The sequence below is a fragment of the Lissotriton helveticus genome, chromosome 9, assembly GCF_964261635.1.
Source record: "Lissotriton helveticus chromosome 9, aLisHel1.1, whole genome shotgun sequence".
Classification (NCBI taxonomy): domain Eukaryota; kingdom Metazoa; phylum Chordata; class Amphibia; order Caudata; family Salamandridae; genus Lissotriton; species Lissotriton helveticus.
In genome coordinates this window covers 245,696,394-245,984,751 of record NC_136070.1, presented here as the reverse complement: position 1 = coordinate 245,984,751, position 288,358 = coordinate 245,696,394, and the positions used below count along the sequence as shown (strand labels likewise).

Genomic DNA, 288,358 nt, shown 5'->3' with positions numbered 1-288,358 from the left:
AGATTGTGGAGGGTGGAATGTCCCTTATTATTTGTTTTATTACTTTGCGGCGACCCTTCAATTTATCAGTCCTTTGATAATTGGGGATAGAGCGCGAATTTCTCCCTGTTGCACTCCGTCTATTTATGAGATGATTTTGGGAGAAGAAATGAAAGCCTGTTTTCTTAAGCAGATAGAACCCAGCTATTATTAAAAAAAACGAAATTTAAGACGTTGAAAGCAGCATTTGGTGTGTGGCAAAAAGTGCGGAAGCATCTGGGATTATACAAACTGAATGCATACACACCTTTTGAAGTGTCCGGTCTACTGACCTATCTGCCATTAGGTGGAATTTAAAAGGTGTATGTTACTTGGGCAATCTGTTCTTTGATGGCCAATTGGCCTCCTTTCAGGAGTTACAGAGCAAGTACTCCTTAAGTAAAAACGATTTTTTAAAGTTTCTTCAGATCCGCAGCTTTCTCCATAATTCACTACTTGTTTCAGCTACTAGTATGAATAAAGTCCCCCTCTTGTATATTGTTTGTTCTGGTATTTGTCAGTAACTATATGTATGTTTTAAGTTTGTGACTGTCCATTGCCGTATTTCCTTGCATAAAACAATAAACGTATTAAAAAAAAAAGAACATAATCTTCCCAAAAGTTATTTACAAAAGTTTAAGCTATTGCCATTATAAATTACAATAACTTATATTTAAGTATTAATTATTTTAAAAAAAGCCATTGTTGTTTGTAATATTAATACATCTAAGTCATGTAAATACAACACATATTGCATTACAAATGCTATAGGTGCCACGTTTGCGAAAGTTAAAACTATTGGCATTGTAAATGACAAAGCTATTAATTTCACTATTTTCAAAACCATCACATAAATAAAAAAATTATCATTTACAAGAACAATAGCTCAAACTTTCCTAATGCGAGACCAATTGCATTGCAAATGCTTGTTAAGGTCTTCCTTCTGCAGAGGGCCTCTGTACATGCAGGCATGCATCACAATCCCTACTCCTGACTTTCATAGTGGAAGGCGCTTGGGGGAAGGGCAAGAGGGAGGGGGGGGGCAGCCTGGGTCTGGGTGGAGGGAGCTGATACTACAGCAAGGCACAGTGTGTGTGGGAGTGACCTAAGCAGCCCACTGCATTACAAGTAAGTGCCGTAACCTTTCTGTTTAGACGGGTGTGTTTAAAGGAAATGTACAGAAGGACTCTTGCTTTCCGGGCTTCCTGTCACGACTGCTGAGACAATCTGAGCTCAGAGTGACAACAGCAGGTCAACAACCCACCCCCCTGGCCCAGCAGGTCCGGCGAGTACTTCACGTTCGTGTGGATAAGTTTAGAATCGTGGAAATATGTGTGGCTCCAAACAGGTTTTGTGTTAGTATTTGCACCCCACGCCCGAGACTTGCAATTGATTACTCACGCGCCCCTGGTGTTTTCCGTTCCACCGTCCTCAGAGGGGTAATGTTAGTGAACCTCATTATGGATCATTTATATCAAAGCTGGTTCCTACCCCTCGAGGCACAAATACATCAAGCCTGTTATTGAGCTAATACACTGTTTCCAAATGAACAGAAGCACATGTGTGCTGGGCTCGGCGGGTTGTGTGATGTCTCATCCACACATGAGCACCCTCCCTGGAGGAGCAGCGGGTGGATGAAGCGCATCACTGAGGGCTGAAACGCGTCTCTGTACCCGCGATGCCTTCCCCCCCGAGCCTCCAAGGCCCCCTAGAGAATCAGAGGCATTGCTATCCCAGAGTTGGCGGGAGATGCCGGACTCTAAAGTTACAAACTGGACAATTTAATAGGCCCGCCGAGGCCATGTTGGGGGCGCACAGGTACCGCATAGTGGCGGCTGGTGCACACGGGCGAGATGGGCGTCGCCCACCCACCCTGGGGAACTAAAAAAAATTCCTGATGGAAAACACTCAGTAGCTGGCAATAAATTGTGCTGGCTGCTAGTGCTGGTTGAACAAACGTGAAACATTGGGGTTTTCTTTAGGGGGCTGGGGGTGGGCCTTTGCTGTGCACATGCTATTGGCTGGGCGAAGATTTCTTCGACCTGGAGCCAGAAAGCAGGCTGTGACGACGCACTGTTGGGTGCAGCCTGTGTCTCACTTGCAGAATAGCATTTCGATTTTGGGCGTTATTCCCTTGGCCCAGGGAGGAGTTGGAGGCCCTCCATTCATTCCAATGGCTGGGGGCGGGGCTGTCTGGCAAGCTTAGTCTTTGTGGGGGTGTGGCAGTGCTGCCTTTGCCTCTTCCACCAGACCCAGCAACAGTTGTTGTTGTTTTCAGTGATTGGTTTGCTGGGGTCTGGGGGAGGAGTCCAAAGACAAAATCCAGTATTTTCTAGTTTTGGCTTGCTTCATCGTGGCGTGCTCTCATAGCTATTGCCCCGCTGTGTAGTGCAGTCCTCTTGGACACCACGAAGAGCCCGGTGTCCAGTTGAGACTGGACATCGAGGTCATCACCTCGGAACACGAGCAAGTGAAAGCGAGTAGGCGACCCGGCCGCCATCACCCACAACAACCTCTTAATTATAGGGGCAATGCACTGTTTAAGTGTTGTTTTACAGTTGTATCACTGCTGCGAGTGCGAATCCGATATTTTATTACTTTACTGAGGCCTGGGGGCCGACTTTGATTCTGTGGTGGTGGGAGTGAGGGGGTGGCTTTTGAGGCCTTGGTGCTTGTTAGTGCATGTTACATACACGCGGCGCAGCGCAGGTCAGACTAACACGTGCAGATAGGGGCAGGGCCCATGGCCCAGGAACAAGCGGAAAGGAAGGAAACACGGTAACATGCATTCCGTGGCTCCCGGTGCTGCCCTCAAGCCATAGCCATCTTGTTCTCCTGCAGGATTTTATTCACAATCCCCACACAAGAGGGCAGCGCTGTGCGGCACACAGCATGGTTCAAAGCCCCCTCAGGACTCAGACACGTCTCTGCTCATCATTAACCAGTCTGCCAGCTGCCTGACGACCAGCGTGCTCTAGCCCCAGCTGGGCTACGACTCCCTTGTCTTTGGGACTCAGACCAACATGCTGGCTTACGATGTGCACAACAATTCGGATTTGTTTTACAGAGTAAGATAAACATACTCTTAGACAGGAAAATGAAAGTCATTCAGCAGGCCAGCCCTGTATCTGATGCAGAGTGTTGGCTAGGGTTTATCGGTCCGAAGTCCTGATTTCAAGTTGATTCTACACGATATTTCCAATTTAAGTTGAGTTCACAGACTCATTTGTGTCAATTTCCTTCATAAAAGCTGTATCCGTTGTGCACAGTTTCTCTTTTCTCTCTCTTCTTATCCTGTAAGTATGATTTTCTTTTATTTCCCTCCTTGGGGTCTATGCTGTGAACAATCAGGCAAATTTCCATATTTGTGCACACTTTATTTGTGCGTCAAGCAAATAGTTACGTATGTTCCTAGGCATGGGTTACAAGCAGCGTTTTTCCAAGGGCTAAAAAGTCTGGTTTTGACCCCAGACTAAAGCATCTGAGCCCGAACTTCCGAAGACAGTTTAAAATGAAAAACAAAACTTAAACTGTTTAAGTGTTGTTTTTAATTTTGGGGGGCGTGGCCTGACGTCGATGGAGACGGGTGCCTGAATCTAAGCTCCCGTCGGTGATCCCCCCCTTCTGGCCCCATCCTGAACGCTACATGGGAGCCCCGGGCAAGAAGGTGTCCGGGCAAGAAGGTGTCCGAACCCTCGGAGGGTCCTGGGGGCTCGCTGTGAGGGATAACAGTCCTCCTCCGTGGGCGCTGGACGACTTGGCTGGCGGGGCCGCGCGCCGCACAAAATGGCGGACACGCGGTAGAAACGGAGCCTAGACTGCAGGGGTCCTGGTGCCTGCCTGGAGGCAGTCTGACTTTGCGGGCATGGCGGCTGGGGCGGTTCCCGGTGTAGCTGTGGGGACCGAGACTGCTGCTGGAGTGGAGGCGGCAACAAACGGAGCCTCGGCGGATCGGGCGCCCGGCAGCTGCAAACTGTCTAAAATGGCGGCCGCGTCATTCTAACGGCCCTGAAAGTGGAGGACTTCGCGGACGCTCACCCGATGTTCCTGCCCTGGGGATGAGACAGGCTCCGCCGGTGACAGCGCGAGCCCTCCCATGTGCTGGTAAGGAGGCAGTGTGGAGAGGAGCTGCGGAGGGCCCCGAAACCTGGCAAGTGCCCCCACGAGACAGTGGGGCCTGGAAAGAGGTGGCTGCTGCGGGGCTCGGCCCCTGAAGAAGGCGGTCGCAAGCGGGGGGCGAATCCTTATAGGGGAGAGCACAGGGGGAGAGCGGACAGTGGTGCAGCCCACGGAGAGCAGAGACAGCGTGGCAGAAAGGGGGCCCTGCAGAAAATGTGAGAAGGGCGCGAAGAGCGAGGCCCAGGAGGCAATGATGAGGACCTAGGGTGAGAGGTGAAAAGAAGAGACCTGCGGGTGGGCTGATGCGGCAGCAGCAGTGCCTGGAGATAGAGCTGGGCATGCAACGGTGGGCCTAACTGAGGTCTGTTCTGAGTGGTCCTTGGGCAGCCCACTGTGCGGGCGAAGCTTAGAGAGCGGCGCTGGGGGGATACCAGTGCTGATCATCGTGGAGGAGAAGTGGCAGCGGACAGGCGAAGAGAGGCACCTGCTGAGTGGAGTGGTGGGCCCACAGCATTGGAAAGGTAGCGACAAGGTGCCTCGGGAATAGTCTTCACGGGCTGGAGCACCGAGTACGGACGGGAGATACCTGCAGTCACACTTACCCTGCCCTTACACGAGTTACTGGAAATGGGCCAGACCACCAAGAGGCGAGACACTGAGCAACAGGATGGAGGGGGCGAGGACTTCGGAGGCCCTAATTCACGCCCGGGGACCGAGAAAGAAGGGGGGCCGCCCCAGGGAGATATCTCCCTCCAGGACATATTACAGGCTATAGAACGCTCACGACTGGCAGTGGAAACTAAAATTGACACTCTAAGGGAACATTTGGGCCTCCTACGAGCAGACCATAGAAAACTGGCGGATCGGGTCACGGCCACGGAGGCAGGGATAGAGGGCCTGGGACCACCGGTCGCGGAGACCTCCCGCGAACTCTCGGCCATAGAGAAAAGGGTACAGATTCTGGAACAACGGGCAGAGGATGCAGAAAATAGGGCCCGCCGGAATAACATCCGAGTCACGGGCCTTCCTGAAAAGGTCTAAGGCAGTGGTTCCCAAACTTTTTTGACCCGTGGCTCCCTTGACCTAATTGGCAGTTGGCCGTGGCTCCCCACAATTTTTTTACCCGCACACCGGGGTGCCGCGGCGCACCCTTTGGGAACCACTGGTCTACATGAAGAATCAAGCCTAGACGTGATGAAGGATTCAGAGAGTAGCCATCTGTCATAAAACTTTATTTGCAATCACAAAGATCTTATAAAGTACATCTCAATGCATACATAGAGTAGTATAAAGCACTCGCACTAAAAGTAACCAGGCTAGAGGAAGGCTAAAGGAGATCTGTGGCGTTACAAGAAGTTTACGTGAGGTGGGCTCTGATCATGGGTATCCGCAGAAATGTTTTCGGGGGGGGCAAATTTTTTACTTCATCACCATCCCCCTTGCACCCTTCTCCCCTCTGCCTTGCACCCTTCTCCTCTCTGCCGTGCACCCTTTCCCCCTCTGCTTTACACCCTTCTCCCCTCCACCTTGTACCCTTCTCCCCCTTCCCCTTGTACCCTACTTCACCTCAGCCTTGCACCCTTTTCTACCTTGCACCCTTCTCCCCTCTGCCTTGCACCCTTCTCCCCTCTGCCTTGCACCCTTCTCCCCTCTGCCTTGCACCCTTCTTCCCTCTGCCTTGCACCCTTCTCCCGTCTGCCTTGCACCCTTCTCCCCTCTGCCTTGCACCCTTCTGCCCTCTGCCTTGCACCCTTCTGCCCTCTGCCTTGCACCCTTCTCCTCTCTGCCTTGCACCCTTCTCTACCTTGCACCCTTCTCCCCTGTCTTGCACCCTTCTCCCCCTCCTCGTTGCACCCTTCTCCCCTCTGCCTTGCACCCTTCTCCCCTCTGCCTTGAACCCTTCTCCCCTCTGCCTTGAACCCTTCTCCCCTCACACTCTCCAACATGCAGCAGTCACGAGTGACGACCCCTCAACGAGGAGTGAGGCAAAGACAGAAGCTGGCAGAGTGCGGCTGCATCAGGGCATAAGGCGCCCACCCAACGCCCTCCAACAGGCCTCTCACCCTGCACGCACCCAATGCTCTCCACCAGGCCCCTGAACCTGCACCCACCCAACGTTCTCCACCAGCCCCCCCACCCTGCACCCACCCAACGCTCTCCACCAGGCCCCTGACCCCGCACCCACCCACCCAACGCTCTCCACCAGACCCCTGACCCTGCACCCACCCTACGCTCTCCACCAGGCTCTTAACCCTGCACCCACCCACCCAACGCTCTCCACCAGGACCCTGACCCTGCACCCACCCACCCAACGTTCTCCAACAGGCCCCTGACCCCGCACCCACCCACCCAACGCTCTCCACCAGACCCCTGACCTTGCACCCGACCCGAAGAGCACCAGTCACATTACACAAGGATACATTCATGTATTCTGTTTTTGTAGGCGCTGGGAGATTAAGTGATTTGCCCAGAATGACACCGGATTCTGAGCTGACGTCGAGGGTCGAACCCGGTTCCCCAGCTCCAAAATTGGCAGCTCGCAGTTTCACTACATTTTGAGGATAATTATATATTTTTTTCAGACCCACATCCTGCACAGCGGCGCGGCGCCCCTGGCTTCCCTTCATGGCGCACCGGGGTACCGCGGCGCACACTTTGGGAACCACAGATGTATGACATAGATATTAAGAGTGTACTCCCTGGACAGGTCCTGAGCATGGGTAGAGGAGGGGAGAAGATGGAGCTTGAGGTCAGAGCTACCCATTTTGGAACTGAGCAATTAGGTTTGATTCTGGTTTTGGCTCAACATCCTGAGATCCTGGGCAAATGACTTAATCTCTCCGTATCTAAAAAAGGAACATGTCCTTATGAAATGTCATTGGTGCTCATGTAAAGCACTCCAATATGTTTAGGTTGGGTTTGCTCTATATAAAAATTGAGGGGAAAAAATGAAAAGATTAGTTTAATTTACTTTTTCAATGCTATTTGCATCTAAATAACCGAAGGTGCTCATGACTCCACAAGGAGCATGACCCCCCTCCTGTGCTGCAACACCTTCCTTTCTGCCACTGACCAGCATCCCTTTTACATCTCATCAGCAGCTGATAGAGTTGATTGCCCCCCCCCCCCCACACACACACCCACCCCGCCGGCCGCCGTGAAGCTCTGCTTCAGAAAGGCAGAGACTAGGGGCAGAGCAACCTGTTCATCACGGAGGCGAAAGTGACACATTCTTAGTGTGACTTTCACACTTCCTTTCCCAGATCGTGCGCGGCGCCCCTGGCTCCTGATAACGGCGCACCAGGGCGCCGCGGCGCACAGTTTGGGAACCCCAGGTCTAAGGGAACAATATGGTGGAGTACCTCGAGCGCTGGCTGCACACGAAAGTGGCAGAGGAAGGGTTGTCCACATTCTTTGCCCTGGAACGGGCACACAGGGTGCCGGCCCGGGCCCCGCAGCCTGGCAGACCGCAGAGACCAGTGGTGGCCCGCCTCTTGTTCTATAAGGGTAGGGACCATGTGCTTGGACAGGCGCGACTTAAAGGGTAGCTTAAAATAGAGAACAGCGTGGTATGGATCTTCCCCGACTTCTCCTGAGAGGTACAGCAGCAAAGAGCGTCCTTCACGGCTGTCAAACGGAAGCTGCGCCAGCTGGGGGTGTCCTACTCTATGTTTTTTCCAGCCAAGCTATGCATCGTGCACAACGGAGGAACCACCTTCTTTACCACGCCCCAGGACGTATGGGGTTGGATTGAGGAGCAAGATCCCCGAGCCCAACGGCGTGGAGGGAACGGTTCGGCGGATAAAGGCTTGTCGAACTCTCCTGACAGGGAGGTTGCGTCAAAGAACCACCCGACGGCGGAGGAGGCGAATCGAGCTAGGGCCAGTGCGATCGCAGCGATGGCCTCCTTGAGTGCAGCGGACACCCGGGAGTCGACACCCCACTCTGGGGTAGACCAGAGGGACTCGGACTCAGAGACCAGCTCGAGTTCGGTAGGGGATGCTAGCCAGACCCTACCGCACGTAACTCCTAGATCAGAAGACGACCTGGTGTGAGGTGGGCCACGCGTACAGGTACTTCCAGAACTATGCTCAGGGGCAGGGAAAAAAAGGAGACTGATAGTATTCTTCTGCTACTTCTCGTCTGAGGGGGGCTCCCTGATGCTTATTTGTGATTTGTGGGCCGGAGGGGGGGGTCCGGGGGGAGGGCAGGACGGCACACCTCTCGGTGGACCTTGGCTTGATCGTGACCTCTGTACCTTGTTTGTTTGAGCACTGAAGTGCGTAGTTTGGATGGGGTAGCTGTTCTCACTTGTCCTGGGGAGGGGGTGTTGGGATGGTTTTTGTAATGTTTGGAAAGGGTTAGTATTTTGGGTCCTGGGGGGGGCTACTGCCGACGGGGGGAAATGCCACGTCATGCTATCAGTGGCGGCTGGTGACATTTGAAACCGGTAGGGCGTAAACTTTCTGTCGGAGTGCACCGTGGCGAGCGAGTGTAGCGAGCGAGCACGAACATCTTAAGAGGTGGTCGGGGGGTTCAAACGCGAGAAAATTTTGAAAAAAGAGTGGGTAAAGGGGGCATTTTCAAGGAAATTTGAGAAGCAAGATGGTTAATAAAGCAGTTGTGAAAGTGCAGTTACTACATTAATAAAGGGAGCCATATAACAACATGTAGGTACTGACACAAAGTTGGTTTTATAAAAATGGGTCTAATTGGTAAAAATGATAGCACAAGTAATCGAATACATTGGCTTGCAGCCATACAATATTCAGTCAGGTCTATGGGGGAAAGCATGTAATATTGCAATAATTCAGGGTCTGCCACATTACCTAGGAGCTATATATTTCCAAAGCTGAAAATCCTCTGCATATAAAAATGTTGTGCCAAATACAAAAATGGATGCAGGGTGGTGGAGCATTGCTGCTACAGAAAATGCAGTGCTGGCCTAACTAATACAGTCGGCCTAGTTGCATCTCCAAAGTTGGAAACTTTGTGCCAGTATCTAATAGCCAACATTTTACATGTGCATTAATAACGTGGGTTGCTTCTAACGGTATGATGATACACCAGCATACCACACCCTGTGACATCACAGACCGAATGTTCACTGATGCTCATTGGGACAGAAGACAGCTCACTGTGCCAATCAGCCACTCAAGCTGCCTGCTTTGCAGTTTGTGATGCAATGACAGGCGCAAGTAACCAAATATACAGGTTCCAGTTTCACACATTATTAGCATTCAGTAACTACACGTACTGCTATGAAGCCAGCACCCACTCTGCTAAAATTGGAAAAACAAAGATTAGATTGACATTGCAGATTCTACAATTGAACATGTGTAGTAAATAACACTGCCACGCCTGAAACCTAATTGTGAAGTTATGCTAAGGACCACTGTTCCACCATAGTATATATTAAACTGCATGCAAAGGACCATTGTCATTCCAGAAAACATGTTATCCCACAGCAAAAGCACAATTACCATGCCGGAAGTCGCATTGCCCAGGGAAGGAGCACAACTCTATCATGCCAGATGAACTAACATGGAAAGGGTACCAGATAGGTTTAATTAAATAAACTCTACCCTGGGAACACATATGAAGCCCTCTTGAAGGGAACCAACCAGATGTTTCGACCGTCCGTCACCTCTTCACACAGCTTTTCTTCCTGATCCAAACATCAACATTCCATGGAAGGCATCACACAACCACTCAGCTAAGGCGGCTCCCAGAACATTCTCTGCCTGAGCACGCACACAGCAACGAATACAGGCAGCACCTCAGAAAAATCATCACACCTAGGCAGAGGCTTTAATGCTGAGGAATTAATATACAGTCCACCAAAACTACGAGGCGCACAGTCCTGCTGTACTCTGCTCCTTTTTCTGAGAACTTCCCTTGCACGAACATGTCTCCCAGGCAAGTAATATACACAACTCCTATTTACATTTAACAGTAGTCACTCTGAGCCCACGAATTTTTGAGTAGTATGGTGAGCATGGCATACTTGTGTGGTGGACATTTGTAAACAAAAAAAAAACTGAAGCTAACATTTGAATATTTGTCCATCATATTCCTCGTCCTTACTTCGATAGCGCGCAAGAGTCATGACAGTGGCAATAAACCTTGTTACACTGAAATTATGAAAATGTCACACTCACACATAAGCAATCTGAACATGGGATAATGTACATATGTGTTTATAGGCATTCATATTAATAATATATGTTTGGGTAATGAATATGGGGCACTTGTGTATATACAAAAAAATTATTAATTTATCTGAGAAGGTGCAATGCAAAGGTTCTCCCAATTTAGTGGTCGCAATGTAATGACTCCCCATGCAATTAATGCAGACTACCTCTCTTTCACGAGACGCCAAGCAGCAGCGTACCCATGAGGGAACAGCGAGGCATAAACCATGCATGCAGATCCACAGACATTTTTATACTATTATATTTTGTTGTGGAAGAGGCCAAGAGGGCTTTGCCTCTTCTGGGTCATGGCCTCTCCCAATTCCAAATGTCGAAATACTACATTGTACTCTTTGCTTCTGCATATATTCTACATATTTAAAATTACACATTTATACATATTTATATATTTTAAAATAGGCATGTAATTCTTTGAATTGGTGTAACTACTAAAACCACCAACTTAGATCTACAGCTAAGGGCATAGGTGATTGGCAGTTCACTTCGCAAAGTGAAAGGTCAAGGATCTTGTTTTAAAATAAATAACCTGCACAGAATTAATGTTTTCACGGATGCTGTTCACAGTTATCCATCGCCTTTCACTGGCCCTGACTACCGACCTGCAGGAGGCGGAACCATCGTCCTGAAGACTTTCGGTCCGTTTCCAGATCCCACTGACACGCTGGATGAACATGATAAAGGCACGTGCACAGCACTGCACACAATACCGGCCTCGGCATCACTAGGTGACCTGCATCCGGTCTGGGGTAGAAACTTCAGAAATAAATTATGGGCGCACTTTAACCTGCGATGGCGCTGCGAGGCCCCAGCACTGGCAACACGTGCGCTAGTAGACACATGCCTACAACATGAGAGGAATGGCATGCAGGCCAGCAGCTAATGCTGTTACTCGTACTCGGAAGGGCCAAGGGCTGAAATTAAATAATATATGTGAAAATAAAATAAAAAACGTACCGGGTCCGCGCTGGCTGCAGCCTCTGCTCTGGTCCCGTTGGCGCCTGAGGAACAGCCTCTCCGTCCTCTCCGTCCTCCGTCACTGCTGGCAACACCTCGCTCTCAGCCAATCCGATTGACATAGGGCAGTGTTACGCTCTGCCCATTAGGAGACCGAGGCCTTTGCTCAACCCTCGCTTTCATGCCCAGCAGAACAGACACTAGTGCGCATGAGTGGGCACGGAGGAAAATTCGACCTCCGTCCCCACTCATGCGCACTTGTGGTGACAAACAAACATGACGTGGACCGCCCACCCCTTCAGACTCTGAAGGGGTGGGCGGTTCGAGTCATGCTGACTGACATGATTGTTGTCAGTTCAACCTCGGCGTCTTTTTGAACTTGAGTAACCTCTGAGAGTTTACTTATCAAATTGACGCCGAGGGAGCTGCGTGTGCTGGCGGCTTGTGGGGCAACGCCCCAGCGCCCTTAATGGACGCACCGCCACTGCATGCTATACTATAAGAATTGCCTGCGGTATGCGCGAAGGGGTCACGGGTCTGGAGGTATGCTAGGGGGTGAATATGTGCACTCATGCAGCAGACACAGGCCACCTATAGTATAATGTCGTGGAATGTTAGGGGCATGCATTCGATGAGTAAAAGGCATAAAATATTCTCACAACTAAATAGGAGAGGGGTGCAGATAGCGATGCTCCAAGAAACCCACATACTGGATAAGAAAGGTGAGGCCCTCCGCAGGCGCTTGAGAGGGCAGGCGTTCTACACATCATATTCAGCATTTTCCCGGGGGGTCCTGATCTGGGTACTGGCGGGGGTACCCTTCCACCCCATTGAACACAAAATTGATCCAGAGGGTAGGTACGTGGTTGTTTCCGGAAGATTGGATGGACAGGATGTTACCCTAGTCAATGTATATGGCCCGAATGTCGATCAGGTTAGGTTTCTGGAGCAGTTGTCGGGGGTGTTGGCACCGTACATGACAGGGGCAGTCCTCATGGGGGGAGATTTTAATTGTATTGTGGATACTAACATGGACCGATCGCACCCGCCGCTTCGAGACTCCCCAGTGCATGTGGTGGTTAGAGCTTTTCGGGATTGGCAGACTCTTTGGGGGCTTATAGATGTGTGGTGCAAGGCACACCGACAGATAGGGACTACTCGCATTTATCCCACACCCACGATCTGCACGTCCATTTAGACACCTTTCTGAGCACGCCGGGCCTCTTCACCCGGCTGGGGGGGACGGAATACCTCACTAGGACGTCTCGGACCATAACCCACTCCTAGTACGAAACAGGGGGGGGTAGGGTTTTGCAGCCCATCCCTACTTGGCGCCTCAAACCGTAAGCACTTGAGGACCAGGTCTTTATGCAAGAGACTAGGGAACACATCATGCAATATTTTACTGACAGTGCGGGCACCACGGACTCTAGAATCACAGATTGGGAGGCCTTCAAGGCTGTGATTAGGGGGAAGTGCATGGCTGCATCTATTGGGGTCCGTAGGACGCTCTCAGCAGACCTGGAGCGAGCAGATGGGGCGCTCAGGGTCTTAGAGAAGAGAAGGCCGGAGCACCCGGAATCGAGGCAGGAACTCCTGGAGGCTAAAGAGGAGGTGGCAGTGCAAGCAGAGCATCTACGATGCTTTGATTTCCAGAAATACATGGATAGGACACATGATGAGCGGGACAAAGCTGGGCGTTTGTTGCCATGGCTTGCTGACCCATCCAGACGGGGTAGATCTATACTGGCGATACACAACCAGGGAGGACGTCCTTTATATACACAAGAGGAGATTAATGGGCAGTTTAGGGAGTACTACGCCTGCTTATATAAACTGGCAACCGTGACATGGACAGGATAACAGACTACTTGGCACCCCTTCCGATCCATACCTTAGGGGTGGAGGACGCGGAGGTGTTAGGATCGGCGATTACGGCGCAGGAAATCAGGGGGGCAATCAAAGCCATGGCACGGGGGAAGACTCCAGGGACAGGCGGACTGCCCCAAGAGTTCTATGCCACGTACCTGGTAGAGCTGGCTCCCAGGCTAGTGGAATTGTAGGCAGCTACATGGGAGAGCAGGAGGCTGCCACCCACAACGAGGGAGGCGGTAATGGTGCCCCTGCTTAAGCTGGACAAGGACCCAATTGAGTGCTCGGCGTACCGACCGCTGTCGATGCTAAACCTCGATTTTAAAATTCTCAGCAAGATATTGGCCACCAGGCTCCTACCACACATGACACCCTTGGTGCACTCCGATCAAGCAGGCTTCATCCCTGGCAGGAACACCACCCTGAACATCAGGAGGTTGTTTGCGGTGCTCCAGCAAGGAGCGGCAGAGGCGCAGGAGGGAGCGATCTTTGCCATTGATATCGAGAAAGCATTCGATAGCCTTGAGTGGGAATACTTGTATGCGGTCCTAGCAAAGATGGGGCTGGGGCAGGACTTTATCCAATGGGTTCAGATACTCTATAGGGACCCAGTGACGCGAGTACGGACGGGCCGCACCATCTCCCAGCAGTACGGGGTGGAGAGGGGTACACGGCAGGGGTGTCCCCTTTCCCCCCTGCTGTTCCCACTGGCGGTAGAGCCACTGGCGTGTATGGCACGATCGGGGATACCATATGAGGGCATTCGGCTGGCAGACCAAACGCACCATATTGCACTATATGCGGATGACTTGCTCGTTTTTCTGCAAGATACAGGGGTGGCACTGGAGGGAGCCCGGCGTATGCTGGACGAGTTCGGAGCTCTTTCTGGGCTCTGCGTCAACTGGCAGAAGTCACAACTCTTCCCGATGGCGAGAGGGACGCTGCCGCCTGCGGGCCTGGGAGACCTCCGATGGGAACCACACTGTTTTAGATACCTGGGGGTAAAAGTGTATCATGATCTCCCTGATGTACAGGAGGGGAATATAGGAGGGGCTCTCCGATCGCTCAAAGGCAGTATTGCGTTCTGGGGGACACTGCCCCCGTCAGTGACGGGGCGAATATCCTTACTGAAAATGGTGGCATTGCCCCGATTGTTATATTTTTTTACAGCACTCCCAGTGTGGATCCCTAAGGCGTGGTTCCGATCCCTAGACTCTATTCTGACCGCTTTTATATGGGGTCCCAGCAGGCACAGAGTGGCGTTGGCTACGTTGCACAGGGCACGAGAGGAGGGGGGTTTAGCGGTGCCGGATATGGAGAATTATTATTTGGCGGGTGTTAGAACCGGGCGTCTCTGGTTGGCAGAGGTAAGTACCTTAGCCCAAGTAGGGACCCCTGGTTCCGGTCAGGGCGACGGAATAACCCTCTGAGATAACCCCTGCTCACCCTCTAGGTAGCATGGCGCGAGCAGTCTAGGCTAAACAGAGGCAATGTGGATAACATTTGCACTTAACACAACCATAATCCCCAATCCACCACAAACTGAGACCACACAGGTAAGTATATTTTATAAAAATATATAGCTTTATCTAGTTTCAGCATGTAAATGAAGCAGTTGCGTGATAATCACTTCTTCAGACAACTTAGCATTTTATCTTACAGGTTGCACTTAATTCTCAATGGTCCTTGTAAATAGGCAGATCTCATAAAAGCAAATAGTCTCTAGTCTCTTTGATCAGTGGTTAAACATAATGCCACTGGCTTCTATTCAATTGGCTCTAAAAACGAGCAGTCAATGCAATACCCAAGCGTAGTTATTCCCAGCCCGCCTTCTTAGGCCCTTAGCCCCCCAAGTGCGGCAAGCGCGCCTCACCCGGTCTCCTGGGGACTCCTTTCCTGTGGTGTGGGGGCTTACACGTGCGCCGGATGGATTCAGGCGCCTCGCGCCTAGCAGCGCACACTCCCACCTGGCCCCGGCCGGTCCCCTGGGGCTCTCCCGCCCGCTCTCGACAATCCAACGAGCGGCGGGGGATGCAGCACCTCGGGGGACGACAGGCCCGGGGCGGGGAACACACGCAGACTCACTCCCTCGGCGAGGACGGGTCAGCCAGCTGCTCCGTCGGTCGGCTCCTCGCTGGGGGGGGTGATCAGGGCGCGATTCCCTCGGCGGCTTCCAGGCTGCTCCAGCTGTGCAGGCCAATCACGTCGCGGCCCTCTGGTCGAGCCCCTTCAGTGCCCGGGAGTCAGCCAATGGCAGAGCGGCTCCCGGGACAGGCTGGCAATGACGCTCCGCTACTTCGGCCAATCACGGCCCACCACAGCTGATGACGCTGCGCCGCACGGGCCAATCCCGTTGCGGCGTTAGTGAGGGGGCTCGGCTCCCTCCACCAATGGGAGCGCGGCTCCTTCGTTTCTTTGGCGCTTCGGCTCCTTGACCTCGGAGCAGATTACGGGGGTATCCTGGCCCCGGGCTGCGGTGGTGATTTGGCGGCAAAGGGTTTTCCAGGGCGCTGGTCACAACTAGACCCCCCTCTCGCCCTTGCCACCACCGTAGAGCGGATTTCACGAGGGGAGGCTCCACAAGCCTCCGACCCTCACGAGTAATGTGCCGATGAGCACACCGATCCCTTCCTTACGCTCCGCAGTCAAGCCCCACGCATCTCGGGTCCCAACAGCACGATTTTTCTGTCGTTTTCTGGGATAGCTTTAGGAACCTTTAGTCCTGGGTTCCCAACAGGAGGCCAGCTCTTCTCAGGCCCTTGGAGATTCAGTTGTAGACACAGCACACAGCAGAGTCTTGGCAGTTTCAAGTAGGCAGGGTCACAGCACACAGCAAAGTCCCTTTCTCCTCCTTAGCTTCCAGTTGGACAGTAGAACAGGTCAGCCCTTAGAGCACACAGCAAGGCAGTCTTCCTTTAGTTCTCTAGCTGTCCTCTTTCCAGCAAAGGTTCCTTCTTGCTTGCAGAATTTCAGAATCTAAACTTCTGTAGTCAGGGGTCCTTTCCTTATACCCCTCAATGTCTTTGAAGTTCTTTAAAGTCTTTGTGCATGGAGGCCCTTGGTCCAGTCTAAACCAGTTCTGGGGGTTGCGGAGCACTGAGGTGTCTCTGGCTCTCTTCTTCCTGTCAGCTTCAGGGCCAGAGGTGTCCGTTGTCCATCAGGAGGGGGCTAGCAGTGGGAGGCAGACCAGCACAGCCCAGCACTTATCAGGCATTCCTTCCTCCCACCTCCCAGGCAGGCAGATGTGCCCTTTCATCCCCGGGATGGCTCCGACCCTCTCCTCTGGGGCTCTGCAGCCCCCCCTGTCACATCCAGACCAGGCAGGCATTCCACAAACCCAGGCACACAGAAAGGTTTAGACAAGAGAACAACCACTTTCTAAAAGTGCTATTCTCCCACACAGGATTTAAAAACACCCTTCACTAAAAGATGTGTCATTAAATTCTGAGTTCAGGGATATCTTTCACTTATGTCCCATCTTGTTCCTATGGGAAGATAGGCTGGTATCACATGGGCCCAGCCTCCTCCATGTTAATCTATGGAGCAAGATAGCCTTTCAGCAGTGAGCACATAAAATGGCTGCAGCCCACTACCAGAGCATATTACCTGCACTAGTACATGCTCTACCTTATCCATACACTGCACCCTGCCCAGGGGGGTACCTTGAGCCTTCCATAGGGGTGACTGATGTGCACAGACAGGGAAGGGTTAGACCTAGCCAGTGGGGACACTGGCCAGGCTGACATGGCAGTCACTGACTGCACACAGGCTCTGCGCTGGCAGGCCTGAGTCACCATTTTAAAGCTACTCATGTGGGTGGCGCAATCTGCGCTGCAGGCCCACTAGTAGCATTTGTCATCACCAGCCCTGGCACACCCAGTGCACTTTACTAGGGACTTCGGGGTGATACAAATATGCCAATCAATATTACAATTTACAGAGGGAGCACTCACACTCTGACACTGATCAGCAGTGGCAGAGTGTCCAAAGCATCTCAATCAGCAAAAACGAAATCCAGCACAGCATCAAAACACATGAGTCAGAGGCAAAAAGATGGGGGAAGAACCAAGCCAAAAGGTGTCAGGTCTAACAGCGGGTCAGCTCCAACGCTACACACAGTGGGTGGCAGGAAGCCTAGATCCGGACAGGAGGACGCCCCTGTTTACCCAGAGTAGCACAGTTGTCCTGAGTACACTTATGGGAACCATTAAACCGCGCACGCTGACCACCTCCGAGCATAAGGTGATAAGACACTGCTGGATCAGATGCCTTCAGAAAATCAAAACCAAATGACCTTACTCCCCAGAGATGCCTGTGGCATTATTAGAGGCGCTCCCACATGAGGGTCAATGGAGGGGGTTGGAGGAATGGGCACAAGCGGGGGTTACTAAGGTGGGTGATTTATACGGCGATGGGGAACTTCTCACATTCGAGGCCTTCCGGGCTAGTTGGGATATCCCGCAGGGGCATTTTCTGTTATATGGGGCAGTCACTGGGGCCATGCGGAGACATTTGGGCCGGGGAACACTAGAACCACCTACACATTCTACATGCGAATACATAAGTCTATCAGGCGGTGTCATTAAGGTGGTGTCATGTCTTTATAGAGCTATTAGAAGGGATTCCACAGGGCCGCTGGAGAGGCTGAAAGATAAATGGGAGGTGGACACTGGGAGCCCCATTGCAGAAAAGGACTGGGACAATACACTGCTCCGAGCCACCAAGATCTCCCGCAATGCGCGCTTCCAATTAATTCGTTTTTATACTCTGCATAGGGCGTACATTACCCCTGATAGGATTAACCGATATTTTGGTCGGGAGGATGCATGTTGCCTCAGATGTCAGGAAGTGGGGGCTATCTATCTTCACATGATGTGGAGTTGCCGAGGATAGAGGGGTATTGGCAGGAGGTGGTTCGGGAGATAGCGCGCGTCACAGAGAAGGAGATCCCATGCACCCCTGGTCATGTACTGCTTAACCTATTTTCCCACTCCGCTAGAACCAAAGTCACAGCCAGGTTCCAAGACCTGGCATACATTCTGGCGAAACGTGAACTTACCAGCAAGTGGAAGGGCCCGACAGGTCCGGGGGTTGGCAACTGGAGAAGGGAGCTAGTGAAGTGGGCAAGCTCTGAACATAGAATCCTGCTTAGGAATGCGAAACGAGGTATAGGGAGATTGGAGCGCGCACAGGCCTGGGGGTTGTTGGTAGATGATCAGCAGAATGAAGACCAAGAGTCGACGCCCAGCTCGCCAAGAGCGGGATCCCAACTAGCTGACCCTGAGACACCGGGTCCAAACAGAGCTGAAGGGGGGACATCATTGGGCCATGGCTACCTAACATCCACACACTTGATGTGCCTTCGGAATCTATACTACTATTATAAAGGAAGAACTTTGCAACTTTGAGGCGGGTAAACTCGGGAACCACAGTGCCAATCCACACACCCGATACATCATTGTAATTGTCAGGGTGTGCAGATGGACATAGGCTATATAAAGTATAAAAATATGCGGGGGACGGGACGGGGCGGGCGGGGGCCCAGGCTGCTTGACAATGGCAGGGCATGCGGGGGACGGGGCGGGCGGGGGACGGGACAGGGCTGGCGGGGGCCCGGGCTGCTTGACAATGTCGGGGCGGGCGGGGGGCCGGGCTGCTGCTGCACAATGTCGGGGCGGGCGGGGTTCCGGGAAGCCCTGATTGCTCCCAGACAAGGTCGGGACAGCTGCTAGTGACGTATAAAGGTATGGCGAGTAAGAACGGGACCCAGACCATATGTACAGCAGGAGTGGTAAGGGGGAGGGGGTTGGCAGCAGCGGGGGGGGGAGTGGGAGGGAGGGGTACTGTTAAGGTATGGACATTGCCAAATATCCAACATAGCAGTCATTGCGTAAAGGAGTAGGCGGATGTATGGCTAATGGAGGCTGGAAGAGGGGATATACGAAACCCTTGGGGTAGATCCTCCATGGAGATATTTGATTGCCTTTGGATTGGATGAAACTGTAACTGTGTTCAGCTGAATAATAAATGCCAATAAAGTCTGTTTAAAAAAAAAAAGTGTTGTTTTTAATTTTATCACTGCTTCGATAATTTAGTTTACTGACACCTGGGGGCCCGGCCGGCAGGGTGACTTTGATTTTGTGATGGGTAGTTGGGGGGGGGGGGCTTTGAGGCCTGCTGCCTTGCCCTGGTGGCGTACCTACATTGTTGTGCAACTTATTGGTAACTTTTGGTTTTGTTTGTTGGGCAGCAGACATTTTGAAGCCCTGTGCGCCTTTGTGTGCCATTTTTAACAATTCTATTCATAAAGGTACAAGGACGAGTTATCCCATGACCACACTTAACAACTTCAAACAATGCCACTCTACCAACTCAAACCCTGGAATCGTGGCACTGTGATGTGAAAAACGGGTAGCGATTGTAGATTTGAATGCAGCAAACCGTGCTATGTTAATATTAAGGAGGTGGTGGTATACGGCTCGGAAATTCAGAGTGTAGCCCAATAAACGCAAATAAGCTGCCTCTTTGGTGTTTGGTTACAGAGTATGGAACACATCCTTTTTTACGAGAATGACTCACATCAGGCCAGTCAAATCAAAACCACTGTAGAACATAGTTGATACGATATGATAACAAATCCAACCAGATGGTCATTTGACTCCGTCAATTAATCAGTGTTGGAGCCCAGTTATGAGTACAGCAATGTGCAGCTGACTGTCTAAAATACATGTAAATCTCCCCAAACTTTTTTGTAATTGATCGGTATTAATAATTCCTAAGACAGAGGCCTGCAAGGCCTGTGATGTCTGCTCACTTCCTGTCCTGTGTCTGATGCGATATCTCAGAGTAGACCATATGTGAATGTGAGTAGGCCAGAAGTCGAATGCATTACATTTATTTTGCTCAAAAGTGCAGCATCGCAGAGAAGGAGAGTGGGCTTGCCCAGAGCTTTAAGTGGGCCGAGTCTGAGCCCCTGCAGTTCTTTAATGGGGTCTCTAATCGGGCTCTCTTTTGTGCCTTGGCACAGGCAGGCGGCCCGTTTAGTTTTTTATCGGACTGCAGTGACAGCACATCATTCACTTAGGGTGCCTTTAAGTGATCAGACTGGTATACCCTGTAGTGCAGGAAGGGGGTAATTCTTGGAAGGCTGTTGGAAACAGTTTTTTTTGCGTCAGCCTAGGGGGAAGCATACTGGGTCTGCAGACAGGGGAATTGAGGCAGTTCCATCAGCCATGGGCCTGCAGACTGAGGGGTTTACATGCAGTTCCATCAGCCTTTGGTCTAAGAGAGGTTTACGTGCAATTGACAAGTGGCATCTCTAGGTGGGCGGCAGGTGGGTCCAGTGGCCCATCTCTAACTGTCCTGGCCCCACTTTTGTGTCTCACCACTGGACGATAGACGTAGCTGCCAAAAACCAACCTCTAAGCTTGCGAACAGCAAAGATGTTCATTTTAATTTTTACATTCCTAGTTTTAATTAACTTTTGCATTCCCTTAAAGTGTAGGCATTTTCCAGGATGTAGCATGACCTTTCAGAATGCCTGGGTACAGCGTAGTGTCAGCAAAATACTCCTTTGGCGATGGACATTGAGGAGTGTGAAAGGAACGCCAGCGCTGCATGCTTATTAAACACTGCTTCATTTTAAGGTTCGGTGTAATTTGTGATAGATGTTATTCAGTCGCAAATAGAAGCAACACCACCTCAGTTCCCCATTGATGCAAGGTGTGACCCTGATACAATTGCATAATGTTTCATATTTGCCAGTGTTTGTGGAGTGATTTGGTATAACCCTGTAGCAGAGAATGGGCAGGAAATAGGCAGGCCTTAGGGGTTGTGCCTGTATTGACTGTTTAACAGTGCACCATTTTATAAAACATGCAATATGTTGATGGAAAAGTAATGTTGTATTTATTTAAACATATTTTAATGCCTCATACCCCTAACTACTTCCCGGATTTTAGAATGCAGCCTGGTGTTTCAGAGGTACAAGCTTGAACATTTGAGATGGAAGGGGGGGAGGAAGCTGAGTGTCTGACTATTTGTCTTCATTCTAATTCCTATTATAAGATGCGTTTGGGTGTCTCTGCTTTACAGTTTCAAGAATGAGATGTGTCTGCTTGATAGTTGTGTATTTGTCTATCTACTTGGCAATCCCCAGTAGAGAAGTGTGTGTACACCTGTGAGTGAGCATGGGTCTCTGTGGAGGTAGGTGTAAGTACAAGAGCAAAGCTGTGTAAAGTGAGGGGAGGGGAGGTGCAGTTACCGATCTATGTTTATTAGGCTCAGCACTAATTGCTTTATTAACCTTGCTGCTTCCTCAAATGTGCTTAAAAATGCAGTTTGTTCACTCTTTTTTTCAAATTTTCTTAGGGGGGGGGCCCCCAAACCCCTCGTAGGTTGAGCTTGCTCGCTCACTCGCTGCAGTGCAGTACGACAATAATGTTACGGCTCACCACTTTCAAATGTCACCAGCCGCCACTGGCTCTCACGTTTCTTCGCCCCCCAACCTATGCCCTCTGTGCTGCTTTTGCCGCCACAGCACCTGTGTTGCTTTCCTCACCCACTTAAAAAAGACAAGCTTTGACAAATTTTTTTAGTTCTTAACCGCATGCGCGCTAGCGGGTTTTCCCGCTGGATTTAAAAAAAACCCGCGTTACGTGACAAAGCCAGCTCGTCATGCGCGTAGCGCAGGTAACACCCATGACGAGCTGGCTTTGTCATCCGCGCTGAAGGGGTTAATTAGCAATCCAACTAAATTTGATAAGTAAACAGAAAGAAAATACCCACATCATTTTGTGGGTGCGAATGCACATAAAATTAGACGGGCAGCCACATCATAGGCTTTTTTTATTCCTCAGCTACGAACCACAGCATCGGGGATGCTGAGCCTGTGAAGCATAGGTAAATACCATTCGCAAAACCAATAGGTCTCAATGGCGAGACCTATTGCTTTTGCCAAGGCTTGTTGTAGAATTGCGAGGGGCTCTAGGCCCGCATGGTGGACAGCAGCAATGACGCGCATACGGACACCAGTTAGGGGTAGTAGGAATGGCCACGAGCACGTGCGCTCGGCCCCTTTTATTGGCAGCGTCATGTGACACCATGACGTCTGTGGTGGGTGGGTGTAAAGTATGATACAACACTCCTGAACACTAGAACGTGTCCCTGCTAGGACGCTACATCCCTCCCATTTTTTAATCGCAAAAACCCACATACAGAAATCAACCTGTGGGAAAAACAAACTGTATCAGGATGCAGTAAAGTGTTCAACTTCCGCTGAGTCCTTTTATCCGCCGCTGCTTGGAATCACAGATGATGTTCAATCTGATGCGGGGAACATCAGTTCACAGTGGCACCGGTTTGGGGTGCTCGATGAAACCAGTCTATTGACGACTCTGCGACAAAATTGTCCTCACAGTCCTTCTTTTGCTAACTTCCATGGCGACGGGTGCAGTTAGAGTTCTTGTCGTTCGCCGGGGAATGATGCACGATTTCCGGTCTCGGCCTTAGCTTCACTTGTAGTCTGTGTCCTACTTGGCAAAAGGCAGATCCGTTGCAAGGCATCCCTCTCACCAGGATGACCCCTCTCGTCGGTGTTCCCCTGCCACTGGATATCCTTGAGGTCCTCTTTCTCGGATTTTGCGCTGGGCTGGATGTGCCACATCAGTTGTTCCTACGCCGCCGTCAGTGGGGGTATGGAGGAGACAATGTGCCTCACCTCAGATTCCGCAGCCTTGTCCCGAGGTAGCTGTTGGTTTCTGTCTTTGCTTGCGATGTCTTCGCCCTCCCCGGACCTTTCGGATGGGCGTCGGAGGACCGTCTCTCGTCGCGGGGACTGGCGTCCCGGAGGCCTCTGCCCCTGAGTCACCACGGCTGGCATTTGTCCAGTGTCCGTGTGACCCCAAAGGTGGATGTCACAAACGGTCTCGCTTGCTCCTCTCCGCAGATCCTGGGTGTGCGGAAACATCGTCTATCAGCTGGTCTTCTTTGCCACTGGTGTTCTTCCGGCCTCGTGTTCCTCGCACCGTTGTCATGGCACTTGTCGCCTTCCTTCTCTTCGGGAGTGTGAGTGGTCTTCCTGCACTCCTCTCACTTTCCTTAGTTGGTTCACTGTGGGGACGTTGCTTCGCACTGACTTCTCCTTCCACTCTTAACTGTGGCAACAGGCCACATGGATATACTTCCTTCCTTATCACGGTGGCAGACGTGCCACTCGGATCTCTCCTTTTCTTCCTTCCTTTTCACGGTGGCAGACGTGCCACTCGGATCTCTCCTTTTCTTCCTTCCTTTTCGCGGTGGCAGACGTGCCACTCGGATCTCTCCTTTTCTTCCTTCTGCATCGCGACATCACTTGGACCGATCTTGTGTCTTCTCTCCTGACCTGGGTCCTCCATGCAGTGCGCGCACTCTGCATGTGTACCCCTGGTCTTGTCCCCGTCGGGGACACTTTCACCTTCTTCCTCAGCAGCCAGAGTTGGTGTCGCGAACTTTCTTTTCTTGATGCTTTCTTTTCTTGATGCTTGTTGGCGACGTTCGTGGGTCCACGTCCGTAGACCTTTTCATGGTTGAACGTCCTGGACCGTTTGGCGGTCCACTTCTGCCGATGCCTGGCAGGTTGCCTTCGGTCGTCCTGTCGGACTTTGCGCTACAACAGTTTTGGGGACCCGTCGTGGGTCAGTACTTGATGGGCGATCATGCTGCGGATCGGCTCCTGGGAGGTGCCACATCGTGTGGCCGTTCGCGATAATTGTTCTGCGCGATGGCGCTGCCTGCGCTCTCCTTTCTGCTTGCGCTGGCTGTGCGTCGCCACGTGGCGCGTTGTTTGCGCACTTACTGTTCAGGGTTCTGGGACGCCTGTTGCGTGACGTTGGGTATTTGCTGCTTTGGCTGTCGTCAGGTACTTGCTGCTTTGGCTCGTTGGCGGGAGTAGTTGATGCTGCGGTGAGCGCCTGTGGCCACAAGGCGTCGCTGCTCTCTCCGTCCTCTGATCGCGGCAGTCGTTTCCCTGGACGTTCTTCCAGTGCTTGGCAGTCGTTTCCTCCAGACGTCAGTCAGTGCTTGGATGCCTAGTGAGGCGTTCGCGCCTCTTCCCACGTCGCGTTGGAAGTGGCAGCCGCCGACTTCTTGCTGGTGTGTGTGGGTGTCACCTGCGCTGTTGCGCACTTACTTGCTGCTTGTAAGTAGATTCTCCCTGGGGGCGCTATTCAGTCTGTTGCCCCTTGCTCCTGTTGACCCATCGTGGGTTTGTGCAATGCTTGTTGTTTCCTTATGGATGCAGGTGCACTTTTGCTTTTGGCCACTGGGTGGCAGTGGTGCTGGATTTGGTAGCAGCCTGTCTTGTGGCTCTTGTCTTCCCCTGATGTGCACTCTACTGTCTCCGTGCACAGGGGGCTGGAGCTGCTGCTGTGAATCGGCCCCAGGGACTGGACGCCAGGGGCTGGAGCTGCTGTTGGTCACCTGGCCTCATGCTGCCTTCCAGGTGAGTCCCTTCCCTGTTTTTTTTTTGTTTGTGTACTTTTGGGGCGGGAGGGCGCAGGCATGGTGGCAGGCAGTTCTGTGGGTATGTGCTGTGCAGGGGATAACACAGTTATAGTTGATTTCGGCGGTGCTGCCCGCCTATAGGCGTTTCATTGTTCTGGCAGGTGGGGGCCATATTTGTGTCAGCGCCAGCAGCGTTCAGCTTCACTTTTTCGCTCACCGCCCACCCCCGCAGCTCCTCATTGCTCGGAGCCTACTTGCTCTGTTCCAGAGCTGTCCTGCCGCCCTCCGGGCGCTTGGGAGAGGGGCTGGATGATTGCGGCAGTGTTGTGTGTCACTGTGCGGGGTGAGCACCCGCTTGTGGGGACATTGAGGTGTTGATGCTTCCCTCAGGCGGGGGTGGAGCGCGTCGCTCCTGTCACTCCTCCCTGGGCGGGGGGCGCTCGAGGCAGGCCGCGGGTGAGCTCCGCCGGCTCTGCCTATTTAGACGCTGGTAATGATCCGGCCCTGTAGGCTCCACTTTCCGGTCTCCCGCCGCAGCAGCTTCACCTTGCACACGCTGCGCGGCGGAGACCTGCCATGCTTGTCACAGGCCGCGGGTAGGCTCCGCTGGCTCTGCGGTGTGTATACTTGTTGGGGGTGCCACCGGCGGGCCACGGGTGGGCTCCGCTGGCCCGGATCACGTTGCGAGGGGGGTCGGGAGGCGGTTAGCTACTCCGCTCCCTCCCCCTCGTTGTTTATGTTGGGTGCGGGGTGCCGCACTTCCCCACGAAGTCTCTAGTCTCTGTGCCCCACCGCTTCTAGGCACACACGCGGCGGGGGCAGGGGACGACTCGGGCAGGCCGCGGGTGGGCTCCGCCGGTCCTGCTTACACATTGGCATAGTTCATGGCGGGCACTTCGCCCCCGGAGCTCACCTTCGGCCGGCGGGCCAGATGCTCCGTCGCGGTCGTGGCGGGTGGGCTCCGCCCGGCCCGTGCACCTCTCCGGTGGGGGTCTCTGCCTCGCGGCCGTCGCAGGTGGGCACTGGGCGGTCCGCTCGTTTTTGGTGGCACTCGTTGGTGGCGGTCGACGCGGGTGGGCTCCGGTCGGCTTGCTGTGGGGCTCCCGGTCACTGCGGGGCTCCGACGTGCCCACCGGCTTCTCGGCGCGTTGCGCCCCGCTGTAGGGGATGCCCTTCAGGCGGGCAGCTCTCTTCCCCTTTCTCTTGTTTGTGAGCTGTGGGTAGTGGCACGCATGGGCTGCACTACCGGCCTCGTCGCCAGTGTAGAATTGCGAGGGGCTCTAGGCCCGCATGGTGGACAGCAGCAATGACGCGCATACGGACACCAGTTAGGGGTAGTAGGAATGGCCACGAGCACGTGCGCTCGGCCCCTTTTATTGGCAGCGTCATGTGACACCATGACATCTGTGGTGGGTGGGTGTAAAGTATGATACAACACTCCTGAACACTAGAACGTGTCCCTGCTAGGACGCTACACTTGTCTGTCTTTCCATACCTTATTCTTTCCTGTTTGTGTGTGTTCTCTCTCTTGTACGCGGCCTAAATCTGATGAGGAAAAAATGAGTGCTAGTGGCCATACTGGCTCAAATAAAGCATCTGGACTTACACCGAACGTTGCTGATTACATATTGGGAGGTTTTGTTTTTAGCGTTTAGGTGCAAACAGCCTGAGTTGTCAGGGATTAAGGCAGAGGTCTTCAAACTGTGGGGAGCGCCCCCCTGGGGGTGTGGATGTGCTGCCAGGGGGGCGCCAAATGGTCTGCAATTACATGCAAATGAAGATAGCCTTTAAGCGCGAAAGGCGCCGGTCTAGTCTGTCTTCATTTACATGCAGCAATTAAACGCCACAAAAAAAAGTGAAAGGACGTAATAGTTAGTGGCACCGGGGAGGCCAGCAAGTGTGATGTTAGGGTCAAAGTCCAGGCTAAAAAGAAGGGAAAATTGCATTCTATTGTTTTCTGTTCACCTTGGAATAACTACATATAGAAACGCACATTAAACTACGAAAGTGTTTAAGCAACTCGGAAAGGTGCGGTGGGTGATATAAACAGAGTTTCCCTCCAAACTGCCAGTGGTCATTGAAATTTATCACATAGAAATGTACTTAAGAACTACTTTTTGGGAGGCAGAACAAACAAGGGATTTTTCTTTTTTAGTGAAAAATAAACTTTGCACAACTACAACCTCACAGAACATACTGCTGCATTTTTGTATTTTGGAGCTAGTGAGAATAAAGTGCTCGCAATGTTTTTGATTTTGTTTTCAAGTGTGGAGATTACATGCAGGAGAGTGGTACATGGATGGCATTCATCACCTAACATTCTCGTTGGGGCATTGACAGACATGATGGTGACTTGTCCTGCACTCAATTACTGCACCACAGTGACGATTGGAAAAGGACTTCGAGGTTTTGCAGATAGAGGCATCTATTCTGTTCTTGCTTGGTGCTGCATATTTAGGGGCAGATTTACAATAACAGGCGCATCCCTGCATAACAAAAGGGATGCGCCAGTTATTGTGCATCACGGCAGACACCTCCTGCGCCACCATGGATGTGCCGCATTTACCATGGGGCAAGAAGAGACAGATGCATGACGCATCTGCTGCTGTAAAGGTGATGCATTGCTGGAGTTGCGTTGCAAGCGCGACGCAGCTCCAGCAAGGCTCGGTGTGCCTCTATGTCTAACATGCTGCGTCAATCCTTACGCCTGCTTGAAGCAGGTGCAGGGTTTTGACGCAACATGGCCTTAAAAGTGACTGAGTGAAATCTTGTAGATTTCACTCAGCCACTTTTAGAAGGCGTTCCTTTTCTAAAACGCTCCCCCCCTCCCCCCGCCTCAGAACACCCACATGTGGTGCAGGGCTTTACAACGTGATGCATCTCCCAGATGCGTCACGTTATAAATACCTGGCAGCATGGCGCTGGCTTTGCGCCGCCGCTGCATCACAAAAGTGACGCAAAGGCGGCGCAAATGTGGCATCCAGGACTTGTAAATCTGCCCCTATGTGTGGATTACGAGCTACAGAAAAGAACACCTGAAATGGTCTCATGATCCCTGCCCCCTGTGATCATTCCTCCCACTCCCCAAATCCTTGCCATATAGTTTTGGAGGGGGCCCAACTTCAAAGCATTTTGGCAAGGGGGGCTCAGACCAAAATAGTTTGAAGACCTCTGGATTAAGGAGTTGCATACAATGCAGGGCCTCACATCGTGCGATACACTGTGATTCACTTGCCATTATGTAGGCTGTGAAAGTGCTCCGTAAATTTCAACTTAAAAACAGCTCATGTATGGTATTCGGCTGCCCCCGTGTGTTCACTATTGATATTGCAGATAAGCAAGCCAGACACTTCGGCATGTTAATTCTTGTTAACTACTTTTCATTTGTTAGGTGTGGCAAAATGTTTACAATACACACCTGTGAGGTAAGCAGTATTGTGGGTGTTTCTTAGTGTGCATTCACACTATTCACACTATTCAACTTTTCATACTTAGAATGTATGCAATCTGTTCTACTGGGTGGACTTGCTTTTTCATAACGTGTACCAGGTTTTCTCCCTGAGCCAAAAACACTCTTACAGAGAGAGTAGGAGTGAAAGGAAAGGTAACAAAACAAAGAAAGAAAAACAAAGAAGCACGGGCGTGTGATAAGAGCCAGGGAATAAGAGACAGGCGAATGAAGAGTGAGGGTGAAATTGGGCAGAAAAAAAGAGAGATATGCAGGGGCATATGAAATGTGAAAGAGGCACAGAGAGATGGAGACGAAAGGGATGTTGGAGAAAGAGAGAAACAAAACTGGGAGAGGCAGAAAGAGTTAAAGAGAGAGACAGAATGAGAGTGATAGAGAGCGATAAAGTGACGAGTTACAAGGGGATATTTACCAATGTGAGGGAAGCAAAAAGGGAGTTTAAGACACAGCGAAGGAGAAAGTTAATGAGATGGTTTGACACTAAGGACAAAAGTGAAAAATTGAGCGTGAGAGAGAAAGAATGATTAAAGAGTAAGTTGTGTGTGTGTAAGTATGTGTGTACATACATGCATGTCAGGGCACAAGTCCCCAAAAAAGTGTGGGGGGGGGGGACTAACCAAGTTAGCCAGTATGCAAGTGACATTATGTTGCATGCCATCACAGTGCATGACGTTAAAACTTGTGACATCACAAGAATTGACACCAGATATTAAGACCTCCACACACATGTTTATCAGGTATATCATGAATACATTTAAGCGCATTATGAGATTTAACAAATTTGATTTTGCATCAGGGTTGTGTCACAAAAGTGACGCAACCCCAACGCAAAATCTGGGCCTCAACTAATACGTTTTTGATTTTTTAAAACCCTTCCAGAAAGAAATTGACAAGGAGAAGCATGGCAGTAGATCTGTTCTGATTAATTGGTTTCAAAGTCTGTATTTTAACAATTTTTATGGGGTTAAGGCACCTGCTGCGGATATCTTTGTGTGTTCAGTAAATCTCATGGAGTAGTAAAAATGTTAAGATAACTCTGGAGGTTAACGCTTTTGCTGAGGAGATCTGTGTTTTGTGTAGTCCCAGATTTGAATCAAAGTAGTATAGACGGTTAATGTGTCTCCTGCAAAGCACATCATGCAACATCCATATTTTTTTGTAGATAGGTAAGTGGTTCACTGCTTTCAACACAGAGATCTTTTTGTTACTTGCAGTTCAAAAGTGTAATTCTTCTAATATAGCACAGTGAGATGTGAACATGACTCCTACACCTTGCAACCCTCTGTCTTGAGTAACACACCTTGTACATTAAATTACAAGCGTAAACGATTTATTGTCAATGTATAATGTGTATGTTACGTAAAGTGCTCTCACACCCTACATTGGGAGGAGTAGCGCTATAAAATAAATAAAATAGTGCTATTAAAATTGTTATTTGTGTATATACTGGAACAGACCAACACATCTGGCATTCTTACAGTGCATGCACTCCCATACAGGGACTGAACAAAGTCAAAAGGATTCCTCTCTTAAGGACCTGTGAAGTGATGAGCTGTGTGCTTTTGTTACCCCTCCTTTGCAATTGCATTTTAAGTTTGAGGTTTCAGACCGCGACTGGGATGTGCAATCAAAAAGAGGCCCGATGGCACCTTAACTTTGACCTTTATCTTTGGCCTAGCTGGAGTTGAAAATAAAAAAAAGCCTCCCCCTGCCTGCACGTTGCTGCTATGAATGGAAAGCAGACAACGTGAAAGCGCTGCTGAACTAGTGTCTGAAAGTTACACCCAGACAAGTCCAACATATTTCTGTAGGGTCCAATTTCTTAGCAGGGTGGACAGTGAAAAATAGTGGGTGGACCCTGTGTACCCACATTTACCCCCGACTTGTACCCTGATGCATGTAAACAGACACAGAAACACGCAGGTTTTTGATAAACAAAAATCCAAGGAGGTATAGGCTGGCAGAAAAACCAAGAGAAGCAGCAGTGCAGAAAGCAGAGTGTGAGACAGAAAGAAGGTAGAAAGAAATAGTAATGAAGAGAAATAGAGTGAGGGTGAAAGAGAATTTGAGTGTGAGAGGGAAGAAGACAGAAGAGAGATATAGTGATAAAAGAGAGAGTAGCAGAGACTGAGCCTGTGGAAGAAAAAGAGCGAGGAGTAACGGGAAAGGGGAGGGCAGTGAGAATATTAACATTTTCAAGATTTGTGGTGTAGGCTGTGGTAAAATCAGTATAAACAAGCATTTACAATGCAACGGTTTCGCCTTTGCAAAAGTTAGAGCTATTGGCATTGCTCAGGACATTATTTTTATTTATGTTTTTTTTTAAACACAAATAAATGGCATTTTCATTTACAATGCCAATAGCAGGGCAGGAGAGCAAGCACAAGTCTGCCAATGTAAAGGATGCTTGAAAGCCAGTACTGGCTTTAATTGATGGAGTCACTTGAAAACTATTTTTTGGGGAGGTATTGAAAGGTGACCTGATGAGCTGTGAAGAGTGTGCTTTTAATGGACAGTTATAAAAAAAATTCCACTAGGTACAGTCTTCACATTACTCCTATCTATATTTTGGAAACACTTTTTATCTTAAACATAAATCTTTTTGTGCACTTTGTGGCAGCCTATCTTATAGTGTGTGTAATGCTTAACTTAATGACATACATATTCAAGGTTCTTTCTATCACAGGCTGGGACCTCGTACCACTAAAAACACACAAGTCACTATTCCCCCTGCACCAAACAGAAATAAACTCTGTAGCTACATGGTTGCATACACAGATATCTGCAGCGATTGCATTAACCACTAAAGGCTTCACAATGGTAAATAGTGCATCTCTCACAGCAGGCAACCGAGGCAGACGCAAAACCGGAGCACAAGCAGCAGGCAACAGAGGCAGACGCAAAACCGGAGCACAAGCAGCGGGCAACAGAGGCAGACGCAAAACCGGAGCACAAGCAGCGGGCAACAGAGGCAGACGCAAAACCGGAGCACAAGCAGCAGGCAACAGAGGCAGGCGCAAAACCGGAGCACAAGCAGCAGGCAACAGAGGCAGGCGCAAAACCGGAGCACAAGCAGCAGGCAACAGAGGCAGGCGCAAAACCGGAGCACAAGCAGCAGGCAACAGAGGCAGGCGCAAAACCGGAGCACAAGCAGCAGGCAACAGAGGCAGGTGCAAAACCGGAGCACAAGCAGCAGGCAACAGAGGCAGGCGCAAAACCGGAGCACAAGCAGCAGGCAACAGAGGCAGACGCAAAACAGGAGCACAGGCAACAGAGGCAGACGCAAAACAGGAGCACAGGCAACAGAGGCAGACGCAAAACAGGAGCACAGGCAACAGAGGCAGACGCAAAACAGGAGCACAGGCAACAGAGGCAGACGCAAAACAGGAGCACAGGTAACAGAGGCAGACGCAAAACTGGAGCACAAGCAGCAGGCAACAGAGGCACACGGAAAACGGGATGTAGTTTCCGTTATGACCTGGAGTGAGGTGGTCACCCTATATAGGACTGTGGGGGTGACCAGTAAGATCACGAGGCCTAACGGAAGGTTGCAGCTGCATGCGAGAGAGAAACCGAGGAGCAACAGTGAAAGACAGAAGAGAGCTATTTAAAAAAAATGCAACTAAGCTACACAAAGAGAAGAAATAAGAAAGACGAGATTGGTAGAGAGAGGAGAGAGATAAGGAGACAGGGAGAGAGAAAAAGAGACAGTTTAGTATAGTGTGAGAGAGAGGATCTATGGAAAGAGAGACGGATAGGGAAGATAGATCGAGAGAGAGATGGGCTCTAGCACAAATATGCCCCCACGAGCCTCCGTGGATCTGAAGACGAATGCATCCGGTCGTGGGAGGTTGTTGTGTTTTCAGCAGACTCATTGGAAGTCTGCTTGTCGGTCAAATATTTTTCTTTGTGATTAAGTGCTCATTATGATGTTATCGAAAAATACTTTGACATTTTTCCCTTTTGTGTGATATGGTATCACTTTTTTGTACATTATCTATTAGTTACATGTCTCTACACTGTATATGTATTTTGATTTAAGTTTTTGTGTCGCAAGATTATGCATCACATATTTTTGATTGAAGCTTTTTGTTGTAAAGATTAGGCATCACGACATTTATGGTCAGTACGTGAAAGGCAATGGTATTTCTCTTGACTTAAATAATATTCATTAAAAGTTGCTTTTTTACAAAATTGATGAATAAAACGGCGCAACTAATCGCCAAGATAAACATAGTAATTTTTGTTTATCCTTTTCATCCGAAATTGTATGGTGTGAAATGTTATGAAGTGTGGGTTCCTTCCTCTTTTTTATAAAGTATTCGGGCCCTTACCCCACTTCTGTCCACATGGGCCAAACTCTTTTTTGAAAGACAGTAAAGGCCAGAGCGGCAGACCTTAAAGCTGAGGAACCAAGTTCGAGTCTTGGCGAAAGGGTCAAGCATCCTGTGAATTTGGGCAAATCACTTAATCTCCCGGTGCCTAAAAAAACGAATGTGTCCGTCTGTAATGCCACTGGTACTAATGTAAAGCGCTCCGGAACCTTCGGGCCGAGCTCGCGCTATATAAAACTCGCATATATTCGGTTCGAGTTTGCGCTATATAACGAAATATGAAGGGGTCAACTGTTGAGAAGAGCGAGGTGTTATTAGGGCAAGAATTTGGGCCACCCAAGGCAACGAAGAGACGAATGGGGCCGAACCTGGGACGGAAACAGGAGTCAGCGAGGGAGGAGGAGTTTTTTTGTACAGCCTGTACCACAGGTGAGAACGAGGAGCTAAATATCCCACATTATGCACAAACCTTGCATTCCATTGATTAAGTAGGCCATTTTTGGGTGCTTAGGCGAGATTCGTGAGGAGTCGTCTATCGGGCGGGTGCATTGAATCTCGCAAACCACTCCAGCTAAAGGCACTTCGAACAAGTCAGGTCCCGGGCCCTGCTATGATTGGCTGACGTCACGGGGTGTCCCGGGCCGGCAGCCAATCACAGCGCGGCCCGGGAAATGACGTCACTGGGGTGTCCCGGGCCTGCAGCCAATCACAGCGCGGCCCGGGACACACGGCAACAAGGGGCGGGGCTTAAAAAAAGACCCAGAAACGCCCCCGAATCGCGTTTTCTCTGGAAAACGTGATTGACGGCCAATCTCTTCCAATGGCTAGCCTCTATTTATGGAGCTAGCCAATGGAAGAAGGGGCGGTGTCAAGTCCCCAGTATAGAGATAAGATTAGATTTCGCCTGGGCGGAGCAACTGCTACGCAGTTGCAACGCCAGGACGAAACCTAAAAATCAAGAAGAATCAGTAGAACTCATCTTTGGTATCCTGAATTTTATCTTTATTTTGACCCTGGAGTGGATGCTACATAAGCTGAAATAGATGATAAATACGGGTAGCACTTGTAGGTATGGGCATGTTGACCATGGAAGGATGATATCTGGCTCATGATATGATATGATATACTATTTATATTGCGCACAGCTACTACAAGGAGCGTCCCAGCGCAGTACAAGCTGAAAGTCAGAGAGGTAAAATCTAGGGCTGCCGAAAGTACCAGGTTTTCAGGGTTTAAAAAAAAAAGCCCTGGATCACTTATGGAGCATAATTCCAAGCAAAGCTGATTCCAGACCACAACACCCAAAAAAGTAAGTGATCTACCTCCTGCTCTCTGTCTACGGATCTTGGGTGTGCATGCCAGAAATGTATTGGTAGAGAGTAGCTGTCTTGGCGGGTTGTAAAAGGTGAATCTGGTACTTAGATAGGTAGAGTGCTGCATGAGCCAACACAATAGACTTGAATTTTACTCTCTCCCTAATGGACAGCCAATGGAGATCCCAAAGATGAGACCTGCTGTGCATCCTCCTTGGGATGTTAAGCAAAAGTTGAGCTGCAGGGTTCTGGATCACCTGAATATCCAAGAGATATTCCCGGAAGGCCCAATAAAGGGCATTGCTATAGTCGATTTGAGACGTAATCACTGATAACTGTAAACCAGTCTCGGCCGGCATGATTCACGGTTGGGAGACGGGGGGGGGGGGAGGGAGACGGGGGGGGGGGTCGCGTGTCCAGGGGGGCTTAATTCAATTAAAAAAAATATATATTAAACTTCACAGCTCCTATGGTCTAGTGCCGCATCTCCTCTCTCAGGCAGCCTCCCTCCCCTAAGATGATCCCAACGCGGCACTGGCAGCATTGTCATTGGCTAGGAAGCCGACCCCACAGGCGTCCTTGGGGAGACCATTTTCTCTATGTAGGCTGCATGCAGCCTACATAGAGAAAATGCAGAGTGCCTATGACTGGTTTGGTTGGCCCTGGGGCCAACCAAACAGTCAGCGCACTCAGAGTAGGCAAGCCAATCCTCCCCTTGACTCCTGCAGAACCGCCCACCCGCCCGCCCCCAACAAGGCATACCCTTCTGCTTTCTCGCAGTACGAGAAGCATAAAATGGCATTTAAAATACAATTTTATGTTTCTGCTTCTCGCACTGCGAGAAAGCAGTGAGACAATGCTCCTCCGCCCATGTGGAGGAGCCGCCCCTGCTGTTAATGATAACTGTTTTCTTTGCAAGGAAACACTGGTGAGGCAGAAATGTATTTAGAGATCTCATTACCCTACAGTAGGTTCCAACCAACCTATTAATTTGGGGACCAAATGACAGTATTATCAAACAAAACCTCCAAATATTTCAGCGAATCTCTTTGGAGATCAGGCGGGGGTGCTTTGTTTAGCCAGAATTTTAGCTAGAACTGTAGGGGGAACTCCCCAAAGAGGAGAATTTTAGTTTTATCCTCATTACATTTCGATTGCACCTTTTCTAGCCAATAAAAGACTGTGGTGAGACACAATTTAATATGAGAGCTCTACAATTCTGTTCCCTTGTTCCAGGAGAAGAGCAACTGTGTATCATTTGCATAGGAGATCAATTTTGCTCCTAATTTTTTTACTAATTGGATCAAAGGGGTGAGATAAATGTTGAAACGTGTGGGGCTCAATGCTGATCCCTGAGGATCCACCTTTTGGGGACTTAAGAAACCGGGAGAATCCAAATGTGTTGGCTTCTATTTTCTAAGAAGGATTTTAGCCAGCTCCAGGCTTGCCCTGCCACTCCTATCTCCTGAAGATGATGTAAAAGAAGAGCATGCGGGACCATGTTGAATGCTGCAGACAAGGCCAATAGTTTTAGTGCAGCTCATGTCAGGAGCAACTCCTGCTTAAAAACTGTCAATTAATGGACACCTCCTGCACAATGTAAATTAAGGCCTAGGGTGGCTCTTTCACTATACTGGACAATGACTGATGTGGGGGCATATTATCAAAAACGAGCGATAAATATAGCTAAACGCATCTAGCGCATTTCTCAATATCGCAGTATATCGCCGGGTCACATCGCCATGTATTTTTTTGTTGACATTTTTTTTATCGGGATTTGTATTTTCCATGGTACATCATTGAATTACGTTGATAACATACATAATATCATGTGAACTCAGGCAGTGCAGACATCAAAAAGAAACATACATTATGGAGCGTCCATCTCGTCGTATATCCCCTAGTTCAAATTAGAAACATTAAAAGTGTACATGGATCCCACTTTCAGTGGTCTGGTGTAATCTTTGGTATGTCAATTAGTGCCATGTGCCTGTATGCGTGGGTTCCCGCAAGGTTGTGGGTTGATATGTAGTCTCCCACTCCATCCCTGTCTATCACTTTGGTTGATGGCCATGCTCAATGTATAGAAGCCAACTTTGTGGTGTCATAGGGTGAACGTGAAACAATTAACTGTGGGGGGGAGGGTAGGGGGGAACGGGGGGGCTGGGGAGTCCACAATTAAAAGGCATTGTAGTCGGTATCTGTCGCGTGGTCGGTTCCAGTCGTCTACAAGATGTCTGTGGTTTTGGAATAGGAATTTGGGGACGGAGGATGTCTAAGGTAGATTATGTCTCCTGTCATAGGTAGGGGTGTTAGTGTCACAGGCCCTATTTTTGGGTCCTCCTTCTGATATGATTACAGGGGGCACGCATTTGCTCTCACTATCGGGGACAGGGGCGGAGTCTGGGATTGGGATGGCGTAGCGCCGGGTGAGTCGTCTTGTGTTGTCTCTCGCGTGAACTGAAACAGAAGTTGTACCCATTCCATAGAGATGGGGTGTTTGCGAATCCCTTTCACCTCCTCCTCCCGCAACAGCGTTTCATTCGCTGCCCCCATTTTTTAACTACCCGTATCCAGGCTGCCTTAGGGGGCCCTGCCGGCGCCCTCCAATGCATGGCTATTCCCCGTTTAGCTAGGAGTATGGCTAAGGATGCAAACCTGCCCTGCACTTTTTCTGTCTACCACCTGCGGAAGACTCCCAGGGCGCATGCCTCCCATGTGGTAATGTGCATGAGGTGGATAGTCACCCTCAGTACCCGATGTATCCTACCCCAATGTGGCTGGATTGTGGGACAGTCCCAGAACATGTGTTTGAAGTTTGCCTCAGGCATTTGGCATCTGGGGCATGCAAATTGGATGTCGGGGTAAAAACAGTGAAGCTGGTGCGGTGTTAAATACGTGCGATGTAATATATTGAATTGAATGTTTTTGAATTGTGCGTTCCTTGAGACTTTCTATGGGTACTCTAGAGCCTTTTCCCATTCTTGGTCATGCAGCACCCATCCAACTTCATTCTCCCACTTTTGGCGCAGGGCCTTCAGAGGGGCCGTGGTCAGTTCCCTAATTGCCTTGTAATGCCAAGTGACTAAGTGCCTGCCCCTGCCCATACGTAGGATTGTATGGAGTACTGCGTGTGTCGGTGGTTCCCCTTCAGTGAGATCCCAGCATTGTCGGGCGCTGTCTACTAATCGTCGGTGCACTAGGAATTGTCCTGGAAGGAGATCATAGCAGTCTCTCATTTGGGCATATGTTTTCAGCTGCCCATCTTCAAACAGCATTTCAATCTCCATCACCTCGTGTTCCGTCCATATCCGGAGGGCTCCGGATGTGTAGTAGTTCTCTCTCTGCGGTAATCCCACTAGTGGAAGCAGTGGGGAGTAGAGGGGTATGCTCCTTGACATGCGGTGTATATGAATCATACATTTGCGGGCTATTGATACCTGCAGGGGGTGTGTCCGTGTCGTCTCAGTGCCCGGCATCAGCAGTCTCCGGATGGCCAGGAGGGATATCCAACCTTCGCTAGTAAGTGTCTCCTCTATGTGGCGTTCCACTGTCCAATGGGACAGCCACTAGAGCTGTGCCACTAAGAAATAAGCTTCGAAGGAGGGGACCCCTAAACCCCATGCGTGATAGGTAAGTAAGTAGAGGGTGTATAAAGCTACTCCGTGTCTATAGCCTCCCCATATCAACGTCGAGAGTAGTGTGTCTAGCTCTTGGAAAAAGGAGCGTGGCAGTACCACCGGGAGATTGGGGAAGGAGTATAGCAGTCTGGGTACCATTATCATTTTTGCTAATGCTACACGCCCTATGGGGGCCAAGGGCAGGGACTTCCAGAAGGCTACTGCCACTCGCAGTCCCGCTAGCGTTTTGCGATGGTTTCCCTCGTGGAGGTCTTCGGGTGAGTGGTATAGTCTCACCCCCAAATATCGGGGTGCTGCAGTACTCCAACCGAGCGTCTGGGGTCCTATCATGATCTCCGAGGGAGCCAGGTGAGGGCTAAGGGGAAAGATCGTCGATTTTTCCCAATTGACTTTCAGTCCAGAGACTTCTGCGAAAGTCCGCAATATTTCCCATATTGGCGTCCACCTCTATCCCCATTAGGTGTGTCTCCTGGAGGAGTGCCACCTGCGCCTGCTGTCTTTTCATATAGGCATAAACCGCATACCGCTTACTGGCTGTGTGCATGCCCCTGACATTTAATGTTATAACTTTCAGGTCAATATTAGGGATCCTAGCGGTCATTTTTGCCTGATGTTTGGGTGGTGCGTCTCGACCCACAGGGCCGTATCAGCATAATCCACCCCAATGTTAGGGATAGGTAAGTCTGCATTTTAGCAGATGTTAGTTTTTGGAGAAAACAGCGGTTTTCCCCAAAAACTAACGTCTGATAAAATGCGGGGGCAGCCTTGTAAATATTGCGATGTGCACATCAGCGATATTTGCAAGGTTGTATTGCCCAGTGACGCCCACTTTCCATCTCATTAGAGATACAAAGCGAGGCGTCTGTAACAAGGCTGCTAACATGCGTTAATGCATGTTAGCACTGCCTTGTTAATAGGGCGAAAACATTATCTCCGCTTTTTTGGCTTTTAAAGCCAAAAAAGCGGAGATAAGGCCCTTGATAATATGCCCCTTTGTAACTCCTCACGTACAATGGATAATGTGGTGAGGCATTCACACAATTTCATCTAGCAGAATTGTAACTTCCACTGAAGGAGGCAGACATTAAAATCACCCAAGGAAGTGTTGAATTAGACAAAAATAGGGCAAGCTCACCCCCAATTGCTACTTGAGAAGCGGAGTCTTTTCATGGCACTTTTAGTCGCTGAAACAGTGAAGAGAATTGTGAGCGCTAACCAGTGAGCGTCAGTAGGGGGGCTTCCTGCAAGATGTGTCAAGCATGGACGTCATTTAGGGGTTGCCAGGGGTCGCTACTGAGACCCCTGGCACTACCTTTGCGACCCCTAGCGTCAGCAGTGACAAAATCAGAGCCAGAAACAGAAGTAGCTCCTCCTTATGGACGTCCATGGGGGCTTCACTCTCGTTTTTGTCAATTTTTGTATTATAGAAATATTGAATAATATTACATTATTCGCTAATACTTTAATAAGAAATCGAATACAAATCTGGAATATGACTTTCCCTAGCAGCTAAGGTAAGTTTAAAAAATGCTTTTAAATGTATGTAAGTTGTGTGTGTGCTTGTAGTTTTCAGTGTGTTTATGTAAGAGAGAGTGTATGTGTATGTGTAGGCAGAGTGTGTGTGCATGTATGAATACCTGTGTATGTGTAAGCGCGTGTATGTGTAAGCATGTGTATGTGTGGGTAAAAGTGAAGGTCAAAGGGCATGTGAAGTCCCTTCTGCTACCGCTGGTATTCTGGGTAAATTAACGTCTATGGGAGTCAAGGGGTCCTGAAATGGTGTATTGACTGGCTGCGTCACAGATGTGAAAGCTTTTGGTTTGACAGGACCTTTTTGAGGGGTGGGCTCCACTGCAGTAGCTCCTAAGGTCTATGGTGCATGCCTCAAAGGCCTCATGAGAATCCTTGTGCTCGTTGTGGCACGAGAGAGCGATACACGTCTGGCTTGTGGTTCTTCCAAGTGGTAGGAACACTCATGTGGGAGGTACCTGCAGAGGATAAAGCAGATGACAACTGTGCACATTGTGTTTTACTAATAATAAAATAACGTTTCACTGTTTGTTGCCAAAAATGAATGAGTTCTGGTACGGAGCTGTTAGACTAGTAGGAATTAGGGTTAGTTAAAATGTAGAAGCGTCTGATAATGGTGAGACTGAGGCTTGACAATTATTATCTGATCCGCAGACCCCTTGTGATCGTTTCTCTGTCCTGATCGCTGCCATCTGAACAATAAAATGATCTTTCTCTAGTCTGTTTTTCATCTCATATTGTATTTCCATGTACCTATCTAGTATCTACTCTAATGAACTGGAAAATACACTTTTGTTTTATTCGTAGGAGGTCCAGGAAAGTTTTGATGCTAAAACTATAAATATCTGCAGGTGGCCTGGAAACGCCACATTGTTTATTCAAACTTTTATGCTACAGTCTTTATTAGTCTTCCTTGATTAGAGACCCTCCTCCCCCATGGCCCTGTCTATCAAAGGATTCACACAACATTTGAGGCAAGAAATTGCTGAGTATTTCCGTCACGTCTACAAGGATGCCAGTGAGCCCAGAGAGACAATTATGTGGGGGAATAGGGAGTGTACAGCATTTTATATGACGGGATTCCTGAGCAATAGAGAGGCCAAAACAGTTGGATAGGTGAGGGCCTGAACTTAAAAGGCCACTATATGAGCGCTGTGTCTTTCTGATGTTTAGAGATTTCCTATGCGCCTCGTGGAGACGTTTCCTGGAGTCATTACTTCAGTCTTACAGCAAACATCATCAATCAATCAGAGATTTATAGAAAACAGCAAATCACCCATGAGGGTCTCTAGGCTCAGAATAATAGCCAACTGCTTCGTCGTGATTGTTCATTCAACCAGCCAGGTTTTGAGTCCTTTCCTGAATTCTGGGAGTGATGTGGTGGTCCAGAGGTGCACGGGAAGGCCGTTCAAAGCTTTGGCCACCACGTGTGAGGAGCATCCTCCACTTTTGCTTTGGCAGATCTGGTGGGTGTTTGCGAGAAAGATGGAGGCAGAACGTAGGCGTCTGGTCAGTTGTTGGAAGGTCACACGTTTGTTAATGTATGATGGTCCTTCATTGTGCAGGGCTTTGTATGCGTGGGTCAACATCTTGAACTGTCATCCCTTCTGGATCGGGAACCAGTGTAACTCCTTGAGGTTCTGTGTAATGTGGGTTCATCTGGGGTCAAGAATGATTGTTGCGGCTGAGTTTTGTATTGTCTGCGATCACTTCAGGTGTGCAGTGATTCCTACATAGAGTGTGCTCCCGTACTCCAGCCTGCTGATGATGAGAGGCTGCATGACGATCCTCCTGGTGTAGACTGGGAGCCACCTGAAGAACTTCTGGAGCATACGTAGGGTGTAGAAGCAGGTGGATGAGACTGCATTTACCTGTTTCTTGACAGATAGCTTGCTGTCCAAGAAGATGCAGAGGTTCCAAGCATGGTCTGTTGGGGCAGGGGATGGGCAGAATTCAGCAATCCGCCATGCGTTGTTTCATGGTGAGGTGTTATTCCCAAAGATGAGAACTTCGTCTTGTCAGTGTTGAGCTTGAGACAGTTTCCAGACGTTCATCATACATCTGTGAAAGTTGGCTCTGGTGGTGGAGGGGTCTTCTGACAGCAAGAGGATGAGCTGGGTGTCATTGGCAAAAGAGATTATGTTGAGTCCATGCGATCGGTCAGGGGGGTCATGTACTTGTTGAAGATGGTGTGGTTGAGGGAAGATCCTTGGGGAATGGCGCAGATGATCTTCTTGGGTTTCGAGGTGAACAGTGGGAGACAGATTCTCTGGATTCTTCCAGTGAGGTATGAGGAGATGCATTTGAGCTCATTTCCTTTGATTCTGGTGTGATTAAGTCTGTTGATCAAGACGTGATGGGAGACAGTGTCGAAGGTGGATGATAGGTCCAGGAATCTGAGGGCTACTGTTTCGCCATGTTCCAGAAGGGCCAAGGTGTTGTTGGTGACTGTGATCAGGGCTGTCTCAGTGATGTGGTTGGCTTGGAAACTGGACTGAGAGGGGTTCAGGAGGTTGTTCTCCAAGTGTTTGGTAAGTTGCTGGTTGATTGCCTCTTTGAGAACCTTCGCAGGAAAGTTGAGCAGGGAAATAGACTGGTAGTTCTTTGATTCTGCTGGGTTGGTGGAAGGTTTCTTCAGGAGGGGGCACACTTGGGTGTGTTTCCAGTCCTCAGGAAGGAGGCAGAGGTGATGAAGGGGTTCAGGACTTTCTTGAGCTCGTCGCCAATCATCTTGCTCCACAGCTTGAAGATGTAGTGAGGACAGGGGTCCTTGGCTGCTCCCAAGTGCACATGGTTCATGATGGAGACTATGACATGAGTTGTGAGAGGGACCCACTGGGGGAGCAGATGTTCAGGGTTTGTGTTGGTGGGTGTGAGCAGGCTGATGCTGTCAGTGGCAGAGGCTTGGGGTTTGAAGTTTTTGTAGATGGCTGAGATATTGTTGTGGAAGAAGTCCGCCAGGGTGTCATACAATTCTTGGGAGGTGGTGTTATTGTTTTCGGTGGCTGCGGGGTTGGTGAACTCCTTCATGATGGCCAAGAGCTCCTTGCTGCGGTTTGTACTGGCTTGTATGTGGTCTTCTAGGGTGTTCTTCTTTGTTTCTTTCAGGAGGTGGTGGTACTGGTTGAGGGCTGCCTTGAAGGTGGTATGGGCTCCTGTCTCTTTTCTGGTGACCACTTCCTTTCTAGTTGCTGGCATTTGCGTTTGGTGGATTTCTGCTCTCTGGTGAACCAGCTGGCTCTCCTGGCAAGTCGTTTGGATTTTTCGTGCTTGGCAGGGGTGATTAAGTCAGCACATTCTGTGATCTACTGGGAGACGTTCTTTGCAGCCTGTTCTGGGTTGGATGCTGTGTCTGGGAAGTGGGAGTTGAGAACGGTGTTTCACTGGGCTTCTGATATCTTTTTCCATTTTCTGCTCAGGGAGCTGGGGGAGTCTGGTGCCAGTGTTGCTAGGCCCTGAAATGATGAAGTGGACACTGTAGTGGTCAGTTCAGGTGAGCTGTGCTGGACGTGAAGATGGGGTCAAACGTGAGTACTGAGATGTGGGTAGGGTCAGCAATAAGTTGCTTGAGGCTGATATTGCTCTTTTTTCAGTTGTGTTGGTGTCGCTGGGGTTATCAAGTTGGAAGTTGAGATACCCTAGGAAGATGTAGTGCTCTGAGTTAATGGTGAGCGGGGTGCTGATGTCCGGGATGGGGTTGCCGAAGCTGGGGTGTCGTCCTGGTGGTCTGCAGGCAAGGGTGCCTCTGATGTTGCTTTTTCCATCTGTGTGAAGTTGGAAGTTGAGATGCTCAATTATTGGGGTCGAGTCATCAGAGGAGGTCATGCAGTGGATGGTGTCCTTGTAGATGATGGCAATTCCCCCTCCATGTTTGTTTGTTTGGTCCCAGTATGTTATCTTATAAATTTTGGGGGTGGCAATGGTCAAGTTTGGCGCGGAGGCAGTGTTCAGGCAGGTCTCTGTGAGAAAGATGACGTTCGTGGTGAGGGATGAGATCGTATCCTAGATCTCCGGGGCATGTTTGCTGAGTGATCATGCATTGAGTAGAATGCACTGGAGTTGTGCCGTGGCGGTCTCGGTCGGCATGGTGAACGCAGTCATGTTTGAGGTGTCTCCGGCGTTGTTGGTTGCCTGGGTGTTGCAGGTGAAATGGCAGTGCGGGCAAGAAAATGGTTCTCTGGTGGAGCATAGAGATGTGCGGCAGCAGTTGTTGTCGATGCACCCGACATCCAGGGCTTGGAGGTCTGCGGCAGTGTCCCTGCATGAAGTGAAAGATTTGGCAAACCTTTCCCAAGATCTCAAATAGGCATGCATGGTGCTCTATCTGAAGAACTTTGTTGCTGCAGTATTCCTCGGCTCCTCCCTGCTTAGAAAACGATGCCCTTAATTTCGATTCCTGATCATTTAGTGAACATTTTTGTAAACCTCACCACCCTTATTCTTTTCAGTATCACCAGCCTGTTTTGATTGAAGCTGCTGAGAGGACATGCTCTGTTTCCACAAAAAGAAAAGCCAGGCAGAGCAATCTATGAAGATAACACCTGCCCACATTATTGGTAAAATTGAATAGGAATGGCTTGCTTTTTCCCACATAATCCTGCTAAACAACCTCTATGCAACCCTACTCATCCACCATAGTTTGCGATTCTCTCCTTGCGGTCAGTGACTGCAATATTGTTTGTTGTTTATTTATTATTATTAGTTAATAAAACCATCACAATACAAGTTAGATACATGTTAAAAAAATAATAATCCATTTTCATTAAAATATTGATAAATATTGGTGCAACACAAAGTAAATTCATGGATTTGTTAAAATAGAACGTTATAAAAATACATTCAATTCATAATGGCTGGGACACTTCACCAGATTATTCGTGTGGGTTATGCATCTGTAGGAAGAGACAAAAATTTGGCAGTTCTAGGTATCGTCATCCTGCTATTATTTTATCATCATTTCAATGTCATATAGTCTTGCAACTGAACAGGGTTCTTATGTTGTTGAGTACTACTTACAATCCTGTTTTACTGCTTTATCATGAGATTGTAAAAACTTCAAAAGTTTACATCCAGACTTTGGAATCCAGACTTCTCATGATGGCTGCTCTACACGTACGAATCCCTCGCTCAGTAAATAAGCGCTTTAAAAGTACTCGACGAGCATTGTTCAGTTTGGGACATATACAGACCAAATGCACAAAGTCCTCGTCTGGGGCATCACATAGTCTGCACATTTTTGAACCTTTATATCGCCAAAGTGGTTTGTCTGACAGAGACGGTAGATCACCTAGGCGCATCGCCAATAGTTTTTTCTTAAGATGCACCGGATAGGTTAGCTGAAGGTAAGTTGCCGGTTGCAATGTGACATCCGTTTGATTTGTCATCCATGGATGAGCTCGCCGCGAAAATATACTTTTATCATCAACTAACGAATGAATTTTTGCCACTTTATTCAAGGCCTGACAAAACGTAGAATGCGACAAATTCAAGTCCCACAGATCATCTGTATTGGTTAGTTTTAAAGAAAAGAACAGATATTTATTGTAACTTGAAATGTCATCATTGACCAAGGCTTCCCATAACGCGTTGACTAGAGGGCTAGATTGATTATTTCGTATTTTGTGCATGGTTTTAATGAACTGGTACCTTCTTGCTATGTTTTGCTGTGTCAGTCCAAATTCCAAACGAATTTGGGCTTGGGAGGCATTACAGGGCAAATGAAATACCTGTTTATATATTTTGATTTGTAATCTATCTAACATTTTGGAATCCCTACCATGCATCACCATACTTGCATAGGTGAGAGAAGGAAGCAATTTTGCTTTAATTACAGAGAGAAGTGGTTGGTAGGAGGGACCGTCTAGTTTTTTTGCAAGCAAGCTGAATGCGTGTATTAAAGCATTGTTCTTCCTAACCATATACTGTTGATGGGCATGAAAGTTACATTTTTTAATCAAAATTGAAACCCAAATACTTATAGGTACTGACTTCTTCTCCAGCTTGATCTTTAAAGAAACACAGGGATTGTTCCCAATAAGCATGGATTTTGTTTTAGCAATGTTTATTTCTAATTTGTTAAGTATTGTATATGCCGCTGTTTCTTTGATCAATCTTTGAAGTCCAATATGCTAGATGGGATATCTTCAGTGGACCTAAGCTTGGCGCATGTGCGTTAAGTAGATCCAGATGGGAAGTCAAATCTGCCATAAATAGGTTAAACAGATGTGGAGCTAGCACACACCCTTGCTTAAGACCCCTAGCGGTTGGTATTTTCCTTGATAATTTGGTCCCGTCCCCTACCTTGAATTGAATCCACGTTTCTGTATATAGGGATTCAATTGCTCTTAAAAAAAATTCTTGTATGCCCCAATGTCTTAATTTAGCCCATAGGAGTGGTCGATCCACCCGATCAAAAGCAGCTTTCAGATCTATAAAGCAGAGTTGTAATTTTTTCTTTAAGAGTTTGCTTTTTCCCCGCAATTAATGCTACTTTTAACATATTAATTGAGGTACCATACCCTTTCTGGAAGCCTGTTTGATGGGGTGGAATCAGATTCTTAGCATTTGACCACTATATTAGATCTTCCAATATTATTGATGCATAATATTTTGCTTCTGTGTCAATGAGGACTATTAATCTGTAATTAGATGGTTATGTTTTATCTCCACCCGTAAAGATGCGGTTTAATATAGATCCCCTCCAACCATCAGGAATCATACCTGTATTTTCAACCTCTTTAAATAGTAGCATTATTGGATTGGCCCAATATTTTGGGTTCGATTTAAATATGGCTTGTGGCATGCCATTTGGTCCAGGGGCACTGTCACTTCTTCCTGATTTAATAACATTTTTGACTCTAGTAAGCGTTAACGATGTATCATCTAAAGTGGGTACGAGCTCATAATATGATGATATTTTAATCCCAGTTGCTAACCCAGGTTCAATCATTTTCTTATTTTTGTTGTTTTTATTTACTTGCAGCTGTTCTTCATCAATAAAAAGTTTTTTTAGATACACAACCCAATCTTCTTCTGTAACATTCGATGATACTATTACTTTGTGAATCTTTTTAAAACCATTTATTGTTTTCCAAAACGCTTTGGCATTTGATTGTTTGCAATTGTAAACTAACTTTGCCCAGAACTCATCCGTTGTTTTTCTTTTTTCTTGCCAAACGTGTTTCTTAAATTCCTTCTTAAGTAGTTTTAACTTACCCCATGCATCTGGTTGGTTACCTTGTTTTTTTACCTTCCTCATTTCTCTTCTCAGTTCTTGTTTTAGCTCTTTGATTTTCTGTAATGATGGGTGAATGTGAATTTTGGTCCGTCTCAATGCTGAATTTGATTTCTGTTTCGTTACTTCAATCTCAAATTTGATCCAGGCATTTAATACAGTGGAAGATAACACTATACTATCCTCCAGTATAGTTTTAGCTATGCCAGCGAGTTCAGGAATTCAATTAGATGACCAATTCACTCGTTTGTAGGCAGTTACTGTACTTCCCGCATCGATTGTTGGACGGACTGGAATCTGTCCAAATGAATGTTTATTGCTATTTGCTGAATTCAATGATCGCTTTCCGTTGTGCACTTAATTTTAAACGTGCTTAGTTATTGGATTAGTAGCAAGGAAAGAATAGTATAGTCAATGACTGACCCCGAAGTTGGTCCATAATGTGTTAAATTTGGTGGATTATCATCCACTGTTCTCCCATTGATTACTCTCAAACCTAAATGTTCTATAGTGTTGACCAATTCCTTACCTACTTTATTAGGTTTCCTCCATGCATGGCCGTTTGATGATTTACCAACCAAATTTCATGTTCTACTGTTAGCTGGTCATCTTCGTCTGGTGTAAAAATAAGATGGGTCTTGAAATCTCCTGTTATGACTATTTCCCAATTCGGGGTATTGTATCTTACTTCGGATATTTAATGTATTAACTTTTTGAATATTATTGAATTATCTTGGACGTTTGGATGAGCGTATATGTTGAAGAAAATTAATGAGGTTATCCAGTGATTGCTGCCGAAATTGAGTCTTCTTATTAGTATATTATTTGAAGTTGTCGACATTTGTTCTGATGCTACCTTAATGTTGTTTGATATGTAGACCGAGAGACCGCCCTTTGGTCGTCCGAAGCGGTTCGTTTTACGGCATCCACCTGGTGTAATGTAAATCCCGGCAATTGATTTGAACCTGTCAGCCAGGTTTCTTGCAGTGCTATGATGTCATATAGAGCCCAGATTTCCATTAGAGTCCTATCAGTAAGCTTGGTTATTGCACCTGCAATATTCCAGGAAAATATATTTAATTTATCAGCTTGCAGGGCACATGTTGATTCAGTAACTGGTCATTGCCTATTTACGTTTTTTGGTATTAACTGTGACCAATGCCTATAGTATGCCTACTTTCTATTGGAGTTACTGTTTCTGTACCTGTAGGTCCTCGGCATTATGCAAAATCGAATATACAGAAGAATGGATGCTATTCTTATTATCCCAATGTGCCAATGGAGCAGGGTAACGCTGTGGTGTAGATTTTATTACTGTTATGCCCCATGATTCAAATTGCCCTGGCATCAAGAATTTGGTTTACTATTTTTTCTAACTTCCATGATGTTACAGTTATCTCTGTCAGTTGGTTATGCGTGTTTGGCAGAAACTTCACCAATAATAAGTCTGTAGTTTCGATAAAACGTAATGTTCGCACCTCCCCTAGCAGCTTCAAAATGTTTCCCCTATTTAAGATATCTTGCTTGCCTCTTGACATGTACAGGGGGATTAATGTGATTTCCCACCGGTCGCTGGAATTCTTTGTTTCTGTTGGTGAAATCTGTTCGGAAAATACTTCATTTATATGATCCTGCATTGGAGTTTTATATTTTATTTGGACCGTACAATGAGAAGAATTATTTCTTTTAGTTTTATCTTCATTGAGGAACTGTGTACTGCTTCTTGTACAACAAGGCTCATACTCCGTGTTACTTTCTAATGGAGGACATGTGATCAAAATTGTTTTGTCCACCCTAGAAGTTATTATACGTTCATGCTTGTTATTATTATTACGATAATTAATTGCAGGGACCACTAGTAGTCTGTTATTAGTAATTTTAGGCCTTTCCAAGAGGTTCTGTTCAGAACAATTACACAATGGTGCCACGGGGCGACTAAGTTGATCTTGTCCTTTTGTGTTTTCAGATGGTATGTCATGTTTAGCATCTGAAGTTAATGTCTCCATTTGCGAGGTGTCTGGAAGGCCGACCTTTTTTTTATTTTTCTATTTGCATCTATTTCCTTTGGAGGTAAGGCTGGTTTGTGTAGGGTATGCTTGTCTTTGTCCTTCTGACTTGCCTTCTACTTTTTTGCGCTATTTTCGCTGGCTTTTTTTCTCAGTTATTAGAAAGAGGGTGCAAAATTCTATCCACTGATTGATCCGGTAGCGTACATTTTTCTTCTATGATATTTGTTTCTGGAAGAGATTTCTTTTTTTTCATGGCACTAAACAGTGGATAGAATGTTTTGGACTCTGTATCGTTTTGCGTGGGACCGGTCATGTTCTGTCTTCACTTTCTAGCGCATTTTTTTGCCTTTTTTGTTAATACTTGGGTAAATGTGTTTTTTGCTTTTGTAGTAAGAGATTGTAGGCCACCATTTGTTAACTGGATCAGCGATATATCGTTTTGGGTTTCATTTGGATTTACACAACCCGACACATTAGGTTGACCTCCCTGTTGTTCGTGGGTTTCCTTTTTGGTAAGTTGTCTATTAAATGCAATTGCTCTTGTGTATTTTCCTCTGGAATTTGCCTTAAAGCTAGCTTATGATCGGCCTTGTGCTTTATTTCTCTCAATATTAATTAATTAAATAGCTGGCAGTGTACTTAATTTATCTATCATTTGGTCACATTTGCAGATACATTGTGGATCTGTGATCTTAGGTGATTGCACCTTCTTCAGCTGTTTTGTAAGTATGTCTATTTTGGTGTTAATACTAGAGACAAGAGTTGCCATAATGTTCATAAGGTCGATCTGAACGTCTAATTTATCAGATTGCATATTTCGTACTGATATCAACGTTTGCAGAATGTTTAATAATGAAGAGTGTAAAGAGTATAGGTTGTCTGTCTCTGTTTGATTGATATATTTTTTTCGGCTTACAGGTTTCGAATCTTCCTGTTTTGGAATTATCCTGCTGAAATGACGAAATACTTAAACTTTTTCCTGGTTGTATATCAAATTGATCCATTTGATCCTGCCTTCAGTTGGATACTGAACCATATATTGAATCATTCTTTACGTCCGTTGGGATTTGGGAAGAAAAGTGGCTTGATCTTTCTATAATTGAGGAAAGGTCCTGCTTTGTTTCAGTGCCAATTGATCTTGTTGCAGGAACTTGTTTCTTTTTGTATAACTGGTTTGTAGTTTCTATTCGTGAGGTTACAGGAGTAATTACCAAGTTTGACTGATTTATTGTTTTGGTCTCCAGGGCTTTTACAAGTTCAGCATTGTCCATTATTAATGTGGAGTGCAACCATGAAGTTTGCAGACCGACCTTATTTGAAGCCTTTATATCACAGGGTGTTGAAGGAGAATCGTAACATCGATTATCCTCAACCTGTTTATCTCTGTTAGGAGTTGAGTGAAAGTGATCCAGTGTTTTGAACTTAGATACTATTACTATTTCATCATGTTGATGGTTTCTTTTATTAGGTTCGGTCATCAGATCTATACATGTTTGCTTAATGTCTTCCGAATCGTTCTTGTGATTGTTCACTGAGTGTGTAATTGCCTGTACAATGATTTTTTTCATACTTTTTGTTTGGTGGATTTTTAGCTGATTTTCCTCATCTATTGAATCTGTTAATATTTGATAAATTTTTGCTACACTTTCCCTGTGTCTGGGCTCTTTGAATGGTGCCGTTGCACAAGGTGCTGGTTGTTTGTACCTCTTGCGTTTCCAAATCCATTGGTTTTTGTGGGGCAAGAGGTGTGAGCAAACCCTTTATGCTTCCTGTTTCCGAAAAGATTGCTATTGCTGGATCTTTCAGAAAGAAAAATGTATTTATGTTTTGTTCCGGTCTTTTCGCTTTTCAAAAATTGACTTCCAATGGAGGAAGTATTGGGCTGGGGTGGCTTCCTATCCCTTGGGATCTTGTTGGAGATGGCCCCCTTGTTATAGTTGAGTTCCTTTGCGACTTTTTTTGTTTGTGTGATTTTTGTAGCGGGGGCACCTGCCTAGTCCGTCCTGATTTCATTTCACTTATACCACTTTTCTGGTGTGCCACCAATTAGAGGTTGCTGTCCGTCTTTCCTTTTAATTGCCTGGTGGTTTATTACAGCACCTATGCCTAGTTTGCAAGATTCCTCACTGTCAGGAAAGGTCAAAAGGCAGATAGCACAATTGCTGGTGCCAACCCGGCCCTCGACCCGTCTCTTTTTTAGCGTCGAGAAGGATTTTTTCCAAAATATCCACTGTATGTTGTGTTTTAGGTTTTCTATACTTTGAGTTTCTGTGCTTTTGCCTTGTGAATTGGCCTTTCTAATTCCCTGTTTTTCCAGTTTTCTTTTCCTTTTGGTAAAGAATCCTGGTCTCCTTATAAAGACGCAGGAGGAAGGGGGGATGTCAGCAATGGGGATGGGAGGGGGATGCCAATATTTGAGACAATTAACAATTCAAGACTGCCAGTACTGCACCTTTAATTTCTTGAAACTTTTAGAAAAGCGATGAATTGAACATCTACCCTCAACAACCACTTTTTCAGTTTGGTTGAATCAAACAACTTTATTTAAATTAGTTTCCATCTGTTTTTTAAAAATCTTCCAAGTACAATATACTTCCTTATATTACAAAGCTCCTTCTACTCCTCAATAATTACCCTTGGACACCCGTTTGAAAAATAATAATAACAAACAATTTATACTCTCTCATTCGTTAACAGACCCACACATGACGCACACAATGTGTCCGATACACATCTCAATTATACAGCTTTCCACGTTCATACACCACTACAACCTCACATCCTAAAGTAACAAAAGATAAAGAAAGAAAAAGAAAAAGAAAACAACCCTCCCTGGGGGACCTAAACAGATTGATTTCTATGGCAAGGTCTCAAAATGTTCTTTCTTTTTAAACTACAACAACAATGACTAACAAGAGAAAGGCCATCAGTCTTTTTTCAAACAAACAGTTTCTGATTCTACACACCTTTCATTTTGATAGTCAAGTCAAGTCAGTCAAGTCATAAAATTTGTATAGCGCACTACATACCCAGAGGGTTTCAAGGCGCTTAGGAAGGGGAGGAGGATTATTTGTCAAATATCCACGTTTTAAGCTGCTTTCTGAACGCTAGGTGGTTCTGGGTGAGGCGAAGGTAAGCGGGGAGTGAGTTCCATGTTTTAGCAGCCAGGTATGAAAAGGATCTGCCTCCCATGGTGGTCTTGTTGATGTGAGGTACAGTGGCGAAGGCTAGGCTGGAAGAACGTAGTTGGCGGGAGGGGGTGTAGAAGGACAGTCGAGAGTTGAGGCAATCTGGTCCGATGTCGTAGAGTGATTTGTGTGCGTGGGTAAGCAGTCGGAAAGTGATCCTCTTATTGACGGGGAGCCAGTGAAGGTCTTTAAGGTGACCGGAGATGTGTTCGATCAGCCTAATCATAATAATCTTCTTGGTTGATTTGAAGTCGTATTTAGTGGCTTAAATTCTTTTGAAGGCTCTAAAGGCTTTTTAGTGTTTTCACTGGAGTAGGGCTCACTCGATCATTTCCGTAAGACGCCGGAACAACTCAATTTGTTTGAAGGCTCAAAAGGCTTTTTAGTGTTTTCACGGGAGTAGGGCTCACTCGATCATTTCCGTAAGACGCCAGAACAACTCTGTCGGCGTTAGGGCATTGCGTGCATGCAATGACCTAACGCCGACAGAGTTGTTCCGGCGTCTTACGGAAATGATCGAGTGAGCCCTACTCCTGTGAAAACACTAAAAAGACTTTTGAGCCTTCAAACGAATTTGCGCCACTAAGCACGACTTCAAATCAACCAAGAAGATTATTCACAGGGAAGCATTGACGCACTACGAAAGTGTTAACCAGAGGAGCTTTTTGACGAGGAGCTTTTACAACTCATTTCACAGAGAGATACTGACGCTTTTTATTGACTAATTGAAGAAACTGTTGGGTCCTGAGGAGAATCCCTACAAAGAAAGGGATTCGAAACTCGTAGACCACGATATTATGATTAGGCTGATCATCAAAATGAATGCTGTGTAGAATCAGACATTGTTTGTTTGAAAAAATACTGATGGCCTTTCTCTTGTTAGTCATTGTTGTTGTATGGGTTTAAAAAGAAAGAAAATTTTGAGAACTTGCCAGAGAAATCAATCTGTTTAGGTCCCCCAGGGAGGGGTTGTTTTCTTTTTCTTTTTCTCTTTCTGGATCTTTTGTTACTTTAGGATGTGTGGTTGTAGTGGTGTATGAATGTGGAAAGGAGCATAATTGAGATGTATATCGGACACAGTGTGTGCGTCATGCATGGGTCTGTTAACGAATGAGAGAGTATAACGTGTTTATTATTATTATTTTTCAAACGGGTGTCCAAGGGTATTTATTGAGGAGTAGAAGGAGCTTTGTAATATAAGGAAGTATTTTGTACTTGGAAGATTTTTAAAAAACAGATGGAAACTAATTTAAATAAAGTTGTTTGATTCAACCAAACTGAAAAAGTGGTTGTTGATGGCAGATGTTCAATCCATCGCTTTTCAAAAAGTTTCAAGAAATTGAAGGTGCAGTACTGGCAGTCTTGAATTGTTAATTATTATAGCGGCGTGGCCTTGCTGCGCACAAGCCAAACCCTGTGTTGTTAACAATATTTGAGACAAGACCAAAGCAGGCTAAAGATCCTCTGCTCCTTACATCCAAACAGGATGAAGGAGAGGTGTCATCAGCGGGCGGGGGACCGGCATGCGGTTAATGGACAATAAGCCCTGTAGGGGCTTTCTCTCTTAAAACCCCTCTCACCTCGTTTTACTTCTTAGCCAGGTGGTCAGTACAAACCGACACCGTCACCACGGGTTCAATTGAACAGCCACGACCAATGTTCATACGTCTCCGGCGGCATCCCCCGTCGCGCTCACTGCCCTCGCTGCAGCCGCAACCGCGACTCAATGCGGGTGCTTTCACTGCTTTCACGGCTGTAATTTGCAGTCGGCGGAGGTTGCGAGGGCTGAAAACAGGCAGAACAGCAGGAGCAGCTCTCCTCAAGCCTCCTCAACCTCCACAGCTTAGTCACTTAATGTCAGCAGAATCGGCAGCAAGAACCAGCAGGAGCCAAAACCAGGACTGGCGCGAATGTGTCACTCATAGTCGACTGCAATAGTCTTGCAGATGATTGCTATGCAATTTGTAATTTTGTGCAGTTCCAGCATAGTTCTTACTTACTGAATGCTAACAGATCCGAGGTAACTAGTACGTGTGGATACAGCTGCATCAGTGAGGTACAGAATCCCGGATCACATGGGCTGCAAGACATTAAGCAGCAGGGGCGGCTGCTCTGTAATGGTGGAGGAGTATTGACCCACTGCCAAGAGCCAGCATATGATAAATAAAATTATACTAACACAATGTTATTATAATTTTATTTATTGCTGTCTGGGCCGTGCAATAAGTATAGGGTGGGCCAGGTGGAGAAGTAGTGTGCACTTATAAGTGTGCAGGTCTGTTTGGCCAGCTGTCCTAGGCCGGCCAAACAGACATGTGCACTTGTATTTCTCCAATCCAGCTGTGTGGCGCAGCCGGGTTGGAGAAAAGCCACAGGGTTTAAGGCACTGTCTCAGTGGCAAACAAGACCACTCAGACCAATCATGGTGCTGCTCTCATCCTATCAGAGCAGAGTCTGGATTGGGTGGGGATCCTGTGGTCTGAGGACCATCCACATCCGGACCGGATGAGAGGAGCAACGAGGCGGCTGGGATAGTCAGCAGGAGTGGAGTGGTAGGTAAATCTTAGGTGGCAGCCACACCTGCAAGCAGCTGGTGCTTAGACGTTCGTTGCATGCATAAATTCTGTTTTGCACATTGATTCTTACAATATTGACTTTGCCAAAGCATATGCAGCAGCAATAAGCACTACTTTCTTTATTGCGTGTATATAGGAGATTAAAAAAATGTGACAGTGTGAAGGTTCAGTGTACTTTCAGATGTAAAATATCTTCCCTACTGGTCAGATGTTTGTCTGATTGCCTGGGTGCTACACAGAGACAAGTGTACTTTTTCCTCTGTAGCTCTTATCCGCAACAACTCTACTCAGCAGCCCACACAAACCACCCTGACCCTGCTACTCAGTGTTATTCTGTGTTGAGTAAGAGTATGTATAAACCTCCATAGTTGACTATAGGCCACATCCTTAATTATAAAAGCCTCACCTCTTGTAAATGGCTCTTAGTTACACTTCCTTGGCCGCACCCTCTTTAGGGGTACCCACCTTTTTCATTCCACCTGAAGCACTGGAAATATTACCCAAGTGACTAATTTAATACTCTAAGGTCACACTCACACAGCATAAAATCACATTAAATCCTTGAGCAGTGGTGTATGATGAACATTGTTCATGGTGTAGCCTAATTGCTGCGTAAAAATCATCTTTCCTCGCTTTTTCATTGGCCCATAATTTCACAAACATTTGTAACATATCTTAGTAACAGCCAATATCATGATTGAATTATTATATATCAATGCACTCTGACAGACGTTTGAATTATGTGTATACAGTGAGATGTACTTTGCGTCTTATGTTACAGTAAAGAATATCACACACACACACACACTGCTTTTCCTCTAGCATTGGAAATACAACAATTGAGGTCTCAGTCAACTGTTCATCACTTATCACTGCACACAACGGTGCTCACTTTTCTTGTGGAATAACTCATGTGTAAACTTACTGAGCAAAGCATCGAAACAGACGAATAGAATCTAAATACTGTACTTTAATACTTTAAAAACATAATTGGCTCCAGCATTTAATATTCTACATTTACATAAGTTACATATAAATGAAAAATAAACTTCGTTTCAAAATCATACATTGTTTCTAAAAGTCCAAGGCCACAAGTAGGCTATATATTATATATAAAATAACAGCTATGCTCCATAGATTAAAGGCCAATTGCAAATACATAATGGAATGTGTATCGTGGCTGTGTTAAACAGTACATATGCGATTGCACAAAGTTTTACAGATTATTACTCTTGGCTGATGTGTGCATGTGGTCTATGCCATATTATCTTTTCAAGTATTCAAGTTACAAACAAAATACATAATCAGAGCGTAATCAGAAATGGTTAAATTAGAGCAATAAATAAAAATCTGGTTAGATTGTCAGTATGAGTACAGATGGTTTAATCTAAAAGGGACGGTCGCATGGAATCGGTGAGACAGTAAGAAGACATTTCTTAGACTGCTCTGTAGGTCTTGTGTGGTGTTTGATCTTTGCACTGTAAATGTAATCGAGTAGTCGTATTTATTTTCACTGGCCTAGAATAAATGTTTCATCCGGATTACGGGGTAATTTACTAAAGGGCTACAGAAAATCCATTCTTAACGGGATAAAATGCTGCCTCTGATATCAGAGGTAGAGTGAAATATTAGGGCTTCATTCAATCGCTCAGAGTTTAAAACACAATTTAGACAGGTGTGTTAGATTCTTGTATGCTTGTGCTGGATTTCCCTCACAATAAGAACACTTTAAGGTTCCTATATCAAGAGGTTTATAAATGACTATCCGTTAATCACAAAATAAATGTATTTTTACACTCTAATTTTGTATTCTAAATATGTGGGCTTAAAATCTTTGGTCTTATCTTGACTAACAAAAAAAAAAAAGAATGATCCAAAATGTGCTTTTTTTCGACTTCATGATCATCAAACTTTAGCATATACTGAATTTAAAAACATAATTAAACTGTGATGTAGAAAGTCGTAGACTTATGTGTGCTTATATTTTTAACCCAGCATCTGATGCCCTTCCACAACGTTCTCATCACTGGCAAGCTTGGACAAAAAATAATCAATTGATACAGATAATTTTTTTGTGGAATGGGACGTCCTCTGGCAGTTTTAATTTCGAAAAGTTCCATGTGCTCATGGACATTTTTATAATATTTTTGTCCTTAAAAGTATATTTTTGCTTTAACTTGCGTGATAAGTGGCCATTCCACCCTAACTTCCGCTCACTATGTAAGAAAGGCATGCAACTCTTTTCCATGAGAGCGCTAGTCTATGCAAGTTTTCTGAATAGCCACACAAGCAAAAGGTGCACTCAATGGATAAACTTGTGAACAGTTTGCCAAGTTTGTGGATATCCTGAAAATCAGACTTGGCTCCAGCTTTATGGACCAAGGTTGAACTAATATGCTTATACTTTGTGCTGGCTTTAAAATGATTCAGATAGTGGAGTGGTGTGGCTCACTGGTTAGAGGCGGCAGACCTGGAAGCAGAGGACGGCCCGGGACCAGGGTTCTATCCCCGACGCGGCAGGGTCGTGGACCAGGGTCAGCGGACTCGATAATTCTCGCCTCGGTGCCTACTCTAACCAGGGATCACAGTCGGCAACTCTGGGCATTAGCTTGCCTCATCTCCACAACGGCCCCCACATACGCCGGGGATGCCTGGTTTCACCTTGGAGATACCCAGTAGGGACCATCTCACAGGGAAAGCCAGGACGGGTTCCCCAGCGGTCTACAGTGCAGAGATACTCCTTCGGGAGTCGATTCTAGCGCTTTAGAAACCCACAATCAATCAATCAATCAATCAATCATGGCTGTTGCTGTTTACTGCACAAGCTGTAATGAAGATGCCCCTGTTCAAAAAATTTGTGTTTGCAATCACTCCCTTCAAAAGCCCTCTATGAGGTCTAGACTCAAACTTTTGGAGACCACAGGCAACTGACCTGAATGCCTGTCAAGAGGAGGCACCATCACAACAAGCAGAATTATATTTTGTTAGGCTTTGAGAGTGGGATGGTGTAGTTTGGGGTATGCTACTGTCGTTGTGCCTACGGTAGTAATATTCCATGCCCATGCCCAATCCTCATGATTCATAAGCACCTTCAAAGTATCACTTAACCCTGGGCAAGTAGGTAGTGAACAGTGGTCCATCACGTGCTCTTCAGCACTGGACTATAGTAGAAAGTGTATTATGGCAAAACAATTAAATGTTATTTTGAGAGGCACAAAATAGTTTATATCACATTCAAAAATAAACTTAACAATTCTATAAGCTGATAAACACAATGATACAAACAGAGATTTGTCATGTGTGTTGTTTAAAGCTGAAGAGCTGGATGTTATACAAACAATCCAAGCTGTATCAAATTACTATATAAAGGTAGGATAAAAGCCACTGTGGGTTCACATGTTCTCAGCAAGTTCTTGCTTGCTAATATCAATCACAAACTATGGATTAAATAATTAACACTTTCTCTGCACTTACATAACACACTAAGTTCATTTTTGACTCACATAACATGTATATTGATAACATCAGAACATCATTACAACTGGAATAATAAGGCTGTAACTTTAGGACAAACATGTTGAAAGACAGGAACATTATATGACTGTTCTAGAGTAGGCTCATGCATACTGCCTGACAAATTTATCGGAGGGAGGTACAACAGGAAATCTTCAACTGATCTTTAACTTGAAGCAAAGAGCAGTGAGCGAGTGAGTACACTTCTACAGAGAACTGTGTAGATAACATCCATAAAAAGGTGAAATCCTATGCTATGCATAAGTTAGGAGGCTGAGAAGGAGTAAACACAGGTTTCAAGCAGTGATCGGAAACCAACTTGGAAATATTTTAGGAGAAGTTGTCATGGAAAAGTGTTGCAATGCAAATGTAAAGTGTTCCTAGCCTGGAATGTTTATCGGTAGAAGTGGGTAAACCATATCTCTCTAGTTCCATGTGTAGCCACACAGCACCAAATAAAGTTTTCGCTATGCCGGGAGAGACTCAACAATGCAGCATTATATTTGAGCAGATCAGCTGTGATGGTAAGCACCACTGCGGTCCCAGGAAAACTAGATCAGCTATGCTGAAAAGTGCTGGTGTTGTCATTTCAGAATTGTAACAGGAACACTGAAAAGTGCTGGTTATTTTATTCACAATTTAAATCCTTAACTGAGAATGTTCCATTAAAAGTACTGCAACCCTGCTGAGAAGTGGTGCTAAAACCGGCATGGGCTTTCATGCTTAGTGACTCTCTTAACATTGCCCCAGTGTCTGTGTACTGCATGCACGCAGGCGCACATACACAAACACACACAAGGTCATACTTCACAAGCAAAAGTATAAGTCAAATGTAATGCACTTGTCAATACATTGTCTTTTAAATTGCAAATGATCCTAAATGATAATGCAAAAGGTCTTGACATTTAAAGTAAATTCAGTGCTAAGCAGTCTGGTTCCCCAGGAGTGATTTAACACTCATCTGAAGTGTGCACTGGTGCTGGGAGTCAAACTCCCATGCAGAGACTTTTTTTGTTCCCCTGGGACAGAGCGCTTTAGGGTTAGTTGGATTTATTTTCAGGGGTGTACCTGAACAGTTTGAAATAAACTGAATCTATTGATACATTTATGGCATGGGAACCTATCTGAAATCCTTCACTAAAGTCTTCACTGCAAGAGAGAGGAACAGGGGCTTTCATTAGACACTTAAATCACTTCGAATGCAAATGCAATTGAAGAAAGAACGTTTTCCATGACTGAAATAACCTGTTACATGGCTGCTCTAGCGTATCAACTCTTGATTTAATTTAATTCAGAATACCATAAAACAGTGATTACTTCTGAGTGTTAGAGTATATGGTCGTAAACAATTTGATGACAGTTTTTGCCACCCATCTATCCTTCATCACAAACTGATCTAATTTCATTTTACATGCTACACCTCAAGATTTTAGTGTGCTTGTGAATTCCCACTTATTGAGAATGGAAAAGAGCTCGATGGGAGTAAAACATTGAACATGAGAAGCGTTTACCAATGTCAGGCGCCATCTTGAACTCAACTATGGGCCAAAGTTGTTTACAAGGCCAGTCAAAAGTAGTTGTAACTGAAGGTTTGTTATAGCAGAGACGGCTGGGAGGAGGGTGCTTTATTGAAGCTAGCGGGACGCGCATTCATTGTATAAAGATGAAAGCCTATTGTTGAAGGAGAAAACATTTTAGGAAACGGCGTCCAATTGGTGGGTGTTGTGAATGCTATCCTGTTATCAAAAGGAAAGGAGGTCTCCTTAATACTCCAGTTTGGGACAAGGAGAAATATATACAAACAAAGGTAAAGTCCCTAAGTTTCCAAAAGTGGAGAAAAAATCATATGATACCCCTCATAACTCAAAAGCCAGTTGAATAGCAGCCATATATCCAAAAACACAAATAACAATGTGATGTGCAAAATATTAAAAATTGTACAATTTATTACATACCAAGTATAATGCAAAAATAATTTTTGCATTATACTTGGTATGTAATAAATTGTACAATTTGATATGTGGCTGCTATTCAACTGACTTTTGAGTTATGAGGGGTATCATATGATTTTTTCTCCACTTTTGGAAACTTAGGGACTTTACCTTTGTTTGTGAATGCTATCCTCACACTATCTTTTCTGTTTTTTTACTGGACAGTTTCCGGCATTTTTTGTCATGAGCATCTACAGTTGAGCCTACCCAGAATAACACAACATGTTCTTTAACACTTGAAACGGCAAACATGTACAATGCTTTCTTCTGCACACATTCTGACATTTTACACAATTTAGGATAACCACAGTTTAACCCACGCACTGAAAAGCAGATAGTGCATCTTTGACAACACAGTCTGTACGTCAGATGAATGCGATGTCTTTTATCGTCTGATGAGTGTTAAAAACTCTTCGCGGGTTTTGGGGTCTTCCCGGAAAACTCCAAGCATTGTGCTTGTAACGGTTTTGCTGTTCATTTTCTGCACCCCACGCATCACCATGCACATGTGTCTGTAAGGAAATAAGACAATACAGTCACAAACTGCCGATAAACACAGGAAGCACATTTTAATGTAAAAAGATACAATTCTAAGTCTTACTAATTCCATTTGTCAAGGTGACATCATTAGCGCGGGAATCGGAGTAGGCAGCAGTTTAGGACACGTTTCTGCATATAATTGCTGTTACAATATTGCATGAAGAACTGTGTCCTAACTCGGATTTTATTAATCGAATGACACATAAGAGCAGGGCTCTGTAACCCAGAGACCTCTGCACAATCAGTACAAAGCATCATGACTCTGACTTTTCAATAAAGAAGCAAGGATGCAGAAAAAGCAATACAGATGAAAAACTCGACTCATTTTGATTGGCTAACCACATCAACCTGCTGAGACCTGCATGGCTCGGAGACAGAAGGCAACGAGTGCTTGAAAGCAATGAAGCTATGTTGGTGTAACACGGGGGCGTCCAAGCAGAGTCCATGAAGGCAGGAGCGATGTAAGCTTTAAAAAAGCTACTTACCAGTAACAGGAGATAATATGTTATTTCCACTTCATTTTGCTTCCGAGCAGGCAGACCTACTTAAAACAGGTACAGAAACCTTTTTTTTTGGTTTGAATGGACATAACTGGAAAATATGATTCCTAATGGCCCAAAGAACTGGTACCATTGCTGCTCAAATGTGTGTAACCTAGAGACATAGTTTTAACACACAAAGATGACTAAAAAAATAGAAAGCAAAATGGAAAGAGAAAAAAAAACTGGTAAAGCTAAGTATAAGCCCACCAGTTCTGGCCCTATAGTGCACTTCTGTTAGGTGAATTTGTACATGCGACAAGGCAAAGCTCTGTTACTGACAGTGCAAAATGGCGGACGTGGGCTGACCAACTGTCTCATGCTATATGCTGTGGTGAGCAGAAGCAACAGCTGAACATACCAATGGATGATGAGGGTTGACCCAAAGTTCCTCTATGTAGGTTTACATTTTTTATTTGCGATGTTTTATTATTAGATGAGGCTGGCAAACATTAAAGCTGGTTTTAGACCAGACCTAAAGCAAGCACTGGCAAATCCATTAAGTCATAGGTCTAGAAGGCTCAGTTATTGGCTTTGCAAAAGCTTTTTGCCATTCACATGTGATTGTATGCATAAAGAAGCATGTACACACAAGGCCGGCAATGTTGCAAAGGGTTTTCATGAATGAAAAATCATTTGAAAACGGGTAACAGTGCAGATGCATGCGTTGTGCATGTGTGTGCATATTGAAGCATGCGTGCGCATACATACTAATGCCTGGTGTCCATTTTTTGTTATCGGTCTAACACGGAGGATGGCCATAGTAGAATGGTTTTATGTTTATCTGTATAGTGCACAACTCACCTGGCAGTGTATTCTGGCACTGAAGCAGGAGCTGTATGGGCCGAGCCAGGGTCAGGGCTAGGTGAAGAGCACTGTCTTCAGTTTCTTGCGGAATTCAAGAACTGAGGAGGAGGCTCTGATGTGCAGGGGTAGGTTGTTCCAGGATTTAGGAGCGAGGCAAGAGAAAGCATTACCGCCAGATCTGGTTCTGCATATGAGGGAGAGGGTCGTCTAAATTCAGCTGAACAGATGGGTTTGGTAGTTTTGTGGAAGTTTATACCATTGTTTAGGTAAGAAGGGTAAATGTAGCGTAAGAATGGTAAACAAGTAAAAGTAAAAAAAGAAGAAAAGTGCCAACCACTGTGCATAAAAAAGGAGTGAGCATCTCAACAGCACTTTGCACCTGACAGGACATCATACAAAGCAATGCCACGTAATGGGATGGGAACCGCGGGGAGCAGGGCAGGGAAAGAAAGTATGGAACAGAGGCGGAAAGAAAAATATATAACAAAATGATTGCAGGGTACGTGTTAGGGAGCATTGTTGAGAGGAGAATGAAAAACAACACAGAGAAGAAAATGTAAGGAGAAAGAAAGGCAACATGCACTATCCGGCAGTGTTGGATTTACAATAAAAAATACCCTTACAAATGCAGTGGAAGGATGCAATTCATTCAGTTAAAAAAGTCAGAGACCGAAGTATCCCTGGGTGGCACTAGCACAACAACATGGAGAAAGCTATCAAATGAGGATCAGACAACTGAGAAAGACAACAAAGCCATGAAATCATGTGCAAAGACCTGACCCTAAGCCCAACCTATGTATGTGTATTGTATTGAATATAACAGATATGGATGGAGGACATGTAAATCTGTCTGTACACGAGACCTAAACAGGAAACAACATCTCTCTTCCTGGAAAGGTAACGCTTAACCTGCCACAAAAAAAAGTTGTTTAAATTCTGAAAAAAAAAGACAGCAGGCGGGGACATCAGACATTATTTCTTCCCTCATCAAACTGGTATGAGAGAAATACTGCAAGTAGAACACATCACTTTTATAGTGAGTGTATCGTTTCAGTTATGCAAATGCTGTCCTCACACAGGTTCAATGCCACCGATTGATGTGTAACTGCATTAAGGATGCTTTTTTTGGGGTTGGGGTAAGGGTAGGGGTTGAGCTTACACATAACGACATTTTTTTCACTTATATTGGGAAAAGGAACACCTGTTCTTTTTCGACAGAAGAGTAGAATGACATGGATAAAACTGATTTTAAATCTAAGAAAATGTATAGTGCTGCCACATCCATCTAACAATAACAGGAAGAGTGAATAGCTTATAACAGCTAAGAAAGAGTACCACCGTACTGTATTTGGACGGCAACGTAAATCTTGACAGGTTTGCAAAGACGATCAACTGAAACATTTCACAACCTATTTACTGAGCTTGTTAGTTATATGTGAGGGCAGACGGGCGTACCGCCCCAGACTCCAGATGCATGCTTACCCATGCACCCTAAGGTTTGCAGAAGTCGCAGCAAGATTATTGTAAATGACACACTTTTCCAAATCCAGAGAGCCATCAGTAGATAAGATGTCTCTCTACCCGCTTCCCCTTGCCCTACCATGCCTCTCCTTCCCACCTGCAACAGCCCAATCACCAAAGGAAGGAGAGATGCAATTTCACAGGCACACATGCGATGTGAGCGGGAGACCGGTGGGCAATGTTGACAGGTCTGATGTATCAAGCAAACACAATGTGCCCTGCAGAGAACCTCAAACCAGATCAAAACCTGCTCAAAAGAGGCTAACAACAGGACTGAGTCTCACAATGATGAGAACTGCTTAGCATACATGACTCGCAGACAGTGTTGGCTGGTTCGATGTATAAAACAAACAAGAATGTGCCCAGCAGAGAACCATAGACTAGATCAAGACATGCTCAAAAGAGGCTCAAAATAGGACTAAGCCTCATAATGACGCAAACTGGTTATCAAATGATTTCTAGCAAAAGGAAAACAAAGTTGTGCAGATACATCTGAAGAACATTCAGATGCACCATAGACCTGCAGAGGATGATTGATCAATGTTTGCTTTTATCAAGTACAGCACATTGAGAGCCTGCAACAGTCGCGACTGGACATGAACAGGTCACTGTGCTCCCTGCTGCCAAACTGTGGACTCGGGCAGTGTCCAGGAGGTAGTAGGTACCTCCAGGCGCTCTCAATTAGCCTTAATGCTCTTTTTTAGGACTCAGACTGGTAATTAGAAGTGGTAGTGAAACAAGTTCACAAGGAGAACAAAAGGGGAAGAGAGAGCAAAGAAACATGCACTTCCATGAATGCAGAATTTAAAACAAATAACATTCCGTAAGTATGAAATGGAAGCGACACAAAAGATCCAGTAAGAATGCTGTGAGGGCCAAATGTTCCAGATCAGGGCAAACACAAGAATAGGGAGGAAAGCCATCAAATCAAGAGCAGAACACAGAGATAGACAGCAAAGCCATCCAATTGTGTGCAAGGGGTAAGCCAAAGCCCAGCCTATGTATATGTTATGTATTGCAAACAACAGCTCTGGCTAACACACCACTTAAGCTGGTGTACTGAGACCTCGAAAAGGGTTGGTTTGACACAACCAAATAGCTCTTTCTCACACCAATTCCGAAATGGCGAGTATATGCACAACCCGAGAATCTATGACACACCTCATACCACAAAATCAGGATATTCATATCAGATATTTTTACAAATACAGAGTCTAAATCAGAATCATTTATGTAGTCACATGGAATCCTGAAAGTGCCAGAACTATGGTTTCAGAGACAACCTGGTCATATCTGGGGTAAACCAGATCATATATATATTTTTCTTCTCTGCTAATGCTCTAATGTCTGTACTGACGACAACTCACTAGTGGTGAATATAAAGGGATTACAAACTAAAACGGCTAAACATTAAAACGCTCAAAGAGAAAGAGAGTGCATTTGAGAGAGCAAGAGAAAAATGCAAATATCAGACCATGTGCATCGCTCTATATCAGCAATAAGCCTGTTTTGAAGAGTTCCTTTAACTGCACATCTTCATCAGTTTGGAAAGTGAATTGCTTAAAAGGAGCAAACCTTAGAACGTTGTATCTTCTATTGAGGTGTAACAGAATGACTAACACTGCAGTAGTCGCAAAAGGGAGCAGAAGCAAGTTCCAGTTTTCACAGGAGCATCAGATGATCATGAGAAACCCTGGACAGTAGTTTGCCACATGTGGAATAGCTGTAGCCAGAGATGCTGTAAGGCATCGTTAAAGTGGACAATTGCCCAGGGACCCCACCTTCCATGGCGTCCCGGGTAAAGTCAGAGGGACAGTTGAAATGCCTGCCATAATAATGTTGCTTATAAAAAAGAGCTTATTCTTCTAATTTGACAGCCCAATATGCTTAACAGAAACGTAGGGCCACATTTACAATGGGTTTGCACCGGGGTAAAGTCTCGTAAAGTGAGGCAAAACAGCACCCAAGATCTTGCACGCATATTTACGTCCAGCGCAGTTATTTAGCGCTGGAAAAATGCCCTTTTCTCAATGCAAGTAGCGCTATTTATTGTCTCATCATATACTGTTATCTTTATTTCTCTGTCCATCTCTTGTATCCTTGTCCCTTCCTAGGATCACAAGTAACTGTCTAGCCTGAGTAGTGTGCACAAATAAAGAGAAGAGGGACAATGCTAAGTGCATGATTCTAGTGTTAGCTAACTCGGAGAACTGAGAAGTTCTGAGAAGGTGAATTAACTGAAAAGGTAAAAGAACAACTAAGTTGTGTCTCTGTGGTGCCTGATACCAGGCTAAGATGACCTTCAATACCATTGTTAGATCTTGCTTAGGCAGTGCTTGCACTGTCACTTCAAGACATGCTGTGTTCAGGATATGGGCTTTAAACAACGCCCATTTGCTGCCCATGTTTTCAATTGACTCCTGTGACTGTCATTTATAAATGCTTTTCGTTCTTTGGTTAATTTATTTAGTAGTCCCGCCTTAATCCCTCCTTTTCTACTCTAGTAACCTCCCATAAGGACGGCCCGTTACATATGTTCTTACCCTGTGTTTCATTTACAATTTCTGAGCACTATTTCATTGATAATTTTCCATAGATGCTGTTGCAGGTACGATAGCTACGGACGTCCCAGACCACATTTACACAATCCTAATTTGAAGCTAGAGTTGCATGCACCATGGCTATGGAGGCACAATAGCTACGTACTTCACTGACCGAATTTCCCTGACTATAATGGATTATTTCTTTAATTCTTTGTTTATCTTTTGTGTGTGCAGCTGTGGCCTTCGCATCATCACTGCGTGTGTTTGCTTGTTTTTAAGCTCACTGGAGTGGGAATAGTAATTTTTACCCCTCCGTTATCAAACATTTTCCCTACTGTTGCACTCACAGGAGTTGGAATAGTGCATTTAATTACTCCTCTAACCAACATTTACCCTAGTTTTACACTCACTGCAGTGGGAATATACATTTTTACCCCTCCGCTATCCAACACTTTCCCTGCTGTTGCACTCTTTGGAGTGGGAATAGTAATTTTTGCCCCTCTGCTATCCAACACATTCCCTACTGTTGCACTCACTGGAGTGGGAATAGTAATTTTTACCCCTCCGCTATCAAACATTTTCCCTACTGTTGCACTCACAGGAGTTGGAATAGTAAATTTAATTCCTCCACTAATCAACACTTACCCTACTTTTGCACTCATTGGAGTGGGAATAGTAATGTTTACCCCTCCGCTACGCAACACTTTCCCTACTGGTGCACTCTTTGGACTGGTAATAGTAATTTTTACCCCCTCCTCTATCTAACACTTTCCCTACTTTTGCACTCACTGCAGTGGGAATAGTAATTTTTGCACCTCCGCTATCTAGCACTTTCCCTACTGTTGCATTCAATGGAGTGGGAATAATCATTTTTACCCCTCTGCTATCCAACACTTTCCCTATTGTTGCACTCACTGGAGCAGGAATAGTAATTTTTGCCCCTCCCCTGTCCAACAATTTCCGTACTGTTGCACTCACTGGAGTGGGAATAGTAATTTTTACCGCTCCACTGTCCAGCATTTTCCCTACTGTTGCATTCACTGGAGTTGGAATAGATAAATGTAATTCCTCCACTATCCAAAACCTACCCTACTTTTGCACTCATTGGAGTGGGAATAGTAATTTTTCCCCCTCCTCTATCCAGCACTTTCCCTACTGTTGCACTCTTTGGAGTGGGAATAGTAATTTTTACCCCTCCGCTATCCAACACCTTCCCTAATGTTGCACTCATTGAAGTGGGAATAGTAATGTTTCCCCCTCCGCTATCCAACACTTTCCCTACTGTTGCACTCACTTGAGTTGCATTAGTAAATTTAATTATTCCGCTATCCAACACTTTCACTACTGTTGAACTTATTGTATTAGGAAATGCACTTTTAATTTATTTTTTTTTTTTTTTTTGAAAACCTTCATTGTGCAGAAATTGCTCACAAATACGGGCCTACAACCCATCGGGCCGGCCACCACAATTATAGAAGCACCTTGGTCAGAACAGAAGCTCCAGCAGGGTACCACAGTAATCCAAACGGGAATCAAAGGCGAAAAGCCACAGAGCAACCATCACGAGCAGGATGAAAGAAGGTTGATTTTATAATAGAAGAAGGGGTATAGCAGAATAATAGCAATCATTAAGGTCCAGAGGGCCGTGGCAGGCCGCGAGCAAGCAGTAATACAGAACACAGGAAAATTCAAAAAGAACAGTTACATTTTAGCAAAGGCAGAACGTGAGTCCCACAGTAATAAGCAATTGCAACCGCTGCCCAGCGCCCACCCACCACTACGAGAACACACAATGATACACAGAACGGAAAATAGGCTTGCAAAACAAGAGCCCTCCGCTACAACAACCCAGGGGAGAGAAAAAAAAGGAAAAAGGGGAGGGGGGAAAAAGGGAAGGACATCGGGAAAAAAAGGGGGGAAGAAAGAACGCGGCATCACAGCATGCGCCCCAAGGCTAACAAAGCACTCAAAAATAGAACGGCACAGGGAACCCATGGTAACAGGAGTAATAGATGCATAGTAAACCGTGACGGCGGGGAGACCAGAAGGCCCATGCTAGCAAAAACACCCCAGGGGGCCACATGCAGACACCGCGTCCCGAAAAAAGTGGATACATAAGAGCCATAGAACCAAAAAAGGAAAAAAGAAGGGGGGAAAAACAAAATGACAGACCCCCCCCACCCCGCACACCCCACCCTGCACCCCTGCAGAAGGCTATGGCCTACCCCCCCAGCAGCGTGCCTGTCGCCCTAACCATAAACCCGAAATATAGAAGAGTTAGAAGTAAAGAAAGAACAACAAAGACAAAAAGAAGAAGGGGAAATAGGGAAACAACGACGGGAGAGGAGCCACATAATCAAAACCATCAGCTCCCACCCCCCCGTCCGAACATACTCCGTGCCCACGGGAAGATAATAATTACAAGGCTAAGTTTCAGGAACAAGAAGGAGAATCGAACATAGTCATACAGTCACAAACGGATCTTCCGACCATACCGCAAAATAATAGTCCACCGAGGCAAGTTCATCTCAACCCTGTCCTCGTCTATCCAAAGCCGTAGGCATACAACGCACCAGGAACCAGATCATGAGGAACCAAAGGCGCATCGCAGGGAGTCCAATCATCGATCCACACAAGTCATATCGATTTCGACCCAGATGAACAGGAAGAGACGGCCACCACCGCAAGTAGTGCAGGCACAGTTCCGCCGACAATAGGAGGAAAGCCGTCCTGGCGGAGCAACCACAGGATCTGCGTTCGGCCATTCGAGGCAAAAAAGGAATGGGAGATCCAACGAGACCGGTCCGGACGGGACCCGGCCGGCGGACCCCCAGCACAGGGGAAATCACATGATGATTGAGAGCTGCGGGTATCCGTACACCCAAACAAGCGGCAGCCGCCGGGTCCACGACCTCCAGGAAAGTCCCAGCAGCACACAGCAGCGATGAAGCCGCACACACCGGGGGGGGGCCCAGCAGGCCGGCAAAATGATCCTCATCCAGTCCAACGATAGGTGCGGTCATAGAAGGACTCCAGGAGCGCAAGGCGGCGAGAATGTCGCTCACCTTTACGGTATTCAGCAAACGTGCCATGCGGCGGACCAGCGTCGCCAGTCTCGGCCAGGCTAAGAGACAGGGAGCCGGCCGCCATCTTGGAAGCCCGGCGGGGCCGTGTCAATCTCCAACCCCCGTACGGCCACAAGCGGGGTCACACAGGATACAGCCGACCACAAGCAGAGGCACCCCCAGGGCAGGAAGGCGGGCCCCCAGGATAAGGAGGGTCGCCGACTCCCCCACGCCACCGGCTCCGTTCTCCGAGTCCGGGCGGAGGGACTCAAGATGGCCGGACAGGAGAACAAAGGGGAGACGAGCCACATACACGGTCAACCCCCGTCCATGGAAGGCAGCGCCTCAACACCAGGCCGCAGGATCGCCGGTCAGGCCCGGAGAGCCGTCACCGGTCTAATTGCACAGCGGCCTCTCCGACCGAGCCCACACCACCACCAAGGGTCGGCTACAGCGCTCCGCCCCGCCCGGGCGCCGCCGAGGAGTTTCAGGCCCGCCTGCTCCGGAGGCCCCGAAGCGAACAAGGGCGCAGCTCAGGATCCGCGGCACCTAGGAACAGGCGGATCAGACGGTAAGTGCCAGCGAAATGTCATAGTTCCATAGCCTACCAAAGAATACTTCCCGGGGCAGGATAAGAAACAGGATAGACGTTCCAGGCAGGAAAGCGAACGGAGCCGAGCTAAAACGCAGCCATCGGGGACGCGAGCTTGGCTCCTCCCCCCACTTTTAATTTTTTTAATGGTTTAATGTTTTAATTTATTAAAGAATGTTTTATTTATTTTAAATTATTGATAAATATATTTTTTATATAAGTTTAAGAATTAAATAAAGATAATAGTTAATAAATTATTTTTAAGTAAATGTATGCATATGTATAAAATATTATGTTTGTGTGTTTATATTTTTTTATTAGGTTTATTTGTTATATTAAGTTGAAATGTATATTAAATGTAAATTATTTTGTTAAAAAGAACATTTTTAAATATATTTACTATATATTATTTTATTTTACATTTATTTTTAAATTAATATTTTTTACATCTATATTTTTTACCTCAATATTTTTTATTCAATATTTTTGTACTTACCTTTTAAGGTATTGGTGTCGATATTTTTCCAGTCGATATTTTTTTTCCGATATTTGGAACGTCAATGTTTGTTACATTGATCTTCTATCAGTGAACCAATGGTAGGCACTTCAGTGGAAGCAATATTTTTGTAGCCCGAGATTTAGGACTTCAATAATGAGATACGACGTTTTGAAAGCACAACCATTTCTACAATAATTCATTTAAATAGTTTGCACAGGTAAATTTGTTAAGGTGTTTTGCTGTGAACCCTACTTGTCAACTAATTATGAAAAACAAGCTTAGACAGTGGAACCCTACAGAAAAATAGCACCTAACCCGCTATCCCTAATTATTAAGCATATACTGGGAAATAAAACTTGGTAAAACTTGGTTTACCTCTCAGCTCAGGGAAACTCGCCAAAACTGTAAGAGAGCTGAAAGAGCGTGGAGGAAGGAGTATAATCCTCTAGAGAAAATAACACTTAAAAATCTGACTAAATCCTACCACAAGTTGTTGTGGAAAGCAAAAAAATCTTATCTGGAACGGCGCATTGACGATTCAGGTAACTCCTGTAAGGAAATCTTTAAGATTGTCAAGGATTTTACTTCTCCATCCTCAGGCTCTCTTGCCCAATCACACTCAGAACCTTGGCTGATTGAATTGGCGCATTATTTTGTAGATAAGATAACATCTATCCAAGCCTCTCTTGCTGTGTACTCTGAACATACTCAGGCTGACCCACCAGAGGCCCCTTCCGCCTTACAATCTGTCCCAGCCCCCACTCTCTGGGAATTCCCCCCGCTGAGTCTGGCTTCCTCCTTAGACCATCTTACAGGACTGAAATCAGGCTCCCCGCTTGATCCCTGCCCTGTATCGTGCCTCAATAAAATAGCCCCAGCCCTAAATGGCCTCATCAATTCCATCCTCAACTCCTCTCTGTCTTCTGGTATAGTCCCGCGGGCTTGGAAGTGTGCTCTCATTCTTCCACTTAAAAAAAAACCAGCCCTTGATCCCATCATACATGCCAACTATAGGCCAATCTCGCTTCTTCCTGCTCTAGCGAAGGTGGCCGAAAGACATGTGCACAGATCAATCTCAAATTTTATCGAAGAGAACCATCTGTTGCACAACACTCAATCCGGTTTTCGTGCTAACCATAGCACAGAGACCGCGTTACTTGAAGTCACCGTCGCTATTAGAGAAGTTTTGGATGCGGGAGGTAAGGCCATGTTGGCTATGTTGGACTTGTCGGCGGCGTTCGACACCGTTCCCCATGATACCCTCCTAACACGACTCTGGGAATGCGGTCTTCGGGGGACGGTGTGGAACTGGCTGAAATCTTTCCTAGCCGGCCGTCGGCAAACGATCTGGGCGCCCCCACACTCCGCCGCTATGGCACCTCTGGAAGTAGGGGTCCCTCAGGGGTCTATTCTTAGCCCCCTGCTTTTTAACATCTTTCTGGCCCCCCTTGCAGAGGTGGCGGAGTCTTACGGCGCCCAGATCGTGTCCTACGCTGACGACACCCAGCTCTTGTTCACATGTAACAAGAATGAGGTGTTTGACGGGGCTCGCATCAGAGGATGCTTAGAGGCAGTTTTTGGCTGGTTCCGGGGACGCGGCCTGAAATGCAACTCCGATAAATCGGAGTTGCTTTTTTTTGGCTGTGCCACAGAACCAAACTGGAAAAGCTGGTGGCCGCCGGACTTGTTTCCACCTGCAAATGCAAGTGTCAAAGCCAAAAATCTTGGAATCATTGTAGACAAGGACTTAACCTTTGGGCCTCAAATATCTTGCCTTTCTGGGAAATGTTTCGGCATCCTTCGGATGCTTACAAAATTTCTTCCCCTGATTTCAATCAATCATCGTAGGATCATTGTCCAAGCACTGGTAGGGTCCAGATTGGATTACGCAAATGGCCTCTACTTGGGTCTCCCTAAATATCTTGAAAGGAGACTTCAAGTAGTCCAGAATTCAGCTGCTCGGGCTATCTACGGGCTTCCCAGACGTGCTAGTGCCTCTAACCTGTTAAAAGAACTGCACTGGCTCCCTATAGCCAAGAGAGTCCTTTTCAAAAGTCTGACGTTGACTTACAAGGCCCTCCATGATACTGGCCCTTCCTATATTAGGAAACGTCTTGTTTCTTACAGACCTAACAGAGCCTTACGGTCCGCCTCTTTGTTCAAAATGGTAGTCCCGACCATTAAACGCGCTAGACAGGGCGGCCGTTCCTTCCATCACCTGGCTCCCCGTGCCTGGAATGAGCTCCCCCTTTCCCTGAGACAGATTCCCAACCTTATGTCCTTCAGAAAGGCTTTAAAAACTTGGCTCTTCACTAGTTAGGCCCATTGCCTCTCCTTAAGCTCTCTCAGTTATGTTGCCTTCCTCGAAGGACCTCTTCGCCAAAGCGCCGGGACACTCCTTCTGGAGTAGCTGCGCGCTATAGAAGAATCGGTTAACATAACATAACATAACAAATACCCAAGGTTCTGTGTGCACACAGTTAGCGCACCCACTGTCACGGTGCAATCCAATACTGGAATTTAACAATTTCTAACAGGAGCAAAGGTGCACCACTAAAAGATAAACAAGCACTCACCAAATGATCAAATCTGTGTCCTAAGGTGTTTTTTTAAGTTCTTTGTTTATTCAAAAAATTAAAAAAGATCAGGTTGAAACGAACAGCCGACGCGTTTTGTTCAAACAGATGGACTTCTTGAGGGCATCAAGGAGGCACTCTTAAAGTATAACGCCAGAGTGTCCATGGTGGATAAAAACAGCAAGGAAGATGATGAATCCCGTCCACTATAATTATTAAAAGAGTGAAGTAGGCTTCACATGGGTGAGATTAGCCAAAGGCTATAAGTTAGGGCAGTCACCGGTTCCGACTGTAATAAGCCTGGAACCACGGCCCGAAAAAGTCTCCTGTCAAGTGGTGTTGGAACCAGTTATTGCCCTTAATTATAAGGTCCATCTTATCTTGTTGTGACCTGTTGAACTATAATATCTGGACTTACCCTGCCTTTGGCTCACCTCACCTATCCGGTTCTTTCTAAGGATCACCATGCTCACAGTACACGTGTGTATTCACACATCATGGGTCACAGACAACATCCAATAGTAGACAGAACAAGGGAGAGCGACCAAAGACAGCAAAGATATATCACTGGTTTAATATCACCTTGTTCATAACAATGTGCCTTTAGAATAACATAGAAGATGATTGTCACCCAAGAGAAGGAAAATAAGTTTAATGGCGACGAACGTCTGTAAAGCAGAAAAATAATTCACAAACTGTTACTTGCAGCGGACATTATCCGAAATTTAGGATAAAACAGCACAATAATGTAATTGAAATAGACAGGGTATCATTAGGCAAAGGTGAGAAAGCTTACTAAAAGCCGCATTTGTCATGCTGCAGCCAATTTAACAACTGATCATCCCATGCCTCAGGCAAAAAAAGAATCCACTCCTATTAAGCTTCCGTCAAGGGGCTTAATGTCTTGTATAGTCCCTTAGTCAGGCTAATTAAGTGGAATTTAATGTACCTTAGGGAATACAATAATTAATTTTAATGTACTGTAGCCAAGCTAACAGTTAATTTTCAACGGGAACTAGCAAATCTAAAACTGATATCAATATATATTAGTTAAGTAACAAAACATATTTTATTCGACTAATCTAAGTCAATAATTGACTGCAATCTACACTGCAAGGCCAACAGTGTACTTTTCCAGCAGAGGGAGAGAGTTAGACAGAAAATGAGTGGGAGAGCTATGATCGAACCTGAGAGAGCAATGCCATGTTGCAAGATTACACAACAACAGGCAGAGCAGGAAACTGAATGTGAAACTCAGTGAAAGATGAAGGTAGGCACACTACTGTTGTGACTGCTGTCCCTAAATAACCAGGGGTTTGGGTACAATATCCTTCTGTCATTTACCGACCTCTCACTTTACAATATTAGGAACCTGTGTTTACGGTATATTTACTATTGCTTCAGATACTTCATCGTGGATATATTGATGAACTGCTATGTGTTACATGTTTTGGCTTTTTTCTGATTAATGTTTTGGTATGTTTATGTTTATTATACAGGCTTTAGTGTAGAATGCACTTTTACTAATGTGAAAACACATTATGAACTGAGTAAATATGAGAATTAGCGGAATGTAGCTTGTTAGTTTGGTGAGCAACATTTACTTGATTCTTTTTATGCTCTGCCCCTGCTTTGGGATTGCTTTTTCTTTTTTTTTAGGTGGAGCCTGGCAGCACATATGAGGTGCTCTGCGAGGCATGGTGTATTACCTTTGTGGGCTTTGGCCACGCCCATCACTTGCAATTGGCTCCTTGTAGCGCCCCTCATAAAATCTTCCTGTTCTATGGTTCCTTTGTTGTCTCCGTCCCACCTTTAGGCTGTTTGTTTCTGCCCTGGCGACTGACCCAGCTAGGTGGATAAGTTCACTTTTCACCACTTATGCATGTTTGGCACACTACTGTTTGTTTTGCTTCAGCTTGCTCACCGTCCCTACACCACCTACCACTTGCCGCCTTTCATGTTTGTGTCGGCCCCCCCGGCCAGTGTGCATCTGTGAGATTAACAAGAGAAATCGCAACCCACTTTGCGATCCTGTACACATTCGTTGCCAGCGTCCTCTAACATGGCGGTAGACAGACGTTTTAAAAGGGGCCTCCATTATGATAAGCACTGTGCTGTATGCGTTTGCAACATGCAGCGCTCTGCACCTTTGTTCTACAGTTCTTTCATTTTCACACATATTTTTCCCTGAAACCTAGTAAGGTTATACCAATGCTCACTAAACTCCAGCAGCCTCTCTCCTCCCTCACCCTTTGGATTTTAATTATATGTCTTCATTTCTCTCATGCTGTCTATCCAGCGTGGCACTTAAATATGCGCAGGAACCACTGAAGGTTTGCAGTGGCGAGGGCCAAGGGCACATAATGCCCCAAACTGACCCCGAGCACACAGGCCGTAGTGTTGTCCATCTTGTACTCTGATGGCCCGGGGCTGCAATATGCCTCATTTACACCCAATCAATTTCAGGGACTTAATATATGCTGTTTCTCTGAGGGAGATACTACGGTATGTTTTGGGTATGTCATGCCAAAGGGCGTCCCATTGATTAGGTGTTATCTCTCCAGAGTTAACCATATCCCACCAGAATTGGTATGGGAGGGTATGGGCAGGTGTGGGGTATTGAATTGTGCTGTAAGTATTTGAGATGAGCCCATGCGAGCCATCATCGTTACTCACTAATTTTTTAAAAAGAGTATACGATTGAATTATTTCAGGATACACAGTGGGGTGAAGGACCCAATGTTTCAGCTGAAGATGTTGTGTCCTGGCTGTATCAGGTAAGTGGTATTCCGCCTTGCACTGTTTAAAGGTTTTCATATCTGTCTACAAATACATCTCAGAGTGTCCTGCAATCGTTGTCAGTCCAGTCCTTAAAGCATTGGGGGCCAGTGCAGGTGTAAATGCGGAGTTGCACGCAATAGGCGTGTTAGGTGAGGGGAAGGTAGTCAACCCCTTTGTAAGTGCCAGTCTGTCCCAGATGTCGAGGACAGCCTTAGTAGGGGTGGCAATATACACACTTCGATGACAGGCGTTTTTGGGTATCCACGCTAGGTCCCAAAGTGGTCTACAAGTGACAGCTCGACCATGTGGCAAGCGTGGGTGTGAGGTATAAGCCCAGGTACTTAATCTTATTGGAACACCACTGAAATGGGGGCCAATCCAATATGAAGTGCAGTCTATTCTCGTGACATCAGTTCGAAACACAATTAAGGAGGAATTTACATGTGATGGGTGCACTGCAATGCATTTGTTCCCTTATTTTTTGTTGTGTACTTCACTTCTTTGCTACTATTTTCATCCATGATTTTGGTATCTTGCAGTTGGAATTTCTGCTGGATCTACTTCTAGATGCCCCTGCATGCTCTCAACTCTTCCCTGAAGTCAGAGGTAGTCTGGGGCCTTGCTAAACACGTCTGCAATAATATTCCTCTGCAATCAAGAGCTACACGTTTGCCAAGCAGTGTGTTTACACTTTGTGTTTTTCCTCCTAAATGGGACGCTCGTAAGGAGATATTTGACAACGTTCAAGTGTTCTATTAAGTGCAGGGTGACACCATGGTTATTGGAAGGAGTTGCCCTTTACTCTGGATGTCTAGAGGGAAACAGTGTGAAGTACTTGACAAAGTTGTGGGGTTTAAGAAAGAGAGAATGAATTCCTGAAGCCTGGAGTGCATCGACTCCCAGTGGCACATATTTTCACTTGCACAAGAATTTCTCCAACAAAGGTCTCCTTCACCCACTACTCACTTCGGTGCTCTATAGAACACACTCACCTCTCCATGACAAGGAATAAAATACACACAAATGATGGATAAATAAGTTCAAAGAGGGTTTGTTTCTTCATCTCCTCACCTATCTAAGACAGTTCTGAAGCCCCGAATAGGCAGCTTCATTCCAAAGGCTCAAAATCTAGGATATCTGTCCCACTGAACTCAATAACGTAACTTACATTTCACCCTGACATCAACGTTTTCTATCAAAATAACAACCACATAGGCATACTGATTTCTAAAAAACAAGCAATCACTTAACCCATGTTTTTATCAGTCTATTTGGTAACCTATTAGAGTGCTCCCAGCCTCTGTGGCAAACCAGTAACCTGACTAGCAGCACCACCTGAGGGATAACCAATGACAACAGAGCTTAAGCTTTAAAAAGATGCAGCCCTCTCCCTTAAATGAAGAGGCACTATGTATTCCAAAAGTACCCTTTAAATTCCCACTCTTGCATCGCAAGTGAAATTACCAGGCCGTATATATAGGCGGGAGGGTAGGAAGTGAGATGCTGTATATCCCTAAGTTGCTGATGAGTGCGTGGAAGCAAAAAAGGGCCCGAGGGAATAGAAATTATGTTGACCCCGTTGAACACATCCCTCATACTGTTCTTAATGCCCACACTGCCTGGTCTGTAACGGTGTACATGAGCAAATGTCCTTAGCTGCTAGGCCCACATAGCCCCAGCATTGCTTCCATCTGAAAGGTCCATAAAATCTTAATGTGTGACCTGACTTCTCAGAGGTGGAACCACTAGTGGAAGAGACAGAGGCACTAGTCATAGATGAAGAACCAGAGATACATTCTGCAAGATGTTAATTGTAATTGTAAATTGTATTTATATAGAGCCTACAACCCCAGACAAGCCATTGATGTGCTTGATGGCGAGTAACATGCTACTCCAGAAGCGAAGGTTGGAGATAAATAGGTAGTAGATTAGTAAATGTGCTTCTTTTTCCTAGTAGGATTAGTTGTGTTAAAACTGCTTGTACTCTTGAGAGCTCATGTGTTTACGCTTTAAAAATGAAAGAAGTTAAGGATGGCAAGATGTGAGATGTTATTGGGAGTGGTGGATAAGTGTGTCGGTTAGTGGAATGCTTTGGATAGAAAAAAGAGGGGAGAGTTTGAAAAGCATGGAAAAAAGGTTTGGGGTGAGCCAGAGAGTGGAGGAAAAGGAAGGGGTGGATTTTTGTCTTAATTCAATTTTTTATCTGTTTTTAAATATATATTTATATATATAAATTTTTATAAAAGATAAATATGTACATGCACATAGATATACACACACACACACACACACACATCTACATATATAAAGTCACATATAACCGTTATAATTGGTCTTATTATTATCCACTGGAAAAAACAAAGGTTAAAGGGAAGTTATAATTAGGTGAACATTTTGGTTAAAAATACGGTTGTACGCTAACAAACTCACTGAAATTCACCAGTTACAGTTATGTCAAGTAATTATAACACGTACCCTAAAGTATATCTAACTTGCGCCCCGCCATGCACAGTGTTGTTATCAATGATGTAATTTCTGATATTGCAGCGATGTTCTCAATGATGTCACAGGACATGTCTTGAGTCGTGCAATATGTGAAGTAATTAGAAGTGCATGGTGAGGGTGTGAGTTATAGTTAACTGGCCCTACACCCAACCCCCCCTCATGGGCGTACACAACTTATTATGTGATGTAGCAATATAATGAGTGTCAATATAAGTAAGGAAGACCTACTAACTTTGTCAAAGAGTCAGAACACTAAAATATACAAAGAGGGCCTTTTGGCTTTATCAAGGCTTCAGCACATCAACATATATAAAGAAGACCTATTGCCTTTGTCAACAAGTCACTCATAATTATAATCAAATGTATAGTTTATAAATGTACACGTTGCAATATTTAATAAAAGTCATTGCCATACAATATTTTCAAAACAGCCTTAGTGAAAAAACATCAACATGCATTTGAGTCTTTTTAAACATTTTCAGGCCACAAAATGCAAACCTGGAACCCACCACAAGGCATTATTGTGTGCTCCTTGCTGGGGCAGTGAATAATAGATGAGTAGCTTTTTTCTCTGCTCCAGCCCGACTGGAGCAAATGTGTGCTCTCTGCCCAGGAGACTGTGGGCACAGAATGTAGTTTATATTCCCTATCTGCACTCTCCCGAGGAGCGAATACAGCAGTGATCCAGGGATAGGATCCCTGGGACTCTGCTTTGATCGGGATTAAAGTGGATCGGGTCTCTGGAGTCCAACTACAACTCAAGGAGTGGGCCTCAATGCCCTCCTCTGCAAAAATAAAATAGTACCGGGGTATTGGGTACCCGACTACTCGGGTAGGCGCCCCTACATTTTAAAATCATCTCCAGGAGATGGGGTCCCAGGGCTGAAAATAGGCTCAGTGAGAGGGGCACATGCATTTCTCCTAATTTGATAAAAAACAGGTTCCTGGGACCTAAAAATACTGAGGGGGTCATGCACCCCTTTCAATTTATAAAAAATTGGCTCCAGGCAATGGGGTTCCTTATGACTGAAAATGGGTCAGGAGGGGTGCCACACGTTTCTTCTCCCCACAAAATATGAATGCGCTGAACCCCTCCTCTTGGGGGCTTATTTTCAAAACTAGTGGGAGCCAGGTTGTTTATTTCTCTGCGCTATGGATCCGCAGCGTGAGAAAGAAAAATATAATTTTTGGCCCCATGGGCAATCAGTCTGGAATCCCCTGCCCACCAAGCCTAGTGGCTCCTAGGGTGAACTGGGGCCCGACTAGCGAAAAACGTAATTAAAGGGAGTTGGTGCAAGACGCCCCTTCCAGAGCCTTAATAGGCCCTGCTAACCCCATTTCCTGAGGCCAACATCGTAAAAAAGGGAGGGAGTGCGCAGCCCCCTTCCGAGCCTCAAGGGGCCCCGGGACCCCATTCCCCCGCAGGAGAGCCCACCCCTCCCTGAGCCTATTAATGCTCGGGGAGGGAGGCTGCACGGCCTCCCTTCCATTTTGAAGAGAAATCCGGCCCCGGGGGATAGGGTCCCTGAGGCCCTTAAATGCTTATGGAGAGGGGCCATGCACCGCCTTCACATTGATTTGAAAAAAGTCTATGGGTTTCCCGGTGGATGGGGTCCACATGACCCCTAGTGACGCGGGAGGCCTCAGGGGAAGAGGTACCAGGGTCCTTAGTGGATCAGGGAGGTGCGGCCATTCACCCCTCTCCCCTTAACAAAAAAGACCCCGGGGATATGGTGCCAGGGCCCAAAGCGGCTTGGGGAAAAAGGTCATGCGTCACCTCCCTCCACTTAAAAACATAAATAAAGGGCTCAAGGGGAGAGTTCCCGAAGTGGTTGGGGAGGGAGACTGCGGCAATGGATCGGATGCACTGCCAATTACACCACATATTACATCACTCATGACATCATCTATGCTATCATTGATAATATCAGTGCAACATTTGCAAAGAAATTATTAATGACAAACTGTGCATGACGGGTACGTGAGTTATAGTTTCTTAAGGGCAAGAATTATAGTTACTTGGAATAACTCGAACAGGTGAAATCTGTGGCTTTGCATGTTTAAAACGTTATGTTGCCACTGAAACTTTCACCTAACTATAGGGCACGGCGGGGGTAAAAGGGAGGAGGAGGGGTTGGTGCACCATAATTGCGCACGACAGTCTTGGGCCGGCCAAACAGAAATGCACACTTAGCACTTCTGCACCTGGGTGTGTTGTACAGCCGGGTGGCGAACTGTCCCAGGCTCTCAGGCACTGAGACCAATCAAGATGCTGCTGTCATGTTGGTGACAACAGCGTCGTAATTGGCTTAGGGGAGTCTGGGAGCCTGTGTGCTCTGTGCTGCCTGGAGTTCACAGGTAAGTGATGGTTTTAAAATTTTTCACCCCGCCTCACCACCCCAGTTTTGTAGCAGCCGCCACTGCAAATTGGTCTGCATTTTGGTGCTTTCCACTTGCCACTGGCATCAAACTAAGTGTTAAGGGTGCCCACCTGAGCAGTTGGTTTGGACGCAAGCAATAAATCACTTTGGTCTCTCTTTCACTAAACATAACACAGAGGGAGGTTCATTGTTTAATGTCCCACTGCATCTAATTGTCAGGTAAGTTTCCATCTTTACCAGAGAGAAATACCATTCAATTGTTCATATTTTGAAAAGAACCAAGAGCTGGTACTACGTTTTGTGTAAATATGATGTTCTGTAACATAAAAATTCGAATTCTATGTGGATAAGTAACTTGATTAGGAAGTTTTAGGCAGCTTTAAAAACCTCATACATTGCTTTTTTCCTATACTTTCTATTTTATGTTTGCACATCAAAGGTAAAGAATTTTAGTTTTCACCGATCTCGTCTGATTTTCTTACTGGCCTTGAAATAAAAATAGTGTCACTTACAATACAGTACTGGCAGTATAGCAAACCTAGGCAGTAGGATTCTTGCATTTGCCCCTTCTTCACTTTCACCCTTCCCACCCATCTAGAGCTTCCCCTTTCAGCAGTGCCTGCAGCCATCTGCAGTGGGCACTAAACATTACAGCATACAATTAAGCTACGTTAACAGTCCACTGTAAGAGGCTTTGAGATGAGCAAGATGGGCTAGTAGTTTCGGTGTCTGTTGCCAAGTGAAATGTGGCGGGAAAAGCAGAACAGGGGCCAAGGCAAGGTTTTAGGGTGCCCAATATCAAATAGTTACCCAGTCTTGGGAGTTTCCTTTACATTCTGGTACTTGCACTGTTCCAAATATAGAGCTATGCCATCCATGAATCATATATAAGGGAGAGCTTTGGTAGTTTAAGAAGGTGCCCTTTACATGAGCATTAAGTTAAGGAGCTGCAGAGGCCCGGAAGGATATTTTTCGTATCTCTCCCAGGTAGAGGAGCTACCAAAAGGGACTTGAGGGAGTCCGGACCTACTGACTTATGAATCGATGACTGTGGGAGCTAGGAACTGCTGGCTGAAAATGTTGCTAGGCCCAGGTGAAAGGAAAGTTCTTTGAAAAATCCTTTCCTTCTTTCTTGCAACAGCCATAATAGTTAATGACCTGTTCATTACTGCATCGTACATAAGAAACGTGATACCAAGATGTTCCATTTGGGATTAGATAGTTAGAAGTCATACAATTAGATGTTCAAATACCATGTAAATATGTGCAAACAGTGCATGCAGAAACAATTGATCATTCAATGTGCAGTTTTGTAATTTATAAACACAGTTTTATTTAAAAATATGTTCCCCAAATAAAAGTGAACTGTTATCACTGCATTGGTTGCATGCAGAACTCTGTAACGAAGGCTGAGTTGTGCCATTGGTTGCAAGCAGATATTCCTGTTTCTCTATCCATGTTTATAAGGAAACCCAGCGGTAGAGCAAACAGATAAGCAACAAACTCTTTCAAATGAGCCAGACCCAAAGAAAGTGAAAACAATGTTTTCTATGTGGTGGGGAAGAAAAATATCTTTTTGTGGGGTGTACAAAAGAGAAAGTTACTAGTCTCCTTCGAAAAGAGAAGGTACATTTTCTGAAAAGATGACACCTGGAGAGGCACTATAAAACCCGGCATTCCAGTTGTAAAGAAAACTTTACAATGTCATAAAAATACTTCGCTCTGCAAAGTGGCATTATTGAAGTTATTCCTTATATCACAATTAAAAGCTCTTTCTGAGTCAGATGAATTAATCTGTGGCTGTAAAAGAGGCATCGTTTAAGTCATAAAGTCATAAGTCAGATGCTTTTGTAGAGCGCACAAATCACGGTTCGGTTTCAGGGCGCTTAGCAGCGAAGAACAACAACCTTGACAGAAGCTGGAGTCTGATGTCACAATGGATTATTTTGGGAAAAGCCAGGTTTTTAAGTTTTTATGAAATGACTGGTGGTTGGTGATTAACAAAAGATGGGGGGGGGGGGTAGTTCAATGCAGAGTTGAGGAGCCACCTAAGAAAAAGATCGACATCCATTACGTGACGTCCAAGCCCGTGGCTGAACCAGGAGAGATTTTGAGCTGGATCTTAATGATCTTTTAACATATGCTACTTGCAAAACATAAAACTTCATTTACAGAGGCAGAGCTGGTTAAGAAAAGTTTTGTTTCAGCAGCAGACATTTCAATTTCCAACTATTCTAATAAATCTAACATTATGAAGGAAATCAGTGCTGAGTGTTTCTATATGTGAAAGCAGTAGGTGACAATGTTCTAGAGCAGGTCATAAATGCTGTGAGAAGGCCCGCCTCCCTCTTGCTTTAGCATTGCTTTTGATTAGTCAAAGGATGCTTGTCATGTGGCTCAATTAATTGTTTGGAAGAGCTATTTGTACCAAGCAATCATGAGCTCCACTGCCTTTTTCATTGCACCGTTATGCAAAAGCAGAAGATGCATTATTCAGCTTGTGTAATTTCTTCCAATCACACCACATTTAACTGTTCTGTAAGTGTCCCTACAAAGGAGGCCCCGTCCATGATAAGTTATGCGAGAAGACTTCAAAGTTTGCTGGGAAACAGCTTCCATCATCTACTTTCTTTGACGATCAATTCATTATCCAACAAGAAACAGTGTCCACAAAAGTAAAACAAGGACAAGTAAATGATGTAATGAAGCATTTTTTACACGCAAAACGCACTCAACCACAGACACTTCACAGTACTGCTGCAGGATACAGAAACAGACTATGCAGGCCTGTTGCTGCCTACAGAGATAAGGTGGGAGCAATGACAAAGTTCTGGAAAAGGCTTATTGCTTTGCTCCCAGAAATTGAACAGTTCTTAATCATTCAAGGACAGTCTGACCAGAAAGGCTTGAAAAGGCCCACCATGCCCCATTTTCTCTTTAGTATTCACACATTTCAGCTGTCTCAATCCCGCACTTCAAAAGCCGATGACAACTGGTGTCATTATGATGTGATCCAAGTATTCTTTCAAAAGCAAACCGACAGCCATAAGATGCAGATTTCACCCTTTTTCCTAAACTGCAGGCTTTAACCAGGAGTGCTGAGAATGCAGCCAAGCCCCAAACTCTGTACTTATCTCAATGGTATTTCTGGAAACGCCAAGAGGTGATTTCCTCCAGTTCAGAATTCTTTAGGCTAATAGAAACACGTGGATGATCAGGGCAAGGAATCTTGAAGCTGTCAAACTTACTGGTTTGAAAAGGGCACAGTCTAATACAGAGCACGAAGACATGAAGCACAACTGTTCTTAAAGCCTCTTCAATGGGTAAGGGACCAGATGAATTCTGGCAAATTGTGCACTCTAAAAATTCCAACAGCCATTTTCTTTGGCATAAAAAATAATATGTATGTTCGCTTTAAAGTATGTATGCAAGTGTTTGTTTTCCTCAATGGATGATCTAAAAATAAACTAAGAAACAAACTGAATGACGTACATATGGATTAGCTCGCGAGACCCGCAGTTTCTGAAAAAGTTCCAGAGTATGGGTAGTGGATATCGGATATGAAATGGAAAATTACCTTGTAATATGTACCCACATTTTCATATTAGTATGTATCTACATATTTTGACAGCCTATATTGTTGATCTCTAATCACCTTATTTACAGTGTTATATCTCCAGATAAATGAAGAACCAAAAAATCACTTACGTCGCTTCAATAACAACTCCCACTCCAGCAGGCTTTAACGCTTCTGTTATTGCAACTGCAATTTGCTTTGTTAGGCGTTCTTGAACTATAAATACAAGATGAAACAACATGTTTTTATTTCCATCATGGTTAATATACTCAGCTTTAAACAGGAAATGCTACTTTTTACTGGTGGGTACAGCTTTTCCACAGATCCATTTTAGAAGTACTCTCACTTACAATCAAGAGATTTAAGTGAAATATTTTATTTATGTGCACCTATTATCTGTCACTCACAAATTTCACAGAAACCAAAATTCGGAAAATACATGACGAAAATGAGTTTAGAAAATTATAGCATAGTTTAAAACCAACTATACAGCTAATTGTCTTATTGTGCCATCATTCAAAAACTTGCTAATCTTCTTCATACCCTTATCTGTAAAACATTGCCTCTTCTTACAATTAACTCTACAACATAATTTTCTCTTCTGGCCATTACCTCTACATGGCCATTACCAATTCTGACACTGCGTATATAATAAAAAAAAAAAACGTTGTGGGTTTTAGGATTAGGGTTAGTAACAGGGTATCAGGGTTAGGGTAATGACATGTTTTAAAAACATCATATTTAGTACATGAATTATTTTTCATTGATTTAAAAACAGAGGAGCCTATGCACAAGCTGGATTTTAGAGTATGGGGCCTAATGGCTAGAGCAATTGACCTGGAAGCTGGGGAACTGGGGTTGAGTCTCGGCAGGGAAGCTGAACATCCTGTGATTGTGGGCAAATCACTAAATCTCACTGTGCCTAACAAAATGAAAGTGTCCCTCTGTAGCGCAACTGGTCCTCATGCAAAGCACTCTGATACCTTCGGGTCAAGTTCACCCTATATAAAACAAAAACAACAACAAAAAAGAATTACTGCTAACGTACTACAAAATGCTATTTGGAAACTTACATGCAGAGGTTCTCGATCTGTCTTTTTTCTTTTTTTTTCTTTGCAGAGAGCTAAAGAATGATGATGGATTACACTCAGATCAGTTGACTGGGGTGAGTGCTTGCAATGTTCAACACTCCGTCCATCATCCCCTATTGGTTTTGCTTTGTTCCCCCTAAGTTGGCAGGGTATGCCCAGACGTGGGTCCCTTGCTAACTGGGTTCAAGCAAGCCTGGCTGATGATGGCTGATTAGCCAGAAACCGGTCCCAGGATGCTTGTTTCCGTTCCAGGGAAGACATGGCTTGGCAGTTCAGGCTGGACTGTTCCCATGAGGCACAGGGTCAGACTGATTTACATATGGCCATGTCTGAACTGGGGTGGCGGAGTGAGCTAAACAATGATGATGGATTAATCCCAGATCAGTTGACTGGGGTGAGTTCTTGCAATGTTCAACACTCTATCCATCGTCCCCTTTGGTTTTCTGCACATGAAATTAACATTACCGAACTGTAACCATCTTCTAGTGGTCTATGGGAAATAACTTTGTTGACTCGGTTCTACGAGCTGGAATTCCACATAGATATCTCTATTCTGAGGGATTAACACTCACATTTACCACCTGCTATGTGAACGTGGACAAGTAATGGGCAGTAGTGTTCAACAAAAAGTAGGGGAAGGAAGCCAAACAAGGGGCCATTGTAGTGACCCCCCCTCCCCCCCCCCACTTGCTGAAAAAAGATCCTTGGGCAGGAACAGGAATAGAGGCTTGGGATGTTCTGATAGGTTAACCAAGACGAAAGTCTAACTTTATGACTTTAGGTATACATAAAGGGAATTTACTACTTGTAAATGCCCTATGTGAATACCAAAAGTTGAGCTTTATGACTTTCGGTGTTAACAAAGGGCATTTACGAGTACTAAATGTCCATTGTGAATACCAAAAGTAGCAAAGTTAGACTTTCGTCTAATTTTACCTTTGTGAATCGGGCCCTCATGTTTTTTTACCAGCTAGAATCACCTTGATGAGGTGGCCTAGTATGCCAAGATGGAAGACCTCTGTGCTTGACTCATAGTGAACGCCATAGATGTAGAAACAGTGACTATAGATATCTCCGAGCGAACCAATATGGTCTTTGCAAATACTTTTGAAAGCGTGACTGATTATATCCTTGCTCACGCTCCATTTTGACAATGAGCAGTAAAAGATATGTGAAAAATGGTGCTACCTACATTGAATAAAAAGTCAAAAGAATGGGACAACTTTTTTTGCAGAAAAAAGAGAGAACAGCAGTGTGCCCAATGCACATACAGCAACATTGTTGAAAATTGGCTTCAACTGATATGTGAGAAACAGTTGCATGATATGGAGAGGATTTAAATATTGTCTGATAGTCTTTATATTAGCACCGACAGGCATTGAGGAAGCATAAATATATTGTTTACCTTGTAGTCGTCTACTGTATATTTCCACAATCCTGCAAAATAAGGACAATGATTAATTGGAAGAAAAAATAAACAATAACCAAAGCAGTCCTTCAGCAAAGAGATAGACAGACAAGAGTGATGGCAGCGGACCCTATCTGTTCATACGGGACACAATGATGTTGGAATTGGCAGTCAACAGGCAGTCAAGGGAATTATCAGAGGGAGAATAAAACCTGGAGTATTTTCAAGGTATCAGCTATTCACATGCTCAAAAATGACGGGGTGTGTCTAGCCAGCAGGCTATCTTTGGAGTCAAACAAGTCTTCAATCAAAAAGTCAACCCTGATGTGACTCGTGCCCAGAAGAGCAGCAGACATTTCAATATCAGACCTTCTGGCATCAGCGACAAGGTCTATGATGTTGCCATCTCAATGAGTTGCCTGCTCTTTGGCATGTGCTGCTGGTGTCTCCTGTGGAGTTTCCGGCATCCCCAAACTGGATTTCTTCCAAATCAACTATGTTATGGAGCAAGTTCAAAACTTTTGAAATGTCATCTTAGACCATTCACTATATCTGCAGCCAATTTGTTATTCATTTTGAGTTGTTCTTCTGTTATGACCAGTCACTACCCTACAACTCATGTACACTTTCCATTTCACGTTTTCCATTTGAGCATGTGGTCTTTTTTGGATATTGATTAACCATAAAATATTGTCATAAACTTGATTACTGATGGAGTACTCTATGGAACAATGAGACTTTCAACCATACATGTTGTTTGGGAATACTTTGACTGATCCCCTTACATATCACCTAAAATGTAATAAGTAACTCTGAAGGAACCACTGTTTTCACTACTGCCCACCCGCTTGATGGTTTTACTGCAAAGTGGCCTATTCACCCATTTCTTGACCACCCTGGCTGTTTTGGTTTCTTTGTGACCACAGCCAGCAGTACCCATCAGGAGTGGCCTTTGACCGCATCAATCACATTGAAGTCTTCCAAATACTTGAGTTCCTTTTTGGCATTTATAGTGAAAGAATGAAGGAACCAACAGTGATGTAATACACCGGTTGCACCTTTTGATCTACATAAAAAAAGTTTCACCTTCCTTTTTTTTTTGCTCAAATCACCGAACGGCCCATTATATTCTTTGAAAATAATGGACAGAGTGTGAATGCCAGCTGCATTGATAAATATCTGCACCAATCATTCTGTGTACCAGCACTGTTGGCAGGTTTAGAAAGACCTTCAAAAATGTTTGAGGAGGTTTCTGCGCTTGCTTAAATCAGTTTTGCAGTTTCAACCTGCCAAACTGCTCTCCTGACATTTCAGTGGCCATGAGTCGCCTCTGGCCCTTCAATGTTGCATTCGTGCAAAATGCTAATTGGAGTGAGATCACTATTTAAACTGATTCACAACCAAGAAAATCACAAAATAAATTGTGATTATTTCCTGCATTCCTTCTACCTGCTTTGTTGAGAAGCTTCTTTTTAACAACAACCTTTGCAAAGAAGCTTTCGATGTTGGTAGCTTTCGCAACTGGACGCTCTTGAGGCCTCCTCATCTTTAACACGGCCTTCAGATACACTCCTTGTTCTCATAAAGAAGCCAGAATAGTTTCAGAGACTGCCAGGCCTGGACCACCTGAGCAGGCACTTCATCTTCAGAGTTAGCCTTCAGTTGATTTCCCCTTGCCTTACTTTGCTTGTCACCAAGCACTGCCCAAAATGTGCAATAAAAGCTGTCATCACTGCAATGGCATGGTCATGCCAACGTCAGATATCCTATCCACTTCCAAAGTCACAAAGTCCAAGATAAACATGCGCTTTGCCATCATGACCATCCCCTGAGTTGCCAAAAAGATCACTACCGTACTGCACCACCCAGAGTTTCCACAGGTTTGCGTCTATTCACATGAAGTCTGAACATAACCAGACCTTTAGGGTTCTTGCTTCAGCCAAAGCAGTGAGAGGTTCTTCTGTTTATACCAAGGATGTGAACTCCAGAAACTCTGATTTATTAATGTTTAACAAATAAAGCAAACATGCTGTGCTTAAAGCACCCTCCTACACAGAGGTGGAGAATATCCTTTAGCACAATGACCCATCCATTATCAGCTTGAACTTCATTTATAGGTCGAGCTTGCATAAGACTGTTGGGTAAATAATTGAAAAGGAAGCGGGCTGATTTGCAGACATTGGAGCTGCAGTGGAAAGTACTAATAGTGTATCTTCTATCTCCTATTAGCCCTCATCATATGCTCCCTCTTCCTGCTGAAGTCAATTACTGCATGGAAGGGATCGAAAAATCATCAACACCCTCAGCTGAGGGCAGTAACACTTAATTAATGGCACAGTTTATGCTGGAGATGGGCATTGTTAAATAGCGATCTGAAAAAATAACTTTTATAGCCCACTTATCTATCTCGCTAAATTTAAAAACATTCTGTGTGCACAATTTTATTTCAAAGAGGCTTGAATGTTGTCCTTTAATGTCCTTTTAATGACACACATCAGTAACAACTCATGAAGACACCACAAAGATAAATCGGAATATAAAAACACTGTAAGAAAACAGAAAATTTTCCAGCATTCAAATTTTTCCATTTCTCAGTGCCCCCTTAGACAGATGCAAGATCTTTTAGTTTTCAATATATCATTAATAACTTTCTTCTGTGTGCTTTTAGTTTTCTTTGTTTAATCTTGTTGTTAACAAATGTAACTTCAGCTCATGGAGTTATCATGTTTTACAGTTTGGATTGGTTCTGTATGTCTCTTTTATTATTTCACCTACACTGCCCTCATACAACGGATGGAGTTATTGCCATGAGCTAGGTGTCTTCATGACCATATGCTTCATTAACATCTACCCTCCCTTCCATTTTCCAACAAGACCAGTCTGCTGTCATTCCAGTCTCCACCTCCATGACGTACTACATACTTGCAAACGTTTAAATACTTTTGAAATATCACTATCCCAGAAGACTCTACAAGCAAGACTTTGAAGGGATATTTCACAGAAATCCCATACTCATTAAAACCCACATCAAACAAGAGACTATAGTCTTCATAAAATAAGGTTTAGACTTTCAACATTTAACCTCACATAAATGGAATTGAAATAAAAAGGAATACCCGATAATAAGGGATTGAAAACTGCAGGAATTTAAAAGACCGAGTAAGAATCTGAAATAAGGGGATTTTTTGCAGGGTATGCAATTAAACTATTTTTATTTTAAGCAGAGACGAATTAAAATACTTGGAAACTAAGCGATAACATTACTTTCCCACTCAACTGGAAGTTATAGCATGCCCAATGAAAACTGAGGCGCAATTGTGAGCCAACGGACCATAACCTTGAGCTAGAGTGTGGTGCTCATTGCTCACTTTGCCACTGGATTCAAGCTAGCCTGGCTGATGAGGGTTATGAACCCGAAATCCGTCCCAGGATGCTTGTTTCCGGTCCAGGGAAGACATGGCTTGGCAGTTCTAGCTGGACTATTCCCATGAGGCACAGGGTCAGACTGATTTGCATATGGCCATGTCTGAACTGGGGTGGTGGAGTGAGCTAAAGAATGATGATGGATTAAACCCAGATCAGTTGACTGGGGGTGAGTGTTTGATTTGCTCAAACGCTCCGTCCATCATCCACTTTGGTATCGCTTTGTTTGCCCTAAGTTGGCAGGGTATGCCCAGACGCGGGTCCCTGCTCACTTTGCCACTGGATTCAAGATAGCCTGGCTGATGAGTTATGAACCCGAAACCGGTCCCAGGATGCTTGTTTCCGGTCCAGGGAAGACATGGCTTGGCAGTTCGGGAGGGACTGTTCCCATGAGGCACAGGGTCAGACTGATTTGCCTATGGCCATGTGTGAACTGGGGTGGTGGCGTGAGCTAAAGAATGATGATGGATTAAACCCAGATCAGTTGACTGGGGGTAAGTGTTTGATTTGCTCAAACGCTCCGTCCATCATCCCCTTTAGTATCGCTCATTGATATGTACCCCATAACCATGAGCAGAAAGCTGGAGCAAGGTGTTTACTGCTACAAAGACACTGGGGTGGGTAGGGTACAGGAAAAATTAAAGAAAAATTGAGTATTAACATTTCCTGCCACAGAGCTATAATTGCAATGGGTAAGTCCAGACATGGGTCCTGTGCTCACTTTGCCACTGGACCCAAGCTGCATCCAATTGAAGAGCCCCATGTAGGGTGAAACTGGTCTAGGGATGCTTGTGGTCCAGTTCAGAGGGAACCTGGTGTGGCAGTTTGGACTGTACTATTCCTATTGGAGCAGGATCAAGGCACATTTCTATATGGCATGTCTAATCCATACATGCCAACAAACGCGATTAGGTGGTAGACTCATGATATTTTTGAGTCCCAAAGGGCTTTATGGTTGCTGCCTCACACCTAACATGCTCTTCATTAAATGTAAGACAATGGAGAAAGTACATTTATCCGATTTGTTTTCAAAATCACATTTGTTTCAGTTTCAAAAAGTTGCCATGTATGGCTAATCTGAGGTGGCATTGTGTGCAAAAAAAGATGGACTGGGATGCACCATGAGTAATTACCAGTGGCTGGGATTAATGCGAGCATCCCACCCATCACTTTTTGTCTACTTCAGTGTGACCCTAAAGGCCCCGAGTATATCCAGACATGGGTTCCATGCTCACTCTGCCTTTGAAACAAAGCAGCAGCAGAGACTGAAGAGCCCCCAACTAGGGCGAAACAAGTCTTGGGGTGCTTGTTTTCTGGTTTGGGGAGGACCTGGCTAGCTAGTTCAGACTGGACTGTTCCAATTGGAGCATGATCCAGGCTGATTCATATATTGCTGGGTCTATTTTAAGGTGGTATTGTGTACAAGAAAATGATGGACTGAGATGGAGAGGCTGAAATTAATTCAAGCATCCCACACAACACTTTTTTGTTTACTTCAGTATAGATCTATTTGCGATCACAACACTAAATTATGCAGATTTGTGATACAGGCCCCATATGCTGCAAGAAAAGTCTTGTAGAGCCCAAAAATAGTGTTGAGTATAGGAAATGAGAGAGGAGATACCCCCAGGCATCATTGTTGTGAAATAAGCTGCAAATGTTAAAGATTAAAAAGAAATCACTAACAACTTAGGTCTAGTAATTAGATAGTTCTTAGTATAGAGATATAAGTAGAAAAACCGTGATGAATTGAACTATTGACAGCATAATAATTGAAGTTTTAATATTCAGAAAATCAATTGAGGTGGTTCATGTAATAGCCTAATTATCATGTGCACGTGGAATGCTATATTGTTTACTCAGACACACAATTTCCATGTAATTTCTATGGACAATAACAATGTGAAATGTAATTTCACCTCAAGAGGGGATTATTCCCAAATAGGGGAAGGAGTTTATGTTATGAACAGATCGAAAAACCGAAACAATATAAATTGTGGAAGATTGTAAAGTCGCACAGGAAATAGTGAATTTGAGAAATTGTGAACAAAACAGAGAATCGCTATCTTGTTTTGCAAAATGTGCATCGACTTCAAGATAGAAATTGTTGAACATAACATCCCTGTCTACTTCTAGTCAGAGCTTTTCCCTGCCATCCAGTCAACAATCAAAGGTCACAAACAGTTGTAAAGTAATCAACAATCTTGCAATCCCTGCAAATCCCAGCCCAGTCTCCAATTGGAAATATAAGCAGGATTTTCTTTTTAAATCTAGAGGAATGAGGTCCAAATTAAGGTCTTAATCCTACTTTGAATATGATCGATAATTTTAGTTGGGATTCTAATTGGGAGATCTTGACGTACATTTATCAGGCAAGACATTATGTTCAGTTTTAGACTAATAATCCTACAAATACAAATAAAGAACAGACCATGTCTCCAAGTCAGCAAATAATAAGTTCAGTGGAGGCGAGATATAATTTGTATACAATGGGTGATAATTATTTGTGAGGTTAATTCATTAATACTTTATGGAAGGATAATACGAGGACCAGTAATTAGCACATCTCACTACATGTTAGTCGTGGTGAAATATTTTCGCATTAGTTTTTACCCAAGACCCCTCATGAGCTCCGAAGTCTCTTTGAAGGTCTTATAATTCAAAAATACAAAAGAACAGACATACATTGACAGGTGCACAGTCAGAGGCTTCCTTTATTTCCATCTTAATGGAGAATGAATTAGCAGTTAGGTATTTGATGATGACAAGAAAACAATTCTACAGCATCTCCTGTGCTCTGATGATAAAAATAAGTGGTCTTTTGCACTCAGATTTAGTAGTCTACAAATGTTTACCAAACCCTGTTACTAAAGACAATTGATCTTTCGGATTTCTGATGATGTATGTGCAGCTGTTGTGGGCAGCACTATATCTTTCATTGCTTCTTATTCCTGTTGCGCTTGAAGCATGTCAATGACCATAGTTTGCCCCACAAGGGACTCATAGCTTCTGCATGAAATGATATCAGTCACTGAGCAAATTCAATTTTACATTTTCATGCACTTTGGTCCAGGGGACGAGCCACCATTACCATGAGATTGGGAAAAGAACTGATGCCAGGTTGGGCCAGCTTGGTACTATGAAAGTCTGAGTTCTGGGGCAAGAAGATGTCAATGTGTAAAATATGCTGGGGAGAGTCCAAAGCAGCATGTGGGGAAACTGTAGAAAGTTCCTGCTATTTGTGAGAGACAGGGGAATATCCTGGTACAGCAAGGATTCACTGGGATCCAGAATTTTGACTCTTGCATTGGATATGCCTGACTCTCTGACTGCCTTTCCCTGGCAAGTGAGTGGCTGGAGGTCAGAAATCTCTGACTTATTACAAAAACTGTACAGTAATATGTTGGAACTGACTAGGGGGACAACTTGGCACTTAAGTAGTAATATTGGAGGACATCCCTGATTGTTTGGGGATAAACAAATTACACTGAAAAGAAGGTAGGAGATTGGGTATACCAAGTCCTGGCACTATTTTGGAGCTACCAAATTAATTAATCTTCAACAAATGTGCGGACAAAGGCAACCTAACATCATGATGTAGAAAAGGATCAAGGTTCTGCTTGGTCTACAACAAACCCTATCACTATGGTGGGGAAATGGTAATAGCCCCCAACACTATGGTGGGAGATGTGAGTAGGTCACAGCACTATGGTGGGGAACTGGGACAGACTACAACATTGCACTGGGGAGGGACACAGAAGTAGACAAACACTTGCGTGCTGAAATGGGAGCAGTTCTCAACACCATGGTGGCGACAGCAGATCAAGGCCTAACGCCAAACTACTTGAGAAAGTCTGGTGCAGAATTATGGAGCTAGAATTACGCACTCAAACCTGTAGGGGACTCACAGTAGACCCTGACACTAAGATGGAGCGACCAATAAAAAAATATAATCCTGGCACCCGGGAGTGGTAGACTGACCTAGCACAAAGTGAGTACACAGATGGTGGAGCGCGACTGTAGCCCACATCTGTTTTCAAAACAATAAAACAGGGGAATGAGATATTATCTCTAACCCAAGTGTAGCACTGAAGCACACGTGGGGGAACATGGACGATTACATCTGAATAAATGTATTATCAGATTTTTTTATCTATGCTTTAGAAAATTACGGAACACATAGATTCAGTTCTTCGTACACTATAAATCGTACTATGGATATCTTATGAGCAAAAACAAATATTCATTTAATAATATAATAAAAGATAAGCAAATAATATTTGTTGCATAGCTTAAATAATTTTTTCCCACCCTAAAAATGTTTATCAAGTACTATAGCCGCTACTATCAAAAGATTATGCCAATTTCCAAATGAAACCAAATTTATAATGTGTAACATTCACTTGCACTGCTTACCTCGCAAGCTTGCTGAGGCCAAGGACTTGCTTGTTTGGGAGGTAGCCTATATGTACCTAAAGGAAATATAAATACATTTGTTAATGCCTATATTTTTCAAAACATGCTTTTTTTCTTTTAATGATAACAGTTTACGGTTTCATTAGGTTTACAACTGTATCGGATTCGAATGTGGGCATATGATTTTGAGTCTCATTTTCACGGTATTGCAGAGTTACGGCTAATGGTGAAGTTCTTTCTGTACCCATAGCAGACGTACTAAGGGAAATTGGTATTTCCAGTCAATGTACCTTAGGGCCAGATGTTGCATTCCAATTTGCAAACAATGGATGTACAACTTGCACATCAGCTCTTAGCAAATCAGAATGCAATTTGCGATGCAACCTACCTACCAGACTCCCAGTGATTGGCTGCCAGGGCAGGGATGGAAGTCGGCAAAGCACAGCAGACCCCCCCTTCCTACATTTGCTTTCTTCCAAAACAGAAGTGGGGCACTTCCATTGGAGCAGAGAAGCGTCACCCCACTTAAATCACCCAAAGCACCAGAGATGAAAAATAAAATGGTAATTCATTACCATTTTATTTTTATTTCCCTGTCCTGAGCAACACGTCAGAACGGGGCGGGATGCTGCTGAGTGACAGCGGCAGGGAGGTGGGTGGGCTGTCAAATGCACTGTTTAAAGTGTGCATGTGTTTTTGGCGGGCGGTCTTGCAACGGCCAATAACAGATGCGCACTTTAAACATATCTAACCCGGTTGTCTGGGTTAGAGCAAGTGCAGGCCTCCATATCGCTGTGGAGCGATGAGTGAGACCCCTCCCTCCAATCAAGGTGCTGCTCTCATGGTTTGAGAGCAGCGCTAGGATTGGTCAAGGGAGTTTCCTGGTGGCCGGGCTGCAGAGGAAGAAAGAAGAGGAAGGCAGAGGTCCAGCGCATCTCGGTAAGTGTTTAATTTTTTTTCATGGGCACTTGTCTATTATTATGGTTCTCACATACCTCCCGAACGAAAGTCACTAGCAAATTTTATGACCTGGGTTTGAATCTGGCCAAGAGAGAACTCACCATGCATTGGAAATCGACCATGGGCCTGATTTTTTTGAGATGGAGGGTGGCTATGCTTCGCTGGGCACAAGCTGAGGGGGTGCTCCGATTGCAGCAAGCCCGGCGATTAGATAATGAGAGATCCCTAGAAACAGCTAGGGCTTGGGTGGCTCTGGTAACAACACTCCAAACCCCGGCAGAGGGTTCAAGTGAAAGTGAGGGGGACAGGGATTGAGGACACACTGCCAAGTGCACTTTCACGTCGAAGGGAAGAGTTCACCGTGGGTTTGTCTGGAGATGTTGCCCCCTTTGCATTCCCTACAAAAGAAGATTTGTGAGTTCGGGAGGGTACTCCTGTAGGAAAGGTTTCTTAAGTTGGATTTTGGGCGCACTGACAGAGGGTGGGATGTGGGGGAGGAGGGAGATTTAAGTTTACCCTGGCGAGCTCCAATGTCAGTTACCATTATACGATATATTGCTGTGCTACATTACTACGATATTCTGCATGTTGCTTACCATGTTTTTCAAATAACAATAAAATGTATTTACAAAAAAAAAGTGTTTCATTTTTTTTTTTATTAGCGCTTGCTCACACGTGTCGGCCTAATCCGCTCTCCCACCACTGCAAAACAGAAAAAAGTTCTTTCAAAATCTGTCTGTGTCCATCAAAGGTCTAGTGCTGCTTTACAAAAGAGGTTTCAGAAACCAGCTCCCTTCACTCCACGATTTTGTGAATCGCAGGGTTTGTAACTGCAAAGGTGCGTTACACATCTTCCCCACAAAGTAATAATGAATATAGTGGTACTTTTGGTTTAATTAAATATATCTGTTACATTTCTATATTTAAAAGGGTTATCATTCCCTCTGTACCCCTTGCTCTATGACTACTCCCCTGCATCCAATAGACCACCCATTTAAGCATCCCTGGCAGGAACACGGAGACATGAACCACAGAACTGGGGGGCTTTTTTTTCTAGGAAATACATTGTCATATTTACTGGCTGCGTTTACATGCACTTAGTAAAACATGTGACTTTCTTTGTTACCACGAATTACAAAACATTAGAAAAACATGTCATTTTCAAATGTTTTCTCCTTTATATCCCTGCTTAAGGCTGGGACTCTAGAGGGATCAGAGGAGGCCAGTGTGAACGAAATCACACCTCCCAGAGCTCTGTGCCTTCTGAAGAGTATTGTTTATTTCAGAAAAACGAGCCTTTCTTGGTGATATGAAGCAACACGAACTGGGACCTGCTTCTAATTACCCAATGCAACAACGACAACCGCAGTCACCAAAACACTTCAGATCCATAAAAATCCCATAAGAAACGGGAATTAACCCATGCCTATGACTGCTATTGCTGCCCATACACAAGCGCCTTGTCTTTTTTATCCATGGTATATCTGCTCTTCATCTTTGTCAAGATTGGAGTTAGGGACGATGCAAGGAGTTTTGCCACCCAAGGCCAACTAACGTTTTGCTGCCCCTTGCAATCATTCACTAGCAATAGGGCCGTTTTTGATGCTCATAGGGCATAGACGTTTTAAGTCATGGGCAAAGTGGGCTCTGGTCCACGAACCTAGCCCAATAGGGAGACCTAATCGATATGGCTCTGTTCTCTAAACAGTCTTACCCTCATAACCTTGAATGATTCTTAAACATAGATTTCTTAGATACCATTTTCCTTTAATGTATTTTTAATACAAGTGATGTGTGGGAATCTATTACAGACATTTTGCAGACACATGTTGTTTGTTTTTCAACACCATGAAACATCTATAACAAGTTTAATTTACATCAAAACATGACCTCACATATGAGGAATGGTAGTGGGGCACAGATATTATTTGCAGTAATATTAGTGAGCTGCTCCTATATTACAATATGGAAAACAAACATCACGTCACGTTTGGCCCAGGACCCCCAAAATCCTTAAAATGTCCCTGTTTTAGGGGCAATCTGGCACCCCTCCAAGCGGTTGCAGAGAGATGTTGCAAAAACCGACACCAGAGCATCTACTTTTGTTGTAGCGCATATAATTAGATTTGGAACGGATCTTTTTTTTAATTAACTTTATTTTACTGATTTTAAAGCAGGCAAAATTACAGTGAGAGATATACACAATTGCCGAGACATCTCCCAGCTGGCACATTCGTTGCTATAAACGTCTAAACAAAGCTTGCACGGTCGAGACCCCTGCTAACAACTGCAAGAGAAGAAAAAGAAATGTCCGGCCGACGGCCTTAAGTCCATATCAGACGATAAGGAGCAATGTGCAAAGCAAATCCTCAGCTATTCCCGCCTGAAAGGACCCCTGTTAACAGCTTTAAGTCGAGATTAAGGAAGGAAATTGTCCAGTATGCGGTGCACTGAGTGAGATCGTTCCCTGGCTTGGGAAGGACTACGATGTTGGCCTCGAGCATATCTGCGGGGATTGATCCCGGACCGTGAAAGGAGTTAAACAGGCGCGTTAGAACCGGGGCTAAGGAGTGGCAAAAAGTTTTATAAAAACCGGCGGAGAAGCCATTCGGGCCCGGCGATTTCAGCGATTTGAGGAGAGTGCACCAATCACTTCTTCCACCCTAATGGGGGCATCGAGCGCCGCCACACCCTATGCGTTAAGAGCTGTGACCGCTGCTTGACGAAGATAATCCTCCCCTGCACTGTCAATTGTAGGGTCCCTACTATATAATGAGGCACAGAAATCCCGTAGGGCGTCAGCAATCTGATCGCCGCCTTCAACTCGTTCCCCAGACGAGGTGTGTAGGGCCATGATTCTGGAACGTTCAGACCGCGCTCGGAGCTTGCTCGCAAGGAGCTTCCCTGTCTTATCGCCCCCTATATAATAAGAGTGTTTGAGATGAAGGGCGGCATATTCCGCTCTATCCAAGTCTAGGCTTGCAAGTTGCGCTCTAGCTGCTTTGAGTTGCTGCCACATTCGCGGAGCCCCCGTCCTGCTGTGCACTCGCTCGAACTCCAACACTTTAGCTGCTAACTCTTCGCTTTTCTCCTTGTGTGCTCTATTACCTGCTTCAGAGATAGATATTAATTCATCCCTCACTACCGCCTTAAGGGCTCCCCATAATGCCATCAAAGGTGTGTCAGCAGAGTCATTGGATGTTAAGTATTCGGTGATGCACTTCTGCACCTGTTGGCAGATATCTGTTTGTTGTAATAGAGATTCCCGTAGTCTCCACTATCCCCCTCGGTCTACCTATGGATCGCATGTCAAGAGTCAACGTTACGGCTTCATAATCGGACAGTGCTGCAGGAACTATGTCTACCGTTTGGACCAGGCCATTAAGTTCGGAGGACCCTATAAAATGATCTAGGCGAGCGTAGGTATGATGTACATGGGAATAGAATGAGTATTGCGTGCTGTGGGGGTGAGCCGCTCTCCAGATATCTATCAGCCCTCTATTATGAAGCCATTCTTTCCCCGCACTCGAAATCGCCCCAGTGACACCATATCTGTGGCCGGACCTGTCTTTCCCTGAGTCCATAACTAAGTTAAGATCCCCGCCTATTAAGATCTGTCTATCATGATAGCGAAGGTCTTCTGACAGGGAATCTGTAAGGAAAGGCTCTTGACCAGAGTTAGGAGCGTACAGGGATCCTATGACGACAGGGGTATTGCCCACCCACAACCTGTACGCCAGCAGCCTCCCCCTTATCTCTGCTATTTTATCCCCAACCCTGCCCTGAAAGTGCCTTGCTAGTAGTATGGCCACTCCCCTTTTTTTATCTGGCATAGAGGAATAAAATTAATGGGGAAAGGCCCGGGTTTAATTCTGTGCCAGTCCTTAGGTAGCAAATGTGTCTCCTGCAGTAAGCAGATCGAGGCCCCCGAGTTCTCAAGGTAGCTCAGAATTGCGCGCCTCTTGATGGGGTTGTTCAGTCCCTTCACGTTAAGAGTTAAGACTTGTGTCATGGGTGCAGACATAGGGGAAACCTAGGCGCGTACCCTCAAAGTGTCAAGGGGCTAAGAACAGAAGGCATCTGCTCAGACCTCCGTGTTGTATGAGCTCCCAGTCGAACACTGACCCTACTTTACATCCTCCCCAAGAGTTGCTCACCGGTTCCTCCCACCCTCGACCTGACACCTCCGCCGATTACCTTCCCCCCACCCCACCACCCTAACCCCAACCAAACAATCCCAATTACCCAACATTGTCCACCATCTACAGCCTGAGCCGCAAACAATCGGCAGGAAGAAAGTAAGACGGTCATGGTACAAGGACGCCTGGGGCTTCCCGCCCGCCGCCCCCGCCCCCAGTTAGCTAGAAGCTGGTATGTTTGCAGTCCCCAGTGTAAGATCAAAGAGAGTCCGGTGTCGTGGTGTGACAGCTGCCAAAGCCGAAACCCATTCTGCGGTCATCGTGGCTCGATCCGGTTTCGCACCCAAGTTAGGCGAGCGACGTCTCCCAACTTTCTGCCATTCGTCCCTCGACGATTGCTGCAAAGGCTTCGGAGGGGAGTAGGACTGCGTTGTGCGAGACCTAGTAACTCACACATCTCCCGAAGGGAGTGGAGTTGATGTAGCTGGCCTTTCCATTTAAAAAGTATGCGAAAGGGATGGCCCCAAGAATATGGCACCCTGTTGGTTATGAGGAAGGTGTCACCTCTTTAAAGGCTTTATGCTTCTGGAGGGTGATGGAGGCCAAGTCCTGATAGAGAGCAATGGCATGTCCCTGGTAGGTGGTTGGTTGATTTGAACGGACTTCTCTCAGAATACATTCTTTGAGGGGGAAACCCGGCCGGAAGGCCAAGATGTCAGGTGGGGGAGTCAGGGCTCTCCTCCCCAGACCCACCCTGTGGGCGGGGTCGATGCAAATCTCAAAGTTCTGGTCCACCCCTAAAATTTCCCTGAAAAGGCCCTGGAGGTAACCGGTGACATCCTTTCCCTCAGCCTGCAATGGGACGCCCCTCACTCGGATATTATTCCTTCGGGATCTATTTTCGAGGTACTCCGCGTGAGTTTGCAAGTGAACTTGTTGGTCCTTGAGGTGGAGGATTTCTTGTTCCAGTTGCTCTATTTCCTCGGATTTAGATTGGTCCTAGGTCTCTATGACGGCCACTCGTTCACCCAACGCGTCCACATCCCAGCGTATTTCTCGCACCTCCCCTCCCGGAGAGTATTAAAAAGAGTATCCAGGAACGACCGGGTAATGGGCGCTTCTCCTTCTGCATGACCAGTGGGTGGACGCGATGCTGGGGATGTGGGATGGCCTTTATCTCCCGAAGCTGACCCCTTTGTAAGCATGTCTTTCAATGTGCGGTCCCCTTTTTTCCTCATGAAAGCCATGCCAATGATGATGCCGCAGGGCACACCGTTGGGAAGTGGGCTTTGGTCGTGTCGGCAACCTCGAGCGTGAAAGAGCCGGTGCAGTCTTCCAAACCCTAGTGCGAGGGATAGGGCGGGAGTGGGCCTCCGGTGAACCCTGTGTGAGGAGCGGCACCAGCGCAGCGAGGAAGCAATAAAGTAAGCTGAACGAGCAAGTAGCTGCCGCTTGTTATAAGAGTGCCCGGAATACAGGGGTCATGATGCTCACCTAACGTCCTCATCGGGGTTAGGCGCTTCAGGTGCAGTGTGTAGACTCAGGGCCCAATGCTGTGCAAGCTGCTAAGCCTCGCCCTCCAAATTCGCACACCCAGAGCAGCCCCACTTCAGCCGAGTTCGCTCTTCGCTGGAAAAGGGTCCCCTTTCTTCTAGGCACAGGACCCCCACCACATGGGAGACAGTACCAACAGAGCTGGCATGAAAACACAGTCAAAATTGCTACATAGTAGGGTCAGAAGAGCGCCCGCAGCGAGCCACTACTAGATGTCGCCAGGTCTGTAAATTAGACAGGCATTCGCAACTTATGAGAGTATGTGAGGGAGCGCAGAGGTCGCAGCGCCTGGGTACTGCTCTCGCCAACGCTGGTCACATCAGGTGCCACGCATGCTGTCCGGGCCCAGTGCTGCACAGGCCAGGCCCCAGAGCCTCGCCCTCGAGTCTTGCGTCTCCAGCTCAGCCCCACACAGTCCCGGCGCGCCCTGTACTGGGAGTGGGTTCCCCTCCAGGAACGAGGCACTCACCGCGTGAGGGACGGTGTCAGCAGGGGGGCCGGCGCCGAGTCACAGTTAGCAGGGCAGTATAGCAGTGTCCAAGAGGTGCCCGCTGGAGGCCCCTTCACAACGATCTCCCGGGCTCCACCGAGCGTAGGGGCAGAGCGCGGCAGACTCTCCGCGCCGATTAAGTCGGCTGCGTAGCAGCCTTGTGGCTCCCTCAGGAGATGGCGCGGGGGCCGCGGTGCAACCATGAAGGGTCCGGCTCACCCCGGCCGCCAAGATCGCCGCGGTGCTCACCGTCCTTGCTGGCGGTATTCTTGCTTGCCCCAGGCCTGGTGAGCGTCCCCGGAAGCAACTGCTGCCAGGCCGTAAGAGGGCCTCGCGCTCGATTTTCGCGCTCCCGGGCCGCCACCCGGGTTGCGCAGATCGGTGGAGCAGGGCTCGCAGCAGTCAGGACCACGGCCACTCCGCACTCACAGTCGGGTCTCAGCAGCGATCGGCAGCAGGCGGCGCCCTCCCCCGGCCACACAGCCTCCCCGGCCCGGCGGCACCTTCAAACGTTCACTGCCAGGGCGCCATATTGGTGGAGCTCGTAGGCGCCGGCCAGGTCAGTCGGGGAGTAATTCTGGGGGTAAATGGCTCAACTGACCCCTCCTTCTTGGTGCACCTGGATCCCCTCGCACAGCGCTGTACTTTTCAACGCACTGCAGGGGACTGTTTGCCAAGAAAAACCAAGGGCGAAGGGCCGCGGCGAGGAGCCTCAGTATTCCACGTCCAGTCAGGTCGAAATCTTGGCCAAGCCTCCTGGAATGGATTTTTGACAAAGGTGGAAACAGTAGAGAAGCTCTGTGTAGCTGTGAAGGCCATTTGAGGAAAGAATAGACAGCCATGTCAATTGCTAAATAACATCCATTTTGCATCATTTCATCCCTGAAATGGCGCCCACGTTGAGTGCTCAACGCAGAAAATGACACAAGTGTCTTACCCATAATTTCTAATCACTAAATTCAGTGAAATATACCTTTTTTAATGAATGTTAAGCTCATGCGTGTTCAAAAGTCTTATAGGGGTAATAACAGGGCTCGAGTCGGGGTACCACGCGGGTGGACGGCGTCCCCCACTTATTTTACCGGAGGGACGTCGCCGTCCCCCCTGCCAAACAGCTGGACTTCATGCTTTGGCCTCTCTGGGACGAGGAGCTCGGCACCTTTCGTGACGTCACTTCCTGTGGTGACGTCACTTCCGGTGACAATGTCCCCCCACTTCTTTTTTTACGACTTGTGCCCTGGGTAATGATAATGAGACAATGTCAGGAGCCTGGGGGTGCGCAGGATTTTCTGCATCTCTCGCATATTCGCTTTCTCTCCGTGGGGCCATATGTATCAAGCCAAATTGAATTCGCAAACGCAATTTGGACTAATGGTATGCATCGAGCAAATCTGCTTGAAAAATAAGGAATCGCAAAATAGCGATTCCTTATCTTGCGATTGCATTTAAGGAATCACAACTTTTGCGATTCCTTAAATGCAATGTAAGAAGCCAAAAAAATTAGCAAATTGGCCTTAAAGAATCGCAAATTACCACCAACTTCTAGTTGGTGGTAATTACCACCAACTAGAAGTGGTGTAAATTACCACCAACTTCTAGTTGGTGGTAAGTTACGAATTCCTTCCTAAATGCATTGTAACGCAGAACGCGTCTCACAAGGGGACGAAGCGGAGTGGTGGCAGCTCACTGATACCGTTTCATCACCTCATTCCCTGCAGGACTCGCAAGACCCTTGGCAAAACTGCACGGACGATAATACAAGCGGCGCCTTTAACTGGACACGAGAAGCTGAGGAAGGCCCAACCCTCCATGACGTCAACTGTGCCGGATTGGTGAAAAGTACGGAACTTCCACAGCCGGCGTGTGACATCACGAAAGGAGAAGAGTCGAGAGAAGGACGGTGTTACCGAAGAGGAGAAGAAGACGAAGCAAGTCGAGAAGCAGACGAGCCAGGAGGCCAACGATACCGAGCTGCGCCCTGCCACACTCCTGAGGGAGGAGTGTGGCTGCGACAGGTACGGGAAAAGCTCTCGAGCTGGGTAGGGAGGAGGAGGGAGGTCCCGCGATAGAGCAGGGTACGCCCTCCTAGTATCCTTCCCGTTTTCCCTGTCCCTTATGATTTCCCTACCTCCCTTCACGGCTGTCCCCACGAGTTCCTCACTGGTCGCTTGGTCGCTTTAGCTAAGCACACTTCACCGGTGTCCCTGCACTCCCCTGGTTCCCCTCGGGTGTATAACAGAACGAGGACGTTACATTAAAACGGTCCTGTTGTTTTTCTGTCTCCTACGGTTGCCACGAGTGGAAGCTTCCGCTGTCATCCAGAAGTCCCAAAGTCATCCAGTCACAGAAGAAGGGAATACGAGCAGAGCCACCACGGACCCCGCAGAATTCGCTAAAGAAAGACTGACGTTTCGTAAAAAAAAACTGTACATGAAAATAAAACCCTCATTACCGAAACGGCGTCTCCAGCCTCTTCCTGACTCCCCAGTCACCCCTTCACATGCATATTTTTACAATTTTCTAAGTGCCATGTGACGCACATACATGCCCTTAGGGCATGTATGTGCGCCACATCTGCACCCATGCCGATTTCAGAGGTGCAACAGGGTGTCCTTTGGACACCCCTGCACCCTTGAAAATATTCACAATTTGCGATTAGCAAATTGCGATTAGCAAATTTCCCCTTCATTCCTATGGGCCTCCTGGCCCATAGAAATGAATGGGAAATTATTCCTTAATTGCGATTAGCAATTTGCTAATCGCAATTAAGGAATTTTCAGAAATCACTAAAAAGAAGCTGATTTCTACATACGTACCATTTTGCGATTTCTAAATAGCGATTCCTTAAAAATCGCTATTTAGGAATCGCAAAACGGAATGTTGATACATATGGCCCCATGTGCTGGGCTCACCTCCCACCCTGTGGTGCTGTTATCCGTGGGCTTGCTGTTCTCCAGTCGTTTAGCGCAGAGACCGAGCATGTCCTTAGCACCTGCTGTACGGCTGTTGGCTTTCCCAGTATAACAACATAGTTTGTCGTTAACTCTGTTTATTTATTTTCAGAGGTTACGCAGCGGTGCCCTCTAGTGGGCACTGGCAGCACTGCAGCTTCTTGTTCATGCCCGCAGCAACTTCGATCGGGAGCTGTCTCCTCGGGTGGGCAGGGTTCTCAGGGGAGCGCTTCAGCGCTGGTGCGAGGCTTCGCAATTCGCAGCGATCTCAGGGGAAGTTGCTGCTCCCCTGAGATTTTTGTGAGATTTCGGTCTTCCAATCTCTAAGTAAAATGCGGCGTCACGCTAGCAGGGACCATCCTTGCCTCCTATAGCGAGGGAAGAACAGATATTTAATTCTAGGTTGTTATTGATTCCATGTTTTCTAGTAAATCTGAAGAAAGGAATTATTCCCTTGAGATTGATAAAACATAAAGCTAAAATATACTCTCACAAGTTCACAGAACAATCAAAAACTGTTACAATTGCACTAATATATAGGTTATAACATATTTATTATACATCAAAAATAAAAACAAATGATAACATATCTACACTTAATATGATTCCCTAATCAAATGATTAAAAAACAGACTAATAACAACATAGTCAATTATGACCTGCATAATTGAAACGACAGACAGAAGTTGTAAAACATAAGAATTAGTAAAATACAGTTAGTACATTAGGAGCTCACAAATATTTACATCTATGTTTTACCACTGTTAATTCTTTATATAGACATAGATGATGGAGACTTAAATTGTACTATAGTGAAGAGCGTCGATCTGAACAATCCTCTCTCTCCTTGCTGCATAGCCCTCGCCAGGCTGGAAAAATCTTTCAAAAGCGACTGGCCTGGATCCCCGGCATAGATCCCAGACCTCTAAACCAAGTTATGTCTTCTTTTTGAGCTGCCTCACTCTTTTTATGCAGAAACACTCCTCTAGGCTCTATCTTCCCTGATAATACTATGAACATAGAATCTACTCTTACAGCATGAGCTATAACTAAGCTGCCTTTCTCCAAAATGGACATTTACTGTATAAACCTAGAGACTGAATGTGTTCAACAAGTTCTTTCACTCTCATAATCAGAGAGCCTGTGTCATCATGCAGTGCAGGGAAGGCCCAGCAGGTGTCTTGCACTGTGGAAACAGAACAGAAAACTTTACCTCCCTGAGCTCTGCCGGATGGAATGCCAGCGTGTCTCTCAAATGCCCTCGTTTACGGTACACTTCTCCTCTAACCAACTTCCCTCTAGAGAAACATGTAGACAGGGTGATGGATAATCTTCCTGTGGTGGTGATGATGTTCATCTTTTCTCTTCTCAGCTATCTCTGCCTCCAGAGCTTCAGCCATTGAATTATCTTCAATACCCTGAACCTCTGCACTGTGGCAGTCTATGCTTGGCTGGATAACATTGTGAGGCAAAGAGGAAGACTTCTGGGTCTCTCCTGCCTCTGGACTTCTCTTCAACAAAGTCCTCCTCCTCCAGATGACGTTGCTGCTGATGTCCTTCCACTAAACTCCAACTACAAACTACAACCAGGGAGGAAAGGAACATATAAACTCAAAGAGCCCATGTGACCTCCTCAAACTAAGCGTCACTACATTGGCAGGCCGCCAAGCAAAACAGAAATAGGAAACCTCTTACATACCCTCTCTCCATTTGTCAGTGTCACTCCTTTACTTTTGCATTCATCGTCTTATTTTTTTGAAATCTCACTCTGTATTGCCTTACAAATGTCTCCTGTCATTCCAGAGAATAACATGTGCTACTCATCTCATCACAGATATCCAAAACTTTTATTTGAGCATTCAGAAAGGTCCAACCTGACACCCTATCACTCCAGCATCAGAATTCCAAAGACATGGAAACAGAAGTCGTGGACCCCCGGTCACTTCTGAACTAGCCGAATTGGCGTTGAAATAGAAAGCCTGAATTGCCCACAAGTAGTGCCTCATATATCGTTGTCTCTCCTTCCACGAGCAAACCTCGTAAAGTCCAACCCACAGACTTCAACTACCCTTTCCAAACGCTGCACTAGAAAAAAGACATATCGTATTTGAAAAATCCTTGCAAACAATAGCAAACTGAGTCCCGCGCTTGACTGAACATTTAAACCTAAAAATAAAAGAAACAAAAATAAAAGATAATTTATAATAATTTAAACAATGAATTAAAAAGACAACATATTCTGAGAGCACATGATCTACCAGAGAACTCCTGCCTGAAAGACAGACTAACAAAACAGGATATCTCGGAGGGGAGCTGCGCCTTTTATACCCATTTATGGGTGTCCTAGCCTTTTGGTTTGCTAACTTTTTGAGAAAAGAGAAGTAGGCCAACAATAAACTTCTTGGGCTCATCATGTATTTCAAAGAAAAGCACTTTCTTGATAGTTTTCAAGGAAAATGCTTTCAAATGATGCAATGCGCATACTGAACTAGAGACCTGGCTTGCCATGTTGAAGACTTGTCACTGATATTTTGGAAATGGCGGCTAGTAAGCAAAGGGGCGCCGAACCACAAAGAGCTGGTTTATCTGCACTCTTATGGTCCGTAGTCATATCCTGATGGAGCCATCGTTCTGAATAGACATGCGGTTTCAAATAAAAGGGCCGGTTATGGTGAGCTGCATTAAAGAATTATTTTATCTACTACAAATTAAGTACTTCGTGCCGCCAAAACTCCAAGCCTAACCTATGAGTTTCTTGACTTTAAGTCACAATTTGGTTTTGAGACTGAATTAGATGTTATACAACCTACCTTAGCAAAGAAGCTATTTTTACAATTTAGATACGGAACTCTGCCCCTACATGCACTTGTCGACAGGTGGACGGAAGGCCCACCCCGCTCATGCCCGGGATGTAGGAAGGAGGAGGAATCCCCTCTTCATATTATACTTTTTTGTCCTATATACGCTGTAATTCGGAAGAACTGGGTCATCCAGCTATGTAAAAACCTGGGCATCAGGAACTATCTCGTCTTTTACAGGATTTTGAGAACTTATACTAGTCCTGTGATAGTTGCTGCAGTAGCAAAGTTCCTGCTCTCAATATGGCAAATACGTAGGAAATTAATTAGTTAAACTTTGTAATGTTCTTGTATCAATTAAATCATGTAGATCCCGGGAATGAATTTGTGTAATACATGTAATTTTACTCTTTTTTTAATAATATCTAGACTTAATTAAAAATTTTATAAATCTTAAACTGTGCTTTCCCATTGTGATATTCTGCAGCGTTGACGTATTTTAAATTAATTGGACTGTGATCAAATGTAATTTTAAAAAAGATGGAGGAATATTTGAAATCTGTATTCTTTTTAACATGCATGTGCTTTTATGGTTATATCCAACCGAAATAAAGTTTTTTTGAATTGAATTGAACTACAAATTAATATCTGCATTTGAAAAGCAAAAAGACTATTTTTTAAAGATAATAAATTGATATTCCCAGACACTGGGCCCGATTCACAAAGGTAAACTGAGACGAAAGTCTAACTTTATGACTTTTGATATTCACACAGGGCATTTACTACTCGTTAATACCCTGTGTGAATACCAAAAGTTTAACTTTATGACTTTAGGTATTCACAAAGGGCATTTACAAGCCCAATATGTTTTTTACTAAAAATAAATAACTGGATTTAGACAGATAAGAGTATATTTTCAGAAAGTTTACATGATGGGCCCATATGAGTGGCTCCACATGAACTTGTGCTGAGAAGGAACTGTTTGTTCCTCTACAAATGAACAAAGACACACACTGGGCATGTGTTGCAATTGCCGATGCGAACAGAGGAATCCTTTAATGTGAGTATGTAGCTCATCCAGGCCCACGGGACAGCCCTAGGATACAGCACCCTTTCACCCACAATAACCTATTGATAGTAGCGACACCGTATAGTTGAGTCTCTTGGGTCCCTGCTTACTGTTGTGCTGGGTCCCTAGAGTGTCCATCGTCTAGTCCCTCTGTTTCCCTAGTGGGCACAGGAGAATAAGGATCATACTTGTCGAAGAAGAATGGAGGGGCCTGTGGGCCTCCTGTGTTTATACATGTTCTCCCTCGACCCTGACTAGGGTGACTTATGGCTGGGACATGGACTGCTAGGATCCCTGGTCGGGGTCACATCTTGGCCCTAAGCTCATATCACCCACCACAGATAATAGAGAGGAAACCGTCTATGTGCCCAGAACATAGTCAAGACAATGCATATTCACTAAATTTAAAGGAACCCTGACGTTGAAATCATATTGCAACCCAAGACATTTGCTTGAAAGTTTCAGACTTTATAGTAGTGATTGAAAGGTATGGAACATTTGTCTGCTATTTGTGTCACCTTTTGGCGACAAAAAGAAAAGGGTATTTTTTCGCTTTTACACTATCCCCATTTCAAAGTTTTGGCTTTTGGGGTGGAGCAGAGGGCCACCACTTATTTTTCTCGGGCCACTAAAACAGTTATTGGACTTAGGCACAACTGCTGCTAGTTGCGTTACTAACGGTAACCAAAGTTTACAAATGGAGATGAAGAGGCTTGAGGTAATGAAGGAAAGTTTTATATCTAAAGATTACCCCTGCTGAATTACTTAACAGTTAACAAAGCATGAATACAACAATTAAACAATACAACATGGAACGCCATTTATTTTGTAGTAATGTGTGAGAATAAATACCTTTCCAATGAACGGAACCAGATGATGCTCACACATCGAAAACATGTCGATGTCCTTCACAATCACCATCTCGTCGTGGTCCTCATCAAATATCGCATCATTTAGTATATCTGGAATATAAAATATAAGCAAGCCTATTACAATTTTAAATATTTCAATTTGTTTTCAACATTCTCCTACTTCGCACCCAAGACATGGAACAACCTCCCTCAACACATCAGAGCCTCCTCTTGACGTCTTGAGTTCTGCAAAAAGCTGAAGACCTGGCTCTACATATAAGCACCTTCGGGAACTCAAACCTACACACCTGCCCAAGCGCCTGGATACCCTCTCGGGTGATTAGTGCACTGAACAAATCAATTTAACATAACATGATGGAACATAGTAACACACCGGTACTGCTTTATAGGGAATTGATTTTTGGTACAACTAAAAACCTGTTTGGACACCTCAATTACCTGTTTTTTTGTCACATGGCTAGTGAGCGAGTCGCCTCTCAGTCAACTCGTAGAGTCTAGTCCAATTTCTTATCGATAAAAACTCATGGCCGAGGTTGGTAGTCCTGGTCATCAGTACTTCAGATCTGTTGACTCGCTCATGAAGCCATCCAACTAAAAGGACCGCCTTAACTAAGATGTGAAGGAGGTCTCCCGAGCATCAATTCTTTAATCTGGGAGACCTTAATCAGACTTTCTCTGGGGCTGCCTCGAGTTTTCAGAAATCCCCTCAGAGGACATCCGAATTTAATCTACCCTCCTGTAGTTCAAGAAATGGCCAAAATCTCCACATCCACATTTTGCTCAAAGGCCATGTATGTCACCCCTTCATGAATATAACCTCTGCATTCATTGTACTGCTGATAAAATGCATTCTCTGCTGCATTATATACAGCCACGTGGTTGATGTTTAGGAAAGTGAGTAGTATCCTGTAGACCTTGTAAAAAGCATAGTACAGGAGGAGGAACCTACTGGTGGGCCCATCATTCTCCTGAATGACATGTAGAAAGTTCTAAGTGACTGCCATTCAAAGTTTCCAGCGTGGCATACTTGCAGCTTTTCAAATTTGAAGTGAGAAGGGTAAGAGCAGATTTGGTGAGTACTCGTGAACGTGATGTGGCATAGCCATTCTTGGGTAAGATTGCTACAGGAGTCCAATCAGAGACTACCAGCCCTAACAATGTCTGGTCATCAGTGGACCAAAGCCGTAGCACAAGTTACTCTGGTACACTCGAAGCAATTTTGAAGACCACTTCTCGGTCACTTGAAATTTAAGTGTCACTGTTGTGACTCAAGTTTACAACTCAACAGCTGCAAGTAATGCCTCGTGGCAAACAGCACACTTTCATCTGGACTCAATCTAGAGGGTCTCATCTCCAGAACAGTACTTAACATACATTGACACTGGGCTACTGAGAGATACACTGATGATGCACAGCGGGAGGGAGGCAACAAAGCTCACAACAGCAATGGGCAACAGAGCTCCTTCCCCACTGCTCACTCAATGCTTGACACTGTTGCTCAATCCTTCTTGTTCAGCTATGTCTTTCTCCATGCAGCTATAATAATGAATTAATAATAATAATTCCACATTTGTAAAGTGCTAACGTATCACCCTTGAGATTATCCAGGCACTGGGGGGCCGTCGGGAGATTAAATTAGCTATTGCCCAAAGTCACATGATGCTGATCTGAGCTGCCGCCGGGGATCAAACAGTGAGCCCTGGGCTCCGGAGTCCGCCATTCTGGCTGCTGCGCCACAACTCTCCCATAGCTTAGCTACAAGGTGCATTTCTAGGTGCCACTTCATTGTGGTGAAGCCTGCAGCACCCAGATCTCCTCAATGATGGCCCTTTCCTTCAAACCCCCTTAACATTACTCCTGAGAAGATTGCAGCATAAATTCAGATCATGTTCTTGCACTATGGAGGGGCTGGTTGGACAAAAGCACCAGCCCTGGAACTCAGAAATCTTCCCCTGCTGTGAGCCACCTGGCACCTGTCAGTAAGAAACCCCTGGAGCATTGATCTGGAGATGCTATCACATATTTACACAAGAGTTGTAGACTAAAAATGGATATTTACTAGCCTGCCTTGTTGTGGGCTTTCTGGTTTCCTGGTGTGGCTCTCACCCCTGACCTAGCTACCCAGCCACCCATTGTGCTATTGAGCTGGGAAAGTGGAGATCGGCGTTCCCTGACAGGTGGTTGAAAAAAGGAGCCTAGATTCCCACATATAGCTAAAACATCTTTGCACACCTTTGGGAAAGAATGGAACAGGAAGGCAGAAGTCTGTCATTTCATTTCAAAGGGGCCTCTGACTACCTTCTTTCTTTCACTAACTGGAGCCTTACTTACTTATGTCTACTACCCCTCCTTGGGGTATATGCAACCAACCAGGACTCTCCTGCCATCTCTGTCCAGGACTTTTCTTTCAATCTGACTCTGGGTTTAACCCACCTCCATGCAGTCAACCGTGAAGCCTTGGCGCCAGGTGCTTCTTGGCCTTCCTTTTTTCCTTTTCCCTTGAGGGTTGTTGAGTAAATACCAACAAGTAATTATAGTTCTTAGAAGTTTATTGGTACAAATGAAGCACCGCCTGCATGCACATCCACTGTCAAGGAAGATTGACGGTAACTGACTCCCAACACGGTTGGAGCCAACAGTATATTAACCATACACTGAAGATGTCTCGAGTGATGCACAATTGAATAACAACATCACTCGAGACCAGATTGAAATAACAACAATAGCACGAGTCAGCGCGAGTCCATGCAGAGAAATGCACGAGCAGAACCTCGCACTCAGCATGTACTCGCGCTGATCCGTGCAGTACAACACAACACACCTTCCCCCCTTATGAAAAAAAAAAACACTGTACATTATACTTTTTTCATAATAAAAGCAACAAAATCAGATAACCACTTTGGTTTCTTAGTGACTCTTTTTGGTAATGAAACAGTAGCATCTTGACTGGTGGAACTGTTATCTGAACACGCAGTCGTGGTGAGAGTAGAACCTTGATTGGTAAAACCACTATTTGAACAGCAAGGTAAGACATCTGTAACATGGGAGTCCTCATCCAAGAAAGAGAAATCAGGATGTTCAGGAACAGGTTCATTACAGTAAACATCCTTATTGGCCTTGAGGATAGCAATTCTACTCAGATTCCAAACCTTATTGTTGGATAATCTCACAGAGTTTTTTAAAACTTCTGAAACTTCAAAAGGACCCATAAATGAACTTTCACCTTTCTTGACCTTCCATGGTTTCTTGACCTTTACCATCATGCCAACTTCTACCTTGGGATCTTTTCTTGAACCACATTTCTCATCAAAGTATTTTTTGTTTGAGGAATGGGTGCGAATGAGGTTTTCCTTGACTAAACTCAAATCTACCTTGGAAGGAGTGGATTTCACTAACCATGAGGGGTTCACTTTTGTCCTAGGAACTCTTCCTCTCATGATCTCAAAAGGAGAATACCCAGTCATAGAATTTGTGGTTGTTCTGTACATCCACACCTTCTTAAAAATCTCTACTTCCCATGTTTTATCATCACTACTAGTGATCTGTATGGCTCCTTTAAGAACCCTATTGAATCTCTCTATAACTCCATTTCCACTGGGATTATATAACGAAGTAGTGGAATGAACAATGCCAAGTCTTGAAAAATAGTCATTAGCCTTCTTGGAGATAAATTGTACACCATTGTCAGATATAATCCTTACTGGTAACCCTTCCTCAATAAAAACTTTATCTAGGAAACACAGGACTGAATCAGTGTCTATTTTCTGGACAATTTTGATAATAGGCCATTTTGAGAAAATGTCAATGGCTGCTATAACGTACTTGGATTCGTAACCAATGGGACCCATTATGTCTATGGCAATGGTTTCCCAAGGATTACTAGGGATACTATGTGTACTCATATTGGGTTTCAAAGTAACTAGAGACTTGTCAGAATTGGCACATACCACACAATTTCTGACCAATCTTTCAACAAACATGTCCATCCCCGGCCACCAAAATAAATGTTTAACTTGTTGTTTGGTTCTAACCATGCCACTATGACCTTCATGACCTTGCAGGACTATAGTTTTCCTTAAACCCACTGGAGGCACAATACGCTCGCCTCTTTTAATGATGTTCTCACAACATGAGAGTTCTGACCTTACTTCCCAGAAGCTTCTTAATTCTGGACTCAAACACTTCTTTTCAGGCCAAGTACCCACTATATAACCGGCAACCCTTTTTAACACTGCATCATCTTCAAATTTCTCTTTCCACAAAGTCTGATCAATGGAAATGGGACCTTCATCATGGATCATGGCAATCTGGAAATTGTCCCATTCATTATGCAAATCCTCTTGAATAGGTAAAGGCATCCTAGACAAAAAATCAGCAGAAACATTTTCTCTCCCTGGTAAATATTGTATATTATAAATGAAATCCTGTAAACGCATGGACATGCGTGCAATTCGGGCTGAAGCTCTTAACATGCCTTCTGTAGTAAGTAACCGTACCAACGGTTTATGATCACTCCTAAGAGTGCATTCCTTACCCCAGACAAACACCCTGAAATGTTCTAAAGCCCAAATGCACGCTAAAGTCTCTCTTTCTATTGTGGAATACTTTTCCTCAGCAGGGGTAAGTGCCCTTGAAGCATGTGCAATGATTACTTCTTTTCCCTCCTTATTCTTTTGAGAAAACACAGCACCTAGTCCTTTTGCGCTAGCATCAGTAGTAATGATGTTTTCCAGAGAAGGATCAAAACAAGATAATGCATTTGCTGAGCAGATAGCATTCTTTACATCACAGAACTCCTTCTCACATTCACTAGTCCACTCAAAAACAACTCTATTTTTGATTAATTGCCTGATATTATATGTTCTGCACGAGAAGTCAGGTACATACCTAGCGTAGAACTCAACTAACCCTAAAAAGGACCTTACATCGTCTTTAGATAAAGGATGAGGAGCCGATTTAATTGCTTCTAAAAGTGAAGGTTTAGGCTTGATACCTTCTGCACATAATTCGTGGCCTAGGTAATTTACAGAATGTACACCAAATTTGCATTTCTCGTGCTTAATGGTAAGGCCATGTACATTAAGTGCATTCAAGACTTCTTCTAAAGCCATAATATGTTTGTCTTTATCGTCATTGAATACCAAAATGTCATCTTGAAAACAGATGGCATGTTTACAGTCTTTCAAAATATCTTGCATGACTCTCTGGAAAATTGCAGCTGCGGACGCCAGTCCAAAAGGCATCCTGTTGAACCTGAAACACCCAAATGGTGTAATAAATGCCGTCAAATCCTTACACTTTTCATTTAACTCTATCTGGTGATACGCAGCAGATAGGTCAATAGTTGAAAAAATATTAGATCCCCCAACTACAGATAACATTTCGGAAATGCGGGGAAGAGGAAACTGGTCTACAACAATATTATTGTTAAGATGGCGAAGCTCAATGCATAATCTCACCTTGCCATTAGCTCGCCTGGCAACCACTATGGGCGAAACCCATTCGGAGGATTCTATCTTTTCTATTATACCTTCTTCCACTAAAGCATTTAATTCATTCCTGACCTCCTCTCTGACAGCAAAAGGAATATTACGAGCTTTATGTATTTTAGGACAAGCATTATCTTTTAAACGAATTTCATGTTTAAAGCTGGTTAACTTTCCAATGCCTTTAGAAAAAACATTTGGAAATTTACTTAGCATTAAAGAAGAAATGCCATTTTGCTCATCAATCAACATCACTGGAGTAGGACTATTAGGATCCAGTACAATGTCAAGTTTGGCAAAGTCAAACCAACTTAGAACTGAGGGACCCTTCTTTGAAACATATAATTTTGCAATGCATTTTCTGTTCTTAAATCTGAAAACTAAAGTCCTGAATCCTAAAATATCTATCCTTCCACCAGAATATCCTTCAGGATTAATGTCACTTTCTTCTAAGTGACTGCCAAGTCTAGGTACAAACAATTTTTTTCAGACAGATTCACACACTATGGAATAAGGTGAACCAGAATCTGCATACATGTTAATCTTTACACCTCCGATAACCATGTCACACAATGGCTTTTTCTTGATGGAATGGTCATTTACATTTAAAACAGCAGAATCTTTTATGTTTAAAACAAATAAACAGTCATTGGAGTCATCTGTGAAATCATCCTCATCGCTATTTTCATTCAACTCAATGCATTTGACTTTTTGGTTGACATTACCCCTTCTGCAGGCAGAAGTAAAATGTCCTTTCAAACCACAATTGGAACATTTCTGTTTTAAGCCAGGGCAAGTTTTGTCATTAGCCAAATGTGATTTGCTGTTGCACCTAAAACATTTGAGATTACTCCTTGAGGCTTCTGGATTTACTTTAGAAGGGAATACTTGTTTCTTCTTGAAAGTATCTCTATTCTTACCATCATATTTTTGATTAATTTTTGCAACAACATTCTTACTGACAGAAGCATCATTCCCTTTAACCTGTAATGCACTTCTACAAGAAAGTTCAGCCTTTCTAACAATTGACAATACAAAATCTAAGTTCTCATCACCATTAATCCAAAGTCTTTCCTGTATGGTCTCATTTTTCGAGTGCATGACTACTTGATCTCTTATAAAGTCTTCTTGTAAGTTTCCAAATTTGCAATCTAGAGCTAAAGTTTTCAGAGATGAAACAAAATTATCTACAGTCTCATCACATAACTGTTTTCTCTGGAAAAACTTAAACCTAGAAATTCCTATGCATACTTTGGGAGAACAATACTTATCAAAATCATAAACAGCTTTGTCAAATACATTCATGTCACCACTAGCTTGTGAAGTAGGGAGTTGGTTGAAGGCTTTTAATCCTTCAGGACCCAAACTGTGTAAAAAAATACCCTTTTTTTTTTTTTTTTTTTTATAGCTTTCCAAGCTTCCAAACCGTTTATTTTGTAAAGATCTCCTTCTTATAAACGAAGAGGTAGAAAAAAAAAAACGAAGTCACCTTGTTAGTTTCATCAAAACAAGGAAACCAATGAAAAACGGGGTCTCAGTTTTCGTGAGAAATAGAGCAATAGCTTCCGTTTTGTTATTATCCAATCCGTGTGGAGGAAGAGCTTACAAATGCGATGGGTAAACAAAGGCGCGCACATCCACACACAGATGAAACAAATCCTTCGCTCCTCGGTCGGAAATTCAGTTTCATTCGGAAATTCAGTTCCTCAAGTGATTGGTGATCGCTCAAATACAGGTACAAATTAAAATGAAGACGTTTTAGATGTAAGTGGATTTCCGAAAAATACGTAAATAAGTATAAATCCGGGCAGGAAGTGCTTCTTTCAGGTTCAATGCTCCATCCTTCGTCGCCAGATTTGTTGAGTAAATACCAACAAGTAATTATAGTTCTTAGAAGTTTATTGGTACAAATGAAGCACCGCCTGCATGCACATCCACTGTCAAGGAAGATTGACGGTAACTGACTCCCAACACGGTTGGAGCCAACAGTATATTAACCATACACTGAGGATGTCTCGAGTGATGCACAATTGAATAACAACATCACTCGAGACCAGATTGAAATAACAACAATAGCACGAGTCGGCGCGAGTCCATGCAGAGAAATGCACGAGCAGAACCTCGCACTCAGCATGTACTCGCGCTGATCCGTGCAGTACAACACAACAAGGGTTCTATGAGAGGGTTTGCCTGGTGGTGTTTGATGGAGGCTTGTGGAGGGTGTGACCTATCCAGCTTGTGCATCTTTCATGATTTCTTTATGAACAGGGACTTGGAAAGTCTGCTGCCATAGATCGTTGTTGTTGATGGTGTTTGGGCACCGGGTTTTGGAGGATTTTCCTCAGACAGGGGTTGATAAAGGTCCGGACTTTGCTGGTGGTAGTCACTGTTGTCCTACAAGTTGCTGCGCCATACAGAATGACTGATTTTACGTTGGTGTTAAAAAGACCGATCTTGGTTTGCAGTGTTAGGTCCTTGAAACTCCATATCTTCTTTAGCTGAATGAAGGCAGCTCTTGCTTTGCTGATTCTTGCCTTGATGTTGTCATCTCGTCATGTCGTTGCTGCCCTGCTTGTCTATGACACTTCCCAGGTAGGTAAAGGCCTCAACCTCTTCCAGTGCATCACCTGCCAGTATGATTGGAGTTGTGCTGGCTGTGTTAGCCTTTAGGATCTTGGTTTTTCCGCTGTGGATGTTGAGGCCAAGTTGTGCTGATGTAGATGCCACTTTGTTACTCTTCTCTTGAATCTGCAGATGGGTGTTATGTTATGTTACTTTATTTCTTTTATAGCGCACGGCGACTCCAGAGGAGCATCCCGGCGCTTTGGCAAAGAACGACAGCATAGAAAGCAACCACACAACAGAAAAGAGCAGAAATAAAAAGACTATTTCCTAAAAAGCCATGTCTTCAAATCCTTTCTAAAAGTAAGAAGACAGGGGGCCGATCTCAGGGACAGTGGTAATTCGTTCCATGCCTTGGGTGTCAGGTAGCGAAAAGATCGACCTCCCAATCGTGCACGACGAATTGCAGGGACAGTAAGCAGAGACAGACCAGATGACCTGAGAGTCCTGCTTGGCACATACCGGGAAAGACGTTTCCCAATATATTTAGGGCCAATACCATGTAAGGCCTTAAAGGCCACAGTCAGGCATTTAAAAAGGATTCGCTTGGAGATAGGTAGCCAATGAAGGGTGTTCAATAAGGCAGTGGCACCAGCTCTCCTCGGGAGTCCAAAGATAGAACGGGCTGCCGAATTCTGGACAACTTGCAAACTGGTCGTAAGATATTTCGGTAGACCCAAAAAAAGAGCGTTTGCGTAATCCAGTCGCGACCCGATTAATGCCTGAACAACTGTTTTCCTGTGGTTGAGTGATAGTAGAGGAAGAAATTTCCTCAACATCCGTAAAATGCCGAACCATTTCCCAACAATGGACAGGATGTGAGGTCCGAAAGATAAATCACAATCTACTATCACTCCCAAATTTTTGGCCTTGACAGCAACCTTGTCAGGGGGAAACATATCCTGTGGCCACCAAGATTTCCAGTCGTGTTCCGGTGCGCAACCGAAAAAGAGCAACTCTGACTTATCAGAGTTGCATTTTAAGCCATGACCTCTGAACCACTCAAACACCGCACCAAGGCAATCCCTGATCTTTGTGCCATCAAATGACCCACCCCTGTCACATGTGAACAGGAGTTGGGTGTCATCGGCATAAGACACGACCTGGGCGCCGAAAGATTCCGCGACTTCCGCCAGAGGGGCCATAAAGATGTTAAACAGCATAGGGCTGAGAATGGAGCCCTGCGGGACTCCCACCTCTAGCGGAACCATATCAGCGGAAAAAGGAGGCGCCCAGATCGTTTGTCGGCGGTCGGCTAGAAATGATTTTAGCCAGTTCCACACCGTTCCCCGAAGACCACACTCCCAGAGTCTTACAAGGAGGACATCATGAGGAACGGTGTCGAAAGCCGCCGACAAGTCCAGCATGACTAACACGGCCTTTCCCCCCAAATCGAGTATTTCCCTGATGGCATCAGTGACCTCCAGCAGAGCCGACTCCGTGCTAAAATTAGCACGGAAGCCGGACTGCGAAGTGTGCAACAGGTCATTTCCTTCGGTGTTGGAGAGTAGGGCCGGGTCATCTGTAAATTCGAGGTCGTCGTGCTGCATCCAGGTGTCCACTGGGTCCCATTTCTTTTTGTTGCTGTGGATGTCTTCATTATATAGTCTATGGCAAACTTGAAGACAAAAGGCAAGAGCAAACAACCCTGGCAGACTTCATTACTCACTTTGAAGGCTTCTATGAGTTGTCCTCCATGGACTATCTTGCAGGTCATTCCCTCGTAAAAGTTCCTGATGAGTTTTTCAAGTTTATCTGACACATACTAGTGGTAGAGGAGTTTACAAAAGGTCTCTCTGTCTATGCTGTTGAATTCCTTCTCATAGTTGATGAAGTTGGCATAGAGGGAGGCGCCCCATTCCATCGACTGATCAATGATGATGTGCAAACCCCCTCAACATTACTCCTGAGAAGATTGAAGCAAAACTTCAGATTATGTTCTTGCCCTATGAAGGGGCTGGTTGGACAAAAGTATCTGTAACTCAGAAATCTTCCCCTGGTCTGTGCAGGATCCATCTTTGCAGAGGTATCCCTCTGTAGTTTGCATAGTTACTCAGGTCACCTTTCCTTCCAGTCTGATAGCACCTTTTCCTCTTGCCAGATCCATCCACACATGGAGTAGAGCATGTCTACTGATGTTTCAATGTCTGCCTTCAGTGCCTTTGCAGAAATGTTGTCAGGTCCTGCTGCCTTCCCATTTCTCAGATGTTTGAATGGCTTTCCATACTTCTTCTTAAGTTGGTCTGCTGCAGTCGATTGGCAAGTTCTTGTCAGATGGTTGTATGTCTGGTGAAGACTGCGGCACGGACTGGTTCAGCAGTTCTTCAAAGTGCTCCGCCCATCTTTGTTGTTGGCCTACATTACCCATGATTGTCCTCCCAGCTTTGTCTACAATCACTGGAGCTTAGCCTTCTTCAAAGTTCTTCATGAAAGTTACACAGCCTTTCTCAAATCTATCTCCACTTTCTGGCTGGGTCTCTCCAAAATGGAACTCTGTATCCCTGCAATCACACTCAATCATAAACACACTCAATGTTCCATAGGGATGGGGCCAAGTAGTTGGGTAAAAGTGACATGCAGAACCCTGCCTTTAGCAGGAGATGCAGGTTGGCCACTTTCCCCGTATAAGTAACATGAAAAGGGCCTTTTCCCACAACTATGAATATCTGGTGCCATTGCCAGTTTTTCCCTTCATGTGAAAGGGCAATAGTCACTACCAGATGAAAGAAGTGTGCAGCTCCTACACCCATCCAAACCAAGACAGCCCAGCACTGGGTCTCTGCCCAGTTTTGAAGGCCCGTGCTGTACACGCGATTGCTGTGTGTGCTGAGATAAAAGTTACACAAATGTTTAGAAACTTGATCAGCGAACTTAAGGCACTGGGGCAATCTCCTTTGAGCTGCGCAGGGGACATTCCCGCAGCAACAGACCCAGCAATGGTTGCTGGTTTAGTGGTGTTAATCCAGTGCAAAGGATGAGGAGGCTAGAGAAGGAGCTTTAAATGACCATGAAGACGCTGTCAGAGGGTGGGAAGGCTCTCGTCCACTGATCTCAGTCCGCTCATAGAGACTGGAGAATGATCTTAAAACTCGAGCGAGGAGCTTCTGCAATTGGATGTTCCAACCTCTAGGAGGCACACAGCCAAGCCCAAGGAAAAGTCTTCTCCATTATTCCATGCGGAAGCTTTCAGAAATTTTCTACAGATAAATAAAGGCATGTTAACTGGTTCAGCTTCCATACTGGAGAAAGGAGTGTATGGCTCATTTTATAAGCGTGCCATAATTTGGTACTCCGATTTAAGTCTGAAGTTAGAAGTCAAAGGGCTTTTTACCACAGGGCTTGATGTAGCTCCAACAATGGACCACCATAATAATAAAACAACATAAGAATGCAACACACAAGACTACATCAAAACATAGAAGAAATAGGGGGAACGGGGGGGGGGGGTAATAATGTGAGAAACAAACGTTGGACGCGGTAAATGTAACATTTCGAAAGGGGAGTGCATAACATTTCATTGCTGACATTTTATTTTTAACTAACTGCATAAACTAGGGACACGCACAGGAGAAATAATTGAATCGGCGGCATTCATTTATGCCCCTCGGTCAGGAAATCTGCACGCCTCATCGTATCTACAAACTGCCATCTGTTGCTTGCATGGACAAAACCAACATCACAGAAGATTTTTTAATTTCCTGCCTTTCCCGAGCACTGGCGTCGTAACCATGGAAACACGCATGTGCGACATTTCCGTTCTAAACGCCCTTCAGCGCACAAAACTTAAAATAAGAATTGCGTGTGGAGTCCAAATTAGGAAGGTCTACGAACAATGCCCTGCTGGGGTTTCTACTGAACGCTCCCGTTAAATGTTAGAATTAAAGTGTTTGAAATAGAACTATTTGTGATGTTTATGATGTTTACACAAATTAACCCGTTAGCCGGAAAAAACATTAAATTAAAGGTTCTGTTTGTGGCTTGAACAATTAACCCACGTCACTCTCTTTGCTCGCTTCTTATTGGATGGCTTGCAATCCTCTTCGTGCGCTTGTCCTGCCCCTGAAGCATAGCCCATTTACCAACCTGCTAATTGGCTTATTTGTACTTTTCTACTGCTCACATTTAGGAAACGCTTTTTTTCTTTTTCCTTAAGCACTAATAAAGAGTGCATGCGTTTTATTTCCCTTTCTTTATTGCTGTTTAAACCCCAATGACCCTTCCTGGTTGCTTCTCCTTTAGATCCTCGCTCCTTTGTTGCTCCTCTACCCCTTTGTGGTCCTTGAAATAAAGGATTTAATTTGACCTTTTTTCAGGGCCTGGCAGCTGTCATTTGATGTGGTCGGTGTTTTCAGAAATAACATTTTATGTTTTTTATATTTACTAATCTAAGTGAAGTCCACCATCTTGAATCAGTAAATAAAAAGTAAATAAATAAAATATATGCCTACATCATTAAGTGATGCACCCGTGCCCTTAAAGAATGATACAGCCACCAGTAGTGGCTTTATTTTTACCTATGCAAACAAACATTGACAAAGCCTAGACTGCCAATGCTTGTTATTTATTTCTAATTTATTTATTTTATTTATTTTGAAAGTTTTATAGAGCGCGAACAGGATCCTGACGGATATCAGAGCGCTATACAACCATTAAAAATTACTTATACATGAAATATAAACATAACCACCCATATGTACACAGCATATTGTAAAAGTTGACATAGTAAGATGTATCATCCAAATGTCTTGTGGTTGAGTGCGCAACCGCTTAAGACCGCTAATGGTCTGGCGATCGATTTGGGCTCAGGAAGAAACTGGTTTCACCAGGAGAATTATCAATGATTGCCTACGCCTGGATAACTGTAATCTGATCCCATGGCTTAATTATGTCATAACTTCATTCAGAGACATATTTGACCTGGATGTCTCTGCAGACCCCGCTAGTGCAACTGATATCTCCAAAAAGGAACTTAAAAATATATATTTGGAGGCTAAAGCTATATCGCGTGGTGAGGCCACCAGCAAGCTCACAACCCACCAATTTTACTATTCTTACAATCTGAATAGCCCTGGCTTTTCAAAATATCTGAAGGTGGTTACTAAGCAAGCCCACCAGTATGTTCTTACCAGGTTAAGACTAAGTATCGTACATAAACTGGTGGCTTTCCCCTCAATAAAAAAACAACCATCCATCTGCTGCCCATGTGATGGAATTTCGAAGCAGAGCACAGAGCACTTTTTACTTATTTGTCCTTTGTACTTGCACCTCCGTATTGCCTATCTTAAGCCGCTTTAAAAAAAATATTCTGTGTTTACTATCAAAACTGCTATGAGGCTTTTATTTGCACTTGATGATCCAGATGTGTGTTTTTTTACAGCTGTTTTTATTCTGAAATCTGTGTCCGCCAGGAAAAGTATGGTCTTCGACTCTTATGGAGTAACTGATTAGACCGGATCTCTGATATATTAACTGTGTTTCCTTCCGTTTATAATTGCAAATATTTAACATTATAACTGGCCTGTAATGCTGTGATGTATTTTATGTGCTTTTATGATTGTTTTTTTCAATGATCGAATAAAGCTTTTGAAATGAAATGAGTGCGCGTGTGCATCTCGTCACAGTGTTTCCAAAGACCATATTCATGTGAATTTGGCCATGAGGATGGATTTTACTTCCTTTTTAAAAGGGGTAGTGGATGGGTTAAGTCTGGTTTCTGGGGGTAAGGCATTCCATATTCTGGGCGCCATCCCAGAGAAGCATCTGTATAAGTTTTTTTCTTGTGGAATTTTTGTGGTTTCATTAGTAATTTTTCAGCATTTCTTGAGGATCTGGATCCACCCGAGATCGTCAATTTCTGTGCCAGGTAGCTTGGTGTCTTGTGATGCATGGCTCTGTGCGTCATGCACGCAATTTTCAGATGAATTCTAGCCTCCAGGGGTAGCCAATTCAGGGATTGTAGGTCCGGGGAGATGTGGGAGCTGCGTTTAGACCCAGTTATGAGTCTTGCTGCGGCATTGATCGATGCCCTTAGTGGTGCAGTTGATGCTTTGGGTAGGCCACAGAGAGAGACACATCCATATTCCACTCTAGGAATAACCAGAGCCTGTACTGTTTGCTTGAAGCCATTGTGTCTTAGGAAGGGTTTCAGTTTCCTCAGTGTGTTTATCTGGAAGTTTGCTCCCTTTGTGGCACTGCTGATATGTTTTTGCATGTTGAGGTTACTGTCTAAGGTTATTCCTAATGACTTAGCTGAGTCTACGACGGTGGGTTGAACATTGAGTGCCGTAACATGTTTGGTCCATTTTTGCATTTTGGGGATTTGGGCCGGAGGAGCTATTAGTAAGAATTCAGTCTTTAGGGCATTCAATTTGAGATGATTTTCTGCCAGCCAGGTTTGGGTATTCCTAAGCACTGTATCAAGTCATTTGATATCCTCCAGGGTGTGGATCTTGAGGTATAGTTGTGTGTCGTCTGCGTACATGTGATATTGCACGTTAGATGTTTGTAGAATTTCGGTGAGAGGTTCCAAGAAGAGATTAAACAATGTTGGGGATAATGCGGATCCTTGCGGGACTCCCAGAGAAACTGGGACGGGCTTGGACAGGGTGTTGTTGACTTTGAATTGTTGTGTCCGATTTTGGAGAAATGAAGTGAACCAGCTTAGCGCTGACCCAGATATGCCCGTATCTAGAAGATCATTTAACTCAGCTGCCAGAACTCATGACCAGTAAAGTCATTACTGAGCTGCAAGTGCCCATTCCCCTGGGTGATTCGTGTTGCTGGTTAAAATGATTGCTTGTAAATGGCTAAGTACATTTGCGTAGTGTCTTAGAGCAGAATAGGCCACGCTCGTACAACAATCCCTTGAAGAAGAACAAGGCGCTGCCTGTTATACAATGACATACAATGTGCTCTGAAGCTGCTAATTGGCCTTAAGCACAAATGAGAGTTGGAGATAGGCAACATAGTTTGGAGGAATAGCCAGAGTGAGGCATAGTTAATTTCTGTCAGTGTCTGAATTACTTTAGGTTTCCATAGACCTTCAAATACACAGATTAATACATGTGTGCCTTTAACATGAAAACCTTAATACATGCGTGTATATTTTTTTCAGTAGATTTTACATACTGGTGGAATCAAGAACATTTAAAATGCTCTTCTGTAAAGCAAGAATCAACGAATACACCAATTCGGCTCCAGTGACTTAGTGTTTCAGATAAAAGTCTGCTCCGTGTTGCTTATTCAATACATTAACGCATTATGCTACTGATCGTACAGTTATCCTCTTAAATATGAAGCATCAGTTTCCATACATAGGCTCATTTTCTACCAAATCTGTTAAACAATTTTGCTTTTTGAAAGGCTGTTAAATTCTGGCTGAAGCATTTATGCACATTACCCATTCTTTTCCCATTTAATTCCTGAACTATTCCTGACATCTTTGGTCCAAGGACTTGCCCCCATTACCGTGCAACTCGTAATCAGATCCTCAGGATAGGTCTGAATCACTACATTAGATACTGTACACACTCAGACTGGGCTACATTTTGTGGCCACTCTTTTCACTATTGTGGAGTTGCTGTATGGTCTTTTCTTAACCCCTTGCCTGCGGGGCTGATTCCCCCGCTGTGCTGGTGGAGTGGGGGCGTGCACAGCGCCCCTGTGCTCGTGACGAGCTCAGCTCGTCAAGAGCCACAGTGGTCGTGTGCTCATGACGAGCTGAGCTCGTCACGGCCACACCCGTTTCTGTAGAACGCTCGCACAGCAGGGGAATTAGCCCCGCGTGTGAGCGTTCTAAGGGTCATGACGAGCTGAGCTCGTCATGAGCACACATGAACCGTGGCTCATGACGAACTGAGCTTCTTCATGAGCATGGGAAGGGTTAAAGATAGTTAGTGTCATTTTGATACATTTTATAATGTTTTGTAAATTGTTTGCTCGCTAAGGCGATGATTTTGAGGGTGCCCTTCTCCCTCAATTGACTTTGGTCTTGATTGCAATGAGCTGCAACCATCTCCATGTAGTAACTGTGCTGTACAGATAGAGGTCTTATGTTTAATCAACTCCTGATGTCTAACAGTATTTTTTATATCATAAGAAATGGGGTGGATTTTAAGATTGAGCTTGTCCTTCCAGGAGCATTCCAACATTATATGCAAATGAAGTATCCTAGTTTCTGATGTTCATGTGCTAACACAGTGGTTCTTAAAACTATGGTCGGTCAACTCCTGCTCAGTAGGTCTGCAACTGTTTACAAAAATAAGTAATACTAGAAGATTATTAAAGTATACATAGCCAAAAAAGCAACATGCAAAATAAAAAAGAATTAAATGGTCTGTAAATGTGAAGGAGTTGGAAATTGGGGCTAAAAATTAAGTTGGTATCCTTAGCTTGATTTTTAGGAGCCGTGCAACTACTTTAAACACTGTATCATGGGCGCCTGGTGACCTCAATTGAAGCACTGGTAGTCGTTGAATAAGAGAGAGCATGCACTAGGAGAAAAAAAGACAAAGCGAGTAAGTGGAATGCTAGAGTCTAGCATATCCCTTCCTCTTTTAGGAATAAAAGCACATTTTGATAAACTCCAACCTTACCATTAAAATTTGAATTTAGATTTTTGTAAATGTATATGTTTTGAATTAAACAACTTCATAATTTGTGTATTTGCTCGATCTACACGTTTCTGTATTTCTGTGCAATTCTTGTAGGTTCCGTTAGCAGACATTTCTTAGGTTAGGCCCGGGTGCACGTCTTTCAGTAGTGATCCAGTGGGAGTCCCCAGAGATTAAAGGGTTAAGAACCCCAATGCTAACACATGCAAAAAGGATTTCTGCATGTTTATATTTGCATGTTAGCTCTTTGAAGTCAGAACTATAGGCTTTCCCGATGCTTGCAGTATCAGCATCAGGTGGAGCGCACAGCTCAGGAGAACTATTACTTCATATCCAAAGTTTTGCACTTAGCATAGGAGGCTGAGGTGCAAATGGATAGCTTTCAGTATATCCGTCTATTTTTCAATTTAACAAGAGGTAGTCCATGATAATGTTCCAGCATTTCGTGAATGTCCCAGCCTACCCTTCCAGAAAGTATTCCAGTGAACTGGAAAGTATTTAGAGGGACTTGATTTGGGACATTGACTTGTGCCGAATTGCGCTGAATCAACTCCAGCGACCAGTAGGCCACGGAGGACTCAGCCTCTGTCCCTTGAGATCTATTATATCGACACCAAGCTCCAGTGGTTATCTAGCTGGCTGGCGGTAGGTCTCTTGTTGATACCTAGCCAGGGCAGGGCCCATCTACACCGGAAGCCTTATTTCACCTTCTCTGACCTAAGACTAAGCATAGCAGTGCGCCGCCTCGTGTAGAAAGTCTGTAAATGTATCAAGCGTGCCATCCATCTTACCCGACAGGTCACTCCATATATGCTCCTGCCATTCCTACCTATACACTTTGGGTCGCTTCAAAGCTGGGAACTTATGTAACTGATATGATAAGGAAATATATACCAGGGGCGATTTTTTCTTAGATGGACATGTGCTCCCTTTTGACCAAAACACAGAACAACATGATATACATCCAGGGCCGGGAGATCAGCAGCGAGAAGCCGAGAATCTACACAAGTTTAGCAGACTGCGTGACAGTAATAATGTATAGAACATATTTCGCAGTTTCTAAGCACTGAAATAGCAGATGTTACTACTGCCTAACTGATGCCACTCAACGTACAAACCACGGAAGGATGGAATCGAACTCATGACTCCAAGAACATTACATTTAACCAGCAATCCAACTTTAATTGTACCGAGCTACCCCCCCCCCCCCACCGTTTTAAACAGCTTACTTCCGTCCTCTAAAATCACCCAGTAATAAAAGGGAAACAACCTTTACAATGCAACTTTTACAACGCACTACCATTACAACAAAACTTTTACAACGCAACATCCATTACATTGCATGCCATTACAACGCAACCATTACAACGCACGACACTACAACGCATGTCATGACAACGCATGTCATTACAACGCATAACCTTACAACACATGGTACCCTTACACTATCCAACAGTTACCCTACTGTTGCACCCCCCTGGAGTTAGAATAGTAATTTTTACCCCTACACTATCCAACACTTACCCTACTGTTGCACCCCCTGGAGTTAGAATAGTAATTTTTACCCCTACACTATCCAACACTTACCCTACTGTTGCACCCCCCTGGAGTTAGAATAGTAATTTTTACCCCTACACTATCCAATACTTACCATACATGCAATGTAATGTTATGCGTTGTAATGGTATGCGTTGTAAAGGTAGTATGCGTTGTAATGGAATGCGTTGTAAAGCTAGTTTTTAAAAATTTGTTGTAATGGCATGCGTTGTAATGAATGTTGCATTTTAAAAAATGCGTTGTAAAGGTATGCGTTGTAAAAGTATGCGTTGTAATGTCATACATCCGTAATAAAAACACAATTTACTGAAATTAAAAGCACTAATCTAATCAACAGTTTCTTTTCCACTCTTTCCTTCATAACCCAGTTAGATACCTCAGTGTATATGCCTGTGCACCTGCTTCAGAAATATTTTAGGGACTGAAGATTACATCCTGAACCCTGTCGGAGCCAATTCAGCCGCCCATCCTTACTAGGTTAATAAAAAATAAGCATTGACGGAGAGGAGGGAGCAGTCACATGCTCTTGTGGCAGTAGCAGCATTCTCAACCGTAGTTTTGTAAAATTTTCTGCATGCTGGAATTTTCAGGGTAAATTTGCCCACAATAATTTTTGGTCAAGTACCAAACTGGGATCTGAATCAAGTTTTGCATGTTCCAAGCCAAGTAAGTAAGGCACTACATTCACACTCTCTGAATATCTCTTAATCGGTTTGGGACACGTTGCTACACTGTTGCTCCTTTCAGAGAGCCTGCTAACACCAGCAGAAGTAATTCATGTCAGTACACACGGCAGTGCTGCCTGGTGATGCTGTGAGGAGAAACTGCACCGACTTTCTTTAGGGAAGCAGCGATGCTACCCAAAATTAAAACAAACAAAAAATAAAATAACGCTTGATCGAGTGAATAAGGGGAATTTTATAACGGTACTCCAGGGATTGATCACATCGAGGCACTTGCTGGCTAAAGAGATTCTCTAGTTTTGATTTTCAGTGTGCTACTAGAGTGATTGGTATTTTATATTCGGACAACTGGCGTAAATCTGCCCTGAGTACAGCACTGAGCACAGCGGGGAACTGTGTCACGCTTTCTGACGTCATGCCACTCAGTTTGCCCAATTCTTGTGATATCCCAGTTCTGGTACATTTACATGGCCCTTCCCAGGAACTGGGGGAGGGGGGCTGGGCAAACTGCTTATCTATTGGACTGCGCTGGGCAGCCTGGGCTAATATACCAAAGATGTAAAGCACTCTACACATATCGAGCTTTGCCCCCATCTTCCCCCCACTCCCGCGCCTGACTGCATCGTAATAAAGTACGCTAACAGTGAGACTGCGGGCGCCGCTCACTCCCCAGGGACCCGGTTGCTACTGCACCTTACGAACTCCCGACAGCAACCCCCATGGTTTGCAACTTGCCCCGGACAGTAATTGTGGTATCAAGGGACAGGCAAACCTGAAGTCGGGCTACATTTAAACAGACTGCTCGTCGTATTTGTTTTCTAGACACCATAGGTTACTATACAGTTATAACTGGTGTAGCTCCAATGTAGTGCAATGCAGGGGCGGCTCTAGGCTCATGGTGGCCCTGGGCAGGGAGCGTAGGTAGGGGGCCCCGGAAGAGGGGCCCCCTATCGGCCAATCAGGAACCAGGAGGAACGCAGGCGCGGAGGCAGGTGAAGAGGGAGGGGGGGGGGGGGGTCAGGGTGTTTGGTAGTGGAACAGAGCCGGAGGTCGCCAAATCCCTGCTAGGGGCCACCACGCAAATATGTATCCATCCTCAGAGGATTATTATATTAAGGATATATATTGGTGTGGTGGCCCCTGGGGTTTGGAGGCCCTGTGCAGGTGCACAGCTTGCACATGCCTAAGGCCGGCCCCGAGTGCATAATACCGTAGTTTGCTTGCAGACTTTGACGCCACGTACCTCAATGTGCACCCGCTTCGTCCACTCCATGTAAATGTGCCTCCGCGCACTGACTGTCATTATAGGGTACCATCTTTCTGTGCCTTTGCTTCCATCGTTTGCAACATACATGCACTTTCCTTCTCTCAAGTGGTGTTTACTCTTTGCATAATGTGATCACTGTGCCGTGGCCCGAGACGGCGTCCGCTGATAAATGGATGCATGATGGCTGGCGGGGTGTGCATTCTTTTCTCTGAAGCTTGTCGCCTCCCATTTGTCAGTACTTCTCATTGCGTTCCGAGTGAAGCAGGGGCAGGGGGTGTACATACATAAGGCAAGGCAGAGAGACACTCCAGTTCGGGGCGTCAACATGACGGTGAGGGAGGTGCTTTACTATTTGCTTATGCCTTGCGCTGGTGGCATCCATGTCTTTGCAGGGGGTCAGCGTTTATGATACTTTCAGTCATTGCATCATAGGAAAAATGCGATGCAGCGTGAACTACGAAATTCCTTTTATTAATTAAATTGTTTACTTACCTCCAATTATCCATATGCCGGTTTTTAGCACCCACCACCCTGCCCCTCCCCAGCCCCGCCTCTTTGCCCCACCGCAACTCCCTCCACGGGCCGCGGCTGACTCACCTACAAGGTTGAATAAAGGACGGCTCACCTTCCCCATAAGTCTCGCACACTTAATGCTACTTGCACATTAACCAACGCCAAGTACACCATTAGAGCTCCGGCGTTTCACCCGTGAGGCTTGGTAGGGATCTTGCCTCATTTGCAGTTCCCCCTACATTGCCCTGACACAAGCCCTATATTTGCTTGCCCTTCCCTCCTCCCTTATTCACATTAAGAGGTAGTAAACAGACCCCTTCCTGACTATGCTCTCACCTGTCACTATGTTGGTAAAGATTCATCTAAACTTTCGACCTTCCTCGCATTGCCAGGCTGTTTTGTTCTTACAGTAGGAACAGTCATATGGCACACTTTTTCAATACCCCTGAAAACATTCCTCTATTGGTTTTGGGAATGTATTTTATCCATGCTTTACACCAGTGTGGCTGATGGTAAGCATGGCTAAAGTATAGTGGCATGGGGTGAAGTGAAGTGGGGTATATTGGAGCAGGGTAGGTTGGGGTTGAAAGGGGTAGATTGGGGTAGAATGGAGAGGGGTAGAGTGGAGCAGGGCAGGGTGGGGCCGATTGTAGTGGAGCAAAGTGGGGTAGTTTGGAGTTGAGACGAGTGGGGTAGATTGGAGTTGTGCGGGGTAGATTGGAGTGGTAGAAGGAGTGTAGGGTGGATTGGAGTGGAGTTGATTGGAGTGGGGGAGTAGGGTAGAGTGGAGTGGTAGATTGGAGTGGGGGAGATGGCAGTGGGGGAGATTGGATGGGGAGACTGGTTTAGGATAGAATGGAGAGGAGTGGGGTAGATTGGAGTGGAGTGGGGTGAGGTGAACTAGGGTAAATTGGAGTGGAATGGGGAGATGTGAGTGGGGTAGAGTGGAGTGGGGTATACTGGGGTTCATTGCAGGAGATTGGAGTGGATTGGGGTAGATTAGGGCGGGAGAGATGGGGTAGAGTAGAGTGGGTAGATTGGGGTGAAGTGGAGCTGACTGGATAGACTACAGTGTGGTAGATTGGAATGGAGTGGGGTAGATTGGGGTAGATTGAGTGGAGAAGGGTAGACTGGAGTGAGATAGATTGGAGTTGGGTGGGGTGGATTTGGATAGAGTGGAGTATATTGGAGTGGAGTGGGGTAGATTTCAGTGGGATACATTGGAGTCGGGTAGACTGGAGTGGTATAGATTGGGGCAGAGTGGGGTGGGGTAGATTGCAGTAGGGTTGACTATGGTGGAGTGGGGTAAATTGGGATGGAGTGGGTTACATTGGAGTGGGATAGATTTGAGTGGAGTGGGGTATATTGGAGTGGAGTGGCTTAGACAGGGTTAGAGTGAAGTGGGTTTGATTGGGGTAGAGTGGAGTGGAGTGGGGTAGAGTAGGGTGGGGTACATTAGAGTGGGGTAGATTTGGGTGGATTGGAGCAGACTGGGGTAGATTGGAGTAGAGTGGGGTAGATTGGAGCGGAGCAGGGTAAATTGGAGAGGAGTGGGGTAGATTGGGGTAGAGTAGATTGGGGCAGATTGGAGTGGGGTAGATTGGGGTAGAGTAGAGTGGGGTAGATTGGAGTGAAGTGGAGTGAGGTAGATTGGAGTGGGTAGGCTAGATTGGAGAGGGGTAGATTGGGTGGGGTGGAGTAGATTGGAGTCGGGCGGAAAGGGGTAGAATGGGTTGGATTGGAGTTGGGCAGATTAGAGAGGAGTGGAGTAGAATAGAGTACGGTGGAGTGGGATAGATTTGGGTTGAGTGGAGTGGGGTAGATTGGGGATTGGAGTAGGTAGATTGTAGTGGAGTGGGGTAGATTGTGGTAGAGTGGAGTGGAGTAGGGTAGACTGGAGTGGAGTAGGATAGACCGGAGTGGAATGGGATAGATTGGAGTGGAGTAGGGTAGAGTGGAGTCAGGTAGATAATGTTAGGCTGGAAAGGGGTAGATTGTGGTAGATTGAAGTGGGATAGATTGGGGTACATTGGAGTGGAGTGTGGTAGATTGGAGTGGGGTGGGGTAGACTCAGGTGAAGTGGAGTAGATTGGAGTGGAGTCAGGTAGACTGGAGTGGACCCTGGTAGATTGGGATATATTGGAATGGACTAGAGTGGGATAGACTGGAGTGGAGTGGGATAAAGTGGAGTGGGATAGAGTGAAGTGGAGATTGGAGGGCAGTGGGGTAGATTGCAGTGGATTGGGTTAGATTGTGGTAGGCTGGAGTGGGGTCGATTTTGGTAGATTGCAGTGGGGTAGACTGAGGCAGAGTGGAGTGGAGTGGGGTAGATTTAAGTAGCGTAGATGAAGTGGTGTACATTGGTGTGGAGTGGGTTAGATTGGAGTAAGGTTGACTGGAGAGGGCTAGATTGGAGTGCAGTGGTGGGGTATACTAGAGTGGGATGGAGTGGAGATTGGAGTGGCGCGAGGTAGATTGTGGTAAACTGGAGTGTGGTTGATTGGAGTGGGCTAGATTGTGGTAGAGTGTAGAGGAAAGATTGGAGTGGAGTGGGTTAGATTGAAGTGGGGTAGACTGGAGTAGATTGGGATAGACTGGAGCAGAGTGGGTAGATTGGAGTGGCTTCGGGAAGACTGCTAAGCGCAAACGGAAACCTATGCGTTCATGACGAGCTCAGCTCGTCATGAGCATACGAGAGGTGTACCTCATGACGAGCTGAGCTAGTCATCAGCGTCGAGGTGGTTAATCATAATGTACAGTTTTAGAAAGTTTCCAGCCCACTTTTATATGCAGGTTTTTCTTGAGATCTGGCTTGACAGCACAGTCTGCCCTTTAGTTACCACTTCTTTAAAATATACATTGAGACTGCTTCGGCTCCATCTATTAGGTCTGGCGTGACAGCGCAGCTGTCTGCATGACCTATTGTTGCCACTCCTTTAAAATATACATAGAATGGGGATTGGCTCTACCCTGAGGAATATTTCTGTTTCAACTCGTGCTATTGGCTATTTGGTATATCATTCCTCCTCCTAAGGAGTGATTGCTTTGCGAGGTATTGGAGACTATCTTGCATTTCAAAAGTATATTGAATTAACACACAATCAATTCTTTATTTCATAGATGCATTCTGTACTGAAACCAATACCTCTATTTTAATTTTCCTTTGAAGCAAGGAGGGCTTCTGTAATATTTTAATCATTGCTCAAAGTGCGAGCAAGACCTATTGGCTTTGCCAATGCTTGTTCTTCAGGGTGGTATTGTATGGGCTGGGGTTCCTCAATGCCACGTTGAACGTTTTTTCCCCCCATCTTTATTTGTGGGTTTTATTTGAACATTGTAGTAACAGCGTACAATATAACAACCTGCACCAAAGGTGAGCCGATCTCCAGAGGGGACATCGAGAGACGCTACCTGTTTTGCTGCGAGGGGCTTGTCCGACGGGGGTGCCATGTGGTTGCTTGACTCTGCAATGGTGGCGCCAGTGACCCAGCAGCGCTGATAATTCTCGCTGCTCACTGTGTGGACTACTGGGACCTGGTGTTGTGTGAAGGGCCCTGGGGGTGGCAGCGCGACTTCCACCACGCGCCCCTGCTTGCTGCTGTGAGCTCGTCATATGGCTCTGCCACACGGAACCCATGCCTGATTCTAAGATGGCGCCTACAATACACAGCTACCGCTGTCCCTGCCTGCTCATCAAGTGTGCTGTTACGACTGTTGCTTCGACTGGGGGGTCTTGTGCTGCGGGCTAATCCTGGAGGGGACAGACATCTTGCACACCATGCTCCCCTGTGCCCTGCCCTAGCCCAGGACCCCCAGCCCTCCCAGACATCGAAACTCAGGATCGGAGGCCCGAGGCATGACCCCCCCAGCTCTCCCAGACATCGGAGCTCAGGTCTTTCTTCCCTGACCCCTGGTCTCCGGATTGACCTCCTCTGCACCAGCTCCTCATGGATGATGAGGCTGTGACTTTACTGCGGACTGCCTTTCTCCCCCACCCCCGGACTTGCTGGCTATGGCAGCCCTCTTCCTGGACTTTCGAACTTGGACCTTTGTGCTCCTCGACATTTTCTTTTATGACTCGCTTCTTCTTCTACCTTTCTCCTCCGCCATTTTAGTGATCTCTGACCTCCCCCCTCTGTCCTTGCGACCTTTCTATTGTCTCTCCTGTTGCCTCTGACACACTCCTCACTGTCTCACTCATTACTATCTGCTTCCCTCTCTCGTTTGTCTCACTTTCCTGCCTTTCTCTGTCCCCCCCACTGGGTGCTGTGACTGCATCCCCCCTCCGACCCCACTTCATGGAACTGTGCTTTTCTGTATATAGAGATAACTCTAATCACTAGTATATGCAGTAGACCTTTGTATATCTACCATTCCTACGTGACTCTTAGAGAATATCCATTTGTATCCCTTCCTTATGTATATAGAGATAACTCTATCACTAGTATATGCAGTAGACCTTTGTACTCTCTACCATTCCTATGTGACTCTTAGAGTATATCCATTTGTATCCCTTCCCTGTGTATATAGAGATAACTCTAATCTCTAGTATATGCAGTAGACCTTTGTACTATCTACCATTCCTATGTGACTCTTAGAGTATATCCATCTGTATCTCTTCCTTGTGTGACTTTACATCTTGTACATTTGCAATTTATTCTGTTTGTATCTGTTGGAACTGGGGTCGCCAGCTCCCCGTGGGTAGCATGGCACGAGCGGGTAGGCATCCGAAAGCTTATGTGTTAAGCGATCAAACAGCAAAGGCAACCACTGAGACAGTAAAAATGGGCACGCAATGAGTGACACCACTCCAGTTAGTTTGTATAAAAATTAGATAACTTTTATGAAGAGCAGAGTCAGGGAAATCAAGAATTACAGTATCAATATCTCATTAGTTTTCCTTCAGAATACATATGTTTCAACACTTTGTAATAAATACTCAGAGGAATAAATATTAAATATTGGATACTATTATATAATAGATAAACACAGAGCTGACCTTGGCCTTGCTTCTTATCAGCACCTGTAAGGATTACATTACAAAGGCAACTAAATGACATTGCATCTTATTAGATCTGTAGGCATTTTACCCATTTCTCACCAAGCAAGGGTGAGCGTTCCACAGCAATTAACATGTAAATAAATAACTGTAGGCTTCCAGTAAATGCGACACTAAAGGGGGGAAAACATTTCATTAAGAATAAACATCCCCTTGTGCAGGATTAATCATTTTAAGAATCACCAGCAGGAATGAGCATTAAGCAGTTCCATAGTAGAAATAGAACTTTTCATTAGTTGTGCACCACCATTTCATCCAGGAAGTAACCACTTCTCTGAGCAGAAGTAAACATTTAATAACAGGTGAACCATGCATAAGGCCTAGGCTGAGCAGTACACTAGGCGAAATATGGATAACCCCTGGGTTTGGGCCTAGCCCTCGCTAATACTCTTCATCCTGGTACTGTAGGCATTATATTACATCCTCTAATCAGGGGTTATCCTTTTATGAATTGAGGCCTATAAACTGTGGGCCTTGGGACCTCTAAAACAGTCCAATACCAGGGTAAACACCCCCTTAATCTAGTAGGGACCTTTCATTAGGAATTATCCTGTTCGCAGGTGAGAACAACATTTCATGTAGAGCCATTCATATTCTCAATAGCAATAACTTATTTCAATAAAGGTTAAAACATTCAATTAGCAGAAGTGACAATTTCCTTAATCAAGAATAAACAGGTCATTAGAACCCAGGCCCCATTAGCAATTTTGCGCAGCAAGCACCTCGAATCGGCAGGGCCTGTAATAAGGTTTTTCTAGCTCCTGCAGCTTAAAAATAACAGCCCCTTATGTAGGACTAAACATTTCATTTACCCAGAATAACATTCTCCTCAAGCAGGGATCAACCTTCCATTAATTATATCTAAACCCTGTGCCTAAGAACCAGTAAGACAATGGCACATGAGAAGGAATTCTCAGGTTGGAACAAAACCTTTCATTAGACAGGCACAATTAACCAATTCCTTGCTCTGCAGTTCTTGACGCAGGGATAAAACATTTCAGTATTCAAGAGTATCCCTGTTGGTAGGTAGAAGTTAGAACACTGGGGCAGGAGTATAAAACATTCCATTAGGTAAGTAGCCCATAAAAAGGTTCAACATTTTATGAGAGAATAAACGCTGCATTACTCAGCCATAAACATGCATAGGGCTACACTAACTGGCATGCAACTGTACCCCAGGCAGGGGTTAACTTTTATTAGCTGAGGCCCCCACGGTGTCTTTTGGGGGGGCCCTGGCCCAGTTCCAGTACTTGAAGGGGCCAATGGGGCTATTCCCCAATTCAGGGAGCCTTCTGACACAGGGCCAGGCAGCAAATTCAGGTCCTGGGCACACAGCGCCTCGCTGATGCAGCGCTTGAAGTTAATGACAGATGCTGGATGTACAGCGCTTCACAGTACCTCAAGGTTCCCCAGGCAGCAGCCGAGCTCTCAGGTTCACAACGCTTCGCAGTAACAGCGCTGGTAATGGCTTTCTGGTGTCAGTTGTAGGGGAAGGGAATATGGCAGTCCTGGAGATAGCGCTTCTCTGGTACAGCGCTTCGCAGGGGACACAGCAGTTCTGGGAGCTAGCGCTCAGACAGCAGTAGCGCTTGGGCAGTTTCCACAATAGCGCTCCTGGCAGCCACAGATCCTCAAATTACAGCGCTGGGCACTCAGGGTTAGTTACAGCCCCAGCGCTTCGCAGGCACAGCGCTTCTCTTGGGCCATTCCCATAAACAAGGCAGTTCAGGTAGCGCCAGCAGGACAGGTAGTCCAGGGTGCTAGCGCTAGGGAATAGGAGCGCTTAGCCAGCAGGCAGTTTATTTTAGTTGGAAGCAAACCAGCAGATCAGACAGGACAGGCCACACGACAGTGGCAGGTTAGCGCAGGGACCCAGGTGGCGTCAGGGAGCGCAGGAGGGTGACTCAGCGCCAATACCTGGTTGTTTTCTCAATAGTCCTGTGGTGATTTGGTTTCTTCTCAGCGCTTTATGTTTCTTGCGCCCTTGTAAATAGCAGTCTCTGGGTTCCTTGAAGGGGGGGGTTGGAGTTGATGGCTGGTACCAAATCTCCCCTCCCGCCGGGCCAGATCAGGGGGTAAGTTCAGGATTCCTCAACACTTGGTAGGCAGCACCTAGGCCCTGTCACTCCCAGTGTCATAGGTCCCTGACCAGGCCCCACTGCCTAAAACTCCTGCGTAGGTTCTTCCCCAGGTCTGTGCTCCCTCAGTCTGATAGGAAAGTTTCCCTCCCTTTCCTTATTTAGTGCCAGTTGACAGTTGGCAGTGGCAGTTGGTGTCACCTCACCTGTTCCAGAAGGTTCCAGGAGGTTCTAGGAGGTTCCACCATTCTGGCTATGGGCAGGCTGGCAGGCTAGCATTGATACATTGTTTGGAGGGTTCCAGCCAGCTCCTGGCTACTAGAATGCGCCTGAAAGGACCACGCTGCAGTAGTAGGGGTCAGTGGCAGCCCTGTTAGGGGAAGAGGGCACCTGCACCTTAACATTAGTTTAACATTACACAGGGCATCTCCACTACACAAGGCCTATACCCTTTTATTACAATGGGGGACATCCTAAGTTAAAGGAATAAAAAGCGAAACATTTCTGGGAAAAGGGCCAAGTCCCACAGTATCCTTTATGTAACGCATGTAATCCTAAGTCCTTATGTTTTTCAACTGGTTCTTATGTAAAGCGCTCTGACACCTTCTGGTAAAGTTCGCGCTATATAAAATCGCATAAATAAATAAAAAATTAAAAAAACAACAGCAGCTTCCACATTAGCTTACACCAGCACAGCAATTAAATATTGTATGGATTCTTTCATGAAGTAACACATCACTGGCAATTAGAAACATTGCATCCTACTGTGTTGCAGCACGACTCTTACTCCCCCCCCCCCCGAACTCCCATAACTGCCAATTATCTAGTGTCTAATGTATGTCTCTGTCCTTCCTGGTGTTACTGTCCCGACCTGCCCCGGTTGCAAATCTACGGCCATTTCCGGGCTGTTGTCAAGCTTGGAGGGCTGTCCCCAGCAGGATTCCCTTCTTGGTAGGCCTGAAGGATGACTTCCAGCATAGCCTTCCAACACATTATGCCCTCCTCTGCCCCCTCGTTGCACTTTGTTTAGTCTAATCTCCTCCACCAGCGCCCACTCACGCAGAACTTGGTCCCATCGGGGGAGGATCGGCCCCCTCAGGGAGAGAGCCAGTGGATCGCTATCCGGCATTTAGCCAGCAGGAGGCCCAGTATTGACGTGGACTGCGTCTGAGGGAAGTCGGCCCACACCTCTCAAACTGTGTGTGTCAGCCTGGCGAATTGCAGGAACTGACCTGGGACACCCATGATTAAGCCAGTCGTGCTTGCGGGGGTTTGATGAGCTCCTCCCTGATATGTTGGCAGGGCATCATCTGGGAAAGCCTCTCTCATCAGTGTGGTTACCCAGTTTGGGTCCTCAGAACACCACTTCGCTTTATGCTGTAATTGAGCAGCAATATGGTAGAGCTCCAGATCTGGTAGTCCCAGGCCCAGCTCCATCCGATCCATCTTCAGCACCGATTTTGCCAGCCCAGACCAGGCAAGCTAGCAGTCCGACAATTCCCTTAAATACCAGTAAGAGTACATTAAGTTCTGCAACAGATATAAGCAGCATGGCAGAAGGAACATTTTCACTAGTGCCACTCTTAACATCACTGAAAGAAGGAGTGATATTCAGAATTGTACCGAGGCTTTGAGCCCTTGTAGCGTTTTTCTCAGATTGTGCTCGTAATGTGCACCGTGCAACTAAGTGACCTAAATCCCCAGGTGTCTAAAGGTTGAACTGTCCCATGTAAGGCCCAGGTCAGGTAGCTGCGGTTGGCCTACAGTTGCCAACCCTGCCAAGGGGTAAAATAGAGTTTTGTTTCCATTTATGCACAGACCAGATATCTTCATAAAGGTACAGGCCCTGCAGCAGCATAGGTATTAACTCCTCAGGCCACGTAACATATTCTAATCATCTGCATATATGGATATACCCACCTGTCTTCCCTTTGGTGCCATCTCACCCTGGAGCCAGATTGTCAATTACTCTATTGCCAGCACAAAGAGCAATGGCGACAACGGGCAACCTTGCATGGTGGTCCTCTCCACCCTACAGCTGCTTGATGTACGACCACCCGACTACACTCTTGCCATTGGGTCTTTGTACAATAGTTGAACCCGTCCAAAGAAAGCTAATATCCCTGAGGACTTCGAGCATAAAGTCCCATCCCAAGGAGTCAAATGATTTTTCAATGTTGGGTGACAGAAGGGCGAATTCCTCCCAAGTCTGTTGCACAGAGGCCATGACATGGGTGAGATGCTATATATTCATTATGGTTTGCGGCCCGTTATGAATGCGCACTGGTCCTCATTCACCAATGTTCCTATTCTGGGCAATAGTCGGTTAGCTAATGTTTTGGCAAGTATTTTGGTGTCCGTATTGAGCATGGAGAGCGGGAGATATGCTCCCAGGTCTCAGTGGTCCTTGCCTGGTTTATTCACCAAAACAATGACAGCTTCCCTCGTAGTATCTGGCAAGCAAATATTTCCTTTGGCCTCTAGGTAAATTTCCAATAATTTACCCACTAGGAGGCCAGAATGCACTTGGGAATATTCAAAAAGAAAGCCATCTCCGCCAGGGGTAATACCTATGGGAAACGCGCTAATCATAGCCAGTACCTCACCGCGAGTTATCTCTAATTCCACAGCATCAATGTCTGCAATTAGTTGAGGGACAGAGGTTTTGGAAGAGGGACGTGGTGACAAGAACAGGTAATGGTTGGGCACAGACATCCCATTGTCATTTATATATACAGTACAAGAAAAGAGTGATCCTGCTTGCAGAGGTGTAGTGCACTGAGAAATAGGGTTTAGGCAACTGTTCTGGCAACTCTGTGCACCTCATCCTACAGCAAATTCCCATGCTCTCTCCCTTGCACATGCATCCTGCAGACCCACAATTATATTCCACACAACATATTCAAGGGTTCTGTAACCCCCGACCCACTCACCTTCATTAACATTTACACCCAGACCAGCAAAAGTAGCCATGTTGCCTTGGAGAAGAGGGTCATAATGGAACCAAACATAAATGTTCTCTTCATCCTCTTCAAAGATAATGAAGATTTACGTGATGGATAGGTTAGTAGAGGTGGATGTGTATTTGTTCAGACTGGGTGTATAGGCCGAGGTTTCAGACTTCTCTATTATGTTTCATACTGAACTGAAGGCAAACATTTTCCACCTTAAGAGGACAATTAACGTTTATTTTGAAATATATTTCATTGTTAAAGACCAGATACCATCTAGTTATCTCTTACATGTACCAGTATAAAAGGTGTGAACTCTAAGCCTTGCTTTCCTATCCTAAGTGAACAATACAAGAAATGTTTGGCTTTGGAAACTCCTTGGTCATCCTCAGCCTGCAGCACTTTTTCAATCTGTCTGAGTCTATTCTCTGTAATTAGTCATGGGTTCAGTACCAGGGGACAGAATTACAACTGGTGCACGACCACCTACATATGTTACAAAGATGTTTGCATGGCCAGCGTGTAACCCCATTGTTCTTCCTCGAAGTGACCCTAGTTCTCTCTCTTGCTCTGTAGAGGATAGTTTCCCCCTCATGCCATTCCACTTCAGTAGTTTTTACACTGTATATCCGGCCTTTTTCATAACTTCTCCTTCTAGCACTAACCTCTCAATTGGAGTCAGGCATCTAGTTGCTCCTGCCTTGAGCTGAGGCTGTGGAAGGGTAGTTTAAAATGCCACCTTTGTATGGATTTACTATATTCTTTGCTTCTGTCAACATTCGGGTCCTGTGAGTCGGCAACCAATCCAGAGGAGTTACTGTAAGTATCTGAGAGGTGGCCATGCCACTACCTTGCGCATTGTCCATCCTTAACTTTCTTGGATGTTGACAACCCTTTAAAAAAACTTTTATATTGATTTCAATCAATGCAGACCATTTTACATCAATGACAGTAGTAGATTACAAGCTACATCACAGTACGGGTTCCCAGATGGTCTAGATACCCTTAGTAATGGCATCAAGCACTACAGGAGGTATTGGTTCAATCATTCCATAAATCAACAAACTTGTAAAACAATTACAACTGGCAGGTCATGCCAGTCACAGATTGTCTAAATCACTGCTCAAATAATATAGAAGCACAGTGGCACTTGGTGAACACCGTAGGATCTGTATCTAAGTGTGATTGCTGTAGAGAAGCTAAAGTTACATAGAAAAGCGGTCCAATTACAGAAATTATGTTCGAACCAAGAGGCAATTCAGGCACGGGGGGTCGTATGGCAGGATGCCCTCACAAAGTGTGAGAGTGTATTGGACGTCATAACTCTCCAACTATCCCGGGACATCAAGGTTACTCTGAGAGTACATGTAGCTCATGGAGGAGTGTGTCCCACTCCAATGTAGTGGGGACTTTGTGCAGGTCCCTAGCTTCTTCCCTGCGGAGTGCAACCGATTCTGCCTTATCCATTTTAGTGTGGCCATGTACCAGTATGGTAACCGAGGCAGGTGGTCATTGGATGTTGATATCCCTTCAGCAATATGCAGGTCTGAGTTACCAAAGTTGAGGGTGTGATTCTGGCTAACTGTCAAGTGCCACATAGGTTGTGTGGTGGGAGAAGGGGATTGCAGGTTGGTGTGAGTGGTGATGACGATGGATGTGGTGGAGATGGCGTGTGTGTGCACATGTGTGTTGTTTTTAACTACTGCAAATGTGAGGAATCAATGTGAGTGGAACAGTAGAAGGTTGTTTCGTTAGCACTTTATCACTCGTCTTGCACAGTCTCAGTCTGTTTCCAGGATTCTCACTGAGCAACGCTCTTATCTAGTTATTCAAGTAAGTTTTCGTATCCAACAGCTGGCGCCAAAGAAAAGGCAGGGGCCCAAAATGCTCAAAGCCCTTCATCTTCTGTAGGTAGTTGGCACATATGTGGCCCTTTGATGGCAGATTTTGAAGCATGGGTGAAACAATGTCTTCTTGAAATATCAAGCATGGGCTCAACCCTACATATGAGGGTCTAGATAGGGCAGCGATTGCCTCCACTTAAAGCCTACATGTTGCAGTGCTGCTCTTAATAAAATGTCAACTGTCACAGTTTATAGCCACAAAGCTGGAGATAACAGGAGGTGACGTTATGTATGAGGCTTTTGGATGACACCAAGTTCACAAAAGTATTTTACTTCTTTCCAAGAAGTATTATTTACACTCTGACTCCAGTACTGACACCATGGTTGTTCAGGCCTCTACACAACTGGCCTGTTTATCTGACCTCCACTGGTCATTCTTTTTGCGATGCTTGATGTTTGCCCTCCAATGTATATAAAGGAGTTTGCAATTCTATCATGTTTATGAATATCCAAGGTCACAAGAAAGAGACTGTAATATAGTTTTCTGTAATCTTAGTTATCTATCACATGCATTACCTTTGAATTAATAGAAAACCCTCTTGCCCCCACATTAAAGCAGGAGCATAACTAGACATTAATAATTTAGATCCATACTCTTTTTAAATTATTGCACGAAAATAACAATAGTCTCAAGCATCATTTTCAGTTCTCCATTTCAAGTTTGTGTTTCAATGGTTTGCAAACTCTTTCGAAACTTTCCTGAAATGTGTTGGATAGCCATGCCTTGTTCTCCTTGGATCCCCAAGCTTCTCCCTTTAACAACGAAGCAAGGAATAATTTCCCTTAATCTCTTCGAAAGGAACTAGCGTACCAGAGATTTGTGTTGTCATGCTGGCTGAGATGAGGTCAACAATGACAGTAACACCAATTTTTGGTCATAGCAGCAGGTTGCGGGTATAAGCTATTGGAAAGTAACTACCAAAAAGACATCCAGGTACAAGAATGATTCCCTAGAACCAACAACTCAGTTTTATCTACATTCAACTTCAAAAGGCTACTGGGCATCAAACATGTGACTAAAGCAAGACATTCACAAACTTTAAGGGAAATTCTGTTACTACCACTTTCTTGTTTCGCGAATTGAATATCAACAGCATAGTTAAAAAAGAAAGACACAAAGACCAAATTAAAGCGTCTAGAGGGGTCAGGTAAATGTGAAATAAGCTGCCAAAGAAACAATAATTCTAAATAAATCAATGTCCAGAGTTTTTATTTTTTAAAAGACATGTATTCTAATTCACACACAACTATACACTAAACATGACAATAAAAATGAAAATTACACTTCTCTAGCAACACCTGAGCTAAAAATATCTTTTAGAAGGTCTCCTAATGCTAAACAATATATAGCCCCTTCCTGTGGAGCTCGTCAAAGAACTCACAACAGAAAGTTCATCCTTTTGTAGTTATCATAGAGTTTGCAAAGAAAACCTTTTCCACTTGCAATTGTCAGAGAGTTAACAATATAAACCACATTCTTAGCGCATTTTACAAAGAATTCACAATGTAAGACCTGACTCTCAGGGTAATGAAGAAAAGTAGTTCAAGGCTGAATCATAGACGGAATATGGGCTAGAAACTTGGAATTCAGTACACACAAAAATAAAATACAATTAATCAATGTTCAATCAATGTTTTTTCTTAAAAAACACAAGTACTTTAATGCACGCACAACTAATTGCTATTATTCAAATGCCAAATATCTGAGTATTACAATTTGAAGCCCCTGCTTTAAGGTCCCTCACAAACTAATCAAAGGTACACATCATTTACCCTAAAGAATATCACAAGGTGCAACTAACCTTGTAAACATTGTCTGCTGCCATTATATGTGGAGTACCAGGTGTCAATCTGTGCACCGGCAAACTTTAATCCTAAAAACTAGAAAGCCCCTTTATGGGCCAATAGGAAAACAAAAAAGTTTTACAATCAAAATGATTACACCTACTGGCTTTGTCACGTAATTACAAACGTAAAATGAGCGGGCTACTGCCTTTGTCACCACATTTATTAATCAATAAAGAAGCATTTTCTATAAAGTAAAAATAAATACATATAACTGTGTAATCTCTTACTGCAGAGGAAAGTTAAAAGTATAAATTAACATGAACCTGAAATCTCTATCTTGAGATATGAAGCTTTTTTCCAGATCCAGAAAAGGAACATATGACTTAAACCTCTTCTTATTGGATTTGTAAAACTGTCCTAAAATGGCAATTACAAAATTCTATTTTAGTAGATGAATGCCTAGCTGCACCATTTATTGCTATAATTTATGTTATATATCAGGGGAACTAAAACGCCATTTCAAGAGCCAGGAGTTTTCTAGCGTCTTAATTGGATTTAATAAAAAATAATCAGAAGTTAGAGCTTTAAGATAGCACTGTTTTCTCTGAAACATGTATTTAAAAAATAAGAAATCCATGTGGCTACTGCGAATCCCACGCAATTGCATTAATATTATTATGTTTATGTTTGCAAAGCAGATTTTAAGTTGTCAGTCAGTCCTGTGGTTTTATGTATTACACCGATATTAAATTCATTTGTTTTTTCATTATGTTTTGTATCACTGCGGCTAGCCTTACAAACCTATTGGTGCTAGCCTATCTGGAACAAAACTGCTCTTCTTCAGCCATCAGACGCATCAATTTTCTCTTGTTTGTGACTGCACAGATTTGCAACTAGTGCTATGAATTCCTTGTTTTTTCAATAAGGATCATAGTGTGGATCCAATATGCGTACATTTTCTGTTTCACAGTTATTTCCCACCTGGCTTTAATGAGGCAGTGTTGAAGGGTCACTCCAAACGTTTTGGTCTTATACTGAACCCTGGATATTGAACTCTGAGAACTTTACACCTACTAACCAGCGGTAAAGTGCTTGTGCTCCACCTTTCAACATGCTGAAACTTGTATAACCTTAACTGGCATCTTTAACACACCTATAAATTCCGAGTACATGGTGCCCAAAATGTACCCAAGGGCTGTAAGATGAATGCCACTAGTGGGCTGCAGCACTCATTGTGTCTTGCATTGCAGTAACAATACAAATATGACTGCAAACCTACCCTGTGTAGCACAGTGGTGCAGGTGTTGACTCCAAATTCAACCTGTCTAAATAAATCCTTTTGAGAGGTTTAAAACTGTCATTTTACACATGTATAGGTCACCCCTAAGTATGACCTACTAATCATTAATGCAGGTTGCATAGAATTTAAAAGTAGGACATCTAAAAGGTTAATGTTAAATATGTCCTTAAAGTGACTAGTACCGCAAAGCTATTCTCACTGTAGCTCGGTGGCTGTTTTATTAGGAAGCATTGGGATACAATATTAAGTTTAATAAAAGTTATCTCCTCCTAGAAAATTGCTACAAATATAATTTCCTTTAGAACTATTTATCACAAAACCAATTCACTGGTAAAATTGGATTTTTAATCAATATTTTGGAAAAAAAACCTTTTGAAAAGCCACCTTCGCCCTATCTGAAGTCCCTGGAAGTTAAATCTGCATTTTCTCTCTCCCTTCTGTCAGCCTGTAAGTAGTATGTCAATGGGCATGAATGAGGTGTAAACTTCCTCCCAGGACACAAGGCCTTGGGCGTGGAAAGTATTCGGGTGCCCTTGACAGGAGTGACTGTGGGCTGAGTCCAAGGACTTGATTAACTGCAAAAAGGCCTAGCATATCACAAGTAGATGTACCTACTATCTAGGCCCACAGCCTTCTTTTTTCCCCCACCAAGACTGGCCTCCATCAGAGTGGGCCTACTATTGATATCAAACTATCAGATCCTCCTTGACAGTCAAGACCTGCTTGACCGATCTTTTGAGGGTTCTTCAAATGACATTTGGGGTGCGCTTCAAAGGAGGGAAACAGAATGCCAAAACAATTTGTGTGTATCCACTGCCTTGTCGCTGAACGCTTAGCTTTGTTCTACCAGAAGTCTGCCTCTGCATTTGTTGCAGGTACAGGGATTGCTTAAAACTGAATTTTAGAGTTAAATGTGGGAGGACAATAGGATTACCATCGTACCTAGCCCTCAACCCACAATTTAGCATAGATGACTTCTTCTGTCATCTTGAAAATGCCCAAAGTCTGTAGGGTTAGCCACGGTAACCTTTACCTCATTGGTTAGGGTGTCCCCTGGGATCATTCCCATCCACAAGCTTGTGCGAGGCCTAAACCTGGCATCTCCAGGCCCCCCTTCAGAAGTGATGTGGAAGATTAGAAGAGGACTGAACCTTCTGTCTGAGACCTGAAAAGACCCCAGAAGACTGGACCTGCTTTTTCTCTTGCACCCAGGACAAAGAAGTGGACTCCAAGGGGCTTAAGGCTACCTTAGTGGGAGAGGTGTGGCGCCGCGGCCAGGGCGACTGACGTTGGAATCTGGGGACCACGGTTCGATCCCCGGCTCCGGCGGCAGTTTAGCCCAGCACCATGTGACTCTGGGCAATAGCTCGCTTAATCTTCCCGACGGCCCCCAGCGCCTAGAGACCCTTACGGGTGATTGTGCGCTTTACAAATGTGGACTTTAACTTTAACTTATGTTAAAGCTTCAGGGACACAACAAGGTAGAAGATGCCTTTTCCTGCAACTACCCAGTTGACCAATGGCAACTGGACCAGTGCTGCACCCTCTTGCCCACCACCCTTTGAGTCTATAAATGACTCCACTGAGGTCCTGGAGGACTTTCAAAGTGTATTCCTCTGGTGGCTTGGGACTCAAAGGACTAAAGTCAGAGCGTAAAATCTTTGACCTGGACGAACATGGTTAGTGTATTGGACCTGCACTATTTTGTGGTCGGCGTTAAATTGTGCTTAGATCCTTTTCTAACACGACCATTGACTATTATTGACACTTTGTGCTTCTTGGTGCTGTTTCGACTTAAAACTCTTATCTGGCATGCATTTTTTCCTTTCCCTAGTGCCTCTACTCTAAAAACAATGCACATTTTTCTTTTGGTGCATGGTTCATTGAGATGCTATGTTGTGCACTTCTGGGGTAAACTTCTACACATTCTTGTTTCATCTTCGTACGGTGCTGAAAACCCACACAATCTACAAAAGCATTGCGATCACCACACTCAAATACCTTCAGATCAGGATTATGATACTAGTTGGACACTGTGCTCTTCTCAATCCAATATTGGATGTATGCCTTAGAACAAGTGCTATCTATGGGAAGACTGATGCTTTTGCGCTGCCATCCCTTCTGGCTGTCAGACCAGCTTCTAGAAATCTGCAACTTTAATTGTTGTGTGCTTCTGAGCCCGCTCATGCCCTGCAAACCCTCATGTCTCAGATACACGTTGCTTCCCAAAATACACAGCCTTCTGTATCATCATCTGTAACCAGGCATCAGGCTTCTTTGCTGCCTCATCAGCCAAGTCATGAGTCCACAATCGATCCTATATGTTAGTGTAACCAGTATCAACAGTGTCTGCATTTGTTTCTTGGTATAGATATTGTATGTGCATCTTTGTCCTTAAGCCAAGGTTCCAGATATCTCTCTTTGAAAGGCATAACGTTCCTTGGTAACCTTTACAACCCTGAAACTTGAAAGGCCTTCTTGTCCTTGCAGCTCATGAATAGACAGGACTCCCCAAGTCAGCAGACTCAGAGACCATTCTCAGTATAGATATTGCATGTGCATCTTTGTCCTTAAGCCAAGGTTCCAGATGTCTCTCTTTGAAAGGCATAACTTTCCTTGGTAACCTTTTCAACCCTGAAACTTGAAAGGTCTTCTTGTCCTTGCAGCTCATGAATAGATAGGACTCCCCAAGTCAGCAGACTCAGAGATCATCCAACAAGTACTAAGGAAAGGAAAGTTAAAGGTTCTTCATTATACTTAAGGCTCCCAGTTTTCATTTTTTACTCATTTTTACAAATAAAAAAAAAACATACAGCAGTATGTTTCCTGGCTGTATTTATTTCTATACGCAGAAAAATACAGAAAATTGTACATCATTTAATCGACTCGCCATTCAGCCATTCTACAATTCCATGTTGTCATCAGTGCAGACTGACAGCATCGAGGGGGTTCAAAATGGTATGAGATATCCAAAAATGACTGCATAAGTCAACACAAGTTTGTGCTATAATGCTAATGATCATGTGGGTCTAATTTTTTTTAATTATTTCTCACTTTGTAATATGTTGATGCCTGACAGGAAGCAAAGTATGGGAGTATATTTTTCTGATTAAGTAAATGTGGAAATATACAAATGACAACTTACTTTATTCAGAAAACACAACATGAATATGGATACATTATGATAAGATTGCCCAAAGATAAATATAGAAAAATACAGTTGGAAAGGTAAAAATATAAACAAAATAGCTAAAATTGGGTTCCTTCACGTGTCTTCCCCATGTTTTACCATATGGCAAAGAGTACCCCTGCTTTAATCACCTTCTGTGTAGTGTGGAGCTAATGGCAACAGGAAGACACATGTCTTTTCGAGGGAGCTGACTGCATGCCTTAATTATTATATTCTCACTCCAGGCACAGCTGTAATATTTTGGTTTATTAGGCCTGTGTTACGTGTGCGGGAGGAATAGGCAGACCGCTGATCTTGGTTTTCGAAGGGTTTATTTTTAAATACAGAGAGTCTGAGCTTTTCTTCTTGGATGCTAGCTTCCCCCTTGGAGAACGACTTCTCGCAGCCTTCCTGATCCCGGATTCCGCTGCCGAGGCTCGGTGTTCCCTGTCGAGTCTTCTTCGCGGGGCAGGCTCGTCAACCTCCGTCTTGCCGCTCGGTTGGGGTGCGCAGGGAGAGAAAGATAGCAAGTATCAGTGTTCTGTTCACACGTTATACCTGCTCACAAGGGAAAGGGAGTGAGGGTCACCCTACCGGTGCAACACAGCAAACTTAAACGCCGATGTGATGGGGGAGTTAGTGCTCAGGAAGGGGTTGACACCCAGACCGGGAGGGGGATGCCTCAGGGTACGTCCGTACTCGTAGTTTTGCCCTTGACCCAGCCCCGGAGTCTGTCACGTACCTGGCTGAGCCATACACCTCCCGCGGGTGTATGGCTGGGCGGCTCGTGGTGTCGGTGGCCTCCTGGCTTCTCTTCCTCACTCTGGTCCGTAACTCCTGTTCTCGTCTCCTCTCGCAGCTCCGCTCTCCGCTCGGCTTTGACGCTCTCCTCCAGTCCGCTCCGTTTCTCCGTCTCCTCCTCCTGGGTGAACAAGCACACCCCTGATTCGTATTCCGTGGTATAAGACGTCTCTGTGTCTTGACGTGACTCCTCCCATTGAGATTCCCAATCCTCATTAAAGGGCCAGTGTTCTGCTTGAAAGTCAATGTTCGTGTCCATATTCTGCAGAGGGTACAATGGGTTAGAGGTAGAGTTTGTCTTTTTAGGTTTTGTAGCTTGACCAAGTACCGATGTTTGTGGCAACCCCAGGTTGTTACATACCTCCCCCTCCGGACACTCACGATCGGTGAGTGGGTGGCGTGACAAAAAATCTGCTCCCACATTATCACTACCCTTACGATGGTGAACTGAGAACGAATAAGGTTGTAGAGACAAAAACCATCGAAGGACCCTTGCGTTGTTTGATTTATTGCGGGCCATCCACAGAAGAGGAGCATGATCTGTAAAGAGATCAAAATGCCTCCCTTCCAGGTAGTATGCGAGTTTCTCAATGGCCCATTTTATTGCAAGGCACTCCTTCTCAATTGTAGCATACTTCAATTCCCTGGGGAAGAGTTTCCGGCTGACGTACAAAATCGGATGGTCGAGCCCATCACGCCCTATCTGTGAAAGCACGGCCCCAATCCCGTAATCGGATGCATCTGTGTGCAACGAAAAAGGGCGAGAAAAATCGGGGGAAGATAACACTGGGGTAGACGTAATAATGGACTTCAAAGTGCAAAAAGCCTCCTGCATTATTCCAGTCGGATGTATCGGCGTGGACGCCTTACCCTTATCTTTCAAGGCATTGGTAAGGGGGGCGGCAATATCAGCAAACTGTGGGATAAACCTCCGATAATAGCCGACGAGGCCTAAGAAGGATCTCATTTCCCTCCTGGTTGATGGAAAAGGGGTGTCAGCAATTGCCCTCACCTTCTCAATTTGTGGTTCAATCATACCGTGTCCCAATACATAGCCAAGGTATTTGACTTTCTGGAAGGCCAGTTTACATTTTCTTGCATTCACCGTTAGGCCAGCAGCTCGTAGTGTTTTCAAGACTGTGGACAGATGTTCCAGGTGTGACTGCCAATTTGGACTATAGATGACAATGTCATCTAAATAGGCAGACGTAAAACCGTGCAACCCGGCCAGCACTTTGTTCATTAATCGTTGGAACGTGGCCGGTGCCCCATGGAGGCCAAACGGCAAAACAGTGAACTCAAAATGACCCTCATCAGTCGAGAATGCTGTTTTCCTCATATCCTCTTGTCGCAGGGGCACTTGCCAATACCCTTTAGTTAAATCGAGTGTCGAAATGTACTTAGCGTTGCCCAATTTTTCAATTAATTTGTCCACTCGAGGAATGGGGTATGCATCAAACAGCGAGATTTCATTCAGAGCCCGAAAGTCCATACAAAATCTACGACTGCCGTCTGGTTTAGGGACCATGACGATGGGGCTGGACCAATCGCTTTTGGACGGTCTGATAACTCCTAGCCGAAGCATTTCCTCCACTTCAGATTTGATGGCCGCTCTTCTAGCTTCGGGGACTCTGTATGGTTTAATCCTAACCTTTTTCCCTGGCGGGGTATCAATACAATGTATAGCCAAAGACGTTCGCCCTGGGCGGTTTGAAAAAACGTCCTCAAAAGTACTCAGAGTAGTTTTCAATTCAACTCGTTGTTGACCTTGCAATTCTTCATTGTGTACCAGCATGTCTATGGTCGAGCATTCCGATCCTGCACTGTCAGCCAAGTGAACGGTGGCAGGGGGTGGCCCCAGCCATTTTTTCAAAAGGTTGATATGATAGGATTGTTGTTTGTTTGGAGCCATCTGCAATTTATAGCTAGTGCGCCCTATCACCGCGACAACCCTAAACGGGCCCATCCACTCGGCCTTGAATTTATTGGAGGAGGAAGGCAGCAGAACCAGGGCCCAGTCATCCACCTTAAGCTGTCTCCACTTTTTTCCCCTGTCATAAGCCCGTTTCTGTGCAGTCTGACTAGCCTCAAGATGATCTAACGCTAGCACTCTCAATTTACCCAGTTTGGATTTTAAGGCTGTGGCATAATCAAGTGTGGTAGCGACCTCTTCAGATTGTTCATTGACCCAAGCATCCCTGGTCATTTCTAACAATGAGCGGGGTTGACGGCCGTAGAGAAGCTCAAAAGCCGACATTCCCATACTACTTTGTTTCTGTGCCCTAATGGCGTACAATGCCAGAGGCAGCATCTTGTCCCAGTCTGACCCGCTGACTTCCATCATTTTTCGGAGAGTCGACTTAAGGGTACGGTTGTAACGTTCCACCAGACCGTCCGTCTGTGGATGGTAAACTGAGGTACGGATCTGGTGGATGTTCAACGTTCTACAAATGTCCCCCATCAACTTAGATACAAATGGAGTACCCTGGTCGGTCAGAATTTCCTTCGGGAATCCCACCCTGCTAAACAGCTCGACCATTTTATCACCCACTTGTTTAGAGTTTGCAGCAGATAAGGGAAAGGCCTCCGGAAACCTAGTGGCGTAGTCGACCACGACTAAAATGTGTTGAAACCCCTTTTTAGTTTTGGGCAATGGACCTATCAGGTCCATGCCGACCCTTTCAAAAGGTTTACCAATAATTGGTAAGGGTTGTAAGGGCACGGCAGGAGGCTTAACCATGTTCATCCGCTGGCATATCTCACAAGAACGACAATAGGATTCAATATCTTTATAGATCCCGGGCCAAAAAAATTGTCGGAGCACGTTCTGTGACGTCTTTTCCGCACCGGAATGTCCGGCCACAAGGTGGCTATGCGCAAAAAAAAGAACCTGCTCCCTGAACGATACTGGTACCAGAAGCTGAGCAGAGGCCCCCTCCTTCCCAACTCTGTACAACAGGTCATCTCGAATGAAGAAGCCGGGAAAAACTTTTGAACCGACTTCCCTCTGGTGTGCCTGTTCCCACGCACTCAGTAGGGTCGGGTCACTGATTTGAGCAAATTTAAAGCTTTTATCCAACATCCATGGGTCAGGAGGGAGTATCGCATGGACAGGTTTGCAGTGTAACCCGGTGGATCCGAAAGAACCAGACCCCCTTTCAGTGTCCATTAACTTGTCCACCTCCTTCAATGCCGTAGAGGCTATGCTCTCGCAAATCAGTTGGGCCACACGGTCCCCTTTGGAGACCCTAAAGGTTTCAGTTCCAAAATTAAAGAGGAGGACAGCCACGTTACCTCTATAATCGTCATCAATAACCCCCGCTCCCACATCAATGAAGTGTTTGGCGGCTAAACCTGACCGGGGGGCGATTCTGCCGTAGGACCCTGGAGGAACCGCAATTTGTAAGTCCGTTTTAATTAGCGCCTTTTCACCACTCGGTATTACATAGTCGTAGGCGCTATATAAGTCATAACCGGCTGCCAAAGCTGAACCTTTTGTGGGAGAACTTGCATTTTGGGATATTTTTACAAAACTGAGGTACTGTTCAGAGGGCTGTACCTTTTTTTCAGTATTTCCGTTATTGTGGTGTCCCTTTTCGGCTACCAATTTGTCTTTGAACAAATTCAAGAACCCGGGGTTATCAGTGCCTATAATAAGATCTTCTGGCAAACTATCCATAACCCCCACTCGGACTTCAGGGGTTGTCCCTATGTCGGATACTATGACAATGTCGGCAATAGGATACGGTTTAACATCCCCATGGACACACTTTATGTTGACCACCCCGTTTAAGATGTACTGTTTGGGATGTATATAAGCTGCTCTTATGACTGACTGGCGACAGCCTGAGTCTAACAACACCATCAGGGGGTATCCATTGGCAGTGACACTTACACGAAATGAACCACCCATTTCCGCTGAAAACAGTATGGCCTTGGGGAGGTACCCAACCTCCATCGGCTCCTCTTCGCTTCTTTTTCTAGGACACATCCTCGCAATGTGTCCCCACTGTCCACAGTCAAAGCATTGCGGACCTGTAGGGATGGTGTTGTCTGTTCTCCATGTTCGAGGGCGTGTAACTTCTCTGCCTCGTGAAACAATTTTTTCAGGTTTTACCATTATTTTTCGCTCCCGATCTGGCTCAAAGGGAAAACCTTTTGGTTGAGCCCGAGAGAAGGAGGCAGCCATTTCGACTGCTTGAGCAGTGGTTAAATTATGATGCTGTCTTAGCCATTTTTGGGGGGCATATGGAAGCGCCTCTAGAAACTGCTCCAGGTAGATGCGGTCGAGTATTTCTTCTTTGCTACTGGTAGCAGGGGTAAGCCATTTATCGGCGGCCATCTTAAGCCTTACAAACAAAGTTTTGGGGTTTTCCCCTACTGAACCCCGTTCCTTCCGAAACCTTATTCGATATGCTTCTGGATCTAGCCCCAGATGATCAAGAATTATTCTTTTTATGTCTGTGTAGGGCGTATTCCCATTAGGGTTTGCAACTTGGTAGGCGGCCTGTGCTTCTCCTCCTAATAGCGGCGCCAAAAAAACGGCCATTTTGCCACGGGCCATCCAGAAGCTCTAGCGGCCCTTTCAAAATTTAATAGGAAGGCATCGGGATCTTCCCCTGGCCGATATTTTTGCAGGGAAACTGATGGTGTTCCATGGGTTATAGTTCTCTCCGTGGCTCCTCCTCGTCCAGCGGTGTCGACCCATGGTTGTTCCTGTTTTTCCTCCAAGGCTTTTTTTATCACTTCCCTATCCGCCTGTGCCGATACTAAGTGCTGTTCTATCACCCACTCGATCCGCTCTTGACCTTTCACTAACTGTTGCACTACGGTTTCCATCTTCACTCCACAGATGGTGCCTATGCCCGCATTCTCCACCACTGTTACGTGTGCGGGAGGAATAGGCAGACCGCTGATCTTGGTTTTCGAAGGGTTTATTTTTAAATACAGAGAGTCTGAGCTTTTCTTCTTGGATGCTAGCTTCCCCCTTGGAGAACGACTTCTCGCAGCCTTCCTGATCCCGGATTCCGCTGCCGAGGCTCGGTGTTCCCTGTCGAGTCTTCTTCGCGGGGCAGGCTCGTCAACCTCCGTCTTGCCGCTCGGTTGGGGTGCGCAGGGAGAGAAAGATAGCAAGTATCAGTGTTCTGTTCACACGTTTTACCTGCTCACAAGGGAAAGGGAGTGAGGGTCACCCTACCGGTGCAACACAGCAAACTTAAACGCCGATGTGATGGGGGAGTTAGTGCTCAGGAAGGGGTTGACACCCAGACCGGGAGGGGGATGCCTCAGGGTACGTCCGTACTCGTAGTTTTGCCCTTGACCCAGCCCCGGAGTCTGTCACGTACCTGGCTGAGCCATACACCTCCCGCGGGTGTATGGCTGGGCGGCTCGTGGTGTCGGTGGCCTCCTGGCTTCTCTTCCTCACTCTGGTCCGTAACTCCTGTTCTCGTCTCCTCTCGCAGCTCCGCTCTCCGCTCGGCTTTGACGCTCTCCTCCAGTCCGCTCCGTTTCTCCGTCTCCTCCTCCTGGGTGAACAAGCACACCCCTGATTCGTATTCCGTGGTATAAGACGTCTCTGTGTCTTGACGTGACTCCTCCCATTGAGATTCCCAATCCTCATTAAAGGGCCAGTGTTCTGCTTGAAAGTCAATGTTCGTGTCGATATTCTGCAGAGGGTACAATGGGTTAGAGGTAGAGTTTGTCTTTTTAGGTTTTGTAGCTTGACCAAGTACCGATGTTTGTGGCAACCCCAGGTTGTTACAGCCTGTAATCGCATGAAGTGTAAATCCTTGGACCTCTTACATGAATGCATCCAAATAAAATTCAAATATACATATGACCAGATAGGGTGACTCTGTATATCGACAATCAATTTATAGCTCACTGATTTTTAATCATTCACACGCTACAGTGACAGCCTGGAGGAACGCCAAGAATTAGGCCATACAAGGTGTGAGGCCTGTTCAAAAGGTGTGAGGCTCTTACAAAGGTCAACAGCCCACAGTACAAAGCATCTGTGATAGGGGTTGGACAGTTTGGATTTTTTGCATCTATCTCAGTGGCGGTCGGTAAGTTTTGGGGGGAGGGGGGGCGGACAGGACACACACACACGCTCACATACACATAACACTCACAACCAGGCGCACACACACACATAAACCCATTCATTCACAACACTCTTTCCCAAATATTCATACATGCACGCACGCACGCACCAAACAATGTAAAATGAAAATAAATCACATCTACCTTCAGCCAGCTCTGCTCTGCCTCGGAGGTTCCAGGAGGCTTGGGACTGTTGCCTTCCCTCATTGACTGACCTAAGGTCAGCCAATGAGGGAAGGCAGCAGTCCTATCGTCATCACAGAGTGGGCTGGGGTCAGGGACACTACTGACCCTACCCCACTCTGTGATGAAGTGTCACTGATTGGCACTCGAACCCTGGGTGCTTCAGGGCTTAAAACTGAAGCGCCCAGGTGCGAGGCAATCAGTGACGCTATCCCTCATCACTGAGGGGAGGGCCTCAGCAACCTTTGCTGAGCTGAGAAAGTCACACCCAATGGAGCTGTGACTTTCTCAGTCCAGCAAAGTTCAGTTTAGGCAGCCAGGAGCCAGCGCTTAAATGCGCATGTGTGTCTCCTGGCTGCTTAAACTGAAAGTGAATAGTGCTGTGAGGCTGACTTTTGTTCAGCCTGACAGACACTGTTCCTACAGGGGAAAAGGGGGCGGGGTCCTTCCGCCCAAATGGACCAGCCGCGCCTGATCTATCTTCAGCTCTTTCGCAGTATCACTGAAATGCCTTTCTCTTAAGTTCTAAGTTACGCTTGTGGCATATTTGCAATAACTTGCTTAGTGAGCACGAAATGAGAAACTACGGTTGGCAGTCATCAAGTTATTTATTATTAGTCTGTTAAAAGCGCCTTTAGTGAGCTAGAGCTGAAAAAACTGAAAGCTCGTCAAATCATTGTGGAGGGGAAAACAAATGAAACATCCAGTTCTACAGAAGCCCATGTACGTCGATTCACCAAAATGTCAGGGTTAGCGGAAGTGACGTCACATACCCTTCGACCTTAATGACATCACAGGAAGTGACATCATATGACCATTGGCTCATATTTGTTTCAAGGGAGGCATGTCACATGACCCCCAATGTCACAGTCAGGCTGTCTTACATCCCTTAAACATATCTTATTTAATTTCACTCACTTGCATTCACTCTTAGGGGTGGATTACTATGCTGCTCGGAAGGGCTCCAAATCCCATTCGGGTTTGCCGAATCGGATTCGAAAGACCTTTTTCTGACCGATTCGGAAATCTTTCCCAATGGCTTATTACAGTGTATGGACTTTCCAAATCGGCTCCGAATACGAACAGATGGCATCCGGAGAGTCCAAGTCGTTCGGAGCCGAAACGTGTGTGTCTACGGGCCGCGTGTCTGAACGACTCGGAAACTTTCCGACCGAGCAATTACGATGTCAGATTTGGACAGCCCTTCCGAATCAGTTGTTCGAACTTGGATCGGGCATCAAAATCTCACTTTGGGGGCCCGTAGAAGGTCCTCCTTCACCGGGCCATCCAAATGGGGCCCAGTGGGGGCGCCCAAAGAACCCCCTTTCCAACCATGTACAGTGTGGCAGGCACAAAGGGGTGCACAATTTTTCCCAGCCACCGCTTTCTTTAAAGGGAGCCTGTGTATTCATTCGGAACACAGGCTCCTATTGAATTCAATGGATTCGTATCCGGATGCATCGTAGTCGGTCGGTCGAACTCCCCGCATTCAAGTCAGTTGGAAAGCATTCCGAGACTGATTTGGTTGGAATGCTTTTCGAACGGCATCGTAATTGACCCCTCTGTCTCCATCATGCTCACTGATACTTACTGACACTTAGGGTTATGTTTACTAATTGTGCATCGCGTTTGCATCACTTTTGTGACGCAAACCTGGTGAAAGTGTTACGGTGGGATTTACTATCCAAAGTAAATCCTGATTCGCAATGGATAGTATCCCAAAGTAACATAAAATTGTACTATATTCTGCTTTATGTTATTTTGCATCAAGTGAGTGTTCCACAGTTCCATGCAAACCTCTGTGGATTTTGACACAAATCCCTATGTATAATCAAACTATTGTTAGAGAGGAATTTGTGCCAAAATCTTACAAATGCTTGCAGCAGCCATAACAAAGAAAATGCTTTAAATTCTCCTCATGTTTCCAACTTGCATGTCTACTGCATTGTACTGCACACATGCATCCAAAGTAGGAAAAGCCTTAAAGCATAGTTTTTGTAATGTAATGTACTCCTTCCAGTACAAAACCTATGCTTCAGAGAACGCACACAGCCTTGCACTATGACGCAAAGGTGTGTGCATTGGTGTGTGACTGCCAGAAGTGAACCAGCGCACAGGAAGAGAAACAATCCACCATATCTTAGTAGATACAGTGCATTTTTTCTCTCCCTTTAAAGCAAGAAAGCACAGAAACTTTGGTACAGCTTTCACTTGCGTCAAAGAAAAAGAATCAAAAGTTCTGCCCTCAATTTCACACAATCTCACTCTCTACCTGTCACTGACTCTCCTTCATGTTCACTAACACACACTTACACATAGAGCCACATATTTAGACAAACACACACTCTTATTTCATATCAACACACTTTCACCAGCAAGCACCCACACAACATTACATTTAAAAATATTTATACTTACTACAGTTGCCACCAAAGGTTCTGTGCCAGCTAAGTGTGCTCCTTTTTTTATTCCACTAATAGTGAATAATAGAATATTATTCTCTATTAGTATCAAGTAAAACGTGCTGAAAATATGGAATGCGGTGTCACCCCTGTGTTCTTGGGACTGACTTTGCCACCTCTGAGACCATTACCAGTCTCCATTGCTAGAGTTCCTGCTATGGAATGATGAGGACACTAGACTAACTGACACGGATAAAAAAGACCTAAATAAAACAAGCATTTGCAATGCAATAGGTCTCGCATTATGAAAGTTTGAGCTATTGGTCTTGTAAATGACAATTTTTTATTTATGTGTTGATTTTGAAAATAGCTAAATTAATAGCTTTGTCATTTTCAATGCCAATAGTTATAACTTTCGCACATGTGACGACTATAGCATTTGTAATGCAACATGTTTTGTATTTACGTGACTTAGATGTATTGATATCACAAATAACAACGGCTTTTAATTGTTTTAAATAATTAATACTTTAATAAAAGTGATTGTAATTTATATTGGCAATAGCTTAAACTTTTGTAAATAACGTTTGTGAAGATTATGTTCAGTGTATTTTATTGTGATGAAAATCCAAGAACAGAAGTGAAATAACATCTTTTTGTGACATTTGTAATAAAGCTTGAAACATTGAGAGAACATAATTGAACCAGTTGTTGTTGAATGGTTGCACAGAGATGCTGTGGTGGTGGTGCTGCTGAGTTTTCTCTGAATCTGCACTCTGAATCTGCACCCACAATCTGCACCCACAATCTGCACCCACAATCTGCACCCTGAATCTGCACCCTGAATCTGCACCCTGAATCTGCACCCTGAATCTGCACCCTGAATCTGCACTCTGAATCTGCACCCACAATCTGCACCCACAATCTGCACCCACAATCTGCACTCACAATCTGCACTCTGAATCCAATCTGCACTCACAATCTGCACTCTGAATCCAATCTGCACCCACAATCTGCACTCTGAATCTGCACTCTGAATCTGCACTCTGAATCTGCGCCCACAATCTGCACCCACAATCTGCACCCACAATCTGCACCCACAATCTGCACTCTGAATCTGCACTCTGAATCTGCACTCTGAATCTGCACTCTGAATCTGCACCCACAATCTGCACCCACAATCTGCACCCACAATCTGCACTCTGAATCTGCACTCTGAATCTGCACTCTGAATCTGCACTCTGAATCTGCACCCACAATCTGCACCCACAATCTGCACCCACAATCTGCACTCACAATCTGCACTCTGAATCCAATCTGCACCCACAATCTGCACTCTGAATCTGCACCCACAATCTGCACCCACAATCTGCACCCACAATCTGCACCCACAATCTGCACTCTGAATCTGCACCCACAATCTGCACCCACAATCTGCACCCACAATCTGCACCCACAATCTGCACCCACAATCTGCACTCTGAATACAATCTGCACCCACAATCTGCACTCTGAATCTGCACTCTGAATCTGCACCCACAATCTGCACCCACAATCTGCACCCCCAATCTGCACCCCCAATCTGCACCCCCAATCTGCACCCACAATCTGCACCCACAATCTGCACCCCCAATCTGCACCCACAATCCGCACCCACAATCCGCACCCACAATCCGCACCCACAATCCGCACCCACAATCCGCACTCTGAATCTGCACCCACAATCTGCACCCACAATCCGCACTCTGAATCTGCACCCACAATCCGCACCCACAATCTGCACCCACAATCTGCACCCACAATCCGCACTCTGAATCTGCACCCACAATCTGCACTCTGAATCTGCACCCACATTCCGCACTCTGAATCTGCACCCACAATCTGCACCCAAAATCCGCACCCACAATCCGCACCCACAATCCGCACTCTGAATCTGCACCCACAATCTGCACCCACAATCTGCCCCCACAATCCGCACTCTGAATCTGCACCCACAATCTGCACCCACAATCTGCACCCACAATCTGCACTCTGAATCTGCACCCACAATCTGCACTCTGAATCTGCACCCACAATCTGCACCCACAATCTGCACCCACAATCTGCACCCACAATCTGCACTCTGAATCTGCACTCTGAATCTGCACTCTGAATCTGCACTATGAATCTGCACCCACAATCTGCACCCACAATCTGCACCCACAATCTGCACCCACAATCTGCACCCACAATCTGCACCCACAATCTGCACCCACAATCTGCACCCACAATCTGCACCCAGAATCTGCACTCTGAATCTGCACCCACAATCTGCACCCACAATCTGCACTCTGAATCTGCACCCACAATCTGCACCCACAATCTGCACCCACAATCTGCACCCTGAATCTGCACCCTGAATCTGCACTCTGAATCTGCACCCACAATCTGCACCCACAATCTGCACCCACAATCTGCACCCTGAATCTGCACCCTGAATCTGCACCCTGAATCTGCACCCACAATCTGCACCCACAATCTGCCCCCACAATCTGCCCCCACAATCTGCACCCACAATCTGCACCCAGAATCTGCACCCAGAATCTGCACCCACAATCTGCACCCAGAATCTGCACCCACAATCTGCACCCAGAATCTGCACCCAGAATCTGCACCCACAATCTGCACCCACAATCTGCACCCACAATCTGCACCCACAATCTGCACTCTGAATCTGCACCCACAATCTGCACCCACAATCTGCACCCACAATCTGCACCCTGAATCTGCACCCTGAATCTGCACTCTGAATCTGCACCCACAATCTGCACCCACAATCTGCACCCACAATCTGCACCCTGAATCTGCACCCTGAATCTGCACCCACAATCTGCACCCACAATCTGCACCCACAATCTGCACCCACAATCTGCACTCTGAATCTGCACTCTGAATCTGCACCCACAATCTGCACCCACAATCTGCACCCACAATCTGCACCCACAATCTGCACTCTGAATCTGCACTCACAATCTGCACTCACAATCTGCACTCACAATCTGCACTCACAATCTGCACTCTGAATCTGCACTCTGAATCTGCACTCTGAATCTGCACTCTGAATCTGCACTCTGAATCTGCACCCACAATCTGCACCCACAATCTGCACCCTGAATCTGCACCCACAATCTGCACCCACAATCTGCACCCACAATCTGCACCCACAATCTGCACCCACAATCTGCACTCTGAATCTGCACCCACAATCTGCACCCACAATCTGCACCCACAATCTGCACTCACAATCTGCACTCACAATCTGCACTCACAATCTGCACTCACAATCTGCACTCACAATCTGCACTCTGCACACTGCACTCTGAATCTGCACTCTGCATCTGCACTCTGCACTCTACATATGGTATGTTATGCTTAAATACGTTCCATATATTATCCATGTATATGCCACATTTAGTTAAGAATATATGTTCTGTTTAGTTACATTACTTTGTTTGTATACCCTTTTATGCTGCTCTAAAGTTATTTCAATGGGTGAAATGCGGAGCCTGGGTAGCAGGAAGGAGAAGAAAACAGTACAACTTAACAATACTAAATATATTGTAAAAAACACAAAACGCTCGATTTCAAAGTGCTGTTGTTTCTGCTGCTGTATTGTAATTGTTGTTGATAGTTTAAGAATCTTCTAATAAACGACTAACGACCAAGTAAAACGGTTAAAAGGAAATGTAAAGAAAAAGAAAAGAAAGGGAAAACAAGGCAGTGCTGGGAGGGGGGCTGCGCACCAACTGAAGTGCTCTGGTTGCACGGCCTGCGGCCGTGTGAAGTGATAAGCCTTTGAAGTATGTCACGACGCCTGAGGGGAGAGCAGAGTTCTGACGGCAAAGTTAGGGGAGGAGAAGTAAAGGCTGTGTTTGCGAGGGGAGGTGCTGGTGTGGGAGGAGTGCTGCTGCTACGGCCTGGGGGAAGCTGGCTATGCAAGTTTATGGCCCAAAAGCGCGTGCCTGTGGCCACGTGAACTTCATGAAAACGCCAGCAAAAAGCTGGTGGTTTCATGAGGTTTTTGAGCACTTGAATTCTCGATCCCTCAATGCGCTTGCGCGCATTGTAGGTCACGAGACCTAAAAACGTTTACAAAGCCATTAGGTCTGGCCTTGGCAGGCCAGAGTAATGATTTTTTTAAATGTTGTTTATTGTAAGCCTTTGTGGAAAAAATTGAAAAAACAAGAAAATACTCTGCAGCCTAAACGTGACGACCATGTGCTTTTAATAAAAGCATTTACAATTATTACCTATTCACAGTAATGGCTGTTTAACATTTTTTTTTTAAACTAAAACGGTTTTCAGTCGTGATGTATTTTATTGTTATTGTTTGTGAAGGAGACAAGATTAAATGATGACAACCTAACCAATCACTCATACTATAGAGGACAACAAAGTTACAATGTCATCTAAACACTTTATAACAGTAACTACAACAAGCATTGGCAAAGCCAACAGGTCTCATCTATATTTGGAACCTATTGACTTTGTAAATAGTTTTAACCATGTGGCACAACATCAGTGATGCTGTGCTGCATGGCTAAAGATTTTTAATTTTTTTTAAAAGCTTTTGATGTAGCTGGCCGCGTCCTTTTGTAGGCTCACGCACCACACATGCGCATGCCTACATATCGATGCAGTGTTTTTTTTGTAAGCAATCCAAGTAGGATTGGTAAATACACCAAAAAAAACACAAAAAGTATTTTTTTTAAAGTCAGTGGGAGATCGACTGGATTAGTGGGGTGGAAGGTGGGGTGGAAGCGACATGGGGTGTACATATGGAGGGCAGTGTTTTAAAGAAAGTGGAAGGAAACAAAACAGGGTGTGAAGCAGAAGCAACACAGTGAGCAGGAGGAAGCTGAGGCAACATGGAGGCAGAAGCAAAACAGGGGACGTTGTTTGGGAAAGCAACACAGGGATGCAGGTAGTGGGACAAAAAGGACAAAAGGCAACAATGTGGAACTGACGAGGAAAAACACACAGGCAAGATGTCAACCCAGGGGAGAGAGGGAGAAGCACATGGGCGAGAACATAGAGCGCAGCGGAGGGACAGAGAAAAGCATACAAAGGAGAGAGCGGGAAAGCACATGCACTCTCGTACAGTGCATAAACAAATTGAAAAGAGTAGCACCGGAAAAAAGCGAGCAGTGGAAGTACATAGCAATGCATCTATGCTCAAGGGGAAGGAAAACACAGGAAGAAGAAGAAAAGCCAACAGAGCTGACGAATAAGCAAGTAAATTAGACTGACAATGGAGCCAACCAATAGCAAGCAATAGACGGGCAGTAAGCCTAATAATGTAAGATATCAATATGTCTCAGAACCAACAGAGCATGTGCTGTCTAAAGCGAGACCTAAAAAAGGAGAAGGAATATAAATCTCCATCTAGCTGGACATCTGAAGTGCAGGCAAAATAAATAACCAGTGACAAAAGTTAATATTAAAATAATATAATAAACACACTTTCAACCACATTTGTACAGACAAAAAAGTAACTATTTTAATGAGATATGAGTAATGTGCACCAGCATTGCGAATTAACATGTGAATGACATTTTAACAGACCAATGGATGACACCTGCGCACCAACCTCCCCCCATGTTTGTACATTATATATCAAATTATTGGAAAAACAATGCCTATTGAAATAGCTAAAGCTGACCCAAGAGTCAAACCCACTAAAATCCTTGATTAAGGACAATGTACTGTGATTTCCCCACATACACTACTTTGGACATGAAGCAGACAAACAAAGCTGAACAACAATACTAGAGTCTATTCTCTCAGTACAGACACTGCTATCGGTGAGCTTTTTCATCAAAATAGTATCTTCAATTCATTCTCCCCTCCTAAAACATATTTGTACAAGAAAGCATAAGACCTCTACGCGTCAAAGGATTTCACGGCATTATCAATAACAATCAGCTGTGCAAGAAAGGCTCTAAATTGAAATCTGACAAAGTTATAAATTGGATTTACTTTCGTCATAAATAAATCAAATCCTTCATCTAATCTTTCATCATTTAATGATTTTTCTGAGAAAAGAAGTGTAATCAATTACTGACATACGTACTAGCATTCAATATTAGGTGCTGCAATAGGTCTCAGGAGTTATTGATCCTTCTCAGACACTAAATGCCCTCGCATTTTGCATCCCATAGTATAGCCTCCAAGCATCCATACTGAAATGAATTTTGATGTCTCAAAAACAGTGCAACATGTTTAGATTTTCTGCATCAACCAACAATCATCCATACATTTGTTCTGAATTTGCAAACTAACCACCCACAAACAGCATCACCAACCATCATTATCATATGAAATCACATCACACAGTTTGGCGTCCCAGCATCCAGGAACACATTTAGAGCCAGATGTACCAAGCTTTTTTTTGTTCACAATCGGGCCGAAGCTAAATGGGCCGTTGCCGACATCAAAAAAGCATTTTGAGATGTATAAAACCAAAACTGTGATTCAGTAACACATTACTGAATTCTAATTTCCGAATACATGGTGCCAAAAATGTACCCAGGGTCTGTAAGTTAAGTGCCACCAGTGGTCTGCAGCACTCATTGCGTCACCCATTACAGTGAAGATGCAAATGTGACCGGGCGGAGCTAGCCTAGCTGGGAAATGGCCGCGCTGTAAGCGAGCTCTCCCCGAACAAGCCACTATCCTGCATTTATCCTGGGCATTTAGTCGCCTGATGCTATCAAAAAACGAAGCGACCGACTACTGGGGCATATGTGCACCCAAGAATGAGTGACCTGGTGCCCCTGAACATCGTAGCAGTGCAGAGTTACGCCGCGACGGGTGCCAAGTGGGACCTCACATCAGCGTGCGTCTCCACGTAATGCCTACGTGAGCCCGAGGCTTGGACCGGAGAGAGTAGGCCTGGCGGCGAGGCTGCTGTAGCGGAGGTCGCAGCGTGCCCGACATCTAGCAGCGAGGGGCGTCGGCGGACTCTTACCCACTCGCTGACCCTGCTCCTGTGTGCAGCTGCTGGGGAGCGGAGGACCGGCTCTGATTGCGGGGACTGCCCCTGAAATATCCGGCGGCGGCGGACGCTGACAGCGGTGAGTCCGCCCGGAGACAGGGCCTACGGAGCACTCGTGCAGTGAGAGGGGTGTTGTGTCCTGCAGCGTGGTCAGAACAGCCTGGGTAGTTGTCACTAGGCCTAACACGTGGCTCTAGAAATAAAGGAGTCAGACACTGGGAATAACTTGCTGGCTCTCCGTGCGCCCGTCTCAGAATAGCGTACGTGCGTGCGGAGCCTCTCTTTATTATACTAGGTCACATGACTTCAACACTGCACGCCCCTTGCGCCAGGGGCGGATCGTGGCCCCAGAACATAACATTCCTCCTAAAAACAAGAAAAACTCAAACAGCTACAACACTGCAGTCTCGATGGACAGTCTATTGCAATAACCTTCATAGACCTCGAGTCCGCTTTCCAGAACCACTACCAACGAGTAGAACACATTACTGAACATTGTACTCAATGCTGATACATAAAACAGTCTTACGTGAGGTAATCGCGTAGTCGGCAGGAAGGCGTCGGGTTTCTTCTCAGCCTTTGATGCACGCCCCTCTGGCTTGAACAGCCTGTTTCTGGGGCGGTGTTAGTCTCAGGCGCCTCCATGTCGGCCTCCTCCGGATCTGACACCCCTTCCTGGGCCTCCGCGCCACCCTCCGTCTCCTTGATCACCGCCCTCGGAGTGCTACTCTGGGTGACCTCGAGACTAGGCGTCGGCTCCCAGCCTGGCAAGTCCTGAGCAGTTTCGGTTTCTGTCGACAGAGTTGGTGGATCAACTGCTCTAGAGCCTCCATGGAAATGTTTAAAGTGCGATACATTCCTGGTTACAGTCTCTCGTCCTCGGACCACAGTGATACGGGTTCCTTTCACGCCAATCACACGCCACGGTTTTCTTTCATAGTTCAAATGGAATTTTCCACTGGTCACCCTGTTGCGGAGAAGTACCACATCTCCTCTGCTGAAATGTGTCACCACGGCTCTTCTCTTTCGGCTAATCTTGGCAAAGGCAGTCTTTCGTTTGCAGGCAATTAGTTCTTCACTCACAGTTGCTGGGGCCCATTGGGGATGGTGAGGAATGGAATCGGGTATGATCCGTCCCATCAGGATATGCGCCGGGGCTATCCCCGTAGTTGAATGTGGGGTTTGCCGGTAGCTGCGGAGAAAGGTGAAAATGGCCATTTCCACCGACTGTCCTTTATCATGGGCAATGCGAATTACTTTATTCAGGGTCCTCATGAATCGTTCAGCTTCCCCATTCGCTTGTGGCCAGCGGGGGGTGATGCGTCGATGCCGAATGCCCAGGGATGATAGATAGGTGGCCAACTCCTGTCCTTGAAATGGGGGCCCATTGTCCGTGCGGATCTCACACATGGCCCCATGTGTAGCAATGATCTTTTCTATTTTCGGGATGACACACTCGGCACTGGTGCTGGTTATTATTTCTACTTCCGGATACTTAGAATGGTCATCAATCATGACCAGCGTGTACTTTCCATCCGGAAGACTGCCAAAATCCATGCTGACCCTCTCCCATGGCTGTTGTGGGCGAGGTTCCACGGCAATCGGGGCTTCACGAGGAGCTTCCCCGGTCACTTGACACGCAGCACATGTCCTCACCACCTGCTCCACCATATCGTCCATCAGGGGAAACCACACCTTTGTCCGTAAGCGTGCCTTGGTTTTGACTATTCCTTGGTGACCTAAATGTGCTAATTGTATTACTTGATCAGTTAGGGCTGAAGGTATCACTAGTCGATGCCCCCGCAGAAGGCATCCTGCTTCATCCTCATTGAGCTCCTCCCGGACATGATACAGGCTTTCCATTATTTTCTGAGCCTCGGAGGTGAGCACCTTCCACCCCTCCTTGGCCCGATGCCAGTTGGTTGTGTGAATGAGTTCTTTGGCTCTCTGGAGGCATGCATCCTGTGCTGTGGCATTTACAATGTCACTGATAGAGATGGGGCGAGGGCAAGACCGCGCCACCACCCACTTGACATAGGCCTCCGTTTCTTCAGCCTCCTCCATCTCCTCAGGCGTGGCTGGTCTTGGATGTCGTGAAAGATAGTCTGCCGGGTTCCTTGCTCCGGGTTGATACTCAATTGTACAGTTGTACTCCTGCAGTTGGAGCAGCCACTTCTCTATGCGAGGCGGGGGTTTAGATGAGGTTCCCGCAAACAGAGACAGCAAGGGTTTATGGTCGGTCACCACTGTGAATGGTTTGCCGTAGATGTATAGGTGAAAGTGTCGGCACCCCCAATGAATGGCGATTGCTTCTTTCTCAATCTGCGAGTACCGTTGTTCTGTGTCCGTGAGAGATCTGCTCGCGAAAGCAACAGGCGTCCAGTCAATGTCGTCCCTCTTCCTCTGCATGAGAACCGCTCCCAGTCCAGCAGGCCCGGCATCTACTGCAATAAGCGTAAAGTTTCGTGGGTCAAAGAAGGCGAGAGTGGTGTTGTTGGATAGAGAGTCTTTAATATCTCGGAAAGCTTTTTCTTGCTCAGGTCCCCAGTGCCAGGGAGTGGAGTCTTTGGTGAGGTCCCGTAGGGGAAGCGTGAGATTAGCCAAGTCTCTGATGAACCGGCCACAATAGTTGACCATGCCCAGGAAGCTCCGGACCTCAGTGACAGTCTGCGGGGGTGGCGCATCTTTGATGTCTTTCACTTTGTCCGGGTCCGGATTGACACCATCGGCTGAGAAGATGTATCCAAAAAACCCTATCCGGTCCCGCAGGAATTCACACTTTTCTCGGTGGAGCGTTAGTCCTGCGTCTTTGAGTTTTCGAAATACTTGTGCCAGCCTTTGATTGTGCTCAGGGATGGTGCGGGCATGTATCATTATGTCATCACTGACATTTATCACTCCAGGTATCCCGGCAATTAACTCCTGGATGACGTTCTGGAAAACCTCCGCTGCGCTGGAAATTCCGAAACTGAGCCGAGTGTACCGTCGAAGGCCGATGTGGGTGGAGAAAGTGGTGATGTTGCGCGACTCCATGTCCAACACCAACTGGTGATATCCTGACCGTAAGTCCAGCTTCGAAAACCAGCGGGCACCTGCCATCTCTCCGATGAGGTCATCGATAGTGGGCGTAATGTGACGCTCCCGCTTTATGGCGGCATTCGGGAGGCGCATGTCCACGCAGATCCTGACCGCTCCGGGTTGCTTCGGTTTCCGGGTGACCACGATGGGCGAGACCCAGGGGGTGGGACCCGAGACCTTTTCGATTATGCCCGCCGCTTCCAGTTTGTGGAGTTCCTCTTCCACCAGTGGCCGTAGATGGAACGCAATGCGGCGGTGTCGCAGAGCCACCGGCTGCACCGTTGGATCAATGTGTAGATGAATCTCTCGACCATTGAACTTGCCGATGCCCTCAAAAAGGTCCGGGTATTCCATGAGGAGATGTTGAACGGATTCCTCATGGACCCCGAAGGCAAATGTCACCACGCCCAGGTCTTCGGCTGCTCTGCAACTCAGCAGCATACCTTGGCCCTCTTCCGACACAAAGATGTTGGTCTTGATAGTCTTGTTCCCATGGCGGATGACCGCCTTGAATTTCCCTCGAATCTTGAGAGGGGTGTCTTGCCCGTACGCAAAGACAGTGATGGGGGTGGGACGCAGCGCCGGAGGCGTGGTCATGGTCCTGTAGAGGGAGACACTCATAAGGGTTATGGATGCGCCCGTGTCCACTACTGCTATTAGATCTTGGTCCGCCACCTGTATGGCACATTGGGGCAGTGGCCTGGTGCGGCGGGCGGCGGTGCCGATCATGTGCACCTTGTGCACCGACCGTTCTTCTTCTTCATCGTCATGCATATCACTGGGACTCTGTTCCCCCTCCGTTATGGCCTGCACAGCGGGGCGTGGTTTGCGGAATTTCTTCGAACGGCACACCTTTTCAAAATGATTTTGCCTGCCACATCCCGAACATCGCTTACCACGTGCTGGGCATTCTGCCATCTGGTGTCGCGGACCTCCACAATAGCCACATGACTGTCCCGACGCTCCACCCTGAGTGGGCGGTCTCTTTTGCCACTTAGTGGGTGTGTGTGTCTGGATCTTATTAACCGGTTCCACTTTGACCGATGCCTGCAAGGCAGCTTCCATGTGCGCAGCCCTGGCTTTGGAGAGTTCTTTCGTGCGACCAAGGGTTAGGATGTCCGTTAGCGGCTTGCCAGACTCCTCCAGAATCCGTTCCCTCAGTTTGGCCGACGCACATCCTTGTATAATTTGCCCCCGAATCTCCTCCGTGGTGTCTTGAAAACCACACGTGAGCGCCAACCTTTTGAGTCTGGTGTGATACGTGTCCAGCGATTCCTCGGGCAGCTGGCGCGCTTGTCTGAACACAAATCGTTCATAATCTTGATTGGCCATGGGCTCAAAATGGGCATTGAGGGCATTAATCAGCGTGTGATGAGTTCTGGGGGTCGCCTCCGGGAGGGTCCGAGCAATGGAATGTATGTCCTTGCCGCCGAGATGTAACACCATGGCCCGCTTCTGTTCCTTGTGCGTTTTCGTAGCTTCGAAGAATACTAGGAGTCTATCCACCCACTCCTTCCACTTGGGAGCGAGCGCTGAGGGCGCACCCTCCACCACAAAGGGTTCAATGGGCGGAATCGTAGCCATCCTCCCGGTCGTGCCGGATCAGGCGCCCAGCGCGACCACAGACGCGTGTGCGGAAACAGGGCACCGCCCGGATCTACGGGCTGAGATGTGCGTTGCGGCGCTGGGATAGGAGACACCTACTCAACATCCATGCGCCAGTCCGCGCCTCCACATGTTCCGTGTGGGGGTGGGGTACGCCGCACGGCACGAGCACCACGAGCCGAGGGACAGGCTCGCGGCCGCCACACGGGGCAGGAGGCAGATACCCACACCCAGCGAGGATTCAGCAACCACCCTCGTCGCCAATTGTTGTGTCCTGCAGCGTGGTCAGAACAGCCTGGGTAGTTGTCACTAGGCCTAACACGTGGCTCTAGAAATAAAGGAGTCAGACACTGGGAATAACTTGCTGGCTCTCCGTGCGCCCGTCTCAGAATAGCGTACGTGCGTGCGGAGCCTCTCTTTATTATACTAGGTCACATGACTTCAACACTGCACGCCCCTTGCGCCAGGGGCGGATCGTGGCCCCAGAACATAACAAGGGGGACCGGGCACCTCATGTACAGAAGACTCTCTGAACTCGCCCACTGCTCACAAATTCTATGAGGCGTGGTGGGGGCACTGACATTACACAGTGCAGAGATTGCTGGGGCCCTCGTCCCTGAGGCCTACGTCTGCAGTGTCTTCCACTCCGCGCCACCCCCAAACGAGTCTTTATACTGTGAGAGCGGATAGCCCAACTCCTGAGCTGGGGGCCAAATCCCAACATATCAAATACTGCGGCCTGGGGTGCCTGCCTGTATGCGCTGATGTGTATATGGATGATGGTCGCTTTGCTGACTCCGGAAGGTCCCTGAACTTACCGGCCAGCTGGATAGGAGTGTACAGCAACGCACCGATCTAACCCGTCCATCCCTGCAGCGCTTGATCTCATATGGGCCTTGACATACACTCTCACTCCTACATGCTTATTAGACCAATCTGCGTCAGCCACTAACGGAGATTGCTGGTCTGTCGATAAGGGGCCTACAGTCGGACTGCAGTAAACTACCACTGCCCTCCTTTGAGGGTGAACATGGGGAAACCGGACAAAAGCCAGTCTAAGTTGCAGTTCGAGCAACAATGGAAAACCCAGACATGTCTGCAGAACAGCCCGGTCTGAGCCAACTGAGTATGTCTGCGACCACCTCGCCCCATCAGCGGATGTGCAAGCAATGTTCACGACAATTCAGTCCACTCTCACTAACATTGATGGCAAGATAGACTCGCTTGCATATCGTGTAGACCGCATGTTGGAGCGCCTGGACAGGCACACGGAGCGCATAGACATGGTAGAGCGTAGAATTTCTGATGCCGAGGATGCGGCGCAACAGCTCGAGCTGAAACATAAAAAGGTGGACAAAGCCCTGCAAAACCTGATGGCTAAAATCGAAGATTTGGAGGCGAGGTCGCGACGCTGCAACCTGTGCATCATGGGAGTTGCAGAGACAACGCGGACCGGAAACATGGAGAAGTACATTGAGACGCTGCTTCTCACACCTCTTGGTAAGGACACCTTTTCTTCAGTCTTCATTGTGGAACGGGCGCATCACTCTCTTGCACCAATGCCGGCACCTGGGGTGAGACCTCGCCCTATAATTGCAAAAATTCTAAATTACAGAGATAGAGACGCGGCTCTCCGAAAGGCCCGAGAGCTGGGAACAATGAACCATGAAGGAATGACTAGCTCTCTTTATCCAGACTTTACGTCACAAGTCCAAGAGGCAAGAAAACAGTACATGACGTGAAAAAGAAATTGAAAGACAACAACATTCCCTATGCTATGCTCTATCCGGCTCGCTTGAAATTCACGATTGATGGGAAAAGTACAATATGTAATGCTCCACAGGAGGTGTTGAAGTTCCTGCAACTGAACCACCCACACGTCCTCAGGCGAAAATCCCCACGTGGGCAGCGCGCTGAGACGGATCCCCCATCTGATGCCGAATAAGTAAATTGCTTTATGAATGTATAGAATGCAGCGACTGGGTTGCAATATGTTCGCTCTGGCAGGCCTACCCATGCTTTTGAGAATAATTCTTGACTGTATACGGCTGTAAACGAGACTACATATGATGTCGCTATAAAGTATGCTCAATTACTCATAGATACACATTGGACGTATCTGAATGCCTTTGATGTATACACTCACGGACTACCGTGACTCAGGCTTGATCCCCCAGTCATACTCTAGCTGGGGTCGTTAGCAGGCACTGCCACCCCCCCTGTGGGTACCACACTGTTTGATCCCTTTTGGTGGATTACCCGAACTAGGGAAATATTCGAGTTGTGGGTTTTCCTCCTTTTTCTTTTAGGTTCACGAATTTGGGACTAGGGCTTTGTCATGATTGGGATGGCGAAGTGGGTGGGTGTTTATGTTTTGTTGTTACTGGTCACTGTACTCCTGTCGTTGAAGATCCATGACTGCGCACATATGCCCGAGGTATCAGAACGAGTATACACTACACTACCAAGTCACAATGTCTATTGCTAAACCCCTGAAATTTCTAACGTGGAATGTTCATGGCCTGAACAGTCCCAGGAAAATTAGACAGGTCTTTGCATATCTAGATAGACACTCGATAGACATAGCACTCTTACAAGAGACCCACCTGCTCCCCTGTAAAGCGAGTAAATTAGGCTACCGATGGTCTGAACATTCGATATCGGCCACCTACTCGTCCTACACATGAGGCGTTTCAACCCTCATATGCAAAGGTACACAGTTCACTCTAGATCACACACACATTAACCCTCAGGGCAGGTTTGTTGTAGTGACGGGCCTACTCAGAGGCACCAGGGTGGGTGTTGTGAATGTGTATGGACCTAATGTGGATGCCCCAGACTTTTTCACAACTCTCTTTACCAACATACGTGAAATACCGCCATTGGATATAATATGGGGAGGTGACCTAAATGTGGCCCTTGACACTCACTTGGATAGGTCTCATGACACTACGGAACACAACAGGCGTGCACTCTCGGTTATTCTCAATGGAATGGCGGAATTCCGCCTCCATTATGTCTGGCGAGCAAGGCTTCTCACTGTACAAGAGAGCACACACTCCTCCACGGTGCATAACAGCTGGTCCAGACTGAATTATTGGCTGTTGACGGAACATGCATCCACCTGGGCTATGAAAATCGAACATCTTCCCAAAACGTTATCGGACCACAAACCAGTGGCCTTATCTCTACACTTACCTACATATACGCCCCCACCATTTGTCTAGCGCTTCAATGCTACGGCTCGTCTGGATCCTCTATACAAAGAAACGATACACACAGCAATAGAAGACTTATTTCTCCACAATGCACACTCTGTAGACAGTGCGGGTACTCTATGGGAGGCGTTTAAGGCTACGCTCAGAGGTATCTGCATAAGCATATCCGCCGGAATCTTAAAAGATATTAGGACGCAGTTAAAAAACAGCGAGGATAGTATACGTTTGCTGGAAACTGAATATGAGGCCACCCATAATGCCGCCACATTAGGTGATTTGCGGGCTGAGGTGACCCTTACAATGACCTGGCGGATGACGAAATGAAATACACATCCCAACGCCACACAGCACGCAAGCTAGGAGAGGGAGGTCGACCGGGTCGTATGTTGGCACAGAAGATACGCACAGAACATAAACAACACACTGTCACGCAGATAGAGGATGGTGTAGGACAGATGCACTATGACACTCAGGGGATATTGGCCACGTTTGTGAAAATGTACAGTGACTTCTACACCACACAACATACAGCCACTGAGCCTGAGATTTTGCAGTACATTGACGATATAGCGCTGGTGTGGCTGTCAGATGCCCATCGTGAATATCTGGCGCAGCCCATAACAGAGGAGGAAACACAAATGGCTATCACAACATTACCGAACGGTAAGTCACCAGGCCCTGATGGGTTCACCGGTGAATTCTATAAGGCATATTCGGACCTGTTAACACCACATCTCCTTGAGATGTATGATGAGGCCTATAACAACAAGATCCTTCCCCAGACACTGCGTGAAGCGCTTATAGTAGCGCTACTAAAACCAGACAAATGTACAACAAAAACGGACTCCTACCGGCCTTTATCATTAATAAATACCGACGTCAAGGTACTAGCGAAGATTATTGCCACACGATTACAGCCACTTATATCCACAATTATCCTCCCTGATCAATCGGGCTTTATTCCTGACAGATCCACCACACGTAACTTGCACACGATATTCTCACTCTTGCATCAGTTGAATCCCGACCTACAGGCGGCGGCGGTCCTTTTGGACGCCGCCAGGGCCTTTAATTCTGTGGAATGGGCCTACATGTTCACGATACTCCGACGAATTGGACTCCCCCCGAGGCTTATAGTCTGGATTTCCCTGTTATATACCAAACCTACTGCACGTATTAAAGTAAACAGATATATTTCGGATAGCATACCTATACAACGTGGTACCCGGCAGGGCTGCCCATTGTCCCCTCTCCTGTTCTCAATAGCGTTAGAACCTCTTGCATGTAAAATACGTCAACACTATGCACACACAGCATTACGATTTCAGCTGCGACCCATCAGTATATCCCTACATGCCGATGATATGGTCTTGTTTCTTCGAGACCCTGAGGACAATTTATCGCCGCTATTATGAGAATACGTCAAGTTTGGGCGGCAATCGGGACTGCAGATGAACTGGAGTAAATCCGCAGTAATGCCCTTAACGGAGAGCACAAAAGCCCCACAAATGGACTTCCCTCTAGTCTGGCAAGATGAACCCATTAAATACCTGGGAATATGGGTACATAGGGATACTGACCTGGTACTTAGGCAGAATTATTGTGTCGTGATTGACCACATAGAAACACAAACAGCCTGATGGATCACACTTCCTCTCTCATTGGCAGATCGCATTGCCCTAATAAAAATGGTCCTACTGCCAAAGTTACTGTACCTATTTATTAATATACCGATAACACCTCCATCCGCGATATTCGCCAGACTCCGCACAAATCTTATAAAATTAATATGGGCTGGTAAGCAAGCCCGAATCAGCCTCAAAACACTATCCCTACCTTTCAGTGCGGGCGGTTTTGCAGTGCCGGACGTTTATTTATACTATTTATGAGCCCAGGAACGTTTTGCATATTACTGGTACCACCCGGTGCAATATTTACCGCATCTTGCAGTCGAAGACGGTGATGCATGCCCTATACCATTACCTGGCATACTCCTGCATAAACGCCCTCACCTGAGTCCGAAAGAGATAAACACGATACGAACTACCTCTCAGGCTTGGCAGCGTATCAGTCAATTGGCACAGAAAACTCCGATATACGCCCCAAACTACCCATTAGCCAATCACCCCGAGTTATCTGTAACACTAGAAAAGAACAACATGTCACTGCTAGAACAAATAGGCATTACTCAACTGGGGGACTTATACCCTAATGGCACTTTCATAACCTCTGACGACCTCTCGTATGTAAGTAATCAGTCGCCGCTCTTCCGGTTCCTATACCACAGACTGCGAGCTGCTATCCGGGTATTAAACCCCTCCTTCCCTACTGAGCCACCTACCTTACAATCACTACAAACCCTGACAACCACTACCACTCACTCGCATATCATTTCAAGACTATACAGGATAGTGCAAACGGAAATTAGTACTGACACACAGACAACACGTGACAAATGGAATACATTGTTAGATAACCCACTCACTGATGTCGATTGGACAAACTGCTGCACACTGATTACATTGCTCACTCCTAATGGTAACCTTCGCTTATTTCATTATAAATATGTGCACCAGATATATCATACCCCGGCCCGGTTATATAAATACGGCTTGAAGGACAATACCTATTGTAAAAGATGCGGGGTGGATCAAGCAGATTTTGCGCATCTAGCATGGAGTTGCGGGAAGGTGAGGGAGTACTTGGAAAATGTGGTTGGCCACTCAGGTTCGATGGTATCCTGTACACTGTCCTGCACGCCGCGACTATGTTTACTGGGCCTTGATGTACCGTTGAGGTCTGTAAAGAAAAAGCTAGTGGCAATAATGTTACTGCTTGCTAAGAGGAGGGTAGCAATGCACTGGGATAGCAAAAGGGCTCCTACGGTGGAAAACTGGATACTGGATGCGATATACTACAGAGACAATTTTTTATGATATGCAGAGGAACTGCCCACCGCTTCCAAACCATCAGATATAGGGGTACCCCTTACCGATTATTTGCGTGAACGCCCTGATCTGCTTAAGATGAACCACTAATTCTTTGTATTGATTGTTTGACATGCTATTGTTTCTAGACCATGATTGATTGATCTTGTGACGAAGGGTGTTGTGTAGTATGGATCTTTTTAAATATGATGCACATTATGTGATTGTTATAAGATGTGACCGATGTTATACAATTCTTTTTGATGAAAATCAATGAATACAAAAATAAAAAATTTAAAAAGATGCAAATGTGACAGCACGCCTGCCATGTGTAGCCCAGTGGTGCAGGTTTTGACTCCAAAATCAACGTGTCTAAATAAACCCTTTTGAGAGGGTTAAACCCTTCCTTTTAAATATTTATAGATCTACTATATTGTGGTCAGTGTTCAATAGTGCCTAGATCCTGTTCTAACACGACCATTGAGTATTATTGCCACTTTGTGCTTCTTGGTGCTATTTAAACTTAAAACTTTAAAAAATCGTATCTTGTATACATTTTTTTGCTGTCCCTAGTGCATCTACTCTAAAAACAATGCATTCTTTTTTCATATCTGTAGAGTGCTGAAAAACACACACAATCTACAAAAGCCTTGAGATCCGCACACTCAAATATCTTAAGATCAGGATTATGATACTAGTTGAACACTGGGTTCTTCCTTAGAACAAGTGCACACTATTGGAAGACTAATGCTTTCTCTCCGCCATCCCTTCTGGCTGTCACACAGGCTTCTAGAAATCGGCAACTTTGACCCCATTGATGCTGCCGTCGGCCGTTGAACGTTCGGAGCACTACCTGGCTGGTGCTGCGAATGTTCAACTACCGACGCGACCCCGCCCACTCTGTCGAACGCCCGCACTGCGCCGAAATAACGACCGTAGTAAACGTGTTCATTGTTGCGTGCTTCTGAGCCCCCTCGTGCCCTGCAAACCCTCACGTCTCCAGGTACACGTTGCTTCCCAAAATACACAGCCTTCTGTATCATCATCTGTAACCAGGCATCAGGCTTCTTTGCTGCCTCATCAGCCAAGTCATGAGTCCACAATCGATCCTATATGTTAGTGTAACCAGTATCAACAGTGTCTGTGTTTGTTTCTCTGTATAGATACTGCAAGTGCATCTTTGTCCTTAAGCCAAGGTTTCAGATGTCTCTCTTTGAAAGGCATAACGTTCCTTGGTAACCTTTACAACCCTGAAACTTGAAAGGCCTTCTTGTCCTTGCAGCTCATGAATAGATAGGACTCCCTATGTCAGCAGACTCAGAGACCATACAACAAGCACTAAGGAAAGGAAAGGGAAAGGTGCTTCAATATACTTAAGGCTCCAAGTTTTCAGTTTTTACAGATCTTTTACCAATAAAAACAAACAGAAATCAGCATGTTTCCTATCTGTATTTATTTCTATGCGCAGAAAAATACAGAAAATTGCACATCATTTAATGGACTCGCCATTCTACAATTCCATGTTGTTATCAGTGCAGACTGACAGCATCGGGGGTTAAAAATGGAATGAGATATCCATAAATGACTGCATAAGTCAACACAAGTTTGTGCTATAATACTAATGTTCATGTGGGTCTAATTTGTTTTAAAGTACTTCTCACTTTGTAATATGCTAATGCCTGACAGGCAGCAAAGTATGGGTGTACATTTATGGATTAAATAAATGTGGAAATACACAAATGACAACTTTTTATTCAGAAAACACAAAATAAATGTGGATACATTCTGATAACATTGCCCAAAGATAAATATTGAAAAATACAGCTGGAAAGGTTAAAAAACAAAAAAAGCTAAAACTAGGCTCCTTCACGTGTCTTCCCAATGTTTTACCATATGGCAAAGAGTACCCCTGCTTTAATCACCTTCTGTGTAGTGTGGAGCTAATGCCAACAGGAAGGCACATGTCTTATCGAGGGAGGTGACTGCATGGATTAATTATTATATTCGCACTCCAGGCACAGCTGTAATATTTTTGTTTATTAGGCCTGTAAAGGCATGAAGTGTAAATCCTTGGACCTCTCACATGAATACTTTCAAATAAAATTCAAATACACATATGACCAGGTAAGGGTGACCCTGTATGTCGACAATCAATTGATAGCTCACTGATTTTTATTCATTCACACGCTACAGTGACAGCCTGGAGGAACGCCAAGAATTAGGCCATACAAGGTGTGAGACCTGTTCAAAAGGCGTGAGGCTCTTACAAAGGTCAACAGTCTAAAATACAAAGCATCTGTGATAGAGGGTGGACAGTTTGGATTTCTTGCATCTATCTTCAGCTCGTTCGCAGTATCACTGAAATGCATTTCTCTTAAGTTCTAAGTTTCGCTTGTGGAATGCTCGCAAAAACTTGCTTGGTGAGCACAAAATGAAAAACTACTGTGGGCAGTCATTAAGTTATTTATTATATGTCTGTTAAAAGCGCCACTCCCTTTAGTGAGCTGGAGCTGAAACAACTGAAAGTTCGTCAAATTGTTGTGGAGGGGAAAACAAGTGAAAAATTCAGTTCTATAGAAACCCATGTATATCGATTCACCAAATTGCCTGGGGTACCGGAAGTGACATCACATACCCTTTGACCTTAATGACATCACGGGAAGTGGCATCATATGACCATTGACCCATATTTATTCCTAGGGAGGCTTGTCACATGACCCCCAACGTCACATTCAGGCTCTCTTACACCCTTTACACTCATTCTTATTCAATTTCACTCACTTGCATTCACTCTTAGGGGTATAGTCCGGGTATAGTCAGAGGGACTATGTGTAAACACTCAGGTACATACTCAAGTACAGCCGCCCAGACCAGTCAGAGGACGCCTGCCCTGCAGCCTGTACACCCAGAGATCCTTTGTCAAGACTAGAGAAAAGTTCGTTAGGAGTGGCGTGAATTTTCAAAACTGCCCAACTTCTGCGGTCCCTGACCTCACCCATTACTCTCTCTTTCTTTGAATGTAATACTCGACCATTGGTTACTTAACAAGTGGGTGACAAGGCTAGCATTATCCTAATGGATTACTCTACACGCTCTTGATTCAAATGGGAGCTACCCATCGTAATGTCTTACTACTCGTAGCTGCGCTGTAAATCCATCTCTCAGCCAGCTACCTGGTACTCTGGTCTACTACACCGCTTGTTCAATTTATCTTATAATTTCATGCATCGTCTGCTTCTATTGTGCCAGAATGTCATTTAAAAAAAAAAATTGTAAACAATTTTTATTGCAGATTTATAAGTGTACAATCATAGAGATAATTCCGCCTGTATCAGCTTATCGCCGGTCCCCATGCATGAGCATATTAACACACAGCCAGTCAGCCCTCATCCCGGAGGCAGGGCGGCGACAACTAGTAGTCCGTACAGAGACCAGGCGAGAAGACAACAACATCAATAATCACTTGACATCAATACCTCCAGGCTTGTGAAAAAAGATCTGCTTTACTTTTACCCTACCTAACCCCTAACCCCAACCAGTAACATGTCCCCCCCTGCCATACTAAAAAGTGATGAACTAGTTCAATGTCCTTTGCCTCATCTAATGGGACTTGCTCAACGAGCCCAGCATCCTACAATCAACTCTCCATCCACTTTCAGCAATCATCCTCATTCTTTAGGCTGAGGTCCCATATCCCCCCACCCATCACCCACCCTCTAGTCTCTCGCCTGTGTGAGCTGAATTCAGGATGAAGTCTCATTACTCAGGAGCTGGGGGAGCAACACTCATACACTTGTGCGCCACCTGGAACCCTCTAGTACTTTCAGTCTTCCTGGTCTCTCTCCTGTGATTGATACTCATGCAGGGCGAGTACAAGACTTTCCCATGCCCGTGCCGCCTCCAAGCCCTTCTCATCAGCTAGGTGGGTCGCCTGTCTAAGTCGGACCATACTTTCACTTCTTGCCCACTTTTCCAATTCCGTTGCCCAGCGCTTACTGGACGGGCCCTCCAACGACTTTCAGTGCCAGGTGATTTCTCTCTGGGCCAAGATAAGTCCTAGGTCTATGAATTTACTGGTGATCTTCGTTTTCTTTGTGTGTGGGAACCAAAGCAGCAGACAGGCTGCCTTATCGTAAATCACCTGTCTGTCACTCCCTTCAATAGCTCTCCCACTTCCGTCCAATACAGGCCCAGCTTCGGGCAATCCCAGATCATGTGGTCCAGCTCCGCCCCTGGGAAGAAGCATCTTGGGCACGCCGCCCTGTGCGCATGGAAATGCCTTTGTATCTTGCCCGGTGTTAAGTAGGCCCTATGTATTACAAAAAAGTGTACTTGTTGGAAACGGGCATTCCTACAACCCTTCCATGCTCTCCTCAGGATTTGACCCCAGGTGGCATCCGGTATAGGTTTCCCCACACTCTCCTCCCATTTCAGTTTCAGCGTCGCAAGGGGTGTCAGGTTCTCATGAAGCATTCGAGATTGCAAACACGTAATCGCCTTAAATGTCCCCGCCGACATCACCACATACTGGCACGCCATCGTGGTCGTAGGTTCTGATTGCCCCACCTTCCAATGTTTCTTTATGGCCGCAGTCACGGCCAGGTACAACAGGAAGCTCCCAGCCGGGATTCCAAATATGTCCTGCACCGCTTGGAAGGGGAGTAACTCGCCGTCGGCGTATAGGTCACCCACCATGTGGAGCCCCAAATCCTCCCATTCCTGAAGGGGGGACCAGTCCCCTCCATGGGGTAAGGCCGTCAACATGCCCAGAGGTATTTCTGGGGCATATGGATGCGCCACTCCTGCTCGCTTCTGACTCCTATTCCAGCACAACCGCAATGTCTTTTCCTCGAGCGTCAGGTCTCCCACATCAAGGCGTTGTTGCAGGATAATATAGGACAGTACATGCCTCTGTATCCGAGTCCCTCTGCGTAAGTCAGGGCCCCTAAATTCCCTAGCTACGTGTTGCGTAAGGATCTGCAACTGTGCCACCAAATAATACCATTCGAAATCCGGCACCGCCATTCCCCCTTCAGATTTTGGCCGACGCAGTGTGTCCAACGCAACCCTTCTCCTTCCACTTCTCCATAGGAACCCGATAGTAAGGGTCCGTAGGTCCGTAAAGAACCGGGGCGGGATCCACAGTGGCAACGTCCTGAAATAATACAGGAGGCCCGGCAAGGCCACCATCTTGAGTAACGCCACTCTGCCAACTACCGACAACGGGAGTGTGGCCCAAAATGCCACCGAGCCCCTCAAGGCTCTGATGCAGCGTCCAATGTTGCCCTCCAATAAGTCTTCAGCTTTATGATAGATCCTTACTCCCAGGTAGGTAAAGCAAGAACCCTCCCAAATCACATCCACAGGCAGCGGCGGCTGGGGGGCATCTGCCTTCAGCTGAAAGATACAAGTCTTACGCCAGTTTACTCCGAGACCCGACAGAGCCCCAAATGTATCGAGCATTGCTACCGCCTTCCTCAACGCCCCGGTCGTATCTTCCAGGAATAGCAATAGATCATCCGCATATAGCGAGATACAGTGATGCTCGCCTCGACAGATGATCCCCTTGTATGCCGCCCCCGTCCTAGCGCGAATCGCCAAGGGCTCGATCGCCAGGGCGAACAACAGAGGCGACAATGAGCACCCCTGCCGCGTGCCCCGCTGTACCGGGTAAGCGGTTGATGTCACTAAGCCCAACCGCACCCTGGCGGTGGCCGAGGAGTACAGCACACCTGTCCATCGTCGAAACCCAATCCCCATCCCAAACTTCTCTAGTACTTTGTCCAGATAGGCCCATTCCAAGCTATCGAATGCCTTTTCTATATCAATAGACAAGACTGCCAGCCATTCATCCGGTTCCAACTCCCTCCCCAAAACACGTACTAGGCGGCGGATATTAACTGAAGTGTTCCGGGTGGGGATAAAACCAGCCTGGTCCTCGTGAATCAATGTCGTCATATACGGTAGTAGTCTGGTGGCCAGGATACGGCTCAAGATTTTATACTCTACCGTCAACATAGATAGTGGCCTGTAGGAAGTCACATCCGCGCTGTCTCTCCCCGGCTTCAGCAAGGGCACCACCAGAGCCTCCCGCATAGAACTGGGCAGGCAGCCGCGCTGCAGTGCTTCATTATAAACTACCAGCAACCGGGGCGCCAAGGCATCAATGTATTCAGCATAAAATTCTACCGGAAAACCATCCACCCCAGGAGTCTTTTTCCTCGCCATCTGTTTAACTGCCCCTCTGATCTCAACCAGCGTGATCGCAGCGCCCAAGGCTTTAGCGTCCTCGTCCTCTAATTGCGGACACCGGATCTCCGCCAGGTAATCCTCTATGTCCGCACCGTCCGTTGTTAACCGACTCTGGTACAGGGTCTCATAATATTCCGTGAAGCAAGAGAGGATCGCCATCTGGGAATAAACCGTGTCCCCTGATTTCGTCCTCAGGCTCAGAATCGAGCATCCCCTAGGATCCGGGTTCGCCAGCCTCGCCAGCAGCGTACCCACCTTGTCACCCTCATCATGGACCCTCGCCGTATACTGCTTATAATCATAACAGCGTAACCTTTCAGTTTCCGCTGCCACTAATTCCTTAGCCTCCAGAAGCTGCGCCTGCAACGCCCCCTGCTCAGGTCTTCGTTGCTCTATGGTGCCAGAATGTCATATACATGTATTTTTTCCTTGCTATGGATCCCTGCCATCTGAAATGCTATCAGTGTATCACACTAATTACCAAAATATGTTCAACCCCCTAAAGTTGTAACTTTATTATTGTATCACATTTATGAAAAGTGCTCTAACCTCCTGAAGTATGTCCACACTATACAAGCATAAAATCTAAATAAATAATCCAGATAACTAAAGCATAAACGTTGCTTGTCGCCTAACCTTATAATTCTTTATTTGTCCTGAATTTGAATCCTCACCAACGCCAAGTCAGCTATCTCTCCGCTTTTCACCGAAAGATGTTAGCTCATTGATGGTCCTTTCAAAGATCATCTCAGAGACCATCCACACATACTATAAAGAAGTGAGGAAAATGATCACGGAAGAACTTCACCCTAAAAGTCTAATCTCTTACTCTACATACCAGTGGCGTAGCTAGGGCTTTTGCCACCCGAGGCGAGTGAGTTGGGGGGGCGAGTCGACAGACGACGACGAGGGAAAATAAAATTAAAAAACAAAGAAAGCTAACCTTGAGCTCACCAGAGCCCCCAAAAATAGTGCCTCTCCCTAGCTACGCCACTGCTGCATCCTTCTCTAGCCCCCCTACAGATGCAGCCCCTCTCGTCTGCCAATTCTTTCTAGCTTCAAAGTGAAGCTGCTTTGGTTTTAAATCCGACTCCCTGTCCCATCAACAAGCTGCAGAGGTGATCTACTCATTGTACCAGCCTCTCTTGTTTATAGCTACGATGGCTGACCATCCCTCCTTGCCACTGTTATCTGATCCGCTTCTAATAAGGTTCAGCATTCTGAAAGCATATGCAGCTAAAAGTGCTAAATTAAACTGTAAAAAACAACTAACTCAAACTCCTTTAAAACAGTTGCTGTGGCATATGAAGCATTTCCAAGACTTTTTCCTCTGGCAAGGAGAGGATGTGGAGCAGAGGCCAGAGCTGTCGACTCGGTAGTCGCCACGTCAGCACAACATCCTGTGATTCTGGGCAAATCACTTAATCTCCCCGTGCCAATGGACAGAGCTTGGATACCCTCACAGGTGATAAGCCGTGTGATATAACTCTATAAACAAACAGCAAGTTCCAGAGGTACACACCAATAAGGCTCATATCAGGATGTTTCCATTGTCTATCTTTAAAGCCAGCAAAGGTCGGAGGCCTCTTTCTGTCCCAGGGCCTAGTTCCAAAAAACTCGTACAGAACACTCTAAATGACATATTGAGACATAGTGATAAGTACGATCTCAAATAAACAAGTGCAGCTAAGCAATTTAGTGTAGCTGCTGGGACAAACACCCAACTCCAAAAGATTAAAGTACATCAACAAGTTCACCAACCTGACCCTTGTACTGGCAAAAAGAAGAAATGCCAAGTCATGGAAAGCACCCATAGCCCCATCAACAAAAATATGGCTGAAAGATCTGAAAAACTGGGTAATAATGGAAAACAACACATTAAATAAAATACTTACACACAAGGGAACTTTTAAATGGTAGGGCACGATTCTAATACTGGTTGAATCAAAAACATATAGGGGGATATGTACAATGAAGTGGCAGAGCGTGTTGTTAGCCTCCTGGGCTTAACGACATGCTCCACCACTTCGGAAACGCGATAGGCTGCACCATATTTATAAGAATGTGGTGCAGCCTTGCGTTTCCCCCTGCGATGGCGCTAAGTTTAACAACTTGGCGCCAATGCAGCCACCCTTGCACCAGAGTGCAAGGGTGCAGGGTGTCTGTGTGCAGGGGAGAATTGGTTATGTGTAGGAAGGTGTCCCTTCCTGCATCTAAACAATCCTAAAATGCCATTTTGTAACTTTCATGTGTGCTGCTTCATACAGCACACATGAAAGTTACAAATGGCATTTTTTTTTAAGGTTTGTTTATGTACAGGAAGGGACACCTTCCTGCACATAAACAAACCATGGCAATTGGCTTTTTCCATGTGTGCTGCACAAGGCAGCACACATGGAAAAAGCAAAAACAAGGAGAAATAATGCATGCTCCTCGTTTTGCCGAATTAAGACCAGGATTTTCCTGGTCTTCATTTTGGCGCTGCCTCCTATGTATGCCACCCTTGTACATATGGGGCAGCGCCAAATACAATGGGTGTTGCGGTGGAACGCTCCCCGCAACACCCACTGCACGTCTGTTTCACGCTAAACAGAGCGTGAAAGGGTGCCTTGTACATAAGTCAATTATTTACAACAAGGGGTGGTGAGGGACAGAGTCTCTGAATTAAGCAGAATACTCTCACCCAGTCAAGAGATCAGGGCTAGATCCAACACCGTTTTTTAGCTCATTGCACCATCCCAGTTTCAGAACCTGGCTGTATGCAAATTAGTCTGTTCCTGTCCCAGTGCATGATGGGAACAGGGCAAACCAAACTACAAAAGCCAATTCTTACACTGGGAAGGAAACAAGCTTCCGGGGACCGGTTTCTGGCATTACAGCCCTCTTCGGCCCGGCTTGCTTGAATCCTGATGGTGCAATGAGCAAGGGACTCATGTCTGAGTGTACATAAGTCAAGGCCCAAATCGCCGTGGTGATAGGGGCTTGTACATATGCCCCCTGGTGAGCCAGATTTTAGAGTGGGGGTCATGCAGGGGACAATACCACCCACCGCCAAGATTTTGAAGCAGAAACCGAAGATTAAACAGTGGCAGACAGATCTCCCTTCATCCATATACACATACAACACGTGCAAGTGTGTGTGTGTTTGCTTTATAATAATAATATTAATCCACATTTGTAAAGCGCACAATCACAGGTAAGGGTCTCTAGGCGCTGGGGGCCGTCGGGAAGGTTAAGCAAGCTATTGCCCAGAGTCACATGGTGCTGGGCTAATCTGCCGGACTGAACCGTGATCCCCAGATTCCGGAGTCAGTCGCCCTAGCCGCGGCGCCACACCTCTTCCCCCAGGTATGAGGTATGAAAAGTGCATTTATCGTACTCCATATGTTTAACACAAATTGAATAACAACTCAATATCTAAACACAAATCACTGGTCTTTGGTATTAAACGGAAGAGCAAAGGATGCAACCCTACAGTCTCATAGCGGCACCAAGACTGAGCTCGAATCCCAGCTTCCCTCTGGACCAAACGGTCTGACCACAGCCTATCGCTTTACTGCACCATGCATCATCCTCATTAACCATCCAGTTTGAGGGCATATTGAAGTAAATCAGTACAGGAGCTGCTTCCTAAAAAAAAAACTTACATATACTCATTATAAAATAATCTGGCTTCATGTTTACTAACAAGATATGCCATATATACATGCCAAACGAACATATTTTGGGTAACTCGTGTCCACGTCATCATGGCATGGGGTATTTTTGAATCTCATGATTAAAACATATTAATTTTAATAACTGACTCAATTCAGTGGAGTAATTGTACCCATTTAAGTGCGAAATATTGAAAAGTATTTTTTTCATTTCAAAGTCACATTATTTCATGACATTTCTAGCCGGATTTCCATCTTTTGAACCCTGGTGCGGCTCTCTCCAAAGCTGTCAGTGCCCCCTCAGAACCTTAGTGACTCCTATGCCGTTGCAGATATCAGTTTGGCGACGTGTCGTTATGCTTTTCAAAAATACATGGTAAAAATAATTCCTCACACGGGTTGCCAACATGCGACTCTCATAAGCGAATATTGTGGAAATAAAGCGCATCTATATATTTATAGTTAAATATAGTTTTTTCTTCTGCGCTATAGAACGGGGTCCCTTTCTCAGAAGTAAACGCCTAAAACGGAGTTTATCTACAGTCAAATAAACAACAGGTTCTAAGTAAAGGCCGCGAGCGGCACAGAGGCCGCCTATGAGGAGAATTTCAATAACCCTTTATCTCGAAAAGTGACAGCAGGTTCAAAGCAAAATTCTAATAAAATCCGAACCCAAGACCTTTGCACAAGACTGCGTCATTAGAAAGGAAAACAGAACATGTTACCATAGCAATGCGTGTCCTACGCCTCGGGCTCGGTTTCATCAGTTTTCTACCTGGTTGTTTCTGGGGCTTGAACCGTGAGCAAAACAATACTGTCTATAAAACAGGTTTCCAGAAGTAATTCTCCTGTTGGTGTTTTTCGAGAGGTCAATTAATACGGCGCATCTCATTTAGTCTTGTTTTGATGACCATATATTTCTCTTTTGGATAGTCTGTCTTCCTTATACATCTCACCATGAAAGTCCTTCTTCTACTTTTAGCACCTTGTTTTGTTCAGGTCCCCTAGAATGTTTCCCATGCTACATGTTGCATCTAAGATGCACCTTTAACACTGTGTGTAGAACTTGCACCTGCAGATGAGGTGTGGTTGAAGATCACAGGTGAATTAGCAAAGTACTATCTGAAGAGGTTGTGCGAAGATATATGGGATAATGTCATTCCTGCCATTTATTAAAAGGAAATGTAAATGTAAATGTAAATGTACAGGAATTTATATAGCGCAAATCACCACGCGGTTTCTAAGCGCTTGCTTAGGGAACCCGTCCTGGTATTCCCCTGTGAGATAACCCCGGCAGGGTATCCGCAAGGTGAAAGCCAGGCATCCCGCCGCGAGGGGCCGTTGTGGAGATTAAGCAAGCTATTGCCCAGAGTCGCAGAGTGTGAACCCGTGAATAGAGTAGGCACTGGAGCAAGAATTGTCGAGTCCATGGACATTTTAGGACTCAAGACCCCGCCGAGCCGGGAATTGAACCCTGGTCCCGGGCTGACCTCTGCTTCCAGGTCTGCCTCCTCTAACCAGTGAGCCACACTTCTCCAAGTCTCTTCAAGTCAAGATTAAGGTTGCCAGCTGGCTGTTTTTTTTGTTACTATGTACTAGGGGGAGAAAAAAGGGTTTTTGGACGGAGTTCCAGGGATATATCCCCACATCTATCAGACAACACAAAACATATCCCAGATCAGGAGCCTTTGTGTCCGTTCTTCAGGTACCGGGTGTTGGGAATCTGTCATCAAGACAAAAATCTCTTGCCCATTATCAAAGTGTCATGTTTCATCATCAGGCCTCCCTGGCTCTGGTTTTTCACTTCCCAGTGTGAGCTACAGGATGGGGGAATGGAGCTCAGGGGTAGGAAATATATTTTTTCTATCTCTTTTGGCCATGGTTGTCAAGGGGAGCATTTTGTTTGCTCGGGTGAGGCACTGGTGGTGTGGGGCTAGTTGGTCGAAGGGGAAAGTGAAAATTGTTCAAACTACCTCTATAGTGGATGTTTATCTGCTTTATTCTAGCCCCCACAGGCAGTCACAGCCGGCATGGCTCGCAGGTGGCGGGGCGGGAGCAGGGATTGGGTGAGGAGGGTACCAGGTGTCGCAGAGCTGATCGGAAAAAAAACATACCTCGAGGCTGGGTTCCGCGTATTCTCTGCTCCTGCTCTCCTGCCTCCGACTCAGGAAGCAGGCAGCCAGGCTCCCTCCCCTAAGCCAATCACCACGCTGCAATGCCATGTTGTGATTGGTCTGAGCGCCGTGAGACGGCACTCAGCCAGGGGATGGAGGGTGGGCATGTTCTCCATGCAGGCTGTAAAGCAGCCTGCATAGAGAACGGGGAAGTGTGCATGACTTGTTTGGGCAGTCCAAGAGGACCGACCAAACAGTCATTGCGCACTTAGGAGTGGGCAAACCACTCCACCCCTGCCCTGCTCGGAGAGCAGAGCAGCCTGCCCACCTACCCGCCGCAATGCAGCAGGTTACGAAACATAAAATGACAAGAACTGCAAGTTATTGTTATTTTATGTTTCTCGCTGCTTAAAAGCATTGGGAGGGACTCCTACCCCATAGCGGAGGAGTCGCCCCTGCCCACAGGGTAGAATTAAAAGTATATGGGGGTTAGTTTGACTCATGTAGAGAGGTCAATATGTTTCTGCCCTATCAATGCATCTGAATGGTTGGCCGGGCATTTATCAGGGCTTTTGAGCTTCTCTGTTTTAAGGATAATTCAAAATTAAGGGAAAGAAACAACCTGTATGATTGTAGAGTTGATCAGTGCTGGCTTCCTAGGAAAGTCAGCTTCTCATCGAATGTCCCCTCACCTCTGGAAAGCTGGCTGTGAAGCGGGCACCATCTCTGATTGCACAGTAGTCCTGTAGGTACTCTACTGAACATTTCCTTCCAAAAATTGGCTCTAAAGCTCCCACATTTATACAATCAAAGCAGACAGGTGATGTGGATTCTCTGTCTGCACTTACAGAACCGGGTTGGGGAGGTCCTTTTCCCCTGTGTCCTCTATATGGTGTTCTCCAGATAAAGCCTTTGTGTAGTGTGATTCTCCTCACAGCAGCTTGCAATATCCCCAACAGAGGCACAAATAGGTGTCAGCTTTCTACACCTAGCTTACCAGCAGTCCCAATGACTGATCAGGAAAGAGACGAAAGGCTGGCCTCACCTAAAGGACCCTTCTCACTCTGAACAAGATAGACACCAATTCCGCACTTCTCCCCCACCATCTACCAAATAGCAGTGTTCAGAAAGACTAAATAGCAGCTCCTCTTGAAAGATTCTAATCAGATTTCTAAAGAAGCCTTGTCTCCACTTTCATACTTCAGGGTCGCAGCCTACTCCCTCCAGCTTCAGGAATGTCATCAATACATTTCCACTCTGTGGGAACCCAACCTCACCTCCATCTTGTGCACACAAACAGGCCAGGATTTCCAAAAGGGAACCCGCAGGTCTCTATCACTCTGATTCACTCTTCCAAAAACGCATTTACCTCTCTAGTCACTTACACACACGCATAACGTGCACTTACGATGTTAGCACTAGGACCTAGCTCAGTGCCAGAAGGGGAGCTTCACCCTGGTGGGCTGTAGGACTCCACTCCGGTAGCGCAGATGAAAGGGTCTAATCATAACTATAGATTCACAAGACACAGTACGCTGCCAGCACTGCTCTACATTGTAAAACCACTGGCAGCAGTGCACTGTCAGTAGATGAGAGCTCAGCTGGTGCACACCTGCAGGTCCTGGAGCTCACTCATTTAAAGGGACAGGCATAGGTGGTTTCGAGCACATTCCGGAATAGAGTGAGGCTGGGACCAAAATAAAAAACCAGGATACAAGATACTCAAAGTCTAGCACATAGGGCGGGGAAACACGACTGTACACCATGCAGGGGACATTCCCATCCCAACAAGTACAGTGGTAGACAGGAGCTTATGGCTGCCACATTTTTTGATACTTTTCTCTTTCCCAGGGCACAAAACTCAAAGAAAGTGCTCTGGGGTTGTCAAGAACTGCATGAACCCTTTGAAGAAGCTTCAAAGGTAAATCATGGTCCTCTGAAGTAAATTCCTTAGATGAGGTCATTAGACACATCATGACACAGGATACCGCTCCCATTTTTACAGGTTGAGTAAATGTGCCTCTGGCACTAAAACAACTACAGAGATAGGAGACACAATACTATTCAGAGAGGTGTAAAAACTGCCTATTGCACAATGTCATATTTCAGGCAGAACAGGAAGAGCAAAGTTCTTATAAGGCCTTGGCTTCCTGATCCCCACTGTACGCATGATAAGATGCTTGTCTGATTTTACTGAGCCGCACGGCAGAAACAATGAGGGGGATGGGCAGGAAAAGAAAAATCTTGCTTCAAAAAATAGAAGCGCTTGAGTTTTACACAGATCTTATCTACAGAAACAGTTTCATCGGGACACATCTGGGAGAAATCGTCCACCTGGAGGTAAAAAATATATCTGCAACGATTAGCTCTGAACGGTTGGAAATTGTTTCAACTGAAGGGTGTTTTGGGCATATTTACTGAAATGCTATTAAGAAAGTTCAGTGGAATCGCGCAAATGATGGCCGGTGTGAGATGTTGTGTTTTAATTTCAGTTTGTATCTTTAACCAGGGGACAGTCCTTGCTTTTTTCTGCACAGAGGCTGAGATGAGTCACTTTGCTACCATCGAAGATGGGGCTCTTGAAAATAACAATACAGACTTGGAACCAAAGACTGCAAATGTTGTGGCTGATGGATTTTGTTTCTCTGGACATCTGTGCTGCGCAAAGTTGCAGGCTTAGTCAGGGAGAAAAAAACACAAACAGACGATGTGCCACAGTGACGTCACAAGCTGAATATATCAGGGATCCAATCACGAGAAAAAGGAGGCAGCAAAAAGGATGCTGCTCCATTCATTACAATTCACAAGGAAATATAGTTACAGTTTGCCAAGCACTGGAGGTTGTCCACTGCCATTGTTAGTCAGTGCTCCACACCACTGGAGGTTATCCACTGCCCTTGTTAGTCAGTGCTCCACACCACTGGAGGTTATCCACTGCCCTTGTTAGTCAGTGCCCCACACCACTGGAGGTTAACCACTGCCCTTGTTAGTCAGTGCCCCACACCACTGGAGGTTAACCACTGCCCTTGTTAGTCAGTGCCCCACACCACTGGAGGTTATCCACTGCCCTTGTTAGTCAGTGCCCCACACCACTGGAGGTTATCCACTGCCCTTGTTAGTCAGTGCCCCACACCACTGGAGGTTATCCACTGCCCTTGTTAGTCAGTGCCCCACACCACTGGAGGTTAACCACTGCCCTTGTTAGTCAGTGCTCCACACCACTGGAGGTTATCCACTGCCCTTGTTAGTCAGTGCCCCGCACCACTGGAGTTTATCCACTGCCCTTGTTAGTCAGTGCCCCACACCACTGGAGGTTAACCACTGCCCTTGTTAGTCAGTGCTCCACACCACTGAAGGTTATCCACTGCCCTTGTTAGTCAGTGCCCCACACCACTGGAGGTTGTCCACATGGGAGATCTTCCAGGATGCAAATTAAAGCTGGTGACACTGGGGGGACAGACAGCGGTCCATAGGTCTACTTGCTCGAAATTCCTTACACAAAGTGGCACTTTTCTGGCACTGTAATGCCGGTGGTTGCAATATTGGCACTTTGCGACCGAAAAGGAAGAGAAGGAGAGCTCCTGTCACTGGCAGGTTGTCATCTCTGCACTCGTAGGTGGTCGCATAGATTCTCAGAACAAATCCTTCCTCAGGAATATTAATGAGGGTATATTTATGCTAATCCTCGCAGCCAGCCTCATTGCCCTCTGCAAGGAACTGTTACAGCAAACAAATGATGGACGGAATGCTGACAATGCAAACATTCCCCCCAGTCAAAAGATCTGGGTTAAATCCATTGTTCTTTTGCCCACTACACCACCCAAGTTTGGACCCAGCCATATGCAAATCGGTCTTGACCCTGTGTCCCATGGGAACAGTCAAGACCAAACTGCCAGGCCAGGTCGTCCCTGGATCTGAATCAGGCATCCTGGGACCGGTTTCAGGGTATGTAACCCTTCTTCAGCCAGGCTAGCTTGAATCCAGTGGCACAGTGAGCAATGGACCCACGTCTGGGCATACCCATACCACTTAGGGCGAAAAGTGTTACAGCAAACAAATGATGGACGGAATGCTGACAATGCAAACATTCCCCCTAGTCAAAAGATCTGGGTTAAATCCATTGTTCTTTTGCCCACTACACCACCCCAGTTTGGACCCAGCCATATGCAAATCGGTCTTGACCCTGTGTCCCATGGGAACAGTCGAGACCAACCTGCCAGGCCAGGTCGTCCCTGGATCTGAATCAGGCATCCCGGGACCGGTTTCAGGGTATGTAACCCTTCTTCAGCCAGGCTAGCTTGAATCCAGTGGCACAGTAAGCAAGGGACCCAAGTCTGGGCATACCCATGCCACGTAGGGCAAAAAGTGTTAAAGCAAACAAACTGACCAGGTCAAATGGCACTGCAGATTAAATACAGCAGTGCAGCCATGCACCCTGTATAATTTTAGATTTTGCCGGACATATTAGACTGACTGTAAAACGAGAGCTTTGCACCCAAAGTCTTGGAAGCCACTCCGGGACCTACTACCCAAGGCAGATACTGCCAACACATTACCTTTGAATGAGAAATAAGTCACACAATGGCTCCAAAAAAGGAAAGTCTTAGTAAAAAGCAACTATAATTTAGATTGGGCATAGCAGTAAATTGAAAGGCAGGAACATACTTTCATAATTTGTTAAGAGACAAACATCTGCATAACAATGTCAGCCACTGAAGGTCAATGCACATAGCTCTAGCTAGATGCAGAATCTCAAAGGAATCATTGCAACACTGAACCATTTCAGTGGCATGTTAGTACGTAAGCATGACCAGGTGTACTACGAGTCTTAATAATAATAGTACTGATGATAACTTGTTATTGTTTAGCAGTTCAGACTACAAACCAGTTTTTCAAAGCTGTAAGGAACATATCTTGATATCACCCAATTTATGGCGCTCAGTGTATTGCTCTTGGAAAGATGGAAGGCTGGGTCTGCCTTACTTGGGCAAATTTTGATAACAAGTAGGCAAGCCAGGAACAAACTAGAGAGAGCACCTACATTAGAGGCTTCCAATAGAATAGTTCCAGTATGGATCCATATTTTGACGTATTTCTTCTGCACCCCACAGGACTTATAAACCAGATCCTCCATCTTAGCAAAGAAATCCATGCCCCTATACGGTTCCCCCATCGAGAGAGGGTGCACCTTACGCCAGTGGCGTTCCAAGTCTCTTTTAGTAATCAGGAGGCCAATGGCAATGGGAATTTGGGTGGGCCTAGGAACAACTAAATGATCAATGATTCCCAAAAGCTTTACTCTGGGGCAGGGCACAAGTCCTATAAAAAGAAGTGGGGGGACGCTGATGTCACGACAGGAAGTGATGTCACGAAAGGTGACTTGCACCATCAGACTCATTGCCTCCCCTCGCTCACCCCTTAGATGCGATTGCATCAGAGAAAGCAGTGCTTGAGCAGCGTTCCCAATGAGCTCCGATCTCGCCCCAGAGAGGCCAAAGAGTGAATGTGTGGCTCTCTTTGCTCCAGTTATCGAGCTCCCGGTAAAATAAGTGGGGGGATGCTGTCCACCTGCGTGGTACCCCGACTCGAGCCCTGGGGTCCAAAGCTAGTGACCTCCCCGCCTCCTCCCTCAGTGTGTCATGCAGCGTAAACCAGTATTCCTCCACTCGAGGACAGAGCCAAAACGTGTGACAGTATGTACAAGGAGGGGAACGCACCTTTAGCAATCAGGAGTTCTCACTTTTGCCATTCTTCTTAGTTGTGAGGGATTTTGATAGTACCTGTGCAAGTATTTAAACTGAATAAGGCCTCGGAGGGCAGAGATGGCCACCACCCTTGGTGCAATCTTCGCCTGGATCCAATGGACATCTTCCAGTTCACCAAGGTAATATTCCCACATTTCCCTCAATTTCATCAGGGGATCAAGGGAGTTCACAACTAGGGATCAATATAACTGCAATAATACCCTCCCCCCTCGCCCCCCAGGACTTCAGCAGTTAATTTGGCCTCCAAATGACTAAATTCCAGGAGTGCCCCCAAAGTATCCCCTTAGCTCTCAAGTACAAACCGTAATTGGAAGTATCTGAAAACTGTAGTTTTGTGTAGTTGGAAATCCTTGACAGGACTGGGTAGCATCAGTTCGCCACTCATCGCCCAGTGAGGAGATGCCAGTGGTGGCTGGTAACATTTGAAAGTGGTGAGGCGTAAACGTTTGGGATGAGTGCCCTGTGGTGAGCAAGCGGGAGGGTTTCCGAGGGGGGTTTGTTTACCCAAGGGAAAAGTTTGAAAAAAAGAGAGAGGGCAAATGGTGCATTTTCAAGCAAATTTGAGAAAACAAGAAGGTTAATAAAGCATTTGTAGTTAGGACTTCATTAGAGCACAAAATGGTTAAGCCTGTAAAGCATGACACAGGCTACTACTTTGCATACTATGGAGCCTCTGGTAGTCTTTTAATAAAAAACACCTCTGCATTCCGAGAGCATCCACAGTCCTATGGTAAGGCAGAATACAAAACCCATTTAACTAAGTATTACAGATACACACCAGCACAGCTATGACTTTATAACTGTTGAAACCTTCTCCCTGACGCCCAACCAACAGCTCACTAACTGATCATTTTAGTAACCACACCACTGAATATTTTTCGGTGTACTTAAAGAAGAATATAATTGGATGCGCCACACTTTGAAATTCCGAAATGAAATATTGTTACATAAACAAAAATAAACATTAAAGCCTCATCAAGATGAATCATGGGTTTCATGGTGCAGCAAGTACTACAAGTGTAGTAAGTTACTACGGGGTAACCCAGTATCCCTCAGACCCTGGGCAATATATATAATATAAACAATGGTTCCTTCGGGTAAGAGATTATTTCAAGTTTAAGTAAATCAATTCATATACTTTTTAAACTGCAGTATTTAACTTGCAAGTTAAATACTGCAGTTTAAAAAGTATATGAATTGATTTACTTAAACTTGAAATAATCTCTTACTCGACGGAACCATTGTTTATATTGTAAGTACTACAAGTGTAGCAGCCAGTGCAGACATGCTAATGTGTAACCGCTCTTTGGGAGGGGGAGTCCCCACTCCCACTGAGGCAAACCCAGATGCCTAGGGGCACCAGCTCCCAAGATGTGCTTTTCAGTTCGCGGTTTTGGCTCCTGCTGCTGTACCACTTAGCAAGTCATTAGAGCCAACATACACTGGGCCCTGCCTCTTCCAAAAACATATTTGTTATTGTTTACCTGTAGCGCTAATGCTTCCCTGAGGTTGCCTCAAAGCACACCGAACACACTTTTTATTCACTACGTAACGCTGAGAGCTTAGCTTCGCCTAATTTACGAGTGTGGCTACATGAAATGCAGAATGGTAGGTTTCGGTTAAGAAATTTGTTGCAAACCAGAAAAAGGATGATCCACTCTGAATGTATGAAGTGCTGTGATTATTCTCTACGGTCAAGGTTTTACATAGGACAGTGCCGGCTCGCAATACTCGCGGGGTGGGGTACGGGGGGGGGGGTCTCGCGGGGGGGGTGAGAGGCGGGGGGAGTTTTAAAATAAAATAAAATAAAAAACGTACTGGGTCCGCGCCGCCTCTGCTCTGGGATGCCGTTGGCACCTACAGGAACAGCCGCGTCACTGCTGGCAACCCCTCTCAGCCAATACTGGCGCTGCTCCAGCAGCGCTAGGATTGGCTTAGCGGGGATACTCGCCGCACGCCTGCCCATTCAGGAGACCAAGGTTTGAGCCTTTGATCAACCCTCGGTCTCCTAATGCGTAGCAGCCAGCCTGAGCAGACACTAGTGCGCATGACTGGGCTGGTCAGAAAAAAATCGCCGACCTTCACCAGTCATGCGCGCTTGTGCTGCTTCCTGCCCCTGGTCTTCATTCTGACAATGCATGTCAGTCAACATGACCCCGGACCGCCCACCCCCTTCAGACTCTGAAGGGGGTGGGCAGTCCGATGTCATGCTGACTGACTGACATGATTGTCACTTCTCCCTCGGCGTCTCTGAACTTAAGTAAACCGAGAGTTTATTTAAGTTCAGAGACGCCGGGGGAGCTACGGGCGCGGGCGGCTTGTGGGGCAAGGCCTAAGCGCCCTAATGGAGGCACGCCACTGGGTGATGCCTCTCATGTCCCATTCCAGCTTCACCGTCTGAGAAGGCCATGTGCCCGCCATAGCGGAGTCATAGAAGTGGGCTTTGAATACAATTTAATGTGCTGAAGTGCCTCCTGCAAGCATAACTGTGGGATTCTAGTGTCTGCCTGCAACATTCTAAGAATTACCTTGCCATATAGTAAGTGAAATATATCAAAATTGTCCAGGAGCTCCAATTCCGATCTATTTGGGACAGGAGGGAGCTTAAATATATATTTGAATTTAAATGTTTTTCTAAAAGAAAAACAGTAAAATATCAATAAAAAGGTTCTCCTAGTGCCCTGATTATAAGTGTGATGGGGAAGTAAATTCCGGCCCTTGTGCAAACAAATGTGTGTTCATGGATCGGAGGTCATCGGTAAATATGACAACCTTGCAATTTTCCCCTGACAAAGTTCAGGTGGTCAAACCTGCTGAAATGTATTGATAGGCCATGTGATTGAAAACTGTGACGCTGTGGAATTTGGCTAAGTGAATACTGATGTGATAGAAAACTGTGGCGCTGTGGAATTTGGCACAACGGACATTCCTCATTTTCCAAGTGTAAACACAGAATCTGAAGTAGCTATTGCACCTTGTAACTACCTCATTCCGTGGGATTGCTGTTAAAGGGGTTGCTAAATAACCTCCCCTTTAACAGTTCCTCATAACTAGGATCTTTCTTTGGGTGCAGTCACCATGCCTGGAGAGAAGACCTCCTCCATTTGTCATTACAATAGTTCTAAACAAATGACATACAGGATTATAGATGGGCAGCAGTGCATTAAGGGGGTGATTTTCATGGAGGGCTTCTGGCTGACATCAAGTAGACAACACGAGTGAAGCACAAGTTTTCTATGATGTCACTCTGAACCCTGCAGTGAAAAACATCTCTGTAAATTCATTTTTTACCCATCTATAATTTTATGTTATGCATGTCCCCAAACTCCAATGCTATACAGGGACGCAGGAGTAATGGAAGAGCTGGGCATACCGTGGTCTCTGACCCCATACACAAATTTGAAAAGAAATACCATACCCGCCATCCTTAACCAACCCCAACCACTTCCCTTCTCTGCTGACACCATTTTGCAGCTGTGTTATCTGCTTTCAGTCAAAGCAGACAAGTAGCACAGCACTGACAGGCTCTCAGACAGCCCTGCCAGCCTGGCCTGGAAGGCCTTTATGACCTAGCAACAGAGGGTAATGTGATTTAAGTAAAACATTAAACATATGTTTGCAGCTACTCAACTATTTTTAGGACTAAAGAGCAAAATAATAAAAGAAGAAAAAAATGACATTTGAAAACCAGCTTCATGGTGCTGAAACACATCTTAAATTCCTTCCAAATGGTTTAGAACTAATGTAACCAAGAGTTGTCACTCTACACACTATGCTTGTGGAAGGGTAATGATTTACTTTTGAACTGAGTCACCTGTGTGGAAGAAGCAGGGGATGTTCTCTGTCGAAATTGCTGGAAAATGAGGTTGGGCTTCTTTCAGCCAGCACTATTGCTGCCACCACCTTACCAACCCACAACTAAAACAGGGTACGCTAGCAGAATGCAGCAGCGGCGGCTCCTCCATTTTGGCGGCGGAGGAGCATCGCCTCGCCTGCTTCGAGTGTAGCAGGCACACACATTAATAAAATGGTAATAAATACCATTTTATTAATGTGTCCCAGGCTCCCGCTGTTACAGCGTGTTGGGAGGGGCGGGCTGAGTAGTGCAATTGCACTAGTAATGCAGCACCCTGCCAGTGCGCAGGTCGACCAATCTGACATGCGCACTTCAGAGCCTGCAATCCCATGGCTGAGAAACAGCCAAGGTATTGCATCGGCTGGTCCCCTGCCTCAAAATGAGCACTGGGTTAGCCTGCTACAGCCAATCCTAGAGCTGCAGCACAGCTCCTGGATTGGCTGGTTTTGCGTTGTAATGGGGCAGAAGTCCTTTCCTTTCCGCCCAAGTCAGCCAAGGAGAGTGCCTGGAGGAAAAAGGAGACCGCATCCAGAGCCTGCACTGCCGCAAGGACACGGAAAAGAGGGACGGGCGGAAGGAAAGTTCTGTCTATTTCTTTTAATGCGTATTGTCTGTTTTTCTCCCCACCTCCTTGTGGCCCCCCCCACCCCGTCACAGCCACTACTGGAATGCAGTCTAGTGACTGCATTCAGGAGGAGAAGCGTGGCTCAATGGTTAGAGCGGCAGACCCTGATGCAGAGGTCTGGCCTGGGACCAGGGTTCAATTCCCGCTTCTGCGGCTCTTAGACTCAATCTCCCCGGACCTGATAATTCTCGCCTCGGTGCGAAGTCTAATCATGGGTCCCACTCTGTGACTCTGGGCAATAGCTTGCTTAATCTCCACAACGGCCCCAGCAGCGCTTGGATGCCTGGCTCCACCTTGGGGGTGCCCAGGAGTGGACATCTCACAGGAAAGCCAGGAAGGGTTCCACAGCGGTATGAATACAGCGCTACGAGACCTCTGGGTAGAAGTGCGCTATATAAATACAAACACACACACATTCACACTTGAGGGTTACCACGTCCAATGCAAGGATCTGTGTTTCACCGCAAGGTCACAGGTTTAAATTGTGATAGGGCCACTCAGTTTTTCCTCCTTATGAGGTCATAAAAATGAGCAGTACTGAGTTAGGTAGCAATACATTTTAGTTATTTGTATGTAGCGAGGCTAGACTGCTTGGGGTGAACATACTCCTGTTATGTTATTATTAACCTGGCTGTGAAAACTTATATTGCAAATTCAATTAGAAACTTTTGATTACTTCCTTTCCATTATGGAATGCTAAACACACATAATGCCTGATTCACACAGGCATTTGTATATGTAAGTTTTGCTTACACACTCATACCTTGCTTACAACTGCAATGCTACTCAGATGAGCAGACAGTGGGAAGGAGTGATTGTTCCACGGCTGGAATGCCATGTGATTTTGTGCATACCCACAAACTACGTTTGTGGATATATACAGACTCCTGTATAACCTCTCCCCACCCTGAAAAAGGTTGCAAATCGACTTCTGTCAAGGGCAGGAGTAAATACAATACCAGATTAGAAAGGGAATACCCCAAAAATAGGTAGGATGTACGGGGAGAGAGTTTCTTCTGCGGAACAATATTGTCCTCAAGGTGAAAAAATCAGCAAGTGCATTCGCACTTTGTCTTCAGACATTTTTAGGTTTGTTAATGCGAAAATGAAATTCACAAAAGCTCACAAATATTCTATGTAGATGTTGATTAGTGGTCCACCCTAGCTCACAGAGTTTCCTGCATTTTGCACGTTTGCATTTTGGCGTAATTATACCCTGCAAACGAACAATATTTCCTCGTAAAGTCTAGCTGGCGCTGAAAATGGATGTGCCGTTTTGTCAAAAGCTTTGTAACAACAGGGAGGTAGGTCCTGGGACGTAGGGGCAGCTGGACCACTAATATTTTGAAACACAAGGTGCTGGCCCTACAGTGAATTTTTTATTTTGCTCCTTAGTTTGAGCAACAAATCAATCTTATTTCTAGATTTGTTCGGTATGATTTATTTATACCCTTTTACTTTTTCATTTATTCAGTTAGAAAATCATATGAATGAGAAAAACATTACATACTGACATTACATGCATTTATTCAAGGACATTTATACATAAAAAACGAAAAGAATAATCTAAACACATCTTATATACATTGCACTGCTATTATGCAGCAAAATATTCAATCTTTGCATTATCTTTCATTAAGAGATAAAGTCACCTTCAAAAGGAGAGAAAACAGATTTAATGAAAGCAAATATATGACTAGATGGATTAATCAATATTCTAGTCAATCCAAGGGACAATTCGCTCCTTGCTGCTATTGGCTAGTTGTCTCCATTTTTCCGACGCGTTTCGAACTCGTTATCTTATTTTACGGGTTCTCATCAGGGCTTTATCACTTGTTATCTGCAAATTATGTGCAAAGGAAAGAAATCAGTGAGTCTATATTTTTAGCTTGTTGCCATCCCACTATTACTATGCTCTACTGCTTGATTACAAGGAATGTACCTTTAACGTAATTTTTCGCAGTTTTCTTTGGTTCACCTTTTTCTTTTTTGTCTCTGTTATAGTATCTAGAAAAATGCCAATATTCTGGATTTAGTAATTTGCTCCAATACATTGCCTGAGGTCAGACACGATCAATACTCTTAGATCCTACCTTTCGAGTGCAGCTGCTTCTATCTCGAGGTCGAGGAGAGTAGCTCCAAGATGACTTTTTTGGACGTAGAGATCAGTTGTGTTGACGGTCATTTAAAATCATCTCTCTTCAAAAAGAAGACAGATAAAAATACCATCCTTCACTACCGAAGTGCGCATCCAAGAAATCTAAAAACTAACCTACCGTATGGGCAGCTACTTCGAATTCGAAGAAACTGCTCAGAAGTTGAGGATTATGACTTACATGCACAGAGATCTTGCGAAGAAATGACCACCAGAGGTTACCCCAAAAAACTACTCAAACATGCCTTCAAAAGAGCACGATATACCCCTCGGGAGTGCTTACTCCAACGTAAGGAAAAACAAGATTTGGACAAAATGGTTTGTGTGACAACGTTTGGTCCAACCAAAGAAAACTGCGAAAAATTGCGTTAAAGGTACATTCCTTGTAATCAAGCAGTAGAGCATAGTAATAGTGGGATGGCAACAAGCTAAAAATATAGACTCACTGATTTCTTTCCTTTGCACATAATTTGCAGATAACAAGTGATAAAGCCCTGATGAGAACCCGTAAAATAAGATAACGAGTTCGAAACGCGTCGGCAAAATGGAGACAACTAGCCAATAGCAGCAAGGAGCGAATTGTCCCTTGGATTGACTAGAATATTGATTAATCCATCTAGTCATATATTTGCTTTCATTAAATCCGTTTTCTCTCCTTTTGAACGTGATTTTATCTCTTAATGAAAGATAATGCAAAGATTGAATATTTTGCTGCATAATAACAGTGCAATGTATATAAGATGTGTTTAGATAACGTTTTTCGTTTTTTATGTATAAATGTCCTTGAATAAGTGCATGTAATGTCTGTATGTAATGTTTTTCTCATTCATATGATTTTCTAACTGAATAAATGAAAAAGTAAAAGGGTATAAATAAATCATACCGAACAAATCTAGAAATAAGTTTGATTTGTTGCTCAAACTAAGGAGCAAAATAAAAAATTCACTGTAGGGCCAGCACCTTGTGTTTAAAAAAAAAAAAAAAGTTTTGTCAAAAGCTGACATTTTTCTTGCAACTTTGAAACTGGATAGATGTTGGTGATATTTTTCTCCAGTGGCGGCTCCTCCACAATGGCAGAGGAGCATTGTCCCACTGGCTCAGAGCCAGCATCTGAAAAATAAAAATAAATGTTATTATTGTTTTATTTTTCAGCTGCTGGCTGAGCCAGCATGTGCAAAGAAGGGTGGGATTGGGCCATAGGAGGGGGAAGGAGGAGTGGTAAGTGCACTTTTAAGTGCGCATGCAGTTTTGACTTGCCATCTTAGGCCGGACAAACTGATATGTGCACTTAGGTTTCTCCAGCCCAGCTGTATTGCACAGCCTGGTTGGAGAAACAGCACAGTGCCTGAGTGAGTGTTAATCCAGCCTGCTCAGGCCAATCCCCACACTGCTCTCATGCTTGAGAGCAGTGCAGGGATTGGATGGGGAATCCGTGATGCTGTCCCAGGGACTGTTGGGACCAGAAACCAGGTGCACGAGGCGGCAGGCAAGTCTTTTTTAAAATGATTATTAAACACCCCACGGTGCACTCCCCCTGCGCGCTCCCCCGCCCCCTCTGCTCCCGCTCCACCAGCATACTTTACTTTATAAATAAATAAAATAGATCTGTGTCAGTCACCACAGTTTTTTACCCCTGCAACAACTAAAATGGGTGCAAATGTCACAGCTTTACAGTAGAATGCCATATTCAAATACCTCCGAGAACTACAGGTAGCAGCTGATTGCAAGAGCAAAACTCTGCACCTTTGCAAACCTCTCTTAAGATATATTGGGCATTCACAGCAGCAATCTGCTAATTTTTTTACTAGAGAGTTCGATTATCATGGAACCCTCGTTTTCAAACACGGGTTACCAGAAAACCTTGAAATTTGCCAAGCTGCTTCTCCATCATCTCTAAAACATTAAAGTGATGCTTAAGCAGAACAGACCTAAAAACACAAAAGTTGCTCAGGGCAACATCTGCAAGCTGACTCAGGAAGACAAAATGACGCAGGAAAAAACACTAACAGGTGCAGAATAAATTACTACTCACCACAGCAACACAGCGAGCAGAATCAAAGTCAACAAGAAAGGGAGGCTAATTTGAAAGAAACACTCACTAGTGTGCGTTCAAATCTGCCCTCAGATACAGGGCTTTCCTGTTAAAGGAGACAAAATATGAAGCGCGAATCTGCAGCAAATCAGCTGCAGCGCATGGAACACTTAGATTATTTAAATACCTTCCTGCAACAACAAAATAATCAAGAAGAAAAATACGAGGAGTTCAAGCTTAAACCTCTATTTTCTCTGAGACAACGCACAAGAAATTAGATAAAATGTGCATATTGTATCATAATTAGTCGAGTGCATATATGCTTAATTTGATTTCACGATGTACGCTTAACTCCAAAAATGATGTGAATTATGACGGCGTAATATAAATTTGACCCAGGCATCCTTACAACAAATGCCCTCATTCTTCTGAAAATATATGTTTTTCGGGGTATTGCTATCCTTGAGCTCACCAAAGGCTAAAAAAAATCTAATGCAGGTATTAGATGGTAATATCTTCACAGAGTTTAACTACTGATGATAAAGCCTTCTGTATCCCTAATCAGCCGGACTTTGGACAAAACCAAGCCCTCTGTATCCCTAACAAGCCTGACTTTGGACATAAACTTTTAAATTCTACGATCCTTAAGTCTTTTATGAGAATTTTCGCTGCCATCCCTTGCAAAATCTTTCAAGCACGGTGGACATGAAGCTAAAAGAGTTTATTTTTCATATTAAAGAGCTCTGATACTTTCGGGTCTAACTAGCGCTATATAAAAGCTAAAAATAAATAATGAGGCATCTGGATGAACATTGCACTACTGAGAAAGCCGTGCTACAGGGAGTGACTGATGCCTTTTGTCAGCCCCATTCGGGGGCCACTGGCAAGCAGGAGCTACTCGGTCTCAACCAAGGGGGCTGGGGCTGTTTGCTTCTGATGTCCTGGGGCCTGTCCTGCTGTGGCTCGCAGACTAGGCCATGTACAACCCTTTCATCACGTGCCTTTAAGTTGAATCAATGGCAAGCGGTCACAGCCTTCTCAGGGATATAATGTGTGGGTGTGCAAATTCAGAACCTAACAGGTCACCCAGCAGCACAATAAGTGAATGTTCAATCCAAAAGTACTTTAATCTACACACTTAAATGTAATACTCTACATCACATAATATAGTCACCATTCTCGTATTGGCACTTGGGCTACTGGGACTTGTCTTATACCCCAGCTCTCCTGTCTCTTACGTGTCTGCTCTGTGGAAGGTCTCGGTAGGGCTCATCCTGGGGTTTGCATACCCCTTGGACATGTATCAAGGCTTAGGTGCAGATAACTCCAGAGTTCAGCTCTAGTACTCAGTTCTCAAACAAGTTTCTGCTTCTCTCAGTCTCGCCACAGCACAGGCCTCAAAGTCTGCTCTCCAGCATCCGGCAGACACCAGAAGCAGGCGTCTCACTTCACTCTTGTTTCTGAGAGGAGAGGCACAAAGTGGAAGCTCGACCACAATCCAGAGTTAATGGTGCAGCAGGAACAAAAGCAGCAGCTGCCGTCTGAGTCTTCTTCAGAAGTCAACGCAAGAGACATTCAGGAGTCTCATGCTCCACTCTAGGTAGAATGCATCTCCGAGTGAGAACTCTTGGGAACTCAACATGTAAAAGTGCTGACACTGCATTCTCTGCAGTGGCAAAGAGATCAAGCTACTGTTCTCCCCATTGCTGGAAGATGCCATCTGCCACTTCTAGGTGTAGCTGCGGTTTGTGTAGTCCGCCCTGGCATTTAAAGATACTGCCAAATGGTGTACAATTAGGGAGATGCCTTAACGATTCAGACAGTTCCAGAGGCGGAGGGTCTCCTGGCACAAAGAATGGTTCCCCACCTCACCCTGCTTAATGCAATACCATATGGCAGTGGTTTTGCCCCTGAGGACCTGAACCAGTCTCCCCTCAATGGGCGACAGAAAATCTTTCAACGCCAAGTGAATAGCCCCCAACTCCAGCAGGTTGAGTGTCCATAGGAGACCAGAGATCGCAGATCTCCACCTCTCCCAGATGACCTCCAAAGCCCAGGAGCAATGCATCGTAAGCTCTGGGTCGGGTAGGAAGAGATGTCAATTGTGGTCAAGCAGCTACCACTGCTGATCTTTTGCAGTCCGCTACTAAGTTTGGATCCAATCTGACAGTTTCCCCTCAAGCGAGGTTGAATAAGACCTCAGAACCCCCTGCAGAGCCTACATCTGCTATCGGGTAACGTTGACTGACTGGATTCCCGAAGCAAGTAGGTCAAGATGTCTCACAGCCATCTTCACTGAGACCCAGGATGTTGGTATAAGCATCAGGATTACAGCCGAATCTAATGGACTTGTTGATACTGCAGTAAAGACTGAAAGTGCATCATATACAAGATGGCTCCTAAGAAAGGGATTCTCTGCAAAAGAGTGAGGTGTGACTTCGGCAGGTTGACCATGAACTCCAGGGATGTAAGAAGCAAGCCATCATCTCTAGGTTGTGATTAAATATGGTGAACCTGTCTGCAACATCCAGTCGTCGAGGTAGGGGAAGACTGGTACCCCTAACCTTGGAAAATTGGCATTGACCACCACTATCACCTTTTAAACACCTTCGGGCACTGGTGAGGCCAAAAGGGAGCACAAAATACAGGAAAAGCTGGTGACCCACATTGAAGCACAGGTGGGCCTGTGGGCCTTCAGGACAAAGATGTAAAAATAGGCATCCTGCAGGTCCAACACCACCATCCATTCTCCTAGATCCAGGGCAGCTAGAACCTGGGCCAGTGTGAGCATCTTGAGTATGTCCTTAAAAAGGAGGGAATTGAGGAGTTGAAAGTCTAGAATAGGACTGAGCCATCCACCCTTCTTTGGCACAAGGAAATATCAGGAGTAGCACCCAGGTACAATTCTCAAGGTCGCAACCCAGTCTATAGCTCCTTTGTTCAAAAGCACCTGTACTTTCTGCAGAAAAATGGAGAAGTGGTCACTAAGAACCACTCTGATGAGGGGGAAGGATGCACCAAGATTGAAAGGAATGGTAGGGAATAACATTATTGGCCCACCTATTGGATGTAATCATTTGCCGCCACCTGGGGAGAAAATGACTGATCCTTGGTAAAACGGCTTGGAGACTGCTGGGCTGGGAAGTGGGAGGTTTGCTGTTGCTGCTAGCCTGGACACTGTTTCCTGGATCACCTACCCTGATCCCGAAATGACAAGGCTTCTTGTTAAGCTAGTGGGTCTTGGCAATGTCTGTAGGCAAAACCCCAAGCAATGCCTTGTAATGGGTAAAATTGCTGTGGATAATGCCATGTGTGTGTAAAAATGCCAAGGAAGCGCACAGTAGCTTTATGTTCAATAAAGGTCTTAAGGGCAGAATCAGTCTTCTCGTGAAAGAAGCAATTCAATAAGCCTCTCCATAACTGATGCTTTATTGTCACATGAGAAGCCTGTGGATTTCATCCCTGCAAGGTTGCAGAGCACTACGCTAGTACTAACTGCTCTTCTTAAGCAGTCTATTGTGTCCAGGCCTTACTCACAGATGCACTTGGCAGCATCCTAGTCATCTTAAATAGTCTGTGACAAATGAGCACAGAATTCCTCCGGGACAGCTGAAAGGATTTCAGCAACTGAGTCCCACATGGCATGTGAATACCTGTCCAGCTAGCAGATGGCATTGACAGAACAAAGTTCGAGGCTAGCTGAAGAGAACATAGTTTTTCCAAATGCCTCAATTCTATTTGATTCCCTGTCCGGGGAGTGGCAGTCAGGAAAGAGCTGGTGATAGTCCTTCTTGTGGAGGCATGTACTACCAGGCTCTCAGGAGGAGAGTGCGGTGTCAGAAAAGCATGTTCAACCAGAACAGGTCTGTGGCGACGTGTCACCTGCCAGTTTAATGGTGGGCAAGAGCAGTGTTGGTTCCATGTGTCCATTAGGGTGTCAGTCAGGGCCTCGTTGAAGGGTAGTAAGGGTTCTCATGAGGATTGTCCAAGCTGTAGCACTTCTGTGAAGAAGTTGCTGTTTACCTCAACATAAGGTAATAAGAGTTCCAAGACTTCTGCTGAATGCCTATTGAACGTGTCAAACTAAACATATTCCTCTGTGAAAGGGCCAGCAGGCTAGACCAGCCCCTTGTCAGGGTAAGTGTCTAAACCACTGGCCTCTTGAAAGTCTATATAAAAAGTGACATCATCATATTGAGAGATAAAGTCATCCCCACAATTATCATCAAAAGGTAGTCTGAAAAGCTGGTGGACCACTCGAGGGCATGGTTTTGTCTTGTCAGAGTCAGACAGGATTAAGGCTGGCTGTGTCAGAACTGTGCCGGAACCCAGCTTCGGCCAAGGTCAAGACAGATTTGGTTCTGAGTTGTAGAGGACAATAAGATGAACGTTCCTGTCTAGCATTGGCATTGTCAGTGCCATCAATGATGTAGAAGGAATTGGCAAAAATCATAGTGTCAGGCGTGGAGTCTTGCTCCATATCAGGAGCTGAACCTAAATAGGATTCAATAGGCAGAGATGGTACTGATGGTGGACCCGCTGGTGGTAACCAGCCGGGTGGCCTCCTCTGATCCATAGGGCCTGAAAGAGTACCACAGGGAACAGGAGAGTGTAAAAGATGCTTAGCATGTAGATCCTCCTTGAATACCTGACTGGCATCGCTGACATACCCAGAAATTCAGGGTGCACTGTGAACAGCTGCGGAATTTGCTCCTCAGTAGGGGACCGGGTGCGAGATCGAGAAGCACCTAAACAATCTACAAACTTCTCGAAGAGAGAGTGGGGAGGCTGTAACAATTCCAGCTTGGCTTTCTTTTGCTTCTTATTTGACTTCGACTTACCTGAACCCTTGGATCGTGACAATGAACTGTTGTAGTACCTGCCCCAAGTGCGGTAACTAGTTCATATCCTCAAATTGGAGTGGAAATTGGCTTTATGTGACTTACTACAATGTTCAGGGATGTACAACTTGGCTTTGCGGTCATGTATAACCTTTTGGTTCATCAGGGCACACTACCCACATGACTTGGGGTTGTGGCTGAAACCCAGACACAGTGGCGCACCTTGTGGGTACCTGCTACAGTCATTTGTTTGTTACGTTGGTGGTTTTAGGAGGGGGCATGTTTCCTTGAACACTGAAAATAATTAGGATAAAAGCTTGCCTACTGATCAGAAAAAAGTAGAAGCTAGCTTCGGATTGGTGTAGGAATGGGTAGAAAAAAAGGAACTGATGTCAATGTGCTTGGGTGGCGCCGTTATGCTGTTCCAGCCATCACTCTCGGGTAGGAGCGGAGTCGACGCAGGGTTGCACAACACCACCGACCGATGCACAGAGGCTATGTCAAAAAATGTTCCAGATCCGGTCTGGAGCCTGGGGATATTCTAAAGGGGAGGTATCTGCAGTTAGATGTATCCCTCAGAAGTTGCACTTTACATTAGTGGGACAATAGGCCTCCATTCAAATGACAGAGATAACAATGTTTGGTCACAACTACTGATTCCAGAAACAGTATGCTGCCACCACCACTCTACATTAGTGGGCAATAGTCCACAGTCAGTCAACTGAGGGGACACTTTGTGCACCCCTCCAGGTCACAGGACCTCACTCATGTTAGGGGACAAGCCTGAGCCTTCTCACACACTGTAGATGAGCACGAGGCTGAGACCAAAATAAAAAAACAAGATACCAGACACTTTCAGTTGGGAACTCATGGCAGAGGAACATGGCATTTGTGTATCTTACATGTTACAATCAATGAAGCTAAAAAAGGAGCAAAAACTAGATGTTTCATTCAGCATTATACTGAATGTAATCACCTCGCATGGGTGAAACTTCATTGTTATTCTAATGTGGTGGAGAGAACATTTCCAATTTCAGAGCTGGATATTAGAGAACATTTTGAGAAATGCGGGGGAGTACAAGGCAATCAACTGTGTTCAGGAAGATTTTTTGTCAACTGTGTGTTTATTACATTTAAACATGAGGTACAAAAACACAGACCCACAACAACAGATTGAGAGGACAGTTACAGAATCATAACAAGGTAGCTTCCGGATCCCTTATTATCCCGCCCCCTGCCCACCTCCCTTTAGGAACACTAATGGCCACAAGCTAAATCGTCGTCCTTGGAAAATCCTGACAGCCCGCCAGGCCCATATGGCTGTCAAAGTTTTCCCTAATGTCTGGCTTCAAAGGAACAATTCCATTGCCTTTCCTTTAGGTGTGCATAACATGTTCAGAAACCCATAGGCCAAATGGTCAAGTAGGAAACTCCACCTTACCTTAAGGATGATTTTTTATGGAACAATTCGAATTATTGGAGCCCGTAATGTCAACTACAAAGCTATTTGCCTACAACCAATGGCCGGCAGCATGATAAGCATCTTGAAGATGGTACACAGCTAAATGCCTACAGCCCTGAAGCTGGCAGCGATGAACAGGCAGTTTTAAAAATTAGTAAGGAAGAAAACTAACCAATCCAACACCCCCTCCCTCCGCACTTAGTTTAAACAACTGTAATACATATGTCTGAGGCCTGTCATCAAGGCAAAAGTGCGCACAGACTGTGCCAGTAAGAACATTCTTGGTCGCTTACGGATATTCCTGGGAGATCAAGCGTAGTGTCTGTAGATACTTCGGGCAGGTCACTTCACTGAGTTCTGAAGAGAGGATTCTAATAAAGGGGGCCCATAGGTCTGGGTAGGAAGCAGCCCTGTCAACTACGGCGAGAGACATAAATTCCATCCCCAGGATAAACCACAATTAAACTAACAATAAAACATACTCAGGAGTTTTCTCAGTTCCGCAAAGCGAGAGGTTTACTTGTCACGCGGTGCATAGTGCCAAAACGAAAGGTCTGAGGGGTCGACAGCCCTAGAATAGTGTAGGCAGGCAATTGGGGGATAGAGGTATCAAATTCTATATCAATATTATTTATGACCTGCGCCCTAAACCTAGTTAGTTTAGGACAGTGCCATAGAAGATGGAGAAGAGAACCTGTCTGCCCACAGCGACGTCAGCATTCTTTAGACCGTCCCTTATTCCAGCTATGTATACGTGCAGGTGTGAGATACCAATAGGAGACCACCTTGTAGGCTGACTCCGTGCTAACCATGTTGTGTGCAATGTGGCGTACCCTATAAAAAACATGATCCCATTCTTTGGGAGTGAGGGTTTGTCCCAGGTCCCCCTCCCAGCTTATCTGACCTTTGGATTTTGACGTGGAGCCTTCCCTAGAGAGCAAGGCATATAGTTCAGTAATGAGATGTTTGTCATCAGCCTTACAGAGCAGCCACTTCTCGAAAGTAGTAAGGGGTCGGGAAGATCCAGTCTTATAACCTGAGGATGTCACCAAGTGTCTCAGCTGTAAACAGGAGACCAAATCCGCTTGAGGAGAATAGTCCTGCTTGAGTTGGTTGAAGGGGATAATCCAGTTTGATCAAAGAGCGAACCCACTCCTTTACGTCCTCCCTCGCGCCAGGTGTTTAATATCTAGGAGTTTTGACCCAGAGCGAAGTCGAGTTTGTTAAGAATAAGTGTCATTGGGGAGGAAATGTCGTTAGTCCATGTTTAAAGGTTACAGAGTCCCGCACTTTCATCGTCAAGCCTGTCACCGGAACACTCTTATTTGAGTAGCTGTGCGCTATATAAACTGCATTAATTTAATTTAATTACATTTTCACAGGTGAGGAGTACAGCCCCTAAGCATGGTATTTTCGGAAAAGTCAGGCCTCCTGCCAAATATTGGAGCCGGCGACAACCTGGTCCATAAAGGACCAAAGTTTTTCCGAAAGGAGGCGATTCCACTCTACTATGTAGCGAAGATGTGTAGATTAATAATGATGTGTGATCAGAAGGAGCCCCACGCCTCCGTCCCTTTTCTGAGGGGACAGCTGTTTATGGTGGAGACCCGGTTTCTTGCTGTTCCAAATAAACTGATTGATAGCTATTTGTAGTGTGCGAAGAACTCCAGCGGGTGGCTAGAGGGATGGTTTGGAAGACAGAGTATGCGTGGGAGCACTGTCATCTTTACTGCTGCAATGAGACCAGTTCACAAGAGCGAAGTCGGCTCAGGGAGGATAATGTCCTGTTCGTTTGAGAAAGAAGGGTATTGTAATTTATAGCCAAGGTCTTCGAGAGAGTCGCAGCTATCTGTAAACCCAAGTACGAGATGGTACCCTCAGCCCAGGTGAGGGAGAATTGAGAACATAGAATAAGTTCATGAGGAGTAGAGACTTAGACTTTTGGAGATTGACTTTAAATCCTGAGGACTTTCCAAACAGACAGAGTTCATTGAGTAATGATGGCAATAAGGTCTCCGGATTAGATTAGGACAAGATAATGTAATCAGCATAAAGTATAATGATGTGTCTATCCCCGACAAAAGGAATGCTGGTAATCTGCGAGTTGTCCCTGAGTGTCTGTGCCATGGGCTCGATATATAGCATGAAGAGAAGTGGGGACAAGGGGCATCCCTGTCGAGTCCCGCGCGCTATAGTGAAGGTGGAGGACGGCACTCCGTTGGCATGGACAAAGGCCTGGGGAGCACTACAGATGAGGTGAAAAGATTTGATAAATTTGTCCCCAAATCCAAATTGTCGAAGGGTCTCGAGCAGGTATGGCCAATGAAAGCAGTCAAACGCTTTCTCCGCGTCGATGGGAAGAACTAGGGCCTCTTTTTGCAAGCCGTGGGTTTTATCAATAGGTGCATAAGACGTTTAGTGTTGTCGACACATCGCCTTGTAAGAATGAATCCGTATTGGTCCAGATCAGCTAAGCCTGGCATAAGTGGGTTCAGACTCTAATGTAAAATCCTGGTAAAAAGATTGGTTCTATGTTGAGGAGAGAAATGGGTCTATATGACCTACAGTTCTCAGGATCTTTTTTATTTTTTATTTTTTTTTGAAAACCTTTAATGTGCGATAGCAGAAAAACAAATACGGGCCCACAACCATCCGGCCGGCCACGATACCAGTTGAAGCACTTTTGCAAACAATGCGGTGACTCAGTAGTACCTCGATACAAATTGATCGTCAAGCAGGGTTACACTGGACAACACCGTGTTACTGAGAAACAGGAGCAATGAAGGTTAATTGTAAGGATTTTACCCCCCAATATAAGCGTTTTTAATTATAATAAACAAAGATAAGGAGAGTCCGTACAATCCCCCTACAACATGAGTGGGCAACATCGTGGAGTGAGTATCAACAAACAGTAGAATCCCCCCAAGCAGCATGGCGGGACCAGGATATATGCAACAGGAGTATCAAACCACTATTATACACCATGTCTACCGTTACCCACCTCGGACCAAACCAACCAACGGACCCAGATTAGAAACAAGAAAAGAAAAGAGTATGAGAAAGAGGAAAAAATAAGGCCCATAGAAACAAAAACGGAAAAAAGAAAAATCCCCACCCCCTACCCCCCACCCTACACGCATGCAGAGGCTACGGCCTACCCCCCCCCCCCCGCAGTGTGCCTGTCGCCCGATAAAGAACCCGAAATATAGAAACTAAGGTAAGAAAGAAAAGAAAAAGGAAACCACAGAAGACCGGAGGAGGGCCAAATCTAAATACTCCCGGACTCCCCCGCCATACATTTGAACTCCACCCCATTTGTAAAAACAACAACAAAATGAATCAAGCACAGAATAGAATGGGGAGAATCATCACATATCACAGCAGTACGCTTTGTGGAAGCACTCCAAACCGGGTCCCCACCGGCGAATCAAGCACAAGTTGTAAGGAGGAATCTCCTAGCCCTGGCCAGTTCGTGGGTGTCCCCCTAAGCATAGCACCAGAAGAGGACCCGCCCCAGACAGAACAAAGGAACAAAATGGCCGCACTCGGCCGAGGAGGTGTGCACCAAAACAAAATGGACATCGCCAGTCACAAATAGTTCCATTGACCCAAAGGAGGGGTGTCTCCAGGTTCGCCCGATGGTGTGCAGTACATTGTAGGGATAGCCAAGCTTGCGAGACGAAGGCAACAAAGGGAATCAGTAGCCGTACTAGCGGCGTCAGAAACAAAAGTAGCGATATCACGAGTGAGGGCGCAGGCTTCAGTAGAGAGGGAAACATTGTAGCACCGCTGAGGTAGGCGGACGGCAGTCCGTAAGCACCAACACAGCCAAAAGACCGCTCCTCTCTGCACTCGTGTGGCAGCACTGTAGCCCAGTCAGAAATCAGCGGAGGCAGATCAGCGCATCGTTGAAAGCAGGCTAGAGGCGCACATCCCAGAGCGAGCGTAGCCTCATCAAGCTTCCCACTCAGCACTCGGTAGCACTCTCCCCATTCAGATCGCAAATCGGCAAGAGCGGCAAGAACAGATCCATAAGTTAACACAGGCTGCTGTTCCAACAACTCCATGGTACGAGACGTGACACACGGTCTAACACACCGCTCAAATCCATGCAGGGCGACACAGGCTGGAATCGACGTGACACTCACCCTCACAACCAAGGAGCCAGCCGCCATCGCCACCCCGTCAGGGGATTCACAGGAACGTGGGGGCGAAACCGGCACCGAGAGGCTGGAGTGAAAGCTGCCGATTTTGTCCGGACACGCTAATAATGGGCAACCAACAGTGAGAGTCATCTCCTTTGCGGCTCAAGACGGGGGCAAACTCGGGGGTGATCCGCGGTAGGCAGGCAAGCGCCAGAATGTGGTCAGCACAGCACAGCTCACCGTCAGCGTTCCACAAGGAGAAAGGAACAGAATGAACCCCCACTTGGCCGATGTGCACAGTTAGCAGAAGGGTCCATCTAGTTCCCCCACAGCAGGCAGCGTGTCCCAAGATGCCGGCTCCGCCCCGGCTCGACCGTCCGTCGTCACCCCCGCAGCCTCCGGCGGCGTACGGTAGCACAGGTCCCGGCTCCAGGGCTACAAAGGCCGCCAAACAGTCTCGTCGATATCTCCGGCTATCGGGCAGGCAGGGACACCGGAGGAACGCAAACCACAACAGCGCACTCTCATAGTCCTCCCGCCGCAGCGCTATCACAGGATGAAGGTCAGGATATCGGTGCGGGAAACAAAGGCTTGCGGAGCCGGGAGCCTACACGTCCGTCTCAGTCGCCATCTTGGCTCCTCCTCAGTTCTCAGGATCTTTGGACATCTGGAGTATTGCAGAGAGGGACGCCTCAAGCATCGAGTCAGTCAGGGAGCCCATGTCGAGAAATTAGTTAAAGAGCAGAGTTAAAAGGAGTGCCAGCTCCTTGCAGAAGGTTGTATAGAACTGGACAGTGAATCCATCTGTTCCCATTGCTTTAGAAGGTTTAAGGCAGGCGATAGCTGCAACTACTTCATCCACCCATATCGGTTGATCTAGCTGGGTCGCATCCATCGGTGGCAATAGAGTCAAAGCTACCCCATGGAGATATTGTGAAGGGTTACATCTAGGGCCATGAGAAGAGGAATACAGGGATCTATAAACTTCCTGAAATGCTGAGGCAATCTCTGCATTGGTGCAGACCTCTATGTCCTGGCCAATGCGGACTGTCTTCACGGAGTCGGAGTGGACTTTGCTTCGGAGATGGTGAGCTAACATACGTCCACAACAATCATAACATTTCTTTTTGTTGCAACAGAGCATACTCTGCCCTATCCAGGTCTAGGCGTCTCAAAAGAAGTCGCTTCGTCTCTAATTCTTGCCAAACTCTGGAGGTGCCCGAGCAATTATGGATCACCTCGAGTTCTGGGACAGAATGCTCCAAGTGTTGCCACTTTTCTCAGCGTGTACGATTCTCGGCTGCCGAGATGTTGATAAATTTGCCACTCAAGCCAAGTTTTAGGGCCTCCCAAACCTACGAGAAGGGTGTCTCCCCAGAATCGTTGATACAGAGATAATACATCAGAGCCATGCGCACGGTACTGAGAGTAAGAGGGGGAGATTGCAGCAACGTATCTCGAAGTCGCCGACGAGAAAATCAAGGTTGGGTGACATGTAATTGAAGAATTGAAGAGTCTGGGAGACTGTGGCATGATCTGATAGCGACCGGGGATCGATGACTGCTTCTTTGACATGGGCTAAAGGATGATTTTTTAACAGTATTTGGTAAGGAAAATGGGATTGCCAATGTTCTTTTTTGGAATTCCATACTGAAACTTTTATTTAATCATTTGGTTTCCACAGTAGTAGAAATAGCAAACATATCACTAGGAACAATAGCAATGGTATGAATATAATACATTTAGGAATTAGGCAAGAAGACTCAGGAGGAAGAAGGTTATACAGTGAAAACACACGGAAAGGAAAAAAACTTAAGATGTATCTTAAATACAGTAAACAGCAAGTAAAATTGGTAAAGTGACCATAACATTTATGCCATTGTTCGGAAAGATACAACTGACTTCCAGCAGTTGACTACTGTGGGGAAGGGTAAATGCGTGGATACTCCATCAATCACATCTTATTTTTGTTTTAGGAATCTTATGTATAAATGTATATGCCGCTGACACTCAGGCAATAGATTTTCCAAATTACTCATTTAATTTGATCTTAACACTTAATATATTACTAATCTGATCACACATACATCTAAAACGTTTGAGCAACTGGGCCACGGAGATGATCTAATACAGTGCTATAGGGTTCAGATTATTTACCCGCTATATTATTTCGCTGTATGCTTATTCGTCCTGATATGTATAAAGGAAAGTTTTCTGTGCCCTATTTTGAGAAAATATGATGTTGACAATTCACAGTCAGATACCCCTTCTAGTATATATGTAGACATATGCATTTCTTTTTCACTTCTTCTCTTCTGCCTTATATTTAAATTATGTCTAAGTACTGTTTATAAATGTTTTAAAATAGGAAATTTGGTATTTTTGTATGTCATTTGCTGGTTGGCATGCTCCGATGCTATAATAGTGTACACGATCTTTGTCACTGCTAAAAAAATAAAGAGGGCTTAAAAGAATGAATGCCAGTCCCTGATTAAGCTTCACCACTAAGGGCCCGATTCTGATGCTGTTAGGAAATAATTCCCACCTAGGGCCAGATTACGATGCGGTTAGGAAGGCCTCTTAACAGCATTTGCTCCTTCCGAATCGGATCGGGAACGAGTCTTCCCGGCCGAGGGCCAGATTACGATGCGGTTGGGAACATAGGCTCCCATAGAAGTCAAATGGAGTCCAACCAAATCGTATCCGGAAGAATCCGGATGCAGCATACTCGGTCGGTCGGACTCTCCCGATCCGAGTCGGTTAGAAACCGTTTCCAAACCGATTAAATCGGGAAGATTTCCTAATCGCATCAGAATCGGGCCCTAAGTATACACATTATATTACTTCCAGATTGTTTCTCCATTTCACATGACGTCAGCACATATCAAGTCAAAGCAAACTGAATTTCGGCCTTTAGGGTGTCAGGAATTCAAGGGACTACTTGGCTCACACAACAGTTAGATGGAGGACAAAGAAAATGTGGGTGAGGAGATAAAGCAGACCATAGGTCTCAAATACACTTGCACAAAACAGAAGATTTGGACGGAAGATGCTGTGGAAGCTTTGGAACTCCAGACACCAGAAGCTAAGGCAATGAGCTAGGCCGCTAACAATCACTTCCAGGTTAGGGAATCCATTTCCAGGCAGCAGAAATCTTTTGAGTCTTTAGCAAGCACCAAGTAGCTGCCTGGCAATTTTCAAATGTGTTGAACGGCTAGTTCAGCAACCTAGTTCCCATTCCCTCATCTATATTTTTCCCCTTATCCAGTTACCTCATGTTGTGGGGGATTTAGGCAGTTCTGTGTGTCTGTTTGCTTCTTTGTACACATTAGGAGCTCTCAATATAAAGTCCTGTCCTCCTAGAAGTCTTGATGTTCCAGGCCTATATCCGGGTGACATGGGCCTCGTAACAGCACTATTAGTGATTGTTACCAATTCAGTATTTATCAAACTGACAACCGTGATTTTATCTTTGAACAGGACCTTATACCTTCTATATCTGCTGACTTGCTTGGTGTTCCGAAAAAACAGGTGAGTGAAGCCTGTGACTCTTTCTCCCCATCGACTTTTCCCGCTTATTCTCTATGACATGTGAATGTGTGTGTGTGTGTGTGAATGTGTGTGTGTGTGTATGTGTGTGTGTAACTCATCAACAGAAATGCATGGGATAATTTGTACACAACATCATAGTCCTTTGCTCAAGCTTGGCTCAGCATACAAGGGTGCCACACTTGCTTTCCACACATTGTGCATGCAAATTTCTTTTAGTACTAGTCTCGAGCAGTAAATGTTATGTTATAGGCCATTTGTCTAGCACATGTTCACCAAAAGGTCTCTTGGCTATTATTATTAAATTATTATTATTATTAAAAATATTTATACAGCGCACTATCACCATCGGTTTCTTGGCGCTCTTGATAAAGATTGCGGAGATCCAGGAAAGGGGGATTAATCATAAGCCGCTTGAAAGAGCAAAGTTTTTAAGAGAGTACGGAAGCTATCGTACTTAGGACAGAGACGAAGAGAGAGGGGTAGGGAATTCCAGGTGGCGGGAGCCAAGACAGAGAAGCTCAGGCCACCGTGCCTTTTTCTTTTAAATCTGGGGACCTCAAGGAGATTCAAAGATGCTGAGCGCAGAGCTCTGGCAGGAGTATGACGGGTCAAAGCTGATGAAATAAACTTAGGGGCCGCGTCCTCTAGGGCCCTAAAGGTGGTGCATGCCAGTTTGAAGATGCACCGTTTTGAGACAGGGAGCCAATGCAGACTGCGGAGTAAGGGAGTGACGTGCTGGTGTTTGGGCTGGCAGAAAATCAAGCGGGCAGCTTGGTTCTGCACCAACTGAAGTCGATGAAGGTGACATGCCGGAATTCCTGCGTACAGGATGTTGGCGTAGTCAAGCCTGGAGGTGATGAGAGCAATGACTACCTGGGTCAGGGCTTCTTTGTTTAGAAACCTACTAATCTTGCGAATTCGCCTGAGATGGAAAAAGCAGGCAGAAGTTACCGCGTTGATGTGGGGTCTCATAGAAAGATCTTGGGAGATGGTCACCCCCAGGCTTTTGACTGAGCTCACAGGGGTGGGTGCCGTCCCCAGAGATGTAGGCCAAAAGGAGGCATTCCATGGGTGATTGGGGCCACCCACCAAGACGAGCTCAGTCTTGGTGGGGTTTAACTTTAAGTGGCTGTGGTACATCCACTCAGCTATGATTAGCATAGTAGACTGGAAATTAGTGCAGGAAGGGGGGAGGGAATCGACAGGGAAAATTAACTGCAGATCATCGGCATAATTGTAAATTGTGACCGGGAAGTGGTGGAGTGTGGCTAGCAGTGGTTGGAGGTATAAATTAAAAAGAAGAGGGGATAGTGCCGAGCCTTGTGGGACTCCACAGTGAAGGAGAGTGTAGGGCACAGAGAAGGTGGAAAAGTGAACGGACTGTGAGCGTTGGTGGAGGAAGGATTTAAGCCAGTCAAGGGCCACTCCTTGGATGCCGGCGTTGGAGACACGGTCGATCAAGATGGTGTGATCGACCGTGTCGAACGCCGCAGAGAGATCCAATAGGACAAGGGCTTGAGCGATGTTCTTGTCAGCTCCTTTCCTAAGGGTGTCCATGACTGCCACTATGACCGCCTCGGTGGAATGGAGGGGTCTAAATCCAGCTTGTTGAGGATCCAAAAACAAAGATTGTTCTATGAAAGAGCTCAGGCAGCGGGTCACGTAAGTTTCCAGAATCTTGCCTAAGTAGGGGAGGAGGGAAATAGGTCTGTAATTACTGAGTATGGTAGGGTCTGCATTGGGTTTCTTAAGAATTGGTAAAATGGCAGCTTGCTTGAAAGAAGATGGGACCACTCCGGTAGCAAGAGAGTTGTTGAGTAATGCTAGCGGAGGGCCCGGGCAAGCAAGGAAGGCTCCTTTGAGAACCTGAGGGGGGCAGCAGTCATTAGGGGATCCCGAACTGACTTTGTGAAGAAGTGATGAAAACTCTTGTAGAGAGATCGGTGGGAATTTGGACAAGGTGCTAGTGTTTTGGGGAGGTAGAGGAGGAGGCGTAGGAGATGCAGGGGTAGGGATGTTATGTTTTATGGTTGTTATTTTTTCTATGAAATAGGAATTGAGTGAGTTGCATAGAGCTTGTGTCGGCTGAGGTTGGGGGGTGACTCGGTCTGGAAGGGAGAGCTCATTTACGATTGAAAAGATGTCTTTTGTTTTATTATTCGAATTCAGAATTTTTTGTGAGAAGTAAGCTGTCTTGGCTTCCAGAATAGATTTTTTATAAGTTTTTAAGGACTCAGTATATATGAGTTTAAGTTGGGGGTCGTAATGGCGACGCCAGCGGCGCTCTGTTTGCCGCAGGGCGAGTTTGTCTGCTTTAAGTTGGTCCGTGTACCAGCGTTGAGCATCATGGGGGCGCATTGTTTTGATTGTTTTCAAGGGGGCAGCTTTTTCGCTAGCCAGGCATAACCATTCATTGAGTTTCTCAGCCTGGTTCTCTACTGAGGATAGCGGCAATGGTGCCGAAGATGCCAGTGAGGCGTAGAAGTCAGGAAGATTAGCCCTTTTCCAATTGCGCTGTGGGTTGGCTGTGGGTTAAGAAGCCATCATCTGATCAAGTAGTTAGCTGTATGCATGTGAGAATAGCCATGTTTTCCGCATCCTTCTGAAGCACATGTAGTTATCTGCTAGTCTGACTGCAATAGAGAATGAGTTCCAGACCTGAGAACCTAGAACAGAAAAGCGCATCCCTCCCAGCCTTTTTCGTTTGAATCTCAGGGACATTAGAAAGTTCATTTGGGCTGACCTAAGGTTGCCCTTCTGGGAATATTTTTGAACTCTGGTAGATATGTACCTAGGGCATATGTTGTGAAGAGATTTGAAGATGATATATTGTGTTTTAAATATAGTATGTTGAGCCACTGGGAGACAATGTAGCTTCTTCATCAGAGGTTTAATGTGGCAGTGTCTCGGTTGTTGAAAAAAGATTCTTGCTGCTTGGTTTTGCGCCATTTGAAGTCTATGATTTAGGTTTTTTGGGAGTCCCGGGTAGAGGGCGTTTGCATAGTCAATTCTAGATAAGATTATCGCAATGATAATTTGAATGCTTACCTCCATTGAAAATAATCTCCTGATTTTCCTAAATTGGAGGAAACAGGAAGACGTTACAGTGCCTATCTGAGATTTCATGGACAGATTCTCATCAATTTGAACGCCTAGACTTTTTATGGCAGACCTCGGGGCTGGGGAAGGACCCATCTATGTTTGCCAGTCTCAAGACCTTCATAGATAGGTCAAAATAAAGAGCTGAATAGTTTCTAGTGGAGAGTCTACAACAATCCCTGTTTATAATCCCCATTTGTAAACCACAAACATATCACCCTGTAGTCCCGCGCTCTGCACGAGCGGGACTTTCAAGATGGCGCCCACGACTAGACTGCAGGAAGAAGCCCTATGCAGTCTAGTCGTTCAGGAGAAGAAGACGCCAAACCAGGAAGACGAGGCTCTAATACGGAGACCGGAAAGCCATTTGCGTTCTACCCCGTTCTGGAAGAAGACGGACCCGGAGCATCGGACAGAACCACGGTCGAGAGCAAAGACGTCGTGAGTGAGGAAGCCTTGGTAGCAGAACCGCCCAGTGGCGACGCGTGTGAGTCCAGCCGACCCCAGGAGGAGGAGAAGGGCGGCAAGACTCTGACAGCCATGACCCCAGTGGGCCGTGGCCAGAGGCAAGTACCTCTGTTTAATTTCCTTACGGTGGGCTGGTGGTGGGCAGGATTTGAAACCGGTCCCACAACCCACTAGTCCCCTAACTCACTGCTAGTTTCAGTTTTAATGAACATCACTTGCTACACCAACCTTCACTTACCCCCACCTACACACCCTCCCTGGTGGTGGTATATTTGCAAGTCTGTGTTTCTTGGTCGCTGACCCAGTTATTCATTCTTGCTCTCTTGAGGGTACCGGCCATATGCAAGCGCCCTGACAATGAGGAGGACTCACCCTGGTAACATTGTGATTCCATACTGCCAGGAAGACCTTCGGAGCGTCCCTCCCAGAGACTGAAAGACTGTACCTGAATCTAAGGAACATTTATTTTTTGTCTCTTCTTCCGCGACCCTGAACTTTCCTCATTTCCAGTGACAGAACCACCCCAAGCCTACAACATACATAAAAATAAAAAGAATACTCATTTCCATTGGTGTCTCTGCAGCCTATTCCTGGGAGAGGGCTAAGAGGGGATCACACACCCCCTCAAGGGTTTTAAGGCACTGTGGGCAGTTGGAGAGATTAAGTGAGCTATTGCCCAGAGTCACATAATGCTGAGCTGAGCTGCCGCGATCGAACCGTGAACCCCGGGGCTCCGGAGTCAGCTGCTCTGGCCGCTGTGCCATGCCTTTCTATGGACCTGGAAACTTAAATGGCACAAATCTACGCTGGAGCTTACATCTAAGAAGAACTTCCTTATCAAAGTCGCTAGATTTCAAAAAGCAAGATTAGGAAGCAGCTAATTAGTACACACTCAAAAGGCTTGGAACTGCCTGCTGATCCACCTTCGCTCCCAGTCAATGTTCCAAATTTTATGAAAGACTTTCATGTTCCCTAACAATTCCAACTTAGGTTAGTCAAACGTACCACTCCCCAAGACAGAACCTTTCTGACTATGGTACCCCTTGAGCGCCGGGACACTTCTGCCTCAAGAAGGTGTTTGTGCTATATAAGTGGTTTCTCTCACTTAAGTTACTGCAGATGCAGTAAGGAGGCATACAAACCATGGCTTTTCGTGGAACAATTTTACACACAACTAATAGGCAACCTAATCATAAATGGTCATAGAAAGCTCCCACCACTAAATAGTTTTGACCTTCAGATATAAACTAGGTATAACTTGATGTCTAATTGAATCAAGGAGTATTTATTCATCTCTTTCCAGTATGCAGCATTCAGAATAGCCACACCACACAATTATAATAAATAATTCATATCTGTTAAGCGAGAACATATCACCCCTGGGGGGCGTTGGGAGAATAAGTGAGCTATTGCCCGCTGTCACATGATGCTGAGCTACCGCCGGTGATCGAACTGTGAGCCCTGCGCTCAGGGGTCAGCCGCTCTGGCCGCTGGCCACACCTCTCGCCTAAATAATGTCTGACACTAACCAAACACACCTCAAGGCAGCTGAAACAGCTGGGTCCTAGTCTCCTCGGCCGCAGCTTTAACCTCTTTCTGTCTGCACTTTCATTCTCCGCTCTGCCTGTTCTCTCCTTATTTCATCTCTGCCTTATGCTTATAAAACCATAAGATGTCTATAATCACGTTATGATGCATAGCCCATTAATGCAACTGTTATTCCCTCTTCCAAGGCAAATGCTATTATTGTACCATGCCTATATATTCTTATGATGCAATAACTCAGTTTCACGAGTCTCCATGACCTCCTATAAAATACCACTGTCTCGCACTATGTAATATGTTGTTACCCACCACCATTTACATTATGCTTCCCAACTGTCTCATCAAAGAAGTTGGATGTCAGTGCTTAATTTGTAAAAAACATAAGTGCCAGGGACCTTGTTAGGAGGCCACCGCAGCTTGCACCACTTATTGCCACTGCCAGCGCTGCCAATGACAGTACCTACAGAACTACTAGCCATTACACTCCTACAAATGTGTTGACTTTTCGAGGACCCCAGAGCTATAAAAATGGCATGGGTGACAGGTATTAGTTGTTTTTAATTTATATTGAATTAATAAACAACTGTTATTATGCTCATGTCTACATTTTACACAAACAGCACCACCATGTGTCAGCTGGCATAAGTACTAGTGCCAAGCACCAGAAAGCACCAGCTCAAATTAAGCACTGCTGTATCTCTTAAACTATTATCTTTCATCTGCATAATGTGACATTGAAATAAATAAATAATAAATCTTGGAAGACAGCTCACTGACTAAAGATAGATGATTTCCCCGACATGCTCTCTATACAAGTCTGCAACAGCTTTGAACTACAACTAATTGAACAGGCCAAAGTTCTTACAGCTGCCTCCTCATCCATGGGTTTAAGCCCCAGTTCAGCCTTGATTGTCAGGATGCTAATCGTAGAGCCCAAATTAGCAAGAGATCTCAGGAAGTCATTCTATGCCTTAAACAACACCATGCCATTCTCTTACACCTGCTCCTAAGACAGTAGAAGCAACTCATTTTTCTTCTTAAGCTAAGCTCATGGGCCTGTTACACAAAGATAAATATATAATTATCAATTTACTAACTTGAGTATATTTGATACTACACCCAAGTATAATGCTACATTCTTTTTGCTATTTACCACTTCTGAGTGTAGATTTGCACCTAAGTGTAGACTTATATGTGTCCACCCCATGCAACACCTCCTACAATAGGAGTTATGCGTGTAAAGGTATTACAATTAACATTTCACACATAGGTGGAGTTTTCCACCACTGAGGTTGACATCCCCTTAAAAGAAAGTATAAGGAAAATATGAAAGTTTATGCATCTTTAAAAAATGTATAGAAATGTTTTAATATACAATAGAAATGCACAATGATTACTAATATTTATTGGTGATCTAGAACTAACAAAAATGCTCCAGCATATTAACTCATCAAGATAAATGACTATGCAATAATTAATTGATTCATTTCTTAAGAATAGTTACAAAAAATCTCATGCACAGTAACATTAGTATGTTGATTTACTATGAATTACATTGTGTTTCAAATTATGGGATCAATACATTTAATTTTTTTAAATTTTTTAACAAAAGTCTTACAGTGTAATTTAATTTTTATTTTAAATTAAGTTTATCACAACATTTTAAAATAATTATATCATTACTTAATAATGATGAATAATTGTTAACATTACACAATATACATACATATATATACTAAAAGTCAAAATGATTGTATTTAATTTACATTACTTACTATAGGTTATTTTAAATCCCTTTCTTCATTGTTTTCTATGAAGTGTGCTGCAGTAAGTGTGAGTGGACATACGTATTGCTTTACTTACTCCACAGCTGTGTTGGAGTACATTTACTTTTGTTTTGGGACCTTTTTGGTTGTGGCAGTTTGTGAATAGCAATAGGCTTACTCTTTGATGGTGGGTGTATTTGCATGTCCCTCCTTAAACCCCTACTTACCGCTCCTAAGATCCACCTATTTAGGAGTAGATATTACCCATTTTCCAGCCGCTCCCCCTGTTCGCTTTTAGTTGTCACTATCAGCCAGTAGTGGTGATCGAGGACTTTATATCAAGGCCAATGTCCAGTCCTACGTAGCACTCTGTAAGGCAGGTGGGGTGATCGGCCACACTGCCACCTCAAAAGGGCCCAACACCAAGGCCAATGATCAGTCCTACGTAGCACACTGTAGAGCAGGTGGGTTACTGGGCAACGCTGCCACCTCAAAAGGGCCCAACACCAAGACCACTTTAGACCATCTTTCAAGAGAGGGCATTGACCAGTAGAAGCAAGTTCTGCAAGTACTGGGGCACACAAGGAAAAAAATGGAAGCCAAAGGGGGTTTCCATCTCCTTGGATCGCCATCTGCTCCAGCGTCTGATTCATAGGAAGACATCTGTCAACTAGAATAAACTGACTTCTGCATTGAGAAGTTATGCACGTTCATGCCTTAAAGTATCTTCTTAGCGATTTCACTGCCCGCACTGTACACATGTGAGTGAAGAAACCTCCCGAGCTCTTTGCCTGTGCTTAACAGAATAAAAGTACATTTCTGCTGGTGGTGCTGTGCCTTTCAAGAGTGTATTAGGTTCATCGGTGATATTCTGTATTGCCAGAGCAGGCATGTGAAGTAGTCATCTTTTGTTGTCATTGCTCCATGCATTTGCAAGGCGCCTTCATGGGCCTGGAGGTGCCTCTGTCACCTTACAGCCTTAAGGATATAAAAAGGCAGAGGAGGTGTCTTCAGTGCAGCATTGACAGTCTCTGTTCTCTGTAGAGACTATGATTACGGAGGTATCTCTAGTGTGTAGGGGATGGAGTTAGTGGGGTGCAATCTTGTATCTCTGCCCTGCTGCCTCAGCTGTGCTTATGAGCAACACGGGTGCAGTGGAAATCTTGCCCCATTAAGGTAACAGAAAATCTACACCCCATGGGATGATATTTTTGTAAATGTTATTTAGGACACAATATTTTTGACAACAGTAATCTTACAAACAACCCCCATTACACACACCATAGCCATTGTTTTGGTTTAAACGGCCGCAAAACACGCACACTTAAAAATCCCTGATAGCATAGAATAAATGCCTTAATCATGTAATTGCAAAGTTGGACTGGGAAAAATACAACTATTTATAAAACTCCATGGGGTGACACAGCACGTGATGCAAAGAAAGAAAAGGACTTTCAAAATCATGAAACAGTGGCTCCAACCAGTGCTGTCTTAACACATGGGCACACTGGCTATTTGGCCGGGGCCTCCAAGAGCATAAAGCCCTCATGTAGACCAGAATTTAACACTAATTTTCCATTAAACATTTTGATTCCTGTGAGTGAAAAATTAAGGCTTTAAATGGGACATGAAAATAATGTTTAAAATGTTTATCTCTGTAAACCTTTCCTTGGCCTGCAGCAAACCTGATGTTCAGAGAAAGTCGGAAACCTGTGTATGCAGGTTTTCAAACTCAGATCCGTGCAGATTTCAGACTTTTTGGAATTCTCACAGGTTTGCAGGACTGTGGGTGAAAACAGTCGTAGATTTCCAGGTGCAGTTCAGAGAATCTTCTCATTGATTAATGTATGGCAACATTTGCGCCTAAGTAATAGTATGCAATTAACAACTGTCGACATCCCATTTCAGTGTTATTTATTTGTTAGTGAGTGGTTGTGTAGGCAGGGCCCAGTGCACTGCTTTGCCCGCGGGCCTATAATGCTGTTAAAATGGCCCTGGCTCCGACAGGTGATGATTGAGACAAGTTACCACGAGTGCATTTCAGAAAAGGAGAACTGAATATCATGATTATTGCCATTGCTGAGTGTGGGGCGGGGCCATGAGCCATAAGGGGGCGTGTTGTGGCTCAAGATGCGCCTGCACTCTCTCAACAAAGGAAATAAAAAGCATATAGCTCACTGTGGATCTGAGTATACAGCTTACGCCATGCTAGTTAGTGTCCTTCATCTATAATAGTTAGAAAAATAGATATTTAAACAAAAAAATAAGCTACAAGTAATTACATCCACCCGGTGAGATCAAATCATACTAGATGCATTTTGCAAGTATTAGCACATGGGGTTTTTTAAATCTGTTTTTCTACAATTTCGTTTTCTCAAGACCTTTTCACTGTACTGAGGCACCACACCGAACTGGACCCTCCCACTGTAGTAAAAGATGTGTGTTTATTAGTAAACGATCTCAGAATATCAGGCTGGCCTAAGCATTTCTACTTCTGAACAATAGAGGGGTCTGACCCATAATCAGCACGGCTAGGCCAATACTATACTATAACAACATAACAAATGCCAATACTGAAACTTGCTCTAGTACATACTCACCCATGACACTCATAGTGATTGAAAAAAATTCTACAGCACAGCCCACCAAATGAATTGTATATTGGTAATTAAATGCACATTTTGTTCGTAGCTGTGGCCAATAACGTCTATTAATTAAGGATTGACCATCATGTGAGTGATATTGTCTCTTATCTGGAAGGCGTATTTATACCATGTTTGATATCTATAGCGATGACTCAGTGGCTCTTTGTTCAACATAATATCACATGCTGGAACAAGACAAGCATTGGCAAAAGCCAATATGTTCCGCCTAGGTGAGATCTATTGGTGTTGTCAATGTTTTTTTAAAGATATTGCACAACAGCGTGGTCTGCTGTACAACATGGCTCAAAGTAAATATAAGCTAATCGCAATGGTGCGGCCAGGGTTGACCGCGACATACGACTTGTTTTGTAAGACGGGAGTGGGTTCGAAAACACTGCGGTGAGAAGGAGAGGGGTGGGTTTGAGAACACAACAGAGTGCTGGAGGGGGGTCGGGAGTGGGTTTCAAAATACAACAGAGAGTGGGAGGGGATGAGAGGGTTGGTTATTGAAAACGCAAGGGAGAGCCTGAAGGTGTCTGTGGGTGGTTCAGAACACAACAGAGAGAACAAGGAGGGTGGGGGTAGATCAAAACACAACAGAGAGCCGGAGGAGAGCGTGTTTGAAAAAGAGGGACTGCAGACGCACACGCTCTATAAGAGTGCACATGAAAAAAGAGTACCAGCAGGAGTCTGCAGCCAGTGGAAGGACTCTGGCCACATAGAGCTGTACTTGGTCCTGGCTCCATGGCGAGGACAAAGACTTGAAGCCCAGGATGAAGCTAGAGACGAGGAAGAGGCACTGACCAATAAGAAGCAAGGGAACAAAAGTGAAATGGTGGTCAACCAATGGTAAAAAAATGGGTGGGCTTTGGGCCTGATTTGAACGTTTTTTTAAGTTTATTTACAAGAGATTTCGCAAGCATAGGGCAAGGACTGTGCAGAACAAACCTAAAAAATGACAGCCCAGGTGTGCATTGAGCCTGTGACCTCTAGATTACAGATGTCCGCAGCAGTCATTGAACCGGCTCATCAAACTTCCCACAGTGTATGACATTTCGGAATCCAAAACCTTCCTTTGCGAGTTTGCTATTTGCCCAACCTTTTGCACAGGAGTACCAGGTGCGGCCCCAATATTTACCGAGTAACCCTGAACAGAGAGAAGCGTTATTAGAATTACTGTTCCAACTGTCTGTGTGTATTCGTCTGTCAGCGCTGCTTTGTGAACTGTAGCAGAGTTTTAGGGAGAGTGGATCTGAGCAGTTTATTCGTACGAGAGAAACAGCAGGGAGCACCTTGTCATGCTCATATTACACAGGACCTGTATCAGACACAGGATGCAAATAAACTAGCAAACCACAGGATATACAATATATTTTTCTGCTATCACTCTTACAATTAAATGTTTTCTTGAACAGATCAAGTACCCATTTTAGTACCCATGGAAGTATCACGGGGCATCTACTGAAAAGATGGAAGTATATTGGCGAGTGCAGAAGGATAAGACAACAACTGATGAAAGATTAGCAAGCAAATATAAACAGTAATAAAGCAGGAAATGATTGATGCATGAAGATATGTGATTGGCTCGCGATTGCCATGGTGAAGGAGCTCAAGAGGCACAACTTCATCATTACTGAGAGAAAAATTAAGGCTTTAAATGGGACATGAAAATAATGTTTAAAATGTTTATCTCTGTAAACCTGTCCTTGGCCTGCAGCAAACCTGATGTTCAGAGAAAGTCGGAAACCTGTGTATGAAGGTTTTCAAACTGAGGTCCGTGCAGATTTCAGACTTTTTGGAATTCTCACAGGTTTGCAGGACTGTGGGTGAAAACAGTCGTAGATTTCCAGGTGCAGTTCCGAGAATCTTCCCATTGATTAATGTATGGCAACATTTGCGCCTAAGTGATAGTATGCAATTAACAACTGTCGACATCCCATTTCAGTGTTATTTATTTGTTACCTTGACACTAATTTTTAATTTATTAACATTTACCCTTAACTTATTACGACTGCTTACCTTTAATGATGTAATGTACCACAATGTGCTGTTGGCGATGACTGTACCACGATGTAGTGGTCTTCATGTAGTGGTGGCATGCCAGACCAAGCTACAGTGTAGCAGTCGTTTATTGTATGTTTAATAAAACCTTAACAAACGGACATACAGATTAAAAGCATTCAGCATGCAAAGATAAAATGTCCCAAAAGAACAAGCAATTCTGAGTTCAGCACAAAAAGATGAAACGGAGCCATTGTTAAAAAGGAAAAACAGGATTTGCTGCATATTTGATTGCTAAAAGGCAATGTGCAAAATTGCAATTGCAGCATAGACAATACCAAGCTACAGTGTCACATGATCAAAACTTACATCTATTTGGTAAATGCATAAAACTTTGAAGTATGCATCAGTAGCTAAACTTTTGGAAGAAATGTTATAGCTTCTTACCCATATGCATAGGGTAGTGTGCACGTTGCATAACATATGCATGCATAAGAGATTTGGTTAGCATTATGATTTTCTGTGCAGCTGAAAATATTTTCCCTAACGCAGAGTTCTGTTGAAAGGCTATACTGATCAGAGATAATGCACTTAAGTTCTAAATAACAATGACAGTGTCTACTCTTTTTATGAAACGTCTGTGACAATTGGTGCACTGGTATACACTTTCCTAACCTTAACACAGAACCTGGATGACTGAGGCATAAGTTAAATCTGATGAGTGGTGTGGCAGATACATTTACATTTATTTGTTTGTGAATTTCCCAAAAGTTTTGACTGACTGGGTCTTTGCTAGATCTGAATAAAATTTCACTGGCTACTCCACTTACACCCAGCGGCATAGGAAGGGGGGTGCGGTGGGTGCGGGCCGCCCCAGGTGTCATCACAGAGAGAGGGGACAAAATGGTGGAGAGCGTTTGGATAAGAAAGGGGAGGGGGTGTTTCTTTCCGCTGAAGTCTGTCTCTGCAATTTGTACTCGAGGGGGGGTGAACGGGACAAGAAATTTTCCGCACCGGGTACCACCTAACCTTGCTACGTCACTGCTTACACCCCCCTGTCAAGTTTAAAACTATGACCAAGGGTGTAGACTACATTAGCATTTATCGGATCGCATGGATTTACAACTGCTCACAATTTATGAATCAGGTATAAGAAAAGTGTTAGTAAGCTGGCTCAATCTTGGGGGGAAATCCTTAGATAACTGGACCTGTAGTGTCCAATAGACAGTGCACCTCTGCAGTCCATCTTGCCTGTTGCTCAGAGCTCATTTGATAGTGGTGGTATCTCTTTCACACACCTGTCTCTCTTCTGAAAGATTTTCAAGAGTGAAGTGTGAGCTGCTCCTATTGTGACAAAGTGTTCGCCACTGCTCTCCTCTGCTCCCCTAGTTTCTGTTCTTTTGCTGCTCCTGCCCACCTGGCAGCATGCATGACTGGTTCTCAAGGGGGCACTAGTACTAAATTTCCTGGTCCTTTCCCTCCCATCCTGGTACAGGGCGGAGGGTCTCTCTGGGCATGCCAGCACCAGGCAGTATTTCACTAAGGCACGTAAGTACGTAAGACTGAAGACTGAGCCTGTTGACCCTAAGTGACTGTGCTCCTTTCTGTTTACACTTGCCCACCACAGAACATACTAATATAAACTCAATGTTCATCATACTTTTTAAGTCGAGCCTAGCGGCAAGGCGCATGCACTGCTCGCTCTGCGAGGCATGCAGTAGTCTAGTATGCTGTGGAAGCCTCGCCTTCTCTCTGCCCATATTTTGATTGGCTGGTGTCATTGTCCTTGGTAAATGCTGGCTTCCGATTGGTAATGAGGCTTGTTAGTCGCCATTTGTTACCTCCCATGAGACTGGATCTTTTACTTGTGGCGTTACACAGTCTCCTTCATAAGTTAGTAAGCACTATTTTTTTTTTATTTGGAGCGCGGTCCACTTTCACGTTAGCATCCGCGCTTGTTTATTTAATTAATTTGCCGCTCGGGCCGTAAGGGAGCGTTTTTACTCACTAATCTAACAAGCCTTTGCAATGCAATAGGTCTCGCATTTACGCGAGTTTGAGCTATTGACATTGCAAATAACAATGCCTTTTATTTTTGTTTTTAAAACTTAAATAAAAGGTATATTGCCAATAGCTTAAACTCGCGTAAATGTGAGACCTATTGCATTGCAAATGCTTGTTTGAATGACTGACTAGCACATGCAACTCAATCAAGAGAATACCCAGGATAGAAAATCCATAACATTCATAACAATCAGTTACAAATTAGTACCTATCGCTTTATCTACTTATTCTGCTTGATATAGTGCATCTGAACTGCTGCACTCGTGTTGTCTCATTTGGTGAGAATCCCAGAAGACGAGCTTGGGTAGAGGTGTCTTCAGCCCCCAGCGGCAGCTACTCCGCTATGGCGGAGGAGCGTCGCCCCTCTGCTTTTCAGCAGTGAAAAATGAAAAATAAAATTATAATAACCAACGTTAATATTTTATAAATTAAATGATAATAACAAAGGTTATTATCATTTTATTTTAACTCGCTAACTTCCTGCAGCCGAGCTGAGGGCGGGCCGTCCATTTTGACACGAAACAGCGGCAGGAAGGAGGAGCGGCGGCACTGTTCAAGTGCATTTGACAGTTTGGCCAGCCAAATCATCATGCTCACTTTGATATCTCCACCTGAGTTGTGCTGTGCAGCCGGGTAGAGAGCAAGTACAGGATCATAGTCCCTTAGTGAGCACCTAACTAGGACGCTCACACCAATCACGGCGCTGCTCTCATGCATGGTAATACTGGCACAAGACCAGCATCTGGATTGCTGTAGGGGAGACTGTGGCATGAGGGTGCACAACAGTCCGTAAATTTCACGGACCGTCCGTTATTTTAATATGATGTCTGTAAGGCGTCCGTAATTTGGGGTACCCAAATTACGGACGCCTTACAGACATCATACTAAAATCAAATTGGGGAATTTCAGGAAGGTATGCTTTACCCCTGCGAGAGGCTCCATGAGTTTAAAAGTTTCCACTTGTGGCCTCTCGCACTTATCTTTTAATCTGCAGACTGAGGCTGACTGCAGCAGCCCCTCCTGAACCATGCACAGACTGTGGACTGGCCCATTGTCATTCTGAGTCTGAAGACGATTATCACAGATAGACTGGCGATGGGCCTTATTATAGTGATAGCATGTGGTGTGACTTCTCCTGCACAAATCTTGATTACAAAAAGGGCCTGATGTCGCTTTGCAAAGCTGAGCACATACTGAAAAACTGGGACGTGCACGATTAACTTGTACTTATTTTGGTTGTCTATTTACTTATATACTATTGTGCAACCTCCTCCGATATGTCTGCAAAATGTATGTTTTGTCCCAAATATTTGTCCTGAATTTTAACCTTCTGTCCTGAATTTTGACCCTTTGTCCTGAATTTTTACACTGACCGTCCTGAATTTGCACCCATGCCAGTTGGTCACCCTATCTGGCATGCTGGGAGTCGAGGAGCAGAGGCCAGAAGAGCACTGATGCTAAACATGGCAGGTAAGTAGTTTTGAAATTCTTTTCCCCGGGCTGCCCCACTACTATAATGCCCCAGCATCAGCCAATGTCTGCCCCTCTCTTCCTTGGCTGCACACCATACTAGCTGGCACTTATCACAACAATGGAGTGATGGAACTGACAGCTCGATAGGCCAGCTTCTGCAGACATGGGCTAGAAATGTTTGCAACTTTTCACCGTTTTGGCCAGGGAAATAAAGATCACCTGTAAACTGTATTAATCTTTAATCCAGTGTTTGGGTAATTAATATCTACTGCTAAACTATCGATCAGTTATTATCAAAAGGTAGGACGTTAAGGCGCATCATGCGGCAGGGAAGGGCCAAATTATATAGCAGGGATTACTAAATTATGTGGAACGAAAATAATAAATTATGCAGAGTAATGCTGTACAATTTTTTTATAATATTATTTTAATATTCTCTCATTTCTGCACATGTTAACAATGTCTGGAATAATGTCACACCTCATCAAACCCAGTTAAAAACCCAAAGCAATAAGCAACAGATAGGGCACCAGTCAATCTTTGAAAAGGGTCTTCCACTTCAAGGCAAAATGTGTTGCAGCGTTTTTAGCAACTTTTGATCCGTTTGAGGTAAAAACATTTCTTTTCTTAAAACTTTCTGTGTATGCAACAGATGACAGATTATGTGGCAAAGGCGGCAAATCTATAATTATGAGGGAAACGCCACAGCCGCAAAATTGCATATTTCCAGTGGCCCTGCTGTTCACTAACAAATCATGTGGTAATACATGCTTCAGTAAGCCATACGGGGGTCAGGTCAAGAAGGCCAAGTTGTTTCCACAGGGAAACAAGCATTGGCAAATCCAATAGGTCACGCTTTTGAGAGCTATTGGCTTTGGCAATGTTTTGTAGCCATGCTGTACAGCAGCGCAGATGCTTTGCAGTATGGCTGAATCCAAGTTAAAAAAGAGCTATGATGCAGCCTGGGCTGATGCACTTTACTTTTTTTAAAACAAAAGGACATTGGCGCTGGGTGTATGATAGTCCTTTTTTATTATTATTTTTAACAATGGTGCACAGCGGCCACATTACTATACAGCATAGCTACAAATCATTGCAAAAGTAATGTCCATGCTGTCCAGCAGGAAAAAAAGGCAACAGCAGCGCCAATAGTCTCAAAGGTGACACATATTAGCTTTGCACAAAACCCCTGTGATTCTGAGCATATCAGTTAGTCTCTCTATGTCTAAAAAAAGGAAAAAATATATAACATCTGGCAAAAAAATCCTATCAAATAAAGAAAGAAATTGTACCCATATCCATGTCTATATGAAAATACATTTGGAAGCAGATAACATCTGTTGTCACAATAAAAGTAGATAACATCTATTGTCAAATAAACATCCATTTCAAACAAGAAAAGGGCGTCTTTAAATCGTGTATGAAAGAGTAAAACATAGCTACAAATGGCAAGAGGTTGAACAAGGACAACATGGAAGAAGAAATAAAATTAGTGCCTCAATCACAGCTCAATCAGTGGAAGTACAGTAATAAAGCAGAACCAATCAGTTCTTGTTCCATACTCCAGCCGAAAGAAGAGAAAGTCAAGCCAGCACATGCTGTCCAATTAGAAGGCCACAAATAAGAGTGACAATGAAGCCAATGAATGTTAAGCAATGGGCAAACAGCAACCCCCTTCTATATACAATATCTCTTGCAAACGAAAGCGCATGAGCGGTCACAGGCGAGACCTAAAAATCAGATGAACCTAGATCATTTTAATATCACACGTTTGAAGAGTCAAAAATCAAGTTCTAACCCTGATCCCATTATTGGGACTGACATGGGTAATAATCAAGTTGCCTCGAAAGACTTGATGAATGATTTTAAGATGTAGGAATGGGTACTGTCCTTCAGTCTTGGAATTACACCTATGAAGTGTTTGAATTTTACCAAATCAAATGAACTCATCTCACAACACTGACAGTTATCTTAAAACCTCTGTAGATACAAAGCCATATGAGGATCAACAAATCAATGCTGACCGAAATACTAGTATTTCTTTAGTTTGTATGAACTACATAACCCAACAAATGAACGCTAAACTACTGCTGTCCCCTTTTATTAAACATACCTGAGCCTGATATTTTTGACCCCACCCCAATGTCAGCCATCTTGACTACTACACAAAATGTTGTACCCCCTATGATTCTTATGCAAAAACAACAATTGATGGACGGAATGTTGCACAATGGAAAACATTCACCCCATGACTGCAAGTCTTGACCCTGTGCCTCATGGGAACAGTCCAGACCGAACTGCCAAGCCATGTCTTCCCTGGACCCGACTCAAGCATCCTAGACTGTGTGACTGGACGAAAACTTTGTTGGTTCGTTGGTGTGGTGAGCAAAATAACGATGGATTAAACCCAGATCTGTGACTGGGGGTGAATGTTTTGCCATTGTGCAACATTCCGTCCATCAATTGTTGTTTTTGCATTTGTCACCCCGAGTGGGACGGGTATGCTCAGACATGAGTCCCGTGCTCTCCATACCACTGGAAGCAAGCTATCCTGGCTGAAGACGGCTGATAGCCAGAAACCGGTCCTAGGATGCTTTATTCCGGTTCAGGGAAGACATGGCTTGGCAGTTCGGGCTGGACTGTTCCCTTGAGGCACAGGGTCAAGACTGATTTGCATATGGCCATGTCTGAACTGGGATGGTGTGGTGAGCAAAATAACGATGGACTAAACCCAGATCTGTGACTGGGGGTGAATGTTTTGCCATTGTGCAACATTCCGTCCATCAATTGCTGTTTTTGCATTTGTCACCCCGAGTGGGACGGGTAAGCTCAGACGTGAGTCCCGTGCTCTCCATACCACTGGAAGCAAGCTATCCTGGCTGAAGACGGCTGATAGCCAGAAACCGGTCCTAGGATGCTTGATTCCGGTCCAGGGAAGACATGGCTTGGCAGTTCAGGCTGGACTGTTCCCTTGAGGCACAGGGTCAAGACTGATTTGCATATGGCCATGTCTGAACTGGGGTGGTGTAGTGAGCAAAATAACGATGGATTAAACCCAGATCTGTGACTGGGGGTGAATGTTTTGCCATTGTGCAACATTCTGTCCATCAATTGTTGTTTTTCCCTATGATTCTTAGCTAAACAGCTTACCACCGAAAACCATGTTAGAAATCCTAATCACCACTGTCAAACAAGTAACCAACCAATCAAACACACAAGACCTTGTTACTAACACCACCCAGACAAAAGATCTCTCTTTGAAAGTAAAATAAAAAAATAAAAAATCCGATAGTCCCACAGGGCTGTCAGTCTTCCTAGAGGTATTAGCGCTGGATAGGCAAATTTCAGATTTTACCTCACATAAATTATCTGTAAGTGCTGTTTTCCAGTCCAGCAAATGCTATGACTGTCAGACTATCTCATATGTCCCCAGTACTGCTATCTATATACTGACTTCCCATTCGATCTTGGTTAGCATTCAGGGCCCTAACAATTGTCGATAAATTCCTACACCTCAGATCATCCTCCATCCTGGCAAATACATTTTCCTTCTATCAAACGTCATGCTCACGCAGATCGCAAATCAATTTTTGCTGGCCACCCCACCACTAGTACAATCAAGTTTACTAGTAATCCCACCCAGTGCAAAACAGCCCAACTCGACAAATAATCATAAAGAAATACCAAAAAAGGTGCAAGAAATGTGTAATTCTCTACCTTGCTCAAGGAAACTAACCTGGTGCCCTGTTGTTCAGTGAATACTGCTAGAATGGAACTGAAATTAAGTAATGTAATCCATGAACCTTTAATAAAGGGCCTGCAGTGTTGGGGGTGGTGACAGAATACATAAGCATTGGTCAAACTATGACTTTGAACAGCTGTGGACAAATCCATTCAAGTTACAAATAGGAACAGCACAGTCCTGACCTCCTTAGAACTACACTGAGCATAAAGTATTATTGTTCAGTGTATATATTCCTCCCAGCAATAGTTCAGACCTTAGTTTTGCTGACACAATCGCTACAATTTATAATTTAATGTCCCTTTTTTTTTTAAAACTTCCCGCGAGAACAGTGGGTGATTTTGATGCTTGTGTCCCACAAAGCTTATACACACACACTTGTCTATAATTGAACTTGATGAGATTTGGGGAATTGATTTGTCATTGGTAAATAATACTGGTTTGGGTGGGAGGTGTTTATATGAATGAGTCATAACGTTGAATCTGGAAATTATGAATGGTCATGTTTTGGGAAATATACCGGGAGAACCTGCACTATGCTGTGGGCCGACAAAATCCACAATCAACTATGTTTTTGTTTCATATGGCTTAACAAATATTGTGAAACGTTTACATGGAACATCAGACGCATTTAATGATCATGACTCAACTGATATAGCCCTCTGCATGTCCATCCTACCAACCACCAATCTCAATGGAATGGCAAGTTCATATGCTGCAAAAAATGTATTTTAAAATGGAATGTCTATTCTAAAATTAAATTGGATCAGCTGCTTAAAGTCCTTTTGACAACTAAACTTACTTGTATGTATGATGTACTGACAAGATACCATTATGTCAGATTGACAGTATTAGGTGATATAATTCATGGTCCAAACGTTAAATTTGAACCTAAAGTGAGCTTAGATTACACAGTTTATAGGACGTCATCAGAAGGTGAAAGGGCTACATTTGCTACTGGACACACCAAAGGGATGAATATTTTTCAGGCATGGCACCACAATCATGAGAGCCTAAGTAGCAGAAATTTGCATCTTTTATAGTCCCATTGAGCCTCCATAAAAGGTAGTGTAAACTCCAAATTTCCTGAGCCAATCGGTGAGCAGAGTTGGTGTACATATTTCCCAGATTAATACAAAGCCAATGATAACACCATTACACATAAGACGCAATTCGACAATGCCATTTATGACTATGGTCAGGCTTCTCAATGATCGATGGACATTTGATTATTACACTTCTGTCTTTCAGGGCTTCTCAGGCGAAAGGCAGAACTGGGTTATTATTAACAGCTCACCAAGTTTTCCCTTTGGAATGGGTTACAATATTGAATTCACTTTCCCAATGGTGCACTGAAACATGTAGCACATCCGCATCATGGAAAGTTTGTTAATACTACCAACGTACAATAAGCGTAGTGATGGCTTACCACAAAACTATCGACCCGTAGCTCTGTTGAATACAGACAGAAAACTGTGTGAGAAGATATAAAAGACATAAACCATACAGAAGAAGATGAATGTGTATATTGCACTTATTGGTTTGCCCTTTGCAGCCAATCATATAGAATCATACAAAACTGTGGACAAAATGTAGGCATTTTGAAATCTTATTGGGTCTTTTGAGGACACTTGAGGAGTTGCATACTCATACCCGCATAAGGATCCTCCTTGGTTATGCAAATTAATATACCAGGAGAATCTCTGTTCGGTTTAAAAGAGAGGTGTGTTTTGCACCCCTGCTTTTCTCGCATTACTAGGCAGATTTACCAAATCAATTATGTAGAGTGGCTTACTCTCATCCAAAGTAGATGGAGAAGGGTTAATCTATTAATGTATGCTGATGAGATTGCACTAATAGATTTAACTCTAGGAGGCTTACAGAAAAAAGTAGTTCCTTTTCAGAATTATATATATAAAAATGCACTTGATGATAAATGTGACAAAGACCAAATTAGGATTTTTGGCTGCCTAAGCCATTCCAATAGATTCACATGGAAGGTAAACGACCAAACTCTAAAAGTAGTTGATGAATACACCCATTTAGCGTTCACTTTTAGTAAAAGGAAGAGCTGCTCCGTAGAGGCCTTCGGCAGGAATTGAACACTGTAGAAATACTATACTGTGGCCATGGAAAAATATAATGTGTGGTACTATATGAAAGTATTATTCATGGTTTTACTTAGCTTTAAACAAAGTGGTTGATTGCCACCAATTCTAGACTGTATAGATTTTACTAGGTCTACGAATTGCTTTAAGAGATTGCTAAAGAAATTGGTTTGTGTACAAAGTTACGAAAGGAATATGTTTGTTCTATTTATTCCTTTGCTATGCTGTACACACTATTCTGACAATGTTTGTTGCTATTAAAGTCAATAAAAATATATATTATTACTACAACAAAATTAAAAGGATGGGGTTATGTAAATTTCTTCCTAACAACGGTATGCAATTTTATCAGAAAGCTACTTTAGATATTCAGGTTCATCCATATTTTAAGATAGGATGTGTGCAGGGAGCAGCGGCGTAGGAAGGGGGATGCGGTGGGTGCGGGCCGCCCCAGGTATTATCACTGAGGGGGGTGACAAAATGGCAACTGTAAGTATCTTATTTTTCCTTCTTTTAATAATTTCTATGTGGGGGGGTGACAAGAAATGTTCCGCACTGGGTACCACCTACCCTCGCTACGCAACTGGCATGGAGAAGATAACAAGGTCATACAAATAAGAACTGAACCTCTGCCCTTGTCCTTTGTTGGATGTTATACGCGCCCTATTTGTTTGCTCAGATTTTATCATTGCACACCAATGTTATATACTTCTAATGTGAGTTAAAAAGGGTCTTATAACATAGTAGAAAATGATTTTCTTTAATTGATTTGATTCTTTTAATATCTGTTAGCGTTTGCTCAATTTTTAATACCTTTTTAACAATTATAATTCTATTGCATTTTCTGTGGAACACACTTTAAATAAAACGTATTGCCTGGATAGGCATTAAGGTAATGAAATGTGTATTACTGGAGTTTGTGTAGCCTCAAGGACCACATGGCACAAATTCATGCCTTGCAGTCTGTATAGTCACAGGAGTGGGTGCAGAAGTACACTTCTATCATTGTGGTAAAGCACCCAGGCTGAGGAAGTGCTTAGGGGCTTCTAATGTGGCCCAGTTACAAACGTGGACAAGAAGGGGAAAAGGTGTGTCCTTTCTTATGCACTTTATTTAGACCTTTTTAGATTCAATTGGTGTTGTTGGTGTATCCGCTTATAATGAACATTGTGAAGTTATGAAAACTGCAGGAAATGTGTGCCCAGTCGCATAGAGCCCAACTTTACTGGTCCAATCTCGCTTCTGCAGCATATACTTTATAGGGGCAAACTGAACGCATTTCTACCACCTTTTTCTCTAACCTTTTACCTGCCCCAAGCTGCCGCTTTAATGTTTCTCAGAAATGAAGAGTTTTCGAAGCTGTGACTTAGGACCGAATTTATTTCCAGGCAGACAAAGTATTCTCCTTTAACCTGGCGGAGGACTTTTCGTCCGCCAAGCCGCGACTACTCCGCTTGCCAGATTTATATAAAAAAAATTATAAAAATATTTTCATAATAGTGGAAGACCTGAAAATACAAATCCCACCTTTAATTAAGCCTCTTGCTGTCCTTTCTGCTACCAGTGGTTTCCAAAACATGCTACTAATGGAGGTGGGAATCTCTCAATAGGCATTTTCATAGTTTTAGGAAACCACTACATATGTATTTTGAGTATATCCTTCCATACTCCTCCTATTCTCTATAGGTGACGCTGAAATCATGGCTCCAGAGACCCTATACAATTGGTGTACTATTGTGATCAAATTAAGACAGAAAAATGAAATCCAACAGTCAAGGCTCGGATGCCTGTACATAAGTGGGGTTGCACTAATGTATGTGCCTGAGAATCAAAAAAAAGGTATTAATGTTTTGCATAGGCTTCCATCAGAGATACATTGCTATTGAAGAGGCAGGGGGTGAAATACCCTAATAAGATTCGGTTATTGAGGATTCAAACACCTGCAAATAATCAGAAGACGGAGAGGCATGACTAGAGGATCGGTTGTATGAAATGTATTAAATCGAGCAATAAATGAACTGCACAGTGCAAAGAATGGGATATTTTTGGTGACCACTGTTATGAGGTGACGAAATGGGCTATGGGTATTTTGTGACTATTTCTCAAGGTTGTTGTTTTTGGTGCCTCAAGTAAAAGAAGGTTCTAAAAGCAACAACGTCTAAACATAAAATGTATGATGCAGTGTGCACTTTAATTTAAAAAAATAAAAAATGTCAGCCATGTTTATCCCAATGAATTTACTCAAAACACGTGCAAACAGAGGCATTGCTCCCACTGCCCCTCCTGCCACCTCTCTTGTCCTTACTGGGGCAATCTATCGCACAGCCTTACAATGCTCAGGTTGAAATGGCAGCGCAATGCCTTGCACAGATGCTTCGGTTGCATTATCTAGCGGAGTTTATTTGTCATGTGTGTCTGTCTGAGTGTATCATGATGGGCGGGCCCATCCATCCCTCGAGAAGTACATTCTTGGAAACATTAACTTTTGTGCTTTTGTGACTGACGTCTGTTTACAGACAGCGAGAACAGGGCACGACCAATCTGTTAATAACCCAATGAAAAGACATGTAGCCTGGAGCTGCTCAGTCTTCATAGCCTTTAAGACTAAGAGCCCTGTGAGTTGAACAGAACTGCTCAGCCAGATCTCAGCTTTGCCAAGGAGTGGCTTCTGGCATCCATCAAGTGGATGTGGCCTCTGATTTATGAAAGAATGGACAGCTAGTGCAGGTTCAGTTAAAATGATCTGTATTACCCTGAGAAGCATGAGAGAGACATTATCTGTGGAGCAAGGAGACTCTGGATCTATGGAGATCTGAAAGACACTGGCCTGGAGAAGCTCGGAAAGATATTACATCTAAGGTTAAAAACTGCAGTGTATTTCTACTGCGGATATCATACAGTAGCCTTTGCTAAAACAAGGAAAACACAATACCAAGGTGTTAGTATGCATCATAGCGCCAGGCAACAGTCGCGCCATGCTGCAAGAATAAACTGACATTTGGTAACAATGGATCACCAAATCACAAAAATGTACCTGCGTCACCATCTCATGAGAGGAGAGGGCGGGGATGGGACTGACGTGGGGAAGGGGTAGAAAGAAGAGGCGGATGGATGAGGGAAGTAGCAGCGAGAGACCCTCCAGCCTAAGACAGCGAGTGTACCACGAAAATCCACATTTGGCCATCGCCTCGCCACATTATGCATCTGCATGACAAAGCGGAGTCCAGGATGACTCCCAGGTTGCGTGCGTGGTTAGTGGGAGTCGGTGCAGCTCCCAGTTCGGCCGGCCACCAAGAGTCGTCCCAGGTGGAGGGGGTGGATCTGATGATTAGGACCTCCATCTTGTCAGAGTTCAGTTTCAGGCGGCTGATCGTCATCCATTCGGCATTGGCCTTCATTCCTGCGTGGAGGTTGGATTTGCCGGTAGTGGGGACCTTGGTAAGGGAGAGGATCAGCTTGGTGTCATCAGCGTATGAGACGATGTTGAGGTTGTGCGATTTGGCGATGTGGGTGAGCGGTGCCATGTAGATGTTGAAGAGTATCGGGCTGAGGGACGATCCTTGGGGTACGCCGCAGATGATCTTCGTGTCTTTAGAGCGAAATGGAGGGTGGTGGACACTCTGGGTTCTGCCGGTGAGGAAGGAGGTGGTCCAGTTCAGTGCTTTGTCGTGGATCCCTGCGTTATGGAGGCGTGTGCGGAGGGTGTGGTGGCAGACGGCGTCGAAGGCGGCCGAGAGGTCGAGGAGGATCAGGGCCACAGTTTCTCAGTTGTCCATCATGACCCTGATGTCGCAACCTGGCAAAGGGGTTGTGTTTAGCAATTACTTACGATTCAAAAGCACCTGCTGCAGAGTTCCTTGTGCTTCCAGCTTTCAGGCACCAATAAAACGTCAAGATAACTCTTGTGATTAATGTTCTTGCTAGAGAGAGATCGAAGTTTTGTCTAGTGGGAGTTTTAACTGAACATAAAGTAGCACGGAGGGTTAATATGCCTGCTGCAAAGAAAAGATCTGTATTTTATGTGGATAGCTTAGTGGATTAGTAAAGCTAGCCTTTACTACTGCTTTAAAACAAATTAACTGTATGTGAGGGAAGGGCTATGGAGAGATAAGCGGCACTTTTGCTGGGTGGTAGATAGGTTATCCAAGGAGAGGTGGTCATGGAGGTGGGGGCACCAAAAACCATTGTCGCTCCAGGCGCCACCAGCGCTAAAGCTGGCCAAAAGCACCCCCTGGCGCACATCACCCCAGACACACCACTATCATTGAAAATGTCTGCACCCGCTTTAATGTTGATCGCCCGTGACAAGGGAGGGCACCTTCTTCTGTTTCTAAGGTGGATTTTATGGGATAACATCATCATATGTCGCTGCACCCTTGTTCCCTGTCCTGCCTCATGGCTATCTAATCCCCAGTGCGCTTGGTGGATGAGCGGATAATCAGGTCTGAATTCAGGAGCAGTTTACACCACTATTCAACACGTTACAAAGCTCTGTAGTTATTTTTTTAAAGCGTAAATCATCATTAGAACAAAGTTGAGCAACTGTGTTTGCTTACTTTACACATTTCTGCTGTTCTAAAGCTAGCAACCCAACTGATGAAATAGCGATGGCTGAAAAGGACGAGAGTTGAAACTAGGAACGTTAAATTAATTGCATCACAGATGTAGTTTCCACAGAGTTTACGGCTAAGTATGATTCACAAGTAATCACCACCTTACTACCAGCTCTCCCGCCTGAAGAAAGTGACACCCTTTCTTCCAAAAGCTAATTTCAAAACAAATGTGCAAGCCCTGCTCGGCTTCCTCCTGGGTGGAGGCAACAATCTGCTCAGCTGCCTCCCAGGCATCACCCTGGCACCTCTGAAAGTAATCCTGCCCACTCAAGTATGTCTCATCAGAGGCGTATAGAAGTCCCACCACATCACTATCAGGTACACTGAACCATACTGATCTCACCTCAAGGCACCCATCATCTTCAATACCAACTGCATCACCTGGGAGTCCATCAGAAACATATCCCAAGAGGCCTTTTTAACAAACTGGCTCGGGCGGGCAGTGCCAACCAGGAACCAGAACAGCATCAGACTAGAAACGAAGAGGAACAAGATAGTTTACAAAGAGAGCAGGCCTTCTCCACCTGTGCACCCAGGATCTGGAACAGCATCCTCATCTAACTCTTGAGCTACTCAAAGGAAACTAAAGACACATCTCTTCAAGCAGCACTACCCAGCACAGCAATGCTTACCTGTTACCTGCATGGCTCTCACCGTCTGAATCTTATGCCTGGGCTCTCACCTTTGTTCAACACTCCGTTGCATCCCAGCTACGCTTGCGCTGTACTTAGTACCTACGGTTCTCAAACAAAGTAGTCCCTTTTTTACACCCACACACCTAATTAGAGCAAATATAGAATTACAATATTTGATGGTATGCACAAAGAAAATTTGATTTTTTTATTATATTATGTTACAATGACAAAATAACTGTGAAGGAATGTAATCGAATATTAAAGTAGTAAAATAATAAAGCCTTACTGTCACCTCAAAGGGGTTAATGGTGCTCAACTTTACAACTGATAAAAATGAAAAAGAACCAACAAATGGTGCCAGCAGGGTCATGTAATACTTTACCCAGTTATGTCTGCAAAGCCTCATAAGGGGCATCGTCACATAAATAACCAGGTAATGAGCTTGATAAATAAAAGATTTTATTTCCAATAAATCACTCATGGGGATAACAGACAGACGTTATTCTCGCCAAAGCCAGCAGAACCACCATACGAATCCATACATGAACTGAGCGATATTTAAAAGCAAACTGTCCATCCATCTTCTTTTACCAAGTGCTGCTACACTCTCCACGGGAAAGAACAATGGCAAGTTTTACCCTATCATAATATTGAACATTTAAATGAGACTGAATCACTGCCTTTTAATTAGATGGTGTGTCAATAAAGACCTTGTCCTTAAAAGTACACCACTCAATGTACTCAAGACGGTGCGCACTACTGTTGGGCTCTATGGGTTCCTACTTGCAACCTAAATATTGAGAAATTCAAAATAATATAACAACCTCTTATTTGCTCGCTTTTACATTTAATAGAAGACTGATCCTTTATAACCCGTGTGTATGTGCTTGTGTGTGTTCATGTGTGGGTGCGTGTTCGTTGCAGTTGTTGCCTGGTGCTAAGATATGGGTAGCGAATTCTGCTGATGTGTTTGGGCAGTCCATCTACAGATTGTTGTTCCTCCTCAGGAAGCGTCCAAAACAAGGAACAATCCCTCAAAATGCTATTCAGCGGGGCCCAATGCTGGCGAGGCTATGTACATTTGTGAAAGGAGAATCATGGCTTTGTTGCAGGGTGTGCAAGTGGGTGACTTGCATAGGTTTACACATCTGGTGGAAATGCAATAAGTAGGTGAGACATTTAGAGATGAATCAGAAGGAGATGTACTAGCATTACTGGTGCCTGTGCCAAAGGTGTTTTTATTATGTGCTCCTCCTGCTGATGATTGTGCAAGTTACTATGTCACACGCCCACTGGTCTCAGGCTTCCTTTTTACTTCTAGGAAAGAGGCGGCTTGCTTCGGGAAATCCCTGTAGTCACCATTTTCCGTTCCAAGTTGAGCAAGATCTGGGAGAACGTGTTTGAGAGAAGCAGACTTGTGCAATTCAAGATCAACATAGGCTTTTCAATATCCTTCACAACTGTGTTTTCACATATGGGGAGTGCAATACAAACTTGACATGTCCTACCATGTTGCGGGTGATGGAAATGATGCCAGTCTAGGAAGCCAAGCCTTAGGGATTCCCGCCAGGTTTCGCACGTCATCATGGACTGGTATTGCAAACTAGGGAGCACATTTTCCCAGTGCTTAATTTGAGCCAGTGGTTTCCAGTGCTCGGCACCGGCACTTAATTGTGAACACCGGGGCTTGTGACAGTCTGCCACAAGGTGGCACTGTCTAGCTAATTCAGAAATGACCACAGCAACAGTTAGTTATTATTCAAAACATATTATAAATGACTATTAGCTGCCGCCTAAGCCATTTTTTTAGCTTTGGGGGCCTGAAATAGTCCAAATTGTCACACTCGTAAGAGTGTGATGGTTAGCAGCTGCGTTGTAACCATCATTAGCAGCATGGCACTGGCAATGTGTGCTGCAAACGCAGTGCCCTCCTGATGAGATCCCTGGCACTTATTTTTTTTTGTTTTTAAATTAAGGACTGATGTTTCTGTTAATAAATGTAACCCTTCCTCTACAGATCTTAAATTTTAGCATGCTGATGGGCCAGAAAAAAAGCTGTGAACTTATTTGAAAATCAATATTCAAGTGGAGAAAATAGAGCACTGTTTGGCCCAAATAGGATGCATTGATCAAATGCAAAGGGTTGTACGAATAAACGTTAAACATAATTAATTAAATGCTAGAAGGTACTTGGTGAATCTAAGTTATATATTATGATTTATTGCAGGACACTGTTATTGAAGAAATAGTGTAACACTGCTGAGCAAATTTCAACGACGAGGATGATTCGGTTAGACATAAGAATATTAGACTAACGTGAATGTACATGGAATGCATCATTTAATAACACCAACAACAAAACCACAATGTAGATGACACATGATAACCGAGAAAAGACGCATTCCTGTGATGTGATTTTTATAAATGATTAAAGATTTGGCATGAACTGCACCAACACTCTAATACTCTATATTGCCAAATGCAAAATGTTTTTTTTGTTGTAAAATAATGTTTTATAAAACTAAAAAAAAAAACACAAATAATCTTTGGCAAAATGTTTGACATTTGTATGGCAAGCAGATCAGGAGTGCGCATGAAGTACAAACACTAAATGCAATGGCTTTCTGAATACTTGTTTTCCCAGGAGCACTAGGGAGGGAGCGCAGACAAACGCATTGGTCAAACAATCATTGGAAAAGACAACAGGTCTCGAAATTGAGCAATTGGCAATGTTTTGTAGCCCTGCTGAACAGCAGCACAGATGCTTTGCAGTGTGGTTAAAACTAATGTTAAAAAGTGCTATGGCATTGACAGGGCTAATGTGCTTTTAAATTACATTAGAGCTGGATGCATTATAGTCTTTTTATTATTATTACTAGCCATGGAGCACACCAGCCATACTGCTATACAGCATGGCTACAAATGATTGCTAAAGGGGGCGTGGCCAGCAGCATGGCGGCTTAGACGTACTTTGCCGGAGCTCCTGCCGAGCAGCATCCTAATGCGACGTGTAACTTTGCCCCGCGGAACACTGACGACTGCCAGTGGCAGCCCAGACACCACAGAAACTGGTGGAAGTGTGGAAGCGGCGAAAAATAGACAGGGTCCGCGGCAAAACGAAGGTTTTCACCCGCCCCGGTGAGCCCCTGAGCGGACAAGATGGCGGCCGCGACGCCCGACCGACTCCGGCGAGCCTAAGAGGCGTCTGTAGTCCGCCTGGAACTACGGAGGCGAGAGACGGCATCGCATCAAGAGACCAGCCTCAGTGAGTCCGCCTTGGACAAGGAGAGGGGCTCAAAAGCGACACGGGACGCTGCGGTCTACCGGCCGCCTTTACCAAGATGGCGGCCGGCGACATCCGCGGCAGCCCCTGAGGTGCAGCAGCCCCACGTAGCAGTCCCGGGGTTGAGGTGAGGCGGGGGCCCCTGGCAGAAGACCCGAAGCGGCAGAGGAGCGGCCGAGCGAAGTCGCGGTAGCTGGCCGTGACAAGGAGCCGCGAGACGCACACAGGGACAGTGGGAGACCGCAGCAACGTGGTGCCGGCAACCGGGAGAAGCGCAGGGGAGCATACGAAAGCTAAGGGGGCCAGCTAGTGAGAGCCCTGATTCGGCCCATCTGGGTAACAGGCACCCAACCCCTATAACCTTGCTGAGACGCCCGGAGTGTGCCATCACCGACCTGGCTCATCTGGAGAGGTAACTGGCGCCTGCATTCCTACCAGCCTGGACTAGACACCTGGGGCGAGGGGTACATGATACAACGGCACCCACAACATACAGGGCTCCCCCCCCCTACACAGGCGGAGTCCCTCGGGGAGGGAAACAGAGAGTGTAGTGGAGACAACCAGCTGAGGTGCTAAGGCCAGAAGATACCGAGGAGACGATAACCTGCTCGGCGTTGAAACAGGCGGTGCAGCACAGCGGAGTGGCACTGCTTCCTGCTCAGTCTGGCACACCCCCACGCGGCGACGGGGGTCTGTGGTGGGCGTCTAGCGGCAGAAGATTATACCCGAGGAACGAGCAGCCATGGGGAAGGGAGACCCAGCTACGAGGACCAAGAAACAGGGCCCCATGGATAATTATGCAGCGCCAAGACCTGCCGCGGAACAGCAGTCCAGATCACACGGATCGCGGTCCGATACAGCAATGTTGATGGAGGCCATCCAGGCCTCCAGGACTGACATACAGGCGTCCCGCTCGGCCCTGGAGGTCAAGATTGGAGAGGTTGGCTCTTAGGTGACGCTGCTGAGGCAAGACTTCCGGAATCTAACAGAACGGGTAGCGGCGACGGAAGCTGGAATAAGTGATCACGAGGTAGCAATAACAGCGCTGAAGAAAGAAATGGCTGAGCTGCAGGCCTCACACCGTCAGCTGCTATGGAAGGTGGATGACGCCGAAAACAGATCAAGACGCAATAATCTCCGCTTTGTGGGCTTTAGGGAAGGAAGCGAGGGGAAGGACATGTCCTCCTTCCTACACGACTGGCTGACAGCTACATTCCCAACAGCGCAGTTTTCCGCATGCTTCGTCATTGAGAGGGCGCATAGGGCCCTTCTGGCCAAACCACCGGAAGGGGCACGACCACGGCCAGTTATAGTACGCTTCCTGAACTATGCGGATAGAGATTTAATCCTACGAGAAGCCAGGAAGCGGGGAGAGATTCGGTGGGAGAACACAACCATAATGATTTTCCCGGACTACAGCCAGGAAGTCTCGAAACAGCGTCGCTCCTTCGACTCAGTGAAGGCAAAGCTGAGATCTGTGAACATTTCTTACATGCTTCTCTTCCCTGCAAAGCTTAAAGTGCTTTATAAAGACAAGTCCATCTTCTTCGCACATCCTGAGGACGCCTGGCAGTGGCTCGAGGAACGTCCCATCCTGAATAGTAGAGAGGCGGCGGGCCGGGAAGCGGTGAAGAGATCTTTACGAGGACGGCCGCTCCGGGAGCGGCCGAAACCACAGAGAGCGAAAACGAGACGGATGAAGACTCGGAAACCGGAGACGCCATACCAACCCCGTGATGCGGAGGATAGGAGAGGAAGCAGGTCGACGTCGCCGGGTCTTGGTCCGGTGGCAAACTCTAGATTCGGCGTCTTGAGAAACGGAACCCGGTCGGAAGGAGACGAAGGAACAGTATCGGAGGGCCGCACGTCCGAAGGGGAAGAGGAAGATATAGTGGAGGATTCAGAACACCCGCTGGTCACAGAAATCCAGCTCTTGGAACAGGACTCGTCGGGGCAGGCGCCCACCATGGACTCACAAGACTCACGCTCATGAATAATACTGGTGTCCGGGGACTAGAGTGAGTGCAGCTCGGCGATACGGAGCACGCAAGTTACCACGCCCTTCCTTGTTTCTTAAGTTTTTCTCACTGTTTTTTGACAAGTAAAGGGAGGGATGTGTGGGAGGGCGACAGGCCTTCTCCCGTGGATAGTTTGGTCCCAGGCTGGGACACAACTGGAAGGGGAGGAAGGGGGGAAGGTTTTCAATGTTTCTCAAGTTGGGGCCAGCGAAAGTTAAGGGGGGAGGGGGGAAGTAGTTAATGGGCAGAAGCAGCGCACCTCGACACACCGCATCACTCTTCCACCACAGGGAAGTACCACTATAGAAACTGACGGGACACAATGGCAAGTGCACTAAATACCTCAAATCTGGGTTACCAGGGAATGTCCATATTGACGTGGAATGTCAACGGCCTTGGGTCAAAGATCAAGAGGGGGCTGGTAACCGCATACATCAAAAGGGTGGCACCAGACATAGTCCTACTACAGGAGACACACCTCAAGGGCAATAAGTGTGCTTTTATAGCGCGGGGGAACTACGTGGCACTGGCACATGCGGGATATACATCAGATTCCAGAGGGGTGGCGATTCTAATAAAGAAAACAGCACCATTTCATATCACACATACATGGTTAGATCCTCAGGGGACCTATGTGGGGGTACAAGAGACATGGAAAAACTGTCGGTATACTATCATCTCAGTATATGCACCACCGAAAATCCAGGAACGCACCCTCAAAGCAATCACCGCCATCCTTATCGATACAGCGGACACTGTTCAGATAGTAGGTGGCGATTTTAATGACGTCATGTGTGCAACACAGGATCGTACAGGAACAGCGCGTCAAGGGAGGGCATGTTCGGTACTAGCAAGACAAATGCACACCATAGGTCTCACTGATGTCTGGAGGTGGCTCCACCCTACACAGGAGGCATACTCTTTTTACTCAGGGGCACACAGAGTCTTTTCAAGGATAGACTACATATTCACATCTAGAGAGTACCTAACCCCGAGTGACATGGCGGAATATAAAGCTAGGGGTATTTCGGATCACTCGCCACTCTACGCACAGTTGGGACGGGAGAGAGGTAGAAAGAGGGCTGAGTGGCGCCTAGCGGCATGGGACCTCCAAACACCGGAAATATTGCGTGGCATCAGAGCAGACATTAAGGTCTATATAGCCGAAAACGAAGGGACAGTAGACTCAGGGGTCACATTCTGGGAGGCAATGAAGCCGGTACTGAGGGACCGAATACAGAGCAGATTAGGGGAGGCACGACGAGCACAACAAGCTGAGGTGTCCGCCCTTGAAACGGATATCCTGGCCCTAGAAGCTGCCTACCAACAGGGGAAGGAGACAGGAACACTCAGACAACTGCTAGATACTCAAAGACACTATAGGGAGAAGTTATCCAATGAGGCTCGAACACAGTCGTTGGCCACCCTACACCGATTATACGATGTGGGGGACAAATCCGGCAAACTTCTGGCATGGCTCAGCAGAAAAGAAAGAGCGGCGAGGTGGGTGGAACAGGTCACAGCGGCAAATGGAAGGCAGATGAATACAGGCGAAGACATAGCGGAGGTCTTTGCGTCCTACTTTGAACGTTTCTATGAGGCCAGGGACCTGGGCACGGGCGACGACGCACTGTACTACATGGGCGAGGCAGAAGTGCCGGTATTGTCCGCCGAGGCCTGCGAGACGCTAGAGGCCGAGGTTACTCAGGATGAGATAGCAGACGCCATAGCCACGCTGAAGTCGGGGAAAACGCCCGGGCCGAATGGCTTCCCGGCGGAATTTTTCAAAAAGACAGCCGATCTATTGACACGCCACTTAAAAACCCTGTTCTCGGAGGCATGCCGGGAGGGATGCTTACCACCAGACCTCGCGTTGGCCACAATCGTACCAATCTACAAGAGGGCAAGCCAAAGGGAGAGTGTGCATCGTACCGCCCCATATCTCTCCTTAACATGGAGGTGAAGATTTTGGCCACCATTCTAACTAAACGTCTGAGGACTGTCATAACAGACCTTATCCACATGGATCAGTCGGGGTTCCTGCCGGATAGGGCAACTAAGTTGAACCTCCGTCGTACTCATAACTGGTTGCAAGAGGTTAGGGGGAGGAAGGAGCCCCACTGGTTCCTCTCCCTCGACGCAGAGAAGGCCTTCGACGCGGTACACTGGCCGTTCCTAATGGCGGTGCTACATAGATTTGGATTCGGCCCCAAGTTCCAACAAAGGGTCCGACTTTTGTACACAGCCCCAAGAGCGCGGGTTCGGGTCAACGGGAGGCTGTCACGCGAATTCCGAATCGGCAGGGGTACCCGTCAGGGATGCCCGCTATCCCCCCTCTTGTTTACACTCACCATAGAAATCCTAGCGATAAGGATTAGACAGAATCCGGAGATACGGGGCTTTTCAAGGGGGACCCCCGACGCTACTCAGGAAAAAATATCCATGTACGCAGACGACGTGTTGTTGTATGTCACCGAACCGGAGACTACAATCCCGGAACTATTCAGGGAGCTGGGCGGCTTTAGTGCCAGAGCGGGTCATACCATAAATTGGCACAAATCTGTCCTCTATGACCCTCAGGGTCGAGAGCGAGGGGAGTACCTCCCGGAGCAACTAATGCATACTCCGACGGGATTCCAGTACCTGGGTATATACGTTACCCTGGATAGGGAACTCTCATTCCACAAAAACATAAAACGGATCATGGATAGCACGACGACGGAGATGACCAGATGGAGACATCTGTCGCTCACCATTTTGGGCCGAGCGGCGATGTACAAAATGATTGTCCTTCCGAAGTTTCTGTATGCGCTCCAAAATGAGTACTACCAGTTACCGGTTAATACCATAACCAAAATACACGCGGACCTCCGGGCGTTCCTGTGGCTAGGGAAACAACCCCGAGTAGCCTTGTCGACCTTACAACACCATCAATACAGTGGGGGGATTTCACTCCCCAACCTAGAGGCGTACTACTGGGCGGAACACCTCGCCCCGATCAATGAATGGCTACACGCGCCTGCTGACCACCCCACCTATGCGCTGGAATGCTCCACTATGTCACACAGAAATTTCTTCTATTATCTATACGGGGGGGCGATACGGACATCGCTTTTACCGGCCACGGTGATCACCCTACACGCCTGGAAAAGGGCTACTAGACGTATGGGGTGGGACAAGAAGCCTACCTGACAGACGCCACTGTGGCACTGCCAATGGTTGAGTGAACTTAGTAAGTTACGCGGTTTCCAGAGATGGGACGATATAGGAATATCCACCATTGGGGATGTCATTGCACGGGGGGGCTGAAGTCCTTTCAGATGCTTAGAGACGAATTTGGGTTGCATAACACGCAGTTCTATAAGTACGCTCAATTGAGGCATGCATGGAGGGCACAAAACATCACGCTCAAAGAAATCCCAGAATATGCACCGCTAGAGGGTAGGCTACTCCAAGAGCAGGTCATAGGAAAAGTGGTATCACTCACGTATAAAACCCTGACGAACCACATGTTAGGCGACTTGGCAAGGCTGCGGAGAGTGTGGGAGGCGGATGTAGGAGAAATGGAAGATTTAGACTGGGAGATTATCTTGATGCATCCTCGTGAGGTGGCGATTAAATCAAGGCTACGCCTCATCCAACTAAACGTGCTACACAGAACCTATTTTGACAGGGTACGCCTCCTCAAAATGGGAAGGATAACTGACCCGGCGTGCCTTAGGTGCCACCACGACCGGGGAGATTTTTTCCACACGATCTGGGCCTGTGACATTATACAGACATACTGGGGACACATATTCACAGAGCTAGAGGAGATCCTGGGATTGGCTTTGACGCGCGACCCTAAATTGGCTTTACTAGGCATGACAACTGAGGTTGACCTACCACGCCCCCTGCTTATCTTCTTGGTACTTGCCTTGGTGGTGGCAAAGCGCGACATTGCGAAGTACTGGGGTGCGGCGGAAAGACCGGACATTGAGGAGTGGAGGAGAGGCATGGACCTGTACATGGCAGCTGAAAGAGTGACTTATAAATCGAGGGGCTGCCCCAAAATGTTTAAGAGAGTGTGGACAAAATGGAGACAACACCACGGATAAGAGGGAGGCCCAGGAGGGGGGGAACTGAATGACGGGAGGGCTCGGGACACGACAGATTTAGTAGAAGCTATGGTGTGGAACAGGCGCAGCCCGACGGCTCATACTCTTGTGTGGAGATAACAGTCTGACCTGAAAGGGTGGAAGGGAGGTGGGTCTGGGGGAGGCGGGAGGGGGAGGTGGTAAGCTGCTTTTGAATTATTGTTATAATGTTAAAGTTGTAGCTACATATGGAATAATGTGACTGATGGTATCAAAAGTTGCGCATGCAGCGGACAGAGGTGGAATGTTGACGCCCTGCCGGCTGCCGAAATATCTTACTGTTTCTTCTTACAGATGCAACAATAAAAATAAATTTAAAAAAAAAAATGATTGCTAAAGTCAGAAATGCCCATGCTGTACACATGAACAAAACCCAATGGCAGAGACAATGGTCTCAACGGCAGACGTATTGGCTTTGCCAGTGCTTTTTAGATTTTGGTACAACATTCCTGTGATTCTGAGCAAAACAGTTAATCTCCCCATGCGTGAAAAAGAAACAAAATATGACATTTGGCAAAAAAAAAACGGAAAGTAATTACACCCATGTCTTAGTGCAAATACATTTAGAAGCAAAAATCATCTGTTGCTTTCTTCTTAAAACAGAGCTAAAAATGGCACGAGGTTCCACAAGGACAACTGGGGAAAAGAAACATTAAAAGTAGTACCTCAATCACAGCGTGATCAGCTGAAGAACAGCAATTAAGCCCAAGTAATCAGTAATTGGTCCCTGCTCCAGCCTAAAGAAGAGGAAATTAAGCCAGCACATACTCGCCAATTAGAAGGCAGCAAATAAGTGTGGCAATGAATCCAACAAATGCTAAGCAATGGGCAGGAGGCAAGTCTCTTGTTTTATCCAATATCTCTAGCAAGCAAAAGCACACGAATGCCACAAATAAAGAAACCCTTTTCCAGTTGCCTCCATTTTTCAAATCCTTTTTTCAGTACTTGCTCCCCAGTGGTACCATGCATTCTCAAGCGTAAAATAACTTACTTATTCATCCAAAAGGTAGTGAAAGGCCTGCCCAAAATAGGTAACAGAAATACTGAGAGGCTTAAATCCTCATGTGATTGAGAAGGTCTTGAGCGAATGGCAGAAAGTTTCAGCGCAAAAAAAGCCAATGGCTCAAAGACTTTAACCCAAAGCCTCTTACAATAAGAATAGAGTCCAGTCTGTTTGACATGAATAGAGCAAGTGCCATACACATGAAACCTAAATACTGACGGGAAATAATATTGTGATTCATAGGCAGAGACATCACTCAGAATAACTGTTCTATCATCAACTATTCAGCCCTACCCTGCAACAATTTCATGAATGCTTGATAAAAAATGAGAACTGCACAAAAATATAAAACAAAATTCCCCTGGGCATGTCATGCAAGTTGCTAGACATGCCTGTAATTATGTAAGCTAAAAAATGACTGTTGACGTTTTTCTCTTTCCTCTTTCCGGAGCATTACTGGGAAATGTAGAATGGCCTTCCTTGCTGTTCACTTATCCTTGAATTTCCAGGAATAAGTGACACTCAAGGATAAAATATGTGTTCATGATATCGAAAATGGCCTACTGCTTAGTTATAGCACAAAAGCCCCTGATTATCAATTTAGGGGAACTTTCTTGGCCAAACTTGTGTGATCCCTGTGCCTTGGTTCTCTTATCTGTCAAAATAAGCAGTACGTAAACTACAAACCAGTGTTTCACATACATAAAACACTGTAGGTTCCCAGCAGTGTGAACATGCATTCGCCCTGGTAGCCAGTGAATGAAGATGAGAACATGTTGAACACAATCAAATAGGTCTTCATTACCTGCGATGCATGACATATTGCTTTCAAATGGAGAGCAGACATTTTGCCAGTGGCAATCTGTAGCCAAGCTCTGCATCTTCTGAGGCGGTAACCACAGCAACCATGTCCACTCACTCAAAAACTGTAGAACGATTGGACCATGTTCAATGCTTAAGATAGTCAGTTCTAAGAGCAGGCCCAGCGAATGGAAGTTTATAGCGCTCAAATAAACAACCCACTTTAAAATAAAGTTTGTCGCCTCTGTCCTGGTCCAATATCGAATGTGATTAGCCGGCCTCTCTCGGGGGACCGGTGCGTAGAGTTGCTCGCTTGGGGACCGGAGCACGGACGGAAGGGGGCCGCCTCCATCGCCCTTAGTGCACCGAATGTTCGTGGGGCACCCGGTGCTAAATCATTCGTAGACGACCTGATTCCAGTGTGACTTCCAGCTGCGAAGTACAAATTTGTGCAAAGTGAGCTCATGCGCCCATCTCTGGTTCTACACGCCCTTTAAGCACCACAAACTAGCAAATGTCGCAAGAGATCCGATTGTGATACACCTCAGGGATCTGCTTCTGCAACTAGACATCCTTAAAAAACAAAGGAGTATGCTGCCGCTACACATTTCCCGGGCAACAGTCACATGTGCCACCTCATGGGCAATATTACGTCACATTTTCACTGGTGTAACTAACAAAGCAAATGCATTTTGTCCAAGTTTAATGTTCGCATATTAGGGCAAGGCAAAAACAAACTTTGCTCCAAACCGCAACGAGGAAAAAAGTTATGAAACCACTGGAAAATATACTCCTTGGTTCATTCTAAATCATATTACCTAAATAACGGCACTGTCACAAAACCAAACTATACCAGCAATAAATAGTCTTTAGTATATATGGATATGTATTTATATACATGGGGGTATGTATTTCATAATTCTATTTACATTACAAGAGCCTGGCAGACAACTAAGAAGAGATTGCAGCATATATTATTACAGTGCAAATCTACTCCCCCTAGGGTTTGTCAGCGGTGATAACACCAAAGTCCTTGAATGGATACAAGCAAGAAATAACTGTTGCCACTATAAATGATAGAAAATCAAAGATGAGAGTTGATATTTTGATGGTTTAAGTATTTGGTCATTTAAACCAGGTGGCCTAAGATGGCTATAAAATAGGCTTCATGCCCCTATCTTCACCGTGGTATGTTTCTTAATAACTAGGATAAAAGATTAATTTATGGATTACCTGTATTCATTAACTAGGGTCGCACAAAGCTAAAGTGCTACAATAATTGTCTAAAAAACCAAATTGTCTATTAAATGAATCTGGCAAAAAAAATTGACGATTAATTTCATGAAAAATCAGGTTGATAAAAAGTTGAAGCGCCATAATTAATTTTAGCTGTGATTCAAGAATTTTGGAAATAGAAAATGTATGTGTTCACATAATATAAGGAGGCCTAATTTGTATCATTTTAGAACGAGGCCTCTTTTGTACAAAGATATACACATATATCAAATACATTTTATTTTTGACGGACAACAGGAATACAATAAATAATTGTATGTCCCATATATAAGTTGGGAATGTAATAAATGCAAAGATTGTGCATTGCATTTCATGAAATGGGGTGCGCAGATCGTGAAGTCAAATAGTCAAGTAGAGATGTACAAAATCAATTTCTTTATTCCAAATTTTTTTAATTCCTCAAACTGAGACACTCAGCAGTTTGCTGAATGTAAAAAATTTGGAATAAAGACATTTTTTTTTGTCCATCACTACTTGACTATTGGACTTTATGATCTGCTCACCCCATTTCATAAAAAGCAACTTTTGATATGGAGCACAGTAGCGTCATGCAACGGCTGGCATTGGAATGGACTACGCAGCAAAATCACTAAGTGGAACTGGCGTGAGGTGCGGAACTAGAGGTCCGCCGTTGCTCCACTGGACATTGATTGTACATTGCCCTTGAAATCCTTAATGCCTAAAAATGAGTGAGTTCATTTAGACATTAGAACTTGTCCCGTTGACATGTATGAATACTGGCTGCATTGTTTTCTGTACATTTCTAGATACATCAATGCATGATGGAAAAGTCCAATGTTTAGGCTTTATATGTATATTGTCCCGATGAAGACGTGAAGTTATAGAGTTGAAACTAAGAATTCATAGTCAATGAGAGAAGAAAAAGCAATGGCTAAAGGAGAGGAGTTATACAATTAGATGAAATGAGTGGAATTGACATTCAAGTGAAAAAGAATGCAACATCTTCATTAGAAACACATCTACCTAGTGTTTTTTTAGTAAAGTAGTGTATAAATGATAAGTTTGCTTGTGTAGGTTTAGCGACTGGATTTGTATTATGATGTATGTATGATGTATTTTGAAACATATTATGGTTCATGTTCCTATGTCCATTTTTGCATAATAAAAGTTGATTTGATATTTATGTAAGATTGTTTGTTTTCGAATTGGATGGGTATTGTTTGAATGATATGAGTACTAGTAGAGCCTTGATACCTACCTTTGCCGACCCTATTGTGGATTTGGAATTGTTACTATAATCTTGCTCATGTTTTTTTTAAATTTAATATTTAATATTACTATTATTATGTTTGTTGTTTGAGTAGGGGGATGTGCAGTCATGTCATATCATTGTTATTGCTGTTAATTGTTATTGCTGTGCGACATGCTCCCACTGTTGCATGGCATTTTCCATTTATGGTTGTAATTCTCAGTGGTCATTGCTGGTGCTGGTAATCCCAACATCTGCTGCATTATCACATACATAAATGCTTACCAGAAGCCTTCTGTGTCCTGGCGCTTGATTATACAGCCCCTTTGAATAGCCATAAAACTTGCAGTACTGCCTCTGGAAGTCACCAGCTGGGGGCGCCAACACCAAGGACTGAGCCAAAGCCTGACCCTGTTTGAATCTTTCTGGTGCTTGGTCCCCAAGAAGGCAAGCTCCGTCAAAGGCCATATGCGTTAAATTAGCTTGGAGATCTTCAAAAAGTCCACAGAGCGTAGTCAAGCCCCGGTCAACCAAATCAATTACATTTAAGCCCGCTTGCAGAATCTGCTTTGTCACATCCTGGACGCCCTTAACTATATCCACAAAACTGTCCTTGAGGTAGTCCAGGAGACTCAGTACAACAATCTGCACCATCTCCCACCTAGCAAAAAAGGCATTCGCCATTCAAGGATCTCAAAGACAAACTCCCTAAGGAGAATACTTTCTTGCCCACGGCCTCCAGTATTTTAGACTCTTGGTCTGGAGGCGCATCATTCAAAGAGCCAACGTTTTGTTTTGAGCAAGATGACACCTGCACCATCATGCAACGAAGGATGAGACAATAGGAAAGATGCATCTTCCAGTGCCAGCCGATAATGGCGGGCAATCTGTCTGCTCACTGAGTGCACTGACGTAGGCTTAGCCCAAACTGCCATCGTAGGCTCCAATAAATCCTCCCTGAATAGAAGCAATGGGTCCAAAATAGCAAAAAAGGGCTGGAAGATCGCTGTTAAACGTTTGCCTTGGTTTCCACCATAGGCAACTCCGCAGCCTTCCTGAGGACTGCAGAGACGTTGGTTGTGTCAGTGATGTTGCAACAGCTAGTGCCTAGGCACCTATGTTGCTCCTGCTGTGGCTGGAGGGGTGCCTCCAAGAGATCGCCCATGGTTGGCTGGCACCGGGAAGGTACCCGTTGGTGGTACCCCCCTCCAAGCCCCTGTCAGTTCCATGGGGTCCAAGGGTGCACCAGCGGGCACTGAAGCACCATGTAAGAGCACCAACAAGGTTGTGTGAAGGTGATCACTTGTGCTGGATAGCCGCTGAGCTCAGAAAACTCCAGCTAGATTGGAAGAAACATTAGCACCAGATTCAAAATCAGCGCTGGAAACAAGCTTGGCGTCAGCTCTTCTACCGTAGGATGTGTCCAAAAGCTTCAGCAAAGAAAGATCTTCTAGAGGATGGGAACAGCATGGAAACCTACCCAGGCAAGGGGGAACCCTGTCTCCATGTGGAGTCATCCCACCTGTGCTGCTTCTTTTGGGTCTTTTTCTTGTGTCATTTGCTGACTTGGAGGAGGGAGACGACAGCAACTTGGACCATGATCTGGAGCATGATCAGTCCCAGCGTCGCACACAATGGAGTAGCCAGAAATTAAAATAGCCCTCACTTTGAACTAAAGCACTGATGCCACCAAGCAAGCGAAGCAAGTGAGCCAAACCCTCTATAGAACAGCTTCCTTGTCTCTTCTGTCCATGCATGCCTGCATCCATCCACTGCCATTGATCCATCAATGTTGCCATCCATTCATCCACTCTGCCATGCATCCATTCTACCATCCATCCACTCTGCCATTCATTCATCAATCTTCCCACCAAGCTGATCATCCCTTCATCCACTCATCCAGCCTTCATTCATATACTCTGCCATCCATCCATCCTTCATCCAGCCACTATGCTATCCATTCATCAACTTATCCGTGGCGGACAGTAATTTTAAGAGGGAGGGGGCAGACAGGACACACACGCACACATACACGCTCACACCCATTCATTCGCACACATGTTCGAACACACATTCATAAACAACACTCATTATCAAATATTCAAACATACACGCATGCATCAAACATTTTTTTTTTATTACACTTACCTGCAGCTCTGCCTCCAAGGTCCCAGGAGAGTTGGGACTGCTGCCTTCCCTCATTGGCTGACCTATGGCAGCAGCCCCAACATCATCACAGAGTGGGATGGTCAGTGGAACTGCTGACCATCCCACTGTGTGACAAAATGGCACTGATTGACGCTTCACCCTGGGCGCTTCAGGGCTTAAAGGTGAAGCGCCAAAGTGCGAGGCAATGAGTGACGCTGCTACTCGTCACTGAGGAGAGAGCCTCAAGGACCTTTGCTGAGCTGAGGAGGTCACACCCATAGGTGCTGTGACATCCTCAGCCCAGCAAAGTTTAGCTCAAGCAGTGAGGAGCGTGCGCATTTAGCGCATGTCTGGCTCCTGGCTGACTGACCTGAAAGAAGAGTGTCTGTCATGCTGACCTTTATTCACCCTGACACTCTTCTTGAGAGGCAAAAGGTGAGGGGGCATGGTCCCTCAGCCCCAATTGACCAGCCGTGGCTGCAACTCAGCCATCCATCCACTCTGCCATTCATCCCATCAATCAATCCACTCCGCTATCCAACCATCCATTCATTCAATTTACCATCCATCCATTCACTCTGCCATCCATCCATCCATTCACTTTACCATCCATCCATTCACTCTGCAATCCATGCATTCACTCTGCCATCCATCCATCCATCCACTCTGCATCCACTCTACCATTCATTCTGCCATCCATTCATCATCCATCCACTCAGCCATCCATTCACTGATCTCTTCACTCACTCATGCATCCATCCCTTTACTCTGCCATCCTTTCACCTGTCCATCCATCTATCCCTTCACTCATCCATCCCTCCCTTTACTCTACCATTCTTTCCATCCATCTATCCATTCACTCATTCATCCATCCACCATCCCTGTACTGTGACATATTTTCACCTGTCCATCCACCTGTCATTCACACATCCTTTCATCCACTCACTTATCCACATACTCATTCATGCATAATTCCTTCTCTTCTCTCATCCTTCCGATATTCCTTCTTTCCTTTTACCCAGACATTGTTTCCTCGCTCCTGCTACTCTTCTATTGATGCTGTATTTCAGCGTTAATGATGGGCCTTTGTCTGTCGAGTTGCAGACAAAAGAGGTCCATAAAGAACCCCACCCCCAGCTGTAGCTGCTACAGCGGGAGTCCATGACACCCCTGGTCACACGAGTGCCATGAACTGCTTTGCCTCGCGCTCTTTTATACCCTTAAAGTGCATGAGGTCGCGCTACTCGCTCAAGTTGGAATTCTGCTTACGTCTCAAGCACCACAAACAGACCTTGTGGGGGTCTGAAAAGGACATCTGTCAATGGCTTTTTAGGAGGTGACATTCTGCCTAGCACTGCGAAAGTAGAATTTCAGAAAGTTTTTGTGACATATGTTTAACGGAGAGCCCCCCTCCAGAACTGCAGAAGATAGCAAGCTGATGTTAGGACATCTGGATAGCCCTTTATGGTTCAAATCACATGTTCAGGCAGTAATCAATGCCAAGAAGGAGTCGACGCCCCCTCGGTGGATGCAGGTCCCCTCCACATGCTGTGGTCCTGTCAGGCCCTTGTGATCTATTGGCAGGCGATCAATCAATCAATCAATCAATCATAGCATTTGTATAGCGCACTACTCACCCGGAAGGGTCTCAAGGCGCTTGGGGGAGGGTCCGCTACTGCTCGAACAGCCAGGTCTTGAGTTGTCTCCTGAAGGCGAGGTGGTCCTGGGTCAGCCGAAGGTGGATGGGGAGGGAGTTCCATGTCTTGGCTGCCAGGTAGGAGAAGGATCTTCCCCCGGCGGTGGCTCTTCGGATGCGTGGTATGGCGGCGAGGGCGAGGCTTGAAGAACGTAGCTGGCGGGTGGGCGTGTAGAAGGTCAGGCGGTCGTTTAGGTACTTGGTGCCCAGGTCGTGGAGAGACTTGTGTGCGTGGGTGAGGAGCCTGAACGTGATCCTCTTGCTGACGGGGAGCCAGTGCAGGTCCCTCAGGTGGCCGGAGATGTGGCTGCGTCGGGGGATGTCCAGGATGAGTCGGGCGGAGGCGTTCTGGATGCGTTGGGAGTCTTTTCTGTAGCTTGGCTGTGGTTCCGGCGTAGAGGGTGTTTCCGTAGTCAGTCGGCTGGTGACGAGTGCCTGGGTGACCGTCTTCCTGGTCTCGGTCTGGATCCATCGGAAGATCTTGCGGAGCATGCGTAGGGTGTTGAAGCATGATGAGGAGACGGCGTTGACTTGTCTGGTCATCGAGAGGGAGGAGTCCAGGATGAAGCCCAGGTTGCGTGCGTGGTCTGTTGGCTTGGGGGTGGTGCCCAGGGCGGGGGGCCACCAAGAGTCGTCCCAGGCGGAGGGCGATGGTCCCAGAATGAGGACTTCCGTCTTGTCTGAGTTCAGCTTCAGGCGGCTGTTCTTCATCCACTCGGCAACGTCTTTCATCCCTTCGTGTAGGCTAGTTCTGGCGGTGGCGGGGTCTCTGGTGAGGGAGAGGATCAGCTGGGTGTCGTCGGCGTAGGAGATGATGTTGAGGTTGTGTTGGCGTGCGATGGCTGCAAGAGGTCTCATGTAGACGTTGAAGAGGGTGGGGCTGAGTGATGATCCTTGCGGTACGCCGCAGATGACTTCGGTGGCCTCGGATCGAAACGGGGGGAGACTCTCTGTGTTCTTCCGGCGAGGAACGAAATGATCCACTCCAGTGCCTTCCCTTGGATACCGATGTTGCTGAGGCGTTGAGTTAGGGTGCGGTGGCAGACAGTGTCAAACGCTGCAGAGAGGTCCAGGAGGATGAGGGCCGCTGTTTCCCCGTTGTCGAGCAGGGTTCTGATGTCGTCGGTGGCTGCGATGAGGGCGGTCTCGGTGCTGTGGTTGGCTCGGAAACCGGACTGCGAGGGGTCGAGGGATCCGTTCGTCTCGAGGAAGGCAGCAAGCTGTCTGTTGACGGTCTTCTCGATGACTTTGGCCGGAAAAGGGAGGAGCGAGATGGGGCGGAAGTTCTTGAGATCGGTGGGGTCCCCTGTTGGTTTCTTCAGTAGGGCGCTGAGTTCGGCGTGCTTCCAGCTCTCCGGGAAGGTGGCGGTGTTGAAGGAGGTGTTGATGATGTCCCGGAGTTGGGGTGCGATGGTGGAGTCGGCCTTGTTGAAGACGTGGTGGGGCAGGGGTCGGTTGGAGATCCGGAATGGATGGTGTTCATCATGCGGGCTGTGTCTTCGGTGGTTACCGTGGTCCAGGTGCAGAGGGTGGCAGTGGGGGGCGTTGGTTCGACGGTTGGGTACGTGGTTGGTGCGCCAAAGCTGTTGTGGATGTCGGCAATCTTGCGGTGGAAGAACGAGGCGAGAGAGTCGCAGAGATCTTGTGAAGGAGTGATGTCGTTGTTGCCGGTGCTGGGGTTGGAGAACTCCTTGACGATGCTGAAGAGTTCCTTGCTGTCGTGGGCGTTGTTGTCCAGTCGTTCCTTCAGTGCTGTTTTCTTGGTGGTGCGGATAAGCTGGTGGTGCTTGCGGGTGGCGTGTTTGAGGGCGGTCATGTTGTCTGCGGTCTGGTCGAGGAGCCAGGCTTTCTCGAGGGTGCGGCAGTTCTTCTTGGAGTCCTTGAGTTCGTCGGTGAACCAGGAGGCTTTCTTGCTTCTAGGTCTGCTGGGAGGGTTCTTCAGTGGCGCGAGGTCATCGGCGCAGGCGGTCAGCCACTGTGTGAAGTTGCGGGCTGCTTGGTTGGGGTCCGTTGTGCTGGTGGGAGGGTTATGGCTGAGGGAGGTGGTGAGCTGCTCTGTGGTGATCTTGCTCCAGCTCCTGCGAGGAACCTGTTGCGGGTGGTGGTGGGTCGTGGTTCTTCTGAAGCTGAAGTGGACACAGCTGTGGTCGGTCCAGTGAAGTCCGGTGGAGTGGCTGAAGGTGATGTGCTTGCTGGATGAGAAGACGGGGTCAAGCGTGTGGCCGGCGTAGTGGGTGGGGGTGTTGACCAGTTACTTGCGTCCGAGGTTGGCGAGGTTGTCCAGTAGGGCGGCGGTGTTGCGGTCCTTGTTGTTCTCCAGGTGGAAGTTGAGGTCCCCTAGGAGGATGTAGTCAGCGGAGGGGAGGGCGTGCGGGCTGATGAAGTCCATGATGTCTTCGCTGAATTGTGTGCGTGGTCCCGGGGGTCTGTAGATGAGGGTGCCTCTGAGGGTCGTCTTTGGGTCGGTGTGTATCTGGAAGTGGAGGTGCTCGGCGGCGGAGAAGGTGTCGTTGGAGTCGGTCGTGATGCGGATGGTGTTCTTGTGTACGATGGCGACGCCTCCTGCAGTCTGGTTGATGCGGTCCCTCCAGGTGATCTTGTATCCGTCCGGGATGGCGATGGCGATGTCGGGCGCAGAGGAGGCGTTCATCCAGGTTTCTGTTAGGAAGGCGACGGCTGTTGAAGTTGTGTCGAGCAGGTTCCAAAGTTCGATGGCGTGTCTGTGGACGGATCGGGTGTTGAGCAGGATGCACTTGAGGTGATTGTTGCTGGTGCTCGGCTTGGCGGGTGCGGTGCAGGTCGGGAGAATTTGCAGGCTTGACAGGTGAAGGGTCCGTGGGTGCGTCTCGGGTGGCTCGGTAGCAGGCTCGGTTTCGGTCGGGTTTGAGTGTGATGAGCGTGGCGGCGTCGTAGGTCCGTCGTGTGGGCTGGCAACGTCGGGGGCCAGGGGTCCTGGCGCTGGGCGTGGTCCAGGCACGGAAGGGCGCAGACGGGCTTGCCTTTGGCGCGCCTTCGGCGCACAATCGGCGCGCCCGCTGCGCGTGAACGCTGCGCGTACGCGTGCACTCCGTCATAAATGGCCAAGTGGAAGGGAGGAGCAGCTGGGAGGCGGGAGCGGGGCGGCCAATGGGAGGGATACAGAAAAGAAAGGGGCGGGCCGCAGGGGAGCAGCGGCGGGGAGAGGGCGGGAACGCGGCAGGGGGCACAAATACGCTAAACAGAGGCAACGACGAGAAGCAAAGGCAAGCTACAAAGCAAAACTCTACAGTGGGAGATACTAGACACGAAACAGAGGCAGAAACGATAACACGCAATAGAGGCAAAAACGAAAGAATGACAAACACGCAACAGAGGCAGTGACAGGAATACAACGATCAGGAGCACAGCTACGGGCAGCAGCGGCACTCAGCGGGATCGGGGGCAGCCTGGGCTCACTCACAGGGAGTGTGCGCGGTGCGTGGGGTGACCGGCCCAGAGGGTCGCTGCCATAGCGTGCTGCCAGAGGACACGGCGCTCCCCGATATTTTCACATGGGAGCAGGGCTTTAAGTGGACCGGGTCTCACCGGTGCTGAGCACCGGCAGTTTATTGACGGGGGGCCTCGAAACAGGTCTCTATCGGGCTCTGTTTTGTGCACTGGCACAAGCGGGCCGTTTTTTTCCGGACTGCAGTGACACCAGGCTCATCCATGTGCGCCTACTCACACTGCTCTTCTCACTAGTGGGGAAGTTATGGCAGCCATTACGCCAGGTGAGCGTTCAAGGGGAAGGGAAATCCTTTAGATTGTAATTTTCTCTCTGGATTTCCCTTCTCTTTTTGAAACTCGGGAGCACCAACATTGTTGTGGTGTCAACAGGGCTTTAAGTGGAAGATTTTTCAGTATTATATATACAAGCCCTAGTTGCTAATTATTTATCTCATGCAACTAACAACTATTGACAAAGCCAATAGTCCTGACTTGTTGTAGGTAGGATGTAGCTTGTTGTATCATATATATGTATGCAATGACAGAAACAGCAAAATACAAGTCGGGCGGCATACTATGCTAAGCACAGATTTTTTGCTTAAGTGTGTGAAGCCACGCCCTTAATTACAATGGCCATGCCCCTCTGAGAGACCGCCCAGGTATTTCATCCCACTTAAAGCCCTGCATGGGAGGCTTGTGCTTTAGGCATATTTAGGCGGAAGCAGCGCTATAATGTGAGGACGTGCTTTGCAGGCGTGGCACTATTGTTGGCTAAGAGAATCCTCATTCTGAAAGGGAGGGCCCCTTCTGCACCACTAGTTGCGACATGGTATGAGGCAATATGCAAATGGGGAAAGCCGAGGGTGAAGCCCTATGCTATGCTGAGGTACGTCACCAATGCAAGCACCCAATCTAACAAGAATGGGACACCTTTGCACTCACTTTCTACGGTTTTACATCCAACGATGACCTTCCCCTATGAGCTTTATTAAACCTGACTAGTCCCTCCACCGCGCCCCGCAGGCCCACGCTTGACTTCTGCCTCACTCAGCCCTCTACATACATGTCTTTTCCTCCCCATCCATCCCTTTAACACCATGGCACCAGGCTATGTCCCCCCGTCACTCCAGCGGAGATGGGCTAACCTCTGGACACTTCACAGCCCTGTTTTCCCGCCACCGGACTGCGCCTAGCACTGCCCAGACGTTGCCCCAACACATAGCCTACCTAGCTTGTCACTGTCCAGATTCACGTCACCTCTTCCCTCGGTTTATGGATTCCTCCGCATTAGGTAAAAAATCAATAAATGCGTACTTTTTTTTTTAGGGACGAGGCTGGGAGGAATGCATGCGTCTCGCTAGCGAAACAGTTGTTAACAAAAAGAGCTTGGAGCCCACTCGTTGGTTACCCATATTTTCACTTGCATGGCACTTTTTTTTACAGCCTCGTAATTAGTCACTGCAGGGCTAACATCATTTCCGTTACTCTCTGTGGAGCAGGGACCAAGCACTGATTGATTTGATTCACCATCAGTATCAGTCCGCTGCCCCTGACGGGATTGAGGTACTATTTTGTTCTTTTTAACTTTTAGTACCCTGCACACAGAGGGCTAGTAACAGGCAAAAACGTACCCAGCAAGACAAACAAAACTGTAAAAATGCATTTTCTATAGTTATCTTCCTTTTATTTTGCCAATTCTTCTTTTCTCACTTTGCACTCGTGTTTTCTTTTGTTTTGGGGCACTGTTCTAGAAAGACGAGGGTTGTTCTATTGCAAAGCAACGTTGTTTCTTTCTTATGTGTATTTTCTGAAATTATGCTTTAAAACATAATTGTGCAGTACACCCCAATTCACCCCACTCCAATCTTCCCCATTCCAATCCATGCCAATACTCCGCACCTGACCCCACTCAAATCCGCCAAACTAAATCCAATCCACCCCAGACAAATCCAATCCACCCCACTCCAATCTAAACCAGTCACCCAGTCCAATCTGCTCACCACAATCCAATCTACTCCAATCAACCACACTCCAAAACCTCACAACCCACCCCTCTCAAATTCTAACAAAATCTGCCCCACTCGAATCTTCTGCACTCCAATCTGCCCCACTCCAATCCAAAACAATCTGCCCCACTCCAATCCAAAACAGTTGGCCCCACTCTAATCCAAAACAGTCGGCCCCACTCTAATCCAAAACAGTCGGCCCCACTCTAATCCAAAACAGTCGGCCCCACTCTAATCCAAAACAGTCGGCCTCACTCCAATCCGCCCCACGCCAAACCATTCCACCTCACCCCTACCCATGCATTCTATCCCAATTCACCCCATACCAATCCACCCCACTCCGATGCACCCCACCCCACTGTTATCCACCCACACCAATCCAATCTACCCCACTCCAATCAACCTCACCCCAATCCAATCCACCCCACTCCCTCCCCAATCCACCCCACTCCAATACCATCCACCACAATCCAACCCAAGTCAAAACAATCTGCCCCACTCCAATCTGCTCTAAACAATCTGCCCCACTCCAATCCAAAACAATTCGCCCTACTGCAATCTGCCTGACACCAATCCACAGCAATCTACCCCACTCCAATCCAAAACACGGGGCAATTCCAGTCTAAAACAATCTGCCCCGGTCCAATCCAAAACAATTTGCCCATTCCAATGTGCCCCAATCCAAAACAATAAACCCTACTCCAATCCACCCCACTCAAATCCACCCCACTCCAATCCAAAATACTCCCCCCACTCCAATCTGCCTCTCTCCAATTTGTCCCATTTTAATCCAGTCCACTTTACCCGAATCGAGCCACTCCATCCCAATTCACCCCATTCCAATCAACTCCACTCTAATCCAATCTACCCCACACCAATCCAACCCACCCCAATGCAGCCCAATCTAATCTACACCACTCCAATCCAGTCCACCTCACCCCACTCCAGCTCCAATCCACCCCACTACAACCCAATCTACCACAATCCACCTCACTCCAGTCCAGAACATTCTGCCCCACTCCAGTCCAAAACAATCCACCCACTCCAATTCCAAAAATCTGCCCCGCTCAGTGGCGTAGCAAGGGGGGTACGGGACGTTCCTGGCGGCATAACTTTGGAGGGCGGTGGTCTTACCCGTGGCCGTCGCGGGGGAGTCAGCAGCCGCTGCAGAAATCGCACTTCAGATGGCGGTCGCAGGACTGCAAACTCAGGGGCCGCCATGGGCGGCCGCAGGTCTAGCTACGCCACGAGCTCCACTCCAATCTGCTCCACTCAAGTCCAAAACAATCTGCTTCACTCCAAAATCATCCCCACTCCAATCCAAAACAATCTGCCCTATTCCAATCGACCTCAATACAGCCAAATCCAACCCACCCCATTTCAATCCACCCTACTGTAATTTAATCCACTCCATCCAGTCGACCCCACTCCAATCCCCCAGTCCACTGCAGTCCAATCCACCCACTCTACTCCAATCCACCCCACTCTACCCCATTCCAATCCACGCCACCCGAGTTTAGTCCACCCCACTCAGTCCAATACATCCAGCACACCACACTCAAATATACCACACCCCAGTCCAATCCACTCCATCCATTTCACCCCACTGCAATCTACCCCAGTCTAATCCAACTACCCCACTCCAATCCAATCCACCCCGTCCAGTACAGTCCATTCTACCCCCTCTAGTCCAGTCCAGTGCAATCCACCCCTTCACCCTAATTCACCCCACTCCAAACCGCCCTACTCTAATCCAATCCACCCCAAACCAATCTAATCCACCTCACTTCAACCCACCCCAATCCAATCCACCTAGCCCCATTTCACCCCTTACTCCAATCCACCCCAACCAGTCCACCCACTCATCCTAGGTTAACCCACTCTACTGCAATCCAATCCAACCCAATCTACCCCAATCCAATCCACCCCACTACCTCAATCTACTCCAACCCACTTCACCCTTTTCCAAGCCACTGCACTTTACAACACTGCACTCTACGACAGTCTCTACGACACTACTCCTCCCGACTACACTCTACGACGCTCTACTTCAACAAATCCAGTCTACGACACTGTACTCCCCTCACTCTAGGACATGTCACTAACTTTTAGCCAAGCTGAACAGTAGCCACACTGGTGTACAACATGGCAGAAAACATATTGTTAAAGCCAAAAGTTCTTGTATAGGCAAGACCTATTGGGTTTGCCAATGTTTCCTTTCCAATAGCCTACTTTTTATGAGCTGATGCATAATTATCCGGCTCTCAAAAAAAATTAGAAAAGCACCAGTGATAACTTTCTTTCTTTTGTATTAAATAGTCATTGCTTACTTCTGTGACACCCACTCCGGGGGATCATATTATTCTGATAAATCAAACACAAACAATTTTGAAAAAAGACGGCGCCGCCGCCACCTAGGGCAGCAGGAGAGCTACTGCATACTTTCCACATTCAGTTAAGTCACAATGTATCAAAAGGTGAACAGCCTGCAGGTAGAAGTACCAATCGGACTGCATCTTTCTCAAGGAGCAGTCATTCATCAATTATCCCTATTCAGCCTCTCTGGATTGATCAATGTTTATGATAGGCTGCACTTTAGGAACTCATTTAAAGCACTGACCGAAGGCTGCACTTAAGGAGCTCATGTACAGCACTGACAGAAGGCTGCACTTTAGTAACTCATTTACAGCACTGATCGAAAGCTGCACTTTAGTAACTCATTTACAGCACTGACCGAAAGCTGCACTTTAGGAGCTCATGTACAGAACTGACCAAAGGCTGCACTTTAGGAGCTCATGTACAGCACTGACCGAAGGCTGCACTTTAGGAGCTCATGTACAGCACTGACCGAAGGCTGCACTTTAGTAACTCATTTACAGCACTGACCGAAGACTACACTTTAGGAACTCATGTACAGCACTGACCGGAGGCTTTACTTTAGGAACTCATGTACAGCACTGACCCAAGGCTGCACTTAAGGAGCTCATGTACAGCACTGACCAAAGGCTGTACTTTAGGAGCTCATGTACAGCACTGACCAAAGGCTGCACTTTAGGAACTCATGTACAGCACTGACCGGAGGCCTCACTTTAGGAGCTCATGTACAGCACTGACCGAAGGCTGCAATTTAAGAGCTCGTGTACAGCAATTACCAAAAGCTGCACTTTAGGAGCTCATGTACAGCACTGACCGAAGGCCGCACTATAGGAGCTCATGTACACCACTGACCGGAGTCTTCACTTTAGGAGCTCATGTACAGCACTGACTGGAAGCTGCACTATAGGAGCTCATGTACAGCACTGACTGGAGGCTTCTCATGTACAGCACTGACCGGAGGCTTCACTTAAGGAGCTCATGTACAGCACTGACTGGAGGCTGCACTTTAGGAGCTCATGTACAGCACTGACCGGAGGCTTCTCATGTATAGCACTGACTGGAGGCTTCTCATGTACAGCACTGACCGGAGGTTTCACTTTAGGAGCTCATGTACAGCGCTGACCGAAGGCTTCACTTTAGCAGCTCATGTACAGCACTGACCGGAGGCCTCACTTTAGAAGCTCATGTACAGCACTGACCAAAGGCTGCACTTTAGGAGCTCATGTACAGCAATGACCAAAAGCTGCACTTTAGGAGCTCATGTACAGCACTGACCAAAGGCTGCACTTTAGGAGCTCATGTACAGCAATGACCAAAAGCTGCACTTTAGGAGCTCATGTACAGCACTGACCGGAGGCTTCTCATGTACAGCACTGACTGGAGGCTTCTCATGTACAGCACTGACCAGAGGCTTCACTTTAGGAGCTCATGTACAGCACTGACCAAAGGCTGCACTTTAAGAGCTCATGTACAGCAATGACCAAAAGCTGCACTTTAGGAGCTCATGTACAGCACTGACCGGAGGCTTCACTTTAGGAGCTCATGTACAGCACTGACTGGAGGCTGCACTTTAGGAGCTCATGTACAGCACTGACTGGAGGCTTCTCATGTACAGCACTGACTGGAGGCGTCTCATGTACAGCACTGACCAGAGGCTTCACTTTAGGAGCTTATGTACAGCACTGACTGGAGGCTTCACTTTAGGAGCTCATGTACAGCACTGACCGAAGGCTGCACTTTAGGAGCTCATGTACAGCAGTAACCGGAGGCTTCACTTTAGGAACTTGTGTATAGCACTGACCGGAGACTTCACTTTAGGAACTCGTGTATAGCACTGACCGGAGGCTTCACTTTAGGAGCTCATGTATAGCACTGACCGGAGACTTCACTTTCGGAGCTCATGTACAGCACTGACCGATGGCTTCACTTTAGGAACTTGTGTATAGCACTGACCGAAGGCTTCACTTTAGGAGCTCATGTACAGCACTGACCGAAGGCTGCACTTTAGGAACTCGTGTATAGCACTGACCGAAGGCTGCACTTTAGGAACTCGTGTATAGCACTGACTGGAGGCTTCACTTTAGGAGCTCATGTACAGCACTGACCTAAGGCTGCACTTTAGGAGCTCATGTACAGCACTGACCGGAGCCTTCACTTTAGGAACTTGTGTATAGCACTGACCGGAGGCTTCACTTTAGGAACTCGTGTATAGCACTGACCGGAGGCTTCACTTTAGGAGCTCATGTATAGCACTGACCGGAGGCTTCACTTTAGGAGCTCATGTACAGCACTGACCGATGGCTTCACTTTAGGAACTCGTGTATAGCACTGACCGAAGGCTTCACTTTAGGAGCTCATGTACAGCACTGATAGAAGGCTGCACTTTAGGAACTCATTTACAGCACTGACCGAAGGCTGCACTTTAGGAACTCGTGTATGGCACTGACCGGAGGCTTCACTTTAGGAGCTCATGTACAGCACTGACCGAAGGCTTCACTTTAGGAACTCGTGTATAGCACTGACTGGAGGCTTCACTTTAGGAGCTCATGTACAGCACTGATCGGAGGCTTCTCATGTATAGCACTGACTGGAGGCTTCTCATGTACAGCACTGACCGGAGGCTTCACTTTAGGAGCTCATGTACAGCACTGACTGGAGGCTTCACTTTAGGAGCTCATGTACAGCACTGACGTAAGGCTGCACTTTAGGAGCTCATGTACAGCACTGACCGGAGGCTTCACTTTAGGAACTCGTGTATAGCACTGACCGGAGGCTTCACTTTAGGAACTCGTGTATAGCACTGACCGGAGGCTTCACTTTAGGAACTTGTGTATAGCACTGACCGGAGGCTTCACTTTAGGAGCTCATGTATAGCACTGACTGGAGGCTTCACTTTAGGAGCTCATGTACAGCACTGACCGAAGGCTTCACTTTAGGAGCTCATGTACAGCACTGACTGGAGGCTTCACTTTAGGAGCTCATGTACAGCACTGACAAAAGGCTGCACTTTAGGAACTCACGTACAGCACTGACCGAAGGGTGATAGTAGCGTGTGTGCATCCTGACATAGTTGGTTAACAAGAAAAATAAAACAGACAACAAGCATATAAATCAAGAGAAATTGGCTCGGTCAGATACAGAGGTAAAATAAACTTTACACATTTCCTAACAAATATAATACACTTGCTGTGTGCAGCATAAAAAATTATCAGTTAAACAAGTAACCAGTGTCTTTTTAATAGCCGGAACAGATTATTTTTAAATCAATTTTCCATGGTTGGTATCATGGACGTTTGCCATGTGGGTATGTGGCTGGTTATTGCGGTAGTCGAGCTTCTTAGGATCTAAGGGAGGAGGGAGAGCGAGGGAGGGGGAGATGGGCATCGCCGATCTTTCTATGTGTGAGGAAGAAGGATCATAAGTACCCTCTCCATGAGGAACCAAAACGTGTAGGATGCCCCTGGAGAGAACGGACAAGGCTCACTAGGCGCTATTTAAGGACAGCCGATGAAAAACAACTGCTCCTATTCAATGGGGAGACACTCTTTTTTAATAGATAATGTTGATAGTGGTCAATTTGATTTTTTATTTGGCCTGTCTAAATTATCAATTAGTCCAATACAAGTCTGTGACCAAATCAAATTTACTCTTTCTGCAGCAAGAGCTCTCTCTTGGGTATTCCCTAATATTGCAATGTATCCTACTGGACCATTTCGTAACAGAATTCATTGTCTTTCTTAGCCAAAAATGTTTATGATTGTCAACTTTGTTTCCTGAATTATTCAGCACTACAATAAGTCAATTAAAGTCACCCTCTTTTTGTCACAATATGTACCTCTTGCCTTGGTTGAAATAAAGGAAGAAAAGAGGTAATAGACAAAATGTCCTTGATATTCTGGACGTCTACACCTGACCTGCCTGGACCATACCCCTCAGAGTCGCCTCCCGCCAGTAAGGAACTACGAAGCTTGCTCGCATTTTTAAAACAGCTTGTTTTCACTCCATCAACCACAAGGTTGCTTGAGGCACAAATTATGATTTATTATTAGAAGCACTTTATAGCATCTGATTGCCACTCCTTTATTTACAAGCGCGCCTAAGGCACAAACCCTACACAACCGCGCCCCACCAATAAGGAACTCTGAAGCAGCATGCATCTTTAAAACAGCTCATCCTTACGCCATGAATCACAAGCTGGCTTGCGACAGAAATTATGTTTTATTATTGAAAGTACTTTAAAGCAACTCATCACCACTCCATCAATTACAAGCTGGCTTCAGGCACACCTTATACTTTATTATTGAAAGCACGAATCACCATCTGATTGTAATAGTCTGCACTCATTGGGACGCACTTTAACAGTATAGACATTCCTCGATCGCATGTAGTGTTTTTTTTATCACTCTCTGCTATTGTAGGTTTACTTTTATTCTGCTTTTATCTCCTCCACCCTTTCTCTTTCTTGGCTGGGATATAATAATTTTAAATAATTGAACATAAATCAACTTTATTTACTGTCCCTAATATTAAGCCGGGTTGACTAGTTTCCCATATAAGCCACACATATCTTTGGATTTATATATATATATATATATATATATATATATATATATACATACACACACATATATATATATATATATATATATTTTTTTTTTTTTTTAAATGGTGTAAAAACAGCAAGCAGACTGCGTTTCCGCCAGTGATCAAGGATACTCTGATAACCAAAACGCATCTGACAAGGCTCAAATAAACAAAACCTGTAATTCCACGAAAATTGGTGTCCGTATCCCTTTCTCTGAAGCATTTGCCAGCTGGGAGTGCGAGAGACGTTCGGGAAATTGGTTGGATATATATATATATATATATATATATATATACACACACACACATATGTACATATACATATACAGGAGTAAATTTCACTAATCTAGATCCCTAGTCTTAAAACACGGTTAAAACAATACACACAATACGACGCAGAACCCCAGAGACAGCGGATCGATGCAACTTTCATCAGGTAGTCTTCGCAACAGGCCATTAAAGAAGTACTGTTGACAGTGGAACTACGTACTACCCTTCAGGATATCCTTCCTCCTGATTTTACATAGAAAGGGCTGAAGAAGAGGCACTGTTTTTAAACCAACATACGTCCTAGACTATTGTAAGAAACAGGGACCGCAAGGCAATCACTCAAGACATGTGTGGCCTAGAAACAAATCAATAATAAGGGTTTTTTCCAAATTGAAGTGGATCACGCATCTAAAGTGGGATAATATAATAAGTCGTATAAGTTTAAACAGGCTAGACAACTGGCAGCAACATACTACCCATATCTCGACTAGAAACCATTGTTCGGATCACAGAGTACTCGTTATAAGAAGTGATCCTCATGAAGAATCCAGGGGCAATTACATCTACCCCCTGATTGTGACAGCTTACCATTGGTCTTGATAAAGGTGGTAACTATAAGGAGAACCCACTGAAACGCGTCGACGCACAGAGTGGTATAATTCAAGTCTCCAACACCAGAGTTGATATGCTGATGTCATAGCAATACAATATTGGTGTTATCACTAAGGAGCCAGAATATACAAACTGTATTCAACAATTGCATGTTGTACCTGTTCTGTCTTTTCTTCTCAATTGTGCAGGTCGCAATTGTGTGTATTGTTTTAACCGTGTTTTAAGACTAGGGATCTAGATTAGTGAAATTTACTCCTGTGTTTTTAAGTTATTCAAAATAAATGAATTTTTAACTACCTATATGTTTCTATTGTATGTACTTATGACATCGTGAGGCTTGGTATCGTAACCTTCACTTAGCATTGTCTCAAGGGAAACTTCTCTTCTTTTGGTTGTATAACCCCATTTCCCTTGGTTCCTCAAGGGGTACCTCTCGACTTACTTCACTTCATATACATACATATATATATATATATATATATATACACACACAGGTTGTCTCCAGTTGAAAATGCACTCATTAATGAGAAGGGGATCTATTGGAAGTTAATTTTGCTGGGACTTGCGCATACAGCCTTTGAGAAAGGAATAACTTCTGAAACGTGTCAGGCATTGCTTTGTTTTATCTGTGCAGCCTTCAAAGCAGCCCATTGAAAATAAATGTACTACTTGATGAGTGCATTTTCAACTGGAGGCAACCTGTTTATAGATAGATAGATATATACCTATATAGATATATCAATCTATCTATCTATCTATATATACACACACACACACACACACACACACACATTTTAATGTTTCTCAGCGTACTTTCTGCCCCGACAGTTCACGTGAACGTTTACACCCTGCCAGTCTGGGGACTTCCCAGAGCCGGCTGTGCACGCTGCTTCCCAGTAGGTCAGATGCTACTCCCTGTCAGTGGCTCCTCGTGGCGGAAGCGGCGCACAGAGGCTGCTGTCAGCGGGACTCACCCGAGATGGTCTCCTGGTAGCCCTTGGTGAAGAACTGCATGGCCTTGGCCGCCCTCCAGGGGGTCTTGAGCAGCCCCTGCCGCCCGGGGTCCTCGCCCAGGGAGCGGAGGATGGTGCTGTAGGCGGCCGCCAGCGCCGGCAGGCTCATCTGGTTATCCTCCTCGCTGCGCGTCCGCTCCTCTTTCCAGGAAGCCGCCGCCGCGCCGGCTCCGTCCGCCGAGCCCCCAGCCGCCGCCGCCGACTGCTTCCTGTCCGGCTGCGGGTACCCATTGCAGGTGGCGGCGCTCAGCTCCCTCGGCTTGCCTGTGTCCATTCTGTTCGGATAGAGGGGAGGCGGGTGCGTGCGTGCGGAGCGGGAGTGCGGGCGCCCTGCTCTTATCAGCCGGAGTGCGGAGTCCAGGAGAGCCCGCGCGCGTCCCTGCAGACTCGCGTAAACTCAGAGTGTGGAGCGGAGCCAGCGCCGGCCCCTTCTCATCAATGGAGCGCGCGCCTCTAATGCGAGCGGAGGCCGCCTGCCATTGGCCCCCCGCGCCGTGCGTCACCTCTTCTCTCCGCACGCAGCCCCAGTAAGAGGATCACATCAAAGCCTGCCGGATAAATACAAAAGTGAAAACGCACCGCCGCCTCCTTGCGCTTTCACTCCATCCCGTGCGGGAAACACGGCTGTTGGGCAACCCCTCCTGTCCGCCCCACCCCTCAATCCCTACCCTTGCATCATCCACCCCCTGCTCGCCCCACTGTCGGGCACACGGAACAGAAATGTGACCAGCCGACACGAGTTCCTCGAAAATCCTTCGACCTTTAACCCGAAGCTGAAAGGATCCCAACGAGATAAAATCAGAGCTGCCACGCTGGCGGAGTGCACCCTAGTGACCCGCAACAGTAGACTCCAAATACGGACCACTACATGGCATTTTAGTATTACCTGTAAAAAGAGGTGACAACGTTAGCATGCTTTGCTTGAAGTTATTTCTATAAGAGTGTAGCGTCAGAAATATCTTTCTTTTCATAAAGAACGCCCAAAGTTGCGGGAATTTTTTGTAGAATCCAGTTCATAATTGTGATGAAAAAGACAGGTGTGTGTGTGGGAGGGGAGTTGTCCCAAAAGGGGCGTGGCCAAAAACAACTAGGAATCTTTTCTCCGAAGCATGGTCTATTAAACTAATGGCCTGGCTTAAAACATGTGAACATAAATCCACAGCTGCAAAATGTTAAGTTTGCTTATGTGTGACATTTCCAGTTATTAGCTATATTTATGTGTGAGATTTTCAGGCCATATGTGTGACACTTTGAGTGATACTTTATCGTGAATGGAATTTATTTATTTATTTTATTTTATTTGAAAAGTTTTATATAGCGCTGGCTAGACCTGGAGGTATCAGAGCGCTTTACACGAGGAAAAAGTATTGTTTCAGAACATGGTTACAAAGTTCCCTCAGTTACTGGAGCGTAGTTACACGAGTACAAAACCATAGCATAAACATAAGGAAAAAAAATAGGCAAAGGGAGAGAAAAATTAGGGGAGAGAGGAAAGGCCTAGGGGAGGTAGACAAAGAATAATGGAGGGAAGAGGTGGGGAGGGTGTAGGAAGCACAATGGGGAGACGAGGAAAAACAGTGTCCGACGTCCGGCTGGGTAGGTGTCGGCCGAGGGGTGAACCAAAGCCAGAGTCCTCTATAGCTGCATAGGACAGCTCCACCGGTCTTTGGCACAATAGGCTGGAACATCAACACAGTCTGCTAAGAATGATATATATACACAAGTAGGTTGTGACATAAGTACCGTAAGACCACAATGATGTCACAAGTAGCCTGCAAAATAAACAGCATCTGCCATAAGTGAAGTAATAATAGACTGCTGCACCAAATGCCCCCAATAATATCACAATAGAATCTTAATTTAATTCTATGAGCGATCAGTGTGGACTGATTATGTTACTGTCCGTTTATTGTAATGCCACCATAAGAAGATATTTATTTTATTTGAAAAGTTTTATATAGCGCTGGCTAGACCCGGAGGTATCAGAGCGCTTTACATGAGGAAAAAACATTGTTTCAGAACATGGTTACAAAGTTCTATCAGTTACTGGAGCGTAGTTACATGAGTACAAAACCATAGCATAAACAGAAGGAAAAAAAATTGGCAAAGGGAGGGAAAAATTCAGGGAGAGAGGAAAGGAATAGGGGAGGTAGACAAAGAATTATGGAAGGAAGAGGTGGGGAGGGGGTAGGAAGCACAACAGGGAGACGAGGAAAAACAGTGTCCGACCTCCGGCTGGATAGGTGACGGCCGAGGGGTGAACCAAAGCCAGAGTTCTCTATAACTGCATAGGACAGCTCCACCGGTCATCGGCCAAAGGTTGCTCGGGCACCGTAGTACATACAGAAAGGTTATAGTTTCCGCTTAGGGTGGCATAGTCCAAAAGATAATTGGGTCATTGCCAAGGAGGATAATCTTGTTGCCTGTCGAAATATTAAGGCTGCTGATTTTCATGTTTGAGTTTTGTGTGCCTTTAATGTGCTTAGATTCAGTAGTTAAATTATTGTTCTGGACTGGGCCAGGCGTGTCACAACAACAGGACAAGACATCTCGTTATCAAAGGCACTCACTTTCTTCAGCTTAGAGAGTAGAAGGGTGGAATCAGACAGGAACCTGGGGTCTTCTGATTATGAAAAGCTTTAGGCAGTAATAACTTGAACTACTGAGCTACCTTACCATAAATGGATGACATGTCATTAAATACTAAACGGAATACAATCACCCAAGATCTCCCTCAGGTGAGGGGAATTAAAGACAATCTCTTTGAGCAACAGGGATATTGAGTTGAAGGCGCACAGACACCCAGGAATGGCAATTTTACTTTCTGAGAAACAATATTTAGTGCAACCTTCACTTTTAATGGAAACTTTACTTTTTGCATTGTCATCCCCAAAACAAAAACGTGTTTTAATGCATTTTTGTTCAGATTTGCAACACGCTTGAGTTGAAAAATACAACCTAAATGCACCAAATACTTCTAAAGGCTTTTCAATCATTTTTTTCACTGGGCCAGAATCTTTGCATTGTTTAACTGCACACACTCTGGCAGAATGCATTGCAGTCTGGCGTACGGAAGTTGTTGGGAACTTCCGGACTGCTGGACTACGTTTGAACCCAGCTGCTTGCCATGTGGGTTCAGTTAAGGAGACAATGATGTCTACAATTCCTTATTTTCAGAAAATTAACTTTGCTCACCCTGTGCCTTCCGTTCAGTGTGAGCTTCGGTCTCAGGTACAGAGGTGACAAGACTCTGGGTACTGTGGACACTCTGTGTCCCATAGCACACCTTCCCCAGGTGCATTTTGAATGATACCCCACAATCAACTGGGCTGGAACAGGTCTGAAAAGAGGCCGAGGGCCCAGATGTGGCTGGGTCCAGAGCCTGTTATTTTTTTATTAATGTGTGAATGTGGATCCATGTGGCATTGAGTGCCATCTGGAGGCCACAGACCACGTTTTACTGAAAATGTACATTATAAGCATTACACATAGCGGGGGCCCATGGGTTACGTAGCACCACTCCTCGACCTGAGCCACAGCATGAGCCAGCTGCATCGTTGTAAATGATACCCCATAGAGTCAGCTGCCTGTAGTGCCTCAGCAGGCGGCTAGGAGCTAGTGGAATATGCATTAGTCTAACCACTGATGCGTGGTACTTGGCAGTGTTGTAAATTCTGTGCTGCACACAAAATGCCACCTGACCAATATTTGGTATGCTGAGTTCTATGTATTCCATCTATTCTAGACCGATCACATGACAATGATAACACGCATTAGCATAGCCAATAGGTCTCACTTTCGGGACCTTATGTGTTTATCCTGAAGTTTGGGCTATGTTGTAGAACATTGTGACTAATGTGCACTATGTTTAAAAGTTATAATAAAAAGTGTTAAGCATTTTTGTTACCTTTATAAAAACTAAGACAACATTATATACAACTGAAGAACCTGATTAAAGAAATATTTTAATATAAAAATGTCTTTTTTTTGTACTTATGTGGCACAGCTGTATTATGTGGAGTGTATTTGTTGCATTGAATAGAATGTAATTATGATGTGTATTTATGTTGTATTAAGTGGTATTACGTTGCGTGTATTTATGTTGCATTGATTAGAGTGTAATTATGTGGTTTGTAATTATGTGGCCCTGAGTGGTATTATGTGGAGTGTATTTATGTTGCATTGAATACAGTGTAATTGTGACGTGTGATTATGTGGTACTGAGTGGTATTTTGTGGAGTGTATTTATGTTGCATTGAGTAGAGTGTAATTACGTGGCGTGTAATTATGTGGTACTGAGTGGTGTTATGAAGAGTGTATTTATATTGTATTGAGTAGAGTGTAATTATGTGGCGTGTTATTACATGGCACGGAGTGATATTATGTGGATTGTATTTATGTTCCATTGAGTGGAGTGTAATTACGTGGCATGTCATTATGTGGCACTGAGTGGTATTATGTGGAGTGTATGGTGTATTTAGTAGAGTGTAAGTATGTGGTGTAATTATGTGGTACTGTGTTGTGTTATGTGGAGTGTATTTATATTGTATTCAGTAGAGTGTAATTATGTGGCGTGCCCCGCCCACTGTCAGCCTCGTGGGGCAGCTCAGGCCATGGAGGGGGTGAGGCAGAAGACCCAAAGGGGTGAGGGGTGTGTTTTAGGTATGAAGGTCAGGATGTGCCTGATAATATGGCCAAGGGAGGGATCTGGTAAAGAGTGGAGTCATGAAGTAGGACTGCGAAGTGCCTGCACTGTGACCCATGTCCCTAAAGAGAGGCCGCAAAGCCACAAACACTGACACATTGTGAATGTGACTGCAGGGGTGGAGCTACGCTTATAGAAAACAGCAATTGCCTTTTGCAACCTATCAAAACACCCCTAAAACAGCTACTGTACTGCATATGTTAACTGGTGGGCAGGATGCAATTTATTCCCCAAATATGGTCTATAAGGTACACAACAAAAACAACTGTTACAGATGGGACTGGTGGAGCTAAGGGGAACTAAAATAGAATACAATGCGTCAAAAGCACATCACTGTGGAATTACCCGGCACAGGCACCTTGTACAGCCAAACAGCATTTGGGCCAGCAGAGATAAGTCATGAGTGATCGCGAGTGAACTCCCGCCATGACCAAACAGTGAAAAGAGTAGCCACCCTATCGTCGCATCCTGCCGCCGGGATGGGCTTTGCAAATTGTTGAGGAGGAGACCTCACGCAGTCTGCTAAATGAGGATAGAAGGAACCCAGCAAACAGACTCCCTTCAATACAGAAACCTCTGATGAAGTCCCCACAACAACCTGCTAATGCGTGCCTCCTGCATTGCCTGCGACAACTCGGAGCTCAACGTACACAGCAGGTGCATACAAGCCCCCATGGCCCTGTTTACATCAGAAGGTCTGCAGCTAAGGAAGGCTTGTGCGGAGTCATATCAATAGGAAAAGCTGGGGTGAAGCGTTACTCAAGGAAGGGCACCATTTGTCCATGATATTCAAGGACAATCAGTGCTTTGTTCTAACTGGCAGCCCGGTGCCTTTAAACATGTCCCGTAAGAAATCCGAAATGAACCTGAGCACCAGCAATGCTTTTAGTACTTCAGGCTGCGCGCCCATTTGTTTTGACTCACAGAAGTAGATTCAGACAGCTGTCATAAAATAGTATTGCATCCTATCTAGCTTATAAAGTTTTAATCAAATCTTATGTTTTCTATAAATCTGGCAACACATTATGTGAAAAACCAATGCTTTAACTTCCATGAACCTGGAAGACTGCCATAGGCCCCGGTTCACTGCCCAGGAGGGGAGGTGGCTGTCTGCAGCTCTGTGTCGAATCCCAAGCGGCGGGGACTAGATTGCCGGGCGGAAACCGAACGTGAGGAGGACCACAAGGTGGGCAATGGGGTAGTGCTAAATTGTGTTTGCATATTTACACAGGAATTACGTATATTTAACAAGCTGCTTTACGGTCGCCTTAGAGCACTTTAAGGCACTTTCAGCAGTCAAGAGTGCAGCACTAAGCCTCGTGCATCAAAGGCTAAGCGCGGGGAGGTGATAAACGCATTCCAGGTGGCTCCTATCGTGTGCGCACGTTTCCTGATGTCTCGTTACACATGGTACCCACCAGCGGTAATCACTTATAAAGATGTCACTGATGTAGACCCTTATTCCTTAGAGCATGGGTACTCACAAACTTTCTCTTAGGGGCCGAATTTACAGTGTGGTTTGTGGCTGAGGGCCGCACCGGTGGAGGCGGGGTCAGTGGGGGAGGAGGGGCTGGAGAAAAAAGAAGCTGTGACCACGAGTTTGAACACAGGCCCCTGCAGCGGACGCCTTCATCCACTGAACCAACAGACCCGGCACATATATATATATATATATATATATATATATATATATATATATATATATATATATATATATATATATATATATATATATATATATATATATATATATATATATATATATATATATATAATTCCACAAATTGCCCTAAGCATTGAGAAGGCACACTCCATGCTCTGCCATCCAGCCTAATTGTGCTGTTTGCATGTTCAATCTCCGGCATCTGGTTACCTTTGCCGACGCGTTTCAGGGCTCAAGGCCCCTTCTTCCTGGGCATGAATAACAAACTCGAGACCTGCATTGCGTTGTTACTGGCTTTATTAAACCACATCCCCGCCTCTCGTGACCATGTGATAGATTAATTGTTCCTCGGGGCATTATGGGGCATGTAGTTCACCATGCAGGTTGCATGGTGAACCATCATGCACCATCCAAGGTGCATGATGGGTTTGCATCATCCCTCTCTGGAACTCACTCAGATCAAATAACGGATTTATAATTGGAATAGCACACTCAAACTTACTTAAAGTGGAATGCTTACCTGCATGGTGAACTACATGCCCCATAATGCCCCGAGGAACAATTAATCTATCACATGGCCACGAGAGGCGGGGATGTGGTTTAATAAAGCCAGTAACAACGCAATGCAGGTCTCGAGTTTGTTATTCATGCCCAGGAAGAAGGGGCCTTGAGCCCTGAAACGCGTCGGCAAAGGTAACCAGATGCCGGAGATTGAACATGCAAACAGCACAATTAGGCTGGATGGCAGAGCATGGTGTGTGCCTTCTCAATGCTTAGGGCAATTTGTGGAATTACATGTTTATGCACGGCGGCCCGGCCGTGGAGAAGAGCACCATCGGCAGCTGTGGGAAACGCCCTCCACTGGCTGTACGGAGCTGCAGCTTAGAACTTTTCTGAACTTTGAACAGCGCCATGCTCCAAGGTGCATGATGGGTTTGCATCATCCCTCTCTGGAACTCACTCAGAGCAAATAACGGATTTATAATTGGAATAGCACACTCAAACTTACTTAAAGTGGAATGCTTACCTGCATGGTGAACTACATGCCCCATAATGCCCCGAGGAACAATTAATCTATCACATGGCCACGAGAGGCGGGGATGTGGTTTAAAAAGCCAGTAACAACGCAATGCAGGTCTCGAGTTTGTTATTCATGCCCAGGAAGAAGGGGCCTTGAGCCCTGAAACGCGTCGGCAAAGGTAACCAGATGCCGGAGATTGAACATGCAAACAGCACAATTAGGCTGGATGGCAGAGCATGGAGTGTGCCTTCTCAATGCTTAGGGCAATTTGTGGAAATATATATATATATATATATATATATATATATATATATATATATATATATATAAGAACAGTCCCTGCTTGCTCTCGCCTGGAGCCCAATCCTGGATACCACAGCGCAGCGGAAGAAGAGAGGAGACCCAAGTGCAGGTGAGCAGTGTATTTTATTTCCTCGGGGAGACGGCACACCACAGCATGACGTTTCGGCCTTCACAGAGGCCTTGATCACAATATATATATATATATATATATATCTCTCTGTCTCCCTCCCTCTCTGTCTCCCTCCCTCTCTCTATCTCCCTCTGTCCCTCTGTCTGTCTCCCTCCCTCTGTCTGTCTCCCTCCCTCTGTCTGTCTCCTTCCCTCTGTCTGTCTCCTTCCCTCTGTCTGTCTCCCTCTGTCTGTCACCCTCTTTCTCCCTCTGTCTCCATCCCTCTGTCTCCCTCTCTCTCTCCCATTCTAGACAGCACTCAGCACGGCTTCCGGGCTAATCATTCCACTGAAACTGCCCTGTTGATGGCAGCAGAGGAAATCCGGAAGGGGATGGATGAGGGAGGTAGGGTCACGCTGATTCTACTGGATCTTACGGCGGCCTTTGACACCGTAAACCATGAGGTACTTATCCAACGGTTGCAGGATATCAGTGTCAAGGGCCTAGCGTTAGCCCTCCTCTCCTCCTTTCAGTCAGATAGGGAACAAGCCATCTCCTGGAACGGCCATCAGTCAGACAATTTTACCCTTCCTGGAGGAGTTCCCCAGGGATCGGCGTTATCGCCCACCCTGTTTAACATCTATGTCTCCCCTTTGGCCAAGATAATAAAGAACCTGGGTTTTAAGCTGGTGTCATACGCTGATGACACCCAGCTGATCGTCTCTATGCCCCATTAGGCAGACTCGAAGTCAGCTGATTTCGCCTACTGTATGTCGGCAGTTATGCAGTGGATGAAATCGAACTTTCTGAAATTGAATACTGAAAAGACAGAAGTTCTAGAGTTTGGACAGAAAGCATCCATTTGGAATCACACCTGGTGGCCTACTTCTGCTGGAGCTTGTCCGGTCCCAGTGGTGAAAGCAAGGAACCTTGGGTTCATTTTTGATAAAGATCTGGCTTGGAAGCCACAGGTGAACCAGGTAGTGTCTTCATGCTTCTTTGTGCTTAAGGGGCTGAGAAAGGTCTTGCCGTTTTTTCCGTACCATCTTAGGAAAACGGTCATAATTGCCACTATCTTTTCTAGAATAGATTATGGCAATGCCCTTTATTTGGGAGCGGGGTGTGCACAACTGGCCAAACTGCAATTTATCCAGAACGCTTCTGCCAGACTGCTACTCAGTCTGCCCAAATACTATTCCACCTCACAGGCCATCAGGAAGCTGCACTGGCTCCCAGTCCAGAGACGGATCGATTTCAAGGCGCTGTGTATAGTTCATAAAGCATTGGCGGGAATGGGGGCCTTCGATCTTCAACACCTATTCTCCAGGTACATGCCAACCCGCCCGCTGAGGTCTGCCTCTTTGGTTTCCAAGATCAATAGACAACCTTGGGGAGGGAAGAGCTTCTCCCATTTGGCATCAAGGCTCTGGAAAGCATTACCTCAACAGCTCAGGCAAATCCCCAACCACTTGCAGTTCAGGAAGGAAATCAAAACGTGGCTTTTCACTAGATAGGATAGTGGTCAGCACTCTCAGCTTGTTACTCCGCATAGCGCCAAGACGCCTCGGCATTAGTGCGCTTTATGAATACCAGCACTCACTCACTCACTCCCTCTGTCTGTCTCCCTCTCTGTCTCCCTCTGTCTGTCTCCCTCTCTCTGTCTCCCTCTCTCTATCTCCCTCCCTCCCTCTATCTCCCTCCGCCCTCTATCTGCCTCCCTCCGTCTAATTCTCTCCCTCCCTCTATCTCCCTCCCTCTGTCTCCCTTCCTCTATCTCCTTCCCTCTATCGCCCTCCCTCTGTCTCCCTCCCTCCCTCTATCTCCCTCCATCTCTCTACCTCTCTCCCTCCCTCTATCTCCCTCCCTTCCTCTATCTCCCTCCCTCTGTCTCCCTCCTTCTGTCTCCCTCACTCTATCTGTCTCCCTCCCCCTGTCTGTCTCCCTCCCTCTGTCTCCCTCTCCATCCCTCTGTCTCCCTCCCTCTGTTTCCTTTCCTCTGTCTCCCTCCCTCTGTCTCCTTCCCCCTGTCTCCCTGTCTCCCACTCTGTGTCTCTCTCCCTCTATCTCCTTCCCTCCCTCTATCTTCCTCCCTCCCTCTGTCTGTCTCCCTCCCTCTGTCTGTCTCCCTCCCTCCCTCTGTCTGTCTCTCTTGCTCTGTCTCCCTCTCCCTCCCTCTGTCTCTTCCTGACTCGCTCCCTCTGCCTCCCTACCTCCGATTCCCTCCCTCTCTCTGTCTCCCTCTGTTTCCCTCTGTCTCCCTCCCTCTGTTGGTCTCCCTCTGTCTGTCTCCCTCTGTCTGTTTCCCTCTGTCTGCCTCCCTCTGTCTGTCTCCCTCTGTCTGTCTCCCTCCCTCTATCTCCTTCCCTCCCTCTATCTCCCTCCCTCTATCTCCCTCCCTCTATCTCAATCCCTCCCTCTATCTTCCTCCCTCTGTCTCCATCTGTTGGTCTCCCTCTGTCTGTCTCCCTCTGTCTGTTTCCCCTCTGTCTGTCTCCCTCTGTCTGTCTCCCTCTGTCTGTCTCCCTCTCTCTGTCTCCCTCCCTCTATCTCCTTCCCTCCCTCTATCTCCCTCCCTCTGTCTCCCTCCCTCTATCTCTCTCCCTCCCTGTCTCCCTCCCTCCCTCTATCTCTCTCACTCCCTCTGTATGTCTCCCTCCCTCTGTCTGTCTCCCTCCCTCTGTCTGTCTCCCTCTGTCTCCCTCTCCCTCCCTGACTCGCTCCCTCAGCCTCCCTCCCACTCCCACTCTCTCTGTCTCCCTCCCTCTGTCTCACTCCCTCTGTCTCCTACCCTTTGTCTCCCTCCCTTGGGCTCCCTCCCTCTGTCAACCCTCTCTCTCTGTTTCCCTCTGCCTCTCTCTGTCTCCCTCTCTCGGTCTCCCTCTGGCTGTCTCCCTCAGTCTGTTTCACTCTGTCTGTCTCCCTCTCTATGTCTCCCTCTCTTTGTCTCCCTCCCTCTATCTCCTTCACTCTCTCTATCTCCCTCCCTCTGTCATACTCCCTCTAGCTCTCTCCCTCCCTCTATCTCCCTCCCTCAGTTTCCCTCCCTCTGTCTGTCTCCCTCCCTCTGTCTGTCTGTCTCCCTCTGTCTCCCTTCCCTCCCTCTGTCTCTACCTGACTTGCTCCCTCTGCCTCCCAACCCCTCCCTCTCACTCTGTCTCCCTCCCTCTGTCTTCCTCCCTCTGTCTCCCTCCCTCTGTCTCCCTCTCTCTCTGTCTCCCTCTCTCTCTCTCTGTCTCGCTCCCTCGGTCTCCCTCTGTCGGTCTCCCTCTGGCTGTCTCCCTCAGTCTGTTTCCCTCTGTCTGTCTCCCTCTCTCTGTCTCCCTCTCTTTGTCTCCCTCCCTCTATCTCCTTCCCTCTCTCAGTCTCCCTCCCTTTGTCTCCTTTTGTCTGTCTCCCTCCCTCTGCCTGTCTCCCTCTGTCTCCCTCCACTGGCTGTACGGAGCTGCAGCTTAGAACTTTTCTGAACTTTGAACAGCGCCATGCTCCAAGGTGCATGATGGGTTTGCATCATCCCTCTCTGGAACTCACTCAGAGCAAATAACGGATTTATAATTGGAATAGCACACTCAAACTTACTTAAAGTGGAATGCTTACCTGCATGGTGAACTACATGCCCCATAATGCCCCGAGGAACAATTAATCTATCACATGGCCACGAGAGGCGGGGATGTGGTTTAAAAAGCCAGTAACAACGCAATGCAGGTCTCGAGTTTGTTATTCATGCCCAGGAAGAAGGGGCCTTGAGCCCTGAAACGCGTCGGCAAAGGTAACCAGATGCCGGAGATTGAACATGCAAACAGCACAATTAGGCTGGATGGCAGAGCATGGAGTGTGCCTTCTCAATGCTTAGGGCAATTTGTGGAAATATATATATATATATATATATATATATATATATATATATATAAGAACAGTCCCTGCTTGCTCTCGCCTGGAGCCCAATCCTGGATACCACAGCGCAGCGGAAGAAGAGAGGAGACCCAAGTGCAGGTGAGCAGTGTATTTTATTTCCTCGGGGAGACGGCACACCACAGCATGACGTTTCGGCCTTCACAGAGGCCTTGATCACAATATATATATATATATATATATATCTCTCTGTCTCCCTCCCTCTCTGTCTCCCTCCCTCTCTCTATCTCCCTCTGTCCCTCTGTCTGTCTCCCTCCCTCTGTCTGTCTCCCTCCCTCTGTCTGTCTCCTTCCCTCTGTCTGTCTCCTTCCCTCTGTCTGTCTCCCTCTGTCTGTCACCCTCTTTCTCCCTCTGTCTCCATCCCTCTGTCTCCCTCTCTCTCTCCCATTCTAGACAGCACTCAGCACGGCTTCCGGGCTAATCATTCCACTGAAACTGCCCTGTTGATGGCAGCAGAGGAAATCCGGAAGGGGATGGATGAGGGAGGTAGGGTCACGCTGATTCTACTGGATCTTACGGCGGCCTTTGACACCGTAAACCATGAGGTACTTATCCAACGGTTGCAGGATATCAGTGTCAAGGGCCTAGCGTTAGCCCTCCTCTCCTCCTTTCAGTCAGATAGGGAACAAGCCATCTCCTGGAACGGCCATCAGTCAGACAATTTTACCCTTCCTGGAGGAGTTCCCCAGGGATCGGCGTTATCGCCCACCCTGTTTAACATCTATGTCTCCCCTTTGGCCAAGATAATAAAGAACCTGGGTTTTAAGCTGGTGTCATACGCTGATGACACCCAGCTGATCGTCTCTATGCCCCATTAGGCAGACTCGAAGTCAGCTGATTTCGCCTACTGTATGTCGGCAGTTATGCAGTGGATGAAATCGAACTTTCTGAAATTGAATACTGAAAAGACAGAAGTTCTAGAGTTTGGACAGAAAGCATCCATTTGGAATCACACCTGGTGGCCTACTTCTGCTGGAGCTTGTCCGGTCCCAGTGGTGAAAGCAAGGAACCTTGGGTTCATTTTTGATAAAGATCTGGCTTGGAAGCCACAGGTGAACCAGGTAGTGTCTTCATGCTTCTTTGTGCTTAAGGGGCTGAGAAAGGTCTTGCCGTTTTTTCCGTACCATCTTAGGAAAACGGTCATAATTGCCACTATCTTTTCTAGAATAGATTATGGCAATGCCCTTTATTTGGGAGCGGGGTGTGCACAACTGGCCAAACTGCAATTTATCCAGAACGCTTCTGCCAGACTGCTACTCAGTCTGCCCAAATACTATTCCACCTCACAGGCCATCAGGAAGCTGCACTGGCTCCCAGTCCAGAGACGGATCGATTTCAAGGCGCTGTGTATAGTTCATAAAGCATTGGCGGGAATGGGGGCCTTCGATCTTCAACACCTATTCTCCAGGTACATGCCAACCCGCCCGCTGAGGTCTGCCTCTTTGGTTTCCAAGATCAATAGACAACCTTGGGGAGGGAAGAGCTTCTCCCATTTGGCATCAAGGCTCTGGAAAGCATTACCTCAACAGCTCAGGCAAATCCCCAACCACTTGCAGTTCAGGAAGGAAATCAAAACGTGGCTTTTCACTAGATAGGATAGTGGTCAGCACTCTCAGCTTGTTACTCCGCATAGCGCCAAGACGCCTCGGCATTAGTGCGCTTTATGAATACCAGCACTCACTCACTCACTCCCTCTGTCTGTCTCCCTCTCTGTCTCCCTCTGTCTGTCTCCCTCTCTCTGTCTCCCTCTCTCTATCTCCCTCCCTCCCTCTATCTCCCTCCGCCCTCTATCTGCCTCCCTCCGTCTAATTCTCTCCCTCCCTCTATCTCCCTCCCTCTGTCTCCCTTCCTCTATCTCCTTCCCTCTATCGCCCTCCCTCTGTCTCCCTCCCTCCCTCTATCTCCCTCCATCTCTCTACCTCTCTCCCTCCCTCTATCTCCCTCCCTTCCTCTATCTCCCTCCCTCTGTCTCCCTCCCTCTGTCTCCCTCACTCTATCTGTCTCCCTCCCCCTGTCTGTCTCCCTCCCTCTGTCTCCCTCTCCATCCCTCTGTCTCCCTCCCTCTGTTTCCTTTCCTCTGTCTCCCTCCCTCTGTCTCCTTCCCCCTGTCTCCCTGTCTCCCACTCTGTGTCTCTCTCCCTCTATCTCCTTCCCTCCCTCTATCTTCCTCCCTCCCTCTGTCTGTCTCCCTCCCTCTGTCTGTCTCCCTCCCTCCCTCTGTCTGTCTCTCTTGCTCTGTCTCCCTCTCCCTCCCTCTGTCTCTTCCTGACTCGCTCCCTCTGCCTCCCTACCTCCGATTCCCTCCCTCTCTCTGTCTCCCTCTGTTTCCCTCTGTCTCCCTCCCTCTGTTGGTCTCCCTCTGTCTGTCTCCCTCTGTCTGTTTCCCTCTGTCTGCCTCCCTCTGTCTGTCTCCCTCTGTCTGTCTCCCTCCCTCTATCTCCTTCCCTCCCTCTATCTCCCTCCCTCTATCTCCCTCCCTCTATCTCAATCCCTCCCTCTATCTTCCTCCCTCTGTCTCCATCTGTTGGTCTCCCTCTGTCTGTCTCCCTCTGTCTGTTTCCCCTCTGTCTGTCTCCCTCTGTCTGTCTCCCTCTGTCTGTCTCCCTCTCTCTGTCTCCCTCCCTCTATCTCCTTCCCTCCCTCTATCTCCCTCCCTCTGTCTCCCTCCCTCTATCTCTCTCCCTCCCTGTCTCCCTCCCTCCCTCTATCTCTCTCACTCCCTCTGTATGTCTCCCTCCCTCTGTCTGTCTCCCTCCCTCTGTCTGTCTCCCTCTGTCTCCCTCTCCCTCCCTGACTCGCTCCCTCAGCCTCCCTCCCACTCCCACTCTCTCTGTCTCCCTCCCTCTGTCTCACTCCCTCTGTCTCCTACCCTTTGTCTCCCTCCCTTGGGCTCCCTCCCTCTGTCAACCCTCTCTCTCTGTTTCCCTCTGCCTCTCTCTGTCTCCCTCTCTCGGTCTCCCTCTGGCTGTCTCCCTCAGTCTGTTTCACTCTGTCTGTCTCCCTCTCTATGTCTCCCTCTCTTTGTCTCCCTCCCTCTATCTCCTTCACTCTCTCTATCTCCCTCCCTCTGTCATACTCCCTCTAGCTCTCTCCCTCCCTCTATCTCCCTCCCTCAGTTTCCCTCCCTCTGTCTGTCTCCCTCCCTCTGTCTGTCTGTCTCCCTCTGTCTCCCTTCCCTCCCTCTGTCTCTACCTGACTTGCTCCCTCTGCCTCCCAACC

At 45.9% G+C, this 288,358-nt stretch overlaps 1 protein-coding gene across 1 annotated transcript; it reads right to left on the bottom strand.

Annotated features, from left to right (window-relative positions):
- Positions 1-54,908: 54,908 nt before the first annotated feature.
- Positions 54,909-274,068, bottom strand: GCH1 (GTP cyclohydrolase 1). The gene is made up of 6 exons (XM_078659837.1): positions 273,391-274,068; positions 108,535-108,644; positions 93,722-93,777; positions 85,880-85,911; positions 83,515-83,599; positions 54,909-59,969 (listed from the first exon to the last, which is right to left on the bottom strand). Exons 1-6 carry the CDS (start codon positions 273,701-273,703, stop codon positions 59,843-59,845), a joined length of 723 nt encoding a protein of 240 aa, XP_078515963.1. The 5' UTR covers positions 273,704-274,068; the 3' UTR covers positions 54,909-59,842.
- Positions 274,069-288,358: the final 14,290 nt, after the last annotated feature.

Bases quoted from the DNA above. Each gene is read 5' to 3' on its own strand.
- GCH1 (XM_078659837.1), bottom strand. From the start codon at position 273,703: ATGGACACAGGCAAGCCGAGGGAGCTGAGCGCCGCCACCTGCAATGGG. The intron at 83,600-85,879 runs GTAAACAATATA...TTGTATTTATAG, and splicing joins ATACAGTAGACGACTACAAG to TTCAAGAACGCCTAACAAAG. The intron at 59,970-83,514 runs GTAAGTGATTTT...ATTTCCTTACAG, and splicing joins GGAGTTGTTATTGAAGCGAC to ACACATGTGCATGGTGATGC.